The 264204-nt window shown below is 50.0% G+C and overlaps 1 protein-coding gene across 13 annotated transcripts; it reads right to left on the reverse strand.

Annotated features, from left to right (window-relative positions):
- Window positions 1-28281: 28281 nt before the first annotated feature.
- KIF1B (kinesin family member 1B) lies at window positions 28282-242806 on the reverse strand. Of its 13 annotated transcripts, none has more exons than XM_088465141.1 (49): window positions 242641-242806; window positions 193837-194025; window positions 140277-140353; window positions 138847-139026; window positions 138447-138512; window positions 135913-136091; window positions 135404-135515; window positions 134158-134235; window positions 131558-131623; window positions 129243-129260; window positions 128594-128669; window positions 127063-127141; window positions 126528-126670; window positions 123875-124008; window positions 121513-121592; window positions 120799-120874; window positions 116511-116590; window positions 116316-116422; window positions 114775-114858; window positions 114233-114413; window positions 108914-108986; window positions 76485-76581; window positions 75736-75884; window positions 71971-72149; window positions 71728-71865; window positions 65235-65483; window positions 58781-58899; window positions 57649-57734; window positions 54758-54902; window positions 54526-54688; window positions 54045-54135; window positions 53854-53969; window positions 53713-53768; window positions 52882-52990; window positions 52734-52800; window positions 52005-52089; window positions 51823-51925; window positions 51571-51597; window positions 50543-50657; window positions 44266-44399; window positions 43633-43694; window positions 41031-41176; window positions 40244-40483; window positions 40079-40150; window positions 39860-39981; window positions 39634-39783; window positions 38696-38888; window positions 38484-38602; window positions 28282-32293 (listed from the first exon to the last, which is right to left on the reverse strand). In XM_088465141.1, exons 2-49 carry the CDS (start codon window positions 193940-193942, stop codon window positions 32251-32253), a joined length of 5370 nt encoding a protein of 1789 aa, XP_088321267.1. In that variant the 5' UTR covers window positions 193943-194025; window positions 242641-242806; the 3' UTR covers window positions 28282-32250. The 13 variants fall into 13 exon arrangements, with proteins under 13 accessions (XP_088321267.1, XP_088321262.1, XP_088321261.1 ...); XM_088465136.1 differs by having other exon boundaries at window positions 54758-54887; window positions 123875-124119; XM_088465135.1 differs by having other exon boundaries at window positions 123875-124119.
- Window positions 242807-264204: the final 21398 nt, after the last annotated feature.

Below are 264204 nucleotides of genomic sequence, written 5' to 3' on the forward strand. Positions count from 1 at the left end.
CCATGGACGCTGAGTAATAAGGCCTGGTGACATGGAAGCTCCATGGACGCAGAGTAATAAGGCCTGGTGACATGGATGCTCCATGGACGCTGAGTAATAAGGCCTGGTGACATGGATGCTCCATGGATGCAGAGTAATAAGGCCTGGTGACATGGACACTCCGTGGACGCAGAGAAATAAGGCCTGGTGACTTGGATGCTCCATGGACGCAGAGTAATAAGGCCTGGTGATATGGACGCTCCATGGACGCTGAGTAATAAGGCCTGGTGACATGGATGCTCCATGGACGCAGAGTAATAAGGCCTGGTGACATGGATGCTCCATGGACGCTGAGTAATAAGGCCTGGTGACAAGGACGCTCCATGGACGCAGAGTAATAAAGCCTGGTGACATGGACGCTCCATGGACGCAGAGTAATAAGGCCTGGTGACATGGATGCTCCATGGACACAGAGTAATAAGGCCTGGTGACATGGACGCTCCATGGACGTTGAGTAATAAGGCCTGGTAACATGGACGCAGAGTAATAAGGCCTGGTGACATGGACGCTCCATGGACGCAGAGTAATAAGGCCTGGTGACATGGATGCTCAATGGACGCTGAGTAATAAGGCCTGGTGACATGGACGCTCCATGGACGCAGAGTAATAAGGCCTGGTGACATGGATACTCCATGGACGCTGAGTAATAAGGCCTGGTGACATGGATTCTCCATGGACGCAGAGTAATAAGGCCTGGTGACATGGATGCTCCATGGACGCTGAGTAATAAGGCCTGGTGACATGGATGCTCCATGGATGCAGAGTAATAAGGCCTGGTGATATGGACGCTCCATGGACGCAGAGTAATAAGGCCTGGGGACATGGATGCTCCATGGATGCAGAGTAATAAGGCCTGGTGATATGGACGCTCCATGGACGCTGAGTAATAAGGCCTGGTGACATGGATGCTCCATGGACGCAGAGTAATAAGGCCTGGTGACATGGATGCTCCATGGACGCTGAGTAATAAGGCCTGGTGACATGGATGCTCCATGGACGCAGAGTAATAAGGCCTGGTGACATGGACGCTCCATGTACGCTGAGTAATAAGGCCAGGTAACATGGACGCAGAGTTATAAGGCCTGGTGACATGGACGCTCCATGGAGGCAGAGTAATAAGGCCTGGTGACATGGATGCTCCATGGACACAGAGTAAAAAGGCCTGGTGACATGGACGCTCCATGGACGCTGAGTAATAAGGCATTGTAACAAGGACGCACAGTAATAAGGCCTGGTGACATGGACGCTCCATGGACGCTGAGTAATAAGGCCTGGTGACATGGATGCTCCATGGACGCAGAGTAATAAGGCCTGGTGACATGGATGCTCCATGGACGCTGAGTAATAAGGCCTGGTAACATGGACGCAGAGTAATAAGGCCTGGTGACATGGACGCTCCATGGACGCAGAGTAATAAGGCCTGGTGACATGGATGCTCCATGGACGCTGAGTAATAAGGCCTGGTGACATGGACGCTCCATGAACGCAGAGTAATAAGGCCTGGTGACATGGATGCTCCATGGACGCTGAGTAATAAGGCCTGGTGACATGAATGCTCCATGGACACAGAGTAATAAGGCCTGGTGACATGGATGCTCCATGGATGCAGAGTAATAAGGCCTGGTGACATGGATGATGAGTAATAAGGCCTGGTGACATGGATGCTCCATGGACACAGAGTAATAAGGCCTGGTGTCATGGAGGCTCCATGGACACAGAGTAATAAGGCCTGGTGACATGGATGCTGAGTAATAAGGCCTGGTGACATGGATACTCCATGGACGCTGAGTAATAAGGCCTGGCGACATGGATATTCCATGGACGCTGAGAAATAAGGCCTGGTGACATGGACGCTCCATGGACGCTGAGTAATAAGGCCTGGTGACATGGATGCTGAGTAATAAGGCCTGGTGACATGGACGCAGAGTAATAAGGCCTGGTGACATGGATGCTCCATGGACGCTGAGTAATGAGGCCTGGTGACATGGACGCTCCATGGACACAGAGTAATAAGGCCTGGTGACATGGATGCTCCATGGACACAGAGTAATAAGGCCTGGTGACATGGATGCTGAGTAATAAGGCCTGGTGACATGGACGCAGAGTAATAAGGCCTGGTGACATGGATGCTCCATGGACGCAGAGTAATAAGGCCTGGTGACATGGATGCTGAGTAATAAGGCCTGGTGACATGGACGCAGAGTAATAAGGCCTGGTGACATGGATGCTCCATGGACGCTGAGTAATAAGGCCTGGTGACAAGGATACTCCATGGACGCTGAGTAATAAGGCCTGGTGACATGGATGCTCCATGGACGCTGAGTAATAAGGCCTGGTGACATGGATGCTGAGTAATAAGGCCTGGTGACATGGACGCAGAGTAATAAGGCCTGGTGACATGGTTGCTCCATGGACGCTGAGTAATAAGGCCTGGTGACAAGGATACTCCATGGACGCTGAGTAATAAGGCCTGGTGACATGGATGCTCCATGGACGCTGAGTAATAAGGCCTGGTGACACGGATGCTGAGTAATAAGGCCTGGTGACATGGACGCAGAGTAATAAGGCCTGGTGACATGGATGCTCCATGGACGCTGAGTAATAAGGCCTGGTGACATGGACGCTCCATGGACGCAGAGTAATAAGGCCTGGTGACATGGATACTCCATGGACGCAGAGTAATAAGGCCTGGTGACATGGATGCTCCATGGACGCAGAGTAATAAGGCTTGGTGACATGGACTCTCCATGGACGCTGAGTAATAAGGCCTGGTGACATGGACGCTCCATGGACGCAGAGTAATAAGGCCTGGTGACATGGACGCTCCATGGACGCAGAGTAATAAGGCCTGGTGACATGGATGCTCCATGGACGCTGAGTAATAAGGCCTGGTGACATGGATGCTCCATGGACGCAGAGTAATAAGGGCTGGTGACATGGATGCTCCATGGACGCTGCGTAATAAGGCCTGGTGACATGGATGCTCCATGGACGAAGAGTAATAAGGCCTGGTGACATGGACGCTCCATGGACGCTGAGTAATAAGGCCAGGTGACATGGACGCAGAGTAATAAGGCCTGGTGACATGGATGCTCCATGGACGCTGAGTAATAAGGCCTGGTAACATGGACGCAGAGTAATAAGGCCTGGAGACATGGACGCAGAGTAATAAGGCCTGGTGACATGGATGCTCCATGGACGCAGAGTAATAAGGCCTGGTGACATGGATGCTCCATGGACGCTGAGTAATAAGGCCTGGTAACATGGACGCAGAGTAATAAGGTCTGGTGACATGGACGCTCCATGGACGCAGAGTAATAAGGCCTGGTGACATGGATGCTCCATGGACGCTGAGTAATAAGGCCTGGTGACATGGACGCTCCATGAACACTGAGTAATAAGGCCTGGTGACATGGACGCTCCATGGACACAGAGTAATAAGGCCTGGTAACATGGACGCAGAGTAATAAGGCCTGGTAACATGGACGCTCCATGGACGCAGAGTAATAAGGCCTGGTGATATCGATGCTCCATGGACGCTGAGTAATAAGGCCTGGTGACATGGATGCTCCATGGACACAGAGCAATAAGGCCTGGTGACATGGATGCTCCATGGACGCTGAGTAATAACGCCTGGTAACATGGACGCAGAGTAATAAGGCCTGGTGACATGGACGCTCCATGGACGCAGAGTAATAAGGCCTGGAGACATGAATGCTCCATGGACGCTGAGTAATAAGGCCTGGTGACATGGATGCTCCATGGACGCAGAGTAATAAGGCCTGGTGACATGGACGCTCCATGGACGCTGAGTAATAAGGCCTGGTAACATGGACGCAGAGTAATAAGGCCTGGTGACATGGACGCTCCATGGACGCAGAGTAATAAGGCCTGGTGACATGGATGCTCCATGGAAGGTGAGTAATAAGGCCTTGTGACATGGACGCAGAGTAATAAGGCCTGGTGAAATGGATGCTCCATGGACACAGAGTAGTAAGGCCTGGTGACATGGATGCTCCATGGACGCAGAGTAATAAGGCCTGGTGACATGGATACTCCATGGACACAGAGTAATAAGGCCTGGTGACATGAATGCTCCATGGACGCAGAGTAATAAGGCCTGGTGACATGAATGCTCCATGGACACAGGGTAATAAGGCCTGGTGACATGGATGCTCCATGGACGCTGAGTAATAAGGCCTGGGGACATGGATGCTCCATGGACGCAGAGTAATAAGGCCTGGTGACATGGATGCTCCATGGACGCTGAGTAATAAGGCCTGGTGACATGGACGCAGAGTAATAAGGCCTGGTGACATGGATGCTCCATGGCTGCAGAGTAATAAGGCCTGGTGACATGGATGCTCCATGGACGCAGAGTAATAAGGCCTGGTGACATGGATGCTCCATGGACACAGAGTAATAAGGCCTTTTGACATGGACGCAGAGTAATAAGGCCTGGTGACATGAATGCTCCATGGACACAGAGTAATAAGGCCTGGTAACATGGATGCTGAGTCATAAGGCCTGGTGATATGAATGCTTCATGGACGCTGAGTAATAAGGCCTGGTGACATGGATGCTCCATGGACACAGAGTAATAAGGCCTGGTGACATGGATGCTGAGTAATAAGGCCTGGTGACATGGATACTCCTTGGACGCTGAGTAATAAGGCCTGGTGACATGGATGCTCCATGGACGCTGAGTAATAAGGCCTGGTGACATGGATGCTGAGTAATAAGGCCTGGTGACATGGACGCAGAGTAATAAGGCCTGGTGACATGGATGCTCCATGGACGCTGAGTAATAAGGCCTGGTGACATGGATGCTCCTTGGACGCAGAGTAATAAGACCTGGTGACATGGTTGCTCCATGGACGCTGAGTAATAAGGCCTGGTGACATGGATGCTCCATGGACGCTGAGTAATAAGGCCTGGTGACATGGATGCTCCATGGACGCAGAGTAAAAAGGCCTGTTGACATGGACCCAGAGTAATAAGGCCTGGTGACATGGACCCAGAGTAATAAGGCCTGGTGACATGGACGCAGAGTAATAAGGCCTGGTGACATGGACGCTGAGTAATAAGGCCTGGTGACATGGACCCAGAGTAATAAGGCCTGGTAACATGGACGCTCCATGGACGCTGAGTAATAAGGCCTGGTGACATGGACGCTGAGTAATAAGGCCTGGTGACATGGACGCTCCATGGACGCAGAGTAATAAGGCCTGGTAACATGGATGCTCCATGGATGCTGAGTAATAAGGCCTGGTGACATGGACGCTCCATGGACGCAGAGTAATAAGGCCTGGTGACATGGATGCTCCATGGACGCAGAGTAATAAGGCCTGGTGACAAGGATGCTCCATGGACCCAGAGTAATAAGGCCTGGTGACATGGACCCAGAGTAATAAGGCCTGGTGACATGGACGCAGAGTAATAAGGCCTGGTGACATGGACCCAGAGTAATAAGGCCTGGTAACATGGACGCTCCATGGACGCAGAGTAATAAGGCCTGGTGACATGGACGCAGAGTAATAAGGCCTGGTAACATGGACGCTCCATGGACGCAGAGAAATAAGGCCTGGTGACATGGACGCAGAGTAATAAGGCCTGGTAACATGGACGCTCCATGGACGCAGAGTAATAAGGCCTGGTAACATGGACGCTCCATGGACGCTCCATGGACGCTGAGTAATAAGGCCTGGTGACATGGACGCTGAATGGACGCAGAGTAATAAGGCCTGGTGACATGGATTCTCCATGGACGCAGAGTAATAAGGCCTGGTGACATGGACCCAGAGTAATAAGGCCTGGTGACAAGGACGCAGAGTAATAAGGCCTGGTGAAAGGGACGCTGAGTAATAAGGCCTGGTGACATGGACGCTCCATGGACGCAGAGTAATAAGGCCTGGTGACATGGACGCTCCATGGACGCAGAGTAATAAGGCCTGGTAACATGAATGCTCCATGGACGCTGAGTAATAAGGCCTGGTGACATGGACGCTCCATGGACGCAGAGTAATAAGGCCTGGTGACATGGACGCTCCATGGATGCAGAGTAATAAGGCCTGGTAACATGGATGCTCCATGGATGCTGGGTAATAAGGCCTGGTAACATGGACGCAGAGTAATAAGGCCTGGTGACATGGACGCTCCATGGATGCAGAGTAATAAGGCCTGGTGACATGGACCCAGAGTAATAAGGCCTGGTAACATGGACGCTCCATGGACGCTGAGTAATAAGGCCTGGTGACATGGACGCTGAGTAATAAGGCCTGGTGACATGTACGCTCCATGGACGCAGAGTAATAAGGCCTGGTGACATGGACGCTGAGTAATAAGGCCTGGTGACATGGACGCTCCATGGACGCTGAGTAATATGGCATGGTGACATGGACGCTGAGTAATAATGCCAGGTGACATGGACGCTCCATGGACGCAGAGTAATAAGGCCTGGTAACATGGATGCTCCATGGATGCTGAGTAATAAGGCCTGGTGACATGGACGCTCCATGGACGGAGAGTAATAAGGCCTGGTGACATGGATGCTCCATGGACCCAGAGTAATAAGGCCTGGTGACATGGACGCAGAGTAATAAGGCCTGGTGACATGGACGCTGAGTAATAAGGCCTGGTGACATGGACGCTCCATGGACGCTGAGTAATAAGGCCTGGTGACATGGACGCTGAGTAATAAGGCCTGGTGACATGGACGCTCCATGGACGCAGAGTAATAAGGCCTGGTAACATGGATGCTCCATGGATGCTGAGTAATAAGGCCTGGTGACATGGACGCTCCATGGACGCAGAGTAATAAGGCCTGGTGACATGGACGCTCCATGGACGCAGAGTAATAAGGCCTGGTGACATAGATGCTCCATGGACCCAGAGTAATAAGGCCTGGTGACATGGACCCAGAGTAATAAGGCCTGGTGACATGGACGCAGAGTAATAAGGCCTGGTGACATGGACCCAGAGTAATAAGGCCTGGTGACATGGACGCTCCATGGACGCAGAGTAATAAGGCCTGGTGACATGGACGCAGAGTAATAAGGCCTGGTAACATGGACGCTCCATGGACGCAGAGTAATAAGGCCTGGTAACATGGACGCTCCATGGACGCTGAGTAATAATGCCTGGTGACATGGACCCTGAGTAATAAGGCCTGGTGACATGGACGCTCCATGGACGCAGAGTAATAAGGCCTGGTAACATGGACGCTCCATGGACCCTGAGTAATAAGGCCTGGTGACATGGACGTTGAGTAATAAGGCCTGGTGACATGGACGCTCCATGGACGCAGAGTAATAAGGCCTGATGACATGGACGCAGAGTAGTAAGGCCTGGTAACATGGACGCTCCATGGACGCAGAGTAATAAGGCCTGGTGACATGGACGCAGAGTAATAAGGCCTGGTGACATGGACGCTGAGTAATAAGGCCTGGTGACATGGACGCTCCATGGACGCAGAGTAATAAGGCCTGGTGACATGGATGCTCCATGGACACAGAGTAATAAGGCCTGGTGACATGGGTGCAGAGTAATAAGGCCTGGTGACATAGACGCTCCATGGACGCAGAGTAATAAGGCCTGGTAAAATGAATGCGCCTTGGACGCTGAGTAATAAGGCCTGGTGACAAGGACGCTCCATGGACGCAGAGTAATAAGCCCTGGTGACATGGACGCTCCATGGACGCAGAGAAATAAGGCCTGGTAACATGGATGCTCCATGGATGCTGAGTAATAAGGCCTGGTAACATGGACGCAGAGTAATAAGGCCTGGTGACATGGACGCTCCATGGACGCAGAGTAATAAGGCCTGGTGACATGGACCCAGAGTAATAAGGCCTGGTAACATGGACGCTCCATGGACGCAGAGTAATAAGGCCTGGTAACATGGACGCAGAGTAATAAGGCCTGGTGACATGGACGCAGAGTAATAAGGCCTGGTAACATGGATGCTCCATAGATGCTGAGTAATAAGGCCTGGTGACATGGATACAGAGTAATAAGGCCTGGTAACATGGACGCTCCATGGACGCAGAGTAATAAGGCCTGGTGACATGGATGCTCCATGGACGCAGAGTAATAAGGCCTGGTGACATGGATGCTGAGTAATAGGGCCTGGTGACATGGATGCTCCATGGACGCTGAGTAATAAGGCCTGGTAACATGGACGCTCCATGGACGCAGAGTAATAAGGCCTGGTGACATGGATGCTCCATGGACGCAGAGTAATAAGGCCTGGTGACATGGACGCTGAGTAATAAGGCCTGGTGACATGGACGCTCCATGGACGCTGAGTAATAAGGCCTGGTGACATGGATGCTCCATGGACCCAGAGTAATAAGGCCTGGTGACATGGATGCTCCATGGACGCTGAGTAATAAGGCCTGGTGACATGGATGCTCCATGGACGCTGAGTAAGAAGGCCTGATGACATGGATGCTCCATGGACGCTGAGTAATAAGCCCTGGTGACATGGATGCTCCATGTATGCTGAGTAATAAGGCCTGGTGACATGACCACAGAGTAATAAGGCCTGGTGACATGGACACAGAGTAATAAGGCCTGGTGACATGGACACAGAGTAATAAGGCCTGGTGACATGGATGCTCCATGGATGCTGAGTAATAAGGCCTGGTGACATGGATGCTCCATGGACGCAGAGTAATAAGGCCTGGTGACATGGACGCTCCATGGACGCTGAGTAATAAGGCCTGGTGACATGGATGCTGAGTAATAAGGCCTGGTGACATGGACGCAGAGTAATAAGGCCTGGTGACATGGATGCTCCATGGACGCTGAGTAATGAGGCCTGGTGACATGGACGCTCCATGGACGCAGAGTAATAAGGCCTGGTGACATGGATGCTCCATGGACACAGAGTAATAAGACCTGGTGACATGGACGCTCCATGGAAGCTGAGTAATAAGGCCTGGTAACATGGATGCTCCATGGACGCAGAGTAATAAGGCCTGGTGACATGGATGCTGAGTTATAAGGCCTGGTGACATGGACGCAGAGTAATAAGGCCTGGTGACATGGATGCTCCATGGACGCTGAGTAATAAGGCCTGGTGACAAGGATACTCCATGGACGCTGAGTAATAAGGCCTGGTGACATGGATGCTCCATGGACGCTGAGTAATAAGGCCTGGTGACATGGATGCTGAGTAATAAGGCCTGGTGACATGGACGCAGAGTAATAAGGCCTGGTGACATGGGTGCTCCATGGACGCTGAGTAATAAGGCCTGGTGACAAGGATACTCCATGGACGCTGAGTAATAAGGCCTGGTGACATGGATGCTCCATGGACGCTGAGTAATAAGGCCTGGTGACACGGATGCTGAGTAATAAGGCCTGGTGACATGGACGCAGAGTAATAAGGCCTGGTGACATGGATGCTCCATGGACGCTGAGTAATAAGGCCTGGTGACATGGACGCTCCATGGACGCAGAGTAATAAGGCCTGGTGACATGGATACTCCATGGACGCAGAGTAATAAGGCCTGGTGACATGGATGCTCCATGGACGCAGAGTAATAAGGCTTGGTGACATGGACTCTCCATGGACGCTGAGTAATAAGGCCTGGTGACATGGACGCTCCATGGACGCAGAGTAATAAGGCCTGGTGACATGGACGCTCCATGGACGCAGAGTAATAAGGCCTGGTGACATGGATGCTCCATGGACGCTGAGTAATAAGGCCTGGTGACATGGATGCTCCATGGACGCAGAGTAATAAGGGCTGGTGACATGGATGCTCCATGGACGCTGAGTAATAAGGCCTGGTGACATGGATGCTCCATGGACGAAGAGTAATAAGGCCTGGTGATATGGACGCTCCATGGACGCTGAGTAATAAGGCCCGGTGACATGGACGCAGAGTAATAAGGCCTGGTGACATGGACGCTCCATGGACACTGAGTAATAAGGCCTGGTAACATGGACGCAGAGTAATAAGGCCTGGAGACATGGACGCAGAGTAATAAGGCCTGGTGACATGGATGCTCCATGGACGCAGAGTAATAAGGCCTGGTGACATGGATGCTCCATGGACGCTGAGTAATAAGGCCTGGTAACATGGACGCAGAGTAATAAGGTCTGGTGACATGGACGCTCCATGGACGCAGAGTAATAAGGCCTGGTGACATGGATGCTCCATGGACGCTGAGTAATAAGGCCTGGTGACATGGATACTCCATGGACACAGAGTAATAAGGCCTGGTGACATGGACGCTCCATGAACGCTGAGTAATAAGGCCTGGTGACATGGACGCTCCATGGACACAGAGTAATAAGGCCTGGTAACATGGATGCAGAGTAATAAGGCCTGGTAACATGGACGCTCCATGGACGCAGAGTAATAAGGCCTGGTGATATCGATGCTCCATGGACGCTGAGTAATAAGGCCTGGTGACATGGATGCTCCATGGACACAGAGCAATAAGGCCTGGTGACATGGATGCTCCATGGACGCTGAGTAATAAGGCCTGGTGACATGGACGCTCCATGGACGCAGAGTAATAAGGCCTGGTGACATGGACGCTCCATGGACGCAGAGTAATAAGGCCTGGTGACATGGATGCTCCATGGACGCTGAGTAATAAGGCCTGGTGACATGGATGCTCCATGGACGCTGAGTAATAAGGCCTGGTAACATGGACGCAGAGTAATAAGGCCTGGTGACATGGACGCTCCATGGACGCAGAGTAATAAGGCCTGGAGACATGAATGCTCCATGGACGCTGAGTAATAAGGCCTGGTGACATGGATGCTCCATGGACGCAGAGTAATAAGGCCTGGTGACATGGACGCTCCATGGACGCTGAGTAATAAGGCCTGGTAACATGGACGCAGAGTAATAAGGCCTGGTGACATGGACGCTCCATGGACGCAGAGTAATAAGGCCTGGTGACATGGATGCTCCATGGAAGGTGAGTAATAAGGCCTTGTGACATGGACGCAGAGTAATAAGGCCTGGTGAAATGGATGCTCCATGGACACAGAGTAGTAAGGCCTGGTGACATGGATGCTCCATGGACGCAGAGTAATAAGGCCTGGTGACATGGATGCTCCATGGACACAGAGTAATAAGGCCTGGTGACATGAATGCTCCATGGACGCAGAGTAATAAGGCCTGGTGACATGAATGCTCCATGGACACAGAGTAATAAGGCCTGGTGACATGGATGCTCCATGGACGCTGAGTAATAAGGCCTGGTGACATGGATGCTCCATGGACGCAGAGTAATAAGGCCTGGTGACATGGATGCTCCATGGACGCTGAGTAATAAGGCCTGGTGACATGGACGCAGAGTAATAAGGCCTGGTGACATGGATGCTCCATGGCTGCAGAGTAATAAGGCCTGGTGACATGGATGCTCCATGGACGCAGAGTAATAAGGCCTGGTGACATGGATGCTCCATGGACACAGAGTAATAAGGCCTTTTGACATGGACGCAGAGTAATAAGGCCTGGTGACATGAATGCTCCATGGACACAGAGTAATAAGGCCTGGTAACATGGATGCTGAGTCATAAGGCCTGGTGATATGAATGCTTCATGGACGCTGAGTAATAAGGCCTGGTGACATGGATGCTCCATAGACACAGAGTAATAAGTCCTGGTGACATGGATGCTGAGTAATAAGGCCTGGTGACATGGATACTCCTTGGACGCTGAGTAATAAGGCCTGGTGACATGGATGCTCCATGGACGCTGAGTAATAAGGCCTGGTGACATGGATGCTGAGTAATAAGGCCTGGTGACATGGACGCAGAGTAATAAGGCCTGGTGACATGGATGCTCCATGGACGCAGAGTAATAAGACCTGGTGACATGGTTGCTCCATGGACGCTGAGTAATAAGGCCTGGTGACATGGATGCTCCATGGACGCTGAGTAATAAGGCCTGGTGACATGGATGCTCCATGGACGCAGAGTAAAAAGGCCTGGTGACATGGACCCAGAGTAATAAGGCCTGGTGACATGGACCCAGAGTAATAAGGCCTGGTGACATGGACGCAGAGTAATAAGGCCTGGTGACATGGACGCTGAGTAATAAGGCCTGGTGACATGGACCCAGAGTAATAAGGCCTGGTAACATGGACGCTCCATGGACGCTGAGTAATAAGGCCTGGTGACATGGACGCTGAGTAATAAGGCCTGGTGACATGGACGCTCCATGGACGCAGAGTAATAAGGCCTGGTAACATGGATGCTCCATGGATGCTGAGTAATAAGGCCTGGTGACATGGACGCTCCATGGACGCAGAGTAATAAGGCCTGGTGACATGGATGCTCCATGGACGCAGAGTAATAAGGCGTGTTGACAAGGATGCTCCATGGACCCAGAGTAATAATGCCTGGTGACATGGACCCAGAGTAATAAGGCCTGGTGACATGGACGCAGAGTAATAAGGCCTGGTGACATGGACCCAGAGTAATAAGGCCTGGTAACATGGACGCTCCATGGACGCAGAGTAATAAGGCCTGGTGACATGAACGCAGAGTAATAAGGCCTGGTAACATGGACGCTCCATGGACGCAGAGAAATAAGGCCTGGTGACATGGACGCAGAGTAATAAGGCCTGGTAACATGGACGCTCCATGGACGCAGAGTAATAAGGCCTGGTAACATGGACGCTCCATGGACGCTCCATGGACGCTGAGTAATAAGGCCTGGTGACATGGACGCTGAATGGACGCAGAGTAATAAGGCCTGGTGACATGGATTCTCCATGGACGCAGAGTAATAAGGCCTGGTGACATGGACCCAGAGTAATAAGGCCTGGTGACAAGGACGCAGAGTAATAAGGCCTGGTGAAAGGGACGCTGAGTAATAAGGCCTGGTGACATGGACGCTCCATGGACGCAGAGTAATAAGGCCTGGTGACATGGACGCTCCATGGACGCAGAGTAATAAGGCCTGGTAACATGAATGCTCCATGGACGCTGAGTAATAAGGCCTGGTGACATGGACGCTCCATGGACGCAGAGTAATAAGGCCTGGTGACATGGACGCTCCATGGATGCAGAGTAATAAGGCCTGGTAACATGGATGCTCCATGGATGCTGGGTAATAAGGCCTGGTAACATGGACGCAGAGTAATAAGGCCTGGTGACATGGACGCTCCATGGACGCAGAGTAATAAGGCCTGGTGACATGGACCCAGAGTAATAAGGCCTGGTAACATGGACGCTCCATGGACGCTGAGTAATAAGGCCTGGTGACATGGACGCTGAGTAATAAGGCCTGGTGACATGTACGCTCCATGGACGCAGAGTAATAAGGCCTGGTGACATGGACGCTGAGTAATAAGGCCTGGTGACATGGACGCTCCATGGACGCTGAGTAATATGGCATGGTGACATGGACGCTGAGTAATAATGCCAGGTGACATGGACGCTCCATGGACGCAGAGTAATAAGGCCTGGTAACATGGATGCTCCATGGATGCTGAGTAATAAGGCCTGGTGACATGGACGCTCCATGGACGCAGAGTAATAAGGCCTGGTGACATGGATGCTCCATGGACCCAGAGTAATAAGGCCTGGTGACATGGACGCAGAGTAATAAGGCCTGGTGACATGGACGCTGAGTAATAAGGCCTGGTGACATGGACGCTCCATGGACGCTGAGTAATAAGGCCTGGTGACATGGACGCTGAGTAATAAGGCCTGGTGACATGGACGCTCCATGGACGCAGAGTAATAAGGCCTGGTGACATGGACGCTCCATGGACGCAGAGTAATAAGGCCTGGTGACATAGATGCTCCATGGACCCAGAGTAATAAGGCCTGGTGACATGGACCCAGAGTAATAAGGCCTGGTGACATGGACGCAGAGTAATAAGGCCTGGTGACATGGACCCAGAGTAATAAGGCCTGGTGACATGGACGCTCCATGGACGCAGAGTAATAAGGCCTGGTAACATGAACGCTCCATGGACGCAGAGTAATAAGGCCTGGTGACATGGACGCAGAGTAATAAGGCCTGGTAACATGGACGCTCCATGGACGCAGAGTAATAAGGCCTGGTAACATGGACGCTCCATGGACGCTGAGTAATAATGCCTGGTGACATGGACCCTGAGTAATAAGGCCTGGTGACATGGACGCTCCATGGACGCAGAGTAATAAGGCCTGGTAACATGGATGCTCCATGGATGCTGGGTAATAAGGCCTGGTAACATGGACGCAGAGTAATAAGGCCTGGTGACATGGACGCTCCATGGACGCAGAGTAATAAGGCCTGGTGACATGGACCCAGAGTAATAAGGCCTGGTAACATGGACGCTCCATGGACGCTGAGTAATAAGGCCTGGTGACATGGACGCTGAGTAATAAGGCCTGGTGACATGTACGCTCCATGGACGCAGAGTAATAAGGCCTGGTGACATGGACGCTGAGTAATAAGGCCTGGTGACATGGACGCTCCATGGACGCTGAGTAATATGGCATGGTGACATGGACGCTGAGTAATAATGCCAGGTGACATGGACGCTCCATGGACGCAGAGTAATAAGGCCTGGTAACATGGATGCTCCATGGATGCTGAGTAATAAGGCCTGGTGACATGGACGCTCCATGGACGCAGAGTAATAAGGCCTGGTGACATGGATGCTCCATGGACCCAGAGTAATAAGGCCTGGTGACATGGACGCAGAGTAATAAGGCCTGGTGACATGGACGCTGAGTAATAAGGCCTGGTGACATGGACGCTCCATGGACGCTGAGTAATAAGGCCTGGTGACATGGACGCTGAGTAATAAGGCCTGGTGACATGGACGCTCCATGGACGCAGAGTAATAAGGCCTGGTGACATGGACGCTCCATGGACGCAGAGTAATAAGGCCTGGTGACATAGATGCTCCATGGACCCAGAGTAATAAGGCCTGGTGACATGGACCCAGAGTAATAAGGCCTGGTGACATGGACGCAGAGTAATAAGGCCTGGTGACATGGACCCAGAGTAATAAGGCCTGGTGACATGGACGCTCCATGGACGCAGAGTAATAAGGCCTGGTAACATGAACGCTCCATGGACGCAGAGTAATAAGGCCTGGTGACATGGACGCAGAGTAATAAGGCCTGGTAACATGGACGCTCCATGGACGCAGAGTAATAAGGCCTGGTAACATGGACGCTCCATGGACGCTGAGTAATAATGCCTGGTGACATGGACCCTGAGTAATAAGGCCTGGTGACATGGACGCTCCATGGACGCAGAGTAATAAGGCCTGGTAACATGGACGCTCCATGGACGCTGAGTAATAAGGCCTGGTGACATGGACGCTGAGTAATAAGGCCTGGTGACATGGACGCTCCATGGACGCAGAGTAATAAGGCCTGATGACATGGACGCAGAGTAATAAGGCCTGGTAACATGGACGCTCCATGGACGCAGAGTAATAAGGCCTGGTGACATGGACGCAGAGTAATAAGGCCTGGTAACATGGACGCTCCATGGATGCAGAGTAATTAGGCCTGGAAACATGGACGCTCCATGGACGCTGATTAATAAGGCCTGGTGACATGGACGCTGAGTAATAAGGCCTGGTGACATGGATGCTCCATGGACGCAGAGTAATAAGGCCTGGTGACATGGATGCTCCATGGACGCAGAGTAATAAGGCCTGGTGACATGGACCCAGAGTAATAAGGCCTGGTGACATGGACCCAGAGTAATAAGGCCTGGCTCCATGGACGCTGAGTAATAAGGCCTGGTGACATGGACGCTCCATGGACACAGAGTAATAAGGCCTGGTGACATGGATGCTCCATGGACGCAGAGTAATAAGTCCTGGTGACATGGACCCAGAGTAATAAGGCCTGGTGACATGGACCCAGAGTAATATGGCCTGGTGACATGGACGCAGAGTAATAAGGCCTGGTGACATGGACGCTGAGTAATAAGGCCTGGTGACATGGACGCTCCATGGACGCAGAGTAATAAGGCCTGGTGACATGGATGCTCCATGGACACAGAGTAATAAGGCCTGGTGACATGGGTGCAGAGTAATAAGGCCTGGTGACATGGACGCTCCATGGACGCAGAGTAATAAGGCCTGGTAACATGAATGCGCCTTGGACGCTGAGTAATAAGGCCTGGTGACAAGGACGCTCCATGGACGCAGAGTAATAAGCCCTGGTGACATGGACGCTCCATGGACGCAGAGAAATAAGGCCTGGTAACATGGATGCTCCATGGATGCTGAGTAATAAGGCCTGGTAACATGGACGCAGAGTAATAAGGCCTGGTGACATGGACGCTCCATGGACGCAGAGTAATAAGGCCTGGTGACATGGACCCAGAGTAATAAGGCCTGGTAACATGGACGCTCCATGGACGCAGAGTAATAAGGCCTGGTAACATGGACGCAGAGTAATAAGGCCTGGTGACATGGACGCAGAGTAATAAGGCCTGGTAACATGGATGCTCCATAGATGCTGAGTAATAAGGCCTGGTGACATGGATACAGAGTAATAAGGCCTGGTAACATGGACGCTCCATGGACGCAGAGTAATAAGGCCTGGTGACATGGATGCTGAGTAATAGGGCCTGGTGACATGGATGCTCCATGGACGCTGAGTAATAAGGCCTGGTAACATGGACGCTCCATGGACGCAGAGTAATAAGGCCTGGTGACATGGATGCTCCATGGACGCAGAGTAATAAGGCCTGGTGACATGGACGCTGAGTAATAAGGCCTGGTGACATGGACGCTCAGTAATAAGGCCTGGTGACATGGATGCTCCATGGACCCAGAGTAATAAGGCCTGGTGACATGGATGCTCCATGGACGCTGAGTAATAAGGCCTGGTGACATGGATGCTCCATGGACGCTGAGTAATAAGGCCTGATGACATGGATGCTCCATGGACGCTGAGTAATAAGCCCTGGTGACATGGATGCTCCATGGATGCTGAGTAATAAGGCCTGGTGACATGGACACAGAGTAATAAGGCCTGGTGACATGGACACAGAGTAATAAGGCCTGGTGACATGGACACAGAGTAATAAGGCCTGGTGACATGGATGCTCCATGGATGCTGAGTAATAAGGCCTGGTGACATGGATGCTCCATGGACGCAGAGTAATAAGCCCTGGTGACATGGACCCAGAGTAATAAGGCCTGGTGACATGGACCCAGAGTAATAAGGCCTGGTAACATGGACGCTCCATGGACGTAGAGTAATAAGGCCTGGTAACATGGATGCTGAGTAATAAGGCCTGGTAACATGGACGCAGAGTAATAAGGCCTGGTGACATGGACGCTCCATGGACGCAGAGTAATAAGGCCTGGTGACAAATTATGGATCAAGATGCTGATTCAGCAGGACACGCAAGTGTACAGAGTGGGTCCTGCGTAATCGTATGCAGCCCCTTTCATTGACGGGCAGAGACATTGGCTGCGTGCGATTCTACACTCACATAATGGGTCCTGCATCTGTGCAGATTCACTTTAATCGGGAATCTGCGATCAGCGTTGCACTTGTGTGCACTGCTGAATCAGCCTCTTGGTCCATATTTTGTCAGTGCGGTGGCGACCGGCCTTTCTGGAAACAGGAGCGTATCCGCCCCATTTTCCTGGAGTGACAAGGCCAGGGACTGCGTCAACGGACGTACTGGGATCGCAAACGCAGCAAGGGGTGTCATACAGGGGGTGTCATACACCTGCTGCATTTTCATATTTGCAAGGACGGAATTGCAACGCTGCCTGAGTGCCTGCATGCTGCCTGAGAGCTTGTGTGCTGCCTGAGTGCTTGTGTGCTGCCTGAGTGCTTGCGTGCTGTCTGAGTGCTGACTTAGTGCCTGCATGCTGCCTGAGTGCCTACATGCTGCCTGAGTGCTGCCTGAGTGCTTGCGTGCTGCCTGAGTGCCTGCGTGCTGCCTGAGTGCCTGCGTGCTGCCTGAGTGCTTGTGTGCTGCCAGAGTGCTGCCTGAGTGCCTGCGTGCTGCCTGAGTGCCTGCGTGCTGCCTGAGTGCCTGCGTGCTGCCTGAGTGCCTGTGTGTTGCCTGAGTGCCTGCGTGCTGCCTGAGTGCCTGCGTGCTGCCTGAGTGCATGTGTGCTGCCTGTGTGCCTGTGTGTTGCCTGAGTGCCTGCGTGCTGCCTGAGTGCTGCCTTAGTGCCTGCGTGCTGCCTGAGTGCCTGCGTGCTGCCTGAGTGCTGCCTGAGTGCCTGTGAATTGCACAAAAATGTGTTTATAGTACAGCATTATATTAAGCCTAATGTCGGGTTATTTATACCTTTCTTTACTTCTGAAGGATGACCCCAAGGAGATACGTGAAATATATAGCAAATAAAGGGTAATTGTTTCAGTATCTGAGTGTTGGTTACAAAGTTCCACATAGGTGGAAGGAAAGAAGATGCAACTCTTAGGTGGAAGTAAAATAATGGTGCAATTATCTTCTAGTTTCAAAGTTACAATTATTTCATAAGAAAAGCAGCAGTGAGGACAGAACAATATCCAGTTATCTATGAGCCCCCAGTCTGACATATGAGGATGTATAACAGGCGCTTATCGTGACCATAGGTTACTAATGTGCTGCAGAACACCCAGTCTGACATATGAGGATGTATAACAGGCGCTTATCGTGGCCATAGGTTACTAATGTGCTGCAGAACACACAGTCTGACATATGAGGATGTATAACAGGCGCTTATCGTGGCTATAGGCTACGAATGTGCTGCAGAACACACAGTCTGACATATGAGGATGTATAACAGGCGCTTCTCGTGGCCATAGGTTACTAATGTGCTGCAGAGCACCCAGTCTGACATATGAGGATGTATAACAGGCGCTTATCGTGGCTATAGGTTACTAATGTGCTGCAGAACACACAGTCTGACATATGAGGATGTATAACAGGCGCTTATCGTGGCTATAGGCTACTAATGTGCTGCAGAACACACAGTCTGACATATGAGGATGTATAACAGGCGCTTCTCGTGGCCATAGGTTACTAATGTGCTGCAGAGCACCCAGTCTGACATATGAGGATGTATAACAGGCGCTTATCGTGGCTATAGGTTACTAATGTGCTGCAGAACACACAGTCTGACATATGAGGATGTATAACAGGCGCTTATCGTGGCTATAGGCTACGAATGTGCTGCAGAACACACAGTCTGACATAAGAGGATGTATAACAGGCGCTTATCGTGGCTATAGGCTACGAATGTGCTGCAGAGCACCCAGTCTGACATATGAGGATGTATAACAGGCGCTTATCGTGGCCATTGGTTACTAATGTGCTGCAGAGCACCCAGTCTGACATATGAGGATGTATAACAGGCGCTTATCGTGGCCATAGGTTACTAAAGTGCTGCAGAGCACCCAGTCTGACATATGAGGATGTATAACAGGCGCTTATCGTGGCCATAGGTTACTAATGTGCTGCAGAACACACAGTCTGACATATGAGGATGTATAACAGGCGCTTATCGTGGCTATAGGTTACTAATGTGCTGCAGAACACACAGTCTGACATATGAGGATGTATAACAGGCGCTTATCGTGGCTATAGGCTACGAATGTGCTGCAGAGCACCCAGTCTGACATATGAGGATGTATAACAGGCGCTTATCGTGGCCATAGGCTAGGAATGTGCTGCAGAGCACCCAGTCTGACATATGAGGATGTATAACAGGCACTTATCGTGGCCATAGGTTACTAATGTGCTGCAGAACACACAGTCTGACATATGAGGATGTATAACAGGCGCTTATCGTGGCTATAGGCTACTAATGTGCTGCAGAACACCCAGTCTGACATATGAAGATGTATAACAGGCGCTTATCGTGGCCATAGGCTACGAATGTGCTGCAGAGCCCCCAGTCTGACATATGAGGATGTATAACAGGCGCTTATCGTGGCCATAGGCTACTAATGTGCTGCAGAACACACAGTCTGACATATGAGGATGTATAACAGGCGCTTATCGTGGCCATAGGTTACTAATGTGCTGCAGAGCACCCAGTCTGACATATGAGGATGTATAACAGGCGCTTATCGTGGCTATAGGATACTAATGTGCTGCAGAACACACAGTCTGACATATGAGGATGTATAACAGGCGCTTATCGTGGCCATAGGCTACTAATGTGCTGCAGAACACCCAGTCTGACATATGAGGATGTATAACAGGCGCTTATCGTGGCCATAGGCTACTAATGTGCTGCAGAACACACAGTCTGACATATGAGGATGTATAACAGGCGCTTATCGTGGCCATAGGTTACTAATGTGCTGCAGAACACACAGTCTGACATATGAGGATGTATAACAGGCGCTTATCGTGGCCATAGGCTACTAATGTGCTGCAGAGCACCCAGTCTGACATATGAGGATGTATAACAGGCGCTTATCGTGGCCATAGGCTACTAATGTGCTGCAGAACACACAGTCTGACATATGAGGATGTATAACAGGCGCTTATCGTGGCCATAGGTTACTAATGTGCTGCAGAGCACCCAGTCTGACATATGAGGATGTATAACAGGCGCTTATCGTGGCCATAGGCTAGTAATGTGCTGCAGAACACACAGTCTGACATATGAGGATGTATAACAGGCGCTTATCGTGGCCATAGGCTACTAATGTGCTGCAGAACACACAGTCTGACATATGAGGATGTATAACAGGCGCTTATCGTGGCCATAGGTTACTAATGTGCTGCAGAGCACCCAGTCTGACATATGAGGATGTATAACAGGCGCTTATCGTGGCCATAGGATACTAATGTGCTGCAGAGCACCCAGTCTGACATATGAGGATGTATAACAGGCGCTTATCGTGGCCATAGGTTACTAATGTGCTGCAGAGCACCCAGTCTGACATATGAGGATGTATAACAGGCGCTTATCGTGGCCATAGGTTACTAATGTGCTGCAGAACACACAGTCTGACATATGAGGATGTATAACAGGCGCTTATCGTGGCTATAGGCTACGAATGTGCTGCAGAACACCCAGTCTGACATATGAGGATGTATAACAGGCGCTTATCGTGGCCATAGGATACTAATGTGCTGCAGAGCACCCAGTCTGACATATGAGGATGTATAACAGGGGCTTATCGTGGCTATAGGCTAGTAATGTGCTTTAGAGCACCCAGTCTGACATATGAGGATGTATAACAGGCGCTTATCGTGGCTATAGGTTACTAATGTGCTGCAGAACACCCAGTCTGACATATGAGGATGTATAACAGGCGCTTATCGTGGCCATAGGATACTAATGTGCTGCAGAGCACCCAGTCTGACATATGAGGATGTATAACAGGCGCTTCTCGTGGCCATAGGTTACTAATGTGCTGCAGAACATCCAGTCTGACATATGAGGATGTATAACAGGCGCTTATCGTGGCTATAGGCTACTAATGTGCTGCAGAACACACAGTCTGACATATGAGGATGTATAACAGGCGCTTATCGTGGCCATAGGCTAGTAATGTGCTGCAGAACACCCAGTCTGACATAGGAGGATGTATAACAGGCGCTTATCGTGGCCATAGGTTACTAATGCGCTGCAGAACACACAGTCTGACATATGAGGATGTATAACAGGCGCTTATCGTGGCCATAGGATACTAATGTGCTGCAGAACACCCAGTCTGACATATGAGGATGTATAACAGGCGCTTATCGTGGCCATAGGTTACTAATGTGCTGCAGAACATCCAGTCTGACATATGAGGATGTATAACAGGCGCTTATCGTGGCCATAGGTTACTAATGTGCTGCAGAGCACCCAGTCTGACATATGAGGATGTATAACAGGCGCTTATCGTGGCTATAGGCTACTAATGTGCTGCAGAACACACAGTCTGACATATGAGGATGTATAACAGGCGCTTATCGTGGCCATAGGCTAGTAATGTGCTGCAGAACACCCAGTCTGACATATGAGGATGTATAACAGGCGATTATCGTGGGCTATAGGTTACTAATGTGCTGCAGAGCATCCAGTCTGACATATGAGGATGTATAACAGGCGCTTATCGTGGCCATAGGTTACTAATGTGCTGCAGAAAACCCAGTCTGACATATGAGGATGTATAACAGGCGCTTATCGTGGCCATAGGGTACTAATGTGCTGCAGAGCACCCAGTCTGACATATGAGGATGTATAACAGGCGCTTATCGTGGCCATGTTTCTAATGTGCTGCAGAACACACAGTCTGACATATGAGGATGTATAACAGGCGCTTATCGTGGCCATAGGCTACTAATGTGCTGCAGAGCACCCAGTCTGACATATGAGGATGTATAACAGGCGCTTATCGTGGCCATAGGCTACTAATGTGCTGCAGAACACCCAGTCTGACATATGAGGATGTATAACAGGCGCTTATCGTGGCCATAGGCTACTAATGTGCTGCAGAACACACAGTCTGACATATGAGGATGTATAACAGGTGCTTATCGTGGCCATAGGTTACTAATGTGCTGCAGAACACCCAGTTTTCAATGTACAGTCATGATTTGCATATTATTTTTTTATCAAACTATGAAGAGATCTGGAGAACGTTAATATTATCTCATACAGAGAACCCAAAGTAGCGCTAAGGGGCCTATGCACTAATAATCACATAATTTTTTTTTTTCTTTTAATGAAAATATCCCCACTATGTAGAAAGGGAACTCGCAGTGGCAGTAACCTCTGTCCTTGTGAGTTATAGCCCCGGCATTATGTAAAAGTCTTTCATGGTGTAATCTAACGGGAACTTCGCCGTACACAGCAGTGATGATGACATCTATACGCCGTACACAGCAGTGACGACGACATCTATACGCCGTACACGGCAGTGACGACGACATCTATACGCCGTACACGGCAGTGACGACGACATCTATACGCCGTACACGGCAGTGACGACGACATCTATAAGCCGTACACGGCAGTGATGATGACATCTATACGCTATACTAGTGAGTTGCAGGGGTGCCTCGAGTTAGTGGTCCAGCACCAAATCATATTATTTATGGTCAGTGTAATGTAAATATATGAACAAACAGAGGAGCAAACCTGTCCCCACCTCATAACTGAGCCTCAGGATGACAGGTCAGCACAATTTACTTCACTTCAATAATTTTTGTATGAATTTCTCAATAAGAAACATTTGGCTTAGGGGCGCCGTGTAAATAATGCTGATACTGTAGGGCGCTGTGATAATGCTGATACTGTAGGGTGCTGTGATAATGCTGATACTGTAGGGGTGCCGTGTAAATAATGCTGATACTGTAGGGTGCTGTGATAATGCTGATACTGTAGGGTGCTGTGATAATGCCGATACTGTAGGGGTGCCGTGTAAATAATGCTGATACTATAGGGTGCCGTGTAAATAATGCTGATACTGTAGGGCGCTGTGATAATGCTGATACTGTAGGGTGCTGTGATAATGCTGATACTGTAGGGGTGCAATGTAAATAATGCTGATACTGTAGGGTGCCATGTAAATAATGGTGATACTGTAGAGTGCCATGTAAATAATGCTGATACTGTAGGGCGCTGTGATAATGCTGATACTGTAGGGGTGCCATGTAAATAATGCTGATACTGTAGGGCGCCATGTAAATAATGCTGATACTGTAGAGTGCCATGTAAATAATGCTGATACTGTAGGGCGCTGTGATAATGCTGATACTGTAGGGGTGCCATGTAAATAATGCTGATACTGTAGGGCGCCATGTAAATAATGCTGATACTGTAGGGTGCCATGTAAATAATGCTGATACTGTAGGGCGCCATGATTCAGATAAGTGTGGGAACGCTGCACTATACATTATTCCTGTGTATGGAGCACGTCCTTATTGTGCCGTCTGGGCGGAGTGGTTAAATTGTGCTGAGTCAAAATGACTTCAGAAAGGTGCTGGACGCATTCCATCCTAACGAGCAGATCCTGACTCTGTAATGAGAGAGGCTGCCAGCCAGCACCTGGTGTGTACACAGTGTCTAACCCTAATACACATTAACCCTTACTTTTGTATTCGGCCATGAAACTGTCGAAGCCGGATAATTGGCTGAGACAGAATCTGTTAAAATTAAAATCTGCATGGCGCCATTTTGCGACTGGCCACCCCACGCCATTTTAGCGAATCTCACACAATCTCAGTACATACGGCGATGCTATTTAGCGTCGTGTGATTCCCACGCAATAGAACAATGTTAAAAGTCCTCATTATATAAATACATACCTTTACTAAAACATATGAACCCTGCAAAACACGTACCACGGTGTACTCCACAAACACGTAGACGCACAGCGCTAACTAGCGTATTTTCTTAATATTCTTACACTTACACATTGCACACTTACATAGAAAGGTTCCCTAACATTAAGGTTAATATTCAAGGTTTTATTCATTATTAATTATGTAATAAAGTGACTGTATTCAAGATCTCAGGTTTAGTACATGATAAGCAGACCGTGTTTGGTGCCATTCTGAACCACTGTTTATTTGCAGACTTCTGGTTCCATCGGCGAGGAAATCGCAACATGCGTCTGCAAATTACGGATCATAGAGAGTTAGGCATTGAAATGTACTGTAATTAGCCAGTTTAGACTTGTTCTTCAGCGGGAAAACGGACACAAAGAACTGTTGGAGGCTGAACTATTACAATACAAACTGACCTATGAACTGTATCGTAACAGAAGAACCAGGAAGAAGAACCAATGGGATTATACCAACTTGTTCTATTGTATTGCCAATCTCTGCAAAGGTCTATATGCAAGCACCCTGGATCTGGTAGTTAGTCATCTTTTCTTTGCTGTTGACAGAGGTTTCATAGTTGATGCCAGGAATCTGGATTCAGAGCGCATGCGTATGTATTCGACTGTACCTTGTGATTGCATAATTAGTTTGCACTAATTGTATTTAGATCACAGCGTGTAACTATCTACTTTTTGGTGAATACTATCTTTTTGTGCTTTGGAACCACAATCAAAGTCTGGAAAGCAATTATTTCTTGTGCGACTTATAACGCTAAATAGCGACATTTAGGGTGTATAGATAGGTAGGAATTCATAAAACACACCAAAGGGCCTTTACCCAGAAGATACTGCCAAGTACACAATAATGTAGAAATGTAGAGATTAGCGTCTCGGTACTACTCTGTTATTTTCGCCAAACTAGAGCAAGTTATTGGTTATCCAAAAACATGCGAGAGACGGATAGCCAATAAGATTTAGTTTTTCAGATCCGAACGTAATCAAACATAACTGAACCGCTCATCTATAATTTTAAAAGAGGAACCCAAGGAATTACCTGTATAAATGCATTAATGCTACATATATATGTAGTATTCTCACTATTACTGCAGCTCCCCATTATAATTGCTGTTTACCTACATTGATCATCGTGAATAGAAGCAGCATTAGATACAGCAGTGTCTAAAAATGTTGAGAATTACACAAGTATTGGTTATCACAAAGTTTGCTGCTTCAGTGTTATTAGACCTTTTTCTCAGATGTTACTATGGTATACTGAGGTAACATTACAGCATTACATAAGTGTCAGATGTTACTATGGTATACTGAGGTAACATTACAGCATTACATAAGTGTCAGATGTTACTATGGTATACTGAGGTAGCATTACATAAGTGTCAGATGTTACTATGGTATACTGAGGTAACATTACAGCATTCCATAAGTGTTAGATGTTACTATGGTATACTGAGGTAACATTACAGCATTCCATAAGTGTCAGATGTTACTATGGTATACTGAGGTAACATTACAGCATTCCATAAGTGTCAGATGTTACTATGGTATACTGAGGTAACATTACAGCATTCCATAAGTGTCAGATGTTACTATGGTATACTGAGGTAACATTACAGCATTACATAAGTGTCAGATGTTACTATGGTATACTGAGGTAACATTACAGCATTACATAAGTGTCAGATGTTACTATGGTATACTGAGGTAACATTACATAAGTGTCAGATGTTACTATGGTATACTGAGGTAACATTACAGCATTACATAAGTGTCAGATGTTACTATGGTATACTGAGGTAGCATTCCATAAGTGTCAGATGTTACTATGGTATACTGAGGTAACATTACAGCATTACATAAGTGTCAGATGTTACTATGGTATACTGAGGTAACATTACAGCATTACATAAGTGTTAGATGTTACTATGGTATACTGAAGTAACATTACAGCATTTCATAAGTGTCAAAGGCTTTTAGTGACAATTACATTAAGTTTATGCAAAGAGTCAATATTTGCAGTGTTGACCCTTCTTTTACAAGACCTCTGCAATTCGCCCTGGCATGCTGTCACTCACCTTCTGGGCCACATACTGACTGATGGCCGCCCATTCTTGCCTAATCAGTGCTTGGAGTTTGTCAGAATTTGTGTTTTTTTGTTTGTCCACCCGCCTCTTGGGGATTGACCACAAGTTCTCAATGGGATTAAGGTCTGGGGAGTTTCCTGGCCATGGACCCAAAATTTCGATGTTTAGTTATCACTTTTGCCTTATGGCGAGGTGCTCCATCATGCTGGAAAAGGCATTGTTCATCCCCAAACTGTTCTTGGATGGTTGGTAGAAGTTGCTCTTGGAGGATGTTTTGGTACCATTCTTTATTCATGGCAGTGTTCTTTGGCAAAATTGTGAGTGAGCCCACTCCCTTGGCTAAGAAGCAACCCCACACATGAATGGTCTCAGGATGCTTTACTGTTGGCATGACACAGGACTGATGGTAGCGCTCACCTTTCCTTCTCCGGACAAGCGTTTTTCCAGATGACCCAAACAATCAAAGGGGATTCATCAGATAAAATAACTTTACCCCAGTCCTCAGCAGTCCAATCCCTGTACCTTTTGCAGAATATCAGTCTGTCCCTGATGTTTTTCCTGGAGAGAAGTGACTTCTTAGCTGCCCTTCTTGACACCAGGCCATCCTCCAAAAGTCTTCGCCTCGCTGTGCGTGAAGATGCACTCACACCTGCCTGCTGCCATTCCTGAGCAAGCTCTGCACTGGTGGTGTATCGATCCTGCAGCTGAATCAACTTTAGGAGATGGTCCTGGCTCTTGCTGGACGTTCTTTGGCGCCCTGAAGCCTTCTTTATAACTATTGAACCTCTCTTTGAAATTCTTGATGCTCCGATAAATGGTTGATTTAGGTGCAATCTTACTAGCAGCAATATCCTTGCCTGTGAGGCCCGTTTTGTGCAAAGCAATGAACACTGTACCGGTTTTCTTGCAGGTAACCATGGTTAACAGAGGAAGAACAATGTTTCCAGCTCCACTCTCCTTTTAAAGCTTCCAGTCTGTTATTCTAACTCAATCAGCATGACAGAGTGATCTCCAGCCTTGTCCTCGTCAACACTCTCACCTGTGTTAATGAGAGAATCACTGACATGATGTCAACTGGTCCTTTTGTGGCAGGGCTGAAGTGCAGTGGCAATGTTGTTTTTGGGACTAAGTTCATTGTCATGCTAAAGAGGGACATTGTAATGAATTACAATTCATATGATCACTCTTCATGACATTCTGGAATAAATGCAAATTGCCATAATAAAAACTGAAGCGGCAGACTTTGTGAAAACCAACACTTGGGTCGTTCTCAAAACTTTTGGCCATGGCTGTACATCTGCAGGAAACATGGACCTATCACATGCACTTATTGGAGGAACAGATATGTGGTCTGTACAATTATGCAGAATATAAATTTGCTAGTAACCTCTGATAATCAATCACAAGGTGCTGGTTCCTGACGACATTGTCATGAGTATTAATTCAGACCACAACATGGATAACGTTACTGTGTGTTGGTGACAGGTCGGCTATATGGTGGTAAATGACCCCAAATATAATGAGCTTCCCATATTGTTCAATACCAAATTGTTCCCTCTGCATCAAAACGATACAAAGGAACACAATTAAGTTGCAGCACCACACATAACCATTAGGTGGTGCTACAGAGCCCTTTAGTCAAATAATATTCATATGTTGTAGTTTACAGACTGTACTAGAGCAGGATTCACATATACACGTATGTGCGTGTATCATCTCATATGATGCAGGATCTAGAAAAGATGGGGTTGGAGTTATGCTAGGATGATGCTGCAGGTTCCCCTGTGACAGTCCTCATTGTACCCTACTATTTAAGTGAGGAATCCCCCTCCAAACTGCTCCCATCACCCCACAGCACTGTTATCATTGTCAGGAGTGTAACAGAAAGAAATACGCCAGCAGGCAGGGAAGTGTTAATGCACGGCTTGTACCTTTATTGTCAGATGGTATTCACTAACATTTCCAGTGGTGCAAGATAACCAATACACAGAGTTATATATATCTGCACATCTAGGCTATACAGCAAATGGATCAGCATTAGTACAAATACATGAAATATTTACATTTTATATACTCAAGCCCACACATCCGATTATATTTACAAAATAAAACACAGAAATTAAAAATGTGATGGGAGTCTCCGTTCTGCCCGAAGAGCTTTTTCTGTGCAGAGTGCCCAGTTTTCCTTCATGCATTGTGGGAGCAATGGTTTCCGGCCTACGCAACTCCTACACTGCCTGAATGCTACCACGTGGGATTCTGTTCGCCCAGAGAGTCCTCGTGTTACCGGCGGCCATATTGCGGTCTGGGCCAGTATGAACGTGTGATATCACTGGTGCGGATAGGCTGCTTTCTCACAAAATGTCTGCCCCCACTACGTTTGGGCCAAGGGGAAAGTCTATGTCCGTGTCAGGTAAGTACTGTGACTGGTAACGGGCGGCAATCTGCCCTCTGAATGCCAAGACCATGGTCTACCTGCACCTTCTGCAAACCTGGGACACATAAACCATTTACTCCAATTCCTTCATATTTACAAACACCACCGTCATCCTCTCTGGAGAGTGACTACTTGGGTCCAATATAAAGTATCTATCACTGGAAAGGCTCCATTATACGGGAAACGCAGGACATAATCCCCCAGTATCTACTCATGTAACAAAAAGCAATATTCTCCCTGTCACTGCCCATACTAGAGACACGGACGTCTCTGCGGTAACTAAATCCAAGACGGATAAATACAACGGGCTTCCCATATTGTTCAATAGCAAGAAACATGCGCAGTACGTCCTATATTAGTACAACTCTATCGTGTAGTTTAGTGTTTCCCTTTGCTTACACTATTTATATATCTCCTACTGGCCTAGATTCATTAATATTAGATAACTAATACAGGATAATAGTAAATAATACATACATAGTATAAAGTGGGGCCCATCTACTCCCGTAACTAAATATTGTTGCTGTATTTGCTAATGACTGGAAGAGATTGCCCCAGAGTTATAATACAGGGGCTGGAAACGTATGGCTGCGCCTAGACCGATATTATCTTCATTTCTCCGAGTCCTCGCTACGAATTTAGGGGTAATTTTTGTTTTATTTGTACTGAAGAATAAACAAAATAATGACTGAAGAATAAGGTTACACAAGAAATCTGCTTCAAATACATACAATTCATTCTCAGCGAACAATAGGGAATCATAAGTCACCGGCGACGCAACGATTAGCCTGCACACAAACGCACAACGGAGACGGCCATATTTGTCGACTAAGCAATTACTAGAATGGAGCGTGTCAGTCGTCTCGGAGCAAAGCGACATCACCCACGCTCACAGAAACATGATTGGTTAAGATGATATTTGGCAGCCATTTTAAGGGATGTCGGTGGCATCCAGGAAAGTGATGTTCTGCATTCTTATGGTATTAATCAAATCTGTACAGACAAAATGGCTGCCTCTGCCGTGCACAGCTGTACACTTTAAATGTGTGAGTCAAGTGATGTCACCGGCGTTAGTGATGTCACTCGGCCCATTTAAGGTCGTGTGTGTGTGTGTTAGAACTTCGGAACAGACAGTGAGGCCAAAATTCTTATCCTCAAACATAAAACTTACGTGTCACTAAAAGCCCATTAAAAATAAGATTACAAATATTTTATTCAAATCTTCGACGAGGAAGCGCAAATGTATTGATACATTCCAGTTAAGACAGTCTGGATAATGTTTTAAAATTGGCGTAAATACATCAAATTTGTGTGTCATAAAACCCAGTTTAATATACATTCATACTAACCTTCCCATAGGCCGTGAACAAGGGGGGCCTTGCATTATTAAACCCTTCATGTAAGATGTGGGACTTGTGTGAGGTCACGCCAGGAGACGCCGTGACATACATAGTGCCCATAAGGTGCCACCCCCTCCGTCATGTGCAATAAAACGCGGCATAAATATACACAGTACCCCAACACCGAGAGCCTAGTGCACAAGAAGTCTGCGCTTTGCTCTGAGATGAAGCCAGAACGCTGACACAGATAGAACTCATTCTCCGGTTGTGTAACAATGAAAGTAAAGTGCATGCGTGTCAATGTAAAGCTGACCGGACCGCGGTTCTCCAGTCACAAGGTGCATTTTAAAAAGGGGCGCAACTATTTTCGCAGTTGACGCAGGCAGGGTGGTTTAAACTTGGGGCAGATTCATTGCCTGGGAGAAAGCAAACAAGGGAATGGGAGAGAGGTCCGCACGGCCATTTTGTGGGGACCACAAGTTTTCAGCCATCAATTCACTAGGGACTAATAACAATACAAAGGAATGAGGCGCTTTGTGCCTCATGCCTCAGCGGTGTCCCTAGTAGCCAGTGAACCGACAGGCTGCATTTTTTAGGATTGTTGGATGTCTGTTTTGGAGACAGGTCTTCCTTAACTAAGATATTTTAATGAATACGTATTTCTGTGTCGGGCCCCTCCTAGCTGTGGTACAGAACATGCCCAGTGGGTTTGCTGGCCCATGGCATGATGTAGTGCCTCAGAGCTGGCAGACTCTGTGCGCAATAGGGCACCAACTCAGAATCACGTTTCCAATAAAGTCACCCAACCAATCTGGGCCAATAATCCAGCGATGCGCACCTCCGGGGAGTTACTGCGAAACGCTTGGCTCTCTCAAAGCAAAGACCGTTATACATTATGTTTCCTTTAAAGCAATATATATATATATATATAATATGTAGAAATATAATTTAGTCAATGTAATAACCCATGTGTTGTAGAGAAGCTCTGAAAGTGTTTGCAGGAACCTGGAGGGAAAAAGTTAACGCAACTTAAATTTCGTCATCAGCCGGCAAGTTCAACGTATGGGCGCCCAGGAACCTCGTCATCAACAGTCCGTGACCTGCTCAAGAAACCAATTTACATATCAATCCTGGTTCATGAAGGGTTACTGGATGGCGGAGCATGCTCTGTTGTAAGCGCGCACGGCGTTCAGGACACTTAAATGAACACTTTTGGCCGAGACATTAGATAATACAATATACAATATGCAGTGCCTCCATCACCAAATTACGGTTTGTTTTCCCTGCTCGCTTTGTTCCGTGTGACCTAATTACAAGTAATACACGATAAGCAGCGATTCCCCCTTCACACAACTTCCAAAATCAGAAGGGGGAAAAAAAACAAAAAATTCACAAATTTTGTTGTGCATCACAACGAATGATAACTCGACAGCAAATGGCGCCACTCTCTGAGAGGCCCTCGCTGGTCATTGCAGTGCATGAGGTCGGCTGTACCATGTACACTTATGGCGTGGCTAACCACACACTGCCATGAAGCTTAGCAACAATAACAAAGTTCTTTGAGATATCAGAGACTTTCCGAGGGTGAATCTCATTATTTTCATTTGTCATTTTAGATTCCCAACCACCGGTATGGGCACAGTGCGCTTCTCCGCACGTTTCACGGCTGTAGGAGAAGAGACAGAGGACGCTGTACACGTAGAGCCATCTTCTCTACCCAGGAGTGTCAGCTGCACGTTCAGGAGCACAGGAGGATGGGAGAAGCTGCAGCTATCCATATATACCAATAAACGGATAAAAATAAAAAATATGAGGGAATAATAGGCAAAATAATGGATGTCTGACGGAGGTGTTACACTACAGACATTGGAAACGCTGGCAGGAGGTCACGGGGAACACGCATGGCCGCAGAAGATGGCCGCCGGGAGTCCGTCTCACTCTGTCTTTTCTGCTTGCTCAGCCACATGCGACAAGTTGGGTTTGTTTTCAGCACAGATGGGAGAGGAGCTGAGGGAAAGCCACAGGTTTACAGACAAGAGAATCACAAAGGGGAGGAGGGAGGTAACACTTCATATCTGAAGGCGACAGGAGAGACAGAGCTGGTCAGTACATCAGGGAGAGTGAGCGACGTCTTGCTAATTTCGACCTGCAAAACAAACACAAAAAAAGGTGTAAATTCTGTCACACAGAACCACGGAGACAGTTCTTTACCTGCACTCAGCGGAGGCTGCCATGCTGTAATGTGAGCCCTGCCGTACTGTGAGCCATGCTGTAATATGATCCAATATCTGTGGGAATGCAGCCCATCGATCCACCAGGATCATCAGTGAGGCGAGGGGGGCAAATACATTTATATATTTTGCATGTAGGGTAAACACCGGCTGCTTTTACATGCAGCCCACAGATGCTGGACAGCTTTATTATATCACTGCAGTTTAGATTTGAGTTTGGGCGCATCCCTCCCACATCTAATCTCACTGCACATCCTACATCTGCCCCTCCCACATCTAATCTCACTGCACATTGTACATCTGCCCCTCCCACATCTAATCTCACTGCACATCCTACATCTGCCCCTCCCACATCTAATCTCACTGCACATTGTACATCTGCCCCTCCCACATCTAATCTCACTGCACATCCTACATCTGCCCCTCCCACATCTAATCTCACTGCACATCCTACATCTGCCCCTCCCACATCTAATCTCACTGCACATCCTACATCTGCCCCTCCCACATCTAATCTCACTGCACATCCTACATCTGTCTCTCCCACATCTAAACTCACTGCACATCCTACATCTGCCCCTCCCACATCTAATCTCACATCTGCCCCTCCCACATCTAATCTCACTGCACATCCTACATCTGCCCCTCCCACATCTAATCTCACTGCACATCCTACATCTGTCCCTCCCACATCTAATCTCCCTGCACATCCTACATCTGTCCCTCCCACATCTAATCTCACTGCACATCCTACATCTGTCCCTCCCACATCTAATCTCACTGCACATCCTACATCTGCCCCTCCCACATCTAATCTCACTGCACATCCTACATCTGCCCCTCCCACATCTAATCTCACTGCACATCCTACATCTGCCCCTCCCACATCTAATCTCACTGCACATCCTACATCTGCCCCTCCCACATCTAATCTCACTGCACATTGTACATCTGCCCCTCCCACATCTAATCTCACTGCACAATGTATTCTGCCCCTCCCACATCTAATCTCACTGCACATCCTACATCTGCCCCTCCCACATCTAATCTCACTGCACATCCTACATCTGCCCCTCCCACATCTAATCTCACTGCACATTGTACATCTGCCCCTCCCACATCTAATCTCACTGCACAATGTACATCTGCCCCTCCCACATCTAATCTCACTGCACATCCTACATCTGCCCCTCCCACATCTAATCTCACTGCACATCCTACATCTGTCCCTCCCACATCTAATCTCACTGCACATTGTACATCTGCCCCTCCCACATCTAATCTCACTGCACAATGTACATCTGCCCCTCCCACATCTAATCTCACTGCACATCCTACATCTGCCCCCCCACATCTAATCTCACTGCACATCCTACATCTGCCCCTCCCACATCTAATCTCACTGCACATCCTACATCTGTCTCTCCCACATCTAAACTCACTGCACATCCTACATCTGCCCCTCCCACATCTAATCTCACTGCACATCGTACATCTGCCCCTCCCACATCTAATCTCACTGCACATCCTACATCTGCCCCTCCCACATCTAATCTCACTGCACATCCTACATCTGTCCCTCCCACATCTAATCTCCCTGCACATCCTACATCTGTCCCTCCCACATCTAATCTCACTGCACATCCTACATCTGTCCCTCCCACATCTAATCTCACTGCACATCCTACATCTGCCCCTCCCACATCTAATCTCACTGCACATCCTACATCTGCCCCTCCCACATCTAATCTCACTGCACATCCTACATCTGCCCCTCCCACATCTAATCTCACTGCACATCCTACATCTGCCCCTCCCACATCTAATCTCACTGCACATTGTACATCTGCCCCTCCCACATCTAATCTCACTGCACAATGTATTCTGCCCCTCCCACATCTAATCTCACTGCACATCCTACATCTGCCCCTCCCACATCTAATCTCACTGCACATCCTACATCTGCCCCTCCCACATCTAATCTCACTGCACATTGTACATCTGCCCCTCCCACATCTAATCTCACTGCACAATGTACATCTGCCCCTCCCACATCTAATCTCACTGCACATCCTACATCTGCCCCTCCCACATCTAATCTCACTGCACATCCTACATCTGTCCCTCCCACATCTAATCTCACTGCACATTGTACATCTGCCCCTCCCACATCTAATCTCACTGCACAATGTACATCTGCCCCTCCCACATCTAATCTCACTGCACATCCTACATCTGCCCCTCCCACATCTAATCTCACTGCACATCCTACATCTGTCCCTCCCACATCTAATCTCACTGCACATTGTACATCTGCCCCTCCCACATCTAATCTCACTGCACAATGTACATCTGCCCCTCCCACATCTAATCTCACTGCACATCCTACATCTGTCCCTCCCACATCTAATCTCACTGCACATCCTACATCTGTCCCTCCCACATCTAATCTCACTGCACATCCTACATCTGCCCCTCCCACATCTAATCTCACTGCACATTGTACATCTGCCCCTCCCACATCTAATCTCACTGCACATCCTACATCTGCCCCTCCCACATCTAATCTCACTGCACATTGTACATCTGCCCCTCCCACATCTAATCTCACTGCACATCCTACATCTGCCCCTCCCACATCTAATCTCACTGCACATCCTACATCTGCCCCTCCCACATCTAATCTCACTGCACATCCTACATCTGCCCCTCATCTAATCTCACTGCACATCCTACATCTGTCCCTCCCACATCTAAACTCACTGCACATCCTACATCTGCCCCTCCCACATCTAATCTCACTGCACATCGTACATCTGCCCCTCCCACATCTAATCTCACTGCACATCCTACATCTGCCCCTCCCACATCTAATCTCACTGCACATCCTACATCTGTCCCTCCCACATCTAATCTCCCTGCACATCCTACATCTGTCCCTCCCACATCTAATCTCACTGCACATCCTACATCTGTCCCTCCCACATCTAATCTCACTGCACATCCTACATCTGCCCCTCCCACATCTAATCTCACTGCACATCCTACATCTGCCCCTCCCACATCTAATCTCACTGCACATCCTACATCTGCCCCTCCCACATCTAATCTCACTGCACATCCTACATCTGCCCCTCCCACATCTAATCTCACTGCACATTGTACATCTGCCCCTCCCACATCTAATCTCACTGCACAATGTATTCTGCCCCTCCCACATCTAATCTCACTGCACATCCTACATCTGCCCCTCCCACATCTAATCTCACTGCACATCCTACATCTGCCCCTCCCACATCTAATCTCACTGCACATTGTACATCTGCCCCTCCCACATCTAATCTCACTGCACAATGTACATCTGCCCCTCCCACATCTAATCTCACTGCACATCCTACATCTGCCCCTCCCACATCTAATCTCACTGCACATCCTACATCTGTCCCTCCCACATCTAATCTCACTGCACATTGTACATCTGCCCCTCCCACATCTAATCTCACTGCACAATGTACATCTGCCCCTCCCACATCTAATCTCACTGCACATCCTACATCTGTCCCTCCCACATCTAATCTCACTGCACATCCTACATCTGTCCCTCCCACATCTAATCTCACTGCACATTGTACATCTGCCCCTCCCACATCTAATCTCACTGCACAATGTACATCTGCCCCTCCCACATCTAATCTCACTGCACATCCTACATCTGCCCCTCCCACATCTAATCTCACTGCACATCCTACATCTGTCCCTCCCACATCTAATCTCACTGCACATTGTACATCTGCCCCTCCCACATCTAATCTCACTGCACAATGTACATCTGCCCCTCCCACATCTAATCTCACTGCACATCCTACATCTGTCCCTCCCACATCTAATCTCACTGCACATCCTACATCTGTCCCTCCCACATCTAATCTCACTGCACATCCTACATCTGCCCCTCCCACATCTAATCTCACTGCACATCCTACATCTGCCCCTCCCACATCTAATCTCACTGCACATCCTACATCTGCCCCTCCCACATCTAATCTCACTGCACATTGTACATCTGCCCCTCCCACATCTAATCTCACTGCACATTGTACATCTGCCCCTCCCACATCTAATCTCACTGCACAATGTACATCTGCCCCTCCCACATCTAATCTCACTGCACATCCTACATCTGCCCCTCCCACATCTAATCTCACTGCACATCCTACATCTGCCCCTCCCACATCTAATCTCACTGCACATTGCACATCTGCCCCTCCCACATCTAATCTCACTGCACAATGTACATCTGCCCCTCCCACATCTAATCTCACTGCACATCCTACATCTGCCCCTCCCACATCTAATCTCACTGCACATCCTACATCTGTCCCTCCCACATCTAATCTCACTGCACATTGTACATCTGCCCCTCCCACATCTAATCTCACTGCACAATGTACATCTGCCCCTCCCACATCTAATCTCACTGCACATCCTACATCTGTCCCTCCCACATCTAATCTCACTGCACATCCTACATCTGCCCTTCCCACATCTAATCTCACTGCACATCCTACATCTGCCCCTGCCACATCTAATCTCACTGCACATCTGCCCCTCCCACATCTAATCTCACTGCACATCCTACATCTGCCCCTCCCACATCTAAACTCACTGCACATCCTACACCTGCCCCTCCCACATCTAATCTCACTGCACATTGTACATCTGCCCCTCCCACATCTAATCTCACTGCACATCCTACATCTGCCCCTCCCACATCTAATCTCACTGCACACGTTACATCTGCCCCTCCCACATTTAATCTCACTGCACATCCTACATCTGCCCCTCCCACATTTAATCTCACTGCACATCCTACATCTGCCCCTCCCACATCTAATCTCACTGCACATTGTACATCTGCCCCTCCCACATCTAATCTCACTGCACATTGTACATCTGCCCCTCCCACATCTAATCTCATTGCACATCCTACATCTGCCCCTCCCACATCTAATCTCACTGCACAATGTACATCTGCCCCTCCCACATCTAATCTCACTGCACATCCTACATCTGCCCCTCCCACATCTAATCTCACTGCACATCCTACATCTGCCCCTCCCACATCTAATCTCACTGCACATGTTCCATCTGCCCCCCCACATCTAATCTCAATGCACATCCTACATCTGCCCCTCCCACATCTAATCTCACTGCACATCCTACATCTGCCCCTCCCACATCTAATCTCACTGCACATCCTACATCTGCCCCTCCCACATTTAATCTCACTGCACATCCTACATCTGCCCCTCCCACATCTAATCTCACTGCACATTGTACATCTGCCCCTCCCACATCTAATCTCACTGCACATTGTACATCTGCCCCTCCCACATCTAATCTCACTGTACATCCTACATCTGCCCCTCCCACATCTAATCTCACTGCACATCCTACATCTGCCCCTCCCACATCTAATCTCACTGCACATGTTCCATCTGCCCCCCCACATCTAATCTCAATGCACATCCTACATCTGCCCCTCCCACATCTAATCTCACTGCACATCCTACATCTGCCCCTCCCACATCTAATCTCACTGCACATCCTACATCTGTCCCTCCCACATCTAATCTCACTGCACATCCTACATCTGCCCCTCCCACATCTAAACTCCCTGCACATCCTACATCTGCCCCTCCCACATCTAATCTCACTGCACATTGTACATCTGCCCCTCCCACATCTAAACTCCCTGCACATCCTACATCTGCCCCTCCCACATCTAATCTCACTGCACGTTACATCTGCCCCAGGTTTTCATGCAGCCTGATGTTACCCAGGGACAATTCTGCATGGTCACCAGGACACACACAGGACCGCACACTGTGTCAGGGACTTACTACCCTCATCAGGAGCAAGTCCCCTAAACGGTACCTACAGTCAACAGATGAAATGGGATTGCACCCTAGTAACAGGAGTGTTGAGCTTCTGCTATTCTAGGTATATGACTACAAATGATAGATATATTTATGATGACTTTATGTTACTGTTAGGAGTCTGACTTCTCTCTCTGCTTATACAGAACGTTCTCGGCCCACTCACCGTATCGTGCCAGCGAGCAAGGGGTTAAAGGCGTACAGCCAGTCATTCATATCTTTATCATTAATGGCCTGTAACAAGATCCCGCGGTGCTTGGTGCAGACGGCAAATATGTTAGGACTCTGGAAATAAGTGATACAATACAGGGATAAGGTTAGTCGGCAGGTAGTAACGGTATAATGGAATCAGACAATAACAATTACAGCTGAACTCGCCTTGACCATGGCCTGCTGGTCCTCGCTGTATTCCACCTGAGCGGTGGACAGGTTAATGAGGCCTCGCTCCACGGGGTCCTTGTCACTGTTGTAGATAAAGACATAGGGCCGGCGTACCACAACAAAGTGCTTAGCCCAGGAGTGGGACTGTGGCTCCTTGAAGTTCAAATACCCCTTCTTAGAGACCACGGACCTGGGGATACAGAGAGCATTAGGGCAATTCCTGCACTAAGATCTATGTCTGGTGTATAGTAATAGGGTACAGGCTGGTGTATAGTAATAGGGTACAGGCTGGTGTATAGTAATAGGGTACAGGCTGGTGTATAGTAATAAGGTACAGGCTGGTGTATAGTAATAGGGTACAGGCTGGTGCATAGTAATAGGGTACAGGCTGGTGCATAGTAATAGGGTACAGGCTGGTGCATAGTAATAGGGTACAGGCTGGTGCATAGTAATAGGGTACAGGCTGGTGTATAGTAATAAGGCACAGGCTGGTGTATAGTAATAAGGCACAGGCTGGTGTATAGTAATAAGGTACAGGCGTGTGTATAGTAATAGGGTACAGGCTGGTGTATAGTAATAGGGTACAGGCTGGTATATAGTAATAAGGCACAGGCTGGTGTATAGTAATAAGGCACAGGCTGGTGTATAGTAATAAGGTACAGGCGTGTGTATAGTAATAGGGTACAGGCTGGTGTATAGTAATAGGGTACAGGCTGGTGTATAGTAATAGGGTACAGGCTGGTATATAGTAATAGGGTACAGGCTGGTATATAGTAATAGGGTAAAGGCTGGTATATAGTAATAAGGTACAGGCTGGTATATAGTAATAAGGTACAGGCTGGTATATTATATATCTGAGTTTCGTCACTGACGAGTGCAGCGTTGCTGGAGCCCACGCCGGGCTCTCGTCCTGCATATATACAGAGATCCCATACCCAGGTCTCAGCTCTTCAATGTCTGGCACTAGATTAAGGAACTCGTTCTTCCCAGCGCGCGCCAGGTATGACGTCTCTATTGTGGGCACCATTTGGAACTGTTCAAACTCTGTGCATGGGCTGGAGGCGCGGGAATTGGCTTCAGGTGTCCTGTAAAGAGCAGCCATGTTTAGTCACGTGATCGGAAGCGGCGTATACGGGAAACATAACAGGACTGGTCACTCACTTCTGATCCACTGAACTGCACCTGGAATCTGCTAGTGACGGGCAGGTGGAGGATGGCGTCAGGGTGGCGCTGCTAAAGCTGGAGATGGATGGGTCACGTCCAATTGGGGAGATATCGGACAGCTGCAAAGCACATACATGACATATATAGGAAGATCAGTATATGGCAAAGACCGCTGTGCTATCAGTACCAGCCTAGATACAGCAAGTGCCCACTTACCTTACAATCACTAATGCTGTTGCACACCTGTGTCAGCTCCCGATTATACGTATGAGTGAGAAGTCGCAAACACTGCAAGGGAGGCACAGCACGGTGTGTTACAGGGAGAGTACAACACGTCCCCTAGTGAAGGTCTCAAGCACTCGACTGAGTCTGATACGTTACCTTTGTCGCCAGCTCCTTCTCGCGATCCACAAGGCTCTCCACGTCGGTGGAGTCGTACCCGCTGCTCTCGCTGGGGGTAATGGCACTTTCAAAGGTGGTGTTGGAGATCTGAGAGGAGATGCTGGTGGACGTGCTCAGGGACCCGCTGCTCAGACTTGGGGAGATGGAGTCGCTCAGCGATTTGGGGATGCTGTCGCCCAGCTTGTCTCTGAGCAGGAGGAGGTGCCGAGTCTTCTCCACCTTCAGGACAGAGCAGGACATTAGGACAAGGTCTGAATTTCCAGCTGACAAAAGCCAATCATTTCAGGTCTTGGGGATATTATTGTCCCCGAATTTCACTTACGAAACATTTGAGAAGAAATCTTTGCAGAAGAGAAGATTGGGAAATATACATTCAAATGGCTGAAGTGTCGCTAAATCAGAAAACCTCCCTTAATATACGGCTCCACCGATAACAAATAACCACCAACAATGGCGGCAGAGTCCACAGACCGCTAGAAGGACGATGGAGCACTGATAAATCGGTGCCGTCACTGATCACTCCTCCTGATTGGTCAGCAAGAACAGCCGTCCAATCAGGTGCCAGCTTCAGTCACTATAGTGTGGCCTCAGCGACCATCTTCGGACCCCTCCACCGGCCATCTTCCTGTAGGATTTTGGCAAATGGAGAACTAACAGCAATAACCATGGAGTAGAGTGGAACCGACTGGATGGACCTCATCCTGTAGACACCTCTGTGGGTGACGTGACATTGTTACACCATCTTTTATGGACGTGAATTTTGTACCTCATGTAACTGCTCCATTTTATCCAGTTCCCACTGGTGCTCAAGAATCAGGCTGTCCCCACGGGGCCTCCATCCAGCCAGGTTCTCCTCCCCACGGACATAAGCCACCGATGTGTCCAGGATCTTTCTTCTTCTCCTCTGCATTCCTAATCGGGGGAGAAGGAGGAAATCTCTTCCATAAACCTTAGGGGCTTATAGCATGGTGCCGCGGGTTACAGCCTTCCCCTGCTCATAATGAGCGCCACCTACTGGTCAGAGGTAACATGACAATTCGCTGTTACCTTCTATCTATCCAGTTCCTGTACTGAAATAAACGCCATCATTTATTAGGGAGGAGGAAGAGCGCTGGTTTGTTCTTTGCTTGGGGGCATTGCAGAATGAAGATTTATTTACTTTCTATACATTAGGTTACAGTAGAAACTGCTGAAATGCATCTATCATTCTATCTAGTATTCAGATCATCCAGTCTCGGGTGTCAGAAAGGGTGTGGGGGGTTGGGGGTCAAGGGGGCGACTCCCCACTCCCAAACATTTGAAAGGCGCGGCGGATGGTCAGGGGCTGTGCAGCCTATTGCTATAAAGCACAGCCACTGACCGTCCGCGGCCTCCGCTCCCTCCCTGCGCGCCCAGCATCAGTTAATTTGGAGGGAGGGGGCCTCATTGTATGTAGGCAGGTGCATGCCCCATCCCGACATAAAATGATTCAGACGCCCCAGCATCCAGTTATAACGGCCTAGCGGACATACAGCTAATGCATTCTGCAACATTTATAGGGATACTTACGGGTCTATTTACTAAGCCTTGGATGGAGATAAAGTACCAGCCAATCAGCTCCTGTCATGTCACAGGCTGGGTTTGAAAAATTATATATAGGACCTGGTTGGCTTCGTAAATAGACCCCTAAATCTGCCGGCTCAATTAGACGCTTGTCTTATAATGTACATTTCAACAGTCTACTCCTTTCACTTGTGTATGTATGTATGTATGTATGTATGTGTACGTACGTACATACGTGTGTATGTACTGTATGTATGTATATGTACTGTATGTACGTGTGCATGTACTGTATATGTGTGTACTGTATGTATGTGTATGTACTGTATGTATGTGTATGTACGTGTATATGTACTGTATGTATGTATGTGTATGTACTGTATGTATGTATGTGTATGTACTGTATGTATGTACTGTATGCATGTACGTATGTATGTGTATGTACTGTATGTACGTGTGTATGTACGTACGTATGTGTGTATGTACGTACGTATGTGTGTATGTACTGTATGCATGTGTGTGTGCACTGTATGTGTGTGTGCACTGTATGTGTGTGTATGTATGTACTGTATGTACGTATGTATGTGTGTATGTACTGTATGCATGTCTGTATGTGTGTGTGTACTGTATGTATGTATTGTATGTGCATGTATGTATGTACTGTATGTATATCTATGAGAGGGCATCTTAAATTACACTGCAAAGCAGATCATTATTGGGAGGGTGGAAGCACAAGAAGAAGCCGGCTCAGTATTGTGTACAGAGAAATTAGTACTGGTCTGATATGAGGTAGCACTCCCTCCATGTGCTGCACTGACTCCATAAGGCTCCCTCCATGTGCTGCACTGACCCCATAAGGCTCCCCCCATGTGCTGCACTGACCCCATAAGGCTCCCTCCATGTGCTGCACTGACCCCATAAGGCTCCCTCCATGTGCTGCACTGACCCCATAAGGCTCCCTCCATGTGCTGCACTGACCCCATAAGGCTCCCTCCATGTGCTGCACTGACCCCATAAGGCTCCCTCCATGTGCTGCACTGACCCCATAAGGTTCCCTCCATGTGCTGCACTGACCCCATAAGGCTCCCCCCATGTGCTGCACTGACCCCATAAGGCTCCCCCCATGTGCTGCACTGACCCCATAAGGCTCCCCCCATGTGCTGCACTGACCCCATAAGGCTCCCCCCATGTGCTGCACTGACCCCATAAGGCTCCATCCATGTGCTGCACTGACCCCATAAGGCTCCATCCATGTGCTGCACTGACCCCATAAGGCTCCCTCCATGTGCTGCACTGACCCCATAAGGGAACAGGGAATTGGTATGAAAATGCCAACAGTCGGGATCTTGGTGTTTAGAATCCTGACAGGATTAATATACAGACACTTGTTGGTCGGTATGCTAACCCTCCCCCTCTCCCTACCCTAACCCTCTCCTCCCTCTATGGCGCCTAACCCTAACCTCCCCACCTAGTGCCTGAACCTAACCTCCCCCTCCCTGCACCCTAAACCTAACCCACCCCTCCCAGTGCCTAACCCTCCCCCCATTTCTGACCGGTGTCGGTATTCTGGCGCTGGTAACGGTATACCTCCCTATATTTACCCAGGCAGAATTGGGACAAAATAAGGATGTATAAGCCACTCCCCCTTACACCCACAACACCCCATAATCATCCTACATTCCTGGTGTTACCCCGCCTCTTCCGGGGTCCACAAATGGAGGCAGCTGGGAAGTATGCAATGGGATACAGGAAAGTGGAGGCCGGGACCCCCTGGAATAAGGAGCTGATCCCGGCTGTACATAAATACCTTACTGGCCTGTAATCCTTACCAGGACTTCCTGTGTCGGCCATTTTACACAGACTCAGCTCATAGATCCCAGTTACTCTGTTACTGCAATGACAGAAAGGACAGAAGACAGAGGGTACAACAACTGCAGCACAAGGGGGATGATAGATTTCTATATTCCTCATAGACACAAAGTAACTCATCTTATCTGCAGTTCCTGGGGTTACTGGCGTTACCAATACAAACCGCTGCCCGCCGAGGACTAGTACAGTACACAGGGAATGGAGGATGCCAGAGCTCAGACTATCATATTTACTAACTGTATTGCTACTTCTATGTCTGAGAATGGCCGATACATCGCTCGTTGGCTGATCGGACGGCAGCAATAGCGCCATATTCCGGGACAGCTAATAAGACAGAACCGCCGCAGACAAGACAAAGAGCGAAGTCTCCTATCCAGCGCTGCACTGTGAATGGCTCTCGGTCTCGGATTGTATATATAGCGTCTCACATGCTGTGTAATAAATCTCCCGGCACCCCCCAGCAGGCGATGGAAGAGGCCTATATCACATATACATATATAGCCCTGTCTCACCCCTGCTCAGCTTACAGACGGCTCTGACATTTCTCCTGCTGAGAAACCATGAAATGAGCTAAAGAGAATGAACGTTCTTACCAGTCAGGAGACTTCGAGTAGCCGCTGCCGAACAGACTGCGCAGAGAGCGGGGTGGGGAAATCTTGGCGTCACGGGAATAGAAGACCATGCACACGTCCTTAGTGACCACTGCCGGCTGGATACAGTGATCAAGCTGCGGGAGAACAGGACATTTCTCAGTACATGACATCACACATGTGCACATATTACTTCTCACACTGCGGCACTGACAGGCAGATACATGTGTGTGTATGTTTCGGCATTGGGTTCAGGCTTATGGACGCCAAGTAGGCGGAGCACAATTAGAATAAATAATTCAGGCTCCTCCCCCAACGTGCGTGCGGCTGGATGTTTTTTTGAAAAATTTTAACGCATAAATTCTATTTTACCGCTGCCTCACAGAAGAGCCAGTGGTCACCCTCCATCGCCCCTCACTCCCCTGGGTAGTACAATGCAGCACTGGGAGAGTTCCAGGCGTTCTCTCCCTACCATGTGTACATCGGCAGACAGATATTGTCCCGTCACCCATCACTCTCCTGGGCAGCACAATGCAGCACTGGGAGACTTCCAGGCGTTCTCTCCCTACCATGTGTACATCAGCAGACAGATATTGTCCCGTCACCCATCACTCCCCTGGGCAGCACAATGCAGCACTGGGAGACTTCCAGGCGTTCTCTCCCTACCATGTGTACATCGGCAGACAGATATTGTCCCGTCACCCATCACTCTCCTGGGCAGCACAATGCAGCACTGGGAGAGTTCCAGGCTTTCTCACCCTACCATGTGTACATCGGCAAAGACAGATATTGTCCTGTCACCCATCACTCTCCTGGGCAGCACAATGCAGCACTGGGAGACTTCCAGGCGTTCTCTCCCTACCATGTGTACATCGGCAGACAGATATTGTCCCGTCACCCATCACTCTCCTGGGCAGCACAATGCAGCACTGGGAGACTTCCAGGCGTTCTCTCCCTACCATGTGTACATCGGCAGACAGATATTGTCCCGTCACCCCTCACTCTCCTGGGCAGTACAATGCAGCACTGGGAGACTTCCAGGCGTTCTCTCCCTACCATGTGTACATCGGCAGACAGATATTGTCCCGTCACCCAGCACTCTCCTGGGCAGCACAATGCAGCACTGGGAGAGTTCCAGGCGTTCTCTCCCTACCATGTGTACATCGGCAGACAGATATTGTCCTGTCACCCATCACTCTCCTGGGCAGCACAATGCAGCACTGGGAGACTTCCAGGCGTTCTCTCCCTACCATGTGTACATCGGCAGACAGATATTGTCCCGTCACCCCATCACTCTCCTGGGCAGCACAATGCAGCACTGGAAAACTTCCAGGCGTTCTCTCCCTACCATGTGTACATCAGCAGACAGATATTGTCCCGTCACCCCTCACTCTCCTGGGCAGCACAATGCAGCACTGGGAGAGTTCCAGGCGTTCTCTCCCTACCATGTGTACATCGGCAGACAGATATTGTCCCGTCACCCATCACTCTCCTGGGCAGCACAATGCAGCACTGGGAGACTTCCAGGCGTTCTCTCCCTACCATGTGTACATCGGCAGACAGATATTGTCCCGTCACCCATCACTCTCCTGGGCAGTACAATGCAGCACTGGGAGAGTTCCAGGCTTTCTCACCCTACCATGTGTACATCGGCAAAGACAGATATTGTCCCGTCACCCATCACTCTCCTGGGCAGCACAATGCAGCACTGGGAGACTTCCAGGCGTTCTCTCCCTACCATGTGTACATCGGCAGACAGATATTGTCCCGTCACCCATCACTCTCCTGGGCAGCACAATGCAGCACTGGGAGACTTCCAGGCGTTCTCTCCCTACCATGTGTACATCGGCAGACAGATATTGTCCCGTCACCCATCACTCTCCTGGGCAGCACAATGCAGCACTGGGAGACTTCCAGGCGTTCTCTCCCTACCATGTGTACATCAGCAGACAGATATTGTCCCGTCACCCCATCACTCTCCTGGGCAGCACAATGCAGCACTGGGAGACTTCCAGGCGTTCTCTCCCTACCATGTGTACATCAGCAGACAGATATTGTCCCGTCACCGCTCACTCTCCTGGGCAGCACAATGCAGCACTGGGAGAGTTCCAAGCGTTCTCTCCCTACCATGTGTACATCGGCAGACAGATATTGTCCAGTCACCCATCACTCTCCTGGGCAGCACAATGCAGCACTGGGAGACTTCCAGGCGTTCTCTCCCTACCATGTGTACATCGGCAGACAGATATTGTCCCGTCACCCCTCACTCTCCTGGGCAGTACAATGCAGCACTGGGAGACTTCCAGGCGTTCTCTCCCTACCATGTGTACATCGGCAGACAGATATTGTCCCGTCACCCATCACTCTCCTGGGCAGCACAATGCAGCACTGGGAGACTTCCAGGCGTTCTCTCCCTACCATGTGTACATCAGCAGACAGATATTGTCCCGTCACCCATCACTCTCCTGGGCAGCACAATGCAGCACTGGGAGACTTCCAGGCGTTCTCTCCCTACCATGTGTACATCAGCAGACAGATATTGTCCCGTCACCCCTCACTCTCCTGGGCAGTACAATGCAGCACTGGGAGAGTTCCAAGCGTTCTCTCCCTACCATGTGTACATCGGCAGACAGATATTGTCCCGTCACCCATCACTCTCCTGGGCAGCACAATGCAGCACTGGGAGACTTCCAGGCGTTCTCTCCCTACCATGTGTACATCGGCAGACAGATATTGTCCCGTCACCCATCACTCTCCTGGGCAGCACAATGCAGCACTGGGAGACTTCCAGGCGTTCTCTCCCTACCATGTGTACATCGGCAGACAGATATTGTCCCGTCACCCATCACTCTCCTGGGCAGCACAATGCAGCACTGGGAGACTTCCAGGCGTTCTCTCCCTACCATGTGTACATCAGCAGACAGATATTGTCCCGTCACCCCATGACTCTCCTGGGCAGCACAATGCAGCACTGGGAGACTTCCAGGCGTTCTCTCCCTACCATGTGTACATCAGCAGACAGATATTGTCCCGTCACCCCATCACTCTCCTGGGCAGCACAATGCAGCACTGGGAGACTTCCAGGCGTTCTCTCCCTACCATGTGTACATCAGCAGACAGATATTGTCCCGTCACCCCATCACTCTCCTGGGCAGCACAATGCAGCACTGGGAGACTTCCAGGCGTTCTCTCCCTACCATGTGTACATCGGCAGACAGATATTGTCCCGTCACCCCATCACTCTCCTGGGCAGCACAATGCAGCACTGAGAGAGTTCCAGGCGTTCTCTCCCTACGGAGAACACAGGAACGGGTTATGCTCATTGTGACGTTACGTAAGGGGGGTTTTCCACTCTGTAATATACCTACTTTTACATTCTCTCTCTTCTTTAGAATAGAACTGAGATGGGAGTCGCTCCCCTCACCCCTAAGTCAGTGATTTTCAACCTTATCAACTCAAGGCACACTACACAAGATTTTAAAATTGGCAAGGCGCACTATCCGGCTATACACACATATTGGCCCCCCACAGGAATAAAACACACTACATTGGCCTCCTCAGGAATAAAACACACTACATTGGCCTCCACAGGAATAAAACACACTACATTGGCCTCCACAGGAATAAAACACACTGCATTGGCCTCCTCAGCAATAAAACACACTACATTGGCCTCCACAGGAATAAAACACACTACATTGGCCTCCACAGGAATAAAACACACTACATTTGGCCTCCACAGGAATAAAACACACTACATTGGCCTCCGCAGGAATAAAACACACATATTGGCCCCCACAGGAATAAAACACACTACATTGGCCCCCACAGGAATAAAACACACTACATTGGCCTCCACAGGAATAAAACACACTACATTGGCCCCCACAGGAATAAAACACACTACATTGGCCTCCACAGGAATAAAACACACTACATTGGCCTACGCAGGAATAAAACACACATACATTGGCCTCCACAGGAATAAAACACACATACATTGGCCTCCACAGGAATAAAACACACATATTGGCTCCCACAGGAATAAAACACACTACATTGGCCCCCACAGGAATAAAACACACTACATTGGCCCCCACAGGAATAAAACACACTACATTGGCCCCCACAGGAATAAAACACACTACATTGGCCTCCACAGGAATAAAACACACTACATTGGCCCCCACAGGAATAAAACACACTACATTGGCCTCCACAGGAATAAAACACACTACATTGGCCTACGCAGGAATAAAACACACATACATTGGCCTCCACAGGAATAAAACACACATACATTGGCCTCCACAGGAATAAAACACACATATTGGCTCCCACAGGAATAAAACACACTACATTGGCCCCCACAGGAATAAAACACACTACATTGGCCCCCACAGGAATAAAACACGCTACATTGGCCTCCACAGGAATTAAATACGCTACATTGGCCTCCACAGGAATAAAACACACTACATTGGCCTCCACAGGAAGTAAACACACTACATTGGCCTCCACAGGAATAAAACACACTACATTGGCCTCCACAGGAATAAAACACACTACATTGGCCTCCACAGGAAGTAAACACACTACATTGGCCTCCACAGGAAGTAAACACACTACATTGGCCTCCACAGGAATAAAACACACTACATTGGCCTCCACAGGAATAAAACACTCTACATTGGCCTCCACAGGAATAAAACACACTACATTGGCCTCCACAGGAATAAAACACTCTACATTGGCCTCCACAGGAATAAAACACACTACATTGGCCTCCACAGGAATAAAACACACTACATTGGCCTCCACAGGAATAAAACATACTACATTGGCCTCCACAGGAATAAAACACACTACATTGGCCCCCACAGGAATAAAACACATTACATTGGCCCCCACAGGAATAAAACACACATACATTGGCTCCCACAGGAATAAAACACATTACATTGGCCCCCACAGGAATAAAACACACTACATTGGCTCCCACAGGAATAAAACACACATACATTGGTCCCCACAGGAATAAAACACACATATATTGGCCTCCACAGGAATAAAACACGCTACATTGGTCTCCACAGGAATTAAATACGCTACATTGGCCTCCACAGGAATAAAACACACTACATTGGCCCCCACAGGAATAAAACACACTACATTGGCCCCCACAGGAATAAAACACACTACATTGGCCTCCACAGGAATAAAACACACTACATTGGCCCCCACAGGAATAAAACACACTACACTACAACTGTGTTGAGCTGACCGCCACGGCACACTTGACAACCGCTCGCGGCACACGTAGGTGCAGATGCAGTATACCACGCATAGCAGTGTTTGGAAATTGTGCAGGACTATGGTCCCCTACATACAGTCCTTTCCTGTAGACGCTGGTGATACTTTCAGCTTTAGACAAATTCTGGTAACAGCATATTGGGTCAGTAAATATTCTAGATGCAAATAAACATATATAAAATGGGCAGACAAATATTAATAAACAGTAGGTAACCTGAATGTATGACGATGAGATACAACATATAGAGCAATACTGGATACACAAATGCACTATAACACAAGTCACATTACATAGAGTACACAAGTGCTAGAATGAAAGTATCGCTACTTAGGGGAGTCTGAAGAGCATTCTAAGGACTGTAATAAAAAGACATTAGGGGAACAGATACTTCAAGGGATGCGCTAGACATTTATTGAAAAAATAAATAAATTATTAGTTACAAATGTTACCTTGTCTTTTATTTGTGGAGATTCTAGTTACAAATGTTGTCACTAGGTGACCATACAAATCAGTTGAAGAAAGTTCTATGTGTCCTCCACTGTGGTCAACAGCAGCTTCCATTGAAAGAACAGCGTTCTCTATAGATGGACGTAACACGTCACATTGTGTCTAATGTGGTCTCTCAGATCTGATACAGTACTGTATGACCAGCCTTCCTGATACTTCTGGGTTTTAAACAAAAAAAATAAAAATGTCGGCTGATGACCGGTCCTTCGGTAAAGCGTCGCCTTAGTGATTGGAGCGCTCTGCAAATGATTTGTATTCGCACATAGTAACCTGGTGACAACATTTGTAAATAATGTTTTGTTAGTTTCTCAATGAATGGTTGGCGCATCGCATACCTGCTGCCCAAATCTCTCTTCATTCCCATGTTTAGATCTCGCTCCCTATGTAAGGATAGCTTTCAGTTTACCAGCCCTGTATATTACTAGTCACAGACAGTGTATAACATTGCGGGGCAGATACCTCCAAGTACGCCGATAACGTCATGTAGATCTTCTCCCCGTACGGTGTCACTCTGTTCAGCAGTAAGGAATTGTGCAGAGAGCTGTCCCACACAGCCTCAAACCGATAGAACGTCCTGCAGAGCCGGGGGGCAAATTACTATATTAATTACCTGCGGCATTCAGACAGCAGCGACACAGAAAGCACCAGCTCCCGACACACATCACAAACACACACACAGCGACACGGACACAAACAGCGAGACTGCTGGGGTACGGAGATATTCCACATTTCCAAACCATATAATATTTATATCCTGGAGGAAGGATTATTCCCATGCCCTGTGCTGGGGTTACGTATACACTGACCCACACAGACAATTCTACTCCTTCACGCATCCGACAGGACCACGTGTCACTGGCGTCTATGGTTACACTTCATTTTATCTCTATTAATATTGTAACTGTCCACATGATGGCCGCGGAGGAACTCTAATCGCTGCAGAATAAGTGACGCTCAGGTTTATTAAACAGTTAAAGAAAAATAAAAAAGCAGGTTCTATTTTTGCAGTAATGGCCTAACACTAGCAGGAACGCAGTTTATTTCTGTATTAGATACTATATGAGCAGTAACATGTCCAACTCATCTATTACTACAAAGACAGAGTAAGAGACACGATCATTTCTATTACAATAGCTATCAGCAAGGCAGAGTTCTCCATAGATACTGAGTTCCTCTGGCAGATATGGAGATAGCGGTGTAACCATCACCAGAGGTTCTTGTAGAGACCCGGTGGGGCTGCATCTCAGCTATTCCGTGACACTGATTACAGGACACCGTCCTATATCTGAGCGTATTTACGAAGCCAAAACATGATCGTGTCCCTTAAAGTTGCCATTTAAATCCTACAGTCCACTCAGGGTCTAAAATACACGTTCAAGGAGAAAAGCGCTAGGCAGGGTGAGAACGGAGAAAGCCGACATAAAGTATTCTGTGTGGGGAGCGAGAATCTTTATGTGCAGGGATAGGAGAAGCAAAACATAAAATACCTAGGCATATCCTTATCAAGAAACAGCCTGAAAGACACAGAAGAAGAAGCTGCCATTAGTGACAGGGACACAAAATGGAGGAGACCCGGGAGCAAAGACAAGAGGTCAGCGGGGTAGAGGGGCTGGAGGGGGAGAGGACGGGGTGAAGAGCAAATAAAATCCAATGTGCAAATGGACAATGACAGCAAAGCCGAAGAACGTTTGGTAACATTACCCAGAATGCTCAGCTCATGTAAAGCCACGGTGCCTCACCTGCTGGAGCTGTGAGATCGGAGGTACTTGGCGGAGATGATGTTCAGGGAAAGCACGGCGTCAGCTAAAGACTCGTCCACCTCTGCTTTATTACGCACTCGCCCTAGGTGAACAGGATGGTCCATTGTTATTACCGAGCTGTCGTCTATAGCCCAACCAGTAACGGGCGCCATGACACTCACCCACCACCAGCTCTCGGACGTCCTTCCAGTGCAATTCATTCCCCTTCTCATGGATGATAGTCACTGTGATTCTGCGCTGGATCCCCTGTCGCCATAAATAAGATCTAGGTATCCCACCACCTTACATCTGTAGCATTACAGCGCTCCTGTCACATGCACACAGCGTAGGCAGCCATTTTATTCATGTCCTCTCACCAGGAATCAGCGTCTCCTGACTATCTGTCATTGGCTCAGTGACGTCACAGGAACAGCCGCATGCTACAACATGGTTGCTTCCAGGGTAAGGAGCAGATCCACTACATTCAGAACACTACTGCCTCCAGGTGGACAGCAGACATATTACACAATACAGCTATTTATTACACCTTACTGTTTTCTTGTTGACAGACCATGTATTCCCCCTATCCCTTCCGTCTGGTGGGCATTATCTGTGCAAATGATTATTGCCTACGGCAATACTGTATTTAAAGGATTATATATATTGATTGGTCATCTAGCATTCTATCTCCTATATCTGTAGTCACAGTGCCCTCTGCTGTACAAGTCTCCTTCCCGCTCTGCACTTCTCTGACGTTTGGTGAGCAGTGGTTAGTGTAGCGATGCCCCCATACAGCAATGTCATTAGGGCCTGTACACGCTACAGTTTATGGCCATGCGGGCCTTAGTCGGCCAGCACCTTAAAAATGTCACCAATGTGTGTTTATACTGTGCTCCCTTCATGTAACATACCTGGTGTAGAAGGTAGGTTCCCTGGCACGACAGACCTCCCGAATGGTCAACGACAGCCGGGATGTACCTTAGAGAAAAAATCATAAGTCAGTCATGGGCCGCCGATGTATGTTACCCACTTACACCGTTTCCCACATGGATGACTTACTCTCCAGTTGGCTCCAATTCACTGATTTCAAACCAGACCAAGAGGTCGTACTTGCTGACGCTCTGCCCAAGCGTTGGCTTGCTCAGGGGATTGAGTTTGGTGGCTGGAACTGTAGAGCAAATGCAAGACGTTAATTCTTCAATTAAAATGGAAACAGAAGAAAATTACAGCACCCAGGTGAACCTACAGGACCTAGTACTACCAGGGCTACAGCACTAAGGGGCAGAGCTACTAACCGTCTCTCCTGGGAGCCCTCTCTGGCAGAGCGTTGGGAATGGGCAGAGACAGGAAAGAAGGCAGCTGGTCTGCCCTGTCCTGGAGTGTGGCAGAGAGCACATGGGCATGCTGTGAGATGGCGGCCAGGACGGGCTCACTCACATACCCGGACATTAGGTACCTGACCAGGTTAATCCTCCGCTGTCCAGCTATCAAGGTCAGAGGGAAGGGGAGAAGGGGCAAGGTGCAAAACAAAGGGATGGAGAGGCCAAAGGGCAAAATCATGACAATGGGGTAAAAGAAAATGATGCAGTCGTCATGCAGCAAGAAGAGGAGAGTAATAAGATTATTATATGACAGCGCAGCGGAGCGGCCGTAGATATGAATCGTGGTAAAGGGAGATGGTCGTGCCGGATCATGCAATCTGCTACCTGACCAATAGAGGTCGCCCTGGGCCAGGATTGGCTGCCCCTATGCATATTTATATATACACCTATATGCAGCTGGGCCTATCAGACACCCTGCTTCTGGGTAACGGAACTTAGAATGAAAGAACTTCCTCCATTTTTATTCCCTCTCCCCACACAATCACTGCTGCACACATCGGCTACGTACCAGGCTTGGAGAGGGGCATGGGAGGAGGAAAATGGCGGCGGGACGGCTGTGCCGGGCTGCGGAACAAGGAGAACGATTGGTTACACGACCCACCCTAGGCGGATATTACGAATGATAGTTCCGTGGGCGGCCTGCCCTTACCTGAGGTCCTGACCCTGCAGGTGTAGCGGGTGCTGCTGGTAATGTCCGAACACTTCAAACACAATGGGTTTGGTCTTTATATACTCTACAAAGGACTCCGTAACCTCAACGGCAATCTGAGAAGAGGCAGAAGGTGATGAGGACAGGAGACGGGATAATGACGCCATCATTCCCTATCCCGACACACTTACGTTCTGTACATGGTAGAAGCCGAGGGGGTTCCCGCGACCATTGTTCTTCAGGGGCTCTGTAGAAAAGGCCTCATCGTGCCGATGTAAAAAGCTGCAAAGCAAGATGGCGGCAATCAGCACCATACAAGGAAGAGGGGAGTCCCTATATGGCAGCTATACGGCTTATCTAATGATGCTGCCAACCAGAACCAATCACGTGTCAGCTTTGTTTGGATTACAATGATGGTAGACTAAACAGAGTGGATATCTGATTGGCTGCTACACACCTGGTACAGAGATGTAAGTGCCCCTTGGGTGTGTATGTAATAAAGGCGGCCATTTTGTGGGCTAGGCCAATATACTGGCTGCCCCATGTCAGATGCTACCGGCCTGGGCTGAATGCCTTTGTCGCTTGCGGCTCTAGGAAATATCATATATGCCAGACGCAGAGAACACATTAACCCCTTTAGTAATACAAGCCAGGACCCCAGACCCTGCTCACTTGAACTGGCAGAAGATGTCGGCGTATTCTGGGAGGATGCCGCTGGCTTGGAGGACAGTGACTCGGAAGGTGAAGACGCTGCCAATCCTCAGGTGATCTCCCACATCTTCAGAGAACCCTTCCATCATCATCTTCCCATCCAGCAGGCTGCCCGATTTCATGTCTGCGAGGGACGGAGGGCGATAAGAGACGGACTCTGTGCCAAACGCTGCTCCAGTGCCACAAGACTTACCCATCTCTGCCAGCCGGTTCACCTCCTCCACAGGAGTGTTCATCCCTGAGCTCTGTCCTTGTCCTTCCACAATGCGCAGCTCCTCCAGCGACAGCCCTGAGCGGGTGAGGACGGAGGAGGAGAGGTCGCTCTGTACACGGGGACACTGCGCATCAGTGAAAAAATACATCATCATAATATAAATCTCCTGGGCTGCCCACGGGGCGGGTACAGGGCTCACTGAGAAAGTAAACAGGGGTAACCTACAGCAAATAACCCCACATAGCATTCCGCTAGTGACGCCTGGGAAATGAAAGCCCCCCCCTAACCAGTTCTTACGTGGTTATATCTGTTATTTGTGGGCTTGTACTATGCAAGTCTGTGATCATTCCTGGACCTCTCTTATTATTAGCTGGGGAATGTAACACTCCCGATTCTAAGCTTTATGATCAGAATGGGATCGAATATTGTCCCCCGCTCATTACAGGGTGCTCTACAGAGAGTACTCAGTGTATGGTGACAGTCTGCTGCCTACCCCCCAGCCAGCGACATGCTCTATGTACTATGCAGGGACTAACCGGTGTGACTCTTGTGTAAGAGATCAGAGAGTACTCAGTGTATGGTGACAGTCTGCTGCCCACCCTCCAGCCAGCGACATGCTCTATGTACTATGCAAGGACTAACCGGTGTGACTTGTGTGTAAGAGATCAGAGTACTCAGTGTATGGTGACAGTCTGCTGCCTACCCCCCAGCCAGTGACATGCTCTATGTTCTATGCAGGGACTAACCGGTGTGACTTGTGTGTAAGAGATCAGAGTACTCAGTGTATGGTGACAGTCTGCTGCCTACCCCCCAGCCAGCGACATGCTCTATGTACTATGCAGGGACTAACCGGTGTGACTCTTGTGTAAGAGATCAGAGAGTACTCAGTGTATGGTGACAGTCTGCTGCCCACCCTCCAGCCAGCGACATGCTCTATGTACTATGCAAGGACTAACCGGTGTGACTTGTGTGTAAGAGATCAGAGTACTCAGTGTATGGTGACAGTCTGCTGCCTACCCCCCAGCCAGTGACATGCTCTATGTTCTATGCAGGGACTAACCGGTGTGACTTGTGTGTAAGAGATCAGAGAGTACTCAGTGTATGGTGACAGTCTGCTGCCTACTCTCCAGCCAGCAACATGCTCTATGTACTATGCAGGGACTAACCGGTGTGACTTGTGTGTAAGAGATCAGAGTACTCAGTGTATGGTGACAGTCTGCTGCCTACCCCCCAGCCAGTGACATGCTCTATGTTCTATGCAGGGACTAACCGGTGTGACTTGTGTGTAAGAGATCAGAGAGTACTCAGTGTATGGTGACAGTCTGCTGCCTACTCTCCAGCCAGCAACATGCTCTATGTACTATGCAGGGACTAACCGGTGTGACTTGTGTGTAAGAGATCAGAGTACTCAGTGTATGGTGACAGTCTGCTGCCTACCCCCCAGCCAGCAACATGCTCTATGTACTATGCAGGGACTACACTATGTAACCTGTGTGTAAGAGATCAGAGAGGAAAGAGACAGCAGGGGGTATAGGGACCACCTCTCACCGTCAGTAACCGTTTCTTACTCGTCCTACTACGTTGTAAAAGACTAAGGGCCTGATTCAGACCCACTCGCGAGCGGCTGTCCGCTCACAAGTGGGTCGATGGTGTGCACTGCGCATGCGCACGACGGAGGGAGCTCCGTCGTGCGCATGCGCAAGACGCGACGAGCGAAGGACTTTCCTTCACTCGTTGTGTCTGATCAAAGGGGGCGTGCTGTCGATGTTGATTGACAGCACGCCCCCTTTGGTGGGCGTGCCTCCCAGACGGAGGCGTTCCCAAGGGAACGCCTACCGTCAGAAGCCGGCCCACTGACATCACTAGTGATGTCAGTGGGAGTGATTTTGGCTCTGATAGAGCCAAAATCACTCCGGGCCTTGCGGTTGAGAAACTCAACCGCAGGCTTCGGCTCGCAGTGGCGATGGTCGCAATGTTCTAGACCATCGCGACCATCATCCTGCACGCTCTTATATGCTGTGGGTGGTGACCCACAGCTATACGAGCGTCCAGGAGGACGCTCCATAATTATGGAGGTGGGCCCTGATTCAGAGCGAACGCTCTGGTCAGAGGCCGGCTTCTGACGGTAGGCGTTCCCTTGGGAACGCCTCCGTCTGGGAGGCGCGCCCCCGGCACGCCTACCAAAGGGGGCGTGCTGTCAATCAACATCGACAGCACGCCCCCTTTGATCAGACACAACGAGCGAAGAAAAGTCCTTCGCTCGTCGCATCTCGCGCATGCGCACAACGGAGCTCCCTCCGTCGTGCGCATGCGCAGTGCAGACCATCGACCCACTTGCGAGCGGAGAGCCGCTCGCGAGTGGGTCTGAATCAGGCCCTAAGTTGCTACCGCCACCAGGAGCCGCTTACTTCTGGGTATGTGTGTGGTGACGGTACTGTAACACCTGCTGGCTGGTGACTGTTAATCCCCCAATGGCAGCTAACTATGGGCCAGTGCTGCGCTAGGCAGAGGACAAGCTCAGAGACGCTGGCCTTTTACTTTAGTCAATTGTATAGCAGTCACTCGAAGGCTCACGGAGTTCTCGCCATTGATTATTGCGCAGGCCCATTGTGTTATATACTTTATATTTACATTGCTCGTACAGCATCTACCTCTCTATAGTTGCTGACAAGGACCAGAAGTCACACAATTCCCATCAAACCTGGCAATTACTACCAAAATGCTATGGACACTTTCTGATACAGTCCTTCTGTACAGACTACGAAATGTGCAGAGTTGAATAAGTGCTGAAAATGCAAATCTTAGTACATTGCAGGAATCTGATGTTTAGTAACTCACACAGTCTGCCCAGCTCTCATTATGTAAGGTACCTTATTGAAGTAATCATTGTCAAATGAGATCTTGGCGGTTCCTGACTGGCGAATGCCAGATCCGTAGTCTGGAGCTTCCTCATCACCTGTGGGTGAGAAACAATGTAAGTCAGAAATAAAGAATTATAACTGGTAATATAGAATGGCAGCAGGTTATGGAGACTGGACGGACGAACAACATGTTCTGCTTCACAGCCCGGCTGCGCTGGCTCAGCGGGGACAGCCCGGCTGCGCTGGCTCAGCGGGGACAGCCCGGCTGCGCTGGCTCAGCGGTCACAGCCCGGCTGCGCTGGCTCAGCGGTCACAGCCCGGCTGCGCTGGCTCAGCGGTCACAGCCCGGCTGCGCTGGCTCAGCGGTCACAGCCCGGCTGCGCTGGCTCAGCGGTCACAGCCCGGCTGCGCTGGCTCAGCGGTCACAGCCCGGCTGCGCTGGCTCAGCGGTCACAGCCCGGCTGCGCTGGCTCAGCGGTCACAGCCCGGCTGCGCTGGCCCAGCGGTCACAGCCCGGCTGCGCTGGCCCAGCGGTCACAGTCCGGCTGCGCTGGCCCAGCGGTCACAGTCCGGCTGCGCTGGCCCAGCGGTCACAGTCCGGCTGCGCTGGCCCAGCGGTCACAGTCCGGCTGCGCTGGCCCAGCGGTCACAGTCTGGCTGCGCTGGCCCAGCGGTCACAGTCTGGCTGCGCTGGCCCAGCGGCCACAGTCTGGCTGCGCTGGCCCAGCGGTCACAGTCTGGCTGCGCTGGCCCAGCGGTCACAGTCTGGCTGCGCTGGCTCAGTGGTGACAGCCTGGCTGCGCTGGCTCAGTGGTGACAGCCTGGCTGCGCTGGCTCAGTGGTGACAGCCTGGCTGCGCTGGCTCAGTGGTGACAGCCTGGCTGCGCTGGCTCAGTGAGAGTGTAATTCACCTTCTATATAAAGCAGAGTACAAACATGATCAGATGAGACCTTTTCCTGCTCTCGGTGCAGCCATGAGCGCAGACATGGATTACTAACAGGACTAGACTGGCTGGTGGTTGTGCCGAGTGAAAGAATGAACTTTAGGTGGGTAAGTATGGGGTGGAAATGACAATGAGATCGATGACAGAGGGTGATATCAGATGAGAAGGTGGTTGGCATTGACAATGATGGCACTTACCAGCGATTGCCTGCACAGCGACACGCAGAAAGCCGCGGACTTCTCCTTTCTCGCTGACTACGGCCACTCGATGGACCAGGGGCACCGGGAAAAGCAGGTTACTGAGGTACACAAACGCTCTGTAACAGAGATCAGGAGGATGTGTCAGGAGACCGCACGGACGGTAGATGTTCCTGGACCATCTAATAACTAAAAGCCCCCTACTATGAAGGTCCCCCACGTCCAGACAGATACAATGAGTGACTGATGTGATACGGGCTCACAGACAACAATGTGCCCTCTGCGACAAAGGACGGGCGCCGTTAGTCAGCATTGCCCACTATCAGACATGTCTGATCCAGGCCCATCTATACAGATTACAGGGTTTAGAAGAAACAAAAATTAAAATAAGCAAAATAAAAAAAAAACACATAACAAAGCATAATCCAACAGAATAAAACAAGCATAAATAAAGATTAATAAGCCATGTTATAACATTACAAACATAAAATGAAATACAAAATAATTATTAAATAGCTGCAAAATAAAATCTACAGATTAAAATCAGTCTCGAGTTCCAGAGCTCAGGTCAGAGGTCTCGGAAAGAGGGGTGTCCAGCGATACAACGGGGGGGAACCGTCAATTCAATTCAGCTTCGTTTTACTGCTAACGGAAGGTTTGTACTAAGAATAAGCTACATTTAGTATAATATAATGTTTGTGTGTATGGTGAAGTGATGCTGCCACATTATCAATGGTCTATTCTGTATGGCTCTACCGCCAAGGTAATTGGGCTATACCAGCAGGGTACAAGGTCCGATGACCACTGTGAAGCATAGGTTGGTGAGAAGGGACAAACTTAATCGCCTGCGAGAGTTCAGCAAACACGCCACGAGATTTACAGACGCAGTTTTCCTGGTTTTGTCTTAAAGAAAAAAAAAAATTACCTCTTTTACAGCTAAAATTTTTGCATTTGGCAGGAACTTGCAGGCTATTAGGCTTGTCCCAAAGTCTCTCAGATTGATTAATTTGCCTAATTACTGGGCATTTATAGACATACACAGTCTACGTCTTTACCGAGAACCAGCAAGGCACCAGCCTAGGGGCACCCTGTACAGAGAACTAGCCAGGCACCAGCCTAGGGGCACCCTGTACAGAGAACTAGCCAGGCACCAGCCTAGGGGCACCCTGTACAGAGAACCAGCCAGGCACCAGCCTAGGGGCACCCTGTACAGAGAACCAGCCAGGCACCAGCCTAGGGGCACCCTGTACAGAGAACCAGCCAGGCACCGGCCTAGGGGCACCCTGTACAGAGAACCTGTCAGGCACCGGCCTAGGGGCACCCTGTACAGAGAACCAGCCAGGCACCAGCCTAGGGGCACCCTGTACAGAGAACCAGCCAGGCACCAGCCTAGGGGCACCCTGTACAGAGAACTAGCCAGGCCCCAGCCTAGGGGCACCCTGTACAGAGAACCAGCCAGGCACCAGCCTAGGGGCACCCTGTACAGAGAACCAGCCAGGCACCAGCCTAGGGGCACCCTGTACAGAGAACCAGCCAGGCACCAGCCTAGGGGCACCCTGTACAGAGAACCAGCCAGGCACCGGCCTAGGGGCACCCTGTACAGAGAACCTGTCAGGCACCAGCCTAGGGGCACCCTGTACAGAGAACCAGCCAGGCATCAGTCTATGGGCACCCTGTACAGAGAACCTGTCAGGCACCGGCCTAGGGGCACCCTGTACAGAGAACCAGCCAGGCATCAGTCTAGGGGCACCCTGTACAGAGAACCTGTCAGGCACCGGCCTAGGGGCACCCTGTACAGAGAACCTGTCAGGCACCGGCCTAGGGGCACCCTGTACAGAGAACCAGCCAGGCATCAGTCTAGGGGCACCCTGTACAGAGAACCTGTCAGGCACCGGCCTAGGGGCACCCTGTACAGAGAACCTGTCAGGCACCGGCCTAGGGGCACCCTGTACAGAGAACCAGCCAGGCACCGGCCTAGGGGCACCCTGTACAGAGAACCTGTCAGGCACCGGCCTAGGGGCACCCTGTACAGAGAACCAGCCAGGCACCAGCCTAGGGGCACCCTGTACAGAGAACCAGCCAGGCACCAGCCTAGGGGCACCCTGTACAGAGAACCAGCCAGGCACCAGCCTAGGGGCACCCTGTACAGAGAAGCTGCCAGGCACCAGCCAAGAGGCACCCTGTACAGAGAACCAGCCAGGCACCAGCCTAGGGGCACCCTGTACAGAGAACCAGCCAGGCACCAGCCTAGGGGCACCCTGGTACAGAGAACCAGCCAGGCACCAGCCTAGGGGCACCCTGTACAGAGAACCAGCCTAGGGGACCCTGCTCAGTGGGAAGGACCATTATTCCTCATCTCTTGTTTTGTGGCTTCTTGGCCTCAGCCAGTCGCCCATTCATCATCCAGACAAAGAAATGCAGATGCTGGGCATAAGCAGACAGAGGTGCCGGATGCCATCCCGTCAGATCCTAGTGTTCCCATGTAATTAGCTGTGTGTCTGGTATACAAGGCACCAGGTTACGCCAGGAATGATCCCCTGTACAATCCTATATTTAGGAGGAATGGACACACAGAGGTGCTGGATGGAATCCCATCAGATCCTAGTGTTCCCTTTGCTACAGGAGCGGTCTCCTCTGCCTTTTGGGCATTTCTGTAGTATGTCAACCCTGCACGACCTTCATGCCAATCAATGCTGGTATTTAATGTGCCAGTCGCATACACCCTGAGGAGGCAGCCATCTTGTGGGTGGATCCAATAGTTGGAATATCAAATCACAATAAACTGTTCCTATTAAATTTAGAGGTTACATTATCAGCACTGTCTATTCGGCATCCATTGCCACCCATAACACGCCACCCCCACCTGAGCGATGGACGACACGGTATGAGAGGGACTAATAATACAAAATGGCTCTGCATGCCACCTTCTGCCATACTGTCCTTTGCCGTCAGCCTCTCACTGTCCTCCATGTCGTAGGAGCGGGAGTGAAGGTGAACGACAGGGAAGAACACTGAGCCGCTCCCTACTCTCTTCCACCTGAGGAGAGGATCTCGCCTCGTTCTCATGAATGTTTGCTGAAGTCACAAAATGGCTGCCTCTGCTGTGGGTAGCTGACTGTACCCTTTCAAGCAGGGCTTTTTATGTCCGGCAAACCCCTCAACCACAGCCAGGGACCAGAGGAGGGGAACGAGGTATTAGCAGCGAGGTTGGTGAGGTGATGGCAAAACAAAACAAACTACATATCAAACACAAATCAATATATGCTTTGTTTTCTCAACAAAAAGAAAAGTAAATAATGAATGAAGATTGGATCGAGGGCCTGTCACACCCTAACGCACGCTAATTCCTGACCCCCCCACATGCCACAAGTGACGGCAGGAAAGACAAGCTATCACCGCCCCCCACCTGACAGCAAAAGCAAGGCTTGAAATAAGGACATTCAGGTTGTGCTACAAATGTGGATTTATCATCATATTTAGGTTGAGAAATAATAGACTGGAAAGGCTGCGCCTTCCCACGATGAAGACGGCCATTTTGAGAAAAACACCGATCTAAAAATGTCTGCTATGTGTTACAGTAAGTCATTGCACGTAATGAAGTCCATTAACGCCACACTGAGGCACTGGTTCCCTGTGTATAGATAGGATTCATGCTCATGAATATTTATTCAGTCCACAAAATGGCTTCCTTAACTGCGTGCAGACAAGGTTTAACGTTTTATATTTTTTCATAAAATGTGGCTTAAACTGAACTTCATTATGAAATCACAACTCCAAAAACTTCCTATCTTTTATTATTTTCATTATTAAAGTTGCACAAATGTTTTTCTAAATCTAAATTCTAAATACACAGCCAGGGTTAGGAGATTTGTTCCTCCACAATTCGGCCATGGTCGGTGACTTGGTCACAAAGTCTCAATTTTCCAACAGAAAGGGCTCATTGTAGCCAGGTTCTCAGTCGCTGGTTCATTAAAGGCGACACAACACAGAGGGAAGCCATTTTGTGGGCTGGACTTCGTGTCTGAGGCGCTAATGATGTCACTGGTTCCTAGTGAAGTGTTATGCTGGGTACACATCTAAAAGATTTTCTGTCCAACCATCCAACTATCTGATTGGTTGGAATGAGAATCTGGTAACGTATGGGGAGTAACTGATGATCAGTAATTTGCTCCTAAATGCCAGAAAACAGATGAAAATGGCGTCAGACAAGTTTGTTAAATGTTTGATCTAAACAATTCGTTCAAACAGTTTTTGTCCATTTTCCGGCGTTTGGGAGCAAATTACTGATCATCAGTTACTCCCATACGTTACCAGGTTTTCATTGCAACCAATCACCTAGTTGGACAGATAATCTTTACGTGTGTACCCAGCTTTAGGCTGCAATCACATGGCTATGTAGGTGGTGAGTACACTATAAGGCTGCAATCATTTGGCTATGTAGGTGGTGAGTACACTATAAGGCTGCAATCACTTGGCTATGTAGGTGGTGAGTACACTATAAGGCAGCAATCACTTGGCTATGTAGGTGGGGAGTACACTATAAGGCTGCAATCACTTGGCTATGTAGGTGGGGAGTACACTATAAGGCTGCAATCACTTGGCTATGTAGGTGGAGAGTACACTATAAGGCTGCAATCACTTGGCTATGTAGGTGGGGAGTACACTATAAGGCTGCAATCACTTGGCTATGTAGGTGGTGAGTACACTATAAGGCTGCAATCACTTGGCTATGTAGGTGGTGAGTACACTATAAGGCTGCAATCACTTGGCTATGTAGATGGGGAGTACACTATAAGGCGGCAATCACTTGGCTATGTAGGTGGTGAGTACACTATAAGGCTGCAATTACTTGGCTATGTAGGTGGTGAGTACACTATAAGGCTGAAATCACTAGGCTATGTAGGTGGTGAGTACACTATAAGGCTGCAATCACTTGGCTATGTAGGTGGGGAGTACACTATAAGGCTGCAATCACTTGGCTATGTAGGTGGGGAGTACACTATAAGGCTGCAATCACTTGGTTATGTAGGTGGGGAGTACACTATAAGGCGGCAATCACTTGGCTATGTAGGTGGTGAGTACACTATAAGGCGGCAATCACTTGGCTATGTAGGTGGTGAGTACACTATAAGGCTGCAATCACTTGGCTATGTAGGTGGTGAGTACACTATAAGGCTGCAATCACTTGGCTATGTAGGTGGTGAGTACACTATAAGGCTGCAATCACTTGGCTATGTAGGTGGTGAGTACACTATAAGGCTGCAATCACTTGGCTATGTAGGTGGTGAGTACACTATAAGGCTGCAATCACTTGGCTATGTAGGTGGTGAGTACACTATAAGGCTGCAATCACTTGGCTATGTAAGTGGGGAGTACACTATAAGGCGGCAATCACTTGGCTATGTAGGTGGTGAGTACACTATAAGGCTGCAATCACTTGGCTATGTAGGTGGTGAGTACACTATAAGGCTGCAATCACTTGGCTATGTAGGTGGTGAGTACACTATAAGGCTGCAATCACTTGGCTATGTAGGTGGTGAGTACACTATAAGGCTGCAATCACTTGGCTATGTAGGTGGTGAGTACACTATAAGGTTGCAATCACTTGGCTATGTAGGTGGTGAGTCCACTATAAGGCTGCAATCACTTGGCTATGTAGGTGGGGAGTACACTATAAGGCTGCAATCACTTGGCTATGTAGGTGGTGAGTACACTATAAGGCTGCAATCACTTGGCTATGTAGGTGGTGAGTACACTATAAGGCTGCAATCACTTGGCTATGTAGGTGGTGAGTACACGTTAAGGCTGCAATCACTTGGCTATGTAGGTGGTGAGTACACTATAAGGCTGCAATCACTTGGCTATGTAGGTGGTGAGTACACTATAAGGCTGCAATCACTTGGCTATGTGGGTGGTGAGTACACTATAAGGCTGCAATCACTAGGCTATGTAGGTGGTGAGTACACTATAAGGCTGCAATCACTTGGCTATGTAGGTGGTGAGTACACTATAAGGCGGCAATCACTAGGCTATGTAGGTGGTGAGTACACTATAAGGCTGCAATCACTTGGCTATGTAGGTGGTGAGTACACTATAAGGCGGCAATCACTAGGCTATGTAGGTGGTGAGTACACTATTAGGCGGCAATCACTAGGCTATGTAGGTGGTGAGTACACTTTAAGGCGGTAACACTAGCAGTGGATATTTGGTGTCAGTTCTGAAGATGAAGAGGAGGAGTGTGTAAAAATAAATGATGATCTCATAGCACATTAATGAAGGTTGTGTCCAGCCTCCAGGAGGACTAAAGTTCCTCACCAGCAGATGAGAAGAACACGTGTGCCCTGTACTGCCTCATGTGTGGCGTGTAAGCAGAGGAAACGTTTACATGCTAATAATATGGGGTTATGGTAAGAGCTTGTCCTTCCACGCCCTTTCCTTGCACAACCTCACCAACCTTCCTACTAAAATGAACCATGGGGAGCGGTCATAAAACGGGTCGCGCCCATCGCTGAAGAGGTCAGATCCATCCTCATTCCCCACATCCGAACCAGTGTCGTCCACAAAGGGCTCGTCGTCGAAGTCTTCCATCTGGTCCTGCTGCTCGTCAGCCAGCTCCGTGATGTCTGAATCTGCTGTTGAAAAGGTGGGGGACGGGGTGCGGTCTGCCAGCCGCTCGTTCACGCAGCCGTGGAATATGGGGGAACTAAACATTGGTAACGGAAGAGTCGTTATCACAACCCAGTGGTGCAGGAGGGGGGATTGGGAGCGTGTACTCCAAAAAGACACCAGCAAAACAAAGCATAAATGACACTAATGAGAGGCAAGCAAGACTCCGGGGGGGTGAGGGGTGGGCTCAACTCGGTGCTCACAGAAATAATAGAGAGCGAAGCAGAGCAGGGTGCAAAAACAGACCAAAATAAAAGATGTTTTATTGTGCTGTGGGAAGGAATACGGCAGTAACGCTAAGTCCTGGGAAAGCGGAGCGTGTCACCGGCATTATTACGTGATGCACATTTACTACTGCGCCCCAGCATCATTGTAGTGTGAGACTGGCGTACATTACCACAGAGGGCAATACCTTAGACCGGAAGGAGGCATGGAATGTAGCATAAAGCAGATTATCAAGGGCAATACCAACATTTTATTATTACTGTAACTTTAAGTGTGCGTGTCGTCTGTGGAGGCGGCCATTTTGTGAGCTAAACCAACATTCCTAATGCAGCCTAACAACCCTCAATCAGACACTGGGACCAATAAGGTAAATTAAATTCATGGAAGAAACTGGCCATTTGCCAAGGTCATTCCGGTGCCAGCAAAAGAAAATATTGGCTGCTTCAACAAAATGGCTGCCGCCGTTACGTGCAGGAGATGGGCGCACTTTACTATTCAAAACCTGAAGAAGAAACTAGATGGGTTTGGTCACACAGAAATTCCGTAACACTGGGCTCCTCTGCCACCGTACACTGATGTAGTCGTTGAGCGGAAATTGGCGCAGAAATGGTGCGAAAACTTTCCCCCAAAAAAGCAACAATGGTCTCAGCAGAAACATCTTAATTTGACAACATGTAGTAATTGGGAATGGCGTTAGGGCAGCGTCACACAGGAACCTTATGCGCTCAGCGGATGTCTCCCCCATGTATCAGGGCTGTATATGCAGGCGGTGTATATATGCGGTATCTCGCCGTATTGCGGATTACGCTGCAAGGAGGAGGATATACATTGAGGGGCTGACTCCGGGTCACACAGGACTCTGTGCAAAGACTGAAATGGCGAGTTTTTGGACACGGCACACGCGCAGGTGGCCAATTATTGCGTCTTTGTGTATGATCGTCCTATTCGGAAGGAATTAGGACGCATCTGTCTTTCAGTGAAATGAGGCGTTTTGAGGGGGGAGCTGGGTGAAGATACTGCAATCACAGGTAACCGCCATGACTCTCAATGCTGTGCGCCTGCATCAATAGTTCTGTGCGATTCAGAGCTGTGCGCACAGGGAGGGACGCCTGTACTGACGGGCTTCCTGCACACAGCATGGGGTCAGCACATGGTGCAGATATTAATTATGGCGGTTGTGGGGTTTGGTGTAAAACCAATGGGCGCCAGGGCTTCTCGCTGGCAGACGCACAGACCTGCGCATTAGCAGAACATAGGCCGACATTAGTGCACGGCAGTAATTTTGGCTTCCGCAGCTGCCCGGGACTACCGCCACTTTGCGTGCACCTCGGAATCAGTCGCTGAGCGCATAAAGCGACCGCATGATGCTACAGTAAATCTTCTAGTAGCAGCTAAGACATCACCCTAACGTGGTAATTACACCATAGTAAGGACATAACTAACGCGGTGATCTCTGTTCTTCTCTGACAGTAACACATATACCGACTTCTATGTACACATAAAGAGATACTATGTAACACGGTGACCTCTGTTCTTCTCTGACAGTAATACATATACCGACTTCTATGTACACATAAAGAGATACTATGTAACACGGTGACCTCTGTTCTTCTCTGACAGTAATACATATACCGACTTCTATGTACACATAAAGAGATACTATGTAACACGGTGACCTCTGTTCTTCTCTGACAGTAATACATATACCGACTTCTATGTACACATAAAGAGATACTATGTAACACGGTGATCTCTGTTCTTCTCTGACAGTAATACATATACCGACTTCTATGTACACATAAAGAGATACTATGTAACACGGTGATCTCTGTTCTTCTCTGACAGTAATACATATACCGACTTCTATGTACACATAAAAAGATACTATGTAACACAGTGATCTCAGTTCTTCCCTGACAGTAATACATATACCGACTTCTATGTACACATAAAGAGATACTATGTAACACAGTGATCTCTGTTCTTCTCTGACAGTAATACATATACCGACTTCTATGTACACATAAAGAGATACTATGTAACACAGTGATCTCAGTTCTTCTCTGACAGTAACACATATACCGACTTCTATGTACACATAAAGAGATACTATGTAACACGGTGATCTCAGTTCTTCTCTGACAGTAATACATATACCGACTTCTATGTACACATAAAGAGATACTATGTAACACGGTGACCTCTGTTCTTCTCTGACAGTAATACATATACCGACTTCTATGTACACATAAAGAGATACTATGTAACACGGTGATCTCTGTTCTTCTCTGACAGTAATACATATACCGACTTCTATGTACACATAAAGAGATACTATGTAACACGGTGATCTCTGTTCTTCTCTGACAGTAATACATATACCGACTTCTATGTACACATAAAGAGATACTATGTAACACGGTGACCTCTGTTCTTCTCTGACAGTAATACATATACCGACTTCTATGTACACATAAAGAGATACTATGTAACACGGTGACCTCTGTTCTTCTCTGACAGTAATACATATACCGACTTCTATGTACACATAAAGAGATACTATGTAACACGGTGATCTCAGTTCTTCTCTGACAGTAATACATATACCGACTTCTATGTACACATAAAGAGATACTATGTAACACAGTGATCTCTGTTCTTCTCTGACAGTAATACATATACCGACTTCTATGTACACATAAAGAGATACTATGTAACACAGTGATCTCAGTTCTTCCCTGACAGTAATACATATACCGACTGCTATGTACACATAAAGAGATACTATGTAACACGGTGATCTCTGTTCTTCTCTGACAGTAATACATATACCGACTTCTATGTACACATAAAGAGATACTATGTAACACGGTGACCTCTGTTCTTCTCTGACAGTAATACATATACCGACTTCTATGTACACATAAAGAGATACTATGTAACACAGTGATCTCAGTTCTTCCCTGACAGTAATACATATACCGACTGCTATGTACACATAAAGAGATACTATGTAACACGGTGACCTCTGTTCTTCTCTGACAGTAATACATATACCGACTTCTATGTACACATAAAGAGATACTATGTAACACGGTGACCTCTGTTCTTCTCTGACAGTAATACATATACCGACTTCTATGTACACATAAAGAGATACTATGTAACACGGTGACCTCTGTTCTTCTCTGACAGTAATACATATACCGACTTCTATGTACACATAAAGAGATACTATGTAACACGGTGACCTCTGTTCTTCTCTGACAGTAATACATATACCGACTTCTATGTACACATAAAGAGATACTATGTAACACGGTGACCTCTGTTCTTCTCTGACAGTAATACATATACCGACTTCTATGTACACATAAAGAGATACTATGTAACACGGTGACCTCTGTTCTTCTCTGACAGTAATACATATACCGACTTCTATGTACACATAAAGAGATACTATGTAACACGGTGACCTCTGTTCTTCTCTGACAGTAATACATATACCGACTTCTATGTACACATAAAGAGATACTATGTAACACGGTGACCTCTGTTCTTCTCTGACAGTAATACATATACCGACTTCTATGTACACATAAAGAGATACTATGTAACACGGTGACCTCTGTTCTTCTCTGACAGTAATACATATACCGACTTCTATGTACACATAAAGAGATACTATGTAACACGGTGACCTCTGTTCTTCTCTGACAGTAATACATATACCGACTTCTATGTACACATAAAGAGATACTATGTAACACGGTGATCTCTGTTCTTCTCTGACAGTAATACATATACCGACTTCTATGTACACATAAAGAGATACTATGTAACACGGTGATCTCAGTTCTTCTCTGACAGTAATACATATACCGACTTCTATGTACACATAAAGAGATACTATGTAACACGGTGATCTCAGTTCTTCCCTGACAGTAATACATATACCGACTTCTATGTACACATAAAGAGATACTATGTAACACGGTGACCTCTGTTCTTCTCTGACAGTAATACATATACCGACTTCTATGTACACATAAAGAGATACTATGTAACACGGTGACCTCTGTTCTTCTCTGACAGTAATACATATACCGACTTCTATGTACACATAAAGAGATACTATGTAACACGGTGACCTCTGTTCTTCTCTGACAGTAATACATATACCGACTTCTATGTACACATAAAGAGATACTATGTAACACGGTGATCTCAGTTCTTCTCTGACAGTAATACATATACCGACTTCTATGTACACATAAAGAGATACTATGTAACACAGTGATCTCTGTTCTTCACTGACAGTAATACATATACCGACTTCTATGTACACATAAAAAGATACTATGTAACACGGTGACCTCTGTTCTTCTCTGACAGTAATACATATACCGACTTCTATGTACACATAAAGAGATACTATGTAACACGGTGATCTCTGTTCTTCTCTGACAGTAATACATATACCGACTTCTATGTACACATAGAAAGATACTATGTAACACAGTGATCTCTGTTCTTCCCTGACAGTAATACATATACCGACTTCTATGTACACATAGAGATACTATGTAACACGGTGATCTCTGTTCTTCACTGACAGTAATACATATACCGACTTCTATGTACACATAAAAAGATACTATGTAACACGGTGACCTCTGTTCTTCTCTGACAGTAATACATATACCGACTTCTATGTACACATAAAGAGATACTATGTAACACGGTGACCTCTGTTCTTCTCTGACAGTAATACATATACCGACTTCTATGTACACATAAAGAGATACTATGTAACACAGTGACCTCTGTTCTTCTCTGACAGTAATACATATACCGACTTCTATGTACACATAAAGAGATACTATGTAACACGGTGATCTCTGTTCTTCTCTGACAGTAATACATATACCGACTTCTATGTACACATAGAAAGATACTATGTAACACAGTGATCTCTGTTCTTCCCTGACAGTAATACATATACCGACTTCTATGTACACATAGAGATACTATGTAACACGGTGATCTCTGTTCTTCACTGACAGTAATACATATACCGACTTCTATGTACACATAAAGAGATACTATGTAACACGGTGACCTCTGTTCTTCTCTGACAGTAACACATATACCGACTTCTATGTACACATAAAGAGATACTATGTAACACAGTGATCTCAGTTCTTCCCTGACAGTAATACATATACCGACTGCTATGTACACATAAAGAGATACTATGTAACACGGTGACCTCTGTTCTTCTCTGACAGTAATACATATACCGACTTCTATGTACACATAAAGAGATACTATGTAACACGGTGACCTCTGTTCTTCTCTGACAGTAATACATATACCGACTTCTATGTACACATAAAGAGATACTATGTAACACGGTGACCTCTGTTCTTCTCTGACAGTAATACATATACCGACTTCTATGTACACATAAAGAGATACTATGTAACACGGTGACCTCTGTTCTTCACTGACAGTAATACATATACCGACTTCTATGTACACATAAAGAGATACTATGTAACACGGTGACCTCTGTTCTTCTCTGACAGTAATACATATACCGACTTCTATGTACACATAAAGAGACACTAACAAGAACCCTGTGCCATGATTTATAAAGAAACCTTTATAGTAAATTATAGGTACAATAGACAATAAGATAAGTAGATCCGGGACGGAGCACAGAATGACTGACTCATAGCGGTATATTCTAACTAAAGTGCCGGTTATTAGAAATGAAGATGTTGCCCATAGCAACCAACCAGATTCTACTTATCATTTATCTAGCACCTTCTAGAAGATAATAAGTAGAATCTGATTGGTTGCTATGGGCAACATCTCCACTTCTAAAACCCCGCCCTAAAGTACTAGTGCTTAAAGAGCAATATGTCCTGTAACTCGCAGCATTGTGATGGTCACACGCAGCATAATCATCAGTTTATACATAAATGAGACTATAATACTTAGAGATTGACGATTACATACTACAAAGGTTCAGGAGAAGCTGGACCTACCTGCCAACTAGCTTGAACCAGTGGAAGCGATCGTAGAAGGGGTCACCGCCACTTATCACGGTGTCGGGGTCATCTTGGACATTGGACGCCATTTCTCCTGCGCGGTCGTACATCTCTCGCATCTGTTCCAGCCGCAGTCTGGGGGGAGGAGATGAAGGGACAGCGGTGGTGAGATAATCCTGCCATAGGGAACCTATAGGTAAGTGCGGGGAACTACAAGTACCTATAATACAGGAGACTGACCTGAGCTTCTCCAGTGACCAGTAGTGAGTGGCCCCGTTCTTCAGGTCCTGCACCTCTACAGCAACCACCGTGCGAGGGAAAGGCTGCTCCTCCGGGATCTTCTCTGCGTCAGGGGGGAGCAGCTCCGGAGGGAGGGGCGAGTACAGGGTGTCTGTCAGCAGCACAAACTGAAACTGCACCTGCAGAGGGGCACGGAGTCAGGAATACACAGAGCTGCCCCGTCTGCCGCAGGCAAATATAGGTTATAATAACTAGCGCCACCGACTGCAGCTCCGGCCTACCTCTAGGACCACCACTCCTATATTATACACAGAGCTGCCCCGTCTGCCGCAGGCCAGGAGGAATCATTACACAAATATAGGTTATATTAACTAGCGCCACCGACTGCAGCTCCTGCCTACCTCTAGGACCACCACTCCTATATTATACACAGAGCTGCCCCGTCTGCCGCAGGCCAGGAGGAATCATTACACAAATATAGGTTATAATAACTAGCACCACCGACTGCAGCTCCGGCCTACCTCTAGGACCACCACTCCTATATTATACACAATACAATAAGAAGTCTAAGGTAATCCACAAGCGCTGTCCTATTTAGGAGACTCAAAAATCACCTTCACTTCGCAGACTTTTCCGTCACCGTCACGCTGTATAATACAGACTGGTGCGCTCTCACCGTCACGCTGTATAATACAGACTGGTGCGCTCTCACCATGCAGCAGAAACTACTGGTCCCTTAAAGGTTTCTTTACACTTTATCGTCATGTTCTACCACAGAAGATTTCCCCAACTTCCTTCTACCGAGTAAGTGGACATGTACTCACCACACACACCTCTTGGTTGATGCCCATAAAGGTTTCTATAATTCCAGATGGCACAAAATATTCTCTCTCCTCAGTCTGGTCGGTTTTTAGTTGTAAAAAAAACCTTTTTTTTATTATTAAATACACTCTCCAATCAGTACATATGTCTATATATAAAGATGGAACCTCCAGCGTTTCTGTTCATAGGATACAGCCTTAGTACCCGGGAATTAAGGGCTCAGTCACTGGTCAAGTTGCTACAGACAACTCACCGGTAGTTCATATAACAAGCACTGGGTCCACCACCATCTACGCGTTTCACACTCTCTGCTCCTTCCTCAGGATGTGGTTTGGACCCAGCAGGAAACAGAATTTATACCCTTACCCATAATCCCCAATCACGGGAAAAATACATTTCATATTCACCCTCAAATCCTAAATAATACATGGGTCTTCATATTGCTACTCTTTACACATATTCATAGGTTTCTCCCAAACAAAAGACTCCCATTAATTAAAAAACTCCAACCTTATATACTATAGCTTAAGTCCGTTCTTAATTGAAAAAAAAAAACAAGATCCACTCCTCCGCTTTGTATTGTATTATGTCCCTTATATTCCTGTGTACATCCTCTCCTCCTCCGCTTTGTATTGTATTATGTCCCTTATATTCCGGTGTACATCCTCTCCTCCTCCGCTTTGTATTGTATTATGTCCCTTATATTCCGGTGTACATCCTCTCCTCCTCCGCTTTGTATTGTATTATGTCCCTTATATTCCGGTGTACATCCTCTCCTCCTCCGCTTTGTATTGTATTATGTCCCTTATATTCCGGTGTACATCCTCTCCTCCTCCGCTTTGTATTGTATTATGTCCCTTATATTCCGGTGTACATCCTCTCCTCCTCCGCTTTGTATTGTATTATGTCCCTTATATTCCGGTGTACATCCTCTCCTCCTAAGCTTTGTATTGTATTATGTCCCTTATATTCCGGTGTACATCCGCTCCTCCTCCGCTTTGTATTGTATTATGTCCCTTATATTCCGGTGTACATCCGCTCCTCCTCCGCTTTGTATTGTATTATGTCCCTTATATTCCGGTGTACATCCGCTCCTCCTCCGCTTTGTATTGTATTATGTCCCTTATATTCCGGTGTACATCCTCTCCTCCTCCGCTTTGTATTGTATTATGTCCCTTATATTCCGGTGTACATCCGCTCCTCCTCCGCTTTGTATTGTATTATGTCCCTTATATTCCGGTGTACATCCGTTCATCCTCCGCTTTGTATTGTATTATGTCCCTTATATTCCGGTGTACGTCCTCTCCTCCTCCGCTTTGTATTGTATTATGTCCCTTATATTCCGGTGTACATCCGCTCCTCCTCCGCTTTGTATTGTATCATGTCCCTTATATTTCGATGTAAGTCCGATGCCAGGTTTTTAGCTTTTATCCGTAGCTCTTCAGGATAAAATCTGGAATCCCTTTATTTGGTGTCTCTCACGGGGATTCCTTCCTTCCGCTGTGCATTGCGGCTCTCTTTAGTGCATCAGCCCCTCTACCTCCGGTTGGTGGAACGCATGTACCCGGGCATTACGGCCGCTGGACCGCAAACACCGGAAATGGTCACCGGAGATTCTGTGTATCGTTACCAATACAATCAGTGCCCCCTCACTCCTCCTCCATCATGTTATCTCGGAAGTAAAGGCAAAACAATATATATTAATAATAAAATCTCCATAAATCAACACATTATTTATACATAAATGACCCATATGGTTTTTCTAAAAAACTCAAATATCCTTAAAATATGGCTCTAAATACCCAAACAAATATGCTTTAAGTCATTTATGTATAAATAATATGGAGATTTATGGAGAAATCTATGAATATGTGTAAAGAGTAGGTATATGATGACCCATGTATTATTTAGGATTTGAGGGTGAATATGAAATGTATTTTTCCCGTGATTGGGGATTATGGGTAAGGGTATAAATTCTGTTTCCTGCTGGGTCCAAACCACATCCTGAGGAAGGAGCAGAGTGTGTGAAACGCGTAGATGGTGGTGGGCCCATACTTGTTATATGAACTACTGGTGAGTTATCTGTTGTTGTCTGTAGCAACTTGACCAGTGACTGAGCCCTTAATTCCCGGGTACTAAGGCTGTATCCTATGAACAGAAACGCTGGAGGTTCTCGTTCTCTCTCTCTCTCTCTCGTTCTCTCTCTCTCTCTCGTTCTCTCTCTCTCTCTCGTTCTCGTTCTCTCTCTCTCTCTCGTTCTCTCTCTCTCTCTCGTTCTCTCTCTCTCTCTCGTTCTCTCTCTCTCTCTATATATATATATACATATGTACTGATTGGAGAGTGTATTTAATAAATCAAAAAACATTTTTACTACTAAAAACCGACCAGACTGAGGAGTAAGGATTTTTGTCCCATCTGGAATTATAGAAACCTTTATGGGCATGAACCAAGAGGAGTGTGTGGTGAGTACATGTCCACTTACTCGGTAGAAGGAAGTTGGGGAAATCTTCTGTGGTAGAACGTGACGATAAAGTGTAAAGAAACCTTTAAGGGACCAGTAGTTTCTGCTTCATGGTGAGAGCGCACCAGTCTGTATTATACAGTGTGACGGTGAGAGCGCACCAGTCTGTATTATACAGCGTGACGGTGACGGAAAAGTCTGCGAAGTGAAGGCGATTTTTGAGTCTCCTAAATGGGACAGCGCTTGTGGATTACCTCAGACTTCTTATTGTAAGGTGGAATAATTCACCCATAGAATCTCCTGACCAGCGTTACCTGACCGAACACAACTAAATAACGATTAACGGGAAATGGATTTTCAGACGGTAACTCAGAACCGCTTGGTAAAAGGTGGGATCTGCCTGTGTCAGGTCGGGACGGCGGCAGATCTCACCGTCTGTGGATGGGCAGACAGGGAGATGACAACATAGAAACTTTCCTGACCTTCTTCTTCAGCTCCACGCTGATGGCGTTGGCCTCCTTTAGGTACACGGCATTTCCCCACAGTAGGTCTCGTAGTGACGTGAACTGATGATGCTTCCACTTCTTAAACGCCCATTGCGCAAGCTCGAACTCGTGCTGCGTCCAGGGTACTGGAAGGAAATAGGGGTGCCGAGTTATTATACAACAATACCTCAGTACGGGGACTAATGATGTTCTGGTTTGGGAATAGTCCCGACATTAACCACTAGATAGCAGAAATAATAGGAGAAGCGTTAAGACTGTTCCTTCTCAGTGATGTTTCCAGTACCCAGGAGCCTGTGGTGGGAATGTACTTTTATATCATCCAGAACATGCTAACGATCTAGGTGGCACAGTGGTTAGCATTGCTGCCACACAACGTTGGGTCAATAGGTTTCTGTTCCAATCAGGGCAGTGTATGGGGAGTTTGTATGTTCTCCACTTACTGGAGTAAATTTCCTTTGGGAGCTACAGTTTACTACATGGTCCAAGTACTGGGGGCTAATTGGCTTCCAATGAAATTGACCCATGGCTTTTCCGTGTGTCAGGAAGAGGGGGGGACTGATGACAGTGCCAAAATGTTTTAACTGTGTAAGATGTTGGGGCTCTATAAAGGATAATAATAATTAGTGGAAGTCTGTGCATCAGTCCAGAAAGTAGAGGCCGAGTACTATGGTGCTTACAGTAATAATACAGTGGATTCATACTATAAACAAGCAGACGACTCTTACCCTCCTCGTCCTCCTCATCCTCTTCCTCAGTGGTCTCAGCGTTCAGTGACCGAGTCTCTACCTGCTTCTGAAGTGCCTGCAGCTTGCTTTCATAATCCTGAGGATGGAGAGACAGGACGTATAGGAGACAGGAGAGGACATGTATATGTGACGCTCAGGATGGAGACAGTACGTATAGGAGACAGGAGAGGACATGTATACGTGACGCTCAGGATGGAGACAGGAGAGGACATGTATACGTGATGCTCAGGATGGAGACAGGACGTATAGGAGACAGGAGAGGACATGTATACGTGACGCTCAGGATGGAGACAGGACGTATAGGAGACAGGAGAGGACATGTATATGTGACGCTCAGGATGGAGACAGGAGAGGACATGTATACGTGACGCTCAGGATGGAGACAGGACGTATAGGAGACAGGAGAGGACATGTATACGTGACGCTCAGGATGGAGACAGGACGTATAGGAGACAGGAGGAGAGGACATGTATACGTGACGCTCAGGATGGAGACAGGAGGTATAGGAGACAGGAGAGGACATGTATACGTGACGCTCCGGATGGAGACAGGAGAGGACATGTATACGTGACGCTCAGGATGGAGACAGGAGAGGACATGTATACGGGACGCTCAGGATGGAGACAGGACGTATAGGAGACAGGAGGAGAGGACATGTATACGTGACGCTCAGGATGGAGACAGGACGTATAGGAGACAGGAGGAGAGGACATGTATACGTGACGCTCAGGATGGAGACAGGATGTATAGGAGACAGGAGAGGACATGTATACGTGACGGTCAGGATGGAGACAGGATGTATAGGAGACAGGAGAGGACATGTATACGTGACGCTCAGGATGGAGACAGGAGAGGACATGTATACGTGACGCTCAGGATGGAGACAGGAGAGGACATGTATAAGTGACGCTCAGGATGGAGACAGGACGTATAGGAGACAGGAGGAGAGGACATGTATACGTGACGCTCAGGATGGAGACAGGAGAGGACATGTATAAGTGACGCTCTGGATGGAGACAGGACGTATAGGAGACAGGAGGAGAGGACATGTATACGTGACGCTCAGGATGGAGACAGGAGAGGACATGTATACGTGATGCTCAGGATGGAGACAGGACGTATAGGAGACAGGAGAGGACATGTATACGTGACGCTCCGGATGGAGACAGGAGAGGACATGTATACGTGACGCTCAGGATGGAGACAGGAGAGGACATGTATACGGGACGCTCAGGATGGAGACAGGATGCATAGGAGACAGGAGAGGACATGTATACGTGACGCTCAGGATTGAGACAGGACGTATAGGATACAGTAGAGGACATGTATACGTGACGCTCAGGATGGAGACAGGACGTATAGGTGACAGGAGAGGACATGTATACGTGACGCTCAGGATGGAGACAGGACGTATAGGTGACAGGAGAGGACATGTATACGTGACGCTCAGGATGGAGACAGGACGTATAGGAGACAGGAGAGGACATGTATACATGACGCTCAGGATGGAGACAGGAGAGGACATGTATACGTGATGCTCAGGATGGAGACAGGACGTATAGGAGACAGGAGAGGACATGTATAAATGACGCTCAGGATGGAGACAGGACGTATAGGAGACAGGAGAGGACATGTATACGTGACGCTCAGGATGGAGACAGGAGAGGACATGTATACGTGACACTCAGGATGGAGACAGGAGAGGACATGTATACGTGACGCTCAGGATGGAGACAGGAGGTATAGGAAACAGGAGAGGACATGTATACGTGACGCTCAGGATGGAGACAGGAGAGGACATGTATACGTGACGCTCAGGATGGAGACAGGACGTATAGGAGACAGGAGAGGACATGTATACGTGACGCTCAGGATGGAGACAGGAGAGGACATGTATACGTGACGCTCAGGATGGAGACAGGACGTATAGGAGACAGGAGAGGACATGTATACGTGACGCTCAGGATGGAGACAGGAGAGGACATGTATACGTGACGCTCAGGATGGAGACAGGACGTATAGGAGACAGGAGAGGACATGTATACGTGACGCTCAGGATGGGGACAGGAGAGGACATGTATATGTGACGCTCAGGATGGAGACAGGACGTATAGGAGACAGGAGAGGACATGTATACGTGACGCTCAGGATGGAGACAGGAGAGGACATGTATACGTGACGCTCAGGATGGAGACAGGAGAGGACATGTATACGTGACGTTCAGGATGGAGACAGGACGTATAGGAGACAGGAGAGGACATGTATACGTGACGCTCAGGATGGAGACAGGACGTATAGGAGACAGGAGAGGACATGTATACGTGACGCTCAGGATGGAGACAGGAGATGACATGTATACGTGACGCTCAGGATGGAGACAGGAGAGGACATGTATACGTGACGCTCAGGATGGAGACAGGAGAGGACATGTATACGTGACGCTCAGGATGGAGACAGGAGGTATAGGAGACAGGAGAGGACATGTATACGTGACGCTCAGGATGGAGACAGGAGAGGACATGTATACGTGACGCTCAGGATGGAGACAGGACGTATAGGAGACAGGAGAGGACATGTATACGTGACGCTCAGGATGGAGACAGGACGTATAGGAGACAGGAGAGGACATGTATACGTGACGCTCAGGATGGAGACAGGAGAGGACATGTATACGTGACGCTCAGGATGGAGACAGGACGTATAGGAGACAGGAGAGGACATGTATACGTGACGCTCAGGATGGAGACAGGAGAGGACATGTATACGTGACGCTCAGGATGGAGACAGGACGTATAGGAGACAGGAGAGGACATGTATACGTGACGCTCAGGATGGAGACAGGAGAGGACATGTATATGTGACGCTCAGGATGGAGACAGGACGTATAGGAGACAGGAGAGGACATGTATACGTGACGCTCAGGATGGAGACAGGAGAGGACATGTATACGTGACGCTCAGGATGGAGACAGGACGTATAGGAGACAGGAGAGGACATGTATACGTGACGCTCAGGATGGAGACAGGACGTATAGGAGACAGGAGAGGACATGTATACGTGACGCTCAGGATGGAGACAGGAGAGGACATGTATATGTGACGCTCAGGATGGAGACAGGAGAGGACATGTATACGTGACGCTCAGGATGGAGACAGGACGTATAGGAGACAGGAGAGGACATGTATACGTGACGCTCAGGATGGAGACAGGAGAGGACATGTATACGTGACGCTCAGGATGGAGACAGGAGGTATAGGAGACAGGGGAGGACATGTATACGTGACGCTCAGGATGGAGACAGGAGAGGACATGTATACGTGATGCTCAGGATGGAGACAGGACGTATAGGAGACAGGAGAGGACATGTATACATGACGCTCAGGATGGAGACAGGAGGTATAGGAGACAGGAGAGGACATGTATACATGACGCTCAGGATGGAGACAGGAGGTATAGGAGACAGGAGAGGACATGTATACGTGACGCTCCGGATGGAGACAGGAGAGGACATGTATACGTGACGCTCAGGATTGCGACAGGAGAGGACATGTATACGGGACGCTCAGGATGGAGACAGGATGTATAGGAGACAGGAGAGGACATGTATACGTGACGCTCAGGATTGAGACAGGACGTATAGGATACAGTAGAGGACATGTATACGTGACGCTCAGGATGGAGACAGGACGTATAGGATACAGTAGAGGACATGTATACGTGACGCTCAGGATGGAGACAGGACGTATAGGTGACAGGAGAGGACATGTATACGTGACGCTCAGGATGGAGACAGGACGTATAGGTGACAGGAGAGGACATGTATACGTGACGCTCAGGATGGAGACAGGACGTATAGGAGACAGGAGAGGACATGTATACATGACGCTCAGGATGGAGACAGGAGAGGACATGTATACGTGATGCTCAGGATGGAGACAGGACGTATAGGAGACAGGAGAGGACATGTATACATGACGCTCAGGATGGAGACAGGAGAGGACATGTATACGTGATGCTCAGGATGGAGACAGGACGTATAGGAGACAGGAGAGGACATGTATAAATGACGCTCAGGATGGAGACAGGACGTATAGGAGACAGGAGAGGACATGTATACGTGACGCTCAGGATGGAGACATGAGAGGACATGTATACGTGATGCTCAGGATGGAGACAGGACGTTTAGGAGACAGGAGAGGACATGTATACATGACGCTCAGGATGGAGACAGGAGGTATAGGAGACAGGAGAGGACATGTATACGTGACGCTCCGGATGGAGACAGGAGAGGACATGTATACGTGACGCTCAGGATGGAGACAGGAGAGGACATGTATACGGGACGCTCAGGATGGAGACAGGATGTATAGGAGACAGGAGAGGACATGTATACGTGACGCTCAGGATTGAGACAGGACGTATAGGATATAGTAGAGGACATGTATGAGTGACGCTCAGGATGGAGACAGGACGTATAGGTGACAGGAGAGGACATGTATACGTGACGCTCAGGATGGAGACAGGAGGTATAGGAAACAGGAGAGGACATTTATACGTGACGCTCAGGATGGAGACAGGAGAGGACATGTATACGTGACGCTCAGGATGGAGACAGGACGTATAGGAGACAGGAGAGGACATGTATACGTGACGCTCAGGATGGAGACAGGAGAGGACATGTATACGTGACGCTCAGGATGGAGACAGGACGTATAGGAGACAGGAGAGGACATGTATACGTGACGCTCAGGATGGAGACAGGAGAGGACATGTATACGTGACGCTCAGGATGGAGACAGGACGTATAGGAGACAGGAGAGGACATGTATACGTGACGCTCAGGATGGAGACAGGAGAGGACATGTATATGTGACGCTCAGGATGGAGACAGGACGTATAGGAGACAGGAGAGGACATGTATACGTGACGCTCAGGATGGAGACAGGAGAGGACATGTATACGTGACGCTCAGGATGGAGACAGGAGAGGACATGTATACGTGACGCTCAGGATGGAGACAGGACGTATAGGAGACAGGAGAGGACATGTATACGTGACGCTCAGGATGGAGACAGGACGTATAGGAGACAGGAGAGGACATGTATACGTGACGCTCAGGATGGAGACAGGAGAGGACATGTATACGTGACGCTCAGGATGGAGACAGGACGTATAGGAGACAAGAGAGGACATGTATACGTGACGCTCAGGATGGAGACAGGAGAGGACATGTATACGTGACGCTCAGGATGGAGACAGGACGCATAGGAGACAGGAGAGGACATGTATACGTGACGCTCAGGATGGAGACAGGAGAGGACATGTATATGTGACGCTCAGGATGGAGACAGGACGTATAGGAGACAGGAGAGGACATGTATACGTGACGCTCAGGATGGAGACAGGAGAGGACATGTATACGTGACGCTCAGGATGGAGACAGGAGAGGACATGTATAAGTGACGCTCAGGATGGAGACAGGACGTATAGGAGACAGGAGAGGACATGTATACGTGACGCTCAGGATGGAGACAGGACGTATAGGAGACAGGAGAGGACATGTATACGTGACGCTCAGGATGGAGACAGGAGAGGACATGTATACGTGACGCTCATGATGGAGACAGGACGTATAGGAGACAGGAGAGGACATGTATACGTGACGCTCATGATGGAGACAGGACGTATAGGAGACAGGAGAGGACATGTATACGTGACGCTCAGGATGGAGACAGGAGAGGACATGTATACGTGACGCTCAGGATGGAGACAGGAGAGGACATGTATACGTGACGCTCAGGATGGAGACAGGAGGTATAGGAGACAGGAGAGGACATGTATACGTGACGCTCAGGATGAAGACAGGAGAGGACATGTATACGTGACGCTCAGGATGGAGACAGGACGTATAGGAGACAGGAGAGGACATGTATACGTGACGCTCAGGATGGAGACAGGACGTATAGGAGACAGGAGAGGACATGTATACGTGACGCTCAGGATGGAGACAGGAGAGGACATGTATACGTGACGCTCAGGATGGAGACAGGACGTATAGGAGACAGGAGAGGACATGTATACGTGACGCTCAGGATGGAGACAGGACATATAGGTGACAGGAGAGGACATGCATACGTGACGCTCAGGATGGAGACAGGACGTATAGGAGACAGGAGAGGACATGTATACGTGACGCTCAGGATGGAGACAGGAGAGGACATGTATACGTGACGCTCAGGATGGAGACAGGACGTATAGGAGACAGGAGAGGACATGTATACGTGACGCTCAGGATGGAGACAGGAGAGGACATGTATACGTGACGCTCAGGATGGAGACAGGAGGTATAGGAGACAGGAGAGGACATGTATACGTGACGCTCAGGATGGAGACAGGAGAGGACATGTATACGTGACGCTCAGGATGGAGACAGGACGTATAGGAGACAGGAGAGGACATGTATACGTGACGCTCAGGATGGAGACAGGACGTATAGGAGACAGGAGAGGACATGTATACGTGACGCTCAGGATGGAGACAGGACGTATAGGAGACAGGAGAGGACATGTATACGTGACGCTCAGGATGGAGACAGGAGAGGACATGTATACGTGACGCTCAGGATGGAGACAGGACGTATAGGAGACAGGAGAGGACATGTATACGTGACGCTCAGGATGTAGACAGGAGAGGACATGTATACGTGACGCTCAGGATGGAGACAGGACGTATAGGAGACAGGAGAGGACATGTATACGTGACGCTCAGGATGGAGACAGGACGTATAGGTGACAGGAGAGGACATGTATACGTGACGCTCAGGATGGAGACAGGACGTATAGGAGACAGGAGAGGACATGTATACGTGACGCTCAGGATGGAGACAGGACGTATAGGTGACAGGAGAGGACATGTATACGTGACGCTCAGGATGGAGACAGGACGTATAGGAGACAGGAGAGGACATGTATACGTGACGCTCAGGATGGAGACAGGAGAGGACATGTATACGTGACGCTCAGGATGGAGACAGGACGTATAGGAGACAAGAGAGGACATGTATACGTGACGCTCAGGATGGAGACAGGAGAGGACATGTATACGTGACGGTCAGGATGGAGACAGGACGTATAGGAGACAGGAGAGGAAATGTATACGTGACGCTCAGGATGGAGACAGGAGAGGACATGTATACGTGACGCTCAGGATGGAGACAGGACGTATAGGAGACAGGAGAGGACATGTATACGTGACGCTCAGGATGGAGACAGGAGAGGACATGTATACGTGACGCTCAGGATGGAGACAGGAGAGGACATGTATACGTGACGCTCAGGATGGAGACAGGACGTATAGGAGACAGGAGAGGACATGTATACGTGACGCTCAGGATGGAGACAGGAGAGGACATGTATACGTGACGCTCAGGATGGAGAAAGGAGAGGACATGTATACGTGACGCTCAGGATGGAGACAGGAGGTATAGAAGGCAGGAGAGGACATGTATACGTGACGCTCAGGATGGAGACAGGACGTATAGGAGACAGGAGAGGACATGTATACGTGACGCTCAGGATGGAGACAGGAGAGGACATGTATACGTGACGCTCAGGAAGGAGACAGGACGTATAGGAGACAGGAGAGGACATGTATACGTGACGCTCAGGATGGAGACAGGAGGTATAGGAGACAGGAGAGGACATGTATACTTGACGCTCAGGATGGAGACAGGAGAGGACATGTATACGTGACGCTCAGGATGGAGACAGGACGTATAGGAGACAGGAGAGGACATGTATATGTGACACTCAGGATGGAGACAGGACGTATAGGAGACAGGAGAGGACATGTATACGTGACGCTCAGGATGGAGACAGGAGTGGACATGTATACGTGACGCTCAGGATGGAGACAGGAGAGGACATGTATACGTGACGCTCAGGATGGAGACAGGAGAGGACATGTATACGTGACGCTCAGGATGGAGACAGGACGTATAGGAGACAGGAGAGGACATGTATACGTGACGCTCAGGATGGAGACAGGACGTATAGGAGACAGGAGAGGACATGTATACGTGACGCTCAGAATGGAGACAGGACGTATAGGAGACAGGAGAGGACATGTATACGTGACGCTCAGGATGGAGACAGGACATATAGGAGACAGGAGAGGACATGTATACGTGACGCTCAGGATGGAGACAGGAGAGGACATGTATACGTGACGCTCAGAATGGAGACAGGACGTATAGGAGACAGGAGAGGACATGTATACGTGACGCTCAGGATGGAGACAGGACGTATAGGAGACAGGAGAGGACATGTATACATGACGCTCAGGATGGAGACAGGACGTATAGGAGACAGGAGAGGACATGTATACGTGACGCTCAGGATGGAGACAGGAGAGGACATGTATACGTGACGCTCAGGATGGAGACAGGACGTATAGGAGACAGGAGAGGACATGTATACGTGACGCTCAGGATGGAGACAGGAGAGGACATGTATACGTGACGCTCAGGATGGAGACAGGACGTATAGGAGACAGGAGAGGACATGTATACGTGACGCTCAGGATGGAGACAGGACGTATAGGAGACAGGAGAGGACATGTATACGTGACGCTCAGGATGGAGACAGGAGAGGACATGTATACGTGACGCTCAGGATGGAGACAGGAGAGGACATGTATATGTGACGCTCAGGATGGAGACAGGAGAGGACATGTATACGTGACGCTCAGGATGGAGACAGGACGTATAGGAGACAGGAGAGGACATGTATACGTGACGCTCAGGATGGAGACAGGACGTATAGGAGACAGGAGAGGACATGTATACGTGACGCTCAGGATGGAGACAGGAGAGGACATGTATACGTGACGCTCAGGATGGAGACAGGAGAGGACATGTATACGTGACGCTCAGGATGGAGACAGGAGAGGACATGTATATGTGACGCTCAGAATGGAGACAGGACGTATAGGAGACAGGAGAGGACATGTATACGTGACGCTCAGGATGGAGACAGGAGAGGACATGTATACGTGACGCTCAGGATGGAGACAGGAGAGGACATGTATATGTGACGCTCAGGATGGAGACAGGAGGTATAGGAGAGGACATGTATACGTGACGCTCAGGATGGAGATAGGACGTATAGGAGACAGGAGAGGACATGTATACGTGACGCTCAGGATGGAGACAGGAGAGGACATGTATACGTGACGCTCAGGATGGAGACAGGACGTATAGGAGACAGGAGAGGACATGTATACGTGACGCTCAGGATGGAGACAGGAGAGGACATGTATATGTGACGCTCAGGATGGAGACAGGAGAGGACATGTATATGTGACGCTCAGGATGGAGACAGGAGAGGACATGTATATGTGACGCTCAGGATGGAGACAGGAGAGGACATGTATACGTGACGCTCAGGATGGAGACAGGGCGTATAGGAGACAGGAGAGGACATGTATACATGACGCTCAGGATGGAGACAGGAGAGGACATGTATACGTGACGCTCAGGATGGAGACAGGACGTATAGGAGACAGGAGAGGACATGTATACGTGACGCTCAGGATGGAGACAGGAGAGGACATGTATACGTGACGCTCAGGATGGAGACAGGAGAGGAAATGTATACGTGACGCTCAGGATGGAGACAGGAGAGGACATGTATACGTGACGCTCAGGATGGAGACAGGAGAGGACATGTATACGTGACGCTCAGGATGGAGACAGGGCGTATAGGAGACAGGAGAGGACATGTATACATGACGCTCAGGATGGAGACAGGAGAGGACATGTATACGTGACGCTCAGGATGGAGACAGGGCGTATAGGAGACAGGAGAGGACATGTATACGTGACGCTCAGGATGGAGACAGGAGAGGACATGTATACGTGACGCTCAGGATGGAGACAGGACGTATAGGAGACAGGAGAGGACATGTATACGTGACACTCAGAATGGAGACAGGACGTATAGGAGACAGGAGAGGACATGTATACGTGACGCTCAGGATGGAGACAGGAGAGGACATGTATACGTGACGCTCAGGATGGAGACAGGAGAGGACATGTATACGTGACGCTCAGGATGGAGACAGGACGTATAGGAGACAGGAGAGGACATGTATACGTGACGCTCAGGATGGAGACAGGAGGTATAGGAGACAGGAGAGGACATGTATACGTGACGCTCAGGATGGAGACAGGAGAGGACATGTATACGTGACGCTCAGGATGGAGACAGGACGTATAGGAGACAGGAGAGGACATGTATACGTGACGCTCAGGATGGAGACAGGACGTATAGGAGACAGGAGAGGACATGTATACGTGACGCTCAGGATGGAGACAGGACGTATAGGAGACAGGAGAGGACATGTATACGTGACGCTCAGGATGGAGACAGGAGGTATAGGAGACAGGAGAGGACATGTATACGTGACGCTCAGGATGGAGACAGGAGGTATAGGAGACAGGAGAGGACATGTATACGTGACGCTCAGGATGGAGACAGGAGAGGACATGTATACGTGACGCTCAGGATGGAGACAGTACGTATAGGAGACAGGAGAGGACATGTATACGTGACGCTCAGGATGGAGACAGGACGTATAGGAGACAGGAGAGGACATGTATACGTGACGCTCAGGATGGAGACAGGAGGTATAGGAGACAGGAGAGGACATGTATACGTGACGCTCAGGATGGAGACAGGAGAGGACATGTATACGTGACGCTCAGGATGGAGACAGGAGAGGACATGTATACGTGACGCTCAGGATGGAGACAGGAGAGGACATGTATACGTGACGCTCAGGATGGAGACAGGAGAGGACATGTATACGTGACGCTCAGGATGGAGACAGGACGTATAGGATACAGGAGAGGACATGTATACGTGACGCTCAGGATGGAGACAGGACGTATAGGAGACAGGAGAGGACATGCATACGTGACGCTCAGGATGGAGACAGGACGTATAGGAGACAGGAGAGGACATGCATACGTGACGCTCAGGATGGAGACAGGAGAGAACATGTATACGTGACGTTCAGGATGGAGACAGGACGTATAGGAGACAGGAGAGGACATGTATATGTGACGCTCAGGATGGAGACAGGAGAGGACATGTATACGTGACGCTCAGGATGGAGACAGGACAGGACATGTATACGTGACGCTCAGGATGGAGACAGGACGTATAGGAGACAGGAGAGGACATGTATACGTGACGCTCAGGATGGAGACAGGACGTATAGGAGACAGGAGAGGACATGTATACGTGACGCTCAGGATGGAGACAGGAGAGGACATGTATATGTGACGCTCAGGATGGAGACAGGAGAGGACATGTATATGTGACGCTCAGGATGGAGACAGGAGAGGACATGTATATGTGACGCTCAGGATGGAGACAGGAGAGGACATGTATACGTGACGCTCAGGATGGAGACAGGAGAGGACATGTATACGTGACGCTCAGGATGGAGACAGGACGTATAGGAGACAGGAGAGGACATGTATACATGACGCTCAGGATGGAGAGAGGACGTATAGGAGACAGGAGAGGACATGTATACGTATAGGAGACTGGAGAGGATATAAGATGCTTAGAAGCATCCTGTATACATGTGAGAGAAACGGACAATCGTATACAGAATAATGAATGTAATATATAGGGAGATGATGAATGTCTGGGAGCGATGCACTGTCAGTACATAGACACTAACATCCATTATAAACACCATGCAAACACGTGGCCCTCCAGCTGCTGTCGAACTACACATCCCAGGAAGCCCTGCCAGTGTTTATAGCCTGTCCTAATAGCAAAACTGTGACAAGGCATGCTGGGACGAGTAGTTCCGCAGCAGCTGGAGGGCCGCATGTTGTATACCCCTGCTCCACACTATATTACACTACACAAACACCGCCATCGGGGAGGCAATATCCACATATCGCCTATACAACTGCAGTGCCTATGTGTGGGCAGACAGCGGAATATGCGGCCTAGCACTGTGGGATAGGGGGTAACTCCTCAGCGCACACATCCGGAAACCATATTATATCCATTTAACACTGGTGGTGGCTATAATGGGCTGCTGAAATGTTCTATGTAACAGGCGCTGCTACAGAATAAACAGAGAATGAGCAGAAGTAATTACCGTACCTCACAATTGTACTGATTAGCGAACCTCAAAATGGGCGACGCTGACACGGAGGTTTCACCCAAGAATGGTCATTTTGGCTGTGGCCTATTTTCCCCAATTCAGCTCTATATAAATGTTGGGCAGCACTATATAAATGTTGGGCAGCTCTATATAAGTGTTGGGCAGCTCTATATAAATGTTGGGCAGCACTATATAAATGTTGGGCAGCACTATATAAATGTTGGGCAGCACTATATAAATGTTGGGCAGCACTATATAAATGTTGGGCAGCTCTATATAAGTGTTGGGCAGCTCTATATAAATGTTGGGCAGCTCTATATAAATGTTGGGCAGCTCTATATAAATGTTGGGCAGCACTATATAAATGTTGGGCAGCACTATATAAATGTTGGGCAGCACTATATAAATGTTGGGCAGCTCTATATAAATGTTGGGCAGCACTATATAAATGTTGGGCAGCACTATATAAATGTTGGGCAGCACTATATAATTGTTGGGCAGCACTATATAAATGTTGGGCAGCACTATATAAATGTTGGGCAGCACTATATAAATGTTGGGCAGAACTATATAAATGATGGGCAGCACTATATAAATGTTGGGCAGCTCTATATAATTGTTGGGCAGCACTATATAAATGTTGGGCAGCTCTATATAAATGTTGGGCAGCTCTATATAAATGTTGGGCAGCACTATATAAATGTTGGGCAGCACTATATAAATGTTGGGCAGCACTATATAAATGTTGGGCAGAACTATATAAATGTTGGGCAGAACTATATAAATGATGGGCAGAACTATATAAATGATGGGCAGCACTATATAAATGTTGGGCAGCACTATATAAATGTTGGGCAGAACTATATAAATGTTGGGCAGCACTATATAAATGTTGGGCAGAACTATATAAATGTTGGGCAGCTCTATATAATTGTTGGGCAGCTCTATATAAATGATGGGCAGCTCTATATAAATGTTGGGCAGCTCTATATAAATGTTGGGCAGCTCTATATAAATGTTGGGCAGCTCTATATAAATGTTGGGCAGCACTATATAAATGTTGGGCAGAACTATATAAATGTTGGGCAGAACTATATAAATGTTGGGCAGCACTATATAAATGTTGGGCAGCTCTATATAAATGTTGGGCAGCACTATATAAATGTTGGGCAGAACTATATAAATGTTGGGCAGCACTATATAAATGTTGGGCAGCACTATATAAATGTTGGGCAGCTCTATATAAGTGTTGGGCAGCACTACATAAGTGTTGGGCAGCACTACATAAATGATGGGCAGCACTATATAAATGATGGGCAGCACTATATAAATGATGGGCAGAACTATATAAATGTTGGGCAGCACTATATAAATGTTGGGCAGCACTATATAAATGTTGGGCAGAACTATATAAATGTTGGGCAGAACTATATAAATGTTGGGCAGAACTATATAAATGATGGGCAGCACTATATAAATGTTGGGCAGCTCTATATAAATGTTGGGCAGCTCTATATAATTGTTGGGCAGCACTATATAAATGTTGGGCAGAACTATATAAATGTTGGGCAGCTCTATATAAATGATGGGCAGCACTATATAAATGTTGGGCAGAACTATATAAATGTTGGGCAGCACTATATAAATGATGGGCAGCACTATATAAATGTTGGGCAGCACTATATAAATGTTGGGCAGCACTACATAAGTGTTGGGCAGCACTACATAAATGATGGGCAGCACTATATAAATGATGGGCAGCACTATATAAATGATGGGCAGAACTATATAAATGTTGGGCAGCACTATATAAATGTTGGGCAGCACTATATAAATGTTGGGCAGAACTATATAAATGTTGGGCAGAACTATATAAATGTTGGGCAGAACTATATAAATGATGGGCAGCACTATATAAATGTTGGGCAGCTCTATATAAATGTTGGGCAGCTCTATATAATTGTTGGGCAGCTCTATATAATTGTTGGGCAGCACTATATAAATGTTGGGCAGAACTATATAAATGTTGGGCAGCTCTATATAAATGATGGGCAGCACTATATAAATGTTGGGCAGAACTATATAAATGTTGGGCAGCACTATATAAATGATGGGCAGCACTATATAAATGTTGGGCAGAACTATATAAATGTTGGGCAGCACTATATAAATGTTGGGCAGCACTATATAACTCTGACGCCAAGTCTGTGTGACCACATCTGTAACGGATCTTCCTGACTGTCGCACATAAGTACCACACAGCGGGGCTGGTTCTGAGGTGGGAACATAGGGCCTCATTCAGAGGCGGTCATGAGACGCAAGCGGTCGCACTGAATCAGGGCGACCGCTTGCATCCTGAACGGACGCCTCCTTGTCGATCGCTAAGCTGTGGGTTGCCACCCACAGCTTAACGACCGACCAGGGTGATGGTCGCGATGGTGATCACCATCGCGACCATCGGGGCTTACGACCAGACCCTAAGGTTGGGTCTGGGCACTCGTAAGCCCCAGGGAGCTTCCTGCTCTGATGGAGGAAGCTCCCCACTGACATCACTGATGAGGTCAGTGCGGCCGCCCACAAAATGGTAGGCGTTCCTTAAGGATTGCCTCCGTTTTGGAAACCACCCCCCCGGACCACCTACCAAACGGGGCGAGCTGTCGATCAACATCCGCCCCTTTGGTAGCGAGCTCCGGAGCAAGAGTTTATCTGTCGCTCCGGGGCTTGCGCAGTGCGGCTGCTGCACATGCGCAGGCCTTACCATCGAGTCAGTTACGAGCGCATCGGCGCTCACGACGGACTCTGAATAAGGTCCAAAGTGTGTGCGTGCGTGCGTCTGTGTGCGCTTTGGGAGGTTTGGGCGTAGGGAGACATTATTATACATGCAGGGTAAATGCTGTTTTCCCATGTAGCCCACGAACGCTGGGCGGCTTTATTCTTACACTGTCATTTAGATTTGCGTTTGAATACGCCCCTCCCGAATCTACCTCTTGCTGCACACTGTACTTCTGCCCCCCGGGACCGGCTGGGGAGGGTACATAGGCCTATTCCTGATGTACCAGGGGGCAGGCTGGCGGGGGTACATGGGCCTATTCCTGATGTACCAGTTGGCAGGCTGGCAAGGGTACATGGGCCTATTCCTGATGTACCAGGGGCCGGCTGGCGAGGGTACATGGGCCTATTCCTGATGTACCAGGGGCCGGCTGGGGAGGGTACATAGGCCTATTCCTGATGTACCAGGGGGCAGGCTGGCGGGGGTACATGGGCCTATTCCTGATGTACCAGTTGGCAGGCTGGCAAGGGTACATGGGCCTATTCCTGATGTACCAGGGGCCGGCTGGCGAGGGTACATGGGCCTATTCCTGATGTACCAGGGGCCGGCTGGGGAGGGTACATAGGCCTATTCCTGATGTACCAGGGGGCAGGCTGGCGGGGGTACATGGGCCTATTCCTGATATACCAGGGGCCGACTGGAGGGGGTACATAGGTCTATTCCTGATGTACCAGGGGCCGGCTGGGGAGGGTACATAGGCCTATTCCTGATGTACCAGGGGGCAGGCTGGCGGGGGTACATGGGCCTATTCCTGATGTACCAGGGGCCGACTGGAGGGGGTACATAGGTCTATTCCTGATGTACCAGGGGCCGGCTGGCGAGGGTACATGGGCCTATTCCTGATGTACCAGGGGCCGGCTGGCGAGGGTACATGGGCCTATTCCTGATGTACCAGGGGCCGGCTGGGGAGGGTACATAGGCCTATTCCTGATGTACCAGGGGGCAGGCTGGCGGGGGTACATGGGCCTATTCCTGATGTACCAGGGGCCGGCTGGAGGGGGTACATAGGCCTATTCCTGATGTACCAGGGGCCGGCTGGCGGGGGTACATAGGCCTATTCCTGATGTACCAGGGGCCGGCTGGCGGGGGTAGATGGGCCTTTTGTTCTTACCGCTCTTACCCACATCGTTACCACCAGTTAGCCCCCTTTCATTGAATAGACGGGAGCGTTTATTAATGGACATGCAATCTGTTTGCACATTTGATTTTGGGCCAGGTGTCCTTGAGTTGGTGATAAATCAATTAAAAAATACATAAATAACTGAATAACGGTCACATTAGTCCCGATCGGCATCTGGTCATTTTGGTCTCGGACAAAGCTGCTATTCGGTGCGCTGCATGTGCGGGCAGCTTACGTTTATGTAGGGACTACCAAATCCAGGTTGACATATGGGGCCTATTTCAGAGGTGGACGTAGGACCGAGATGTGCGCAGTTTACCAACTTTTTTGTACTACGCATGCATCAGAGTCCCGACTGTCTGCGCACAGTGACGCAGCACATTATTGGACGCAGGGTCTGAGATATTTAGTGGGCGCTTCTGGGAGGTAAGATGGAGCCGGGGTTGTTTGGGAAGGGGGGTGGCACTCATATAGGACGCCATACTCAAATGCCATAGGGGTGGCGCAGGTTTCTATGGTGCGTGGTGACTGACGGAAATCCACTGTCCTGAGACTCTACAAGCGGGTATCTCAGTTGTTTGAGAATAGGACTCGGCATCAGTATAAAGACGCAAACACGACTGCGGCAAAATGCGTCCCAACCCCGGAATCCGTCCCACAGTCTTATTGTGTAGGACGTAATGTTACAGTGCGCTATAACGGGGCTGATCCTGGGACGCCCAACACTTGTCCTGACATTACAGACACAGAACTGAGGAGATAATATGGAAGTTATTCCAAATGGGGGGTGTGACCGGATGCCTTTTGTCTAGGCCGTCACTGGTCACGGGTTAGCGCTTTTGGACTCCCACTCACTGTGAGTGACTGCCTGTCACCGACTCCGCCCACTGCGCAGTGGGCGTGTAATGATGCTGCCACCACCAAACTCTACCATCGGCGTTTGGAACCGCTCTTTACGTTGCCCTCAGGCTCCTACCTCGGCACCTGGAACCGCCTCTGCTGCGTATGCGTTTGATTAACTGCGGACACACCTCCTGTTTGGTGGCGGCAGTTCCCACCTGATCGCTCGCAATGGACCAGGTCTGCACGGTAGCTTGGCAGAGGGCTTGAACTTGGAGACGCTGAGCTCTTACCCAGAACAGCAGGAGAACGGAATAGCGTTTTGCGCAATTCTGTTGATCGCAGGGTACAGATGTAGTAGAATTTAAAGGCAAAAGGTGTTTATTGCTCTCAGTCTTAAAGAAGACTCAACATCAGAACGAAGAGGTACATTACATTGCATACAGGAATCTTAGCAGCTCTTCTCCTCAAAGAAGTTACAGGGTTGTACCACACACAACAGAGGCTCACAGGCCCTTTATATATAGTCAGAACACATAATACAGCATGGTGACATCCACCCACAGTTGGTCTTGTAACCCAGTCAGACCATCTATCCCAAAAGTAATTACAACTCACATTCCACAGGAACTGGTCATTTACTCTAATCCTTACATTTATCACACACTGACAACATATCTATGTAGAATAACCAGCAATAATATTCGCTTTCGTCTTCCTGAAATAATCAGAAAAAACTAAATTTTTTCCCCAGAAGCGCAGACACACAAGAGACAGTCTCAGGGACCTATCACAGGAAGTGCAGACACACAAGAGACAGTCTCAGGGACATATCACAGGAAGTGCAGACACACAAGAGACAGTCTCAGGGACATATCACAGGAAGTGTAGACACACAAGAGACAGTCTCAGGGACATATCACAGGAAGTGCAGACACACAAGAGACAGTCTCAGGGACCTATCACAGGAAGTGCAGACACACAAGAGACAGTCTCAGGGACCTATCACAGGAAGTGTAGACACACAAGAGACAGTCTCAGGGACATATCACAGGAAGTGCAGACACACAAGAGACAGTCTCAGGGACCTATCACAGGAAGTGCAGACACACAAGAGACAGTCTCAGGGACCTATCACAGGAAGTGCAGACACACGAGAGACAGTCTCAGGGACACATCACAGGAAGTGCAGACACACAAGAGACAGTCTCAGGGACATATCACAGGAAGTGCAGACACACAAGAGACAGTCTCAGGGACATATCACAGGAAGTGCAGACACACAAGAGACAGTCTCAGGGACATATCACAGGAAGTGCAGACACACAAGAGACAGTCTCAGGGACCTATCACAGGAAGTGCAGACACACGAGAGACAGTCTCAGGGACATATCACAGGAAGTGCAGACACACGAGAGACAGTCTCAGGGACCTATCACAGGAAGTGCAGACACACAAGAGACAGTCTCAGGGACATATCACAGGAAGTGCAGACACACAAGAGACAGTCTCAGGGACCTATCACAGGAAGTGCAGACACACAAGAGAGTCTCAGGGACCTATCACAGGAAGTGCAGACACACGAGAGACAGTCTCAGGGACCTATCACAGGAAATGCAGACACACAAGAGACAGTCTCAGGGACCTATCACAGGAAATGCAGACACACAAGAGACAGTCTCAGGGACCTATCACAGGAAGTGCAGACACACAAGAGACAGTCTCAGGGACACATCACAGGAAGTGCAGACACACAAGAGACAGTCTCAGGGACATATCACAGGAAGTGCAGACACACAAGAGACAGTCTCAGGGACATATCACAGGAAGTGCAGACACACAAGAGACAGTCTCAGGGACATATCACAGGAAGTGCAGACACACAAGAGACAGTCTCAGGGACATATCACAGGAAGTGCAGACACACAAGAGAGTCTCAGGGACCTATCACAGGAAGTGCAGACACACGAGAGACAGTCTCAGGGACCTATCACAGGAAGTGCAGACACACGAGAGACAGTCTCAGGGACCTATCACAGGAAATGCAGACACACAAGAGACAGTCTCAGGGACCTATCACAGGAAGTGCAGACACACAAGAGACAGTCTCAGGGACACATCACAGGAAGTGCAGACACACAAGAGACAGTCTCAGGGACACATCACAGGAAGCGCAGACACACGAGAGACAGTCTCAGGGACACATCACAGGAAGCGCACACACACAAGAGACAGTCTCAGGGACACATCACAGGAAGCGCAGACACACAAGAGACAGTCTCAGGGACATATCACAGGAAGTGCAGACACACAAGAGACAGTCTCAGGGACAGATCACAGGAAGCGCAGACACACAAGAGACAGTCTCAGGGACAGATCACAGGAAGCGCAGACACACAAGAGACAGTCTCAGGGATATATCACAGGAAGTGCAGACACACAAGAGACAGTCTCAGGGACACATCACAGGAAGTGCAGACACACAAGAGACAGTCTCAGGGACACATCACAGGAAGTGCAGACACACAAGAGACAGTCTCAGGGACACATCACAGGAAGTGCAGACACACAAGAGACAGTCTCAGGGACAGATCACAGGAAGTGCAGACACACAAGAGACAGTCTCAGGGACAGATCACAGGAAGCGCAGACACACAAGAGACAGTCTCAGGGACAGATCACAGGAAGCGCAGACACACAAGAGACAGTCTCAGGGATCTATCACAGGAAATGCAGACACACAAGAGACAGTCTCAGGGACCTATCACAGGAAGTGCAGACACACAAGAGACAGTCTCAGGGACACATCACAGGAAGTGCAGACACACAAGAGACAGTCTCAGGGACAGATCACAGGAAGTGCAGACACACAAGAGACAGTCTCAGGGACATATCACAGGAAGTGCAGACACACAGGAGACAGTCTCAGGGACATATGACAGGAAGTGCAGACACACAGGAGACAGTCTCAGGGACATATGACAGGAAGTGCAGACACACAGGAGACAGTCTCAGGGACATATGACAGGAAGTGCAGACACACAAGAGACAGTCTCAGGGACATATCACAGGAAATGCAGACACACAAGAGACAGTCTCAGGGACCTATCACAGGAAGTGCAGACACACAAGAGACAGTCTCAGGGACATATCACAGGAAGTGCAGACACAGGAGACAGTCTCAGGGACATATCACAGGAAGTGCAGACACAGGAGACAGTCTCAGGGACATATCACAGGAAGTGCAGACACAGGAGACAATCTCAGGGACAGATCACAGGAAGATTCGGCCATTGACTCTCTTCACACCTTCACAGCTTCCATCCTGGTCTCACTGGAATGCACTTCAAAGAAAACTTTGTTACACAAAGGGTCTGACCACTAGCATAGGTCAGGACAATTAACATATCACTTCCTATGTCAGGAGGGTAATCCCCATTACAATAATATACTCAAACCATATTCCTATAAGTGCATAGCCTATTAAATATACTCTGCATCATGCACTAATGCATTACAGCAATATAACTATATAGACTTTAATACAGTTTATTATAAACCATGTGCAGTGTGCTTTTACACTGTGTCCTCACTGGGATCGTAACTGTTTCAGCGCTGGTCGCAGTGGCTCCCAGCGTGCAGCCACACTCTACCTACACCCCCCCAGTGCAGCCACACTCCACCCACACTCCCAGCGTGCAGCCACACTCCACCCACACCCCCCCAGTGCAGCCACACTCCACCCACACCCCCCCAGTGCAGCCACACTCCACCCACACCCCCCCAGTGCAGCCACACTCCACCCACACTCCCAGCGTGCAGCCACACTCCACCCACACTCCCCCAGTGCAGCCACACTCCACCCACACCCCCCCAGTGCAGCCACACTCCACCCACACTCCCAGCGTGCAGCCACACTCCACCCACACCCCCCCAGTGCAGCCACACTCCACCCACACCCCCCCAGTGCAGCCACACTCCACCCACACCCCCCCAGTGCAGCCACACTCCACCCACACTCCCAGCGTGCAGCCACACTCCACCCACACTCCCCCAGTGCAGCCACACTCCACCCACACCCCCCCAGTGCAGCCACACTCCACCCACACCCCCAGCGTGCAGCCACACTCCACCCACACCCCCCCAGTGCAGCCACACTCCACCCACACCCCCCCAGTGCAGCCACACTCCACCCACACTCCCAGCGTGCAGCCACACTCCACCCACACTCCCCCAGTGCAGCCACACTCCACCCACACCCCCCCAGTGCAGCCACACTCCACCCACACCCCCCCAGTGCAGCCACACTCCACCCACACCCCCCCAGTGCAGCCACACTCCACCCACACTCCCCCAGTGCAGCCACACTCCACCCACACCCCCCCAGTGCAGCCACACTCCACCCACACCCCCCCAGTGCAGCCACACTCTACCTACACCCCCCAGTGCAGTGACTCCAGGACATGATATGTAAAACATTAAAAAACACTTATTAATACTCAGCACATAGCGCAGAGTATACATTTACAATGGGCGCCTGGCGCCTTTTTGTCCTTTTAAACATGGTGGCACAGCACGGGGGTTAACCCCTACAGTGCTGTGGCAGCCATTAACCCCGTGTGGACTGCCTCTGGCCACAGGGGGCCTGGGGGCTCTTCTAAAACATTAACTGATCATTCATTTTGGTAACTATAAATTACATTTGTTTATTGCTCTATGACTTACATAGGAATAACAATGTACTAACGTACAGAAATGCAGAGTGGGATGAACTACACAACTGAGCTGTGCGCGCAGTATTCCGCAATTACATGTACACAGGAGACAGGCAGCTAAGTATGGTCAGTAATAACATTTATTACTCAGCTCCAGGAACCGACCATCTATATTACAGACTAAAAGCAGCACTTGTAGTACTGAGACATCAGAATAACATGTGTACAAGTAATGTGCCTGTGTAATCACTATGGTTACTATGCAGGTGTACACGCATCAGGGGAAATGGCTTTTTTGCATTGGGTTGTGTATGACTTTGTGACTGTTTGCGAGAGGTAAAGTCCTGGGATATACCTGCAGGGGCACCGTCCTGGCCTGCTAATGGTGGGGTGATGCAGTACATTCTGTGCCAGTCCAGGGATATACCTGTAGGGGCACCGTCCTGGCCTGCTAATGGTGGGGTGATGCAGTATATTCTGTGCCAGTCCAGGTATATACTTGTAGGGACACTGTCCTGGCCTGCTAATGGTGGGGTGATGCAGTACATTCTGTGCCAGTCCAGGGATATACCTGTAGGGACACCGTCCTGGCCTGCTAATGGTGGGGTGATGCAGTACATTCTGTGCCAGTCCTGGGATATACCTGTAGGGACACTGTCCTGGCCTGCTAATGGTGGGGTGATGCAGTACATTCTGTGCCAGTCCAGGGATATACCTGTAGGGACACCGTCCTGGCCTGCTAATGGTGGGGTGATGCAGTACATTCTGTGCCAGTCCAGGGATATACCTGTAGGGACACCGTCCTGGCCTGCTAATGGTGGGGTGATGCAGTACATTCTGTGCCAGTCCAGGGATATACCTGTAGGGACACTGTCCTGGCCTGCTAATGGTGGGGTGATGCAGTACATTCTGCGCCAGTCCTGGGATATACCTGTAGGGGCACTGTCCTAGCCTGCTAATGGTGGGGTGATGCAGTACATTCTGTGCCAGTCCTGGGATATACCTGTAGGGACACCGTCCTGGTCTGATAATGGTGGGGTGATGCAGTACATTCTGTGCCAGTCCAGGGATATACCTGCAGGGGCACTGTCCTGGCCTGCTAATGGTGGGGTGATGCAGTATATTCTGTGCCAGTCCAGGGATATACCTGTAGGGACACTGTCCTGGCCTGCTAATGGTGGGGTGATGCAGTACATTCTGCGCCAGTCCTGGGATATACCTGTAGGGACACCGTCCTGGCCTGCTAATGGTGGGGTGATGCAGTACATTCTGCGCCAGTCCTGGGATATACCTGTAGGGACACTGTCCTGGCCTGCTAATGGTGGGGTGATGCAGTACATTCTGCGCCAGTCCTGGGATATACCTGTAGGGGCACTGTCCTAGCCTGCTAATGGTGGGGTGATGCAGTACATTCTGTGCCAGTCCAGGGATATACCTGTAGGGGCACCCTGGCCTGCTAATGGTGGGGTGATGCAGTACATTCTGCGCCAGTCCAGGGATATACCTATAGGGGCACTGTCCTGGCCTGCTAATGGTGGGGTGATGCAGTACATTCTGTGCCAGTCCTGGGATATACCTATAGGGGCACTGTCCTGGCCTGCTAATGGTGAGGTGATGCAGTACATTCTGTGCCAGTCCAGGGATATACCTGTAGGGGCACCCTGGCCTGCTAATGGTGGGGTGATGCAGTACATTCTGCGCCAGTCCAGGGATATACCTGTAGGGGCACTGTCCTGGCCTGCTAATGGTGGGGTGATGCAGTACATTCTGTGCCAGTCCTGGGATATACCTATAGGGGCACTGTCCTGGCCTGCTAATGGTGAGGTGATGCAGTACATTCTGTGCCAGTCCAGGGATATACCTGTAGGGGCACTGTCCTGGCCTGCTAATGGTGGGGTGATGCAGTACATTCTGTGCCAGTCCAGGGATATACCTGTAGGGACACTGTCCTGGCCTGCTAATGGTGGGGTGATGCAGTACATTCTGCGCCAGTCCAGGGATATACCTGTAGGGGCACCGTCCTGGCCTGCTAATGGTGGGGTGATGCAGTACATTCTGTGCCAGTCCTGGGATATACCTGTAGGGACACCGTCCTGGCCTGCTAATGGTGGGGTGATGCAGTACATTCTGTGCCAGTCCTGGGATATACCTGTAGGGACACCGTCCTGGTCTGATAATGGTGGGGTGATGCAGTATATTCTGTGCCAGTCCTGGGATATACCTGTAGGGACACTGTCCTGGCCTGCTAATGGTGGGGTGATGCAGTACATTCTGCGCCAGTCCTGGGATATACCTGTAGGGACACCGTCCTGGCCTGCTAATGGTGGGGTGATGCAGTACATTCTGCGCCAGTCCTGGGATATACCTGTAGGGACACTGTCCTGGCCTGCTAATGGTGGGGTGATGCAGTACATTCTGCGCCAGTCCTGGGATATACCTGTAGGGGCACTGTCCTAGCCTGCTAATGGTGGGGTGATGCAGTACATTCTGTGCCAGTCCAGGGATATACCTGTAGGGGCACCCTGGCCTGCTAATGGTGGGGTGATGCAGTACATTCTGCACCTGAATTTAGCTGAACCATTCTCCATCTTATAGGTGATCCATGCCATGCTTAAATAATAGAAGGACAAGACCAGCAGAAAGTGATAAGGACTAGATCATAGTAATTTTTTATGCAGGTAGAACAAGGACATACATTATTTGCAATGCACAGGGGCTACATTTAAAGATGTATATTGCTGTGAGATTTTGAGTAATTTCAGAAGTGATCAAATAGAAACTTGTTGGCTGCAATTAAAAAAAAATTGGAACTGCATTCTGTTTGTCGGCCACTAGATGGCAGTGTCTGGTAGGAGGTCTTGTCTATAGGCTACTGCAGGTTTGGAAAACCTGACTGCTGGCAGCGTATGCTGGAGATCATAGCTGCAAATCATCTGTAGAGCCACGGGCTGTCCTGGCCTTGCCTGGGGTACTACAAACGTAGATAGGTCCTTTAGATGCTGCTGTGGTACTTCTAGTGCTGAGGTTTCCACCAAACTATGAAAGCCACAGGCGACCAGTCTACAGGACACAGAGCAACGGCTGCCAGGAAGGGGCAGGTCTCTTATATGAGAAAGAATGTACAACACAAGGAAGACAAGAACTGTGTGTTGTTTTCAAGATCATGTCAAAGTTTATTCAAAGAGTAGCCTTATACAGACAGGTTGTAGACACTGTACAGGAACCTGCTCATCAGACAGCTTATTACAATCCATACAAAATGCTTAGGCCCAGCAGTGTCCCATTATTTAGAGGATGCAGAGTTTATACTGAATAAGGCACTTTCCACCCTCAGCACGGATGGGTATTAAATCCCAGCAACATAAGGAACGACCCATTTCATGTGCAAAGACGACAAGGTGTAGGGTAGCAGCACCTATAGGTAGTATGATGCAGACTCAGGGGATGATGGTAGATCAAGATATTCAGTGCTGGGCGGACAGGAAGCTCCCAAAATAAGCAGAGTCACATACAAGCTGACTGACCAGACACACACGCACCAGTCTCTATTCTCATGTATCAGATGTCAGAGGTCACAGCGAGACAAAGCACGTATTACAGCACGAAGCGACAACTTATAACGCAGCGTCACCATACAGATGGGACCACCAATGTGTGAACGCGGCCTACAGCCCCCCAGGAGGCACCTAGGGAGTAACAGCCGGCATTCTCACAGACTCACTTAAGCCTATGATATGGCTGCCCACTGTGTGTACATGAGGAACGCACTTTACCACCGTCGCTAATATTCCAGAACTACAAAAAGTGTCGCCCTGACAGGACAGGCCGGCAGCCATTATAGAATACTATATACCTGGACTATAGCTGGACGACACTGTACCTCACACCTATGTGCTGGAGTAAAGCGCTGACCATGTGTTATAAAATTGTAGCTTTGACATCATTGATGTAGTGAGGGATCACGTGCTGAGTATGCAGGGGAAGCGGAGATATACGGAGTACAATAAACAATGTGCTCTGTCCGTGTGGTAATCACAGCAGACCTGTCAGCTCCTTCCCAAACCTAATTCCTCTATGTCATGTATTATGTGTCAGAGGCCCAGCTGGCTCCGTGCTCCCTCCAGCGCAGGTTTCCTCGCAGCTCTACCGACAATACCGGGATTCCCAACCCCTATAGGCACACGCGTCACGTCCTTCCCTGCTCAGCAACAACGATTCCATTATGTAACCAGCTTAGTTCTACTAAACACTTATCCCAGACAGGAAGCGTCTGATAATAAACAGACCCCAAACAAGATTACGTCTACTGGGAACACAAAATAACTTGCTCATCCAAATGACACTTCAATAAAAACCTCCTAAAACATTCCTTATGCCGTAGGGCTCTAAACAGCCGTTATTCTCCATTTTAATAAAGTGGAAATAAAATGCCATAAACTAGAAGCTGCACTTTATATGAACAAAGCGGCTACAAAACTGATACAAGCACAATTTTAGCGCAAGTAAAACTCACTTCCAGGAGGTGAGAATGCACCGTACAAATTCTGTAGGAGCCAGCGGCTGCCACGGAGGACTAGACAGATGGAGTAGACTGGATTGCATTCCCAGCGGTGAGAAAGCGAGATAGTGATGGGTGACTGACCACAGACTAGCAACAATGAACATAACAGAGAGCTAGGACTGGGTAATCATAGGGACACGGCAGCTCCCAATTCCACAGTCCCTGGTATTTACCTTACTGACAACATCCCATCACTAATGCACCTATAATAGGTCCCAACATCCAGAGTCCCTCAGCCTGCTCTACACCAGCAGGGACACATCTCAATATTACTTACATGGAGGAGTCTAAATCTCTCCCCTAACCATTTCCATTGTACAGTATCTGAGATCCTCCATATACTGCTGCCCAGGACGCCCGCCCTACATTAATGTCTCGGTATTCTGTTGGCACTCGCCAGGGCTGTGCTCTTACAGAGGATCCGTCACCAGACCCGGCCAATGGCATTCTGTAGCTTTATTGCCTCCTGCGCTGTGTAAATAGCAAAGGAAAGAATAACTCATTAAAAGGAACAGGGCTTCCCAGTGACTCAGCTATAGCCAGATCCGGAGCTATAGAGTGCGGCCGGGGAGTGAGCGCTGTCTAATGGCTGGACATCCATAGCGAGCGAGTCCGTCAGTGGACAGGCCTCATGCCCAGGTCGTTTTTTCTTTTCATTTGCTAACTACTGTATATACTCTGCAATGTAATACGTGGTAAGGCAACAGATCGACTTTCGAAGACCTAAATTGGTGGAAGTCTGTTCTCCTGAATAAGAGGCTTATTTGCAATATGTAGTGTCTGACTTGGGAAATGAAGGGTTAAACAGATGAAGGTGCCACGAAGCCAAGTGGTTGGACAGTAATGATATCAGTAGTAGGAAGGAAAGGAAAAGCAATGATTACATAGCGGACACGTTAGGTAGTAAGTAGACTATCCTCATTGCTGTAGAGACCGCACCCTACTGGGCACCAGCAGGAATGACACCCCCTCTAGGGTGTGCGGGTCAGGACTGCTAAGGTCAGGATAAGTGTTAGTGTCAAATCTTTTCAGTCTACTATAACACAGAATACACAGCTAGTGGTTTAACAGTTCTTAGACAAACATTAAGAGTATGGGGAAAGAATTCAGTGCACTAATACGGTCTCACCCTAAAACAATAACACTTTGTGAATCCACACTAATGGGCATAGTAATAGTTTAGTCTCAGATTACAGAATGAGTAGTTAGCACACGGCCAAAGTTAATACTGCTTATCAGTGTGGGAGAGGTAGCATGTGTCTGGAGGACACGGACGGAGAGGCTCCCAATGATTATTGCCCAGAGGGAATCTAATGTAGACATGTAACTGGGCCCCTCTCCTGGGCTCTACAAACAAACGCACACAGAAAACTCAAAAGCGGGAATCTCCAAATGCACCCAACACTGTTATGGTTGATCAACCAGTTTAGGGGGAAAGGACAGTGGGCAGGATGTGCATAATGTACATTAGTGCCCCCGCAGAAAGCCGATCACACGGTGGTCTCCTGCCCGGACTTCAGGTTGGGGGCAGAGTACTGACGTCTCATGCGAGGTGGCGTGACAAACTGACTGTAGTGGTAAGACCGCTCGCTCTGCCTGTTGCAAGAGTTGTGGTCCTCTTCGCCATCGTTGCCGTAGTACGCGCCCCAGTTCTGCTGCCTTTGCGGCTGCCTCTGATGCTGATGGTGGAAGTGATGAGAGTCAGTCTGTTGAGAATCATAGGACTGAAGGGACTCGGAGGAGCCGGATGACTGACGCCTTAGTCCCTTTTGATAACCATTCAAAGAATTGCTTCTCCAGCGCCCGGAGGCGTTATCTTGGTTGTTGCTGTATCCTTGATACTGGTGTTGTTGCAAATGCTGGTTACGAGACTGACTGTAAGGGCTCCAGATTTGCCTCTCTGGATCCACCTCCTCCTGTTCCTGTATTTGCGCCTCTTTTGGGATTTTCACCTCGATCACCTTTTTATCGGTGATGATGATATGAGTTCCGGCGCTCCAGGAGCTCCTGTGGCTGGGGTTGCTTTTGAAAGGGAATCGTGGCTTGCGGTTTTCCGGCGGGATGAATCGATGCGGGCCGTTATTGCGGCGAAGCTGCTTGGCGATTTCCTGTTGCTGGAGGTTCTTAAATTTGATCTGCTCCTGCCTCATCCAGTTTGTTCGCCCGCGGCGGAACAGAGCATCGTCCATCATTTGGCCGACTCGTTCTTCCTTTCCAGGATCTTCTGCAGATGGCCTACACCTGTCACTTGCTATTCCTTGGTCACCTTCGGTTCTAGTCTCTCGACCTCTACGTTCTCCTTGTGGCCCTATCAATGGTAAAACTTTCTCCATTTTCAACATTTTGTTCCGGAGGGCCTTTATCTCCTCATCTTTCATGTTATTCTGGTTCTTTACTTCTTGCAATATATCCTCCAATTTGTCAACATGGACCTTTAGATCATCAACGTCTGTGGGTCCCTTCCCAACAGGCACCACGTCCTCAATCCTTTCATCTCCCACACCGACTGTATCCCAAACATCCCGAGACACAGCCCGCCATGAATCCCGTTCGTTGGGGTCTTTCTTGCCATACATGGCACAAAGCTCTTTCATTTTGACTATAGCCAGAGCCTCGATCTCCTGTCGGCTGTGCTGAAAGTCATTCAGGGCCACTTCGTAGCAGATCTCTTTCACTGCTTGGATCTTCAGGTCAGAGATGGTCACCCACTTGGAGTCCTTGCTCAGGCGGCGTCGCTGGGGGATGTGGTACATTTTATTCGGCTCACGTTTCTTGCCACTGCTGGGGAGGCCACACTTCTTAACGATGCTTTGGACTTTGCTCGGAGGGAGCTTCTCCCGTAAGGAGGTGATTAGGCGCCAGCTCTCTTCACACGATCGCTTCTCAGAGTCGTCCCCGCTGTCGGAGTCCGCGTCCTTGGGAAAGAAAAAAAATCAAAATGGCCCCAAAAGAAACCAAAATAAAAAATAATAATGGAAAACACTAAAAAAAAAAATTATAATAAAAACAAAAACATGACATAAAACAAATAAGGATTAAAGAAAAAGAAAATCAAAGGATGTGAAAAACAAAATGCAAAAGGTGATTTTTGAAAAGGTGAATGAAATCTTTAGTCCTCACCTACAAACGTGTGAGAGGTTTGAAGAGAAGATAGGCAGCCTTCATTTACAGAGAAGAGTTAGAGGTGGAGACACAACCCACGCGCTCCGCACAGCAAAACCACCACTCCAAGATGCAAGAAGACAGGTGGACAAGAGCAGCCAATCAGAAGGTGAGTACACACTGGTTAGTGGATGCGGATGTCATACACTGTTGCAGTAAAGTCGGTGCGTTACATTATTCAAGAGAAAAGACGACGGTGTAACAGAAGCTTTTAGTGTAGGTGATAGTCCGCCAGCTGCGCCAACGACGAAGGTTCCTACGGTTAAGGTGGGCTGGCGTATATGGGTAACGAAACTCATTGGAATCGGGTCTCGCTTCGGGTATTAAAACTTTTACATCCTATTCCCAAATGACATGTAAAAATATATATGCTGCAAGTATACGTAGCACCGCGCTCTCCCTACCCTACACCGCTTTATCCGGGTGGTATCAGCCAATATAAATGCCAAGAGATAATAAATGACTTCATTAGGAATATTAATCCCCCTCCACCATCTACTAAACTTGCAGCTTGTCCAATGATCTTCTCTCACCGCCCCCAGCCGCCCCCAGTACCCAGAAGAACATGTAAAGTACCGAATGATAGATTTTGCAGGAAATTCCCTTTAATCTTCCAATATTACATGTGCCAGTCTGTGATCTAGCTAGCGGCAGCTTTAGACAGCACCATCTATGTGATTACACATCTAGGATAACTGTAATATACACCAACGAACGACAGATATTTCTATTACACAGTAAGATTATTATCAGGAGAACTTCTAGTTTTATAATCCATCCGAAATTCTGTCAATTGAGCACAACAGACAGAGACGTAGAAATGAATGACAATTGTATATTCCCTATTTGGTTACAATGTGCCTCCTGCTATGTATTATGGTCACTATTTATAGCCGGTCGCACTAAATGGCCATGACGGAGCGCAGTGTACACCGATGGCCTCACTGAGCCCCAGGACAACGCACTAATCGGCATATATAATAGAGAGCGATCTTTGTGAATCGGTGCGATCTCGGCAGGTATATCTGTAGATTTAACGCAGAAATCATTTGAAAAGCAAAAACCGGTTTGTGGTTTGCTTTTAAATATGGCTGTTTAAATCTGCAGGCTTGATCGCAGAGTTTGCGCCAGTTCACAGAATTGTCACCCCCCCCTATTACATGGTGTCATTATTTCTGTAGGTAAATTCTGTCATTCCACGCAAGATTTACCTTCCGCTGGTAGATTAGTCGGACCTACCCCCTCCTGCCACCCACGAAGCTACAAAGGTCTGATAAGTTCCTGCACTCCCCTCGTTTCCATACACTGAGGCTGCTGTGTGGGAGCTGGCGGTTTATATTACGACTTAGCGTCCTGCCCACCTTCCTGTGTGTAGGTTGGATAATTGCAGGTTAAGCCGCGTACTTACGGCCAGAGCACAGCCGCCACAGTGTAAGGGCAGTCGGTGACTTTAGAAGGACTGCGGGGCCAGGATGCGGTAATACTACCCAGCATGCTCTGTCTACCAGCAGCATAAGCTCTGTCTTAGGAGGGGTCCAGGCTATTTGCACTACAGGTACGATGATGACCATTAGCCGGCACATTGCTTCCTATGACGCAGGAGAGAGAAGGCCAGACTACATGCAGCGACAGTAGGGAATGCATGCACAGCGCAGCAGCACAGATCAGTACTGAGCCTCACACATACAGGGGACGGCTGAACGCTGAGGAGAGGGTTAATATATCCAGGATATAGACAGCAGAGGTGCACTGATTGGCTACATGAAGCTGAGGCAGCCAATCAGTGGGCTGGACTAACCGCCAATATAAAGCGACATTGCAGAGCTATGTAATGAGGTGCGCACTGGGGACCGGTAATGTCGCCGGGTCCTAATCAGCCCATAAAACGCTGACTCCCCTGTATAGAGGTGACTAGTACACGTCAGTAACAGCCCCTATATTATCAGGGAGAGGACGGTCACAGCGCTGTGGTGTCAGTAAGCTGTATACAGTACTTCCATTATATATACATACACATACATACAGTATATATAGGGACACTAACACCCATAACAGGACAATACTATAAGGAGGAATAACCCAAATGTTTACACGCGCTTTCCCAGAGGCAGAGCCACAGTAACATACATGTGCCTCAGTAATATGTAGGCAGCCATGTAAGAACACGGGCAGAAATGCGCTTATGTTACATACAAAGACCAGGTCAGATAATTACAGTTCCGGTTACACTGAGCACTGATCTGTATGAGGCTCAGGGATCATCCCTAATTCATCTCACACCTCCTCATAAGCTCCACAATGCTACATGATGGCAGACTGGGCGCTAAGAGCCCATTTATCTGCTGGGTGGGTGATATTGTCCCTATTAGCAGACATTTCACACAAATATACTATTTACCACAGATAGAACCCTCCTAGGTCTATATGTCTGCAGTCTGTGAGCAGAGCACAGTCCTCTCATCACACAAATATCCTGACACACCGACCCGCTCCTTTCCTCATGTACCCAGGCCGTAATCCTGCAGGTGCTACCGGCCCCAGCCACACCGACCCGCTCCTTTCCTCATGTACCCAGGCCGTAATCCTGCAGGTGCTACCGGCCCCAGCCACACCGACCCGCTCCTTTCCTCGTGTACCCAGGCCGTAATCCTGCAGGTGGTACCAGTCCCTGCCACACCGACCCGCTCCTTTCCTCCTGTACCCAGGCCACAATCCTGCAGCTGTCACCATGACTGGGGCAGGCCTAGGAAAGGCATGGGCAGGCAATACTGACACCATTAGCTATATAGTGACTGAGGCCACAGGAAGACCCATGGTCTGTACGGAGGGGAGAGATGCATTACAGTGCAGGGAGCAGATGCTGACTAGGGTGCAGGTTATGTACAGATATAAAGCAATCATAGTCCTCTAAGTGTGTGCAAAGACAGAGAGCAATGTGCAAGCTGGGGAGCGTAACACTGCTGGTGCCAGGGAAAACAGGGCACGTACCAGTCTCTGCTGCTCCAGGAGGAGATCCGCCTCTTCCTTCTCTTTCTTGTACAGGATTTCCATCTCCTGGAGCCTGGGGAGCAGATAATCACAGTTAGTTATATCGCTTTACACTAGCAATAGGCATCTCAATTCCACACAGAGAACCCCAGCCCCAACCACCTCGGAGATGAACACTAGGCTGTAACACTCTACCAAGGACACTCAGCTGATAGTCAGGTGCATAAATATTGGGACATTGACAGAATTTTCATATTTTGGCCTCTAGTCACCACCACAATGGCTTTGAAATGAAACAAACAAGATGTGCTTTACCTGCAGACTTTCAGATTTAATTTGAGGGTAATTACATCCAAATCAGGTGAACGGTGTAGGAATTACACCGGTTTCTATATGTGCCTCCCACTTTAAGGGGCCAACAGTAATGGGGCTATCAACTCAAAAGCTATTCATGGACAGGTGTGGGCTATTCCCTCGTTATTTCATTATCAATTAAGCAGGTAAAAGGTCTGGAGTTGATTCTAGGTGTGACATTTGCATTTGGAATCAGTTGCAGTCGACTCTCAATATGAGATCCAAAGAGCTGTCACTATCAGTGAAGCCATCATTAGGCTGAGAAATCAAAGCAAACCCATCAGACAGATAGCAAAAACATTAGGTGTGGCCAAATCAACTGTTTGGAACATTCTTAAAAAGAAAGAACGCACCGGAGAGCTCAGCAACACCGACAGACCCGGAAGACCACGGAAAACAACTGTGGTGGATGACAAAAGAATTATTTCCCTGGTGAAGAAAAACCCCTTCACAACAGTTGGCCAAATCAAGAACATTCTCCAGGAGGTAGGTGTATATATGTGTCAAAGTCAACAATCAAGAGAAGACTTCACAAGAGTGAGAGGGTTCACCACAAGATGTAAACCATTGGTGAGCATCAAAAACAGGAAGACCAGATTAGAGTTTGCCAAACAACATCTAAAAAAGCCATTAGGGTTCTAGAACAACATCCTATGGACAGATGAGACAAACATCAACTTGTACCAGAGTGATGGGAAGAGAAGAGTATGGAGAAGGAAAGGAACTGCTCATGATCCAAAACATACCACCTCATCAGTGAAGCATGGTGGTGGTAGTGTCATGGTGTGGGCATGTATGGCTGCCAATGGAACTGGTTCCCTTGTATTTATTGATGATGTGACTGCTGACAAAAGCAGCAGAATGAATTCTGAAGTGTTTTGGGCAATATTATATGCTCATATTCAGTCAAATGCTTCATAACTCATTGAATGGCGCTTCACAGTGCAGATGGACAATGACCCGAAGCATACTGCAAAAGCAACCAAGAGTTTTTTAAGGCTAAAAAGTGGAATGTTATGCAATGGCCAAGTCAATCCCCTGACCTGAATCTGATTGAGCATGCATTTCACATGATGAAGACAAAACTGAAGGGAAAATGCCCCAAGAACAAGCAGGAACTGAAGACATTTGCAGTAGAGGCCTGGCAGAGCATCACCAGGGATGAAACCCAGCGTCTGGTGATGTCTATGCGTTCCAGACTTCAGGCTGTAATTGCCTGCAAAGGATTTGCAACAAAGTATTAAAAAGTGAAAGTTAGATTTAGGATTGTGTAGTTTGTCCCATTACTTTTGGCCCCTTAAAAAGTGGGAGGCACATATAGAAACCGCTGTAATTCCTACACCGTTCACCTGATTTGGATGTAATTACCCTCAAATTAAAGCTGAAAGTCTGCAGGTAAAGTACATCTTGTTTGTTTCATTTCAAAGCCATTGTGGTGGTGAATAGAGGGCAAAATATGAAAATTCTGTCAATGTCCCAATATTTATGCACCTGACTGTATAAGGCAACCTAGGCCAGTCCCTGGGACTATTGCTGGGCCCAGAAACAAGATGAACAAATGTTCAAACTTCTGCGGGATAAAACTATTCTATCCCCTTCTTCCACAATAGAGCCGGTTACACACTATAGAAGGAAGAGAAGTCTCAGCTTATTACACTAGCTACATGGCTCCTATCACATAATGTATTACTATAACTCATCTAGGGCCCGGTGACTGCACTATATACAATTAATGCCGCTCTCCCATTATACAGCCGGTTACACACTATAGAAGGAAGAGAAGTCTCAGCTTATTACACTAGCTACATGGCTCCTATCACATAATGTATTACTATAACTCATCTAGGGCCCGGTGACTGCACTATATACAATTAATGCCGCTCTCCCATTATAGAGCCGGTTACACACTATAGAAGGAAGAGAAGTCTCAGCTTATTACACTAGCTACATGGCTCCTATCACATAATGTATTACTATAACTCATCTAGGGCCCGGTGACTGCACTATATACAATTAATGCCGCTCTCCCATTACATGTTTCTCCGCCTTGGCGGTTTCCCAATAAGGTATTTACAAACACCAAAAACCAGTGGATGAATATTGAAGTCTCCAGCGTTACCATGTAATAGTGCATTTTCATACAGCAGGATGAACCTATAAAAGGTATTATTAAAATTCACCAACAAAATAAGTAGGATATTATTGTGAAGATCAGTGTTATTCCCTTATATAAGGAATTGATTAGTGAGAATTTTGTGTGTCGATCGGTCTGGTGACCGTACGCCAAGTGTAGGCCAGCCATCGCTAAGCCCTGCAGCACCTGCACCAGAAGTCATCGCTAAGCCCTGCAGCAGCTGCACCAGAAGCCATCGCTAAGCCCTGCAGCACCTGCACCAGAAGTCATCGCTAAGCCCTGCAGCAGCTGCACCAGAAGCCATCGCTAAGCCCTGCAGCAGCTGCACCAGAAGCCATCACTAAGCCCTGCAGCAGCTGCACCAGAAGTCATTGCTAAGTCCTGCAGCAGCTGCACCAGAAGCCATCGCTAAGCCCTGCAGCAGCTGCACCAGAAGCCATTGCTAAGTCCTGCAGCAGCTGCACCAGAAGCCATCACTAAGCCCAGCAGCAGCTTCACCAGAAGCCATCCCTAAGTCCTGCAGCAGCTGCACCAGAAGTCATCACTAAGCCCAGCAGCAGCTTCACCAGAAGCCATCACTAAGTCCTGCAGCAGCTGCACCAGAAGCCATCACTAAGTCCTGCAGCAGCTGCACCAGAAGCCATCACTAAGTCCTGCAGCAGCTTCACCAGAAGCCATCGCTAAACGCTGCAGCAGCTGCACCAGAAGTCATTGCTAAGTCCTGCAGCAGCTGCACCAGAAGTCATCGCTAAGCCCTGCAGCAGCTGCACCAGAAGTCATCGCTAAGCCCTGCAGCAGCTGCACCAGAAGTCATCGCTAAGTCCTGCAGCAGCTGCACCAGAAGCCATCGCTAAGTCCTGCAGCAGCTGCACCAGAAGCCATCGCTAAGTCCTGCAGCAGCTGCACCAGAAGCCATCGCTAAGTCCTGCAGCAGCTGCACCAGAAGCCATCGCTAAGTCCTGCAGCAGCTGCACCAGAAGCCATCGCTAAGTCCTGCAGCAGCTGCACCAGAAGTCATCACTAAGCCCTGCAGCACCTGCACCAGAAGCCATCAATAAGTCCTGCAGCAGCTGCACCAGAAGCCATCGCTAAGCCCTGCAGAAGCTGCACCAGAAGTCATTGCTAAGTCCTGCAACAGCTGCACCAGAAGCCATCGCTAAGTCCTGCAGCAGCTGCACCAGAAGCCATCGCTAAGTCCTGCAGCAGCTGCACCAGAAGCCATCGCTAAGTCCTGCAGCAGCTGCACCAGAAGCCATCGCTAAGTCCTGCAGCAGCTGCACCAGAAGTCATCCCTAAGCCCTGCAGCACCTGCACCAGAAGCCATCAATAAGTCCTGCAGCAGCTGCACCAGAAGCCATCGCTAAGCCCTGCAGCAGCTGCACCAGAAGTCATTGCTAAGTCCTGCAACAGCTGCACCAGAAGTCATCGCTAAGCCCTGCAGCAGCTGCACCAGAAGCCATCGCTAAGTCCTGCAGCAGCTGCACCAGAAGCCATCGCTAAGTCCTGCAGCAGCTGCACCAGAAGTCATCACTAAGCCCTGCAGCACCTGCACCAGAAGCCATCACTAAGTCCTGCAGCAGCTGCACCAGAAGCCATTGCTAAGTCCTGCAGCAGCTGCACCAGAAGCCATCGCTAAGTCCTGCAGCAGCTGCACCAGAAGCCATCACTAAGCCCTGCAGCACCTGCACCAGAAGCCATCACTAAGTCCTGCAGCAGCTGCACCAGAAGCCATCGCTAAGCCCTGCAGCACCTGCACCAGAAGCCATCACTAAGTCCTGCAGCAGCTGCACCAGAAGCCATCGCTAAGTCCTGCAGCAGCTGCACCAGAAGTCATCACTAAGCCCAGCAGCAGCTGCACCAGAAGCCATCGCTAAGCCCTGCAGCAGCTGCACCAGAAGTCATTGCTAAGTCCTGCAGCAGCTGCACCAGAAGCCATCGCTAAGTCCTGCAGCAGCTGCACCAGAAGCCATTGCTAAGTCCTGCAGCAGCTGCACCAGAAGCCATTGCTAAGTCCTGCAGCAGCTGCACCAGAAGCCATCACTAAGCCCTGCAGCAGCTGCACCAGAAGTCATTGCTAAGTCCTGCAGCAGCTGCACCAGAAGTCATCGCTAAGCCCTGCAGCACCTGCACCAGAAGCCATCACTAAGTCCTGCAGCAGCTGCACCAGAAGCCATCGCTAAGTCCTGCAGCAGCTGCACCAGAAGTCATCACTAAGCCCAGCAGCAGCTGCACCAGAAGCCATCACTAAGCCCTGCAGCAGCTGCACCAGAAGTCATTGCTAAGTCCTGCAGCAGCTGCACCAGAAGCCATTGCTAAGTCCTGCAGCAGCTGCACCAGAAGCCATCACTAAGCCCTGCAGCAGCTGCACCAGAAGCCATTGCTAAGTCCTGCAGCAGCTGCACCAGAAGTCATCACTAAGTCCTGCAACAGCTGCACCAGAAGCCATCCCTAAGTCCAGCAGCAGCTGCACCAGAAGCCATCGCTAAGTCCTGCAGCAGCTGCACCAGAAGCCATCCCTAAGTCCTGCAGCAGCTGCACCAGAAGCCATCACTAAGCCCTGCAGCAGCTGCACCAGAAGCCATCACTAAGCCCTGCAGCAGCTGCACCAGAAGCCATCCCTAAGTCCTGCAGCAGCTGCACCAGAAGCCATCACTAAGCCCTGCAGCAGCTGCACCAGAAGCCATCACTAAGCCCTGCAGCAGCTGCACCAGAAGTCATACTATACTAAGGAGATCACTGCTCTGTATACTTATCACCACTAGAGGGGGATAAAGCCAAACCTCACCCTGACAGGAGAATGACTGTTCCCTACACCCTGCCGTCTCTGGTACCTTTTCTCCATCTCCTGCTTCATGTCTATACCCTGCTTCTCCAGCAGCTCCCGCTGCGCAAAGGTCCAGTCTACCGGCTCCGAGGGCGTCTCAGCTGAGGGCGTCTTCTCTCTCTCTGCCCGGGCCTGTTCAGGGTGGTTGAAGCGGAAAACATGGTTCTTTCCCATAATTATACGATTACCTGGGGGAAAATAGAAAGCAGACATTAAAGGGAACCTGTCACCTAAATACAGCCAAGGCAGCCATTTATCAGGAGTTCATGTGTCCACAATTCTTTACATTAAACACCTAGGATGTGAGCGGGGGCAAGGCAGCAGGGGAGACTGGTGGCGCTTCTCTCTCTCCCTGTGTGCCCTACTGCAGCAGGGACCCTTCCCCATAATATTAGGGGTGACAGATATCAGTAAATGCAGGGGAGAGGCAGTATTGTAACCCCAAATACTAAGCTCATAACTCTTACTGTGCTGTATTTATAGCAGTAACTCTATGTAGATGAATATGTGCGCTAAGGGTGAATGTATATATCTGTAGGGACAGCTCACCAGAACGCAGCTGCACGGGGAGAACCACTCGCTTCCCGTTCACGTAAGTCTCCGACATCTCACACGGCTCCAGCATCACAATCACTAGGAAGAAACAAATAAAACCTTTTTATCCAGTTGCTTTAGTCAATTTTATTATTTTTGCTTTATTAAGGTCACAGGTTCATACAAGGCCCCTCTCACCAGGGCTTCAGCGCCTGAAATAGCGATCATTACATGTGGCCACAGACTACTAAACCAATGCGTTGTAAAGGTCATTAATGGAGCTAACCTGAAGGCGTTTCACGACGTGAGCAAAACAAAATATAAAGAAAATTCATGGAGTTTAATAACTAAGTAACGCCGTCAGCAGTCACCATTTCTAAGTCACCCATCCTCTCATGCTGGCCACACACACAGCGATATTTAACCCGATCTGGCCGATTCCGACGCATTGGAACGACAGATCATGTAAAATATGGCCAAATCCTGAGTAAATCGTGAGTCCCCACTCACGATCACGATGTGATGCGCGTCCCCGCTGGTCGCACATCGCACCGTCAGATCTGCCGTGCAGTAGGGCAGATCTGACAATCTAGGACGCGATGCACTGTGACAGTCTGGATGCAGGAGAGATCGTATGAAGATTGGGCACCAAATTGTGCGCAGATCGTATGCAGAGCTGCCGGGGAGAGTTTCAAGGGAAATCGTATACAAATCATACACATCGGCTGATCGTCTGCACATCGCTATGTGTGTGGGCACCTTAAGACTGTGCATACGGCGATATACTCAGCAGGCTATGGCCCTCATTCAGAGCCGTACGCTCTGAGCAGAGCGCACGCTCTGAATGAGGGCCGTCCTCCATAACTATGGAGCGTCCTCCTGGACGCTCGTATAGCTGTGGGTCACCACCCACAGCCTATACGAGCGTGCAGTTTGATGGCCGCGACGGTCTTGACCATCGCGACCATCGAAACTGCGAGCCGGAGCCTGCGGTTGAGGTTTTCAACCGCAAGGCCCGGAGTAATTTTGGCTCTATCAGAGCCAAAATCACTCCCACTGACATCACTAGTGATGTCAGTGGGCCGGCTTCTGACGGTAGGCGTTCCCTTAGGAACGCCCCCGTCAGGGAGGCACGCCCACCAAAGGGGGCGTGCTGTCAATCAACATCGACAGCACGCCCCCTTTGATCAGTCACAACGAGCGAAGGAAAGTCCTTCGCTCGTCGCGTCTGGCGCATGCGCACGACGGAGCTCCCGCCGTCGTGCGCATGCTCAGTGCAGAACATCGACCCACTTGCGAGCGGACAGCCGCTCGCGAGTGGGTCTGAATCAGGCCCTATGGGTACATTTATGCTATAGAAGAGAGCTACTATAATAGAACAATAACAACAAGCCGTCCATTCTACCCAATGTCATAATTCTGCGTTACCGATCCCAGGTACAGCGCTTCTAGCCGTATATCACGGGAATGTGCTTACTGGGTGCACCTCATTCCCCCCAAATGTGACCTACCCCATTACTCCGTCATGTAAACGCCCCTGAATGAGAGAGATATACCTTCTCCGTTGGGCCTCCTCTCGCTGCGGAACAGACAGTGCTCCTCCCTGATATGGGCCCCGCTCAGCACAATATCCTGGCGTCTCTCCGCATCCGCCTGCCCCACCCTGGAGAGGAAAGATGGATGGATCAGCACCGGTAATAATCACAGACCGTCATCGTGTCATTCACTACCCGCACAGCGCGCCAGCTCACCTGGTTATACCATCTTTAATGTAATACAAAAGGCACTCCGACATGAGAGGATCTTCATTCAGATTAACAAGATGCGGCGTCTGCAACGAAAACACTAAGAGGTCAGTTGAACTGTAGCCGGCCGGCCGGTGATACGCAGAGCAGAGAATACTGACTACACTATTCCCAATGGCAGAGCGCACATTAGTACTACTGGTAACATCCACATCACCATTACTACTCTAACAGAGAGGGGGTCCACAAAGCACATGTACTGTCCCTCCCCCTCTCTATCTACCCTTCGCTATTCTATGGGGGGCCACAGATCCACACAACCAACCTTCCGGGGAGAGAAGACCCCATTAGAGTCAGCCAAGAGGTCGCACGGACTGGGTGATATGATCTGGAGGAAATCAGGGGTCAGCACAGAGGTGGGAGCAGAGGACACAGTGATACATGGAAGACGGCATGAAATGACAACAGAGACAGAGTATGCTCCGGTACAGCACAGAGTAATTATGTCATGTTATTGGGTCACTGCTATCTAGCTTATATCCTGCACTACAACTCCCAGCATACCCAGCCAGCCGTAGTACTGCAAAGGGCTCTGGGCAACGGCTGGATTTTCATGTCCTTACAGACAGTTCCCCTTCAGCTTTATACTGATAATCAAATCACATTCAGAAAATAAAATTCAGCAGTAAGTTCTAACCCATCCACCTAAAAACGTATGACTAATTTACTATTTCTGCATGTAATACGCCTGCGCCACTTTAACTCTTCCCTCTATGTTCTAGGTCTGAGGTGAGAAAACAGTTCGTCCATGATGATGGAACAATAAGTCCCAGCGAGCCATGCCGTGCTTTGGATGTAAGGACTTCCAGTTCCATAACACCTGGGCGCAACTCTGATCCAGCCGTACGGGTGCTGGTCTCTTTAGGCGCCTGGCAGAAGCAGCACCAGAGCCTAATAATGGCAGCTATCACAGGTACAACATATACAATAACTATACGATATTAGGTTATACTAACAATCTATGACTAAATCTACTGAAGTATCCTTGTTGTAGTAACAAGGGTGAATTCATGAACCAAAGCTGTGTCCTGGGTAATTCTCCACTCAATGAAAGGTCAGCACATAACAACCTACATATATATATATTTTAGGCCCTGAAGGCGATACATTAACCACTGAACAAGCCCTGGAATAAAGACCTGGGATGGAGATTATGGTTTATTCCTGACTCATGAATTCTGTTACTGAAAACCGACCTGATCTGCAGAAAGGGAGTCAAAATATTCATCAAAAATCATGGAGGGAATCTGGGAGAGAAGGGAAATCGTGAGATGAAACAGGACATGAGAGGAAAGCTACCAGCGGTGCTGTGTGACCTGGGACACGGAGGACGGGAAGTCACTACTAGACATGAGAGGAAAGCTACCAGCGGTGCTGTGTGACCTGGGACACGGAGGACGGGAAGTCACTACTAGACATGAGAGGAAAGCTACCAGCGGTGCTGTGTGACCTGGGACACGGAGGATGGGAAGTCACTACTAGACATGAGAGGAAAGCTACCAGCGGAGCTGTGTGACCTGGGACACGGAGGATGGGAAGTCACTACTAGACATGAGAGGAAAGCTACCAGCGGAGCTGTGTGACCTGGGACACGGAGGACGGGAAGTCACTACTAGACATGAGAGGAAAGCTACCAGCGGTGCTGTGTGACCTGGGACACGGAGGATGGGAAGTCACTACTAGACATGAGAGGAAAGCTACCAGCGGTGCTGTGTGACCTGGGACACGGAGGATGGGAAGTCACTACTAGACATGAGAGGAAAGCTACCAGCGGTGCTGTGTGACCTGGGACACGGAGGACGGGAAGTCACTACTAGACATGAGAGGAAAGCTACCAGCGGTGCTGTGTGACCTGGGACACGGAGGATGGGAAGTCACTACTAGACATGAGAGGAAAGCTACCAGCGGTGCTGTGTGACCTGGGACACGGAGGATGGGAAGTCACTACTAGACATGAGAGGAAAGCTACCAGCGGTGCTGTGTGACCTGGGACACGGAGGGCGGGAAGTCACTACTAGACATGAGAGGAAAGCTACCAGCGGATCTGTGTGACCTGGGACACGGAGGACGGGAAGTCACTACTAGACATGAGAGGAAAGCCACCAGCGGGGCTGTGTGACCTGGGACACGGAGGACGGGAAGTCACTACTAGACATGAGAGGAAAGCCACCAGCGGTGCTGTGTGACCTGGGACACGGAGGATGGAAGTCACTACTAGACATGAGAGGAAAGCTACCAGCGGTGCTGTGTGACCTGGGACACGGAGGGCGGGAAGTCACTACTAGACATGAGAGGAAAGCTACCAGCGGGGCTGTGTGACCTGGGACACGGAGGACGGGAAGTCACTACTAGATATGAGAGGAAAGCTACCAGCGGTGCTGTGTGACCTGGGACACGGAGGATGGGAAGTCACTACTAGACATGAGAGGAAAGCTACCAGCGGTGCTGTGTGACCTGGGACACGGAGGATGGAAGTCACTACTAGACATGAGAGGAAAGCCACCAGCGGTGCTGTGTGACCTGGGACACGGAGGATGGGAAGTCACTACTAGACATGAGAGGAAAGCTACCAGCGGTGCTGTGTGACCAGGGACACGGAGGACGGGAAGTCACTACTAGACATGAAAGGAAAGCCACCAGCGGTGCTGTGTGACCTGGGACACGGAGGATGGGAAGTCACTACTAGACATGAGAGGAAAGCTACCAGCGGTGCTGTGTGACCTGGGACACGGAGGATGGGAAGTCACTACTAGACATGAGAGGAAAGCTACCAGCGGTGCTGTGTGACCTGGGACACGGAGGACGGGAAGTCACTACTAGACATGAGAGGAAAGCTACCAGCGGTGCTGTGTGACCTGGGACACGGAGGATGGGAAGTCACTACTAGACATGAGAGGAAAGCTACCAGCGGTGCTGTGTGACCTGGGACACGGAGGATGGGAAGTCACTACTAGACATGAGAGGAAAGCTACCAGCGGTGCTGTGTGACCTGGGACACGGAGGGCGGGAAGTCACTACTAGACATGAGAGGAAAGTTACCAGCGGGGCTGTGTGACCTGGGACACGGAGGATGGGAAGTCACTACTAGACATGATGCGTACAAATAGTGCATTATAATGATTAGGGACACAGTCTGACGTCACCTGAAGCGGACACACAGACAGACCGTGAGAGGAATGTGTACAGATGTGTCTTCACACATAGACATCTGCCGCTGTTCCCGTGTTGCGCACCTTTTACTCAACTTTGCTACTTTTTCCTAAATTTCACATCCTTGTTTGCGGACCGTGCACTAAGGGCCTGATTCAGACCCGGACGCTATTTGCGGACGGTCGTTCAAAAAAAGGGGCCGGCTATTTAAATTGTGCGCTCGCTCATTGCGGTTTGTTGACGCCTCTATGTCTGAGCGAGCGAGCGTAAAATGCGCTCGCTATTTTGTAAAGACGCCGCTTTGCCGTTCGCATCACACGTCATCTCCGCTATTTATTTGATTAATCAGGTACATCGAAAGGCATCTGAACTGCTCACAGTGCTTGTGGTAGGTTTGTCCTACCGCAATCACTGCGAGCAGTTCAGGCTAAAAGACAACCAAGTGACGTGGTCGATGACGCTCCATTACTAATTATGCACTCCCATTAAACGCCCTTTTTACCGTTTGGCACGCCTGCGTTCGGATCTCCACTCCCCCGTTTTCAAGCATCTTCCCCTGTTACCACCCACAAACGGTACATTCTGTCAATCAAATTAGCAGTCTCGCTGTTGTACGAGCACACGATTTCCGACCATAATGACTGGTTTGCGCATGCGCATTACGACCCACACGCATGCGCAGTTGTGCGAACATCGCTCAGAGCGAACGAGCGGCATCTTACGAGCGGCTCTGAATCAGGCCCCAAGTACATAGGATTAGTGATTTTGTCACAAAGGAATTGGTACAAAGTCGCAGTTATTCCCGGTCTGTCTGTTTAACCTGGATTGTGTACATTTTACTTAATTTTGCGTACTACTTCGCTTATAGTGCACTAGGTACTAGGGATTAGTATTTTGGTGCGGCTAGGCAGCAAAGTGCGTGGTGCACTAAACGTGGCTCTTTGGTATAATCTGAGCATAGGTTTATGTGAACACATCTAAAACATACACACGCTCCAGCGGGTTATAAATCCCATTGTGTCCTATTAGGTTACAGACCCTGCCAGGATTCCTAGATCATTGAAACCATAAAACGGGACTGCACCTTTTTAGGGGAGAAGACACCCAATGTTCCACCGTCTTCTCGAATGGCCACCCCCATCTCGGCCAGTAATGCTTCCCTAAAAAGGAAAAAGGCAAAAAGAGTCATTTTACTTAACAAACCAGCCCTCCCGTCAGTGGACTATACTGACAGGCAGTGGTGGCTTTGGCTTATCCTTCCGTACAGCAAAATACCTAAAGAATGCAGTACAAAAGAGCCTTGATCAGCGTGCCCCAGGGCTGGCGGGACCAGCGTGCCCCAGGGCTGGCGGGACCAGCGTGCCCCAGGGCTGGCGGGACCAGCGTGCCCCAGGGCTGGCGGGACCAGCGTGCCCCAGGGCTGGCGGGACCAGCGTGCCCCAGGGCTGGCGGGACCCAGGGCTGGCGGGACCAGCGGGACCCAGGGCTGGCAGCGTCAGAATTTAGGGATTATATGACCAAATGCACATGCCCCAGAGAGGATGAAAGTGACTACTATCTGCAGTCTGTTAAATAGGTTTAAGAGATGCCTGTAACACACACATACGCCAGGCTGGGAGCAGGGAGACGGAAGACAGTAGATAATATTCAGCCTCACTGATTGGGTATCTCCCCTCCTCCAACACGATGGGAGAACCGGGAGTTATGGAGATAATATGGTACATTTTATAGGCAACACAATATATTAATAATACAGATGAGGACATTAATATGTGAGGCTGTGAAGAGCTCATTGTACCTCTCCATGCGGATAGCTTCTGTTTTCCTAAGTTTCTCTTCCCACGTTTCATTGAGCTCGGCAATAATTTTCTCGGATTCCTGGTGGAGAAAGGAGCAGGTGTAAGCAGGACATTGTCAGGTGTAACCCTACACGGGCAGATGCCAACCACAGCAAGGTCCAGCGGTACGGATGCCCACCAGTGACCTATCACATCGCATGGAGTGGAATCAGGACGCCTCAGATTCTACACGATCCCGGGATCTTACTACCAGGGTGTTTAGGGTTCTACAGTTCATGGGTACAAATGGTTTATTGGACGCTGATAGCTGGCAGCAAAATAATGGGCACATACTGCTGTAATGGAGACAGGAAATGTGACACTCCTAGTCTGAGAGTACTGACATTACTGCAATAGCTGCAGCTAGGTCTTTACAGGTGGGTGTGTAGCCATCGATTACCTGTCGTCGACACACACTGCAGCCATTTTGTTGACTTAACCAATATACCCAAGGACGCAGCCGATAAGTAGTAACGCCACCGAGGCATGAAGTACAAAGTTATGAGATTCGCCCAATGATTAATGTGTCTTACAAATCACAGCTGTCATGTAACGAGTAGGGGCCATTTAGAGACCAGCACCAGCGTTATAACGTTCCTTCTGTGCCAGACGATTTTGTGCAAACGCACCCGTTATTGTGGATTAGCGTATGGATGAGCAGTCAAGCTGGTGACACCAGCGGGGGAACAATACGTTACACCGTCTGAGGGAAGATTCTGGGCAGACTGGGGCCAAAATGTGACAGAGAATCTCAAACTGGCTCCTATGGTTCATTTACAGCCTGAATGAAGATTTTAGGACAATGCATGAAATAGGAGGGGGGTCCCGTACACTTAGGATCAGACGGAATGTTACAGCGGATCCTGGGGAGTGGGCGTGCACGTTCTGTGGTTAGTAAATAGGCCTCGGATAGAGGGCTCACACTGTATATAGGGGCTTATATACATCCATCCCTCATGTCCCTGTATATATCAGGCACTGCAGTAATGTGATGGGAGCCGCTCTTTGTCTCCTGCGTATAAATGTGCAGCAGTCAGGTCCTCTTCTAGGCTGCAGACAATAGCACAAGTGTTCAGACTGTGCTGTCTCTGCCTTGTACCACTGCAGAGCCTGGCTGTGCGGGGGCAGGGGGCTCCCATTCTGCATCTCATCTCCTGGATCTCCTCCCGACAAGTCTAACTCAGACACTAATCCTGTATCACATCTATGCGCACAACACAAAACGCCTCCGCTCTCACGGTAGTAAACACGCGGTTGGACGCGCTCCCCTTCGGTGGATCACTTACTGCACACAGTGCATAACACATGCAGAGTCATTTCCCTCCATGGAGACCTGGGAACACTAACAAGTATTGGCAGCCAGAAAGTTTAACATCAACTGGTTGCAGCGGGTCTCCATACAGGACACTGGGGCCTGTGTAACAGCCTGTGAGGCACAGTTATGGGCGGGATTCCAGACACATTTTAAAGTGGCAATCATTTAAAAGGCAAAACCAGGTTGATGACCGCTTTAAAGATACGGGCAGAGGCGCTGGATTGGCGTCAGTGCCTGTATCTCGCAGGCTATTCGATAAGCTCATATTAGTCATATTATACATAGGATAGCTGTCACTTACAGGCACCACAACCGGGTGTCCGCAGTCTCACTATAGTACATACAGTACTTACCTGACCTGTGGCCACTTATACAGAGCTCTCGGTCTATGGTCAGCGCACATAGTGCCAATGTCCCCTAGTGCTGAAAGGGGATGACCTCATGGTAATGGCACAGGACAGGCGGCTGGCCTCAGACAGAGGAGCGAGTGTGGTCAGCCCCTGAAGATGTGCGGAGCTTTAGGACAGAAAGTGTATATAGCCAATGGGTGCTGGCCGATTAGGGGCTATAAGCACAACACAGACCCTTGGCGTTCAATACGAAATTTGGAAGGAAAAGAACAGTTAATGGCAGGGGTTCGAAGACCAGTGTCCGCCGTGGTTAAATCAACAACATGCTACTGGCAGGTGTGAGGAAAGCCGGTCTCGCTAGACTGCTATGACGCACAGGTAAATATCCTACTTCTATACAGTATTTCACTTATGGAATTAGCCTTTCCTGCCATGCAAATGTATAGTTGATCTCACACATGACCTTGCTAGCAAACATAAGCTGCTCATAGACTGAAACAAATACTAAGAGTTCTGTGGCCTTTGCCAACAGTGCAGCCTACACGGAGGTGCAGGCCAGGAGTCAGGGGCATTACAGTCTAGGTACCAGACATCTGCCCTGCTGGTGAGGGCACATTCAGTAACCACAGAGGAGCATCACAGATCATCTCACGTTACCTTTAGTCTCTCTATGGCCTCCTCTCCTCCAGGCGTGGACATGATCCTCTCCTGGATGCTGGTAACCGAGGTCAGCCCCACCTGACTACTGAGAGAGCAGGAAGATGGGGAAGACGCCAGCGAGTTCATGGAGGCTGTGGAGAAATGGCCAGGCCGTTGATTCTCATTGGCTAGCAAGTACTTATTCTTAAGGTTCTGGTTATCATTGACGTCTGAGAGAGGAAGGCACCCAACAGAAGGGAGAGCTAAATACAAGACAAAAAGGGAAGCCGGGGGGAGAGGAACAAGGAGAGAGGGGAGGAAACCACGGTGAGAGACAGGACAGAAGCTGCTTCAAGATGGCGGCTAAAAAAGGTCAGTCAGGGGCAGGAACAAGATAGGAAAATATGGAGGAGGAGGACGACAGCGCAAGAGGAGGTCACCAATCGTCATATACAGTCGCTAAGGGATTACAGGAGCACAACAAAATAATTATATATAAGTAAAACATATGCCTGGGCTTTTCAACGTGATCAATGGATATTATAGAAGAATGTATAATATATGATAACTTTGTAGGAGTAATGCAATTTACAGCACTGTGCTCTATACACACTCAGAAACATGGCAGCATGCAAAGGACAACAACTGAGAACAAGGTACGAGGCAGCTCAACCTCTATAAGAACACAAATAAAATGTATATTTTACACCAGGTGGAGGACAGTGTGACCTGTATAAGGGAAGAGAACAGCAAACTCAGAGTCTGATATCTCATTATCCTATAGCTGAAGGCAGCGCATCATTTAGTGGCATGGTTATGGCGTAGCGCAGTAGCGGATATTACTAGCAAAGGTAATTAGAAGATGTGTTTGATGCAATATACTGTACAGGAAAGGCAGAGAGGAGCGCCAGCAGGAAAGACGACAGATTAGGATTATATAGTTGGCATAGCGGGTGTTAAAAAGAAACTTGCAGCCAAGCAGGAGGATAAAGCTGCCAGATCACCCACCCTGGGATTAGCTGGAGAGGTCAATGTAAAATTAGCCGCATACAGGCGCCCTCGCCAGGAGCCTGGCAGGGAATGTCACACCCCATCATGCAGAGATGCCCAGCAGTGCCCTTACTGCCTCCGGCACACGTCCCAGCGTAAAGCGCCAACGCAGCAAATCACCATGTTCTCTCAACAGCTTGGAAATCTCAGATATATGACAGAACTAGTGACTATCACCCAGTGCTGGAGACATGACAGGTCCTTTCTCTGCGGCTGGCCCCTTACAGCGATGGGCCGGTTTATAGACCATATCCGTCACCTGTCCCCAAGACTGAAGGGTAGGAGACCACTTCCCAATAATACACTACAAAAATGGCTGCTTCATCTGCTCCGCCCTCTCATTTGCATAGAGCCTCGTGGCAATATGAGCCAGTAAAGGACAGGAGGGAGGCCGAGCTAATACACAGACAGCAGGGAGCAGGCTAGCAGGACAGACAGGTAATCTCCGGTCTATTGTAGGAAGTAACGCCAACAGGTAGGAAACTAATGATAACCTCCCGAGTCTGAGATTTCCTGGCTGCCTGCGCGGACATGCAGAATTACGCTGCTGGGCTGAGAAGCGAGGCTGCTGAGGATACAGAATATTGTTATACACACATTTGATTCCGGGGAAATTGTCTTCAATAGAATCAACTGGCGGCAGGCAGGAGAGGGAAGACAGGAAGAAGGTTTAGTGACCGGGGACGCACCCTGATCTGTACCAGTTGTCACACGACGTTCCGCAGAGAGAAAGAGAATAACAGCAGAGAGCCGAGTACATTGGGGGCACAGCTAGCTTTCACTGCTTGTCTAGCTTGTTAAATATTCTGCTGAAACAGCAATTAGCAATACGTACCATAATATATACATTTATACATTACATAGGGCCGATGAATAATCATATGAGGGTTTTGCAAATGGAAAAAACAAGTAAACTTTTGATAAAAGGGTCAAATGATAAAAGACGGCAAATCGTAAAATACCAGCTGTGTGGTTTACACCAGCCACCGCGGTATAGTCCTACATTCCTGGGACCTATCAGCACTGAACAGTTCTAAGGCTGGGTACACAGTGGGCGCTATGTCGCTTGTTCTAACAACGAGCGTTATATCGCCAGTGCACTGGCGTGTGTGTACATCCTAAATGTCTGTGATTGACCTCGTTAACAGCCAATCTGGTCGGCCCTGCAGCACAGCCAATGCTGTGTAAACGGGTGACCCGCCAACCGCGCGTACACCCGCTGCAGGGAACGCCGTCACGGACATCTCAACCAGGCGGACAAAATTTAAATGTCCGCCCCAGTTGTGATGTCAGCCCAGACACATTGAGCAGCCGATTGGTAAGGGCAGAAATCCCTGGTCAGAGTGTGTACCCAGCACCAGGCGATCTGTCAGACAGTGTAATGACAGAATCCTGTACAGTACAGCTACAGAACACAGGCACATACAGTGCTCACCAGTTACACTTTCACGTTATATTAATACTTACATATGTGTTGGTGAACATTACAATATACCCTCTCGCCCTTTCACACGGCAACTCGTAGTTTAGAGATACTAAACCAATTCGGTAATAAAAGAAAAACAAAACAAAACAGAGAAATGCGCAGATTGTGGTATAGCGAGCACCGGGTGCCACTTACTGTCTATGATGTCGCCCAAGCCCTGCGCCCGCAGCAGCTCCCTCAGACGCGTGACTTCATCTTTCAGCTCGCGCACCAGTTTGGCGTTAGGATCTTCATTAATAATAGCGTTACATTTGATTTGTTTAGCACGATCCGCATATCTAGTAAAAGGAAAAAGAATCCTCCAATAAGACAGTATAGACAGCTATTAGGCTTGCTACAGGCGGATGATACAGACATTGCTTCCTTTATTGGTGACAGTGCCAGCCCGTAAACACTATGCCCCTGAATTGCAGCCCTCCTTCCCCTTCCTCTCCCAGAGACCCCCATATCTGACCCCCCACTGTCCTTACCTTGGTTACCTGCATCTCTACTGAAAAAAAGAATAATCAAAAATTCTTAAAGAAAACCAAAAGCCAATTCATTTCCATTAATAGAAAGGACCAATAAACCCCAAAACCTACATTTCAGATATAGAACCTTCCTTAATAAGCTTTAGCTGCAAGTTTCGGCTGCTATACCTAGAACACGCAATAAACAGAATAATATATACCTTAGTGTACTCAGAGTTTCATCATAATTTATGTCAGCCGGACTCAGCGCTGCAACCATGGCCGTACGGGAGTTCCCACCTGAAAAGAGGGTAATGATTAGCTGCCTTATAAAGCGTATCTATCACCTACTCACAGAGGAAGCAGCCATACTCTGTGATTATCAGGACAATGCAGCCAATACATTAACTAGGACATTCACTAGGAACCTGTGACACCTCTGAGGTCTGAGAATTCCGCTCACTAGGAACCAGTGACATCCCTGAGAATGCAGCCTATCAGCTCACTAGGAGCCAGTGACATCACTGATAATGCAGCCTATCAGCTCACTAGGAACCAGTGACATCACTGATAATGCAGTCTATCCAGTCATTAGGAGCCAGTGACATCCCTGAGAATGCAGCCTATCAGCTCACTAGGAGCCAGTGACATCACTGATAATGCAGCCTATCAGCTCACTAGGAACCAGTGACATCCAGTCATTAGGAGCCAGTGACATCACTGAGAATGCAGCCTATCCAGTCACTAGGAACCAGTGACATCACTGAGAATGCAGCCTATCAGCTCACTAGGAGCCAGTGACATCCCTGAGAATGCAGCCTATCAGCTCACTAGGAGCCAGTGACATCCCTGAGAATGCAGCGTATCCAGTCACTAGGAACCAGTGACATCACTGATAATGCAGCCTATACAATCACTAGGAGCCAGTGACATCACTGAGAATGCAGCCTATCCAGTCACTAATAGCCAGTGACATCACTGAGAATGCAGCCTATCCAGTAACTAGGAGCCAGTGACATCCCTGAGAATGCAGCCTATCCAGTCACTAGGAGCCAGTGACATCACTGAGAATGCAGCCTATCCAGTCACTAGGAACCAGTGACATCACTGAGAATGCAGCCTATCCAGTCACTAGGGAACCAGTGACATCACTGAGAATGCAGCCTATCCATTCACAAGGAGCCAGTGACATCCCTGAGAATGCAGCCTATCCACTCACTAAAATCCAGTGACATCACTGAGAATACAGCCTATCCAGTCACTAGGAGCCAGTGACATCACTGATTATACAGCCTATCCACTCACTAAAATCCAGTGACATCACTGATAATGCAGCCTGTTAGCTCACTAGGAGCCAGTGACATCACTGAGAATGCAGCCTATCCAGTAACTAGGAGCCAGTGACATTACTGAGCATGAGAATGTAGCCTACCAATGCAAAAAGAGCTGCTGACAAGAATTATTAGTTTCCTAGTACATTATTGAGGCTGCATTTATATTAAGTCTATAAAATTGGATGCACAGAGAGTTGTGGGATGAGCCTAGCATACATACCTAAATTCTCACGTAGCAGCCTAGCATACATACCTAAATTCTCACGTAGCAGCCTAGCATACATACCTAAATTCTCACGTAGCAGCCTAGCATACATACCGAAATTCTCACGTAGCAGCCTAGCATACATACCGAAATTCTCACGTAGCAGCCTAGCATACATACCGAAATTCTCACGTAGCAGCCTAGCATACATACCTAAATTCTCACGTAGCAGCCAGGTGAGAACAGAATCTCGATAGGGAATGAAATCTGATTTTTTCTTCTTTTTGCTCTGCAAAGTACAACAATATTATTATAATAATTGTAATACAAAATTGTTTAGTTCGTTATATAGTGCAGAAAATAAGAAGTTTTTCACAATTTATTCCGGCTTATAATGAACCAAGAGACACTGAATAACATGTTGTAATCGCTGGTAGAGAACCGTTCAGGACTGAAGCCATTAATCCCCAGTTATTCCACCTTACTGACAGAAGTGATGTGCGCACAGGATACAAGGTGTGTACACTACGTTTCCCGGGGTATTACGGTGTAAGGGTCCATTCTATGTGCACACACATTACTTATACCCCATACAACTTTCCAAAACCAATACTACATTTAGTTGCCAACATTATAGTAGTGTTGGGCAGCGTTAGGTTCTGGCAACAACCAGTTCTATGCAGGAACCACAATGGTCACCGCAGTACGTGTGTGACTGGGAATAGGATACCTCAATCTATACCTGTAACGTATGTAATTTATTGTGGGATGAGGCACTGAGACAGGACAGGAATAATAATAGGATGCTGGACACACTTCTGTGTGTATATATATATATATATATATGGCTGGGTACACATACCTTGCTGGTGCAATTATCCTGAGAGGATAGCATGGAGGAAGGAGAGCACAGACACTAGCATCACATACATGGCACATGTAAGGCAATCTGGCCACATGTAAACACTACAAGGCACCACACTTCCAGGGGCCCCGATGGAATTACAATGCCCATGTGTCACCGCTGGCGTTACCATGCCCACACACAATGGAGCTCACCATATCAGGACATGCCGACCTTCGCGATAACGAAGCATAATAGTTACTGGTCCGTCCAGGGACCAAGAGCCGACGCAGAGTACAGAGAGTAATAGATGATATCACAGAGAGGGTATGTACGGAGAGTAATAGATGACATTACAGAGAGGGTATGTACGGAGAGTAACAGGTGACATTACAGAGAGGGTATGTACGGAGAGTAACAGGTGACATTACAGAGAGGGTATGTACGGAGAGTAACAGATGACATTACAGAGAGGGTATGTACAGAGAGTAATAGAGGACATTACAGAGAGTGTATGTACGGAGAGTAACAGAGGACATTACAGAGAGGGTATGTACGGAGAGTAACAGATGACATTACAGAGAGGGTATGTACAGAGAGTAACAGATGACATCACAGAGAGGGAATGTACGGAGAGTAACAGATGACATCACAGAGAGGGTATGTACGGAGAGTAACAGATGACATTACAGAGAGGGTATGTACGGAGTGTAACAGGTGACATCACAGAGAGGGTATGTACGGAGAGTAACAGATGACATCACAGAGAGGGTATGTACGGAGTGTAACAGATGACATTACACAGAGGGTATGTACGGAGAGTAACAGATGACATTACACAGAGGGTATGTACGGAGAGTAACAGATGACATTACACAGAGGGTATGTACGGAGAGTAACAGGTGACATTACAGAGAGTGTATGTACGGAGAGTAACAGAGGACATTACAGAGAGGGTATGTACGGAGAGTAACAGAGGACATTACAGAGATGGTATGTACGGAGAGTAACAGATGACATTACAGAGAGGGTATGTACGGAGAGTAACAGATGACATTACAGAGAGGGTATGTACGGAGAGTAATAGAGGACATTACAGAGAGTGTATGTACGGAGAGTAACAGATGACATTACAGAGAGGGTATGTACGGAGAGTAACAGATGACATTACAGAGAGGGTATGTACGGAGAGTAACAGAGGACATTACAGAGAGGGTATGTACGGAGAGTAACAGATTACATTACAGAGAGGGTATGTACAGAGAGTAACAGATGACATTACAGAGATGGTATGTACGGAGAGTAACAGAGGACATTACAGAGAGGGTATGTACGGAGAGTAACAGAGGACATTACAGAGAGGGTATGTACGGAGAGTAATAGATGACATTACAGAGAGGGTATGTACGGAGAGTAATAGATGACATTACAGAGAGGGTATGTACGGAGAGTAATAGATGACATTACAGAGAGGGTATGTACGGAGAGTAACTGAGGACATTACAGAGAGGGTATGTACGGAGAGTAACAGAGGACATTACAGAGAGGGTATGTACGGAGAGTAACAGAGGACATTACAGAGAGGGTATGTACGGAGAGTAATAGATGACATTACAGAGAGGGTATGTACGGAGAGTAATAGATGACATTACAGAGAGGGTATGTACGGAGAGTAATAGATGACATTACAGAGAGGGTATGTACGGAGAGTAACAGAGGACATTACAGAGAGGGTATGTACGGAGAGTAATAGATGACATTACAGAGAGGGTATGTACGGAGAGTAACAGAGGACATTACAGAGAGGGTATGTACGGAGAGTAACAGATGACATTACAGAGAGGGTATGTACGGAGAGTAACAGATGACATTACAGAGAGGGTATGTACGGAGAGTAACAGAGGACATTACAGAGAGGGTATGTACGGAGAGTAATAGATGACATTACAGAGAGGGAAAAGCTCAGAACTGGGATGGCGCAGTCTGAAGAGAACAATCCAACCTCAGGGGGTAAATGTAAGAGTCTGCCGGCGCTATTCTGCCGCGATAGCCGCTAGGTTTACAGACGCTTTACTTTGGGAACAAAATCTTTTTAGAAGCTAAGAATGTCCCAAATCCATGTTCTAGAGTTCATCCAAATCTGGTTCCAGAAGATCCCTGTATTATCCCACATACACCTCCGTGCCCTGAAATCCTCATTACAGAGTATTAGGAGGAGCTCAGACATCTGCATCGCGTGTAACGTATACTTATTATCCATCACCACCTATCCCCGATGTAGCCCCCCAGCCCCGCTCCCACATAGTGACTGTATCAGGACGGGGGGCACTTACCACCTCAGCAAGAGCAGAGATGACTTTCCCCAGGGTGGTCAGGGATTTGTTGATATTCGCACCTTCCTGCAAAGAGATAAATCATTACAGGGTCAGACAACGTTCTCAGGGATCCGGCTGGATTTATACATGAGCTGGGCAGGACGCTGTACACATACACGTTTTATACACACACATACACGTTTTATACACACACATACAGGTTTTATACACACACATACAGGTTTTATACACACACATACACGTTTTATACACACACACATACAGCTTTTATACACACACATACAGGTTTTATACACACACATACAGGTTTTATACACACATACAGCTTTTATACACACACACATACACGTTTTATACACACACATACACGTTTTATACACACACATACACGTTTTATACACACACATACACGTTTTATACACACACATACAGGTTTTATACACACATACACGTTTTATACACACACACATACAGCTTTTATACACACACATACAGGTTTTATACACACACACATACACGTTTTATACACACACACATACAGCTTTTATACACACACATACACGTTTTATACACACACATACACGTTTTATACACACACATACACGTTTTATACACACACATACACGTTTTATACACACACATACAGGTTTTATACACACATACACGTTTTATACACACACACATACAGCTTTTATACACACACATACAGGTTTTATACACACACACATACACGTTTTATACACACACACATACAGCTTTTATACACACACATACACGTTTTATACACACACACATACACGTTTTATACACACACACATACATGTTTTATACACACACATACAGCTTTTATACACACACACATACAGCTTTTATACACACACATACAGCTTTTATACACACACACATACAGCTTTTATACACACACATACAGCTTTTATACACACATACAGCTTTTATACACACATACAGCTTTTATACACACACATACACGTTTTATACACACACATACACGTTTTATACACACACATACACGTTTTATACACACACACACACGTTTTATACACACACACATACACGTTTTATACACACACACATACAGCTTTTATACACACACATACAGCTTTTATACACACACATACACGTTTTATACACACATACACGTTTTATACACACACACATACACGTTTTATACACACACACATACACGTTTTATACACACACACATACAGCTTTTATACACACACATACACGTTTTATACACACATACACGTTTTATACACACACATACACGTTTTATACACACATCCAGCTTTTATACACACATACATACAGGTTTTATACACACACATACACCTTTTATACACACACATTCACGTTTTATACACACACATACACGTTTTATACACACACACACATACAGCTTTTATACACACACATACAGGTTTTATACACACACACATACACGTTTTATACACACACACATACAGCTTTTATACACACACATACACGTTTTATACACACACACATACACGTTTTATACACACACACATACAGCTTTTATACACACATACAGCTTTTATACACACATACAGCTTTTATACACACACATACACATACAGCTTTTATACACACACATACATACAGCTTATACACACACATAGAGCTTTTATACACACACATACAGATTGTGGCCCCAGCATGGTAACAATGACAAGTTTATTATGTAATTGAAGATGATTATGGGAGGGAAAAATGCCCATAGCACCATCATACCGTGCCCATAGCGCCATCATACCGTGCCCATAGCACCAACATACCGTGCCCATAGCACCAACATACCGTGCCCATAGCACCAACATACCGTGCCCATAGCACCAACACACTGTGCCCATAGCACCATCATACCGTGCCCATAGCACCATCATACCGTGCCCATAGCACCAACATACCGTGCCCATAGCACCAACATACCGTGCCCATAGCACCAACATACCGTGCCCATAGCACCATCATACCGTGCCCATAGCACCAACATACCGTGCCCATAGCACCAACATACCGTGCCCATAGCACCAACACACCGTGCCCATAGCACCAACATACCGTGCCCATAGCACCAACATACCGTGCCCATAGCACCAACACACTGTGCCCATAGCACCATCATTCCGTGCCCATAGCTCCATCATACCGTGCCCATAGCACCATCATACTTTGCCCATAGCACCATCATACTTTGCCCATAGCACCAACACACTGTGCCCATAGCACCAACACACTGTGCCCAGTGCGTTCATGAATTTTGCACACAACAGTAAGTGTGTGTGTGTATATATGTGTGTACTGTTGTATTGGAACCATCGGCGTAATGTGTGTTTGTTGAGCATTAGTACATATGAGTGCCTGAAATGACCGCCTGTCAGTGTGACCCAGGAGAGAACATGCATTGCAGAAAGGTATATATATATATATATATATATATATATATATATATATATATATATATATATATATATATATATATATATAGTGTGGGCACACTATGGGAACTGCTGCTCTGCGCTGTGAATCTGGCTCATAAAACGTCCGATACTTACTTTTAGTCGTGTTCCCTTGGCGCCTGTGGAATCGGCTCTTTCGCTCCCCGCTAAATCTACCAGGCTAATCTTACTGACCTAAGAATAAAAGAGCAATTAATAATGCAGAGTGTGTAATAAATAAACATGGGAAAGGTCGCACAGTATCAGACAAGCACAGGCACACAGCATTCCTTCTCCCTCTCCCCCTCCCCACTTACATATAGCTTAGTCACACTGCCGTGGTCAGAAGGGGCTTCTCTGGTCGGCAGGCGCATGGTCCGGTCCCCTCCCAGGCTCATCTACAGCAGAAGAGCTGGGGTCCAGTGATGCGGCTGCTCTCAGTCGCTGATTGGCTCAGAGCACGCCGCCCAGTTATGATGTCACTGCACAGTGCGCTCCCAGCCTATCAGTGACTGCGAGCACCTGCATCATGGCACTCCATCTATTTTATGGGCAGCTGGGAGAGCCTGAGAGGACCGGATATTACCACCAGAACCGAGACGTTGAGCATCATCCCACTGCCCCCGGCCCAACCCACAGTGTGTTGTGAATCTCGTAATGCCCAAGATTTAATGATCAATGTTCTCCCCAGGCTGTTTTCTGCGTGTACACCGCCCGGCACTTCCCCCGCCCCAATGCACTGCATTCCCGCTCACCCTCTATGTGTCCTTGTTGCCACGGACACGGATATGACGCCGAGCTGCGTCGACGTCACGTCACGTTCTTCAGATTGGAGGCTCCGTGTCCGCCGACAATAAGGACATGTTCGTGAAGGTTCCAGGTGACGGGACACGGCGCATTGGGGCGGGGGGAGGTGCCGGGCAGGGGACACGGCATTGGGGCGGGGGGAGGTGCCGGGCATGGGATGTGGCATTGGGTAGTTGTCCGTCACAGTGCAGGGGCGGTGTCAGGCTGGAGGGCAAAGACCCCTCCCCCTGTAAAAAAGTTGAGACGGGAACAGTCTGTGAGTGGGGACAGTATCTGGGCCTCTAAGAAGAAGATATAAATTGTTATTTCAAATTTAAATCATTATAAGGTCAGGGTTTAAAACATTTTATTATTGCGAAGGCCCCCACCCGGCTACTTCTTGATGCCGTACCACCCGGCTGGAAACATTTTCTGGGGAGAACCCTGATGATTATAATCCCGGCTATTTTTGAGACTCTAAAACGTCTGAGATGGTCTTCCCTACTCCGAGGCCTAGAGCCTGGGACAAGGATACAGGAAACTCAACAGTATTTCTGTCACTTTCTCCACCAATCACCTTCTCTGTGGAGAGGTTGGTTTCCACGTCAAGTCTCCGTTGGGTAAAGACGATGGTGAAGACGGCATGGGAGCGGCTGCTGGTCTCATTCATGTTTGTGGCGGCCACCGTCCTGAAGAACAACCACAATGGAATCAGTTCCATCCTAAACCACAGTACTATACATTACACAAGCCGGGCACCATCTTGCCAAGCAAAGGGTGCTGACATTGCAGTGTGTGCCCATACTTCCAGCAACGTCCCATTAGTGACTGGTAACGGTAATGACCCATCTGGATGTTAGTAGACTGTGGTTGACAGTGGTCACCAGATGATCACACTGATAGACTCCCACCGAATCAATCGCCCACCCTGGCCGCCAAATATTCCAGCCCACCTATCTGCAGCTAAATCTGACACAAATCGCAGAACGCCTACAAACGTCTCGTGACGACTCTACGACTTATCGGTCAGGAAGGTTTTCTCATCAGTGATGGAATGGAGCCATAAGACACTTGTACTGGACCCACCTGGCCTTATTTCCGGCGTCCATCAGGTCCGCTATATCGGTGTATGAGGTTACGGCCAACTTGGACAGGTCTTCTACGTAGGGCCCCAGTAGTGGGTGCTCCCTCACCCGCAGGTTCCCTTTGTTTTTGGGGTTCAGTAGGTCCCGGACCCGCTCACAGTAAATTTCCATGTAACTAACCTGCAATGGACACAATAAAGAGATGGGCTGCAGACAGACAGAGGTGCAATCACTGCAGGTCCAGCTGGTCAGACCGTTACCGTTCTCCACACCCTCCGGCACTACGGTGCTTTATGGTTTGGTCTGTAACGCTCTGCATTGCTCCGCCTCCCAAATATCGCAGCACAGCGCAGCTGGCAAACATTACTTCACCGTACGGTAACCCAAAAGGCATCCCCATTAGCACCACGGCTACCCCACTGATACAAGAAGCCACATAAAGACCCCAACTATCCAACCGCATTACGGAGCCTGGGGGGTTCTGTGATAAATCAGCTTCTCATTGTTACCTTCCTGGAGTCTAACCATTTGGATCACGGAGCACATTAGAAATGAAGACATTAAAGTTTTAAAAGGAAGGAATGAATAATTCACTATGAACTTAGATCCTTAGTATAATGACTGCCGGTAAGCCCTGTATCTATGAGCATTGCTAGACTGACAAAGACAAACCATGCTGATCATTTATGGTCATAACATTTTAAGATGCTTATTGAATAAGCTGGATAAATAGGATGAATGTACTGTAAGTCCCAGCAGACAGCGCCATTTATGTAGCAGCAATCAGACGGCGCCATTTAATGTAGCAGCTATCAGACGGCGCCATCTAATGTAGCAGCTATCAGACGGCGCCATTTAATGTAGCAGCTATCAGACGGCGCCATTTAATGTAGCAGCTATCAGACGGCGCCATTTATGGAGCAGCTATCAGACGGCGCCATTTATGGAGCAGCTATCAGACGGCGCAGCTATCAGACGGCGCCATTTAATGTAGCAAATGCAACAGGGCTGGTCGCCTTGGAAGTTGGGCTGACCTCAGGGGCGCACATGTAGTACGATCTACAGAACATAGCACATACATAGCAATGCTGTTACCCACCTGTCTGAGAACGTCAGATTAGTCTTCTGAACTAGATCTTTATGGAGTGAAACAATAGTTTTGGCCATAGTAATAGATCAACTGCAAAACGTAATCACTGCGCGGTAGTGCCAGAAACGCTGCTATCAGCGTATTTATTCTCTCGCTCATTTAAAGCCCCTAATTCACATAATAGATCCCAATCTAATAGGTCTTTACACCAAGACTCCCAATCCGCGCTCCGATACCGGCAGCTCGGTAACCAGGTAACAATCAGAGGTCAAATCATAGGAAGACGAGACTGAAATCTGACAGAGATAAATGTCACAAAATGCTGTTACACGTCCCATCCCAGTGTTACCAGACTGACATTCATCTTACAGGTGATCAATCCTATAAATAATGTATGGCTCGCTGCTGACGGAGCAATCTGTGGTGTACAGCTGACCAGACAATTCCCATCCAATATACTCTACACTAGGACATTTATACACCGGAAATAACATTTACTGGAAAAATCATCATGAAGAGATTTATGCTCAAAATCAGAAAACAAAGCAGAGATTCCCAAACTCGGTCCTCAAAGCACCATAACAGTCCATCTTTTATGGATAACTATGCTTGGGCAGAGGTGACAATCGGTACATCAGTCTTTTGATTTAACCATCTGTGCTCAACTATGGATATCCTTAAAACCTGGACTGTTAGGGTGCCTTGAGGACCGAGTTTGGGAAACTATTTATTAAAGGGACATTCTTATTTATTTTTTTGTATAAAAATGGTATTTGAGCAATAAATAACTAACAATAAACAGAGATAGCACTGAGGTAGGCGAGGAAGGGGTTCCTGATACGAGGATCAGTGTAACCCGCATATGGTGGAGATGATCACGGCTACCCTAACTGCAATTATTGCATATAAAGATCACTATGCAGTAAGTATTATAAAGCGTTGCCATCATTCTGCAGCCGAGGAGGACCAGTTATATAACATCATTAGGTAGCTATAATGATCCCACCATGACCCCTTATTACTAATCTTCCTCCCGCTGGAACTAGAACCCTTATACCTTCCTTGTAATGACTCACAATTGACGTTCATGTTCTATGTAAGGCAAGGCTGCAATGCTCTGCGAGCAGGATTTCTCGCACACTAATAATAAAAAGATCTTCTGCAAAAAAAGACTGTTAGACGCGGACGCACAGAAAGACCCCGCATCTGACACCCTGAACCGTATTAACCACATAAAACTGCTACAAACCAAAATCAATCCAAAAGACACATTAATGCGATGACGCTCCGTCATTTCCTGCTGCACTTATTTCAGCCAAGAATTCATTGTTACATTTCCAGCAGGTGCTGGCTGCGTCTGTGTAGCGCAGAGTGACGAAATACAGGTAAGTACAATACATTGTGTCTAACAACGAGCAGAAGACAATGCGGCATTCACCACTCACCTCTACGGAGAATGAGACTTCCTCATTATTATTGTCATTTATTTTCTCAAACAGGTCCTCACATAGCTGGGGAGACAAGGGAAAGGTCTCAGAGGTAAGGACGAGAAGTCACCCTTATATCAGGGGCTCCCAAACTCCGCCCTCAAGGTACCCTAACAGTCCAGGTTTTAAGGATATCCATACGTAAGCACAGGTGACTTAATTAGTACCTCAGTCAATTGGATTATACATCTATGTAAAAACATGGATATCCTGAAAACCTGGACTGTAAGGGTGCCTTGAGAGCAGAGTTTGGGAACCCCTGCCTTATATATTACACTGGATCAGCCACAAAATGGCCGCCACTGCTACATAGAAGTGTTGTATACACATTAATGCAGAGGAATGAGCTGTAAAATACCTGCGGGATGATGCCGGCCTGCGTCTCCTCCTGTTTGCCCATCATAGTATAGGACTTGCCAGAGCCCGTCTGCCCGTAGGCGAAGATACATACATTGTAGCCTTCGAAGGCATGTTCAAGCATCTCCTTTCCGATGTCATTGTACACGCGGTTCTGGGATGCGAAGGAAGGATCGTCTGGCTGCAGGAAACAGGGATGATGGAACCAGTGACCTCGGTAACATGCAGACGCCAGTGACCTCCTTAACATGCAGCCACCGGTGACCTCCTTAACATGCAGCCACCGGTGACCTAATTAACATGCAGCCACCGGTGACCTCCTTAACATGCAGCCACCGGTGACCTCCTTAACATGCAGCCACCGGTGACCTCCTTAACATGCAGCCACCGGTGACCTCCTTAACATGCAGCCACCGGTGACCTCCTTAACATGCAGCCACCGGTGACCTCCTTAACATGCAGCCACCGGTGACCTCCTTAACATGCAGACACCGGTGACCTCCTTAACATGCAGACACCGGTGACCTCCTTAACATGCAGACACCGGTGACCTCCTTAACATGCAGACACCGGTGACCTCCTTAACATGCAGACACCAGTGACCTCCTTAACATGCAGACACCAGTGACCTCCTTAACATGCAGACACCAGTGACCTCCTTAACATTCAGAAACAAAATGATAGAGTTTTTCAAAACGTCACCAACTTTATTTCAAATATATTTGTGTAATAATTCCTAACCCCAGACAGAAGGGGGTGTCAGCCTTGAGGAACTCCCTATCTTTATTAACAGAAGTTCCTTTGAAGAGCAGCAATTAAAATGGGGACCACCCCTGGGATCTCCATCGTTAAACTATTATAAGCAGTCGCACCGCGCAGTCTCACAATACGAGAGCTCCCTGCGCTGGAGACCGCACTGCGTGGGCGACTGACATCTTCTACACACAGGGGGCATATAGCAATGATGATGCCTAGATGAGGGGGCTATCCTATGCTAACCAGATGGTCCCAGTTCTCCGGCGTACAAAGCTCTCCGCTCCTAATCAGCCATACCGTGCGGTCATGGACAGACGCATCAGGTGACAGAGTTCTAAGCATCCAAAATGTATTGTTATTAAAGAGGTGGGGACAATAGTAGACTATGGGGCTATGTACTAAGCCTGGGAGAGAGGTAAAGCGGACGGAGAAAAAGTACCAAAACAATCAGCTCCTGTCATTTTCCAAACACAGCCTGTGACATGGCAGGAGCCGATTGGCTGGCTTAGTACATAGATCCCTAGAGGAGTAATCTTTATACGGTGTCTCTCCCTTACACACGCACGCACCCGGCTCCCCTACCAGAACTACTGTGCATTCTGAGAAGATAATGTTACAAGAACCTGTGGATTATAATGACACAGCCATTCATTCTCCCTCCCACTGGGCACTTACCGAGGTGTGAGACCAGTAAGAGTAGTCAAAGCTGAAGCTTTTAGCTGGTTCCTTGGGGTTCTTTGGGTTGAGAATACCTAGAAGAGGAGGAGAAGGTGTCACAAGAGGCAGAGATTTGTCATCCAACACTACAGAGCTCATGTACACAGCGCACATCACAGCCCAGCCTCCTGCCCGCGCACATCACAGCCCAGCCTCCTGCCCGCGCACAACACAGCCCAGCCTCCTGCCGGCGCACATCACAGCCCAGCCTCCTGCCGGCGCACATCACAGCCCAGCCTCCTGCCGGCGCACATCACAGCCCAGCCTCCTGCCGGCGCACATCACAGCCCAGCCTCCTGCCGGCGCACATCACAGCCCAGCCTCCTGCCGGCGCACATCACAGCCCAGCCTCCTGCCGGCGCACATCACAGCCCAGCCTCCTGCCCGCGCACATCACAGTCCAGCCTCCTGCCCGCGCACATCACAGTCCAGCCTCCTGCCCGCGCACAACACAGCCCAGCCTCCTGCCCGCGCACAACACAGCCCAGCCTCCTGCCCGCGCACAACACAGCCCAGCCTCCTGCCCGCGCACAACACAGCCCAGCCTCCTGCCCGCGCACAACACAGCCCAGCCTCCTGCCCGCGCACATCACAGCCCAGCCTCCTGCCCGCGCACATCACAGCCCAGCCTCCTGCCCGCGCACATCACAGCCCAGCCTCCTGCCCGCGCACATCACAGTCCAGCCTCCTGCCCGCGCACATCACAGTCCAGCCTCCTGCCCGCGCACATCACAGTCCAGCCTCCTCCCCCATCACTGGGTACATTATGCCCACCTCGCTCTGTACGCCAGTGTGCCCCAGTGGGTCAGTGGCAGAGTAGTCGTCATGGCCTCATAAACCTAGAACCTCCTGTGTATCTCATCCAAGTCCCCTCCATACCTTGTACCCAACAGTATCCTCTAGAATAGGGGTGGACAATCAGCGGCCCCCAAGATGTTGTAAAACTACACATCCCAGCATGCCTTGCCACAGGTTTGCTATTTGGCCAAGCTAAAAATGTTGCAATGCATGCTGGAATTTGTAGTTCACCAACAGCTTGAGGGCCGTTTATTGCCCACCCCTGCACTAGAAGTACTTACATACATACATTACATACAAAAATACATTACATACTGTACACATACATACACTGGGGGCACGGCATAAGGGGCACCTCTCCTGTGGGCACCACTCCTAGGGGCATTATGTATAAGGGGCACTAGTGCTGTGGGCATTTTGTGTATTAGGGGTACTACTACTATGGACATTGTGTAAAAGGGGCACTACTGTGTGCCATAACATGAATAAGGGACAATACTATGTGGTGTAATGTGAATCAGGGGCACTATGGGCATTGTGTAAAAGGGGCACTACTGTGTGCCATAACATGAATAAGGGACACTACTATGTGGTGTAATGTGAATCAGGAGCACTATGGGCATTGTGTAAAAGGAGCAATACTGTGTGCCATAACATGAATAAGGGACACTACTATGTGGTGTAATGTGAATCAGGAGCACTATGAGCATTGTGTAAAAGGGGCACTACTGTGTGCCATAACATGAATAAGGGACAATACTATGTGGTGTAATGTGAATCAGGAGCACTATGGGCATTGTGTAAAAGGGGCACTACTGTGTGCCATAACATGAATAAGGGACACTACTATGTGGTGTAATGTGAATCAGGAGCACTATGGGCATTGTGTAAAAGGAGCACTACTGTGTGCCATAACATGAATAAGGGACACTACTATGTGGTGTAATGTGAATCAGGAGCACTATGGGCATTGTGTAAAAGGAGCACTACTGTGTGCCATAACATGAATAAGGGACAATACTATGTGGTGTAATGTGAATCAGGGGCACTATGGGCATTGTGTAAAAGGGGCACTACTGTGTGCCATAACATGAATAAGGGACACTACTATGTGGTGTAATGTGAATCAGGAGCACTATGGGCATTGTGTAAAAGGAGCACTACTGTGTGCCATAACATGAATAAGGGACACTACTATGTGGTGTAATGTAAATCAGGAGCACTATGGGCCTTATTCAGCAAGGACTGCAACTGCAAAGCGATCCGCAGTTTCCGGGAATGTGGGCCGTACCCCCCCCCTCCCCTTACATGCCTTGTCTGTCTATCAGGCAGAGGTATTCAAGGTCTGCGTGCAACTACGCAGGACCCATTCTGCACACGCGCAGATTCACGGTAATCAGGCCCTGTATGTGGTGTAACGTGAATAAGATTGTGCTGCGGTGTTTGAATTGGCGATACTATTGTGACTACGCCCCTTTCTTTTGAGACCACACCCCTTTTTGTGACACGCACTGTCCCTTTATTAAAAACCCGCAGAGGATGGAGGGGGGTGAGTTCCACCACGTCTCTAGGAACACTTTAAGCACTGCATTGCATACATACACACACACACACACACACATTACATACATATTCACAACACACACACACACACATTACATACACACAACACATTACATACATATACACACACACAAACATACATACATTACACACATACACATATAGGCAATCCAATTCAGCGAGAGTTGAAAAGTGCCAGAAAGTTGGTCCCGGAGCTATTCAATTCAGCGCGCTGTTTAGTCCGACTATAACAGCTCAAGTCAGAGAATGCCGGTCCTTGCAAAAGGAGGAAGGGGTAATGGGCTAGAGGTAATAGTGGGGGAAGGGGTAATGGGCCAGTGGTAATAGTGGAGGAAGGGGTAATGGGCCAGAAGTAATAGTGGGGGAAGAGGTAATAGTGGGGGAAGGGGTAATGGGCCAGTGGTAATAGTGGGGGAAGGAGTAATGTGCCAGAGGTAATAGTGGAGGAAGGGGTAACGTGCCAGAGGTAATAGTGGGGGAAGAGGTAATAGTGGGGGAAGGGGTAATGGGCCAGTGGTAATAGTGGGGGAAGGAGTAATGTGCCAGAGGTAATAGTGGAGGAAGGGGTAACGTGCCAGAGGTAATAGTGGAGGAAGGGGTAATGGGCTAGAGGTAATAGTGGGGGAAGGGGTAATGGGCCAGAGGTAATAGTGGAGGAAGGGGTAACGGGCCAGAGGTAATAGTGGAGGAAGGGGATACGGGCCAGAGGTAATAGTGGGGGAAGAGGTAATGAGCCAGAGGTAATAATGGAGGAAGGGGTAATGGGTTAGAGGTAATAGTGGGGGAAGGGGTAATGGGTTAGAGGTAATAGTGGGGGAAGGGGTAATGGGCCAGAGGTAATAGTGGAGAAAGGGGTAACGGGCCAGAGGTAATAGTGGAGGAAGGGGTAACGGGCCAGAGGTAATAGTGGGGGAAGGGGTAATGGGCCAGAGGTAATAGTGGAGGAAGGGGTAACGGGCCAGAGGTAATAGTGGAGGAAGGGGATACGGGCCAGAGGTAATAGTGGGGGAAGAGGTAATGAGCCAGAGGTAATAATGGAGGAAGGGGTAATGGGTTAGAGGTAATAGTGGGGGAAGGGGTAATGGGTTAGAGGTAATAGTGGGGGAAGGGGTAATGGGTTAGAGGTAATAGTGGGGGAAGGGGTAATGGGTTAGAGGTAATAGTGGGGGAAGGGGTAATGGGTTGGAGGTAATAGTGGGGGAAGGGGTAATGGGCTAGAGGTAATAGTGGAGGAAGGGGTAATGGGTTAGAGGTAATAATGGAGGAAGGGGCGATGCGGTAAATGGAGTAAGGGGTGATGCGGTAAATGGAGGAGTGGGACGGGTGCTGTAGTAAACTCTTCTCAGTACTATATAGGTTATAGACGTCCTGTACCCTCCCTGTTACACAGACCCCGTCATGCTTTTATCTTCTACATAATACCCCCATCTGGGAGGAGGACGTTCTGCTGCTGACAGACGCACAGTGGAAGGAAATCTGGGATTGGTTTCCTCATATCACTATCTGCTATAAACGGCGTCACTCCGGGCATATTATTCCTGTTATTTTCATCACCTCCTATCAGATCCGTACCCCAGTCTCAGGCACCAGGTGCACCTAAACATCTAGGTAGTCCGTGTACTTCCTGCTGTCCTCCTACCGGATTAGATGTGCTACCGGGGATTGCTTTATCATCCAAACTACCCCTATTACTGCAGGCAGGTACAGTAATACATTGCATGTGTGCTTTCTGGGTAATCAGACCGGCCAGTCTGCAGGAAGGGGTTTACTTGGCCGCTCCATGCAGAACGGTGATGGTTGCGGAGCTGATCACTACCGGGTCAGATCGGACGGTCCTTTGTAGCGGGCTACCTCTCCCATGTAGTCCTGCCTGTGGGCATGTGCCAGCACAGTAGGTTTCCTATATTTATAGGTAGGTTATACGTTCCCCATGCGTGTCACAGGGAGATGAATGACAGGTAACAGACAGCAGAACGATCAGCCCCCAGCAGCCTGACCATGTGCTAAGCTCCCCAGCACATGTAGTGTCCTTGTGAGTCCCTGGGAGTCTCAGCAGCACCAGAAATAGCCGGGACTTGCCAAACGCAGCACTATTTCACACCCTGCCCTTTTACACCTCCAGTGGGTGACAGAACGAGGATTTATAGAACCGCTGATAACATTATCTATGACCACTACATGAGAGAGAGAGGTTCTATGCAGGTATCATTACAACATCCGGATAGATTGTTAGATTAAAGAGTCATTTTTTTACTCTGATTTGATTCCATAATTCTTAAAAATATGTTCCTAAATCCGCCAAAGCAGTGGTGACCAAATGATCTGCGCGGTTTCGGGACGTCTATAAAAGCGCTCAGTCACAGAGCTCTCCGTGGCCTCCAATAGCTTTAGATTTTACAGACAAAAGTTCTAAGTAGCTACAAAATTAGCTGTGACCCCTAAAGGTGGCATAATCCAGACTCAATGATACCAGTGGCTTTTAGAATGGCACAGACCCCAAACACAAACTGCTGACTCCCACTTAGGGTTCTCAGATTATCCCTTTAATAGGTGACAGCGATGAATTACACAGGGTCTGAGGCCCGACCTCCTCCTACCACAGGAAGCCTGCCGGGGGAATCTGCAGCGGGATGGCATTATAGAGAGGCCGGGGGAATCTGCAGAGGGATGGCATTATAGAGAGGCCGGGGGAATCTGCAGAGGGATGGCATTAGAGAGAGGCCGGGGGAATCTGCAGCGGGATGGCATTAGAGAGAGGCCGGGGGAATCTGCAGAGGGATGGCATTATAGAGAGGCCGGGGGAATCTGCAGAGGGATGGCATTAGAGAGAGGCCGGGGGAATCTGCAGAGGGATGGCATTAGAGAGAGGCCGGGGGAATCTGCAGAGGGATGGCATTAGAGAGAGGCCGGGGGAATCTGCAGAGGGATGGCATTAGAGAGAGGCCGGGGGAATCTGCAGAGGGATGGCATTAGAGAGAGGCCGGGGGAATCTGCAGAGGGATGGCATTAGAGAGAGGCCGGGGGAATCTGCAGAGGGATGGCATTATAGAGAGGCCGGGGGAATCTACAGGGATGGCATTATGGAGAGGCCGGGGGAATCTACAGAGGGATGGCATTATAGAGAGGCCGGGGGAATCTGCAGAGGGATGGCGTTCTAGAGAGGCCGGGGGAATTTGCAGAGGGATGGCATTATACAGAGGCCGGGGGAATTTGCAGAGGGATGGCATTATACAGAGGCCGGGGGAATCTGCAGAGGGATGGCATTATACAGAGGCCGGGGGAATCTGCAGAGGGATGGCATTATAGGGAGGCCGGGATATTGTCTGTCTGTCCCTACATCACACTGCCCAGCAAACAACAGGGAGAGGAAGGGAAAAGGTCACAGCTACAAAGTAACACCAATTAACCCTTTCTCATCCAGTGTAAGGACTAAAAGCTGCAACCAGGAATCCAGTAACATTTCTACATTTTCTTTTCCTAAATGACCATTATGACAGAGGATATATAGAGATGCACCATACACCCCCTCCTACTATAACTATGTAGTATGTATAAAATTGTGCCAAATGTACATTAGATTGTTAGCTCCAGGGGTGAGGGCTGGGATAGGCATGACTGTACAGCACTGGAGAGGAGTTGGGGATAATGATTATGGACATTCCCCTTTCCCTGCACATAAAGAGCTGGTACTTTGGGAGAAAATGAAAGTTTAGTATTTTGGCCACTCCTACTTCATTTTAATATGCAAATCAACAACGAGGTAATTATCAACAGAATATCAATAATTGCCTCTAAACTAGAATATATACAAAACAAATAAGATAGTGTAACTATACCGGACTACCTAACTCTAACGTAAGTGCTGTATGAATATACTGATTTTCTAGGTATATTGTCTTTAATTAATATCTTCATAATCCAGAGTGACTTAAGTTCTGACTATATAACTATAGTAACTCTTAGATACATGGGATGCTGTTTAGGGTCTGCTTGTTTTAGAATTTTATTACTTTCATTTGGTGTGGGTGAGGTTACAGGCGGGTGAGGGGCAATCAGTTACTGTTAGGATCTGCAAGTAGCGGATCATCTTGGTGGCAGTTCCCAGGCTTGGTCACTAATGGAGACTGCATCTAATCCTGTGTTCAGTTCATAGCCTGTCATTCCTGTCTGTCTGTGTTCAGTTCATAGCCTGTCATTCCTGTCTGTCTGTGTTCAGTTCATAGCCTGTCATTCCTGTCTGTCTGTGTTCAGTTCATAGCCTGTCATTCCTGTCTGTCTGTGTTCAGTTCATAGCCTGTCATTCCTGTCTGTCTGTGTTCAGTTCATAGCCTGTCATTCCTGTCTGTCTGTGTTCAGTTCATAGCCTGTCATTCCTGTCTGTCTGTGTTCAGTTCATAGCCTGTCATTCCTGTCTGTCTGTGTTCAGTTCATAGCCTGTCATTCCTGTCTGTCTGTGTTCAGTTCATAGCCTGTCATTCCTGTCTGTCTGTGTTCAGTTCATAGCCTGTCATTCCTGTCTGTCTGTGTTCAGTTCATAGCCTGTCATTCCTGTCTGTCTGTGTTCAGTTCATAGCCTGTCATTCCTGTCTGTCTGTGTTCAGTTCATAGCCTGTCATTCCTGTCTGTCTGTGTTCAGTTCATAGCCTGTCATTCCTGTCTGTCTGTGTTCAGTTCATAGCCTGTCATTCCTGTCTGTGTGTTTTTCTCAGGTGCTACTAATCATCTGCCTCTCTGCATATCTCAGGTGCACATCAGCCTGTGATTAGGAATTACTCTCTGCTGGAGACGGCTGTGATTGGGTCCTGCTTCTCTTAAGTTACAGCCAGCCCTGCACTCTGTGCTGGTTATACTGTCTAAACATCAGTACACAGACTGTCTCCCGGCTTCCAAGCCGCACCAGTGCACAGACTGTCTCCTGGCTTCCAAGCCGCACTTTTTCCCAGCTTCAAAGCCGCACCAGTGCACAGACTGTTTCTCGGCTCCCAAGCCACCACATCGGCCTCCGGCCACCACTGGCACTCCAACCACATCCTCAGCACCTTGCCGCACCAACGGCTCCTAAGCCACATCATCGGCTCTTAAGCCACAACATCGGCCTCCGGCCACTCTACTGCAGGGCTCAACAAATCCCGGGCGCCAGGGCCTGGCGACCGGGATTTCCAAGTTCCCCCCCCCCCCACCGCCGCAGGGAAGCTCCTGCCGGGCGCCCGCTGAAATGTTACCGGCGGACGCCCGACTCCCCGCGGAGGGCATTATGGGCTCCGGCGTATGGCTCCCCCCACGGGCATTATGGGAGAGACGTCGTTCCGATGAATGGCAGACGGCAGCGGACGCAAAATCGTGTCATAAGGTAAGTATTTTTTTTTTGTGTGTGTGTACTACAGGGGGCACTATTACAGGGGGCTTACTACTGGGGGCACTATTTCAAGGGGCTTACTACTGGGGGCACTATTTCAGGAGGCTTCCTACTGGGGGCACTATTACAAGGGGCTTACTACTGGGGGCACTATTACAAGGGGCTTACTACTGGGGGCACTATTACAAGGGGCTTACTACTGGGGGCACTATTACAAGGGGCTTACTACTGGGGGCACTATTACAAGGGGCTTACTACTAGGCTGACGGGCACTCAAAGGGCATGTGTGGTGGTCTATACAAGCTTTCATATATTTTGGTAATGGACGATGGTCTGGCTCCTAAACTTTTAAGACGGCTCCTAGCTTTTACAAAAATTTGTTGAGCCCTGCTCTACTGTACAGTTCGTACTTTAGACTTTTCTTTTATACGTTCTTGCCTGTTTTTTGTGACAATAAAGTCACTTACTTTGATTTCACCCTACGTCTCCTGGAGTCTCTCTCCTTAAGGTATTCTGGTCGTCTGGGCCCCCAGACAACCGTAATAGTTACTACACATGTATGCTTCACTATATACTTAGCAGGGTACAGGCTGCATAGGTTTTTATTTCAAAGTTGGGGTTTTTTTCTAAGTGGTATTACAGGCACAGCATAATTTTAAGAGTTAGACAGGAGGACAACAGATAAAATAGAACTCTTTACAACTTTGAAACAATCTAGTACGATCTTCTGAGCTTCTGGATATCCAGCCACCAGCTGTCATTATAACCACGACACACCTTTATCCGACACCCAGCAACTCAGCCACCAGCTGTCACTATAACCTGGACACACCTTTATCCAACACCCTGCACTCAGCCACCAGCTGTCATTATAACCTGGAAACACCTTTATCCAACACCCTGCACTCAGCCACCAGCTGTCATAACCTGGACACACCTTTATCCAACACCCAGCAACTCAGCCACCAGCTGTCACTATAACCTGGACACACCTTTATCCAACACCCAGCAACTCAGCCACCAGCTGTCACTATAACCTGGACACACCTTTATCCAACACCCAGCAACTCAGCCACCAGCTGTCATTATAACCTGGAAACTCCTTTATCCAACACCCTGCAACTCAGCCACCAGCTGTCATTATAACCTGGACACACCTTTATCCAACACCCTGCACTCAGCCACCAGCTGTCATTATAACCTGGACACACCTTTATCCAACACCCAGCAACTCAGCCACCAGCTGTCACTATAACCTGGACACACCTTTATCCAACACCCTGCAACTCAGCCACCAGCTGTGATTATAACCTGGACACACCTTTATCCAACACCCAGCAACTCAGCCACCAGCTGTCACTATAACCTGGACACACCTTTATCCAACACCCTGCACTCAGCCACCAGCTGTCACTATAACCTGGACACACCTTTATCCAACACCCTGCACTCAGCCACCAGCTGTCATTATAACCTGGACACACCTTTATCCGACACCCAGCAACTCAGCCACCAGCTGTCACTATAACCTGGACACACCTTTATCCAACACCCTGCACTCAGCCACCAGCTGTCACTATAACCTGGACACACCTTTATCCAACACCCTGCACTCAGCCACCAGCTGTCATTATAACCTGGACACACCTTTATCCGACACCCAGCAACTCAGCCACCAGCTGTCACTATAACCTGGACACACCTTTATCCAACACCCTGCACTCAGCCACCAGCTGTCATTATAACCTGGACACACCTTTATCCAACACCCTGCACTCAGCCACCAGCTGTCATTATAACCTGGACACACCTTTATCCAACACCCTGCACTCAGCCACCAGCTGTCATTATAACCTGGACACACCTTTATCCAACACCCTGCACTCAGCCACCAGCTGTCATTATAACCTGGACACACCTTTATCCGACACCCAGCAACTCAGCCACCAGCTGTCACTATAACCTGGACACACCTTTATCCAACACCCTGCAACTCAGCCACCAGCTGTCACTATAACCTGGACACACCTTTATCCAACACCCTGCACTCAGCCACCAGCTGTCACTATAACCTGGACACACCTTTATCCAACACCCTGCACTCAGCCACCAGCTGTCATCATAACCTGGACACACCTTTATCCAACACCCAGCAACTCAGCCACCAGCTGTCATTATAACCTGGACACACCTTTATCCAACACCCTGCACTCAGCCACCAGCTGTCATTATAACCTGGACACACCTTTATCCAACACCCTGCACTCAGCCACCAGCTGTCATTATAACCTGGACACACCTTTATCCAACACCCTGCACTCAGCCACCAGCTGTCATAACCTGGACACACCTTTATCCAACACCCTGCACTCAGCCACCAGCTGTCATTATAACCTGGACACACCTTTATCCAACACCCTGCACTCAGCCACCAGCTGTCATTATAACCTGGACACACCTTTATCCAACACCCTGCACTCAGCCACCAGCTGTCATTATAACCTGGACACACCTTTATCCAACACCCTGCACTCAGCCACCAGCTGTCACTATAACCTGGACACACCTTTATCCAACACCCTGCACTCAGCCACCAGCTGTCACTATAACCTGGACACACCTTTATCCAACACCCTGCACTCAGCCACCAGCTGTCACTATAACCTGGACACACCTTTATCCAACACCCTGCACTCAGCCACCAGCTGTCACTATAACCTGGACACACCTTTATCCAACACCCTGCACTCAGCCACCAGCTGTCACTATAACCTGGACACACCTTTATCCAACACCCTGCACTCAGCCACCAGCTGTCATTATAACCTGGACACACCTTTATCCAACACCCTGCACTCAGCCACCAGCTGTCATTATAACCTGGACACACCTTTATCCAACACCCTGCACTCAGCCACCAGCTGTCACTATAACCTGGACACACCTTTATCCAACACCCTGCACTCAGCCACCAGCTGTCACTATAACCTGGACACACCTTTATCCGACACCCAGCCACTCAGCCACCAGCTGTCACTATAACCTGGACACACCTTTATCCAACACCCTGCACTCAGCCACCAGCTGTCATTATAACCTGGACACACCTTTATCCAACACCCTGCACTCAGCCACCAGCTGTCATTATAACCTGGACACACCTTTATCCAACACCCTGCACTCAGCCACCAGCTGTCACTATAACCTGGACACACCTTTATCCAACACCCTGCACTCAGCCACCAGCTGTCATTATAACCTGGACACACCTTTATCCGACACCCAGCCACTCAGCCACCAGCTGTCACTATAACCTGGACACACCTTTATCCAACACCCTGCACTCAGCCACCAGCTGTCATTATAACCTGGACACACCTTTATCCAACACCCTGCACTCAGCCACCAGCTGTCATTATAACCTGGACACACCTTTATCCAACACCCTGCACTCAGCCACCAGCTGTCACTATAACCTGGACACACCTTTATCCAACACCCTGCACTCAGCCACCAGCTGTCACTATAACCTGGACACACCTTTATCCAACACCCTGCACTCAGCCACCAGCTGTCACTATAACCTGGACACACCTTTATCCAACACCCTGCACTCAGCCACCAGCTGTCATTATAACCTGGACACACCTTTATCCAACACCCTGCACTCAGCCACCAGCTGTCATTATAACCTGGACACACCTTTATCCAACACCCTGCACTCAGCCACCAGCTGTCACTATAACCTGGACACACCTTTATCCGACACCCTGCACTCAGCCACCAGCTGTCATTATAACCTGGACACACCTTTATCCGACACCCAGCCACTCAGCCACCAGCTGTCACTATAACCTGGACACACCTTTATCCAACACCCTGCAACTCAGCCACCAGCTGTCACTATAACCTGGACACACCTTTATCCAACACCCTGCAACTCAGCCACCAGCTGTCACTATAACCTGGACACACCTTTATCCAACACCCTGCACTCAGCCACCAGCTGTCACTATAACCTGGACACACCTTTATCCAACACCCTGCACTCAGCCACCAGCTGTCATTATAACCTGGACACACCTTTATCCAACACCCAGCAACTCAGCCACCAGCTGTCATTATAACCTGGACACACCTTTATCCAACACCCTGCACTCAGCCACCAGCTGTCATTATAACCTGGACACACCTTTATCCAACACCCTGCACTCAGCCACCAGCTGTCATAACCTGGACACACCTTTATCCAACACCCTGCACTCAGCCACCAGCTGTCATTATAACCTGGACACACCTTTATCCAACACCCTGCACTCAGCCACCAGCTGTCATTATAACCTGGACACACCTTTATCCAACACCCTGCACTCAGCCACCAGCTGTCATTATAACCTGGACACACCTTTATCCAACACCCTGCACTCAGCCACCAGCTGTCACTATAACCTGGACACACCTTTATCCAACACCCTGCACTCAGCCACCAGCTGTCACTATAACCTGGACACACCTTTATCCAACACCCTGCACTCAGCCACCAGCTGTCATTATAACCTGGACACACCTTTATCCAACACCCTGCACTCAGCCACCAGCTGTCATTATAACCTGGACACACCTTTATCCAACACCCTGCACTCAGCCACCAGCTGTCATTATAACCTGGACACACCTTTATCCAACACCCTGCACTCAGCCACCAGCTGTCATTATAACCTGGACACACCTTTATCCAACACCCTGCACTCAGCCACCAGCTGTCATTATAACCTGGACACACCTTTATCCAACACCCTGCACTCAGCCACCAGCTGTCACTATAACCTGGACACACCTTTATCCAACACCCTGCACTCAGCCACCAGCTGTCATTATAACCTGGACACACCTTTATCCAACACCCTGCACTCAGCCACCAGCTGTCATAACCTGGACACACCTTTATCCAACACCCTGCACTCAGCCACCAGCTGTCATTATAACCTGGACACACCTTTATCCAACACCCTGCACTCAGCCACCAGCTGTCATTATAACCTGGACACACCTTTATCCAACACCCTGCACTCAGCCACCAGCTGTCATTATAACCTGGACACACCTTTATCCAACACCCTGCACTCAGCCACCAGCTGTCATTATAACCTGGTCACACCTTTATCCAACACCCTGCACTCAGCCACCAGCTGTCATTATAACCTGGACACACCTTTATCCAACACCCTGCACTCAGCCACCAGCTGTCATTATAACCTGGACACACCTTTATCCAACACCCTGCACTCAGCCACCAGCTGTCACTATAACCTGGACACACCTTTATCCAACACCCTGCACTCAGCCACCAGCTGTCACTATAACCTGGACACACCTTTATCCAACACCCTGCACTCAGCCACCAGCTGTCATTATAACCTGGACACACCTTTATCCAACACCCTGCACTCAGCCACCAGCTGTCATTATAACCTGGACACACCTTTATCCAACACCCTGCACTCAGCCACCAGCTGTCATTATAACCTGGACACACCTTTATCCAACACCCTGCACTCAGCCACCAGCTGTCATTATAACCTGGACACACCTTTATCCAACACCCTGCACTTCAGCCACCAGCTGTCATTATAACCTGGACACACCTTTATCCAACACCCTGCACTCAGCCACCAGCTGTCATTATAACCTGGACACACCTTTATCCAACACCCTGCACTCAGCCACCAGCTGTCACTATAACCTGGACACCTTTATCCAACACCCTGCACTCAGCCACCAGCTGTCATTATAACCTGGACACACCTTTATCCAACACCCTGCACTCAGCCACCAGCTGTCATAACCTGGACACACCTTTATCCAACACCCTGCACTCAGCCACCAGCTGTCATTATAACCTGGACACACCTTTATCCAACACCCTGCACTCAGCCACCAGCTGTCATTATAACCTGGACACACCTTTATCCAACACCCTGCACTCAGCCACCAGCTGTCATTATAACCTGGACACACCTTTATCCAACACCCTGCACTCAGCCACCAGCTGTCATTATAACCTGGTCACACCTTTATCCAACACCCTGCACTCAGCCACCAGCTGTCATTATAACCTGGACACACCTTTATCCAACACCCTGCACTCAGCCACCAGCTGTCATTATAACCTGGTCACACCTTTATCCAACACCCTGCACTCAGCCACCAGCTGTCATTATAACCTGGACACACCTTTATCCAACACCCTGCACTCAGCCACCAGCTGTCATTATAACCTGGACACACCTTTATCCAACACCCTGCACTCAGCCACCAGCTGTCACTATAACCTGGACACACCTTTATCCAACACCCTGCACTCAGCCACCAGCTGTCACTATAACCTGGACACACCTTTATCCAACACCCTGCACTCAGCCACCAGCTGTCATTATAACCTGGACACACCTTTATCCAACACCCTGCACTCAGCCACCAGCTGTCATTATAACCTGGACACACCTTTATCCAACACCCTGCACTCAGCCACCAGCTGTCATTATAACCTGGACACACCTTTATCCAACACCCTGCACTCAGCCACCAGCTGTCATTATAACCTGGACACACCTTTATCCAACACCCTGCACTCAGCCACCAGCTGTCATTATAACCTGGACACACCTTTATCCAACACCCTGCACTCAGCCACCAGCTGTCATTATAACCTGGACACACCTTTATCCAACACCCTGCACTCAGCCACCAGCTGTCACTATAACCTGGACACACCTTTATCCAACACCCTGCACTCAGCCACCAGCTGTCATTATAACCTGGACACACCTTTATCCAACACCCTGCACTCAGCCACCAGCTGTCATTATAACCTGGACACACCTTTATCCAACACCCTGCACTCAGCCACCAGCTGTCATTATAACCTGGACACACCTTTATCCAACACCCTGCACTCAGCCACCAGCTGTCATTATAACCTGGACACACCTTTATCCAACACCCTGCACTCAGCCACCAGCTGTCATTATAACCTGGACACACCTTTATCCAACACCCTGCACTCAGCCACCAGCTGTCATTATAACCTGGACACACCTTTATCCAACACCCTGCACCTGAGCCACCAGCTGTCATTATAACCTGGACACACCTTTATCCAACACCCTGCACTCAGCCACCAGCTGTCACTATAACCTGGACACACCTTTATCCAACACCCTGCACTCAGCCACCAGCTGTCATTATAACCTGGACACACCTTTATCCAACACCCTGCACTCAGCCACCAGCTGTCATTATAACCTGGACACACCTTTATCCAACACCCTGCACTCAGCCACCAGCTGTCATTATAACCTGGACACACCTTTATCCAACACCCTGCACTCAGCCACCAGCTGTCATTATAACCTGGACACACCTTTATCCAACACCCTGCACTCAGCCACCAGCTGTCATTATAACCTGGACACACCTTTATCCAACACCCTGCACTCAGCCACCAGCTGTCATTATAACCTGGACACACCTTTATCCAACACCCTGCACTCAGCCACCAGCTGTCATTATAACCTGGACACACCTTTATCCAACACCCTGCACTCAGCCACCAGCTGTCATTATAACCTGGACACACCTTTATCCAACACCCTGCACTCAGCCACCAGCTGTCATTATAACCTGGACACACCTTTATCCAACACCCTGCACTCAGCCACCAGCTGTCACTATAACCTGGACACACCTTTATCCAACACCCTGCACTCAGCCACCAGCTGTCATTATAACCTGGACACACCTTTATCCAACACCCTGCACTCAGCCACCAGCTGTCATTATAACCTGGACACACCTTTATCCAACACCCTGCACTCAGCCACCAGCTGTCATTATAACCTGGACACACCTTTATCCAACACCCTGCACTCAGCCACCAGCTGTCATTATAACCTGGTCACACCTTTATCCAACACCCTGCACTCAGCCACCAGCTGTCATTATAACCTGGACACACCTTTATCCAACACCCTGCACTCAGCCACCAGCTGTCATTATAACCTGGACACACCTTTATCCAACACCCTGCACTCAGCCACCAGCTGTCATTATAACCTGGACACACCTTTATCCAACACCCTGCACTCAGCCACCAGCTGTCATTATAACCTGGACACACCTTTATCCAACACCCTGCACCTGAGCCACCAGCTGTCATTATAACCTGGAAACACCTTTATCCAACACCCTGCACTCAGCCACCAGCTGTCACTATAACCTGGACACACCTTTATCCAACACCCTGCAACTCAGCCACCAGCTGTCACTATAACCTGGACACACCTTTATCCAACACCCTGCACTCAGCCACCAGCTGTCACTATAACCTGGACACACCTTTATCCAACACCCAGCAACTCAGCCACCAGCTGTCACTATAACCTGGACACAACTTTATCCAACACCCTGCACTCAGCCACCAGCTGTCACTATAACCTGGACACACCTTTATCCAACACCCTGCACTCAGCCACCAGCTGTCACTATAACCTGGACACACCTTTATCCAACACCCTGCACTCAGCCACCAGCTGTCATTATAACCTGGACACACCTTTATCCAACACCCAGCAACTCAGCCACCAGCTGTCATTATAACCTGGACACACCTTTATCCAACACCCTGCACTCAGCCACCAGCTGTCACTATAACCTGGACACACCTTTATCCAACACCCTGCACTCAGCCACCAGCTGTCATTATAACCTGGACACACCTTTATCCAACACCCAGCTTCAGCATTGCTACCAGCTACCAGTTATTGCTGCACTATAATTGTTGTATGTATGTTTAAATCATTCCTGTACCACAATCAATTTACCTCTATACCACTGTAGTATCTACAGTACCACTGTTTAACACCTAAACATCTTTAAGAATACTTTATCCTAAATGTAAAGGACTGCAACTTTAACAGCTTCAAACTCATTTTATTAGATACTATTGTAGTTGTGCCTTTACATCTACCAGCACTGTTCTTCCTTTTATCTGATTTGTAGACATTGTAACTGTACTGTTCCTGTATCTCACTCTTATCACTACTGCTGCTGCTCCCCCCCTATTCCCTCATCTACACTCAGGCCCTCTTTCACCGATGTGCTCGCAACCGGGTCGATGGGTAGCCCTGCCCACGCGCAGCAGCCGCACTGCGCGTACACAAGCCCCGGAGCGAGAGAGAAACTCTCTCGCTCCAAAGCTCGCTACAAATGGGGCGGCTGTCGATGTTGATCGACAGCTCGCCCCGTTTTGTAGGCGGGCCGGGGGAGGGTTGTTTCTAAAACGGAGGCGTTCCTTAAGGAACGCCTACCGTTTTGTGGGCGGCCGCACTGACATCATCAGTGATGTCAGTGGGGAGCTTCCTGCTAGAGCAGAGCAGGAAGCTCCCTGGGGCTTGCGAGTGCCCAGACCCAACCTTAGGGTCTCGTCGCAAGCCGCGATGGTGATCACCATCGCGACCATCACCCTGGTCCCTAGCTAAGCTGTGGGTGGTCACCCACAGCTTAGCTTGTGACCAGGAGGCCGCACAAAAAAAAAAAGAAGCGCCCGCCCTCATTCAGAGAGAGCGATCGCTTCTTGCGACCGCCTCTGAGGGACGGAGCAGAAGAAAAGACAGAGGTCCTCATTCACTCATCAGCTACATAACTCTCTCCTCTACCACCAGTTCCCATCTCTTTCCTCCCTCCATAGTCTCCTGTCTCCCTTCTTCCCGTCTAGTACTCGCCACCGTCTCTCCCACAACTCCCTTATTATTTACTCCCATTCCACCACTAAGCCCTGGACCCTCCCTTTTCTTCAAGTTACTTCTCCTCGTCTCCACCCACACCGCACTAACAGGGGTATTCAATTTGGAGGGAACATTTCGGAATCGGCGTTAAATTATCGCCAATGACGTCATTTTCGCTGATTTCATTTATCCCCGTATTCAATTTCAAAGACTTTTAGCAGGTTCGAAAAATCTTTGAAAAAAAATGGGGATAACTTTTCACCACTGAATAGGTGGCAAAAAAAAGTGCAGAATTGGGGTTTAGGGGTGCAGGCTTAAAAAAAAAATAGCCTGCAACCCTGGGAATGTCATTTAAAAATAAACTGTGTCAAAAAAAGTTTAAAGAAAAAAAAAATAGGGACACCCCAAAAAAATTATTTAAAAATTGGGGTGAAAAAAAAAAAAAAAAAAATGGATAAAGTGTTTAAAAATAGGGAAATAGGTTCAGGGCTATTCTGAAAGTATGCGGCACGTGTTTTCTAGAATAGGCTATTAGCGGCAGTTGCATTTTTGCAGAATTTTTAAAACATTACTTTAGGGACATAAAAATATGCTAGTACCCATTTTCATGTACCCCAAATTTGATGGGACCACTTAAAAAAACGAAAAGAAATAACGTAATTGCTCTTCTACATCACTTCTTCAATGTCGGGAAAAAAACACCTGCGGCAGCTATTTAAATCCCCGACTTTCATTTGCAGGCTAAAACGGGGGTACCCATAGTGATCCTCCTATGTTTTCACAGCTTTAGGGGGGTCCTACAGTTTATTCCAGGTAAATCCCATTTTTTTTTCGCTGATCCTATTTCACCGGCTCCCGTTTTCGTAGCTTTTTAATTGGATACGGGGATAAAGCGGGCACGTGCCCGATACTTTATCCCAGGAAAATCAGCGATGTGGAGCGAAAAGTCCAGCACGGACTTTTCGCTCCAAATTGAATACCCCCGATTACCTCCACCTTGCCCACCACTTGCTGTCACCCATCCTCATTCTGAAGCCCACCACATACCCACACTATCCTTATCCCCCTGCTCTAAATCAATCTCACCTCCACACTACAGTAACTCTAACAATCTCCTTCTTCCCTCTCTCCTCCATATCTCTGTCCCTCTCTCCTGTGCCCTCTGGTAAGCCAGTTCTGTCTATAATCAACTGGTCCCCGTCCAGGACAGCTTCATCTCCAACTCCTTGAATCTCCTAGCCATCATCAAATCCTGGCCTTACCCATCTGACACCACTTCTCCTGCAGCTCTCTCCTTTGGGGGCCTCACAGTCTTTCACACTCCCTGGCCTGGAGGTTGCCACAGTCTTGGTGTTGGGGTACTTCTATCATCTGGTCACCCCCACCAACTCTTACATACTAAACTCTCCATTCAATGCTCATGGCATTCGCTTTTTTCATCATCTTCGAGTAGATGCCTTTTCTCGTCCCCCTGGCCTTAGCTCAAAATTCCTTGATAACTTCCCTGGCTCCTAATCTTCAAATGGGCTCTCGAGACCTCTTTCCAGCGCTCATCCTAACCCACTACTCCATGTTCCTTCCTCACAATCCAGTCCATCTGTGTAGGGCCCTCTTCCTTCACGTGCTGCTTCTTCCCTTACTTATATTTTTATTTACAGCAGCACCTAACACTCGGTTGCTGACCCCCTGCATGCAGCAATGTGTATAAGTCATGTATTTGTCCTGCACTGTTTGTACTGTTAATAACTGTTCTTGTGTGCTCATATGTTTATATGTTTATGTACTGTGTAAGGCGCTACGGAACCCTTGTGGCGCCGATATAAATAAAGGATGATGATGATAATAAAAATAAAGTCCAATTGGCTCCATATAACTACAAACGACCAGGAAAAATATGAGATATGGTAAGAACTTACCCTTGTTATCTCTATTTCTACGAAGTCCATAGGGTTCCACAGGATACCTTGGGGGTATAGGTGTGATGTCAGTCATCGGGCACCAAAGAGTTAAGCTTTCAGCCTCCCAGGATGCACTAGGTCCCCCTCCTATACCCCGCCCCCGAGCCAAGGCATCTCAGTTAGTTATCAAGCCATAGGCCGGAGGAGGAGAAGGAAGAAAGAGAACAAAGATCTGGACACATACAAGAATCACATTCTCACCAGAGGGAGACGGAAAACCGGTGACCAGAGCAAAGCCCATCTGCAGCACAGGTGCGACAGGGCGGGAGTCCTGTGGAACCCTATGGACTTCGTAGAAATAGAGATAACAAGGGTAAGTTCTTACCATATCTCATATTTTCTACTTCAGGGTCCATAGGGTATCCACAGGATACCTTGGGGATGTCCCAAAGCAGTATCCTTTAAGGGTGGGGACGCTCCTGTGCAGAAAGGAGAATCCGCCGCCCGAAGGAAGCATCCTGAGAGGCGAAGGTGTCAAACCTGTAATACCTCACGAAGGTATGGACAGAGGACCACGTAGCAGCCTTGCAGATCTGGACTGCAGAGGCACCACGTCGAGCTGCCCACAAAGGACCCACAGACCTAGTGGAATGAGCCTTCACAGAAGGAGGAACCGGCAGGCCTTCATGAAGATAAGCTTCAGAAATAGCCATACGGATCCAGGCTGCCAAAGTTTGCTTTGAAGCAGGCCAACCCTTTTTACGGAAGCCATAGAGGACAAACAAAGCGTCCGACTTCCTAAACGAAGAAGTGCGGTCAACATAAGTCCTTAAGGCCCGCACAACATCCAAAGAGGCCTCACCCACGGAAAGACCCGGTGAGTTAAAGGCCGGAACAACGATTTTCTCGTTAACATGAAACTGGGAAACAACTTTGGGAAGAAACTCGGGCCGAGTGCGGAGCACTGCCCTGTTCCCATGAAAAACCAAGAAAGGGGGTCTACAAGAAAGAGCCCCTAACTCAGAAACACGTCTGGCCGAAGCAATGGCCAGAAGGAAAACAGTCTTAGCCGTTAGCCATTTAAGATCCACTGAGCCCAGTGGTTCAAACGGCGGTCCTTGGAGAGCCCTCGGGACCACAGCCAAATACCAAGGCGCCACAGGTGGAACAAAGGGCAGCTGAATGCGGACAACACCTTGCATAAAGGTGCGCACATCCGGGATTGTAGCAATCCTACGGTGAAACCAAACAGACAGGGCCAAAACCTGTACCTTCAAAGAAGCAAGGCGAAGCCCATGATCTAGTCCCGCTTGTAGGAAGGCAAGAATCCGAGACAGACGAAACTCCCGCGGTGCATAACCTCTCGGTCGACACCACTGGAAGAACGTATGCCACACGCGATGGTATATCCTCGCGGAAGACGGTTTCCGAGCTCGCAACATGGTACGCACCACAGAGCTGGAAAACCCCCGGGACCTCAGCATGGCAGTCTCAACAGCCACGCCGTCAAAGACAGCCGAGTCAGGTCCGGGTGAAGACAAGGACCCTGAGACAGAAGGTCCGGTCGTAGCGGCAACCGCAGAGGACTGTCCACGGACAGACCCTGAAGGTCTGAGAACCAGTGCCGTCTGAGCCACGCGGGAGCTATCAACAGAAGCGTCCCTCCTTCCTGTTTGAATTTCCGGATTATCCGTGGAAGAAGGGAGACCGGAGGGAACAGGTATGCGAACCGGAACGTCCACCGGACGGACAGAGCATCCACCAGAGACGCCCCTTCGTCTCTTGTGCGAGACCCGTACACCGGCAACTTGTTGTTGTGCCGGGACGCCATGAGGTCGATCTCTGGAAGACCCCACCTGTCCACCAGCAGTTGAAAAACGTCCGGGTGCAGGGACCATACCCCCGGATGAACGTCCTGGCGACTTAGAAAGTCACCCTCCCAATTGAGCACTCCCGGGATGAAGACCGCTGATATGGCCGGAAGATTGCGCTCCGCCCAAACCAGGATCCGAGAGACCTCTACGAGAGCCGCCCGACTGCGGGTTCCTCCTTGCCTGTTTATGTAGGCCACGGTGGTAGCGTTGTCTGACTGGACCTGTACTGGGTGACCCTGGAGAAACCGATGTGCCTGCTGGAGAGCATTGAAGACCGCACGGATTTCCAAGATATTTATGGGAAGCTCCGCTTCTGTCGGCGTCCACCTGCCCTGGAACAAGTGTGGACCCAAAACCGCTCCCCAGCCCCGAAGACTGGCGTCCGTTGTCAACAGGACCCAATTTGGAACCCAGAACGGACGTCCCTTGTTGAGATGGGTCGTCTGTAACCACCAAGCAAGGGACAGGCGAACCTCCGGGGTGAGCACAATCGTCTGGGACTTCAGAGACTGAGGCAGCCCGTTCCACTTGGACAGGATCAGGTGCTGCAGAGGTCTGGAGTGAAACTGGGCGTATTCCACCATGTCGAACACCGACACCATGGAGCCCAGTAACCTCATCGCCGAGTGTAGGGACACCCGGCGGCTGTGCAGACAACTGCGCACCCTTGACTGTAAAAAAGAGATCTTGTCCTCCGTCACGAAGATCCTTTGCTGTCCCGAGTCCAATAAGGCTCCAAGATGCAGAATCCTCCAAGACGGGATTAGAGTGGACTTCTGCCAGTTGATTAGCTAGCCGTGCCGTTGCAGCAGTGCAATGGTCAGGTCCAAGTGGCGTAACAGGAGCTCTGGAGATCCTGCCACCAATAACAGGTCGTCCAAGTACGGCAACATGCGGACTCCCTGCAACCGCAGAGAAGCCGCCATGACCGCCATCACCTTGGTGAAAACCGGTGGTGCTGTCGCCAGGCCAAAAGGTAACGCCCGAAACTGGAAGTGGTCGCTGCGGATTGCAAACCTGAGGAACTGTTGATGGCGCAAAAGAATAGGGACATGCAGGTAAGCGTCCTGTATGTCCAATGACACCATGTAGTCCCCAGGTTCCAGCGCCAGAATGATGGACCGTAGGGTCTCCATCCGAAACTTCGGTACCCGCAAAGACCTGTTGAGTGCTTTGAGGTTGAGAATCGGACGATACGACCCATTGGGTTTCTGTACCAAAAAAAGATTTGAATAGAAACCCTGGCCCCTCTGGGAGAATGGAACAGGCACTATAACTCCAGCCTGGAGCATAGTGTGCAATACCTTCCGCAGCTCCGTAGCCTTGTTCCGGTCTGATGGTAGACCCGTGGTGAAGAATCGAGCCGGGGGTCTGTGCCGGAAGGAGAGGGCGTACCCGTGGGAGACCACCTCCAGAACCCAAGTGTCTGTCGTAGTGGTCGACCAACACTGGGCGAACTGCAGCAGGCGGCCTCCCACCCTGGGATCCCCCAAAGGGAGGCCCGGACCGTCAGGCCGCAGGCTTGTCATCTGGCTTGGGGGCCGGACGTCTGGTACTCCATGCCTGCTTCCGGGGCTTGACCGATTTCTTAGGGCCAGCCTGTCGAGGAAACGACTGTGGTTTGGGCCTGCCCTGGGCCCTAGATGACCGAAAGGACGATGGTCCAGAACCAGAAGGAGCAGCGACCGACGGGAGACAAGCCGATTTGGCTGCCGCCAGCGTGGCCACAATCTTATCCAGATCCGGACCGAAGAGAACTTCTCCGGTAAACGGCAACGCCTCCAGACCCTTTTTGGAATCTGCGTCCGCCTTCCAGGATTGCAGCCACAAGGTGCGACGAGCAGCTACCGCTGCTGAAGAAATCCTAGACACCAGAGTACTAATGTCTAGGGCCGCCTCGTTGATGTAGGTGGCCGAATCACGGAGATTGCCAATCAACTCCGCCTGTTCGGCCGGACAGTCGGAATCAAAAGAAGCCTCTAAAGAATCCGCCCAGCGCTCCATCGCTCTGGCAACCCAGCAAATGGCCATAGCCGGCCGTGCTGCCCCCCCCCGCAAGGGAATAAGCGGACTTCAGACAGATCTCCACCTTGCGGTCCGTAGCATCCTTAAGGGAGGACATGGATGGCATCGGCAATGTGGCACTACGGACAAGACGGGTCACGTGAGAATCCACCTGTGGAGGGGATTCCCACTTTGCAAAATAATTATCCGCGAACGGATAAGCCACCGCCAGGCGTCTCTGCGGCTGGTATCTTTTGCCAGGCTGTTTCCACGCCTCCTCTAAATGGTCCACCAATTGACCCGAAAGAAGAAAGACTGTGGCATCGCCCTTCACATCTTTGAAAAAGGCATACTTAGATTTAGCCGCTGGGGGAACTTCGTCCTCAATCACCAAGGCTGTGCGGACCGCCCGAATAAGTCCAGGAATATATACTTTGGACTTAGCATCAGCGTCCTTAGCATGGAGAGGTTCTTGATCATAAGGATCCAGAATCTCCCCATCATCCGACGTCCCCTCGTCATCCTCATAAGGAGCCGACAGAGACGCCACCGGCCGTTTATGCGGCCGCATCACAGACTCCCCTTGCAACACATCCGACAAGTGCTGTACAGAACTCGTCAGGGAGTTAACCCACGCTGGCTCCTGAGAAACCGGGAGCGGGGAAATAGGGAGACTGTGGGGTACCACCAATTGTCGTGGGAAACCCTGCATGGGTGACGACACCACTGACTGCTGGGACAAACCCATCGGTGTAAACGCGGGCCACAGCTGCATGAAGAAAAAGCTTCAGGGGCTCTTCTAAGCCTAGTGCCTCCGACTCCGGCCGGGCACCAAACGAAACGGAGATGCCTTGGCTCGGGGGCGGGGTATAGGAGGGGGACCTAGTGCATCCTGGGAGGCTGAAAGCTTAACTCTTTGGTGCCCGATGACTGACGTCACACCTATACCCCAAGGTATCCTGTGGATACCCTATGGACCCTGAAGTAGAAATTGGCTGTATGGAGGGAACGTGGACATCATGGAGGATTTAGTTGATGCTATGGGAAGGTCCTGGCACCTGTGATGTTTATATGTATAATGCAGAGCTGATGTCCGAGCTCCTCACAAGGAACGGCTACTATTCTAGACTGTACTACATAAATGAGAGCTAGAATCAGATTGGTTGGGTTTGGTAACAGCACTTTTACTTTTTAGAAGATTTAGCAGATCTGTTTCTTCAAATGAGCCTAAACATAGATTGCAATGGTCTGTACATAGTCCTCATTCTCACTATTATACAGGACTGTAATAGTAGCACCCAGTATCGCACTTCCACAATCATCACTATCCTCAGTGTATATAGGAAGCAGCATGTAATGTACCTCTGTAGGGCTATGGTATAGATCAGTGTATATAGGAGGCTGCATGTAATGTACCTCTGTAGGGCTATGGTATAGATCAGAGTGTATAGGAGGCTGCATGTAATGTACCTCTGTAGGGCTATGGTATAGATCAGAGTGTATAGGAGGCTGCATGTAATGTACCTCTGTAGGGCTATGGTATAGATCAGTGTGTATAGGAGGCTGCATGTAATGTACCTCTGTAGGGCTATGGTATAGATCAGTGTATATAGGAAGCAGCATGTAATGTACCTCTGTAGGGCTATGGTATAGATCAGTGTGTATAGGAGGCTGCATGTAAAGTACCTCTGTAGGGCTATGGTATAGATTAGTGTATATAGGAGGCAGCATGTAATGTACCTCTGTAGGGCTATGGTATAGATCAGTGTGTATAGGAGGCTGCATGTAATGTACCTCTGTAGGGCTATGGTATAGATCAGTGTGTATAGGAGGCTGCATGTAATGTACCTCTGTAGGGCTATGGTATAGATCAGTGTGTATAGGAGGCTGCATGTAATGTACCTCTGTAGGGCTATGGTATAGATCAGTGTGTATAGGAGGCTGCATGTAATGTACCTCTGTAGGGCTATGGTATAGATCAGTGTGTATAGGAGGATGCATGTAATGTACCTCTGTAGGGCTATGGTATAGATCAGTGTGTATAGGAAGCTGCATGTAATGTACCTCTGTAGGGCTATGATATAGATCAGTGTGTATAGGAAGCTGCATGTAATGTACCTCTGTAGGGCTATGGTATAGATCAGTGTGTATAGGAGGCTGCATGTAATGTACCTCTGTAGGGCTATGGTATAGATCAGTGTGTATAGGAGGCTGCATGTAATGTACCTCTGTAGGGCTATGGTATAGATCAGTGTATATAGGAAGCTGCATGTAATGTACCTCTGTAGGGCTATGGTATAGATCAGTGTGTATAGGAGGCTGCATGTAATGTACCTCTGTAGGGCTATGGTATAGATCAGTGTGTATAGGAAGCTGCATGTAATGTACCTCTGTAGGGCTATGGTATAGATCAGTGTGTATAGGAGGCTGCATGTAATGTACCTCTGTAGGGCTATGGTATAGATCAGTGTATATAGGAAGCTGCATGTAATGTACCTCTGTAGGGCTATGGTATAGATCAGTGTGTATAGGAGGCTGCATGTAATGTACCTCTGTAGGGCTATAGTATAGATCAGTGTGTATAGGAAGCTGCATGTAATGTACCTCTGTAGGGCTATGGTATAGATCAGTGTATATAGGAAGCTGCATGTAATGTACCTCTGTAGGGCTATGGTATAGATCAGTGTGTATAGGAGGCTGCATGTAATGTACCTCTGTAGGGCTATGGTATAGATCAGTGTGTATAGGAAGCTGCATGTAATGTACCTCTGTAGGGCTATGGTATAGATCAGTGTATATAGGAAGCTGCATGTAATGTACCTCTGTAGGGCTATGGTATACATCAGTGTATATAGGAAGCTGCATGTAATGTACCTCTGTAGGGCTATGGTATAGATCAGTGTGTATAGGAGGCTGCATGTAATGTACCTCTGTAGGGCTATGGTATAGATCAGTGTGTATAGGAGGCTGCATGTAATGTACCTCTGTAGGGCTATGGTATAGATCAGTGTGTATAGGAGGCTGCATGTAATGTACCTCTGTAGGGCTATGGTATAGATCAGTGTGTATAGGAGGCTGCATGTAATGTACCTCTGTAGGGCTATGATATAGATCAGTGTATATAGGAAGCTGCATGTAATGTACCTCTGTAGGGCTATGGTATAGATCAGTGTATATAGGAAGCTGCATGTAATGTACCTCTGTAGGGCTATGGTATAGATCAGTGTGTATAGGAAGCAGCATGTAATGTACCTCTGTAGGGCTATGGTATAGATCAGTGTATATAGGAGGCTGCATGTAAAGTACCTCTGTAGGGCTATGGTATAGATCAGTGTGTATAGGAAGCAGCATGTAATGTACCTCTGTAGGGCTATGGTATAGATCAGTGTATATAGGAGGCTGCATGTAATGTACCTCTGTAGGGCTATGGTATAGATCAGTGTATATAGGAAGCTGCATGTAATGTACCTCTGTAGGGCTATGGTATAGATCAGTGTGTATAGGAGGCTGCATGTAATGTACCTCTGTAGGGCTATGGTATAGATCAGTGTGTATAGGAAGCTGCATGTAATGTACCTCTGTAGGGCTATGGTATAGATCAGTGTATATAGGAAGCTGCATGTAATGTACCTCTGTAGGGCTATGGTATAGATCAGTGTATATAGGAAGCTGCATGTAATGTACCTCTGTAGGGCTATGGTATAGATCAGTGTGTATAGGAGGCTGCATGTAATGTACCTCTGTAGGGCTATGGTATAGATCAGTGTATATAGGAAGCAGCATGTAATGTACCTCTGTAGGGCTATGGTATAGATCAGTGTGTATAGGAAGCAGCATGTAATGTACCTCTGTAGGGCTATGGTATAGATCAGTGTGTATAGGAGGCTGCATGTAATGTACCTCTGTAGGGCTATGGTATAGATCAGTGTGTATAGGAAGCTGCATGTAATGTACCTCTGTAGGGCTATGGTATAGATCAGTGTATATAGGAGGCTGCATGTAATGTACCTCTGTAGGGCTATGATATAGATCAGTGTATATAGGAAGCAGCATGTAATGTACCTCTGTAGGGCTATGGTATAGATCAGTGTGTATAGGAGGCTGCATGTAATGTACCTCTGTAGGGCTATGGTATAGATCAGTGTGTATAGGAAGCTGCATGTAATGTACCTCTGTAGGGCTATGGTATAGACCAGTGTGTATAGGAAGCTGCATGTAATGTACCTCTGTAGGGCTATGGTATAGATCAGTGTGTATAGGAAGCTGCATGTAATGTACCTCTGTAGGGCTATGGTATAGATCAGTGTATATAGGAAGCTGCATGTAATGTACATCTGTAGGGCTATGGTATAGATCAGTGTGTATAGGAGACAGCATGTAATGTACCTCTGTAGGGCTATGGTATAGATCAGTGTGTATAGGAAGCTGCATGTAATGTACCTCTGTAGGGCTATGGTATAGATCAGTGTATATAGGAAGCTGCATGTAATGTACCTCTGTAGGGCTATGGTATAGATCAGTGTATATAGGAGGCTGCATGTAATGTACCTCTGTAGGGCTATGGTATAGATCAGTGTATATAGGAGGCTGCATGTAATGTACCTCTGTAGGGCTATGGTATAGATCAGTGTGTATAGGAAGCAGCATGTAATGTACCTCTGTAGGGCTATGGTATAGATCAGTGTGTATAGGAAGCAGCATGTAATGTACCTCTGTAGGGCTATGGTATAGATCAGTGTGTATAGGAAGCTGCATGTAATGTACCTCTGTAGGGCTATGGTATAGATCAGTGTGTATAGGAGGCTGCAAGTAATGTACCTCTGTAGGGCTATGGTATAGATCAGTGTGTATAGGAGGCTGCATGTAATGTACCTCTGTAGGACTATGGTATAGATCAGTGTGTATAGGAGGCTGCAAGTAATGTACCTCTGTAGGGCTATGGTATAGATCAGTGTACAACCTATAGGAAGCAGCATGTAATGTACCTCTGTAGGGCTATGGTATAGATCAGTGTGTATAGGAGGCTGCATGTAATGTACCTCTGTAGGGCTATGGTATAGATCAGTGTGTATAGGAGGCTGCATGTAATGTACCTCTGTAGGGCTATGGTATAGATCAGTGTGTATAGGAAGCTGCATGTAATGTACCTCTGTAGGGCTATGGTATAGATCAGTGTGTATAGGAGGCTGCAAGTAATGTACCTCTGTAGGGCTATGGTGTAGATCAGTGTGTATAGGAGGCTGCATGTAATGTACCTCTGTAGGACTATGGTATAGATCAGTGTGTATAGGAGGCTGCAAGTAATGTACCTCTGTAGGGCTATGGTATAGATCAGTGTACAACCTATAGGAAGCAGCATGTAATGTACCTCTGTAGGGCTATGGTATAGATCAGTGTGTATAGGAGGCTGCATGTAATGTACCTCTGTAGGGCTATGGTATAGATCAGTGTGTATAGGAGGCTGCAAGTAATGTACCTCTGTAGGGCTATGGTATAGATCAGTGTACAACCTATAGGAAGCAGCATGTAATGTACCTCTGTAGGGCTATGGTATATATATGTGAGATGGTTCCAGGATAAATAGAATCTAGCGCTGCGCTGTATTTTCCACGTCACTATTACCACAGAAACAGGCTGCAGGCCGTAGGAAATACGGGGCTGGGTTATGGGTTTCGCATCTGTTGTTACCAAAATAGAACCAAAAAAATTAAAAACAAGCCCCAGGAATATGCCGATGACACTTCCTACAGTAGATTTGCTGACAGAAACTAGCAAAGGATACTGAATAACATCATTATTTAATTAAATACTACTCAAGTTTTCTAAATCGGTATTTCCAACAATCCAGTTTGTTTTACACTAATTATACACAATGACTCTCAGGTAAATCTGTGTAAACCAACCCTGGTGCAGATAAATATGGTGAATTGCGTGGGTATACATAGGCCCTGGGACCCTGTATGGAGACATTACCCAGCCACACGGTAACCAGGCAACGTCTCCCCTCCTGGGGGAGATGGCGGCAGCTGCAAAGCTCGGGATAGAGGAGATTAGGGATAATGGTGACTCACAGAGAGAGACGCGGACAATTCTTCCTATCACATAGCCGTACGCTTCCCAATTACATCTGACTCATTCACAGCATCAGTGACGCGACAGGATAATGACAGACTTATTACCGCCTCCATTGTCTGCCCAGACCTTACATTCACATGCATTTAGTAAGGTGCGATAAGCTATTATTTAAGCTTTAATAACAAAATTACCTCCTTCATTATATAATGTTTATAGAAAATTACCACTTTTTCAAATGTAGGCTATAATCAAAGATGGACGACGTGTAACCACTACGAGTGTTAGATCTGCAATCGCTTCAGAGGAGCCTGATGAGGTTACACACAGAGACACACAGACACACACACACAGACACAGAGACACACACACACGGCAGCCATTTTCTGAGCTATATTGATGAGAAGAGAAGCGGTAAGTTACTGGCAGTGATCAGCGTTACCTAGGGGCAGACATTTACCTCAGGATGTAGCTGCATTTCCAGGATTAATGCCTCAGTCCATCTATACGGCCTCATTCGGGGATGTACCAGATGCAGATAGTTACGCAGTTGACCAATGATCTGTAACTTGCGCAATGCATCAGAGACGCGCTGCGTGTAGTCACTCGCAGCAACTATTTATCCGCACTGTGATTGACAGTCAGGGTGTGTTTAGGGGAGGTAAAAGGGCAGTGACGGCAAAAACACAAGCGTGTCTAGAACGTTTTCGGGGCGTGTCGCAGCCTAAATCTGTTTGCGATAAAAATGGCTCCGGCGTCTTGGCATACACGCCCAATTTGCGAGACCATAGTACTACGCAAAAAGGCCAATTATGGAAGGATCTGCGATTGATGCGGTGTCTTTATATGCCGTCTCTTGGATTACAAAGGTGCCCACAAATCAAGCCGTCTGCAACAATTTGCACACACAATATATATATATTTATTTATTTATATTATAATCTCTCTCTGGAGGACAAACAAAATAGGATGCCAGACAGAGTCGGTCTGTGCACACTCATAGTGAGGTCATGTGATGGCGGGGGACAGTGCAAACAGAGTGCAGAGTGGCGTAACAAAGGCTCTCTGCTCACAGGCCATGTGACTGTGGTTGCCATGGTAGTTCTGCATCGTAATTCAATTGGAGGCGATTCGATCCCCATACAGGAATATATATCTCCCAGGCTAATTTGGCGGGTGCTATTTAAGTACTTCCCACAACGGCCACTACTTCCCAGGATTAGCCGGGTGTGATGCAGATTCGCGACTAGCCCCACTGAACATGGATTTCTGCTGACACCGCAGGAGAAGTCCAGCCACGGAGCTATTTGCGGGAATTAATTGAATAGCTCCCACCCCCAATAACAGCAGCGAGAAGTCTGCCACAGTGAACTATGGGCCTGATTCAGTAAGGAACGCGGTTACTAATACGCACGCAACCGGCCGATTGGCTATTGCGATCGCAGGGCCTACGCAGGCCCATCACAGAGGGAATGACAGGAAGTGCAGTTTGTGGGTGGTGACGGACGGCATGTCGGGCGAACACAGGCGTGCCAGTGCATTTGAACGCCGTTGCAGGGGCGTGCATAAATTATCCACTGTGATGCCGTACTCAGCCTGAGGCCTCATAGCGTGTATGGAAGTCGGCAATTCCTGAGTAAGGTCAGAGCTTGTGCAAGTGTGCCTGAGGCTCAGGGCCGGATCCAGGTATGTTCGGGGCTGTGGGGTCGCACAGGGGCGCTGGTGTTCGCAGCAGGGAAGTCCCGCCCTCCACCCCGTCGGTAGTAGTGCAAAATGCAAGCGCAGGGGGAGGGCGCAGTGTGGGAAGGGGCGGGGGGAACACGGGATGGCGCAGGGTGCCGAGACACCTAGCGCCGAACCTGGTAAGGCTGCGATGGTATTCCAGGTTACCGATTGTTTCACAGTATTACGGATGCGTGGTAAGTAAAGTGGGCGCCCTTGTGTAGTGCTGCGAGGGAATAGCGATGGCAATGAATTAGCACTATCGTAGTTGAACTGCGTGCCTAATCGCTATTGCATATGCAGGTGCGTATTATAGTGAATTAGGCCCTATGCTCACATCGGTTTTCATGGAATTGCGGCTTTATAAAACTGCATATTACACTGCTCTATTCCCTTATACACTAATCTGCAGACTGTTGTATCACCGCGTAGACCAGGATTTGTTTCCTGGAGCGCTTATTACAGAGGACAGTAGTGTTGCTAGCTCTATATGCCCGTGGCACGGTGCCATGATAAAAATGGGGATGCGGAAGGATGTCGCATCCGTCGCTGTCCGCTCCAGCAGATTCCTCATTTGTTGGGCTGTAATTAAAACCTCTGTTTGAAAACAAAAGCCTGAGACTTTCGCGAATCTGCCACCTCAGCTGTAATTAAACGCTCAGCGGTGAGGAGGGCTGTACGGAAACCACCAGCTCCAGACGGATTTATTATAAGTGGCCAGCTTCCCTTCCGCAGTCAGCCCGCTAACCTCTTCAGTGCTGGTGTCGGCTGCATGCCACGGTATGGAGAGAGATCTGCAACACCATTGTTTGGGAATCGGAGCACATCCAACCTCTGAGAAAGTTATGGCAGCAATAAGGGAAACCGGATTCCTGCAGCCATGCTGGGGAGCTGGTCCCTTTAAATGCTGCGCTGTGAGGAATAAGAGCTGCAGAATCCTACAAGTGCTGAAATGGATCAATATTTTTTCCAATAGGTCATCTCTGCTGGAGGAAGACTGGAGACGCTCTGTGACATCTCTCCTTTGCATGTACAGATGTGGTGATAGGCTGGTGCATTATACACCGGTCTGCCCTAGCACCCAGCAGCGAGGCTCATTTTCCTGCCACCACGAACATTCACTAATTACATATAATCTGGGTAGAGGTTTCCTGTCCCCTCCCAGGCTGCAGTTAGTGACGATGTTCTGCGAAAGGAGATATGTTAAATGTCCGAGGGGTGGATATAGGGACAGCTGTCTCTGTAAGGTGACATTGGTTGCTATGGGTGACACACATTTCTGCACTTAATAATTAAAGAGAACACGTAATCTTTCAGATAAAGATCATTGTACAAAATCCCCCGTGCACTACTCATGCTCCCTATGCTCTCTCTGTGGGAGTTCCTGGTAAATGCATAGGCCCCATTCTCAGGTTATTGGTTCAGGCCACAAAATGGCTGCCTTTGCAGTGTGTGTAGGAGATGGGTACATATAAGAGGATGAAATTACTATTCACTACGTAATAAGAAAATGCAGCGATAGGGGAAACGCAAACACCAATCACAAGGAACACACTAGCGTCACAAGCAATCACCAATGTCTTACATTAGCCGTGCCTGCACTGTGACTGGCACCAATGACGAGGAACACACTAGTGTCACAAGCAATCACCAATGTCTTACATTAGCCGTGCCTGCACTGTGACTGGCACCAATGACGAGGAACACACTAGTGTCACAAGCAATCACCAATGTCTTACATTAGACATGACTGCACTGTGACTGGCACCAATGACGAGGAACACACTAGCGTCACAAGCAATCACCAATGTCTTACATTAGACGTGACTGCACTGTGACTGGCACCAATCACGAGGAACACACTAGCGTCACAAGCAAATCACCAATGTCTTACATTAGACGTGACTGCACTGTGACTGGCACCAATCACGAGGAACACACTAGCGTCACAAGCAATCACCAATGTCCTATATTAGCCGTGACTGGCACCAATCACGAGGAACACACTAGTGTCACAAGCAATCACCAATGTCTTACATTAGCCGTGACTGCACTGTGACTGGCACCAATGACGAGGAACACACTAGTGTCACAAGCAATCACCAATGTCTTACATTAGCCGTGACTGCACTGTGACTGGCACCAATCACGAGGAACACACTAGTGTCACAAGCAATCACCAATGCCTTACATTAGACGTGACTGCACTGTGACTGGCACCAATCACGAGGAACACACCAGCGTCACAAGCAATCACCAATGTCTTACATTAGACGTGACTGCACTGTGACTGGCACCAATCACGAGGAACACACTAGCGTCACAAGCAAATCACCGATGCCTTACATTAGCCGTGACTGCACTGTGACTGGCACCAATGATGAGGAACACACTAGTGTCACAAGCAATCACCAGTGTCTTACATTAGCCGTGACTGCACTGTGACTGGCACCAATGACGAGGAACACACTAGCGTCACAAGCAAATCACCAATGTCTTACATTAGATGTGACTGCACTGTGACTGGCACCAATCACGAGGAACACACTAGCGTCACAGGCAAATCGCCAATGTCTTACATTAGACGTGACTGCACTGTGACTGGCACCAATCGCGAGGAACACACTAGCGTCACAAGCAAATCGCCAATGTCTTACATTAGACGTGACTGCACTGTGACTGGCACCAATCACGAGGAACACACTAGCGTCACAAGCAATCACCAATGTCTTACATTAGACGTGACTGCACTGTGACTGGCACCAATCACGAGGAACACACTAGCGTCACAAGCAAATCGCCAATGCCTTACATTAGACGTGACTGCACTGTGACTGGCACCAATCACGAGGAACACACTAGCGTCACAAGCAATCACCAATGTCCTATATTAGCCGTGACTGGCATCAATGACGAGGAACACACTAGCGTCACAAGCAATAACCAATGTCTTACATTAGCCGTGACTGCACTGTGACTGGCACCAATCACGAGGAACACACTAGTGTCACAAGCAATCACCAATGTCTTACATTAGCCATGACTGCACTGTGACTGGCATCAATGACGAGGAACACACTAGCGTCACAAGCAATCACCAATGTCTTACATTAGCCATGACTGCACTGTGACTGGCACCAATGACGAGGAACACACTAGCGTCACAAGCAATCACCAATGTCTTACATTAGACGTGACTGCACTGTGACTGGATTGTACAGGATTGCGTAGTCATTTAATGAAGTAGTTTTCCTAGAAGGACAATAATCTAATTTGTTATCTTATAAAAGGATCCGGAGAGCTCGGTCTGTTCTCTGTGCCAGGGGATTATCTGCAGAATGACAGCGGCTGAACATTAATGGCCATATTCTGCCATATTGGGCTGACCAAGATCATTTATCTGAGAGTCAGTGTAGGGACTGGCCAGATGGGAAGGACCGTGAGTGGTGTCAGCTTAACAAATTATTGCAATATTTTGCAACCAACATTCCCTGTATTACACATTAGTGAAGTATTATATATGAATATTTATCTGTATAACACACTGCGCACAACTGGGAAACGCTATCACGTCCCGGTATCTTAGGTCATACATTTTGCACTTACTGGCCCTGTCACCATTAAATATTCCTTCTTCTGTAAGCACAGAGCTAAATGGTTCTCCGTACTGACATGTAAATATGAAGAAGTCGTACATAATTCCATATATAATTTGAGAGTGGTGAGGTCATCGGTTATAATGAAAAGCAATGACATCATTCCATTATCACCCTGGTAACATGACTCATCCACTACAAAGACCAGCATTATACACCGACAGGAAACGAATGGTGTCCCTCACTCTGCACACAGCGCCCCCTCCTGTCACAGCGCCCCCACTCCCTCCTGTCACAGCGCCCCCACTCCCTCCTGTCACACTGCCCCCCTCCTGTCACAGCGCCCCCACTCCCTCCTGTCACACCGCATTCTGTCACAGCGCCCCCTGATGTCACAGGGCCCCCCTCCTGTCACAGCGCCCCCCCTCCTGTCAGTGCCCCCCCCTCCTGTCACAGCGCCCCCCCCTCCTGTCACAGCGCCCCCCCCTCCTGTCACAGTGCTGCCCCCCCTTCCTGTCACAGTGCTGCCCCCCCTCCTGTCACGCCGCGTTCTGTCACAGCGCCCCCCCCCTCCCGTCACAGCGCCACCCCCCCCTCCTGTCACAGCGCCGCCCCCCCTCCTGTCACAGCGCCGCCCCCCCCTCCTGTCACAGCGCCGCCCCCCCTCCTGTCAGTGCCCCTCCCCTCCTGTCACAGCGCCCCCCCTCCTGTCACAGTGCTGCCCCCCCTCCTGTCACAGTGCTGCCCCCCCTCCTGTCACGCCGCGTTCTGTCACAGCGCCCCCCCCTCCTGTCACAGCGCCACCCCCCCTCCTGTCACAGCGCCCCCCCCCTCCTGTCACAGCGCCGCCGCCCCCTCCTGTCACAGCGTCGCCCCCCCTCCTGTCAGTGCCCCTCCCCTCCTGTCACAGCGCCCCCCCCCCCCTCCTGTCACAGTGCTGCCCCCCCTCCTGTCACGCCGCGTTCTGTCACAGCGCCACCCCCCCTCCTGTCACAGCGCCCCCCCCCTCCTGTCACAGCGCCGCCCCCCCCCTCCTGTCACAGCGCCGCCCCCCCCCTCCTGTCACAGCGCCGCCACCCCCCCTCCTGTCACAGCGCCGCCACCCCCCCTCCTGTCACAGCGCCGCCCCCCCCTCCTGTCACAGCGCCGCCCCCCCCCCCCTCCTGTCACAGCGTGTTAAGTCACTTAGGCTGGATTCAGTGGGGGATATTATAAAACTGAACTTTAAAGCAAAAAGATGGAGAACCAAGCACAGTTTGCACGCAGAAGCTGGGCTCCTGGCGCTGCGGCAGTGATATACTGCGCCGGTACTGACAATACAGATACACTGAGCTGCAGCAGTACAGCCAGATGCCGTTATTAGCTGAATACATGGCATTTAGTGGATTACAGAACAGAGCTGAGCAGGTGGTCTTAGGGTCTCGCACAATCACCTTGACGTCTGGGGCTGGTACAGGGGCCCCTGCATTGCCAGGCCACAAAGTTCAGCATGCTGGACTCTGGGGGGGAGGGGGGAGGGGAGCTGTGTAACGTCTGTGACTGAACTTGGAGCCTTTCTGAAAAAATCGCTGATGCCTGAAAAGCTGATTTAGGCCATAGGCACGGTGGATATCACTCCTAAAGTCGCCAGCAACAGAAGTTAAGCACATTTTACGCACTGTGTAATCTGCAAACTAATACTATTAGTAATATCTCAAGCTCACCACACACACAGCGATCTAACGGTCTGGCCTGGTCACCACACACACCGTGATCCAACGGTCTGGCCTGGTCACCACACACGCAGCGATCTAACGGTCTGGCCTGGTCACCACACACACCGTGATCCAACGGTCTGGCCTGGTCACCACACACACAGCGATCTAACGGTCCGGCCTGGTCACCACACACACAGCGATCTAACGGTCCGGCCTGGTCACCACACACACCGTGATCCAACGGTCTGGCCTGGTCACCACACACGCAGCGATCTAACGGTCTGGCCTGGTCACCACACACACCGTGATCCAACGGTCTGGCCTGGTCACCACACACACAGCGATCTAACGGTCTGGCCTGGTCACCACACACACAGCAATCTAACGGTCCGGCCTGGTCACCACACACACACAGCGATCTAACGGTCTGGCCTGGTCACCACACACAGCGATCTAACTGTCTGGCCTGGTCACCACACACACAGCGATCTAACGGTCTGGCCTGGTCACCACACACACAGCGATCTAACGGTCTGGCCTGGTCACCACACACAGCAATCTAACGGTCCGGCCTGGTCACCACACACACACAGCGATCTAACGGTCTGGCCTGGTCACCACACACAGCGATCTAACGGTCTGGCCTGGTCACCACACACACAGCGATCTAACGGTCTGTCCTGGTCACCACACACACAGCGATCCAACGGTCTGGCCTGGTCACCACACACACAGCGATCCAACGGTCTGGCCTGGTCACCACACACACAGCGATCTAACGGTCTGGCCTGGTCACCACACACGCAGCGATCTAACGGTCCGGCCTGGTCACCACACACACAGCGATCTAACGGTCTGTCCTGGTCACCACACACACAGCGATCCAACGGTCTGGCCTGGTCACCAGACACACAGCGATCTAACGGTCTGGCCTGGTCACCAGACACACAGCGATCTAACGGTCTGGCCTGGTCACCACACACACAGCAATCTAACGGTCCGGCTTGGTCACCAAATAAATCATTTTGCGGCCAATTTGCTACAGACTGCACCTTTCAGACTAGCTCAGCAGCCGGCCCCAATCACAATTTATAATAACCTGCCTGATACTGGATGCACCAGACAATACACCCCTGAGCCAGAATAAACGTGGTGTGGGAATTACCCCTATATACTGTAGCTCAGGGATATTTAACACGTGGCCCTCCAGCTGCTGTGGGACTACACATTCCAGCATGCCCTGCCAGTTTTGCTATTATGTATAGGTATGTGCAGCTGCACAGTATGATGAATACATAGCCCTGCTGTTTAACTATACAGAATATTATTTCTAAATACGTCATTTACAGACTGTACAGATTTGTGGACCTCTGTATAAGACAAGGAAACCCATATATTAGAAATGCGTTTTATACAGCTGGCATTGCCCCGTTATTTATGTTGGCAGTATACTATCCTGGGCAGGAGAGATACACCCATGGGAAGCACAGGGAAAATAAGGAAACAATGGGTTTTGGCCATTACTTTCCCTTTGTACCGTGGTTACAAAATGCTTCTCACACGCTGGCTGGGCCCTGACGGCGGCCTGCTGGCCATACTGGGATCTCAGCGGCTGGTGAGAGGGGAAGACGCAGAATAGACGACATGCAGATCCGTACCCCTCCCCGCTCCTCAGTACAAAGGCTGATAGATAAAGAGCAGCCAGGGGAGGTTCTGCAGGACACAGACTGGGGACGGACATGATGCAGGGAGAGGAAGCAGATGAATGAAAAGCTCCAGGAATGCGGCTATAAATACCGGCTCTGCAGCTGGTGCTGGGAAATCTAATAAGGCCACATATGTACAGAACCCCAGCCAGACGGCTCGCTCGCTTCTGCCGTACACTGACCAGGACTTCTGACGGCGCCAATGAGACCACGTGGCGGGAAAATAAACACTTTCAAAAATTACAAAATAAATGTAATTTGCACTTAAAACCCTCCTTAAAGAATAAAGAGCGCAGACATCCACAATGCGCAAACTAACACCGGAACTAATTTACTTTTAAAAAGGAAAACATAAAAGTATTTTAGGAATGGCGATGCTCTGTCACGCCGGGTCACGCCTGGCATCCATACAATTTCAGTAATGCAAGTAAACAATATACAACCAAACCATGACACAGTCGCGTCTTTGAGATTTAAAAATGTGTTATCTGTTTAAAGTACATATTTCGCCTAGAGAGGCAGCCATTTTGTGGGATTAACTACTATTCCTAAAATGGAAGCGGACGCCGCCTGCACGTCTGGCCGCCACAGGCTACACGTCTTGTCATATCTGGAATACCATAAAGCATTTCTGTATATGCCAGCAGCTAGGCCCCAAAACGCCACTATGAAATCGCCCCACGCTGCGCGGCCGTACCCTTCTCTCCCGGGTCTGTCTGGCTGGGCGAGATGTGCAAAACATTAATTATTACTTTATGGAATATCATTAAATCTATTTTATACAATGATGTCACTGGATGGACAATCTGCTGTTACCGTGGTGCCGTCTCACCCAGCGAGTTACTGGCGGGAACATGTCACCAATGAGTTGCACAATCCGAAAAACCTCAATACGCAATGAATCTGAATTACATCGAGGGTTAACCATTTATTTTCTAAATATGGAACGCTCCTTTGCCTTCACACTTTAGGGCTCATTAGGACGCCCACAATCTCCCTGGCTGCAGTCTTGCGTCGTCCACAGTGGCGTTTTTCTGACGGTCAGATCTCATTCCCCACCAACGTGACAGCAGTGACACTTGCAATAGGGATTATTGCTCCCTATGGAGAGAATGGCCCCACTATATAGCTGAACGCATGAAGAACCATGCAAGGCTGTGTGTGGGATTCTCTTCCGTCCACTCGCCATCTGTTTCTTCTGTCTTCTCGTCTCTCTTTTCATTTTCCCCTTCACAGTTTCTACTAAATATAGGTTTCTGTTCCCTTTAGCTTTCTCTGTGCTTCTTAGTCATGTCTTTACATCACCAGACACAAGGGATATGCCCCAAGGCTGCTGCTGCTGCTGCCTGGACACAGATGTAGCTGACACAGAGCAATGGAGAACTATAGTGTACCCCAGGACAACGCACAGAAACAACTCTGCCAGATGATAGAATACAAGACTGTAAAGCACAGAAGGAAACCACAAAGGGTAAAGCAATGCGTTCAGTAATAGGTTCCGGATGGGATTCAATAGCGAATACATTCATGTGAATATGAGAAAACTATTTTTTTTTTTTCTGGCAATGGAAACATTAAATACACCATTTAAATGAGCCTGTCCACCGGTGTCACCTGTCTTATTTGGCATTGGGAAGGGACAGGATGGGGCATAGGCCTAAGCTGTCAATATGAAACAGGACCATTAAGCAAAGAAAATCAATACATAGAGGCATAGAGTAAGGGAAGATTAATATTAATGCAGCATTCTGCCTGCATAGCAAACAGACATCTCCAGACCACAGGAATATTCCTAATAAACACGGCTCTGGCGCATCTTCCCGGAAAAGCACTTGGATGCACTGAGTGACACTGATCGATGGCGCAGCGGACTGCAGGGAGTATCAGTGCACAAGGACAGGGGCACGGAGCCTGGAACTCCGGATCAGATTACCCTTTCCCTGGTGTCATGTCAGGACACCTATAGAGAAATAAAAAGTGTCGGCCTGTGCGTAATAGTGTCGGGTCCGCATAGAATGGATCCAGCTGTCTGAGGTGGTTGTCTGACGTAATGCACATTAGGGTAAACGAGGGGCGAGGGCACCTACTTCCATTATAATTTTCCTAAAAATCATATATAATCACTGAGGTCAGACAATGGGACAACCAGCCTCCACCTCTGCTATCAAGGTAAAGATCCTTACATCCCCGTATCTGTCCATCACAATACAGGTTACAGATTCCACCGTCTCACTCCAGTTCCTAATCTACTTTCATTGAGAAACAGAGATACAGGAGACTGACAGGGGGCGTCATGTCCGACAGTCCCTGTCCTGAATAATGTGACCTAAGGGGAAAGCATTTTCTACGTCTGAGTCCCGGAGCGTGATCACCGCTGCTGGATTGTAGGAATGATGGAGCATAGTTATTTCGTTATTACCAGTTATTTATATAGCGCATATGTATTCTGCAGAGCTTTTCTAGGGCTCATTTCTTGTTCAATGGAGATATTACTATTTAAGTTGCATCGAGTCGGTGACTTTCCTGTATCCGCACAATGGTAAAAGCTGCCGGAAGAGATCGGTCTGGAGCAGGTTGTATTCGCACTAGAAAAGGAGCAGACTCAGCTTTCTGTACTTTCTGTGATTTCAGAGAAAGTCAAAAGGTGAAGTTAAATCTCTGGAGCTAGGAAATAGGTCCTCCCCAAATGGCAAAGCAAAGGGGTTTCCTAAGCCGGAATGGGTATGTAATGCCGGCTGTCGGGATGCCTCCTGTCAGAATACAGACAGCGGCATCCCAATGGTTGGTATCCCGACAGGGGTCGGGTAAGTATACTTACCCTCTCCCACCTAACCCTCCCTTCTGGTAGCCTAACCCTCCCCGTTAGTTCCTGAACCTAAGTCCCCCTCCTTTGTGCCTAAACCGAACCCCTCCCCTGCTGCTCTCATCTGACAACTTTGCTTCCTGGCTCCCTCACCTTCTCTCCTCAGACCTTCCCTCTATTATCCTAGGTGACTTCAATATTCCAATTGAAATCCCCACTGAATCCTCGGCTTCCAAACTCCTCACCCTCACATCTTCATTTGGTCTCTCCCAATGGACCTCATCACCCTCCCATGCGAGTGGGCATTTGCTTGATCTGGTCTTCGCTCGCTGTTGTGATATTTCTGATTACTCTAATTCCCCCTCTCTGACCATCACCTTCTCTCTTTTAACCTGTCCCTCTCTCCTTCCCCTCCTCTACCTCCGAAAGCCATCATCACTAAGCGTAACATTGAGGCTATCGACACCATTTCTTTTCTTCCCTGCTGGACTCTCTTCTCTCCCCTATCCTCTCTCTCTCCTGCCCTGAACAAGCCACTTCCCTATACAATGCCTCCCTTACTTCTACTCTGGACTCTGTCGCCCCAGCGATCACTACTCACACTCGCAGATCTACTCCTCAACCCTGGCATTCCAAATGCACCACATACCTGCAAAAGTATTCACGAACCACCGAGCGACAGTGGAGAAGATCACGCTCTCAGGCAGATTTTTTACATTTCAAATTTATGCTCATCCTACAGTGCTGCCCTTTCCCTCTCTAAACAGTCATACTTCAAGCACCTCATCTCCTCCCAATCCTCAAATCCCCAGCGTCTCTTCACCACCTTGAACTCCCTCCTTTGCCCACCCCGTCCTCGCCTTCCCTCCATGCTCTCTGCCCTTGACTTTGCTACCTACTTTACATCTAAAATTGATTCCATACGTAATGACATCATGTCCCACCAGTCCCCCAGATCATCCCTCCCCTTCCATTTTGCCTACTCTGACGTCTTTCTCCCCTGTATCTGGAGAGGAAGTCATGGCCCTCATCCGGTCCTCCCCCCCTTTCACCTCCCCCCTTGACCCTATCTACACCCAGGGAGACAATCACTGCTCTCATCTGCCTCTCTGCCCTAATATTACCTAAGCCATAGGCCCATCAGTATCAGGCTACACCCAGGGAGACAATCACTGCCCTCATCTGTCTCTCTGCCCTAATATTACCTAAGCCATAGGCCCATCAGTATCAGGCTACACCCAGGGAGACAATCACTGCCCTCATCTGTCTCTCTGCCCTAATATTACCTAAGCCATAGGCCCATCAGTATCAGCCATTACCCAGGGAGACAATCACTGCCCTCATCTGCCTCTCTGCCCCAATATTACCTAAGCCATAGGCCCATCAGTATCAGCCATTACCCAGGGAGACAATCACTGCTCTCATCTGTCTCTCTGCCCTAATATTACCTAAGCCATAGGCCCATCAGTATCAGGCTACACCCAGGGAGACAATCACTGCCCTCATCTGCCTCTCTGCCCCAATATTACCTAAGCCATAGGCCCATCAGTATCAGCCATTACCCAGGGAGACAATCACTGCTCTCATCTGTCTCTCTGCCCTAATATTACCTAAGCCATAGGCCCATCAGTATCAGGCTACACCCAGGGAGACAATCACTGCCCTCATCTGCCTCTCTGCCCTAATATTACCTAAGCCATAGGCCCATCAGTATCAGTCATTACCCAGGGAGACAATCACTGCCCTCATCTGTCGCTCTGCCCTAATATTACCTAAGCCATAGGCCCATCAGTATCAGGCTACACCCAGGGAGACAATCACTGCCCTCATCTGCCTCTCTGCCCTAATATTACCTAAGCCATAGGCCCATCAGTATCAGGCTACACCCAGGGAGACAATCACTGCCCTCATCTGTCTCTCTGCCCTAATATTACCTAAGCCATAGGCCCATCAGTATCAGCCATTACCCAGGGAGACAATCACTGCCCTCATCTGTCTCTCTGCCCTAATATTACCTAAGCCATAGGCCCATCAGTATCAGGCTACACCCAGGGAGACAATCACTGCCCTCATCTGCCTCTCTGCCCCAATATTACCTAAGCCATAGGCCCATCAGTATCAGCCATTACCCAGGGAGACAATCACTGCTCTCATCTGTCTCTCTGCCCTAATATTACCTAAGCCATAGGCCCATCAGTATCAGGCTACACCCAGGGAGACAATCACTGCCCTCATCTGCCTCTCTGCCCCAATATTACCTAAGCCATAGGCCCATCAGTATCAGTCATTACCCAGGGAGACAATCACTGCCCTCATCTGTCTCTCTGCCCTAATATTACCTAAGCCATAGGCCCATCAGTATCAGCCATTACCCAGGGAGACAATCACTGCTCTCATCTGTCTCTCTGCCCTAATATTACCTAAGCCATAGGCCCATCAGTATCAGGCTACACCCAGGGAGACAATCACTGCCCTCATCTGCCTCTCTGCCCTAATATTACCTAAGCCATAGGCCCATCAGTATCAGTCATTACCCAGGGAGACAATCACTGCCCTCATCTGTCGCTCTGCCCTAATATTACCTAAGCCATAGGCCCATCAGTATCAGGCTACACCCAGGGAGACAATCACTGCTCTCATCTGTCTCTCTGCCCTAATATTACCTAAGCCATAGGCCCATCAGTATCAGCCATTACCCAGGGAGACAATCACTGCCCTCATCTGTCGCTCTGCCCTAATATTACCTAAGCCATAGGCCCATCAGTATCAGGCTACACCCAGGGAGACAATCACTGCTCTCATCTGTCTCTCTGCCCTAATATTACCTAAGCCATAGGCCCATCAGTATCAGCCATTACCCAGGGAGACAATCACTGCCCTCATCTGTCTCTGTGCCCTAATATTACCTAAGCCAAAGGCCCATCAGTATCAGGCTACACCCAGGGAGACAATCACTGCCCTCATCTGTCTCTCTACCCTAATATTACCTAAGCCAAAGGCCCATCAGTATCAGTCATTACCCAGGGAGACAATCACTGCCCTCATCTGTCTCTCTGCCCTAATATTACCTAAGCCATAGGCCCATCAGTATCAGTCATTACCCAGGGAGACAATCACTGCCCTCATCTGCCTCTCTGCCCTAATATTACCTAAGCCATAGGCCCATCAGTATCAGTCATTACCCAGGGAGACAATCACTGCCCTCATCTGCCCTAATATTACCTAAGCCATAGGCCCATCAGTATCAGGCTACACCCAGGGAGACAATCACTGCCCTCATCTGCCTCTCTGCCCTAATATTACCTAAGCCATAGGCCCATCAGTATCAGCCATTACCCAGGGAGACAATCACTGCCCTCATCTGCCCTAATATTACCTAAGCCATAGGCCCATCAGTATCAGGCTACACCCAGGGAGACAATCACTGCCCTCATCTGCCTCTCTGCCCTAATATTACCTAAGCCATAGGCCCATCAGTATCAGTCATTACCCAGGGAGACAATCACTGCCCTCATCTGCCCTAATATTACCTAAGCCATAGGCCCATCAGTATCAGGCTACACCCAGGGAGACAATCACTGCCCTCATCTGCCTCTCTGCCCTAATATTACCTAAGCCATAGGCCCATCAGTATCAGTCATTACCCAGGGAGACAATCACTGCCCTCATCTGTCGCTCTGCCCTAATATTACCTAAGCCATAGGCCCATCAGTATCAGGCTACACCCAGGGAGACAATCACTGCCCTCATCTGCCTCTCTGCCCTAATATTACCTAAGCCATAGGCCCATCAGTATCAGGCTACACCCAGGGGGACAATCACTGCCCTCATCTGCCTCTCTGCCCTAATATTACCTAAGCCATAGGCCCATCAGTATCAGCCATTACCCAGGGAGACAATCACTGCCCTCATCTGCCCTAATATTACCTAAGCCATAGGCCCATCAGTATCAGTCATTACCCAGGGAGACAATCACTGCCCTCATCTGCCCTAATATTACCTAAGCCATAGGCCCATCAGTATCAGGCTACACCCAGGGAGACAATCACTGCCCTCATCTGCCTCTCTGCCCTAATATTACCTAAGCCATAGGCCCATCAGTATCAGTCATTACCCAGGGAGACAATCACTGCCCTCATCTGCCTCTCTGCCCCAATATTACCTAAGCCATAGGCCCATCAGTATCAGGCTACACCCAGGGAGACAATCACTGCCCTCATCTGCCTCTCTGCCCTAATATAACCTAAGCCATAGGCCCATCAGTATAAGGCTACACCCAGGGAGACAATCACTGCCCTCATCTGTCTCTGTGCCCTAATAAAAGCGGATATTACCTAAGAACAACCGGAATACATATGATTGACCTGTGGTTGGGATTCCCCCCCTTCACGCACCCTAAACCTAACCCCTCCATCCCTGGCCTAAGCCTAACCCATATACTTACCATCGGGATGCCAGAGGTTGGGATGCTGACGTTTTTTTTATTATTTTGTAATATAACAATTAAAAAAAAAGCGGACTTATTTGCGGAATAATAACAAAAAATAAACCAATATACGTTTCCCTCTTTTGGTGTTTTTTTTGCAAAACTGGAGACACCTGTACTTTACTCTTAAACATAATTTTAGTTATTTGGCCTTTAATGTTAATATTTCTGGCCTATGCTATTTTCATGGAACGCTCCTTAGTCTGTGTTAGTATTGGCCATCGATGGTCAGCGGCAAATGAGAAATCAAATGGTTTTACCATCGATGACCAGGCACTGATAGTATACTATCGATGGCTGAGCCCAATGGTTAAACACAAATGCGTTTTTGCGCATGTGTAAAGCACAAACCATCGATGGCTTTTGTCCAATGGTTTAAAATCGTCGATCATCAATGGTGTCAACACCAGCTTGTGTTGATCAGTTTATGACACAGAAGTTCCTACAAATGGCTAATGGAGTAACAGAAGACGTGCTTTGCCTGAAATGGTTAATTCCGTAAGAGGGCAGGATCTGATTGTAGGCTACACAAGAATAAGGAGACCACCCAAGCGAGCGTAACATACCGATGCTGAATATCTAGAATCCCTTTGGATGTAGATTCCAAAAACTTTGCGCTACCCCCTGAATAGTTCTCCCGTCCATCATGTGCCAATTCCATTCCTTCACTGAACTGGAGATATTTGAAATTGTAATTACAATTGCTGCGTGGTAAAGTGCCAACGTCAGTGGTATTACTGACAGGAAGTCAGCTGTGCATGGCAAAATATTCCCCTCCCCCATGAGATATAGATATATTTGTGACCTATCAGAATCATAAGTGATATAAGCATTTATAATCGGCATGGTAAGTATAGAGGAACTAAATGTTCTTCATTCCCCGACTCTCCATGTAGAGGATAAAGAGCTTCTGCTCACAGGAAGGACCCGTCCAATTCCTTAATCATTGTCCTGGCTCCCACTTCAATCAGATCCCAAAGCTAAAGCTTTCATACACATGCAATGTGCGCCCAGCCCTGGGCCCGCTGCCAGCATACCAGCCATTAATGGAGCAGGCTCATGTGACAGCAGCTGGACTGATGCACACACTCTTCCCCACACAAATATTACTGTTCCTAAGCAATGGAAATAGAAGAGGCCTCTAAAGCCAGGAGCGGCCACAATGCAGGGTGTACGGCGAATATTTCATTCCTTGTAGAGGTCACGGGGGCTCTGGTTACAGGCTGTTTGTTCGGTCCATGGATACGGGTTCTAGGAATAATAACCACTGTCCTACGGGGAAGGAAACACACGGCCTGTCATTTTATACAGTACTGCGGGATTACCTGCATCCAATGACGGGATCCGTCACAGACATCTGCTGTCGCCTCGCAGCTTCCCAAGCCCACTGCCCCAGTGCGAGACCACCCCAGGTAATGCAAACCAGTGTCAGGAAATAACATGTGGCTATCAGGAAAAACCCGCTGATGGCTGTTATTTTCTGTGCTGAAAAGAGGCACTTTAAGCCTCATGCCTCGGTAAGTTCACATATTCCTGGTAAACTGACACAGGGATTCACTTTAAAGCTGGGTACACACTAAACGATGAGTGCACCCAGCGTTCCGACAGAGCGTGCCCCCCCCCCCCCCCCCGCCATGTTGGCCCCTGCCGCATGCCACTGCATGGGGTCGTCCGTCGCAACGTCAGATTGAGCTGCCCGTAGGGCCGACCTGACGATGCGGCTTACGAGCCCACGGGAGCGCGCAACGCCCGACATAGTGAATACGCACTGCATGATTTGGCGTTCAATCCGTCGGAAATCGTCAAATTGTCCAAAATGTCATCTCGTGTGCACCCAGCTCAGGTCCACAGACTGTTAGCCATGTATTTATGGGTTCCTGTAATTCTTGGAAGATATATATGAGCTCCACATTATACAAATATACAGTCAGGTGCATAAATATTGGAACATTGACAGAATTTTCATATTTTGGCCTCTACTCACCACCACAATGGCTTTGAAATGAAACAAACAAGATGTGCTTCACCTGCAGACTTTCAGATTTAATTTGAGGGTAATTACATCCAAATCAGGTGAACGGTGTAGGAATTACAACGGTTTCTATATGTACCTCCCACTTTAAGGGGCCAAAAGTAATGGGACAAACTAAACAATCCTAAATCTAACTTTCACTTTTTAATACTTTGTTGCAAATCCTTTGCAGGCAATTACAGCCTGAAGTCTGGAACGCATAGACATCACCAGACGCTGGGTTTCATCCCTGGTGATCCTCTGCCAGGCCTCTACTGCAAATGTCTTCAGTTCCTGCTTGTTCTTGGGGCATTTTCCCTTCAGTTTTGTCTTCATCAAGTGAAATGCATGCTCAATCAGATTCAGGTCAGGGGATTGACTTGGCCATTGCATAACATTCCACTTTTTAGCCTTAAAAAACTCTTTGGTTGCTTTTGCAGTATGCTTCGGGTCATTGTCCATCTCTGCACTGTGAAGCGCCGTCCAATGAGTTCTGAAGCATTTGACTGAATATGAGCATATAATATTGCCCGAAACACTTCAGAATTCATTCTGCTGCTTTTGTCAACAGTCACATCATCAATAAATACAAGGGAACCAGTTCCATTGGCAGCCATACATGCCCACGCCATGACACTACCACCACCATGCTTCACTGATGAGGTGGTATGTTTTGGATCATGAGCAGTTCCTTTCCTTCTCCATACTCTTCTCTTCCCATCACTCTGGTACAAGTTGATCTTTGTCTCATCTGTCCATAGGATGTTGTTCCAGAACTGTAATGGTTTTTTTAGATGTTGTTTGGCAAACTCTAATCTGGTCTTCCTGTTTTTGAGGCTCACCAATGGTTTACATCTTGTGGTGAACCCTCTATATTCACTCTTGTGAAGTCTTCTCTTGATTGTTGACTTTGACACATATACACCTACCTCCTGGAGAATGTTCTTGATTTGGCCAACTGTTGTGAAGGGGTTTTTCTTCACCAGGGAAATAATTTTTCTGTCAACCACCACAGTTGTTTTCCGTGGTCTTCCGGGTCTTTTGGTGTTGCTGAGCTCTCCGATGCGTTCTTTCTTTTTAAGAATGTTCCAAACAGTTGATTTGGCCACACCTAATGTTTTTGCTATCTCTCTGATGGGTTTGTTTTGATCTTTCAGCCTAATGATGGCTTCACTGATAGTGACAGCTCTTTGGATCTCATATTGAGAGTCGACAGCAACTGATTCCAAATGCAAATGTCACACCTAGAATCAACTCCAGACCTTTTACCTGCTTAATTGATAATGAAATAACGAGGGAATAGCCCATACCTGTCCATGAATAGCTTTTGAGTTGATAGACCCATTACTTTTGGTCCCTTAAAAAGTGGGAGGCACATATAGAAACCGGTGTAATTCCTACACCGTTCACCTGATTTGGATGTAATTACCCTCAAATTAAATCTGAAAGTCTGCAGGTAAAGTACATCTTGTTTGTTTCATTCCAAAGCCATTGTGGTGGTGACTAGAGGCCAAAATATGAAAATTCTGTCAATGTCCCAATATTTATGCACCTGACTGTATATCATTACTTGTAATACAAATGTTTGTGGTGTACTGGAGGTAAATGGTGGAATGTTCTGAGACTATAAAGTACTATTATACCACTATTTTATCTCCACTTTTTGTTACTTTTATAAAATATCCTCCTAACAATAGGGTACAATAAATTCTGAATACTAGTGCACAGGAATTCTGGTGTTGCCCGTAGAACCAATCAGATGTTGGCTTTCATTTTCTAACACGCACTACAAAAATGACAGCTACGATTCAATTGGTTTCTATGAGCAACACCTCAGTTTTCCTGCGTAGTTTAGTCAGAAAAGGCCCCACCTGCCGCTCTGCACAGATGCACGAATGCTGCCATTTTGCCTCCTCACCAGTGACAAATTGTTGTGGGACAAAACTTCTCTCAGACATAGGGAAAAAAAAAAAAATCTGTTTTATTCCACAAAAATAGCTCTACCATTAATATGCTCCTGGCACTTACACATACTGGGGGCAGCCATTTTGTGAGCTTAATCTAGATTTGTGAGAATACAGTTGGTCACTCACCATTGCTGACATACTAGGCAGCCATTTTGTTACCTGAACAAATATTCACTATAATTATATGCCATCAAATCAGGAACTAATGGCGTCGCTGGGGCACTTTCCGTTCAGTGATGTCACTGGCTCCTAGTAAATTGATAGACAAATGTCGCTCACCTGACAAAAGGTTTTTCTGCCAATGCATATGGGGAACGTGGTAAAATAATATGGTAATAATAAAGCAGCCGGTATAATACACAAAGCAGCACTGTAGCCCACCACCCCTGAGATCGCCAGCGCTGAAAGACTTGGCCATATTTGTGGCTGCGCTGTACGGCCACGCCATACTCACCTCCGAGCCGTGACAGCTCCTGCATTCTTTCCTTACTGTGCTATGAGCTGGAAATAGCCTCACACAGAAGGAATCACGTGCCGAGTGATACATGATTGTGCTACACGGTGCGGACAGTGTGTATAGATCTCATGTTCATCCAACCCAGACAGTCTCTTACATTCTCTCCCTGACATGTGCTATAAACACACAAATCCATTTCCCTGCACTGCAGCCCGCAGATTACATGATAGCACGGTGCACCACTATGACCAGCAAGCAATCAGACAGTCTCTTACATTCTCTCCCTGACATGTGCTATAAACACATAAATCAGTTTCCCTGCACTTCAGCCCGCAGATTACATGGCGAGCTATCAGATAGCACGGTGCACCACTATGACCAGCAAGCAATCAGACAGCGGAGACTAATGACAACAAATGTCTAATCAGTCACAACACAGAGATCATTGCCGCAGGTTACAGAATACATCTCATTGCACGCCTGTGGTTAGCTCAGTGGGTAAGTGCACTGACTGAATAGCAGGTTACAGAATACATCTCATTGCACACCTGTGGTTAGCTCAGTGGGTAAGTGCACAGACTGAATAGCAGGTTACAGAATACATCTCATTGCACACCTGTGGTTAGCTCAGTGGGTAAGTGCACAGACTGAATAGCAGGTTACAGAATACATCTCATTGCACGCCTGTGGTTAGCTCAGTGGGTAAGTGCACAGACTGAATAGCAGGTTACAGAATACATCTCATTGCACACCTGTGGTTAGCTCAGTGGGTAAGTGCACAGACTGAATAGCAGGTTACAGAATACATCTCATTGCACACCTGTGGTTAGCTCAGTGGGTAAGTGCACAGACTGAATAGCAGGTTACAGAATACATCTCATTGCACGCCTGTGGTTAGCTCAGTGGGTAAGTGCACAGACTGAATAGCAGGTTACAGAATACATCTCATTGCACACCTGTGGTTAGCTCAGTGGGTAAGTGCACAGACTGAATAGCAGGTTACAGAATACATCTCATTGCACACCTGTGGTTAACTCAGTGGGTAAGTGCACCGACTGAATAGCAGGTTACAGAATACATCTCATTGCACACCTGTGGTTAGCTGAGTGGGTAAGTGCACCCACTGAATAGCAGGTTACAGAATACATCTCATTGCACGCCTGTGGTTAGCTCAGTGGGTAAGTGCATCGGCTGAATAGCAGGTTACAGAATACATCTCATTGCACACCTGTGGTTAGCTCAGTGGGTAAGTGCACCGACTGAATAGCTGCTATACATGAGAAGTGTGTTTGGATCCCAGCTCAAACGTCAGAATGGGCCCCTTTATGGCTGGCTGTGCACGGCATGTAGGAAAACAATGGCGCTGTAACTCGTAGCAACAGACGAGTGAAAAGGCTCTTCTGATTGGCTGCTGCAAACGGGATTGTGCAGGAAAATGGAGACTGCATGCACAATGTAAAACATAACTAATAAATTCCTTTAAGGGTCCCTAGGGCAAGATACCACCTTCCGTCTATACTTTCTATAAATACACAGAAATGATTATAAATAGATTATGCCTTACACACCACAGTACATGCCGTACGCTGCAATAAGACCTTTCTGAGTCACTACAGATATTTACATTTGAAATCTTAAATTATCCAGTTTATGAGAATAATAACAGAACCTCTTTATATTTGGTGCGATCAGCTGTGAGCAATAGTGCCAGGCCCGAACCAGCCCCCAGCACACAGTCCCCAGCACACAGTCCCCAGCACACAGTCCCCAGCCGCGTTTCCCCCTCTGAAGGGACAGAGCGATTCTACTGGTTGAATATTTAGGACGATGCAGCATCTGGGGACGCTCAGTGGCGCAGTGATGTCACTGGATCGTGGTGATCTGAGTACACACTATAAGATTTGCCAAACAATGGAAACTGGACTGTACTGACTGACCTAAACAATCCCGATGTACAGCGCACGCGCTGCTCAATAATCGCTTAGTTCCAGATGATCCCTCAGATTCCAAATCATCTGGTCTTTGTAGAGGAATACTAATTCATTAGCAGATATCGGGCTGAGGTCCGTACACGCTGCGTTTTCTGAACTATACCAAAGCCAGGTGAACGACATAGCGTATGCTGCACCCACTAAGTATATCAGGAGCCGATACCACAGGTTATAGCTTGACTGTCGCACCCTGTTGCTGCGTACACCCCACACAACATGGCTGCCTCCACTGTGACTAGGTGACAATTACAGAAGTGTCAATGGGCACGATTTAATTGAGCGCGATGTGAATAGCGCCGGGAGATAGCTCCCGGAGCTATTCAATTCATTGCGATGTTAGGTCGGGGAAGGCTTGTTATCGCGCCTTAAACAGAGTGTTTAGGCGCGATAACGGGCATTCCCCGACCTAACTTCCCGGCGCGAGGCTGTTTTCCAGATGCGAAGGGTAGAAAACAGCCTCGCGCCGGGACTTTCGTCGGATTTCTTCTCTCATCCCCGGAGGGATGAGAGAAGAAATCATTAGTCGGACTTTGCAGCACGGTGTATTGAATAGCTCCGGGCGCTATTCACATCGCGTTGAATAGAATCGTGCCCAATGTATTTCAGTGTTATAAGGAGGAGCAGTGAGTGAAACGCATGTCCTTACCCAGCGCGTTTCTCACCCCAATATCCCTGCACTAGACAGTAGCCTCACCTATAGGCGACCGCATTGGTTTACATGTTAATCTAGCCACTCCCACTGCAATCTTACTAAATACAGGAGAGGATCATGTTGAAATACTCTGCACTGCTGAACACATTCTGATCTTCCGATTAGCTACAATGTTGTTCTACATCCATCCACCTGACCACATGCCAACCCTGTATTTAGGAAGGAATACTACAGTAACCCAAGTTAATCGCTTCTATAAAGAAAAAACCTGCGTATAACAGCTGAAATGTATTTACTTTCCAATGGTGTAAACCACAATTACAGTGTTGCAAAAATATTGAAAACATTGCCTTAAAGTCTTAAATAAAAACCCCAGACACAAAATCAGCTTCCTGTTCCCCCTCAGTTACTCACTGCAATAAAATGTAGGCATGAATGAACCCCGTCTGCAATCACGTTTCATGGCCATTTACAACAAGCATTAGTATTTTTGTGACGTATTATCACAGACGTGCATATCGCCATCAGTGAGTGAGCGCTATAACGCCTCAGAGGTGACCGCGTGGTAACTAGTCTCCTTCTAAACAGCATTCTCTACAGAAACGGAAGTTAGTGGGGGGCAGGTAACAAAACTCATTTATTTCTAAAAAACAAACATATTGCAAAAAAAAAAAACAGATGTAGTAAAAAAAACAAAAACAGATATAGTAAAAAAAAAAAAAAAGTATAAAAAACGCCATAGGTCCTGAATGTGCTGGGTAATGTGGTCTGTTTGCTGCAGATGATCTGTGACCCGTCTAGCAGCACTGACAGAGGGAGCAGGGTATTCAGCCAGGGGGCATGAGAACTGTGCTGCGTATGTGTGCTGCATGCTGAACGCCTCGCCTTTATACTGCAGCGTATAATGCAGAGACGGACACTTCATGTTAGGACGCCCCGAGTGCTGGCTCAGGAGGGGATCTTTGTTCCTGCAGCTGAACAATAGATCTAGCAGAGATCTGCACCCAGCCTCCCGATGAAGCCATAGGAATAACGCCGGCAGGGTGCGCTGGTACTTACAGGTCGAGTTGCCCTGCATCTGGATGATGCATTTTGATTCCTTGCCGAGTTCCCTTGAATTGAAAGGTCGGACCCGTACAGCCACTTTCACGGAGGCGCCCGACATGGTGGTCAGTGGGAGGAGTAATCCAATTATACAGATAAATGAACAGAGCTTCTAGGAGGGGTGATACGTCTCAGGTCCGCATTCTGGAAAAGAAAGAAAGCAAAGTAAATATACTGTATGAGGACACAATTCCCCCAACACACCAGTTACCTTATTACCAGTTCTAAGGTGAAAAGTGCATTTTATCTGTGCACCCCAAAAGCACCAATGCCAATAATACTGTGTGTGTGTAACGCCCGGTGTGCACCCCAAAAGCACCAATGCCAATAATACTGTGTGTAACACCCGGTGTGCACCCCAAAATCACCAATGCCAATAATAGTGTGTGTAACGCCCAGTGTGCACCCCAAAAGCCCCAATGTCAATAATACTGTGGGTGTAACGCCCCGTGTGCACCCCAAAAGCACCAATGCCAATAATACTGTGTGTGTGTAACGCCCGGTGTGCACCCCAAAAGCACCAATGCCAATAATACTGTGTGTAACGCCCCATGTGCACCCCAAAAGCACCAATGCCAATAATACTGTGTGTAACGCCCGATGTGCACCTCAAAAGCACCAATGCCAATAACATTGTGTGTAATGCCCCGTGTGCACCCCAAAAGCACCAATGCCAATAATACTGTGTATAACGCCCGGTGTGCACCCCAAAAGTGCCAATAATACCTAATACAGTGATATAACAAGTGCACATTCTATGGAGAAACATCCGGACAGCATTAATAAACCCACACCAATGTTATACTGCAGATGTAAGTGTAACTGGGCCACACACACACACACACACACACACACACACACACACACACACACACACACACACACAGCATGTAATTGGGCCACACACACACGTAACTGGGCCACACACAGCGTGTAACTGGGCGCCACACACACACACGTGTAACTGGGCAACCAAAACGTTGTGTAAAACAGCTACAAATACTATGATTATTAGAAACAAATGACGCAGCGGGGAGAAGCACGGTAACAGGGGCAAGTATATTGTATGGCAACTAACGTCAGAATAAAAGGCAACCAGGGTGCAGGGTACTTAAAACACTTTTTAATCCCATAAAGGGGGAAAAAGGGGGGGGGGGGAAGGGTTCCATTGTTAAAACTAAAAGGGGGCAAGTAGCAAAATACGTAACAAGTAACCAGGTTATCAAACATGGACAGCAAGACATGCCCGGAAACCAGCGATAACCATCAACTGGTAACGCAGGAATAACGAATGCAACAGATAATGAGGAAACAGGTTATGTAGCAACACCCTGCAGCAACCATTATATGCAGCAACCATTATATGCTACAACCATTATATGCAGCAACATACGCTGCCACCATTATACGCTGCCACCATTATATGCTACAACATACACTACAACCATTATATGCAGCAACATACGCTGCCACCATTATATGCTACAACATACACTACAACCATTATATGCAGCAACATCTGCTACCACCATTATACGCTGCCACCATTATATGCTACAACATACACTACAACCATTATATGCAACCACCATTATATGCTACAACATACGCTACCACCATTATATGCTACCACCATTATATGCCACCACCATTATATGCCACCACCATTATATGCCACCACCATTATATGCTACAACATACGCTACCACCATTATATGCTACCACCATTATATGCAGCAACATAAGCTACCACCATTATATGCTACAACATACGCTACCACCATTATATGCAGCAACATACGCTACCACCATTATATGCTACAACCATTATATGCTACAACATACGCTGCCACCATTATACGCTGCCACCATTATACGCTACAACCATTATACGCTACAACCATTATACGCTACAACCATTATACGCTACAACCATTATACGCTACAACCATTATACGCTACAACCATTATACGCTACAACATACGCTACCACCATTATACGCTGCCACCATTATACGCTACAACATACGCTACCACCATTATATGCAGCAACATACGCTACCACCATTATATGCTACAACCATTATATGCTACAACATACGCTACCACCATTATACGCTGCCACCATTATACGCTACAACCATTATACGCTACAACCATTATACGCTACAACCATTATACGCTACAACATACGCTACCACCATTATATGCTACAACATACACTACCACCATTATATGCTACCACCATTATATGCTACCACCATTATACGCTACAACCATTATACGCTACCACCATTATACGCTACCACCATTATACGCTACCACCATTATACGCTACCACCATTATACGCTACCACCATTATACGCTACCACCATTATACGCTACCACCATTATACGCTACAACCATTATGTGCGGCTTGTGTAAAGCTAGGCACACACTGGGCGATGTGTGGGCCCGTCATATCGTACTGCGAGTACGCATTAGAGCGATGCTATGAACGATGGAAAGACCACTCGTTACGTCCTTCAATAGCATGAATGAGGCGATATCGTCAGGTTTGATGTGCAGCACATCTGATGACGTCGCATGCGACCGTGGGAGCGCGCATATTGTGCATACACACTGCACGATACGTTGTCACAATTTGGCCAAATTGTAATGACATCGCTCCAGTGTGTACCTCTAGCTTACCAGACAATGCGGTATAGCTCCATCTAACAACAGGAGATACAGCACATGGCACTCACCTATGAGAGCTACAGGCCCCAAGCCCAGCAATAAATATCTATATATCTATCTATCCATATCTATATATATTATTCTTTAGGAGCCCTCCTGTCCGGGCTTTGAGGGACGCTATTCGGACTTACACATTAGAGTAACTTGGTAACAGAGTGTCCGGGTGGTTTCTTGCCTAATAATGATTAATTTTTTCTATGCAGATCTTGCTGGCGCGATTAGTGCGACACTCAGTTCTGTCAGAGCACTAGACGTGTACGTACAGTTATTAGCCGCAGCACAGACTATGACCTTGTAGATAGATGGCCTGGAAATTAAGGCCTCCATATTTGCCGATGACACAAAGTTATGTAGGGTTATTAGCACAGAGCAGGGGGAAGCACTTAGCCAAATGGTAACACGGGCGGCACCATGGCAGATCACCTGCAGCGTCACGCACCTGAGCTGTGATAATGAGGGATGTGCAGGCTCGGATTAGTTCGGATTTTTCCCGCCAAAAATCGGGTCTCAGAAAGAGGCAAAACATCATCTTTCATGGACCTTTGTCCAGGAATGATGATGTTTGTCCATGAAAGATGACGTTGTGCCTCGTTCTGAGACCCGATTTTTGGCGGGAAAATCCGAACTAATCGGAGCCTGCACATCCCTGGTGATAATAACTCCGCCAATCACACAGTCGCTGGGATACTGGTGGGGAGGGGGAAGGAGTGAGGAATGACATAGAGCTGACACAATCCTGCATAGCGCCACACGCACAGCGTCAGGCAGCAGCTGCAAAAGCCAATACATTGTACAAGGGTGATAAGTACACAGCACAAGTAACCCCTTACTCCACGTCTATAATATGATATATATATATATACATATATACACACACACACAGGCGTCACACTAGGATGGGCACAGCAGGTGCAGGAAACCTGGGGCACTAAGAGTTACATGTAAGAAGTTGCAAAGAGGGGTTTAGATTTTTTATTTTTTTTGGTGGGGGGGGGAAATTGTCATTGGTAATCTAATAAATATATAGAAGTCAACAAAATATTTGTCTATCAGACGTTTTTTTATACCAAGGTCCATGAAGTGACAAGAAGCATCCGTTCCAAATAGAAGATAAAATGTTCCACGTCAGCACAGCAGAGGGTTCTTTACTGTAAAGGTGAGTACACACTAGACGGCTCGCAAAAGATGCGATGTCAGCAACGATTTCCCCTGCCCTCCCCCCCGGTAACCTCCCCTGCCCTCCCCCCGGCAACCTCCCCTGCCTTCCCCCCGGCAACCTCCCCCGGTAACCTCCCCTGCACTCCCCCCGGCAACCTCCCCTGCACTCCCCCCGGCAACCTCCCCCGGTAACCTCCCCTGCCTTCCCCCCGGCAACCTCCCCTGGTAACTCCCCTGCCCTCCCCCCGGCAACCTCCCCCGGTAACCTCCCCTGCACTCCCCCCGGCAATCTCCCCTGGTAACTCCCCTGCCCTCCCCCCGGTAACCTCCCCCACACTCCCCCCGGTAACCTCCCCCCGGGAACCTCCCCCGCACTCCCCCCGGCAACCTCCCCTGCCCTCCCCCCGGCAACTCCCAAACAAACGATATCTTGTATAAACTGTGCAATCTGACAAACTACCTGAATCTTGTTAACGAGATTGGCAGACCTTACCTGCTGTAGGTAAGATCTGAAGATACGATGTACGACCCGTGGGGACGCGCATCCGCATCGTTATTGCGAGTAGACACTCACAATTTGGCCATGTTACATAATTTGTCGTTCCGATGCGTCGAAATCAGACAAAATATCGTCTAGTGTGTACGCACCTTAAGTGTGGCGAATCTACACAAAGGGTTGGGTATTAAATACTCAAATCCTGACGCTGCAAGTTCGACGCTGCAGAATCCCCACAGATGAAGGTAAGTGACCAAACGCTCCCCTCTCTCTCCCCGCGGCCTAACCCTAACCCCCCCTCCCCGAAGCCTAACCCTAACCCCCTCTCCCCGCAGCCTAACCCTCCCCCGGGTTGCCTAACACTAATTTCCCCCCGGGAGTCCCTAAACCTAACCCCCCTCCCTTCCCTGGGCTAACGCGAATACTTACCCAGATACTACATTTGGGATCCCAGAGGTAAGAATGCAGACGCCGGTATCCTGATCCCATTCGGGATAGTGGAGTCAGCATTTTGCTGGGCGGCAGGATTCGACGGCCGGCATCCCGTCTGCCAGCAAATTCACTATATCCCACAGAAAATTATGGTATTCCCATCAGAATATAACTATGTATTAGATGCCTTTGCCCTAAATGACATTATAAAAGACATTAAGGGTGATCCCGGGAAGTTACCACATTCCGGTCTTTCACCTCCCGTGGGACTAACATGGTCGTACGTGGGAGGTGATTTGTTGTCATCTGGATTAAGAAAAGTAACATCTCTGAACACATCAGGCCCAGAAATACAAAGCTGTGTTTGGACCTGCTTTATGGATGGAATTAGGTTAGGAGGGATCAATCCTCCTGACGTTCATCATATAATCACCAAACCGTCAGATTTCTGCCAAATTGTGTACGGACAATGCTGAGGTCATTACATACCAGGAGAGCCGACAAAACTGACTACAGACAACAACAATCCCAAACGGAGAAGGAAAATCTATCTCACCAGGGGAAACACTATAACATAACATTGCACATTTCCCAGCAAACAGGCTGCGGCACACCAGGAAACACTGCTGTCTATAACCAGCCGTCACACATGTAGCCAGTCATCGGCCGTCACACATGTAGCCAGTCATCGGCCGTCACACATGTAGCCAGTCATCGGCCGTCACACATGTAGCCAGTCATCGGCCGTCACACATGTAGCCAGTCATCGGCCGTCACACATGTAGCCAGTCATCGGCCGTCACACATGTAGCCAGTCATCGGCCGTCACATATAACCCAACACAACATCCATGCAATGACCAGCCAAGTGCACACTGTCCCCAGCCACTAATCTGGGTGCACACTGTCCCCAGCCACTAATCTGGGTGCACACCGTCCCCAGCCACTAATCTGGGTGCACACCGTCCCCAGCCACTAATCTGGGTGTACACTGTCCCCAGCCACTAATCTGGGTGCACACCGTCCCCAGCCACTAATTTGGGTGTACACTGTCCCCAGCCACTAATCTGGGTGCACACCGTTCCCAGCCACTAATCTGGGTGCAGTCAGTACAGGTCCCTTCCGGCACCATTAAGCAGAATATAAGACTTTACCACACACCAAAGTGATTACATTAATAGGCTGAAGTTTGGCAGTATGCGGGCACTGTGGTACACATTGTTGATTTATAGCCTCAGGGTCAAAAGTTTGATTCTCAGTCAGGACTGTGTGTGGAGTTTGTATGTTCTCTCATATTCGCACTTTAAAAACATACTTTTCAGTTACTTGGTCACTGACTAACATGTATCAGTGTGTGTGTGCAGTGTGTGTGTGTGTGTGTGTGTGTGTGTGTGTGCAGTGTGTGTGTGTGAGTGTGTGTGTGTGTGTGCAGTGTGTGTGTGTGTGTGTGTGTGTGTGTGCAGTGTGTGTGTGTGCGTGTGTGTGTGTAGGGCATTAAGCTGCAGTGGGACAGGGACTGATGTGAATGATAATTATTCTCTGTACAATGCTGCATACCTGGCGGTACCATATATAGGATAATGCTGGTATTTGGAGTTCACCATCTGCAGGACCACGGAACATGACCGGTTACAAAGAGCCGACGTGTCTCACAAACATCCTTATGAGGGACCAGATCATGACAACGAGAGAACCCTGCGCAGACAGCGGCTATGGGAATAACCGGAAGAGAGACGCCCAAGGCTCTGACACTAAGGGGGAGATGTACTAAGCTCTGAAAAGTGATAAACCAGCAGCCACTCAGCTCCTAACTGTCATGTTACAGGCTGTGGCCCGTATTCAATAAGAGGCAAAAAGTCAGAGAAGTTTCGCCTGTCTGGCTTTCCGCCTCCTTCGTCTGTTTCAGAGGCGAAAACTTTTCGCCCTATTCAATTCCTAAACACGCGAAAACGGAAAGTGGCGAATGCGGAACAGGCGGAAAGTACTGTCAGAAGTGGGGAAATCAGTCTGTACCCCCCAAAAAATGCACTAACATAGGGATCAAATGTAGATGTGTACTAATAGCCCTAATAAACGTGTTTGAGGTATTAAGTAGTTTAAATTGCTTCTTATCTGTATAGCGTGGTGAAGAATGGCATAAAGCAATATTTTTTGGTGAAAATAAATAGTCCAGTCAAATTTGGGGTACTTGAAAATGGGTGCTAGTAAATTTTAATATTTCTAAAGGGAACTTTTTTAAAAAAATGTCAAAAACACACCTGCGGCATGCAACTGTAATCCCAAAAACACCTGACCCATCCTTGCAGACCCCCAAGAAGTCGGCTTCCCTAGTTTTTATGCTCGTCCCCCCACTTTTTTGCCTCAAAATTGAAAGTACTTTTGTTTAGGTGTTCTTAGGGGATTTCTATTGCCAGATTTGCCCTTTGGGGGCTGTCCCAAGGGTTCTGGGTCGCTTCCCCACGTTTACAGCCCAAAATAAAGATTTGCACCCCTTTCACCTGCTATTCTTTGTAGAAATTTTTTCGCCTATTACATTGCATTGAGTTTCCGCTTTGGCAAATTCTGTCTGAAATTGAATATGGAGAGAATTTCCGAACAGGTGAAAAGCGGCAATAGGCGAAACTTTTTCAAGGATTGCTGTTTTTCACGTCTAATTGAATACGGCCCTGTGTTTGAAAAATGACAGGAGTTGATTGGTTGGTGGTTTATATATAATATATATATATATATATCTTAGTACATCTGGCCCTAGGCCTGTTAGAGACACCTGACAGCAGGTCCAGCCCGACAGGCCCAACCAGTCTGCAAACATACTGCTGGGTCATGCCGAGATTAGACCGCAGCTCCTGCAGAAGAGTATTATTCTGTTAATAACCCACAAAGTGTAAGAAAATAGAAAAACAGCTTATAAATAAAACATAAATAAAAGCGAAATTAAATCTTTTGATTTTATCTCGCAGACTTCAGAGTCTCAGACGTTTCCCGATGGCGCACAATAGGATTATGTTCTGTTATTTTCTGCAGTGTATTTGGGTCAGGAGAAATCTCGCTGCTGTGTAACATGGCCGCCTCTGGCTGAGGCTTTATACACCGCACATCCTGGATATTATCTCCAGGTCATGAGAGAGAAACCGTCACTGCTGAGGAAATTATCATTTATTCTGTAATTATATATCTGCCTGCAAGGAAGCAATACAATTAAGGAAATGTAAAACTGCAGTTTCTTGACATAAATGTTTAAATTAGTGGCATTCAACTATTGCCGAAATCAGTGGTTCCCAAACTGTGTGACGTGGCACCCTGGGGTGCCTCGGGACACGTGCTGGGGTGCCTCAGGTCCAGCACCAACTCTAATTATTTATGGTCAGTGTAATGTAAATATGTGGAGAAACAGAAGCGCATCCCTGTCCCCACCACATAACTGAGCCTAAAGCTGCACACACACAACGATTTTGTTACCAACGATTTTATGAACGATTTTCTGTCAGATTTTTTTTAAAGTGTAATGAACGATTTTTTTGTACTACAAATGATTTTTGCATATTAACTTAATGAAAATCGTTGCGGTGACAAGTCTGACTGAACTGCAAACGTGAACGCGCATGAATGTTAATCGTTCATCGCTTGACTCAGAAAGTGAACAATTTTTTCAAACGATTATCGTTAAACGATATCGTTTAACAAGAATTGTTCAAAAAATCATTGTGTGTGTATGCAGCTTAAGGATGACAGGTCAGCACAATTTACTGCATTTTTAACAAATTTCTCAATAACAAAACTTTTGGCTTAGGGGTGCCGTGTGAACAATGCTGATACGCTAAGGCGCCGTGTTTCAAAAAAGTTTGGGAACCCCTGGCCTAAACACATCAGGGGCAGCCATTCTGTAAGCTTAGCACACAGTCATGAGAATTCAGCCTATCCACTCACAAGGAACTAGTGACATCACTAAGGCACAAAATGGCTGAAACAATACTGAGAATGCAGCCAATCACAGCAGCTTCCGGTCACAAAGCTCTTCGTGAATGGATAAGGCTGCGTTCTCATGAACGTTGGCACAGACCACAAAATGGCTGCCTCTGGCAGAGATCACCGGTACCCTGCCAAGGCTGCAGTTTGGTTTGATGTGGCAATACACACCGCAGGGCTATATACTAATGTTTTTGGCCAGTAACCTGGGGCTGGACCCTATTCCCTGGACCCTCAGAGGAAATAATTGCCATTCTGCATGCTCAGAGTACCAGTGACATGCTGAGGGGGGGAGAAGTCTATAACTAGGAATAGCATTCCTCGCTCTCCAGGGAATCACATATCCCAACATCCACGAGGGGTCTGCAGCCTCCTTTCCTCAGCGAGGACAATACAACACGGCGCACATTCCTGAGGCCTTTATCCTCGTATTGTCACATGCAAACACAGTCCCAGCTATTCTTATGCTGAAATAGCTATGGCTTATTTGCATTATTTACAGGGGTCTTTCCATGTCACGTGGACCATTTCTGAAGATCGTCCCCACCGGCTGATTGTGCGCTGCAGAGTCGGCGACAGTTGCACCCCCCCCTCCCCACTTCCAGGGTCATAGTTTTGCTACCACTGCACATTGTAACCCAAAATGTTCCCAAAGTTAGTCTCACATATATGCCAACCTTCATGTGACATTTTATCAGTGTGGGGATTGTCTGGTGACCCCTGGTCCACTTGTCAGGTCAACACTCAGCTTCTTATACTAAACCAGGTATACGGAGGAGCGCAGAGTCACCGCGGATACTAGACAAGGTATACGGAGGTGCGCAGAGTCACCGCGGATACTAAACCAGGTATACGGAGGTGCGCAGAGTCACCGCGGATACTAGACAAGGTATACGGAGGTGCGCAGAGTCACCGCGGATACTAAACCAGGTATACGGAGGTCCGCAGAGTCACCGCGGATACTAGACAAGGTATACGGAGGTGCGCAGAGTCACCGCGGATACTAAACCAGGTATACGGAGGTGCGCAGAGTCACCGCGGATACTAAACCAGGTATACGGAGGTGCCCAGAGTCACCGCGGATACTAAACCAGGTATACGGAGGTGCGCAGAGTCACCGCGGATACTAAACCAGGTATACGGAGGTGCGCAGAGTCACCGCGGATACTAAACCAGGTATACGGAGGTGCGCAGAGTCACCGCGGATACTAAACCAGGTATACGGAGGTGCGCAGAGTCACCGCGGATACTAGACAAGGTATACGGAGGTGCCCAGAGTCACCGCGGATACTAGACAAGGTATACGGAGGTGCGCAGAGTCACCGCGGATACTAAACCAGGTATACGGAGGTGCGCAGAGTCACCGCGGATACTAAACCAGGTATACGGAGGTGCCCAGAGTCACCGCGGATACTAAACCAGGTATACGGAGGTGCGCAGAGTCACCGCGGATACAAAACCAGGTATACGGAGGTGCGCAGAGTCACCGCGGATACTAAACAAGGTATACGGAGGTGCGCAGAGTCACCGCGGATACTAAACCAGGTATACGGAGGTGCGCAGAGTCACCGCGAATACTAAACCAGGTATACGGAGGTGCCCAGCATCACCACAGATACAAAACCAGGTATACGGAGGTGCGCAGAGTCACCGCGGATACAAAACCAGGTATACGGAGGTGCGCAGAGTCACCGCGAATACTAAACAAGGTATACGGAGGTGCGCAGAGTCACCGCGGATACTAAACCAGGTATACGGAGGTGCCCAGCGTCACCGCGGATACTAAACCAGGTATACGGAGGTGCGCAGAGTCACCGCGGATACTAAACCAGGTATACGGAGGTGCGCAGAGTCACCGCGGATACTAAACCAGGTATACGGAGGTGCGCAGCGTCACCGCGGATACTAAACCAGGTATACGGAGGTGCCCAGCGTCACCGCGGATACTAAACAAGGTATACGGAGGTGCGCAGAGTCACCGCGGATACTAAACCAGGTATACGGAGGTGCGCAGAGTCACCGCGGATACTAAACCAGGTATACGGAGGTGCCCAGAGTCACCGCGGATACTAAACCAGGTATACGGAGGTGCGCAGAGTCACCGCGGATACTAAACCAGGTATACGGAGGTGCGCAGAGTCACCGCGGATACTAAACCAGGTATACGGAGGTGCGCAGAGTCACCGCGGATACTAAACCAGGTATACGGAGGTGCGCAGAGTCACCGCGGATACTAGACAAGGTATACGGAGGTGCCCAGAGTCACCGCGGATACTAGACAAGGTATACGGAGGTGCGCAGAGTCACCGCGGATACTAAACCAGGTATACGGAGGTGCGCAGAGTCACCGCGGATACTAAACCAGGTATACGGAGGTGCCCAGAGTCACCGCGGATACTAAACCAGGTATACGGAGGTGCGCAGAGTCACCGCGGATACAAAACCAGGTATACGGAGGTGCGCAGAGTCACCGCGGATACTAAACAAGGTATACGGAGGTGCGCAGAGTCACCGCGGATACTAAACCAGGTATACGGAGGTGCGCAGAGTCACCGCGGATACTAAACCAGGTATACGGAGGTGCGCAGAGTCACCGCGGATACTAAACCAGGTATACGGAGGTGCGCAGAGTCACCGCGGATACTAAACCAGGTATACGGAGGTGCGCAGAGTCACCGCGGATACTAAACCAGGTATACGGAGGTGCGCAGCGTCACCGCGGATACTAAACCAGGTATACGGAGGTGCCCAGCGTCACCGCGGATACTAAACCAGGTATACGGAGGTGCGCAGAGTCACCGCGGATACTAAACCAGGTATACGGAGGTGCGCAGAGTCACCGCGGATACTAAACCAGGTATACGGAGGTGCCCAGAGTCACCGCGGATACTAAACCAGGTATACGGAGGTGCGCAGAGTCACCGCGGATACTAAACCAGGTATACGGAGGTGCGCAGAGTCACCGCGGATACTAAACCAGGTATACGGAGGTGCGCAGAGTCACCGCGGATACTAAACCAGGTATACGGAGGTGCGCAGAGTCACCGCGGATACTAGACAAGGTATACGGAGGTGCCCAGAGTCACCGCGGATACTAAACCAGGTATACGGAGGTGCGCAGAGTCACCGCGGATACTAAACCAGGTATACGGAGGTGCGCAGAGTCACCGCGGATACTAAACCAGGTATACGGAGGTGCCCAGAGTCACCGCGGATACTAAACCAGGTATACGGAGGTGCGCAGAGTCACCGCGGATACAAAACCAGGTATACGGAGGTGCGCAGAGTCACCGCGGATACTAAACAAGGTATACGGAGGTGCGCAGAGTCACCGCGGATACTAAACCAGGTATACGGAGGTGCGCAGAGTCACCGCGAATACTAAACCAGGTATACGGAGGTGCCCAGCATCACCACAGATACAAAACCAGGTATACGGAGGTGCGCAGAGTCACCGCGGATACAAAACCAGGTATACGGAGGTGCGCAGAGTCACCGCGGATACTAAACCAGGTATACGGAGGTGCGCAGAGTCACCGCGGATACTAAACCAGGTATACGGAGGTGCGCAGAGTCACCGCGAATACTAAACAAGGTATACGGAGGTGCGCAGAGTCACCGCGGATACAAAACCAGGTATACGGAGGTGCGCAGAGTCACCGCGGATACTAAACAAGGTATACGGAGGTGCCCAGCGTCACCGCGGATACAAAACCAGGTATACGGAGGTGCCCAGCGTCACCGCGGATACAAAACCAGGTATACGGAGGTGCGCAGAGTCACCGCGGATACTAAACAAGGTATACGGAGGTGCGCAGAGTCACCGCGGATACTAAACCAGGTATACGGAGGTGCGCAGAGTCACCGCGAATACTAAACCAGGTATACGGAGGTGCGCAGAGTCACCGCGGATACAAAACCAGGTATACGGAGGTGCGCAGAGTCACCGCGGATACAAAACCAGGTATACGGAGGTGCGCAGAGTCACCGCGGATACTAAACCAGGTATACGGAGGTGCGCAGAGTCACCGCGGATACTAAACCAGGTATACGGAGGTGCCCAGCATCACCGCGAATACTAAACCAGGTATACGGAGGTGCCCAGCATCACCACAGATACAAAACCAGGTATACGGAGGTGCGCAGAGTCACCGCGGATACAAAACCAGGTATACGGAGGTGCGCAGAGTCACCGCGGATACTAAACCAGGTATACGGAGGTGCGCAGAGTCACCGCGGATACTAAACCAGGTATACGGAGGTGCGCAGAGTCACCGCGGATACAAAACCAGGTATACGGAGGTGCGCAGAGTCACCGCGAATACTAAACAAGGTATACGGAGGTGCGCAGAGTCACCGCAGATACAAAACCAGGTATACGGAGGTGCGCAGAGTCACCGCGGATACTAAACAAGGTATACGGAGGTGCCCAGCGTCACCGCGGATACAAAACCAGGTATACGGAGGTGCCCAGCGTCACCACGGATACAAAACCAGGTATACGGAGGTGCGCAGAGTCACCGCGGATACTAAACAAGGTATACGGAGGTGCACAGAGTCACCGCGGATATTAGACCAGGTATACGGAGGTGCGCAGAGTCACCGCGGATACTAGACAAGGTATACGGAGGTGCCCAGAGTCACCGCGGATACTAGACAAGGTATACGGAGGTGCGCAGAGTCACCGCGAATACTAAACCAGGTATACGGAGGTGCGCAGAGTCACCGCGAATACTAAACCAGGTATACGGAGGTGCGCAGAGTCACCGCGGATACAAAACCAGGTATACGGAGGTGCGCAGAGTCACCGCGGATACAAAACCAGGTATACGGAGGTGCGCAGAGTCACCGCGAATACTAAACCAGGTATACGGAGGTGCGCAGAGTCACCGCGGATACAAAACCAGGTATACGGAGGTGCGCAGAGTCACCGCGGATACAAAACCAGGTATACGGAGGTGCGCAGAGTCACCGCGAATACTAAACCAGGTATACGGAGGTGCGCAGAGTCACCGCGGATACAAAACCAGGTATACGGAGGTGCGCAGAGTCACCGCGGATACTAAACAAGGTATACGGAGGTGCCCAGAGTCACCGCGGATACAAAACCAGGTATACGGAGGTGCCCAGCGTCACCGCGGATACAAAACCAGGTATACGGAGGTGCGCAGAGTCACCGCGGATATTAGACAAGGTATACGGAGGTGCACAGAGTCACCGCGGATACTAAACCAGGTATACGGAGGTGCGCAGAGTCACCGCGGATACTAAACCAGGTATACGGAGGTGCGCAGAGTCACCGCGGATACTAAACAAGGTATACGGAGGTGCGCAGAGTCACCGCGGATACTAAACAAGGTATACGGCGGTGCGCAGAGTCACCGCGGATACTAAACAAGGTATACGGCGGTGCGCAGAGTCACCGCGGATACTAAACAAGGTATACGGAGGTGCGCAGAGTCACCGCGGATACTAAACAAGGTATACGGAGGTGCGCAGAGTCACCGCGGATACTAGACAAGGTATACGGAGGTGCGCAGAGTCACCGCGGATACTAAACCAGGTATACGGAGGTGCGCAGAGTCACCGCGGATACTAAACCAGGTATACGGAGGTGCGCAGAGTCACCGCGGATACTAGACCAGGTATACGGAGGTGCGCAGAGTCACCGCGGATACTAAACCAGGTATACGGAGGTGCGCAGAGTCACCGCGGATACTAAACCAGGTATACGGCGGTGCGCAGCGTCACCACAGACACAAACCCAGGTATACGGAGGTGCGCAGAGTCACCGCGGATACTAGACAAGGTATACGGAGGTGCCCAGCGTCACCACGGATACAAAACCAGGTATACGGAGGTGCGCAGAGTCACCACGGATACAAAACCAGGTATACGGAGGTGCGCAGCGTCACCGCGGATACTAAACAAGGTATACGGAGGTGCCCAGCGTCACCACGGATACAAAACCAGGTATACGGAGGTGCGCAGAGTCACCGCGGATACTAAACAAGGTATACGGAGGTGCGCAGAGTCACCGCGGATATTAGACAAGGTATACGGAGGTGCGCAGCGTCACCGCGGATACTAAACCAGGTATACGGAGGTGCCCAGCGTCACCGCGGATACAAAACCAGGTATACGGAGGTGCGCAGAGTCACCGCGGATACTAAACCAGGTATACGGAGGTGCGCAGAGTCACCGCGGATACTAAACAAGGTATACGGAGGTGCGCAGAGTCACCGCGGATACTAAACCAGGTATACGGAGGTGCGCAGAGTCACCGCGAATACTAAACCAGGTATACGGAGGTGCGCAGAGTCACCGCGGATACAAAACCAGGTATACGGAGGTGCGCAGAGTCACCGCGGATACAAAACCAGGTATACGGAGGTGCGCAGAGTCACCGCGGATACTAAACCAGGTATACGGAGGTGCGCAGAGTCACCGCGGATACTAAACCAGGTATACGGAGGTGCCCAGCATCACCGCGAATACTAAACCAGGTATACGGAGGTGCCCAGCATCACCACAGATACAAAACCAGGTATACGGAGGTGCGCAGAGTCACCGCGGATACAAAACCAGGTATACGGAGGTGCGCAGAGTCACCGCGGATACTAAACCAGGTATACGGAGGTGCGCAGAGTCACCGCGGATACTAAACCAGGTATACGGAGGTGCGCAGAGTCACCGCGGATACAAAACCAGGTATACGGAGGTGCGCAGAGTCACCGCGAATACTAAACAAGGTATACGGAGGTGCGCAGAGTCACCGCAGATACAAAACCAGGTATACGGAGGTGCGCAGAGTCACCGCGGATACTAAACAAGGTATACGGAGGTGCCCAGCGTCACCGCGGATACAAAACCAGGTATACGGAGGTGCCCAGCGTCACCACGGATACAAAACCAGGTATACGGAGGTGCGCAGAGTCACCGCGGATACTAAACAAGGTATACGGAGGTGCACAGAGTCACCGCGGATATTAGACCAGGTATACGGAGGTGCGCAGAGTCACCGCGGATACTAGACAAGGTATACGGAGGTGCCCAGAGTCACCGCGGATACTAGACAAGGTATACGGAGGTGCGCAGAGTCACCGCGAATACTAAACCAGGTATACGGAGGTGCGCAGAGTCACCGCGAATACTAAACCAGGTATACGGAGGTGCGCAGAGTCACCGCGGATACAAAACCAGGTATACGGAGGTGCGCAGAGTCACCGCGGATACAAAACCAGGTATACGGAGGTGCGCAGAGTCACCGCGAATACTAAACCAGGTATACGGAGGTGCGCAGAGTCACCGCGGATACAAAACCAGGTATACGGAGGTGCGCAGAGTCACCGCGGATACAAAACCAGGTATACGGAGGTGCGCAGAGTCACCGCGAATACTAAACCAGGTATACGGAGGTGCGCAGAGTCACCGCGGATACAAAACCAGGTATACGGAGGTGCGCAGAGTCACCGCGGATACTAAACAAGGTATACGGAGGTGCCCAGAGTCACCGCGGATACAAAACCAGGTATACGGAGGTGCCCAGCGTCACCGCGGATACAAAACCAGGTATACGGAGGTGCGCAGAGTCACCGCGGATATTAGACAAGGTATACGGAGGTGCACAGAGTCACCGCGGATACTAAACCAGGTATACGGAGGTGCGCAGAGTCACCGCGGATACTAAACCAGGTATACGGAGGTGCGCAGAGTCACCGCGGATACTAAACAAGGTATACGGAGGTGCGCAGAGTCACCGCGGATACTAAACAAGGTATACGGCGGTGCGCAGAGTCACCGCGGATACTAAACAAGGTATACGGCGGTGCGCAGAGTCACCGCGGATACTAAACAAGGTATACGGAGGTGCGCAGAGTCACCGCGGATACTAAACAAGGTATACGGAGGTGCGCAGAGTCACCGCGGATACTAGACAAGGTATACGGAGGTGCGCAGAGTCACCGCGGATACTAAACCAGGTATACGGAGGTGCGCAGAGTCACCGCGGATACTAAACCAGGTATACGGAGGTGCGCAGAGTCACCGCGGATACTAGACCAGGTATACGGAGGTGCGCAGAGTCACCGCGGATACTAAACCAGGTATACGGAGGTGCGCAGAGTCACCGCGGATACTAAACCAGGTATACGGCGGTGCGCAGCGTCACCACAGACACAAACCCAGGTATACGGAGGTGCGCAGAGTCACCGCGGATACTAGACAAGGTATACGGAGGTGCCCAGCGTCACCACGGATACAAAACCAGGTATACGGAGGTGCGCAGAGTCACCACGGATACAAAACCAGGTATACGGAGGTGCGCAGCGTCACCGCGGATACTAAACAAGGTATACGGAGGTGCCCAGCGTCACCACGGATACAAAACCAGGTATACGGAGGTGCGCAGAGTCACCGCGGATACTAAACAAGGTATACGGAGGTGCGCAGAGTCACCGCGGATATTAGACAAGGTATACGGAGGTGCGCAGCGTCACCGCGGATACTAAACCAGGTATACGGAGGTGCCCAGCGTCACCGCGGATACAAAACCAGGTATACGGAGGTGCGCAGAGTCACCGCGGATACTAAACAAGGTATACGGCGGTGCGCAGAGTCACCGCGGATACTAAACAAGGTATACGGAGGTGCGCAGAGTCACCGCGGATACTAAACCAGGTATACGGAGGTGGGCAGAGTCACCGCGGATACTAAACCAGGTATACGGAGGTGGGCAGAGTCACCGCGGATACTAAACCAGGTATACGGAGGTGCGCAGAGTCACCGCGGATACTAAACAAGGTATACGGCGGTGCGCAGAGTCACCGCGGATACTAAACCAGGTATACGGCGGTGCGCAGAGTCACCGCGGATACTAAACCAGGTATACGGAGGTGCGCAGAGTCACCGCGGATACTAAACCAGGTATACGGAGGTGCGCAGAGTCACCGCGGATACTAAACCAGGTATACGGAGGTGCGCAGAGTCACCGCGGATACTAGACAAGGTATACGGAGGTGCGCAGCGTCACCGCGGATACTAAACCAGGTATACGGAGGTGCGCAGCGTCACCGCGGATACTAAACCAGGTATACGGAGGTGCGCAGAGTCACCGCGGATACTAAACCAGGTATACGGAGGTGCGCAGAGTCACCGCGGATACTAAACCAGGTATACGGAGGTGCGCAGAGTCACCGCGGATACTAAACCAGGTATACGGAGGTGCGCAGAGTCACCGCGGATACTAAACCAGGTATACGGAGGTGCGCAGAGTCACCGCGGATACTAAACCAGGTATACGGAGGTGCGCAGAGTCACCGCGGATACTAAACCAGGTATACGGAGGTGCGCAGAGTCACCGCGGATACTAAACAAGGTATACGGAGGTGCGCAGAGTCACCGCGGATACTAAACAAGGTATACGGAGGTGCGCAGCGTCACCACGGATACAAAACCAGGTATACGGAGGTGCGCAGAGTCACCGCGGATACTAGACAAGGTATACGGAGGTGCGCAGAGTCACCGCGGATACTAGACAAGGTATACGGAGGTGCGCAGCGTCACCACGGATACAAAACCAGGTATACGGAGGTGCGCAGCGTCACCACGGATACTAAACCAGGTATACGGCGGTGCCCAGCGTCACCACGGACACAAACCCAGGTATACGGAGGTGCGCAGAGTCACCGCGGATACTAGACAAGGTATACGGAGGTGCGCAGAGTCACCGCGGATACTAAACCAGGTATACGGAGGTGCGCAGAGTCACCGCGGATACTAAACCAGGTATACGGAGGTGCGCAGAGTCACCGCGGATACTAAACCAGGTATACGGAGGTGCGCAGAGTCACCGCGGATACTAGACAAGGTATACGGAGGTGCGCAGAGTCACCGCGGATACTAGACAAGGTATACGGAGGTGCGCAGAGTCACCGCGGATACTAGACAAGGTATACGGAGGTGCGCAGAGTCACCGCGGATACTAAACAAGGTATACGGAGGTGCGCAGAGTCACCGCGGATACTAAACCAGGTATACGGAGGTGCGCAGAGTCACCGCGGATACTAAACAAGGTATACGGAGGTGCCCAGAGTCACCGCGGATACTAGACAAGGTATACGGAGGTGCGCAGAGTCACCGCGGATACTAGACAAGGTATACGGAGGTGCGCAGAGTCACCGCGGATACTAAACCAGGTATACGGAGGTGCGCAGAGTCACCGCGGATACTAAACCAGGTATACGGAGGTGCGCAGAGTCACCGCGGATACTAAACCAGGTATACGGAGGTGCGCAGAGTCACCGCGGATACTAAACCAGGTATACGGAGGTGCGCAGAGTCACCGCGGATACTAAACCAGGTATACGGAGGTGCGCAGAGTCACCGCGGATACTAAACCAGGTATACGGAGGTGCGCAGAGTCACCGCGGATACTAAACCAGGTATACGGAGGTGCCCAGCGTCACCGCGGATACTAAACCAGGTATACGGAGGTGCGCAGAGTCACCGCGGATACTAAACCAGGTATACGGAGGTGCGCAGAGTCACCGCGGATACTAAACAAGGTATACGGAGGTGCGCAGAGTCACCGCGGATACAAAACCAGGTATACGGAGGTGCGCAGAGTCACCGCGGATACTAAACCAGGTATACGGAGGTGCGCAGAGTCACCGCGGATACTAGACAAGGTATACGGAGGTGCGCAGAGTCACCGCGGATACTAGACCAGGTATACGGAGGTGCGCAGAGTCACCGCGGATACTAAACCAGGTATACGGAGGTGCGCAGAGTCACCGCGGATACTAAACCAGGTATACGGAGGTGCGCAGAGTCACCGCGGATACTAAACCAGGTATACGGAGGTGCGCAGAGTCACCGCGGATACTAAACCAGGTATACGGAGGTGCGCAGAGTCACCGCGGATACAAAACCAGGTATACGGAGGTGCGCAGAGTCACCGCGGATACTAAACCAGGTATACGGAGGTGCGCAGAGTCACCGCGGATACTAAACCAGGTATACGGAGGTGCCCAGCGTCACCGCGGATACTAAACCAGGTATACGGAGGTGCGCAGAGTCACCGCGGATACTAAACAAGGTATACGGAGGTGCGCAGAGTCACCGCGGATACTAAACAAGGTATACGGAGGTGCGCAGAGTCACCGCGGATACAAAACCAGGTATACGGAGGTGCGCAGAGTCACCGCGGATACAAAACCAGGTATACGGAGGTGCGCAGAGTCACCGCGGATACTAAACCAGGTATACGGAGGTGCGCAGAGTCACCGCGGATACTAAACCAGGTATACGGAGGTGCGCAGAGTCACCGCGGATACTAAACAAGGTATACGGAGGTGCGCAGAGTCACCGCGGATACTAGACAAGGTATACGGAGGTGCGCAGAGTCACCGCGGATACTAAACCAGGTATACGGAGGTGCGCAGAGTCACCGCGGATACTAAACCAGGTATACGGAGGTGCGCAGAGTCACCGCGGATACTAAACCAGGTATACGGAGGTGCGCAGAGTCACCGCGGATACTAAACAAGGTATACGGAGGTGCGCAGAGTCACCGCGGATACTAGACAAGGTATACGGAGGTGCGCAGAGTCACCGCGGATACTAAACAAGGTATACGGAGGTGCGCAGAGTCACCGCGGATACTAGACAAGGTATACGGAGGTGCGCAGAGTCACCGCGGATACTAAACCAGGTATACGGAGGTGCGCAGAGTCACCGCGGATACTAAACCAGGTATACGGAGGTGCGCAGAGTCACCGCGGATACTAAACCAGGTATACGGAGGTGCGCAGAGTCACCGCGGATACTAAACCAGGTATACGGAGGTGCGCAGAGTCACCGCGGATACTAAACCAGGTATACGGAGGTGCGCAGAGTCACCGCGGATACTAAACCAGGTATACGGAGGTGCCCAGCGTCACCGCGGATACTAAACCAGGTATACGGAGGTGCCCAGCGTCACCACGGATACAAAACCAGGTATACGGAGGTGCGCAGAGTCACCGCGGATACTAGACAAGGTATACGGAGGTGCGCAGAGTCACCGCGGATACTAAACCAGGTATACGGAGGTGCGCAGAGTCACCGCGGATACTAAACCAGGTATACGGAGGTGCCCAGCGTCACCGCGGATACAAAACCAGGTATACGGAGGTGCGCAGCGTCACCACGGATACAAAACCAGGTATACAGAGGTGCGCAGAGTCACCGCGGATACTAAACCAGGTATACGGAGGTGCGCAGCGTCACCACAGATACAAACCCAGGTATACGGAGGTGCCCAGCGTCACCACAGATACAAACCCAGGTATACGGAGGTGCCCAGCGTCACCACAGACACAAACCCAGGTATACGGAGGTGCCCAGCGTCACCACAGACACAAACCCAGGTATACGGAGGTGCCCAGCGTCACCACAGACACAAACCCAGGTATACGGCGGTGCCCAGCGTCACCACAGATACAAACCCAGGTATACGGCGGTGCCCAGCGTCACCACAGACACAAACCCAGGTATACGGCGGTGCCCAGCGTCACCACAGACACAAACCCAGGTATACGGAGGTGCCCAGCGTCACCACAGACACAAACCCAGGTATACGGAGGTGCGCAGAGTCACCGCGGATACTAAACAAGGTATACGGAGGTGCGCAGAGTCACCGCGGATACTAAACCAGGTATACGGAGGTGCGCAGAGTCACCACAGACACAAACCCAGGTATACGGAGGTGCGCAGCGTCACCACAGACACAAACCCAGGTATACGGAGGTGCCCAGCGTCACCACAGACACAAACCCAGGTATACGGAGGTGCCCAGCGTCACCGCGGATACTAGACCAGGTATACGGAGGTGCGCAGAGTCACCGCGGATACTAAACCAGGTATACGGAGGTGCGCAGAGTCACCGCGGATACTAAACCAGGTATACGGAGGTGCGCAGAGTCACCGCGGATACTAAACCAGGTATACGGAGGTGCGCAGAGTCACCGCGGATACTAAACCAGGTATACGGAGGTGCGCAGAGTCACCGCGGATACAAAACCAGGTATACGGAGGTGCGCAGAGTCACCGCGGATACTAAACCAGGTATACGGAGGTGCGCAGAGTCACCGCGGATACTAAACCAGGTATACGGAGGTGCCCAGCGTCACCGCGGATACTAAACCAGGTATACGGAGGTGCGCAGAGTCACCGCGGATACTAAACAAGGTATACGGAGGTGCGCAGAGTCACCGCGGATACTAAACAAGGTATACGGAGGTGCGCAGAGTCACCGCGGATACAAAACCAGGTATACGGAGGTGCGCAGAGTCACCGCGGATACAAAACCAGGTATACGGAGGTGCGCAGAGTCACCGCGGATACTAAACCAGGTATACGGAGGTGCGCAGAGTCACCGCGGATACTAAACCAGGTATACGGAGGTGCGCAGAGTCACCGCGGATACTAAACAAGGTATACGGAGGTGCGCAGAGTCACCGCGGATACTAGACAAGGTATACGGAGGTGCGCAGAGTCACCGCGGATACTAAACCAGGTATACGGAGGTGCGCAGAGTCACCGCGGATACTAAACCAGGTATACGGAGGTGCGCAGAGTCACCGCGGATACAAAACCAGGTATACGGAGGTGCGCAGAGTCACCGCGGATACTAAACCAGGTATACGGAGGTGCGCAGAGTCACCGCGGATACTAAACCAGGTATACGGAGGTGCCCAGCGTCACCGCGGATACTAAACCAGGTATACGGAGGTGCGCAGAGTCACCGCGGATACTAAACAAGGTATACGGAGGTGCGCAGAGTCACCGCGGATACTAAACAAGGTATACGGAGGTGCGCAGAGTCACCGCGGATACAAAACCAGGTATACGGAGGTGCGCAGAGTCACCGCGGATACAAAACCAGGTATACGGAGGTGCGCAGAGTCACCGCGGATACTAAACCAGGTATACGGAGGTGCGCAGAGTCACCGCGGATACTAAACAAGGTATACGGAGGTGCGCAGAGTCACCGCGGATACTAAACAAGGTATACGGAGGTGCGCAGAGTCACCGCGGATACTAGACAAGGTATACGGAGGTGCGCAGAGTCACCGCGGATACTAAACCAGGTATACGGAGGTGCGCAGAGTCACCGCGGATACTAAACCAGGTATACGGAGGTGCGCAGAGTCACCGCGGATACTAAACCAGGTATACGGAGGTGCGCAGAGTCACCGCGGATACTAAACAAGGTATACGGAGGTGCGCAGAGTCACCGCGGATACTAGACAAGGTATACGGAGGTGCGCAGAGTCACCGCGGATACTAAACAAGGTATACGGAGGTGCGCAGAGTCACCGCGGATACTAGACAAGGTATACGGAGGTGCGCAGAGTCACCGCGGATACTAAACCAGGTATACGGAGGTGCGCAGAGTCACCGCGGATACTAAACCAGGTATACGGAGGTGCGCAGAGTCACCGCGGATACTAAACCAGGTATACGGAGGTGCGCAGAGTCACCGCGGATACTAAACCAGGTATACGGAGGTGCGCAGAGTCACCGCGGATACTAAACCAGGTATACGGAGGTGCGCAGAGTCACCGCGGATACTAAACCAGGTATACGGAGGTGCCCAGCGTCACCGCGGATACTAAACCAGGTATACGGAGGTGCCCAGCGTCACCACGGATACAAAACCAGGTATACGGAGGTGCGCAGAGTCACCGCGGATACTAGACAAGGTATACGGAGGTGCGCAGAGTCACCGCGGATACTAAACCAGGTATACGGAGGTGCGCAGAGTCACCGCGGATACTAAACCAGGTATACGGAGGTGCCCAGCGTCACCGCGGATACAAAACCAGGTATACGGAGGTGCGCAGCGTCACCGCGGATACAAAACCAGGTATACAGAGGTGCGCAGAGTCACCGCGGATACTAAACCAGGTATACGGAGGTGCGCAGCGTCACCACAGATACAAACCCAGGTATACGGAGGTGCCCAGCGTCACCACAGATACAAACCCAGGTATACGGAGGTGCCCAGCGTCACCACAGACACAAACCCAGGTATACGGAGGTGCCCAGCGTCACCACAGACACAAACCCAGGTATACGGAGGTGCCCAGCGTCACCACAGACACAAACCCAGGTATACGGCGGTGCCCAGCGTCACCACAGATACAAACCCAGGTATACGGCGGTGCCCAGCGTCACCACAGACACAAACCCAGGTATACGGCGGTGCCCAGCGTCACCACAGACACAAACCCAGGTATACGGAGGTGCCCAGCGTCACCACAGACACAAACCCAGGTATACGGAGGTGCGCAGAGTCACCGCGGATACTAAACAAGGTATACGGAGGTGCGCAGAGTCACCGCGGATACTAAACCAGGTATACGGAGGTGCGCAGAGTCACCACAGACACAAACCCAGGTATACGGAGGTGCGCAGCGTCACCACAGACACAAACCCAGGTATACGGAGGTGCCCAGCGTCACCACAGACACAAACCCAGGTATACGGAGGTGCCCAGCGTCACCACAGACACAAACCCAGGTATACGGCGGTGCCCAGCGTCACCACAGATACAAACCCAGGTATACGGCGGTGCCCAGCGTCACCACAGACACAAACCCAGGTATACGGCGGTGCCCAGCGTCACCACAGACACAAACCCAGGTATACGGAGGTGCCCAGCGTCACCACAGACACAAACCCAGGTATACGGAGGTGCGCAGAGTCACCGCGGATACAAAACCAGGTATACGGAGGTGCGCAGAGTCACCGCGGATACTAAACAAGGTATACGGAGGTGCGCAGAGTCACCGCGGATACTAAACCAGGTATACGGAGGTGCCCAGCGTCACCACGGATACAAAACCAGGTATACGGAGGTGCGCAGAGTCACCGCGGATACTAAACCAGGTATACGGAGGTGCGCAGAGTCACCGCGGATACTAAACCAGGTATACGGAGGTGCGCAGCGTCACCACAGACACAAACCCAGGTATACGGAGGTGCCCAGCGTCACCACAGATACAAACCCAGGTATACGGAGGTGCCCAGCGTCACCACAGACACAAACCCAGGTATACGGAGGTGCCCAGCGTCACCACAGATACAAACCCAGGTATACGGCGGTGCCCAGCGTCACCACAGACACAAACCCAGGTATACGGCGGTGCCCAGCGTCACCACAGACACAAACCCAGGTATACGGAGGTGCCCAGCGTCACCACAGACACAAACCCAGGTATACGGAGGTGCGCAGAGTCACCGCGGATACTAAACCAGGTATACGGAGGTGCGCAGAGTCACCGCGGATACTAAACAAGGTATACGGAGGTGCGCAGAGTCACCGCGGATACTAAACCAGGTATACGGAGGTGCCCAGCGTCACCACGGATACAAAACCAGGTATACGGAGGTGCGCAGAGTCACCGCGGATACTAAACAAGGTATACGGAGGTGCGCAGAGTCACCGCGGATACTAAACCAGGTATACGGAGGTGCCCAGCGTCACCACGGATACAAAACCAGGTATACGGAGGTGCGCAGCGTCACCACGGATACTAAACCAGGTATACGGCGGTGCGCAGCGTCACCACGGATACAAAACCAGGTATACGGCGGTGCCCAGCGTCACCACAGACACAAACCCAGGTATACGGCGGTGCCCAGCGTCACCACAGATACAAAACCAGGTATACGGCGGTGCCCAGCGTCACCACAGACACAAACCCAGGTATACGGAGGTGCCCAGCGTCACCACAGATACAAACCCAGGTATACGGCGGTGCCCAGCGTCACCACAGATACAAACCCAGGTATACGGCGGTGCCCAGCGTCACCACAGACACAAACCCAGGTATACGGAGGTGCCCAGCGTCACCACAGATACAAACCCAGGTATACGGAGGTGCCCAGCGTCACCACAGATACAAACCCAGGTGTACGGAGGTGCCCAGAGTCACCGCGGATACTAAACAAGGTATACGGAGGTGCCCAGCGTCACCACGGATACAAAACCAGGTATACGGAGGTGCGCAGCGTCACCACGGATACAAAACCAGGTATACGGAGGTGCGCAGAGTCACCTCGGATACTAAACAAGGTATACGGAGGTGCCCAGCGTCACCACGGATACAAAACCAGGTATACGGAGGTGCGCAGCGTCACCACGGATACAAAACCAGGTATACGGAGGTGCGCAGAGTCACCGCGGATACTAAACAAGGTATACGGAGGTGCCCAGCGTCACCACGGATACAAAACCAGGTATACGGAGGTGCGCAGCGTCACCACGGATACAAAACCAGGTATACGGAGGTGCGCAGAGTCACCGCGGATACTAAACCAGGTATACGGAGGTGCGCAGAGTCACCGCGGATACTAAACAAGGTATACGGAGGTGCGCAGAGTCACCGCGGATACTAAACCAGGTATACGGAGGTGCCCAGCGTCACCACGGATACAAAACCAGGTATACGGAGGTGCGCAGAGTCACCGCGGATACTAAACAAGGTATACGGAGGTGCGCAGAGTCACCGCGGATACTAAACCAGGTATACGGAGGTGCGCAGAGTCACCGCGGATACTAAACCAGGTATACGGAGGTGCCCAGCGTCACCACGGATACAAAACCAGGTATACGGAGGTGCGCAGAGTCACCGCGGATACTAAACAAGGTATACGGAGGTGCGCAGAGTCACCGCGGATACTAAACCAGGTATACGGAGGTGCCCAGCGTCACCACGGATACAAAACCAGGTATACGGAGGTGCGCAGAGTCACCGCGGATACTAAACAAGGTATACGGAGGTGCGCAGAGTCACCGCGGATACTAAACCAGGTATACGGAGGTGCCCAGCGTCACCACGGATACAAAACCAGGTATACGGAGGTGCGCAGAGTCACCGCGGATACTAAACAAGGTATACGGAGGTGCGCAGAGTCACCGCGGATACTAAACCAGGTATACGGCGGTGCCCAGCGTCACCACGGATACAAAACCAGGTATACGGAGGTGCGCAGAGTCACCGCGGATACTAAACAAGGTATACGGAGGTGCGCAGAGTCACCGCGGATACTAAACCAGGTATACGGAGGTGCCCAGCGTCACCACGGATACAAAACCAGGTATACGGAGGTGCGCAGCGTCACCACGGATACTAAACCAGGTATACGGCGGTGCGCAGCGTCACCACGGATACAAAACCAGGTATACGGCGGTGCCCAGCGTCACCACAGACACAAACCCAGGTATACGGAGGTGCCCAGCGTCACCACAGATACAAAACCAGGTATACGGCGGTGCCCAGCGTCACCACAGACACAAACCCAGGTATACGGAGGTGCCCAGCGTCACCACAGATACAAACCCAGGTATACGGAGGTGCCCAGCGTCACCACAGATACAAACCCAGGTATACGGCGGTGCCCAGCGTCACCACAGACACAAACCCAGGTATACGGAGGTGCCCAGCGTCACCACAGATACAAACCCAGGTATACGGAGGTGCCCAGCGTCACCACAGATACAAACCCAGGTGTACGGAGGTGCCCAGCGTCACCACAGATACAAAACTTCAACTGTTACTGTGAAGGACCTCATAAGCATGCTTAGCAGTGGCGTAACAAGGGGGGGTGGGGTGGGCAAGCAGGGCTCCTGCCCTGGGTGCCATCGGACCGGCAGCGCCGATCGCAGTGGTCAGTGTAGTGCGGACTGCACTACACAGTAACAAACACAGTCGCCAGCTAGTACACTCGTATAACCCGGCGGCAATGTGTTTGTTTTGACAGCAAATGAGAGTCAGACAGACTGACTGCTGCGCCCACTGCCGGAGCTCCCTCATGAGCTCCATCTTCCTGCTCCCGCAGTGGGTGATGGGAGAAACATCTCTCCCATAATGTACAGCGGGCCGGCCCGGGGCGTCGGAGGAGCGGGGATTCAGGTAAGTGTTTTTGTTTTGTTTTTTACGTGTTTGTCTTTGTCTGGGGCTACTACTGGGGGCACTGCATAGGGGGGACCACTACTGGGGGCACTGCATAGGGGGGACCACTACTGGGGGCACTGCATAGGGGGGACCACTACTGGGGGCACTGCATAGGGGGGACCACTACTGGGGGCACTGTATAAGGGGCACTGCATAGGGGGGCCACTACTGGGGGCACTGCATGGGGGGGGGGGGACTACTACTGGAGCACTGTATAAGGGTGACTACTAGGAGCACTGAATAGGTGGGGGGGGGACCACTACTGGGGGCACTGTATAGGGGCATTACTGGGGACATTGCATAAGGGGCACTATTACAGTGGTCATTGCAAGAGGGGCACTACTACTTGGGGCATTAAGGTGCATATGGAATGGAAAGGAATGTTCCCAGAGTGATGAGAAACGGTGGTGTATCATGTTGCCACGCCCCCATTCTCCAGTGGCCACGCCCCTTGTGCCATGTGGTCACGCTTACTTACTTATGGGGAGGAGGGGGGGGGGGGGGTCAGTTTTTTGGGGGCTCCAAATACCCTAGTTACGCCACTCATGCTTAGCAATCATATTACATAGTATCTCCTTTTCAAAATCTCTTGAGGGAAAACCAGTATGGCTGCAGTTCAGACAGACGCTCTCAGCAGGTCATGCGATGGTCAGGGGGGGGGGGGGATTACATCACATCATCGGGTGACTGTGGTTACATGACACTGTGGAGAACCTGAACGATTATATACTGCGCTCTAATATTTTTGTTGGGACATTAATATACCAGATGAAAAATTATATAGATATAAAAATGTATTCAATAATAGACAGTTATTAAGGCAAAAACATAAATCATAAAAAGTTAATAAACAAATAATTTTCACATATATCTCAGTTTCTGATATGACGATCAGATAAATAACTATAGTCAGATTCACATTATGAGCAGATTATATTCCCATAACATAAAAAAAATTGTATTCAAAATAATAAAAAAAAAAAGGAGTTGATCAGGTTCTTTATAAATTATTACATGGGAGCGATAATTCCAATATCAAGCAGCTAAATCTTAGCTTGGACAGGTCGGCACCAGTATCTCGACCGTCGGCATCCCGAAGGTAAGTATCGGGGTGTTAGGGGGAGGTTAGCGTTAGCTAGCGGGTTAGACATTTGGGGGAGGGTTAATCACCAGGGAGGGAGTGTTAGGATTAGGGTGTGGGGAGGGGTAGGTTAGGTTTAGGCACTGGGGAGGGAGTGTTAGGATTAGGGTGTGGGGAGGGGGAGGTTAGGTTTAGGCACTGGGGGGGTTACGGTAGGGGTAGGAAATATACTTACCTTTAGTTCCTATGGGTATCGGGACTCTGGCTGTCAGGATGTCGCTGTCGGTATTCTGAACAGCGGCTTCCCGACAGCCGGGATTTCATACCCAGCCCCTCCCCCAGTATGTTATGTTTTGCCTTTGTTGGATTGTATACTTATGTAGTGGTTTTTATTACTTAGTTATTACATTCATTGTTTTTGTACTATTTGGAGATGGTTTACTTCAATACTATATTCAACACGCAAGAGTATTATATAGCAATACAATAATATTAATGCTACTATTAGATTAATAAGAGTAGTAATACTGTCTTAATATTAGTAATAATACACAGTGTATATCCGCATTACTATCATTTATATTAGTAGTGTTCATCAAATTTGTGAATGATAATATTACAGTTTATTATTATTAGGACTGGTAAACTATTATTGAGGTGACGGGTAATAACATCGTCAGGAAGTGCATGTTCGGGGAAGTACAGGGTGACGTTAATGATATCGTTACGTGTGCATGCTACATGAGCGATATCGTTACGTGTACACGCTCCATGAGCGATATCGTTACGTGTGTACGCTCCATGAGCGATATCGTTACGTGTGTACGCTCCATGAGCGATAACGTTACGTGTGTACGCTCCATGAGCGAGATCGTTACGTGTGTACGCTCCATGAGCGAGATCGTTACGTGTGTACGCTCCATGAGCGAGATCGTTACGTGTGTACGCTCCATGAGCGAGATCGTTACGTGTGTACGCTCCATGAGCGAGATCGTTACGTGTGTACGCTCCATGAGCGAGATCGTTACGTGTGTACGCTCCATGAGCGAGATCGTTACGTGTGTACGCTCCATGAGCGAGATCGTTACGTGTGTACGCTCCATGAGCGAGATCGTTACGTGTGTACGCTCCATGAGCGAGATCGTTACGTGTGTACGCTCCATGAGCGATATCGTTACGTGTGTATGCTGCATGAGCGATATCGTTACGTGTGTATGCTCCATGAGCGATATTGTTACGTGTGTATGCTCCATGAGCGATATTGTTACGTGTGTATGCTCCATGGGCGGAATTCAATTGATTAGACGGGAGATCCGGACCACGTCAAGTGACAGGAGATCGTGGGCCGCCATTCAATTGCTGCCGTTCTTCGCGCTGGTCGCGCCCATAGAGGTCAGGTTTAGCCGCGTAAAGCAGCTAAACCCGACCAAAGTGCTGGACGCGATCGCGAAAAGTGATGTTTGGGCGTCCAAACATGTCACTTTTCGCACATTTCAGCTCTCATCCCCCAGGGGCTGCGAGCTGAAATGTAGCGCTTGGCAGCTGATCGCACCCGACAGGAGCAAGAATAGAATAGCTCCGTCGGGCGCGATAGGGGATGAAAACAATTGAATTCCGCCCCATGAGCGATATAGTTACGTGTGTATTAGCGTTAAGTCTGCAGATGAGATTTGGAGGCCACTGTCCGCACCCAATGACTTGTACAGAGCTGGCTGGGATTAGCGGCTAGTAACCATACGGGGTAGCAGTTCTGTGGTGACCTAGCTTAGGACTAACCTTACAAATATATAGGTGCTGTCCGTACAATATAATGCTGTACAGCGGTGCAGGAGACTGGCTGCGATGGTCAGGGGGAACCCCGCACTGGGGACATGATCACTGCAGTTATAGTTCTGTTTGTTTTCCTTTTAGGCTGACATCGGAATATGAAGAATTTGACCTGTAATTAGGGAGTGTAAGGAACCCGTGAGGAGGGGGCAGGGGGACAAAGAACGGCAGCCAGATAGGATGAGATCACCCCCGCTCTCCTGCAGGGGGGGAGAGTCACTTCTTACTTACATTCATTCTCTGCCTCATCTGTCCCTGTGACAGACTCACCCACTTGTCAGAAGTCCCAGCTGCCTGCAAACCATGGAGGTGGCCATCAGATTTATGCCTCATGCCTCAATGGTGTCTCTAATATCTAGTGACCGGAGAGGATGGATATAATACTGCATGGCTGATGTATGTCGTACCCACATGGGATTATTCACCATCTTATTCCAGAACCATGTTCCCCCACCACCCTTTGCTCCTGTCCTGTATGAGTACGAGGTCTCCTACGCTCTGCTGGGAAGGCTGTCACTGTATTCTGGTACATGGCAGAGGGGATTCCCCTCCATTCAGAGCATTAGTGAGGCCGGACAGTGATCAGAGGCTGCAGCCAATGGGGCGGAGGTCAGTGCTGTGTGCAGGGCAGTCAGGAGCTTCTGCACCAACCTCTGCGCCCATTGTATGATGGACCTCGCTCTGTGTACGGGACATGGTCATGCCAGGAGAAGGCCTTCCTCACACAGCTGTCCACTATTGTGTCAGTGTATGCTGGAGCAGTAACCGGTCCCATCACTGGCACTAAGGGGCCCGGGGCCACGCCATGTAATACAGCCTCAGCACCCATTGTATGATGGACCTCACTCTATATACGGGACATGGTCATGCCAGGAGAAGGACTTCCTCACACAGCTGTCCTCTATTGTGTCAGTGTATGCTGGAGCAGTAAGATGACCCATCACTGGCACTAAGGGGCACGGGGCCATGCCATGTAATACAGCCTCAGACTCCTATACAGTCAGCAGTACACATTCGGAGAGGAAGCGTTCTGCTGGCATTCACCAAACTCAGATACATCCGTCAGACTGCCTTATGGTGAAGCGCAATTCACCACTTCAAGAGAACGCGTTTCCACTGCTCCAGTGGCGGCTGCTTTACTCCACTCAAGCAGATATATTGCAAATAGGGATCTGAGGCTTGTGTGCAGCCATGGAAACCCAAACCATAAGGCTCCGGACAAACATTTCTGTGCCAACAACGCTGCCACACACAGTAACTCTGTACTTGGACAAAGCATGTTTGCATGCAGGGTAAATACTGGCTGCCTCTACATGTAGCCCACAAATGCTGGGCAGCTCTATTCTTACACTGCAATTTAGATTTGAGTTTGGACGCGTCCCTTCCAACGCTAATCTCACTGCACATTGTACATCCCCCCCCCTGCAGTGCAGCACGGTTTACCCAAGGTGCAGAGTTACTGCTTCACTCCCACCTCAGAATCAACCCCAGAGTCTGGAACTCTGCAGCCAAGGGCTGGAGATTTCTGTGTGATACACGCTCGAGCACTCAATGGCCCGGTCTGTGCGGCTATCACTGTGCGGCTTTCGCTGTGCGGCAGAGGTGTGCGGCTATCGCTGTGCGGCAGAGGTGTGCGGCTATCGCTGTGCGGCACAGCTGTGCGGCTATCGCTGTGCGGCACAGCTGTGCGGCTATCGCTGTGCGGCACAGGTGTGCGGCTATCGCTGTGCGGCACAGGTGTGCGGCTATCGCTGTGCGGCACAGGTGTGCGGCTATCGCTGTGCGGCACAGGTGTGCGGCTATCGCTGTGCGGCACAGGTGTGCGGCTATCGCTGTGCGGCACAGGTGTGCGGCTATCGCTGTGCGGCACAGGTGTGCGGCTATCGCTGTGCGGCAGAGGTGTGCGGCTATCGCTGTGCGGCAGAGGTGTGCGGCTATCGCTGTGCCGCAGAGGTGTGCGGCTATCGCTGTGCGGCAGAGGTGTGCGGCTATCGCTGTGCGGCAGAGGTGTGCGGCTATCGCTGTGCGGCAGAGGTGTGCGGCTATCGCTGTGCGGCAGAGGTGTGCGGCTATCGCTGTGCGGCAGAGGTGTGCGGCTATCGCTGTGCGGCAGAGGTGTGCGGCTATCGCTGTGCGGCAGAGGTGTGCGGCCATCGCTGTGCGGCAGAGGTGTGCGGCTATCGCTGTGCGGCAGAGGTGTGCGGCTATCGCTGTGCGGCAGAGGTGTGCGGCTATCGCTGTGCGGCAGAGGTGTGCGGCTATCGCTGTGCGGCAGAGGTGTGCAACTATCGCTGTGCGGCAGAGGTGTACGGCTATCGCTGTGTGGCAGAGCTGTTGTTGCTCCTAGACATTTCCACACCACAGTACCAGCACTTACAGGTGCCCAGGGCAGCACTACCCGGGCAGAAGTGTGATGACCTGTCTGGTTGGAGAGGTGGCATCTTATGGCAGTGCCACACTGACCGTCACTGATCCTCCTGCTAATGTGTGACTGTGAGGACTGCACGGCCAGATGCTGGATGCTATGCTCCTGCCAGCAATGAGCAAACACTAATTATCAGGGCCTGATTCTGGACACACCGGGACGTACTCTACTGTATGTAGGAGACACTAACTAACGTTACTTACACTGGTGTATACTCGGTCATGATAAACACGTATCCATTCTCTGCTATCCTCGCCCTATAATACTCTGCCTAGCAGAAGGAACAATTCACTTTATAGCTGTATCCCTGAGTCAAATGACCGCTAAATTAGATATAATTCCCATCACAGTGCCTTACACAAAGCAGTCTGTGCGTCCATCCTAGAGCTCTGTCACGCCGTTTATCCGTAGGGGAATTACGAGCGCTGGAAACCATATGGGAACAGTCACTTATTTTTAAATTAAGAAGTAGCAGAGATCCAGCCATGACCTAAGACTATAACATATAGTTACCAAGTCTGTCATTTCTGTACTAGTGCAATAACACATTAAGTATATATACACACACACACACACACACACATTTATAATTTATTAATTTTCCAAAAACTTTATAGATGTTTTCTACGAACAACATTCCAACGGCTCATACCTGCATTTCCCCTCCTCGTAGAAACCCATCACAATGATAAGATATGGGAGACGGATATTAGGAGAATCCTCCTGTGTGACACGTAGCCGTGTAAGGCGTCACATGACCCAGAATAATCCCCGGATCTAAGCTGTGCATTAGCGTTTATCAGGGCAGAATAGTAGTAAGGGCGCTTTTCCCACGTTATCACTGTACGCAGTAATGCGCACATCTGGCTGTGACGTTCACTATTATCCAAACCCTTCTCATTGATCTGTGATAAAATACCCAGCAAATTTATCAAATCGTATCAAACAAAGGTCAACTTCTCATTACAAATATATAAAGCGCCCGTCTCTGGCGGCAGCAAGTAACCGTCTTCATGTGCGCACTTCTCTGCAGCATCAGCGAGACATTCTGACGTCCCTAGGAAGCCTATGAATATAGGACGGGCCTCTCATCCACATGCCGGGACTCTGAAGACAAGCAGCTTTGTTACCCATATACAGGGTGAGCCCTTCCGGCCTCCGTTCTATGCAATACCATCGCTGAGTGCACAGACCAGACTCACTGTACCCAAAATACATATATACAAATTACAGGGGACAGACAGCTGTACAGCACCAGCTCTGTGCAGGGAGAATAACACTCTCAGCGTTACTGACTAATGACATGGAGACTGTGCCCCCCAGGTATCACTATATACATATATATACACATTACAGGGGGACAGACAGCTGTACAGCACCAGCTCTGTGCAGGGAGAATAACACTCTCAGCGTTACTGACTAATGACATGGAGACTGTGCCCCCAGGTATCACTATATACATATATACACATTACAGGGGGACAGACAGCTGTACAGCACCAGCTCTGTGCAGGGAGAATAACACTCTCAGCGTTACTGACTAATGACATGGAGACTGTGCCCCCCAGGTATCACTATATACATATATATACACATTACAGGGGGACAGACAGCTGTACAGCACCAGCTCTGTGCAGGGAGAATAACACTCTCAGCGTTACTGACTAATGACATGGAGACTGTGCCCCCCAGGTATCACTATATACATATATATACACATTACAGGGGGGACAGACAGCTGTACAGCACCAGCTCTGTGCAGGGAGAATAACACTCTCAGCGTTACTGACTAATGACATGGAGCCTGTGCCCCCCAGGTATCACTATATACATATATACACATTACAGGGGACAGACAGCTGTACAGCACCAGCTCTGTGCAGGGAGAATAACACTCTCAGCGTTACTGACTAATGACATGGAGCCTGTGCCCCCCAGGTATCACTATATACATATATACACATTACAGGGGACAGACAGCTGTACAGCACCAGCTCTGTGCAGGGAGAATAACACTCTCAGCGTTACTGACTAATGACATGGAGACTGTGCCCCCCAGGGATCACTATATACATATATACACATTCCCCATAATAGTTACAGGCAGATATGTAAGAACATCGCCATTAGGTGATAAATTAACATGGTGTTTAGAAATAATATATCTGCCTTTTCCTCCTCCTCATTATAATCGTATAATGTGCTACTTAGGGAAGGTCAGAGCAGAAGGGGGGTTGGGGGAATTGTGCTATTACGCCCCCCCCACCCTACAACAGAAATAAGTGAGGGTCCTGACGAGCGCGGTGCAGTTTCCAAGAAGCACTTTACACTCTTACACAGCAGCAGTGATCCAACTACCAGATGCCTCCACCCCCGTGCTAAATTCTCCAACAGCGCAGGGTTCAGGGGCCGCCGAGCTCTATAAGAGGGTCCAAAATATAGGAACAGGTGTCTGCGTATAATATTGTCCGACACCCTTCGTGTAGCTGCAGCAATCAGCGAGATGAGCAGACACGTAGCGGTATCCATGTACTGTGGGCCTGATTCAGCAAGGACCGAAACTGCCATTACGCACGCAAGAGGCCAGTTGTTGCGCAGTGCGTGTGCACGAACACTTCACTGCGGTCAGGATTGAGACCGCAGTGGCTATGCAGACCCATCGCAGGGTGATTGACGGGAAGTAGCGTTTGGCGGTGGCGGAGGCTGAAGTGTGTGGCCGGTGAAACGCAGATGTGCTAGTGCATTTGAACGTTGTTGAAGGGGCGTACATAAATTATAGACTGCAATGCCTTACGCAGCCTGAGGCCTCATAGCGTGCGATGCCGGAAGGTTAGCAATTACCGAGTAAGGTCAGAGCCTGCGCCTGTGTGTGTGAGGCTGTGATGGTACTCGCTGTTACTGATGGCTTTGCAGTCTAGCTAAGTATTACGGATGTGTGTAAGGTAAAGGGGCATCCTCATGTAGGGCTGCGATGGCATAGCGATCGCAGAGCATTAGCATATGAGACTGGTATCGCATCTGCAATCCTTGCTGAATCGGCCCTGTATATGAGGCATGAACACTGCTGACAGACTGCATCACATAAAACAATAGATATGGTAAGAACTTACCTTTGCTATCTCTGTTTCTACGAAGTCCATAGGGTCCACAGGGTTGACCTTGGGGTATAGCTTGGATCTGGATCCACGGGCACCATACAGTTAAAGCTTTAGCTCCCAGGATGCACTTGGGTCCTCCTCTATACCCCGCCCCCGAGCCACAGGCACCTCAGTTGGTAAGTAGCCTAGGCCGAAGGAGGAGACTAAACAGAGAGAAGGAAGACTGGAACACACAAGAAACCATACTCACAGAAATGGGAGACAGAAACACCGGTGACCAGTACCACAGCCCATTTGAAGCCAGGTGCGTCAGGGCGGGCGCCCTGTGGACCCTATGGACTTCGTAGAAACAGAGATAACAAAGGTAAGTTCTTACCATATCTCTTGTTTTCTACTTCAGGGTCCATAGGGGGTCCACAGGGTTGACCTTGGGGATGTCCCAAAGCAGTTCAACTAAGGGCGGGGACGCTCCTGAGCAGAAAGGAGAATCCTGCGCCCGAAGGATGCATCCTGAGAGGCAAAGGTGTCAAACGCATAAAACCTCAAAAATGTCTGAATTGAAGACCAAGTGGCCGCCTTACACAGCTGAACAGCGGAGGCACCACGTCTAGCAGCCCAAGAAGGGCCTACAGACAGAGTGGAATGAGCCTTAACCGAGGCTGGAACAGGCAAAGGTTCCTGTATATAAGCCTCCCCAATAACAGAACAAAGCCAACGGGCTAAAGTTTGTTTGTTGGCAGGCCAACCCCTCTTATGGAAACCAAAGAGGATGAACAACGAATCGGACTTCCTAACAGAGGCCGTCTGTTCAACATAAATTCTGAGAGCCCGGACCACCTCCAGCGAAGCCTCGCCAGCCGTAAGACCCGGAGCCTGAAAAGCTGGCACCACAAGTTCCTGATTTATGTGGAACTTAGAAACCACTTTAGGCAAGAACTCAGGACGGGTGCGAAGCACAGCCCTGTCCTGATGAAAAATCAGGAAGGGGGGGCTACAGGAAAGTGCCCCCAACTCGGATACCCTCCTGGCCGAAGCAAGAGCCAGGAGAAACACAGTCTTAAGTGTTAACCACTTGAGGTCAACCGACTCAGGACTGCAGGACCCGAAGAACCACCGCCAAGTCCCACGGAGCCACTGGAGGCACAAAGGGAGGCTGGATCCTCAGCACACCTTGGAACAAGGTGTGAACGTCAGGCAGTGAGGCAATCCTTCGTTGGAACCACACTGACAGGGCCGATACATGAACTTTTAGGGAAGCAAGCCGTAAGCCCAGGTCAAGACCTGACTGCAAAAATGCCAAGATCCTAGAAACTCTGAACACCTGAGGGTCATAGCTTCTAGACTCGCACCATTGAAAGTAAGTGTGCCACACTCTGTGGTAAATCCGTGCAGAGGCAGGTTTACGTGCCCTAAGCATGGTACTGTTGACAGAGCTTGAAAAACCCTGGGACCTTAAGACGTCTGGGCCACGCTGGAGCCACCAGCAGAAACGTGCCTCCATCCCGTTTGATCTTTCTGAGTACCCGAGGTAGCAGGGAGATTGGAGGAAACAGATACGCTAGGTGAAACGACCATTTCACTGACAAAGGCATCCACTAGGCTTGCGCCCGCGTCCCTTGTCCTTGAGCCGTATATGGGCAACTTGTAATTGTGACGAGAGGCCATCAAGTTGAAACACCTCTGGGTGAAGCGACCATTCCCCGGGATGCACGTCGTGACGGCTGAGGAAGTCTGCCTCCCAATTGAGGACTCCCGGGATGAAGACTGCCGATATTGCTGGAAGGTGGCACTCCGCCCAAGTCAGGATTTGGGACACTTCCGACATCGCAGCTCAACTGCGAGTTCCTCCCTGGTGCCAGAAGAGCACGGTACACTGCCCGTAGCTCTAGAATGTTTATGGGAAGGACAGCCTCCTCCGCCGACCAACGGCCCTGAAGAGACAACGAGCCGGTCACTGCCCCTCAACCCCGGAGACTGGCATCTGTCGTGAGCAGAACCCAGTCCGGGATCCAAAAGGGGCGACCCTGGCTGAGATGAGCTGACTGCAGCCACCACGCCAAGGACCTGAACCCGAAAGGACCGAAAGGCAGTCCTCCTCACCCTAGCCGGCGCAGAAGCCGAAGGGAGGAAAGCCGACTTGGACTTAGCCAAGGTATCCACTATACTACCATCCGGACCAAATAGCAAATCTCCATTAAAGGGGAGAGTCTCCAGACCCTTTTTAGAGTCCGCATCAGCCCTCCAGGACCGCAGCCACAAGGATCTCCGAGCAGACACAGCAGCAGCCGAAACTCTAGAGGTTAACATGCTTGCGTCAAATGACGCTTCCCCAATATAGGAAGCGGCATCCCTCATTTGTGCCACTAATGCTCTCTGAACATCCGGAACATCGTCCGTAAGAGAATCCTCCAAGGCATTGGCCCAGTTCTCAATGGCTTTAGCCACCCAGGAAATGGCCATGGACGGGCGCGCCACCGCTCCGGAGAGCGATTAAGTGGACTTCAAACAAACCTCCACTTTCCTGTCCGTTGGATCCTTTAAAGAGGAAATAGACGGCAATGGTAGCGTAGCGGTTTTAACCAAGCGAGTGACATGTGAATCCACCGCCGGTGGAGTCTCCCATTTTCTGCAATGATCCTCAGGAAAGGTATAATGAGAAGCCAACCTTTTCTGCGGTTGGAATCTCTTGCTGGGTAATTGCCAGGCCGCCGCCATATGATCCGCCAACTGATCGGACAGAGGGAACACATTAGAAGTAACCTTTGCTTTCTTGAAGTCAGGAAACTTCGACTTAGGGACCGGTGCCTCCTCTTCTATATTGAGAATAGCCCGCACCGCCCTAACTAATGCTGGAACATTAATGGAGGACCTAGGCTCAACCTCCTGTCCCACAGCATCCAAATCAGAATCCTCATGGACCTCTCCAACATCTGAAGAGGGATCCGATTCTGATATCTGCGCAGTGAGTAAACTCACAACAGGCCGCTTAGTCGCCTTCTGTGGCACATCACCCTGCAAAAATGACTGAAAAGCCGAGGATGAAGGCGCCAAACTCTGTACCGAGCTGGAGAGAACATCCACCCAAGGCGGAGGAGCCGACTGAGGGAAGCTCCGAAAAGGCACTACAGACCGTTGTGATACAGGGGGAGGCTGGACATACACAGGCAGCCCCGAATACTGTCTCACAGTCTGGGCCCCGGAGGGAGACCGCAATACCTGCGGAATATCCGGGGAATGGGAGATAGAGTGCTGGGACAATGCCCCAGAAGGGGTCACTGTAGGGATCGACATCTGCAATAGATGTCAGCACTTGTGAAAACATCGCCCAAGGGGGGTCCTGCTGCATAGGGGGTATAGAGGGGCCTGGTGCCAGCTGGCACTGCCCGCAAAGACCATCCTGAGATAAATCCCCCCATTAACACCAGCAGAACAGCGTCTGCAGGAAAGCAACACAGGAGCCCCGGAGTGCTCAGTCTCCTCATCAGACATAATACAGTAATTATACAATAAATACTTATCAGCAGAGGACATACGGTGTTAACACCCTCGCACTCACCAGCATGCAACACAAACAGGCCCAAAAATATGGTACTGTGTAGCACACAACAGTATGTGACTGACCTCACAAATACATGATTTATAAGAGTGAGGTTAATAGAAAAACGCCCCTCCCCCACATACCTTCGGGCTGTAGGAGAAGCAAAGGGATAGATATAAGCTGACAGCAATTAGAGAATAAGTACAGACAGCAGCACTAGCAAAGTCACATACAATGCAGGAAGATTGTACTTACTGCACCAATCGCTGCCCTCAACCACCCAGATTCAGTGTCTGGGGGGAGTTATAGCGCTGTGTACACTGTCCTTTAGGTAGGGGAGAGGTACACAGGGGGACCTGACCATGCACCTACCTGCCTGGGAGCCTGCGTTAGCCGGAGAGCTCTGAGGAGGAGTGGCCAGCAGAGGAGCAGCTCAGCGACGCCAGTACACATGAGAAAAGGCGCGCTGAGCTGAGGGGAGGAGCCGCTAAACCAGGGAAGGCTGCCTCCCCTGGCTAGTATTTAACCCCAGGGATGCCGGTTCCCCTCCGGAACTTATACCCTGGTGGTCCAGCGGAGCGCGGGGTATGCCTGCATGAGGGGGAGCCCGCCGCCGCTACTAGCGCCGCCGGTCTGTCCCCAGAGACCGGCGGCAACTGACTGCATTTATCCCCGCTCGCGGCGCTAAGAGCGCTGCTCGCGGCTTACCTGTTCCCCGTAGAGTCCGGCAGCAGTCAGAGGGAGGTCCCGGAGCCATGCTAGGACTAACTCCGGGGTCCAGCTGCGATCGCCAGATCAGTACTGGCGTCGCAGCGCCAGCGGGGTGTTGGAGCGGCAGCGTGGACGTCCAGAAGGACAGTCCTATGCTGCCGCATTAAGTGTAAAACAAGAGAAAAAATAAAAAAACTTTTCTCCTGTAAAAATAAAGCTTAGGGGCTGCTCCTGCACCCCCACTGCACAGTGCAACCGACTTCGGCCGGCACCAAACTGAAACTGAGGTGCCTGTGGCTCGGGGGCGGGGTATAGTGGAGGACCCAAGTGCATCCTGGGAGCTAAAGCTTTAACTGTATGGTTCCCGTGGATCCAGATCCAAGCTATACCCCAAGGTCAACCCTGTGGACCCCCTATGGACCCTGAAGTAGAAAGCACCTTTTATCGTCTGTCCAAGGTTTATAATAGGGATCCAGAGATCCCTACCTTTTTGTTTGTTTCTGGTCAAGCTGTGCTGTTCTCTCACTGAACATGGTGCCGGACACCACACCTCAGCCCAATGCGGAGAAAAGAGGGAACATTAATACAGGAAAGATAGAGATTATATATATATATATATATATATATATATATATATATAGCATTCCCGCTAGGCTGTTTTAGCGGAGCACATGCGTCCGGCATCTATTCTCCCTTTCTGCAGCGCTTGGGGGCTGCCCGGCGTGTCCGTAAGCGCCGGGCACGCCCCCAAGTATGACGAAAAGGAGACGCGTCTTATGGACACGCCCCCTTTTCGGGCACACGCGCGCATAAGGTTGCTCGCTCCGGCGCCCTGCCTGCCGCCGGAGCTACAGTGAACACTATAAATATATATATTTATATATATATATATATATATATATATACATACACACACACACACACATATACATATATATATATATATATACACACACATAGCCCAGTGATCAGGTGCGACATTTCATGTATAACGGAACTTCCAGGTCTTTGTAACGTGAGTGTATGTTAGTAAATCTCTTCAATGTTTTCTGCAGAAAGTAAGTTATTGTCTCAAGACGAGGTTAAATGGATACATGAAGATAGCAAGTGTTTGGATTAGGGATGTGCAGGCTCGGTTCTACTCGGTTCCGTTCGTTTTTTTTTCCCGAATCTTATTGGGTTTCAGCTGTCACGAGTTTTGGATAGCCAATAAGATTCGGTAAAAAAAAACGAACGGAACAGAGTAGAACCGAGCCTGCACATCCCTAGTTTGAATATTTCAACTGGATTTTAGTGTACCTGCCCCCCCCCCCCTCCCCATCCCCAATCCACACCCCAAGCAGAGAGGCAGCTATTGTATGCGCAAAACCAAGACTCCGATATTCATTAACTTACTGCCAAGTCTCCAGCTTTTCTCAATGAATAACCACATTTACACCATTGTCCCTATTTTACCTTTTACAGGACTCATAGTAAAACTGAAAGCAATGAAGGAAAAGTCCTGAGCGGAGGGATTATCCCTCTCTGCACAGATCCTCCTCCCGTACACACAGCGATCTGCAGATACAGACGTCACGGTGAAATAATTACCGATAACTTCTACCTGGTTACAGAACCGGCAACAAGGAACTTACAGAAGCTTTGTAATTACCGATCACTTCACGCCCAATGATGTTACAGAAAACTAAATTCCACATCTGCCCAACCAGAAACTAATTCAGCACCGTCAGCGGCTCCACTACCCACCCCGGCTGGCACTGCAACAACCGTATCCGAGGCACACAGCGCCAGCGTTGCCAAACTGTGCGCACTGCAACAACCGTATCCGAGGCACACAGCGCCAGCGTTGCCAAACTGTGCGCACTGCAACAACCGTATCCGAGGCACACAGCGCCAGCGTTGCCAAACTGTGCGCACTGCAACAACCGTATCCGAGGCACACAGCGCCAGCGTTGCCAAACTGTGCGCACTGCAACAACCGTATCCGAGGCACACAGCGCCAGCGTTGCCAAACTGTGCGCACTGCAACAACCGTATCCGAGGCACACAGCGCCAGCGTTGCCAAACTGTGCGCACTGCAACAACCGTATCCGAGGCACACAGCGCCAGCGTTGCCAAACTGTGCGCACTGCAACAACCGTATCCGAGGCACACAGCGCCAGCGTTGCCAAACTGTGCGCACTGCAACAACCGTATCCGAGGCACACAGCGCCAGCGTTGCCAAACTGTGCGCACTGCAACAACCGTATCCGAGGCACACAGCGCCAGCGTTGCCAAACTGTGCGCACTGCAACAACCGTATCCGAGGCACACAGCGCCAGCACTGCCAAACTGTGCGCACTGCAACAACCGTATCCGAGGTACACAGCACCAGCACTGCTAAACTGTGTACACTGCAAAAACCGTATTCGACGCACACAGCGCCAGCACTGCCAAACTGTGTGCACTGCAAGGACAGTATCCGAGACACACAACGCCATCGCTCCATGTCATGTGATGGCAGAGAGGGGAGAAGGAGGATATCAGAAAAAATAGAGCTCAAAGGGGGTTCCAAAGCCTCTCTGTTTACTACATTCGTTGCCATGTGACTGTGGTTGACATGGTAATCACATAACTATGCAGAATGCCAAATCACTAATAGGAGCCTGAAGAAACAAACCAATTGAAAATTGTAACTGCCCACATTCTTCTTTTAGCCCTTAGCACAGTGATTTATATTAAAAAGCACACCTCTATTTTCATGGGATTGCTGCTTTAACAACAGAGTGGCTTCTGGGTACAGCTTCGTCTCACTAACGTGTCCTGGAGAAGTCAGGCGACCCTGGAAGGCAAAGCTTGGGCCTAGTTTTTGCAATTTGAATATTGAGCAGGTCTACTGTAGAAGACGTTAATCAATCATTCCTCACGTTACATTCAATAAAAGAGTGCCATGCCAGTGGCGTATCCTCTGATAGGCCCGCTGTGCACCCTGCATGGTGTTCAGAGCCTGGTGGTGTCTATAGTAGTGTAACAGAGCCAGGGTAACGCCACATGGACAGACACGTCCCACGCTGGCTACAGCACAGCACTAGGAGGATGTCTGGAGAGCTGCTGGGTGATGAAGGATGAGAATTTCACATGTGCAAAATGTTAACATAGTGCAACATACATGTGGGGTGACAGCAGTGTGTGATGGAATGTACAGTGCCTTGCAAAAGTATACACCCCCCTTGGTTTTTCACCTTTTTTGTTACAAAAAAATAAATAAATACAGGTTGTAATGTATCTGAATTTTATGTGATGGATCTGCACAAAATAATATAATTTGGTGAAGTGAAATGAGAAAAATAGATATAAAAAAGAATCTTTATAATAAAATTCAGAAAATAGACATGTGCATATGTAATCATCCCCTTTGCTATGAAGCCCCTCAAAAGTTCTGGTGCAACCAATTACCCTCAGAAGTCACATAATTAGTGAAATGAAGCCGACCTGTGTGACATCTAAGTGTCACATATCTGTCAGTATAAACACACCTTTTCTGAGAGGCCCCAGAGGCTACAACACCACTAAGCGAGAGGCATCACACCATGAGGACCAAGGAGCTCTCCAAACACGTCAGGGACAAAGTTGTTGAGAACAACAATTCTGTGTTGGGTTATAAAAAAAATATCCAAATCTCTGATGATCCCCCGGAGCACCATCCAATCCATCATCATCAAATGGAAAGAACATGGTACCACAACAAACCTGCCAAGAGAGGGCCGCCAACCAAAACTCCCAGACCGGGCAAGGAGGGCATTAATCAGAGAGGCAGCACAGAGACCAAAGGTAACCCTGAAGGAGCTGCAGAGTTCCACAGCAGAGACTGGTGTATCTGTGCCTGTGACCACAATAAGCCGTACACTCCATAGAGCTGGGCTTTATGGAAGAGTGGCCAAAAAAAAGCCATTACTTAGTGATAAAAATAAGAAGACATGATTTGAGTTTGCCAGAAGCCATGTGGGCGACTCCCCAAATGTATGGAGGAAGGTGCTCTGGTCAGATGAGACTAAATCTGAACTTTTCAGCCACCAAGGAAAACGCTATGTCTGGAGCAAACCCAACACATCCCATCACCCCAAGACCACCATCCCCACAGTGACACATGGCGGTGGCAGCATCATGCTGGGAGGATGTTTGTCAGCAGCAGGGACTGGGAAACTGATACGAGTCGAGGGAAAGATGGATGGTGCTAAATACAGGGATATTCTTGAGCAAAACCTGTGTCAGTCTGCCTGTGATATGAGACTGGGACGGAGGTTCCCCTTCCAGCAGGACAATGACCCGATGCATACTGCTAAAGCAACACTCCAGTGGTCTAAGGGGAAACATGTAAATGTGTTGGAATGGCCGAGTCACAGCCCAGATCTCAGCGCAATTGAGAATCTGTGGTCAGACTTGAAGATTACTGGTCACAAGCGGAAACCATCCAACATGAAGGAGCTGGAGCAGTTTTGCTTTGAGGAATGGGCAAAGATCCCAGGGGCAAGATGTGGCAAGCTCATAGAGACTTATCCAAAGCGACTTCCAGCTGTAATTGCCGCAAAAGGTAGCTCAACAAAGTACTGACTTTAGGGGGGTGAATAGTTATGCACGCTGAAGTTTTTTGTTTTTGCCCTACATGTTGTTTGAGTCACATTATATAAAAAAAAACACAAGGTCACAGTTGTAGGCATGTTCTGTGAATGACATGACGCACACCTTCACACAATCCATTGTAATTCCAGGTTTAGGCAACAAAACATGAAAAATGCAAAGGGGGGTGAATACTTTTGCAAGGCACTGTACATAAGACACAAAGCAGACATAGTATTAGGCTCCGCACCCACCAAGATGGGATGGAATAATCACATACTATACAAGCCTATGCTTACTCATCCTATAGGTGACGTATCAGATATGCATAGTGTAACAGTGACTCCAGAGGGACCGGAGATCATGTGATAATGGTTCATCTACAAAGCTGCCAAAACCAGCGCAGTCACCATTAATAGGCCTTACCACATCGCTGTCTTACTAATACACGGAATTCTCAATATGGCGGCCACCTGTGTCTGTGGGCGACAGATCTATATAGTCACAGTGCACCTGTCATCACCACTATTATACTATTCTGTGCACTTTCATGTTAGATTTTGTGCTTCTCTCTCTTATAATATTGACGACTCTCCACAATTACTAAAGGGAACAATAGAAAGATTATTCTGGATTCTGTAACTTATGTATTTAAAAAAAAATGTAATTAATGGTGGAGGCGATTTCAGTGACTGCGTCTATAGCGAGACGGTTTATATAGACTTAGCCAGAGAGGGTTCGGCTGCTTTGCTGGAGCCATTATTCATATTAGGTGTGTCCTGTATATTATGTACACTCATTTACTGCAGGGAATGTGCCTTCGGTATTACTGTGAGCACATTACGCTCGCACAGGGATTTCTACACTAGCTCAATGTGAGTGTTGGGCTTTATATTTGGTATTATAATTAGTATTATTATTATTGGTATTATAATTAGCAGTTGTTAGGTGTTGGATTCCTTTGATTCGGGGAGATTGTGGAGCGCTGATTTTCCGATTACAAAGTGCATATGTGGCCTACAACGTACAGCGCAGGCAGACATGGTGCGCACACCAGTTACATTCAGCTTTCCATTCACTTAGTACTGGCAGCATCACTGAGGCATGAGGCACAAACATGTTACCCAAAACTAGCAAACATACATGTAAAATGATGAAGTATATACCTTATCAGATCAATGCACAAATCTGAACACCTCCACGCAGAGTATTCGTCCTACCCCTGATTCCTGGTGTTTCAGTCCAGTCACCCCTCGACAACCAGTTAAATTATCAAGTTGTCAGAGAACCTCCCTGTAATTACCTGTATTGCAATTTTCTTTTTCCAAGCACAATGAAACTGAACAGCCAATCGCAGACAGGCGCCAACAAATGTACTGCGGAGACGTTCGTCCCAGCTGGTGACTATCCCATTAAAAAATAAATGATCCAAAGGCGTAATCCATAAAATCTGCCCTGCTAAAACCACACATACATAAAGAAACACCAACAGAAAAGTGCTGCATACCAGTTACGGGTGGCGAGTGGTTTACAGGACGCAGCCTCTGCTAAGTGACAAATCGCCAGTAAATACCGATGACTCCCAATATACAGCAGGCCCTTCCCAAATCCCACACACGCCGCGCACTTCCTGGCCGGGAAGAAGATTTCCGCGTCACAGCCGACGTCACTGGGTCACTGTCAGCAGAAAGTAAAACGACGCTGTTACATCTCCATAGTGCATTAGTCTGTGCAAGGATCTTCTGTCTCCATCGATTCTCTATTGGCACGTCAGGTTCTCCTCTCCGTCATCCAGTCTCCATAGTAACCAGCTCCACTGGGCTGTGATGTCATAGGAGACGCAACGGGTGCATGCGTCAGGGACAGACTTGCTGGGCAAATCCTCAGCAGCGATGGCCCCAGCTCTGACACCATCAGGTGTAATGGTGGCTTATGTGACTAGCAGAGAGCCGTGCGATGCACCAAATCCCCCTGCAAAGCCACCGTACAGCAGGAAATCAGCAGCAAAGCATTCCAGACACTGTATCCCGTCCTTGTACACCTAAATAAAAGCCAGGCGCGAGAGCGAGCCTCTCATACACATCATGTCAGACTGATCTTATTTACACCAACTCATAGAGGACTATTTTATCATTTGCTGAGACAGAGCTACCAGTAAGTTACGTCACACCGGTCTGGCCTAAAATCCTTGTACCGGGCTGCATAAGGGTTAATGGCATTTATACGCGGCACTACTTAGACACCCCGGTGAGACCCGACCCCTTTACAGAAAGGAACATCTGGAAGCTAAAGAAGTATAAGAAAGAAAAGCGCCAGTGGGTGTATTACTTGGGGCTCATAGCATAATAGGAATGGCCAGGAGGCAGCAAGGCCGGCGTAATGCACAGCGCTGCTATCTTGGGCTCCGGCTTAATATGGCTGCTGCAGCCTGGTGAATCCGGCGCACATCTGTAATGCTCATTTGGACAGAACACAGGCTTCCCCCCTATAACGGCTCAGATGTCGGCTGAGGGGGGAAATAAAATATGGATCGAGGAGAAAACCGCGGACGGCCTAAGCATTCGGCGGCAGACGGAGGCATCACATAAATAAATACTCTTGTAGCAAAGTGGATGAGACTGAGACATGAATTAGACGGAGCGATGCTCATTACTCGCTGGGGGAGAGGGGTTAGGAGAATCCCCCCGGGGCCCAGGAAAATGCAGCATATAACAGTACATCTATGGGATGTGTGCAGCAGCTGACGCCCTGTCATGTCTGAGACCACAGCACACCGAGAGAGGAAAACCTGGCCTGCCATCACTGCCCATTTCCCTGACAGATCTCACATGCAGAGAGAGAGAATAACTCCCCTGTGACCTGCAGGACATTATGTATAATAAGCCCCCTGGCACCGTGGGGACATAATAACCCTGCACCGGTGAGGACGAGGAGCTTCTCCAGGGCTGCCGGTGACTGCGGGCTGGAAGGGGTTAAATGGGAGAGACCAGACAGGAAGACAACACTGACATCTTACAGCCATGGTGATCAGTTACCTGACATTATATAGTACATTCCCTATTGTCACACACTATACATGGGCATACGGGTCTGCACCAGGCGTGTCTCCTATACACACACATATGTACTAAGCACATACATCCATCTCTGCTGGGGACATACAGTCATATTACTGAGTGTACAGGGCACATATGCAGCAATAGCGTCACTGCTGCAGTGTCTGTGTATACAGGGTGTAAATACATACATTATATATATACACACACACACACTATATATTATAAACACATTATATACGCACACACTATATATTATACAGACAGTATATATATATATATATATACACACACACACTATATATTATACAGACAGTATATATATATATATATATATACACACACACACTATATATTATACAGACAGTATATATATATATATACACACACACTATATATTATAAACACATTATATACGCACACACTATATATTATACAGACAGTATATATATATATATATATTATAGCGAATAAGATATAGCTACATATATCAGGGGTGACAGGGACCCCCTGCTCCCTACTACACTGATGGTCGCAATGACGTCATCTGACGTCACCCCTGCTGGGCTCTGTCATGATGCCACACCCCACCCACTACCCCGATTGCCAGCCACATGTCGCGACTCACCGTGCGTTATGGGCGGCTGGGAGGGTCATCCAGCGGAGGGGAGCCCGGCCATGGGGGTGCCGGGGGTGAGCGGTGGGGGGATCCCAGAGGGCGATGCTGCCTCCTCCGCTGTCTCTCTGTGACTGAGGCCGCGATGCAGCGCGCAGCCGGCGCAGGGACACACTGTGCGTCAGGTGACAGACGTCTACCGCAGCCAATAGCGGGAGCCGCTGGGAAGAAGTCAGCCTATCAGCGATATGGAGGTGGTGAGGGTGGGGTAAACTGGGATGTCGGTAGCTGAGGAGATTGTGGATGAGTCCTTCGAGGTGGGATGGCTGCCCCCTAGTGTTCAGCCTGTGATGTGCAGCTGAGTAACCCGGAGCCGCAGCAGCATCAGCACCAGCCTGTGGAGAATAGCGCATGCCCAGGCAGAAGGGGATGGGAGCAGTGCAGGGGCCCCAGGCAGAAGGGGATGGGAGCAGTGCAGGGGCCCCAGGCAGAAGGGAACGGGAGCAGTGCAGGGGCCCCAGGCAGAAGGGAACGGGAACAGTGCAGGGGCCCCAGGCAGAAGGGAACGGGAGCAGTGCAGGGGCCCCAGGCAGAAGGGAACGGGAGCAGTGCAGGGGCCCCAGGCAGAAGGGAACGGGAGCAGTGCAGGGGCCCCAGGCAGAAGGGAACGGGAGCAGTGCAGGGGCCCCAGGCAGAAGGGAACGGGAGCAGTGCAGGGGCCCCAGGCAGAAGGGAACGGGAGCAGTGCAGGGGCCCCAGGCAGAAGGGAACGGGAGCAGTGCAGGGGCCCCAGGCAGAAGGGAACGGGAGCAGTGCAGGGGCCCCAGGCAGAAGGGAACGGGAGCAGTGCAGGGGCCCCAGGCAGAAGGGAACGGGAGCAGTGCAGGGGCCCCAGGCAGAAGGGAACGGGAGCAGTGCAGGGGCCCCAGGCAGAAGGGAACGGGAGCAGTGCAGGGGCCCCAGGCAGAAGGGAACGGGAGCAGTGCAGGGGCCCCAGGCAGAAGGGAACGGGAGCCGTGCAGGCCCAGGCAGAAGGGAATGGGAGCAGCGCAGGCCCAGGCAGAAGGGGATGGGAGCAGCGCAGGCCCAGGCAGAAGGGGACGGGAGCAGCGCAGGCCCAGGCAGAAGGGGACGGGAGCAGTGCAGGGGCCCCAGGCAGAAGGGGACGGGAGCAGTGCAGGGGCCCCAGGCAGAAGGGGACGGGAGCAGTGCAGGGGCCCCAGGCAGAAGGGGACGGGAGCAGTGCAGGGGCCCCAGGCAGAAGGGGACGGGAGCAGTGCAGGGGCCCCAGGCAGAAGGGAACGGGAGCAGTGCAGGGGCCCCAGGCAGAAGGGAACGGGAGCAGTGCAGGGGCCCCAGGCAGAAGGAAACGGGAGCAGTGCAGGGGCCCCAGGCAGAAGGGAACGGGAGCAGTGCAGGGGCCCCAGGCAGAAGGGAACGGGAGCAGTGCAGGGGCCCCAGGCAGAAGGGAACGGGAGCAGTGCAGGGGCCCCAGGGAGAAGGGAACGGGAGCAGTGCAGGGGCCCCAGGCAGAAGGGAACGGGAGCAGTGCAGGGGCCCCAGGCAGAAGGGAACGGGAGCCGCGCAGGGGCCCCAGGCAGAAGGGAACGGGAGCCGCGCAGGGGCCCCAGGCAGAAGGGAACGGGAGCAGTGCAGGGGCCCCAGGCAGAAGGGAACGGGAGCCGCGCAGGGGCCCCAGGCAGAAGGGAACGGGAGCAGCGCAGGCCCAGGCAGAAGGGGACGGGAGCAGCGCAGGCCCAGGCAGAAGGGAACGGGAGCAGTGCAGGGGCCCCAGGCAGAAGGGAACGGGAGCAGTGCAGGGGCCCCAGGCAGAAGGGAACGGGAGCAGTGCAGGGGCCCCAGGCAGAAGGGAACGGGAGCAGTGCAGGGGCCCCAGGCAGAAGGGAACGGGAGCAGTGCAGGGGCCCCAGGCAGAAGGGAACGGGAGCAGTGCAGGGGCCCCAGGCAGAAGGGAACGGGAGCAGTGCAGGGGCCCCAGGCAGAAGGGAACGGGAGCAGTGCAGGGGCCCCAGGCAGAAGGAAACGGGAGCAGTGCAGGGGCCCCAGGCAGAAGGGAACGGGAGCAGTGCAGGGGCCCCAGGCAGAAGGGAACGGGAGCAGTGCAGGGGCCCCAGGCAGAAGGGAACGGGAGCAGTGCAGGGGCCCCAGGCAGAAGGGAACGGGAGCAGTGCAGGGGCCCCAGGCAGAAGGGAACGGGAGCCGTGCAGGGGCCCCAGGCAGAAGGGAATGGGAGCAGCGCAGGCCCAGGCAGAAGGGGACGGGAGCAGCGCAGGCCCAGGCAGAAGGGGACGGGAGCAGTGCAGGCCCAGGCAGAAGGGGACGGGAGCAGTGCAGGGGCCCCAGGCAGAAGGGGACGGGAGCAGTGCAGGGGCCCCAGGCAGAAGGGGACGGGAGCAGTGCAGGGGCCCCAGGCAGAAGGGAACGGGAGCAGTGCAGGGGCCCCAGGCAGAAGGGAACGGGAGCAGTGCAGGGGCCCCAGGCAGAAGGGAACGGGAGCAGTGCAGGGGCCCCAGGCAGAAGGAAACGGGAGCAGTGCAGGGGCCCCAGGCAGAAGGGAACGGGAGCAGTGCAGGGGCCCCAGGCAGAAGGGAACGGGAGCAGTGCAGGGGCCCCAGGCAGAAGGGAACGGGAGCAGTGCAGGGGCCCCAGGCAGAAGGGAACGGGAGCAGCGCAGGCCCAGGCAGAAGGGGACGGGAGCAGCGCAGGCCCAGGCAGAAGGGGACGGGAGCAGTGCAGGGGCCCCAGGCAGAAGGGGACGGGAGCAGTGCAGGGGCCCCAGGCAGAAGGGGACGGGAGCAGTGCAGGGGCCCCAGGCAGAAGGGAACGGGAGCAGTGCAGGGGCCCCAGGCAGAAGGGAACGGGAGCAGTGCAGGGGCCCCAGGCAGAAGGGAACGGGAGCAGTGCAGGGGCCCCAGGCAGAAGGGAACGGGAGCCGTGCAGGGGCCCCAGGCAGAAGGGAACGGGAGCAGTGCAGGGGCCCCAGGCAGAAGGGAACGGGAGCCGTGCAGGGGCCCCAGGCAGAAGGGAACGGGAGCCGTGCAGGGGCCCCAGGCAGAAGGGAACGGGAGCCGTGCAGGGGCCCCAGGCAGAAGGGAATGGGAGCAGCGCAGGCCCAGGCAGAAGGGGATGGGAGCAGCGCAGACCCAGGCAGAAGGGGATGGGAGCAGCGCAGGCCCAGGCAGAAGGGGATGGGAGCAGTGCAGGGGCCCCAGGCAGAAGGGAACGGGAGCAGTGCAGGGGCCCCAGGCAGAAGGGAACGGGAGCAGTGCAGGGGCCCCAGGCAGAAGGGAACGGGAGCAGTGCAGGGGCCCCAGGCAGAAGGGAACGGGAGCAGCGCAGGGGCCCCAGGCAGAAGGGAACGGGAGCAGCGCAGGGGCCCCAGGCAGAAGGGAACGGGAGCAGCGCAGGGGCCCCAGGCAGAAGGGAACGGGAGCAGCGCAGGGGCCCCAGGCAGAAGGGAACGGGAGCAGCGCAGGGGCCCCAGGCAGAAGGGAACGGGAGCAGCGCAGGGGCCCCAGGCAGAAGGGAACGGGAGCAGCGCAGGGGCCCCAGGGAGAAGGGAACGGGAGCAGTGCAGGGGCCCCAGGCAGAAGGGAACGGGAGCAGTGCAGGGGCCCCAGGCAGAAGGGAACGGGAGCAGTGCAGGGGCCCCAGGCAGAAGGGAACGGGAGCAGTGCAGGGGCCCCAGGCAGAAGGGAACGGGAGCAGTGCAGGGGCCCCAGGCAGAAGGGAACGGGAGCAGTGCAGGGGCCCCAGGCAGAAGGGAACGGGAGCAGTGCAGGGGCCCCAGGCAGAAGGGAACGGGAGCAGTGCAGGGGCCCCAGGCAGAAGGAAACGGGAGCAGTGCAGGGGCCCCAGGCAGAAGGGAACGGGAGCAGTGCAGGGGCCCCAGGCAGAAGGGAACGGGAGCAGTGCAGGGGCCCCAGGCAGAAGGGAACGGGAGCAGTGCAGGGGCCCCAGGCAGAAGGGAACGGGAGCCGTGCAGGGGCCCCAGGCAGAAGGGAATGGGAGCAGCGCAGGCCCAGGCAGAAGGGGATGGGAGCAGCGCAGGCCCAGGCAGAAGGGGATGGGAGCAGCGCAGGCCCAGGCAGAAGGGGACGGGAGCAGTGCAGGGGCCCCAGGCAGAAGGGGACGGGAGCAGTGCAGGGGCCCCAGGCAGAAGGGGACGGGAGCAGTGCAGGGGCCCCAGGCAGAAGGGAACGGGAGCAGTGCAGGGGCCCCAGGCAGAAGGGAACGGGAGCAGTGCAGGGGCCCCAGGCAGAAGGGAACGGGAGCAGTGCAGGGGCCCCAGGCAGAAGGAAACGGGAGCAGTGCAGGGGCCCCAGGCAGAAGGGAACGGGAGCAGTGCAGGGGCCCCAGGCAGAAGGGAACGGGAGCAGTGCAGGGGCCCCAGGCAGAAGGGAACGGGAGCAGTGCAGGGGCCCCAGGCAGAAGGGAACGGGAGCCGTGCAGGGGCCCCAGGCAGAAGGGAATGGGAGCAGCGCAGGCCCAGGCAGAAGGGGACGGAGCAGTGCAGGGGCCCCAGGCAGAAGGGGACGGGAGCAGTGCAGGGGCCCCAGGCAGAAGGGAACGGGAGCAGTGCAGGGGCCCCAGGCAGAAGGGAACGGGAGCAGTGCAGGGGCCCCAGGCAGAAGGGAACGGGAGCAGTGCAGGGGCCCCAGGCAGAAGGGAACGGGAGCAGTGCAGGGGCCCCAGGCAGAAGGGAACGGGAGCAGTGCAGGGGCCCCAGGCAGAAGGGAACGGGAGCAGTGCAGGGGCCCCAGGCAGAAGGGAACGGGAGCAGTGCAGGGGCCCCAGGCAGAAGGGAACGGGAGCCGTGCAGGGGCCCCAGGCAGAAGGGAATGGGAGCAGCGCAGGCCCAGGCAGAAGGGGACGGGAGCAGCGCAGGCCCAGGCAGAAGGGGACGGGAGCAGCGCAGGCCCAGGCAGAAGGGGACGGGAGCAGTGCAGGGGCCCCAGGCAGAAGGGGACGGGAGCAGTGCAGGGGCCCCAGGCAGAAGGGGACGGGAGCAGTGCAGGGGCCCCAGGCAGAAGGGAACGGGAGCAGTGCAGGGGCCCCAGGCAGAAGGGAACGGGAGCAGTGCAGGGGCCCCAGGCAGAAGGGAACGGGAGCAGTGCAGGGGCCCCAGGCAGAAGGGAACGGGAGCCGTGCAGGGGCCCCAGGCAGAAGGGAACGGGAGCAGTGCAGGGGCCCCAGGCAGAAGGGAACGGGAGCCGTGCAGGGGCCCCAGGCAGAAGGGAACGGGAGCCGTGCAGGGGCCCCAGGCAGAAGGGAACGGGAGCCGTGCAGGGGCCCCAGGCAGAAGGGAATGGGAGCAGCGCAGGCCCAGGCAGAAGGGGATGGGAGCAGCGCAGACCCAGGCAGAAGGGGATGGGAGCAGCGCAGGCCCAGGCAGAAGGGGATGGGAGCAGTGCAGGGGCCCCAGGCAGAAGGGGATGGGAGCAGTGCAGGGGCCCCAGGCAGAAGGGAATGGGAGCAGTGCAGGCCCAGGCAGAGAGGGAATGAGGCAGTGCAGGCCCAGGCAGAGGGGGAATGAGGCAGTGCAGGCCCAGGCAGAAGGGGATGGGAGCAGTGCAGGGGCCCCAGGCAGAGCGGAATGGGGGCAACGCAGGCCCTGGCAGAGGGGAATAAGGGCAACGCAGGCCCTGGCAGAGGGGAATGGGGGCAGCGCAGGCCCAGGCAGAGGGGAACGGGAGCAGCGCAGGCTCTGGCAGAGGGGAATGGGGGCAGCGCAGGCCCTGGCAGAGGGGAATGGGGGCAGCGCAGGCCCAGGCAGAGGGGAATGGGAGCAGCACAGGGGAATGGGGGCAGCACAGGCCCAGGCAGAGGGGAATGGGTGCAGCGCAGGCCCTGGCAGTGGGGAATGGGAGCAGCGCAGGCCCAGTCAGAGGGGAATGGGAGCAGCGCAGGCCCTGGCAGAGGGGAATGGGAGCAGCGCAGGCCCAGGCAGAGGGGAATGGGAGCAGCGCAGGCCCAGGCTGAGGGGAATGGGAGCAGCACAGGGGAATGGGGGCAGCACAGGCCCAGGCAGAGGGGAATGGGTGCAGCGCAGGCCCTGGCAGAGGGGAATGGGAGCAGCACAGGCCCAGGCAGAGGGGAATGGGAGCAGCGCAGGCCCTGGCAGAGGGGAATGGGAGCAGCGCAGGCCCAGGCAGAGGGGAATGGGAGCAGCGCAGGCCCAGGCTGAGGGGAATGGGAGCAGCACAGGGGAATGGGGGCAGCACAGGCCCAGGCAGAGGGAAATGGGTGCAGCGCAGGCCCTGGCAGAGGGGAATGGGAGCAGTGCAGGCCCAGGCAGAGGGGAATGGGAGCAGCGCAGGCCCAGGCAGAGGGGAATGGGGGCAGCGCAGGCCTGTGCGATGGGGAGCACAATGTGGGTGGGATAAGGGAAGGAGAAAATGGTGTGGGATGGGGAGCACAGTGTGGGTGGGATAAGGGAAGGAGAGCACGGTGTGGGGAGCACAGCGTGGGTGGGATAAGGGAAGGAGAGCACGGTGTGGGGAGCACAGTGTGGGTGGGATGGGGAGCACAGTGTGGGTGGGATAAGGGAAGGAGAGCACGGTGTGGGGAGCACAGTGTGGGTGGGTTAAGGGAAGGAGAGCACGGTGTCGGGAGCACATTGTGGGTGGGATAAGGGAAGGAGAGCAAGGTGTGGGATGGGGAGTACAGTGTGGGTGGGATAAGGGAAAGAGAGCACGGTGTGGGATGGGGAGCACAATGTGGGTGGGATAAGGGAAGGAGAGCACGGTGTGGGATGGGGAGCACAGTGTGGGTGGTATAAGGGAAGGAGAGCACGGTGTGGGATGGGGAGCACAATGTGGGTGGGATAAGGGAAGGAGAGCACGGTGTGGGAAGGGGAGCACAGTGTGGGTGGTATAAGGGAAGGAGAGCACGGTGTGGGATGGGGAGCACAATGTGGGTGGGATAAAAGAAGGAGAGCATGGTGTGGGTGGGATAAGGGAAGTAGAGCACGGTGTGAGATGGGGAGCACAGTGTGGGTGGGATAAGGGAAGGAGAGCACGGTGTGGGGAGCACAGTGTGGGTGGGATAAGGGAAGGAGAGCACGGTGTGGGATGGGGAGCACAATGTGGGAGGGATAAGGGAAGGAGAGCACGGTGTGGGATGGGGAGCACAGTGTGGGTGGGATAAGGGAAAGAGAGCACGGTGTGGGATGGGGAGCACAGTGTGGGTGGGATAAGGGTAGGAGAGCACGGTGTGGGATGGGGAGCACAGTGTGGGTGGGATAAGGGAAGAAGAGCACAGTGTGGGATGGGGAGCACAGTATGGGTGAGATAAGGGAAGGAGAGCAAGGTTTGGTATGGGGAGCACAGTGTGGGTGGGATAAGAGAAGGAGAGCACAGTGTGGGTGGGATAAGGGAAGGAGAGCACGGTGTGGGATGGGGGAGCACAATGTGGGTGGGATAAGGGAAGGAGAGAATGGTGTGGGTGGGATAAGGGAAGGAGAGCACAGTGTGGGTGGGATAAGGGAAGGAGAGCCGGTGTGGGGAGCACAGTGTGGGTGGGATAAGGAAAGGAGACACGGTGTGGGAAGGGGAGCACAGTGTGGGTGGTATAAGGGAAGGAGAGAATGGTGTGGGATGGGGAGCACAATGTGGGTGGGATAAGGGAAGGAGAGCACAGTGTGGGATGGGGAGCACAGTGTAGGTGGTATAAGGGAAGGAGAGAATGGTGTGGTATGGCGAGCACAATGTATGTGAGTGGGATAAGGGAAGGAGAGCACGGTGTGGGATGGGGAGCACAGTGTGGTTGGGATAAGGGAAGGAGAGCACGGTGTGGGATGGGGAGCACAGTGTGGTTGGGATAAGGGAAGGAAAGCACGGTGTGGGATGGGGAGCACAATGTGGGTGGGATAAGGGAAGGAGAGCACGGTGTGGGATGGGGAGCACAATGTGGGTGGTATAAGGGAAGGAGAGCACGGTGTGGGATGGGGAGCACAGTGTGGGAGGGATAAGGGAAGGAGAGCACGGTTTGGGATGGGAAGCACATTGTGTGTGGGATAAGGGAAGGAGAGCACGGTGTGGGATGGGGAGCACAGTGTGGGTGGGATGAGGGAAGGGAACACAGTGTGGGTGGGATGAGGGAAGGGGAACACAGTGTGGGTGGGATGAGGGAAGGGGAACACAGTGTGGGTGGGATGAGGGAAGGGGAACAGTGTGGGTGGGATGGGGAGCACAGTGTGGGTGGGATAAGGGAAGGAGACACGGTGTGGGAAGGGGAGCACAGTGTGGGTGGGATAAGGGAAGGAGAGCACGGTGTGGGATGGGGGAGCACAATGTGGGTGGGATAAGGGAAGGAGAGAATGGTGTGGGTGGGATAAGGGAAGGAGAGCACAGTGTGGGTGGGATAAGGGAAGGAGAGCACGGTGTGGGATGGGGAGCACAGTGTGGGTGGGATAAGGGAAGGAGAGCACGGTGTGGGGAGCACAGTGTGGGTGGGATAAGGGAAGGAGAGCACGGTGTGGGGAGCACAGTGTGGGTGGGATAAGGGAAGGAGACACGGTGTGGGAAGGGGAGCACAGTGTTGGTGGGATAATGGAAGGAGAGCACGGTGTGGGATGGGGAGCACAATGTGGGTGGGATAAGTGAAGGAGAGCATGGTGTGGGATGGGGAGCACAATGTGGGTGGGATAAAGGAAGGAGAGCACGGTGTGGGATGGGGAGCACAGTGTGGGTGGGATAAGGGAAAGAGAGCACGGTGTGGGATGGGGAGCACAGTGTGGGTGGGATAAGGGAAGGAGAGCACGGTGTGGGATGGGGAGCACAGTGTGGGTGGTATAAGGGAAGGAGAGAATGGTGTGGGATGGGGAGCACAATGTGGGTGGGATAAGGGAAAGAGCACGGTGTGGGATGGGGAGCACAGTGTGGGTGGGATAAGGGTTGGGGAGCACAGTATGGGTGGGATAAGGGAAGGAAAGCAAGGTTTGGGATGGGGAGCACAGTGTGGGTGGGATAAGGGAAGGAGACACGGTGTGGGAAGGGGAGCACAGTGTGGGTGGGATAAGGGAAGGAGAGCACGGTGTGGGATGGGGGAGCACAATGTGTGTGGGATAAGGGAAGGAGAGAATAGTGTTGGTGGGATAAGGGAAGGAGAGCACAGTGTGGGTGGGATAAGGGAAGGAGAGCACGGTGTGGGATGGGGAGCACAGTGTGGGTGGGATAAGGGAAGGAGAGCACGGTGTGGGATGGGGGAGCACAATGTGGGTGGGATAAGGGAAGGAGAGAACGGTGTGGGTGGGATAAGGGAAGGAGAGCACAGTGTGGGTGGGATAAGGGAAGGAGAGCACGGTGTGGGATGGGGAGCACAGTGTGGGTGGGATAAGGGAAGGAGAGCACGGTGTGGGGAGCACAGTGTGGGTGGGATAAGGGAAGGAGAGCACGGTGTGGGGAGCACAGTGTGGGTGGGATAAGGGAAGGAGACACGGTGTGGGAAGGGGAGCACAGTGTTGGTGGGATAATGGAAGGAGAGCACGGTGTGGGATGGGGAGCACAATGTGGGTGGGATAAGTGAAGGAGAGCATGGTGTGGGATGGGGAGCACAATGTGGGTGGGATAAGGGAAGGAGAGCACGGTGTGGGATGGGGAGCACAGTGTGGGTGGGATAAGGGAAAGAGAGCACGGTGTGGGATGGGGAGCACAGTGTGGGTGGGATAAGGGAAGGAGAGCACGGTGTGGGATGGGGAGCACAGTGTGGGTAGTATAAGGGAAGGAGAGAATGGTGTGGGATGGGGAGCACAATGTGGGTGGGATAAGGGAAAGAGAGCACGGTGTGGGATGGGGAGCACAGTGTGGGTGGGATAAGGGATGGGGAGCACAGTTTGGGTGGGATAAGGGAAGGAGAGCAAGGTTTGGGATGGGGAGCACAGTGTCGGTGGGATAAGGGAAGGAGACACGGTGTGGGAAGGGGAGCACAGTGTGGGTGGGATAAGGGAAGGAGAGCACGGTGTGGGATGGGGGAGCACAATGTGGGTGGGATAAGGGAAGGAGAGAATGGTGTTGGTGGGATAAGGGAAGGAGAGCACAGTGTGGGTGGGATAAGGGAAGGAGAGCACGGTGTGGGATGGGGAGCACAGTGTGGGTGGGATAAGGGAAGGAGAGCACGGTGTGGGTGGGATAAGGGAAGGAGAGCACGGTGTGGGGAGCACAGTGTGGGTGGGATAAGGGAAGGAGACACGGTGTGGGAAGGGGAGCACAGTGTTGGTGGGATAATGGAAGGAGAGCACGGTGTGGGATGGGGAGCACAATGTGGGTGGGATAAGTGAAGGAGAGCATGGTGTGGGATGGGGAGCACAATGTGGGTGGGATAAGGGACGGAGAGCATGGTGTGGGATGGGGAGCACAGTGTGGGTGGGATAAGGGAAAGAGAGCACGGTGTGGGATGGGGAGCACAGTGTGGGTGGGATAAGGGTAGGAGAGCACGGTGTGGGATGGGGAGCACAGTGTGGGTGGTATAAGGGAAAGAGAGAATGGTGTGGGATGGGGAGCACAATGTGGGTGGGATAAGGGAAAGAGAGCACGGTGTGGGATGGGGAGCACAGTGTGGGTGGGATAAGGGATGGGGAGCACAGTATGGGTGGGATAAGGGAAGGAGAGCAAGGTTTGGGATGGGGAGCACAGTGTGGGTGGGATAAGGGAAGGAGACACGGTGTGGGAAGGGGAGCACAGTGTGGGTGGGATAAGGGAAGGAGAGCACGGTGTGGGATGGGGGAGCACAATGTGGGTGGGATAAGGGAAGGAGAGAATGGTGTTGGTGGGATAAGGGAAGGAGAGCACAGTGTGGGTGGGATAAGGGAAGGAGAGCACGGTGTGGGATGGGGAGCACAGTGTGGGTGGGATAAGGGAAGGAGAGCACGGTGTGGGGAGCACAGTGTGGGTGGGATAAGGGAAGGAGAGCACGGTGTGGGGAGCACAGTGTGGGTGGGATAAGGGAAGGAGACAAGGTGTGGGAAGGGGAGCACAGTGTTGGTGGGATAATGGAAGGAGAGCACGGTGTGGGATGGGGAGCACAATGTGGGTGGGATAAGTGAAGGAGAGCATGGTGTGGGATGGGGAGCACAGTGTGGGTGGGATAAGGGAAGGAGAGCACGGTGTCGGGAGCACAGTGTGGGTGGTATAAGGGAAGGAGAGAATGGTGTGGGATGGGGAGCACAATGTGGGTGGGATAAGGGAAGGAGAGCACTGTGTGGGATGGGGAGCACAGTGTGGGTGGTATAAGGGAAGGAGAGAATGGTGTGGCATGGCGAGCACAATGTGGGTGGGATAAGGGAAGGAGAGTACAGTGTGGGATGGGGAGCACAGTATGGGTGGGATAAGGGAAGGAGAGCAAGGTTTGGGATGGGGAGCACAGTGTGGTTGGGATAAGGGAAGGAAAGCACGGTGTGGGATGGGGAGCACAATGTGGGTGGGATTATGGAAGGAGAGCACGGTGTGGGATGGGGAGCACAATGTGGGTGGGATAAGAGAAGAGGAGCACAGTGTGGGTGGTATAAGGGAAGGAGAGCACGGTGTGGGATTGGGATCATGGTGTGGGATGGGGAGCACAGTGTGGGTGGGATAAGGGAAGGAGAGCACGGTGTGGGATGGGGAGCACATTGTGGGTGGGATAAGGGAAGGAGAGCACGGTGTGGGATGGGGAGCACAGTGTGGGTGGGATAAGGGAAGGAGAGCATGGTTTGGGATGGGAAGCACAGTGTGGGTGGGATAAGGGAAAGAGAGCACGGTGTGGGATGGGGAGCAGAGTGTGGGTGGGATGAGGGAAGGGAACACAGTGTGGGTGGGATGAGGGAAGGAGAACAGTGTGGGTGGGATGGGGAGCACATTGTGGGTGGGATAAGGGAAGGAGACACGGTGTGGGAAGGGGAGCACAGTGTGGGTGGGATAAGGGAAGGAGAGCACGGTGTGGGATGGGGGAGCACAATGTGGGTGGGATAAGGGAAGGAGAGAATGGTGTGGGTGGGATAAGGGAAGGAGAGCACAGTGTGGGTGGGATAAGGGAAGGAGAGCACGGTGTGGGATGGGGAGCACAGTGTGGGTGGGATAAGGGAAGGAGAGCACGGTGTGGGGAACACAGTGTGGGTGGGATGAGGGAAGGGGAACACAGTGTGGGTGGGATGAGGGAAGGGGAACACAGTGTGGGTGGGATGAGGGAAGGGGAACAGTGTAGGTGGGATGGGGAGCACAGTGTGGGTGGGATAAGGGAAGGAGAGCACGGTGTGGGGAGCACAGTGTGGGTAGGTTAAGGGAAGGAGAGCATGGTGTGGGATGGGGAGCACGGTGTGGGTGGGATAAGGGAAGGAGAGCACAGTGTGGCATGGGGAGCACAGTGTGGGTGGGATAAGGGAAGGAGAGCACGGTGTGGGATGGGGAGCACAGTGTGGGTGGGATAAGGGAAGGAGAGCACGGTGTGGGGAGCACAGTGTGGGTGGGATAAGGGAAGGAGAGCACGGTGTGGGGAGCACAGTGTGGGTGGGATAAGAGAAGGAGACACAGTGTGGGAAGGGGGCACAGTGTGGGTGGGATAAGGGAAGGAGAGCATGGTGTGAGATGGGGAGCACAGTGTGGGTGGGATAAGGGAAGGAGAGCACGGTGTGGGGAGCACAGTGTGGGTGGGATAAGAGAAGGAGACACAGTGTGGGAAGGGGGCACAGTGTGGGTGGGATAAGGGAAGGAGAGCATGGTGTGGGATGGGGAGCACAGTGTGGGTGGGATAAGGGAAGGAGAGCACGGTGTGGGGAACACAGAGTGGGTGGGATAAGGGAAGGAGAGCATGGTGTGGGGAGCACAGTGTGGGTGGGATAAGGGAAGGAGAGCACGGTGTGGGGAGCACAGTGTGGTTGGGATAAGGGAAGGAGAGCACGGTGTGGGGAGCACAGTGTGGGTGGGTTAAGTTAAGGAAAGGAGAGCACGGTGTCGGGAGCACACGGTGACGTGGTATCAGTCCCCCGTTAGAATGGGTCCAGGGCTGGTTTTAAATATACAGGGGACCTCACGCCAATTTTTTTTCTCTGTATATTTAAAACCAGCTCTGTCCCTGCTGCCTGTTGCTGGTTCGTAATTTATAGTGGAACCCTACACATTTATTTCCCTGTAAATTAAGAACCAGGACAGGCTGGCAAGCCCGAGGCTGGTTAGTCCTTTGTGGGGGGACCTCACGTCATTTTTTTATAAAAACATTTATCTATTTTTTACACGTTTTTTTAACACACAAGCAGCAAGCACATGTCATACTGATATGTGCTGGCTGCTAGCTCGGGAGAGATTTGCAGAGAGAAAACACTGCAATCTCAGGTGAGTAATCTCCTGCAAAACGAGTTACTTGGGAGAGATATCTCGTTCTGCTTCACCATCGGCAAACTCGTTTAGCCTCAAATCGTCTGTTGGTAAATTTGGTTAAAAAAAAGGGATGAAATCACCCGAATTTTGGTGAGTACCAGCGAGATAAATCGGGAAAATCGGGACCATCTCAAATCTTAGTAAATTTACCCCTTAGGATTACGTCAAAGAGAAGGGCTCGCCAAGCCAAAACACCACCCACCCCTGAAAAAAATCTGGGTTGGAATATATATATATATATATATATATATATATATATATACACACAGTCAGGTGCATAAATATTGGGACATTGACATAATTTTCATATTTTGGCCTCTATTCACCACCACAATGGTTTGAAATGAAACAAACAAGATGTGCTTTAACTGCAGACTTTCAGATTTAATTTGAGGGTAATTACATCCAAATCAGGTGAACGGTGTAGGAGTTACAACGGTTTCTATATGTGCCTCCCACTTTTTAAGGGGTCAAAAGTAATGGGACAAACTAAACAATTCTAAATCTAACTTTCACTTTTTAATACTTTGTTGCAAATCCTTTGCAGGCAATTACAGCCTGAAGTCTGGAACGCATAGACATCACCAGACGCTGGGTTTCATCCCTGGTGATCCTCTGCCAGGCCTCTACTGCAAATGTCTTCAGTTCCTGCTTGTTCTTGGGGCATTTTCCCTTCAGTTTTGTCTTCATCAAGTGAAATGCATGCTCAATCGGATTCAGGTCAGGGGATTGACTTGGCCATTGCATAACATTCCACTTCTTAGCCTTAAAAAACTCTTTGGTTGCTTTTGCAGTATGCTTCAGGTCATTGTCCATCTGCACTGTGAAGCACCGTCCAATGAGTTCTGAAGCATTTGACTGAATATGAGCATATAATATTGCCCAAAACACTTCAGAATTCATTCTGCTGCTTTTGTCAGCAGTCACATCATCAATAAATACAAGGGAACCAGTTCCATTGGCAGCCAAACATGCCCATACCATGACACTACCACCACCATGCTTCACTGATGAGGTGGTATGTTTTGGATCATGAGCAGTTCCTTTCCTTCTCCATACTCTTCTCTTCCCATCACTCTGGTACAAGTTGATCTTTGTCTCATCTGTCCATAGGATGTTGTTCCAGAACTGTAATGGCTTTTTTAGATGTTGTTGGGCAAACTCTAATCTGGTCTTCCTGTTTTTATGGCTCACCAATGGTTTACATCTTGTGGTGAACCCTCTATATTCACTCTTGTGAAGTCTTCTCTTGATTGTCACATATTGACACATTGACACATTTGCACCTACCTCCTGGAGAGTGTTCTTGATTTGGTCAATTGTTGTGAAGGGGTTTTTCTTCACCAGGGAAATAATTCTTCTGTCATCCACCACAGTTGTTTTCCGTGGTTTTCCGGGTCTTTTGGTGTTGCTTAGCTCTCCGATGCATTCTTTCTTTTTAAGAATGTTCCAAACAGTTGATTTGGCCACACCTAATGTTTTTGCTATCTCTCTGATGGGTTTGTTTTGATCTTTCAGCCTAATGATGGCTTCACTGATAGTGACAGCTCTTTGGATCTCATATTGAGAGTCGACAGCAACTGATTCCAAATGCAAACGTCACGCCTAGAATCAACTCCAGACCTTTTGCCTGCTTAATTGATAATGAAATAACGAGGGAATAGCCCACACCTGTCCATGAAATAGCTTTTGAGTTGATAGTCCCATTACTTTTGGCCCCTTAAAAAGTGGGAGGCACATATAGAAACCGTTGTAATTCCTACACTGTTCACCTGATTTGGATGTAATTACCCTCAAATTAAATCTGAAAGTCTACAGGTAAAGTACATCTTGTTTGTTTCATTTCAATGCCATTGTGGTGGTGAATAGAGGCCAAAATATGAAAATTATGTAAATTTCCCAATATTTATGCACCTGACTGTATATATAAATATATGTGCAGATATTAGATAGTTCGACATCTAGATATATGTATATACATCTATGTATATATCTAAATGTATATATATTTGTCTGGATATCTCTGTTGAAAGCAAAAATATATAATTTGACAACAAAGTTGGGGGAAGTCCAATTTGCTAACTCCAGACTCTGTAAATAAGAATAAAAGAAATAAAAAAACCAACAGGTGCGAATTTACACTAATTCACTGATTGCAATCGCATCTGAAGCAATTAAAGGGGCCATCGAAAGCGCAGATGAGAAAACATGACTCTGCCAAGTAATCGCGATGGCTGCGTAGGCTGACGGCTGCGTCCATCAGACTACTATGAGTGTAGTCGTCGCTCGTTCTGTTACGTGGTCCAGTAGGTGTGCTTTCATTGTGTTGGGTGTTTACCCGCTTGCACTGTACATTACAAGCGATCGCACGCTTTGCATTTTCTCGCTCGCCGCAGCTACAAGCGATCACGCCTTAGCAAGTGGGTCTGAATCAGGTCCTATGTTGCCCATCCCTCATCCAACCCACAGTGCTCCCCATCCCACCCACACTTTGTTCCCCTTCCCTCATCCTACCCACACTGTGTTCCCCATCCCACCCACACTATGTTCCCCTTCCCTCAATCCACCCACACTATGTTCCCCATCCCTCATCCCACACTATGTTCCCCTTCCCTCATCCCACCCACACTGTGTTCCCCATCCCACCCACACTGTTCCCCTTCCTTCATTCCACCTACACTGTGTTCCCCATCCCTCATTCCACCCACACTATGTTCCCCATCCCTCATCACACCCACTCTGTGCTCCCCATCCCACCCACACTGTGCTCCCCATCCCAACCCCCTTCCCTCATCCCACCCACACTGTGTTCCCCATTCCTCATCCCACCTACACTATGTTACCCTTCCCTCATTCCACCCACACTGTGCTCCTCATCCCACCCACACTATGTTCCCCATCACTCATCACACCCACTCTGTGCTCCCCATCCCACCCACATTGTTCCCCTTCCCTCATCCCACCCATACTATGTTTCCCATCCCTCATCCCACCCACACTGTGCTCCCCATCCCACCCACACTATGTTCCCCTTCCCTCATTCCACCCACACTGTGTTCCCCATCCCTCATCCCACCCACACTATGCTCCCCATCCCACCCACACTGTGTTCCCCTTCCCTTATTCCACCCACACTGTGTTCCCCATCCCTCATCACACCCACTCTGTGCTCCCCAACCCATCCACACTGTTCCCCTTCCCTCATCCCACCCACACTATGTTCCCCTTCCCTCATTCCACCCACACTATGTTCCCCATTCCTCATCCCACCCATACTGTGCTCCCGATACTACCCACACTGTTTACCTTCCCTCATTCCACCCACACTGTGTACCCCATCCCTCATCCCACCCACACTGTTCCCCATCCCACCACACTGTGCTCCCCATCCCACCTACACTATGTTCCCCTTCCCTCATCCCACCCACACTGTGTTCCCCATCCCTCATCCGACCCACACTATGTTCCCCTTCCCTCATTCCACCCACAGTGTGTTCCCCTTCCCTCATTCCACCCACACTGTGCTCCCATCCCTCATCCCACCCACACTGTGTGCCCCATCCCTCATCCCACCCACACTGTGCTCCCCATCCCACCCACACTATGTTCCCCTTCCCTCATCCCACCCACACTGTGTTCCCCATCCCACCCACACTGTTCCCCTTCCTTCATTCCACCTACACTGTGTTCCCCATCCCTCATCCCACCCACACTATGTTCCCCATCCCTCATCACACCCACTCTGTGCTCCCCATCCCACCCACACTGTGCTCACCATCCCAACCACAATCCCCTTCCCTCATCCCACCCACACTGTGTTCCCCATTCCTCATCCCACCTACACTATGTTACCCTTCCCTCATTCCACCCACACTGTGCTCCTCATCCCACCCACACTATGTTCCCCATCACTCATCACACCCACTCTGTGCTCCCCATCCCACCCACATTGTTCCCCTTCCCTCATCCCACCCACACTATGTTCCCCATCCCTCATCCCACCCACACTGTGCTCCCCATCCCACCCACACTATGTTCCCCTTCCCTCATTCCACCCACACTGTGTTCCCCATCCCTCATCCCACCCACACTATGCTCCCCATCCCACCAACACTGTGTTCCCCTTCCCTTATTCCACCCACACTGTGTTCCCCATCCCTCATCACACCCACTCTGTGCTCCCCAACCCATCCACACTGTTCCCCTTCCCTCATCCCACCCACACTATGTTCCCCTTCCCTCATTCCACCCACACTATGTTCCCCATTCCTCATCCCACCCATACTGTGCTCCCGATACTACCCACACTGTTTACCTTCCCTCATTCCACCCACACTGCGTACCCCATCCCTCATCCCACCCACACTGTTCCCCTTCCCTCATCCCAACCACACTGTTCCCCATCCCACCCACACTGTGCTCCCCATCCCACCTACACTATGTTCCCCTTCCCTCATCCCACCCACACTGTGTTCCCCATCCCTCATCCGACCCACACTATGTTCCCCTTCCCTCATTCCACCCACAGTGTGTTCCCCTTCCCTCATTCCACCCACACTGTGCTCCCCATCCCTCCCACACTGTGTTCCCCATCCCTCATCCCACCCACACTGTGCTCCCCATCCCACCCACACTATGTTCCCTTCCCTCATCCCACCCACACTGTGTTCCCCATCCCACCCACACTGTTCCCCTTCCTTCATTCCACCTACACTGTGTTCCCCATCCCTCATCCCACCCACACTATGTTCCCCATCCCTCATCACACCCACTCTGTGCTCCCCATCCCACCCACACTGTGCTCCCCATCCCAACCACAATCCCCTTCCCTCATCCCACCCACACTGTGTTCCCCATTCCTCATCCCACCCACACTATGTTCCCCTTCCTCATTCCACCCACACTGTGCTCCTCATCCCACCCACACTATGTTCCCCATCACTCATCACACCCACTCTGTGCTCCCATCCCACCCACACTGTTCCCCTTCCCTCATCCCACCCACACTATGTTCCCCATCCCTCATCCCACCCACACTGTGCTCCCCATCCCACCCACACTATGTTCCCCTTCCCTCTTCCCACCCACACTGTGCTCCCCATCCCTCATCCCACCCACACTGTGCTCCCCATCCCACCCACACTGTGTTCCCCTTCCCTTATTCCACCCACACTGTGTTCCCCATCCCTCATCCCACCCAAACTATGTTCCTCATCCCTCATCACACCCACTCTGTGCTCCCCCAACCCTCCCACACTGTTCCCCTTCCCTCATCCCACCCACACTATGTTCCCCTTCCCTCATTCCACCCACACTATGTTCCCCTTCCCTCATTCCACCCACACTATGTTCCCCATCCCTCATTCCACCCACACTATGTTCCCCATCCTCATCCCACCCATACTGTGCTCCCGATACTACCCACACTGTTTACCTTCCCTCATCCCACCCACACTGTTCCCCTTCCCTCATCCCACCCACACTGTTCCCCATCCCACCCACACTGCGCTCCCCATCCCACCTACACTGTGTTCCCCTTCCCTCATCCCACCCACACTGTGTTCCCCATCCCTCATCCCACCCACACTGTGCTCCCCATCCCACCCACACTATGTTCCCCTTCCCTCATTCCACCCACACTGTGCTCCCCATCCCAACCACACTATGTTCCCCTTCCCTCAACCCACCCATACTGTGCTCCCCATCCCACCCACACTATGTTCCCCATTCCTCATCCCACCCACACGATGTTCCTCTTACCTCATCCCACCCACACTATGTTCCCCTTCCCTCATTCCACCCACACTGTGCTCCCCATCCCTCATCCCACCCACACTATGTTCCCCATCCCTCTTCCCACCCACACTGTGCTCCCCATCCCTCATCCCACCCACACTGTACTCCCCATCCCACCCACACTGTGTTCCCCTTCCCTTATTCCACCCACACTGTGTTCCCCATCCCTCATCCCACCCAAACTATGTTCCTCATCCCTCATCACACCCACTCTGTGCTCCCAACCCACCCACACTGTTCCCCTTCCTTCATCCCACCCACACTATGTTCCCCTTCCCTCATTCCACCCACACTATGTTCCCCTTCCCTCATTCCACCCACACTATGTTCCCCATCCCTCATCCCACCCACTCTGTGCTCCCCATCCCACCCACACTGTTCCCCTTCCCTCATCCCACCCACACTATGTTCCCCTTCCTTCATTCCACCAAAACTGTTCCCCATCCCTCATCCCACCCACACTATGTTCCCCATCCCTCATCCCACCCACACTGTTCTCCTCATCCCACCCACACTATGTTACCCTCCCCTCAACACACCTAAACTATGCTCCCCATCCCTCATCCCACCCACACTGTGCTCCCCATCCCACCCACACTATGTTGCCCTCCCCTCATCCCACCCACACTGTGCTCCCCATCCCTCATCCCACCCACACTATGTTCCCCTTCCCTCATTCCACCCACACTATGTTCCCCATCCCTCATCACACCCACTCTGTGCTCCCCAACCCACCCACACTGTTCCCCTTCCCTCATCCCACCCACACTATGTTCCCCTTCCCTCATTCCACCCACACTATGTTCCCCTTCCCTCATTCCACCCACACTATGTTCCCCTTCCCTCATTCCACCCACACTATGTTCCCCATCCCTCATCCCACCCATACTGTGCTCCCGATACTACCCACACTGTTTACCTTCCCTCATTCCACCCACACTGTGTACCCCATCCCTCATCCCACCCACACTGTTCCCCATCCCACCCACACTATGTTTTCCTTCCCTCATCCCACCCACACTGTGTTCCCCATCCCTCATCCCACCCACACTGTGCTCCCCATCCCACCCACACTATGTTCCCCTTCCCTCATTCCACCCACACTGTGCTCCCCATCCCACCCACACTATGTTCCCCTTCCCTCAACCCACCCACACTGTGCTCCCCATCCCACCCACACTATGTTCCCCATTCCTCATCCCACCCACACTGTGCTCTCCATCCCACCCACACTATGTTCCTCTTACCTCATCCCACCCACACTATGTTCCCCTTCCCTCATTCCACCCACACTGTGCTCCCCATCCCTCATCCCACCCACACTATGCTCCCCATCCCACCCACACTATGTTCCCCTCCCCTCATCCCACCTACACTATGCTCCCCATCCCTCATCCCACCCACACTGTGCTCCCCATCCCACCCACACTATGTTCCCCTTCCCTCATCCCACCCACACTGTGCTCCCCTTCCCTCATTCCACCCATACTGTGCTCCCCATCCCACCCACACTGTTCCCCTTCCCTCCTCCAACCCACACTGTGCTCCCCATCCCAACCACACTATGTTCCCCATCCCTCATCCCACCCACACTGTGCTCCCCATCCCACCCACACTATATTCCTCTTCCCTCATCCCACCCACACTGTGTTCCCCATCCCACCCACACTATGTTCCCCTTCCCTCATTCCACCCACACTGTGCTCCCCATCCCACCCACACTATGTTCCCCTTCCCTCATTCCACCCACACTTTGTGCCCCATCCCTCATCCCACCCACACTGTGCTCCCAATCCCACCTACACTATGTTCCCCTTCCCTCATCCCACCCACACTGTGTTCCCCATCCCCCGTCCCACCCACACTGTGCTCCCCATCCCACCTACACTATGTTCCCCATCCCACCCACACTGTTCCCCTTCCCTCATCCCACCCACACTGTGCTCCCCTTCCCTCATTCCACCCACACTGTGTGCCCCATCCCTCATCCCACCCACACTGTGCTCCCCATCTTACCTACACTATGTTCCCCTTCCCTCATCCCACCCACACTGTGTTCCCCATCCCACCTACACTATGTTCCCATCCCCTCATCCACCCAGACTGTGCTCCCCATCCCACCCACATTATGTTCCCCATCCCTCATCCCACCCACACTGTGCTCCCCATCCCTCATCCCATCCACACTGTGCTCCCCTTCCCTCATTCCACCCATACTGTGCTCCCATCCCACCCACACTGTATTCCCTTCCCTCATCCCACCCACACCGTGCTCTCCTTCCCTTCTCCCACCCACACTGTGCTCCCCACATCATGCTCTCCTTCCCTTATCCCACCCACATTGTGCTCCCCATCCCACACCATTCTCTCCTTCCCTTATCCCACCCACATTGTGCTCCCCATCCCACAC

Source organism: Taudactylus pleione, unplaced genomic scaffold, assembly GCF_031769625.1.
Source record: "Taudactylus pleione unplaced genomic scaffold, aTauple2 ptg001867l, whole genome shotgun sequence".
NCBI classification, from domain to species: domain Eukaryota; kingdom Metazoa; phylum Chordata; class Amphibia; order Anura; family Myobatrachidae; genus Taudactylus; species Taudactylus pleione.

Coding starts and splice junctions, on each gene's coding strand:
- KIF1B (XM_088465135.1), bottom strand. CDS start 193,942: ATGTCGGGCGCCTCCGTGAAAGTGGCTGTACGGGTCCGACCTTTCAAT. Junction 43,695..44,265: donor TACTCGAAGTCTCCTGACTG/GTAAGAACGTTC, acceptor CTGTCATTGCAG/TAACAGAGTAACTGGGATCT. Junction 41,177..43,632: donor GGCCGACACAGGAAGTCCTG/GTAAGGATTACA, acceptor TCCCCCGATTAG/GAATGCAGAGGAGAAGAAGA.